Here is a 276,135-nt window from a genome sequence, read left to right as displayed (position 1 = left end):
CCCAGATGATGGATGACAATGAAGAGGAATGGGTGGGTTCCTGGGTCATTTCACTAAGTACACTGTCCCAACACTATTATACGGCCATTAACTAGCCCTTGAAGTGTACAGGATGGCAGGATTACATCAGTGTTGTAATCTGCCTCCGATATCCCCTGCGTCCTGACGAACAGTCACCTTTCCTCCCTGCAGCAACCTCTCACTCCAGCTCCCAGATGAGGGTAAGGGACATGTGGCATCGACCAGTCCCTTATTGATTGATCAATCAATCAATCAATGGTATTTATTGACCATTTACTGTATGCCAAGCACTGTACTAAGTGCTTGGGAGAGTACAATATGATAGAGTTAGTAGACGTGATCCCTGCCCACAAGGAGCTTACGGTCCAGAGTGGGAGACAGACGTGAAAATAAATTACAGATAGGGGAAGCAGCAGAGTACAGGGCACTGTGGGCTAGTCGAAAGAGCCTGGGCCTGAGAGTCAATTATAATAATAATAATGATGGTATTTGTTAAGCACTCACTATGTGCCAAGCACTGTTCTAAGTGCTGGGGTAGATACAAGGTAATCACGTTGTCCCAAGTGGGGCTCACGGTCTTAATCCCCGTTCTACAGATGAGGTAATTGAGGCACAGAGAAGTTAAGTGGCTTGCCCAAGGTCACACAGCAGACAAGTGGCGGAGCCGGAATTAGAACCCACTTCTTCTGACTCCCAAGCCCGTTCTCTTCTCACTGAGCCATGCTAATGACATTTGTTAAGCATTTATTTTGTGCCAGGCACTGTACTAAGGCTTGGGGCGGAAACAAGCAAATCGGGTTAAACACAGTCCCCGTTCCACACGGGACTCACAGGCCTAATCCCCATTTTACAGTAGGGGTAGCTGAGGCAAAGAGATGTTAAGTGACTTGCCCAAGGTCACAAAGCAGTCAAGTGGCGGAGCTGGACTTAGAACCCAGGTCATTCTGACTCCCAGGCCCATGGTCTATCCACTAGGCCATGACCTGGGTTCTAATCCCGGCTCCACCACGTGCCTGCTCTGTGACCTTGGGCAAATCACTCCACTTCTCTGGGCCTCAGATTCATCATCTGTAAAAATGAGGTGTCAATACCTGTTCTCCCTCCTACTTAGCTTGTGAACCCCGTGTGGAACAGGGACTCCGTCCAACCCGATTATCTTGTATCTATCCCTACACAGTGCTTGGCGCATAGTGAGCCCTTAACAGTACCACAGTTAGTAGTATTAAGGGTATGGACATAAAGTGCCATGTGCAAGTGCCCCGTGCCCTGCCTTTGTGACTCCCGACCTGTGGTGTTGGGGGCGCCTGTAATGTGACCCTTCAGAAATAAGGTCTGTCCACCCAGTGCTGCACTAGCGGTTCTCAGTCCCTCCCATTTTACTGGCACCCACAATGTTCTGGAAATCACATGATTTGGGGAGTCAGCATATTGTCGTGGAAGAGCACCCGTCTGGAAGCCGGAGGACCCATGTTCGAGTCTGACCTCTCCCACCAGCCTGCCGTGTGACAGTGGGCAAGTCACCTAACCTCTCTATGCCTCAACTTCTTCATCTGCAAAATGGAGATAATAATGCCTGCCTTTCTACCAACACCCAGGGTGGTACCAAGAGCAAAAATGAGGTCATTAATGTGAAAATGGGTAGGCTTTAAAAGCACTAGACAAAACGAAGGTATTGGGTGTTATTGTTAATCGCCTGGCAAGGTAGAGCAAATGGGATGCCATCTCCTAGAGCCGATCCTCCGACACCTGTCTCTGTGGCCGTTTCAGTGCTGGTTAGCACCACCCGTCCGGTGGGCAAGAGGAGAAACTTCAACCTGTTCATTTGGTGATATGACATAGCTCCTCTAAAAGGACAGGAGAGGGAAGAAGATTACTCAAGAGTTACAATTATCCAGCCAGAGTTCCCATGCCATGGCTAATGGAGAGTTGGCGATGTATACTGTTCATTACGTGATGTAGCCTTCTTAGTTTGAGGAGGTATTCCCTGATAGAACATGGAGTGTATTCCTCATTATGCCTCATATTGTCTATCATCTGACTCTGTTTGCTGACACCTGCTGGCTTCCCCTCCTCTGCGGTGGTTAGAGAAGCAGCGTGGCTCAGTGGAAAGAGCACAGGCTTGGGAGTCAGAGGTCATGAGTTCGAATGCCGGCTCTGCCACTAGTCAGCTGTGTGACTGTGGGCAAGTCACTTAACTTCTCTGTGCCTCAGTTACCTCATCTGTAAAATGGGGATTAACTGTGAGCCTCACGTGGGACAACCTGATTACTCTGTATCTACCCCAGCGCTTAGAACAGTGCTTGGCACATAGTAAGCGCTTAACAAATACCAACATTATTATCTGTGCTGCTTGCCTACCCATGCTCAGATTACCCCTCTCCCCCTCTTTCTAACCACCCTTTCTCTGGCCAGCTGGATCCAGAAGACACATTTATGGGCCATTTTATCCTCCAAGCCCTGGAACCCGCCAGAAGATATGAGGTGGCCATCCGCTGCCGACTCCAGGATGAGAAAGGCTTCTGGAGTGACTGGAGCCCAAGTATCAGCTTCTGGAGCGTGCCGGCCGGTGAGCACGAGGCGGAAGGGGAGGTGGGGGTTGCCTCCTTTTGCAGGTCTCTCCCGGCCCCCAGCCAGTGCCGAGAAACCGGTCTCTTGAGTTTTAGTCCCTGCTGGCCCAGACTCTTGTGAATCCACTTGGCAAGCTTCTCTCAGGGACTCTGTCCCCTCGTTCATTCCCCTGTCTTCCTCTTCCCCACCTCTCTTCTCCAGCCCCAAGCAGCCTGGTGAATCTTTGGGTGTCGGCATCTCTCTGCAGTCCGAAGCCTGGGGGTAACAGCCCCCTGCTGCTCTGGAAGGTGAGTGGTCTCCGTCCCCCACCCCCCCCGGCAGCTAAAGGAGACCTTTTCTCGGATTCTCCTTGGCCCATTGGCAGTCTCGTAGGCTGTCATGTTGCCGTCACTCCACTGGCAGATCAAGCTGCATGCAGGAGGCAGCGTGGGACAAACAAGAGGGATTGGGCTGGGATTCTCCTTCCAGCACTGGAAGGAAATTTTGTTCCCCAGAGATTGAGGGGGATGGGGTGGCGGGGGTGGGGGGGAAACGGGGACATTAACCCTTTCTTCCCCACCCCATTCAGCCGCTCCCAAATGAGGCCAATCTAAGCTATGAAGTGGTGTTCCGGGTCAGGGGTTGTGACCTGCCCCCTGTTGTGCTCCCCTGCTGCCAAGCCTCACTTCCCAGAGATGCAGAGTGGGCAGGGGTGCTGGCCTTCAACCCTACCGGCCGCACACCTTTTGCCAACCTCACCCTGAAGTGTGCGGGTAAGGGCTGCAACCTTTCTTTGCACAGTGTGGGCCCTGGAAGGTGCCGGGGTCACCAGGTCCAGGTGAGACCATCGATTGGTCTGTGCAGAGACTTGGCTTCCTTCGGACTGATTCGCTCCTTCTCCCTGTCCAGGTTCTGCCCCGGAGGGAGTCAGGGTCAAGAGCACAGGGAACCAGGGGCTGCTAGTAACCTGGGAGCCTGGGCGAGGAGGGGAGCCCCAGGAGTATGTGGTGGAGTGGACCAGTGATGTGCAAACTCCCCAGGAACTTCACTGGATCCGACTCCAAGCCGGGGAACACAGAGCCCTGCTGAATGGTGAGGGCTGAAGCCTAGAACTGGGAGCTGAAGAGGGAGAAGGGGAAATAGCTGGAATGTGAGGGGGACAGGGGGAGGCAGAGGAAACAGGGGAAGGAAGCACTGACTTTGCCTCTTTCCCCCTCTCTCCTGCCCCATAGGGAGCTTCCCACCGGCAGTCCCCTTCCAGGTGGTTGTGAGTGGCATTTTCCCCCAAGGGTTGGGCCGCTCCTTGCCAGCCCAGGGCTATGGGCAGGAGACAGGTAAGTGGAGGGAGGGGAGCGGGAAGAGGCATGCAGCCTGGAGGAAGGGCAAGGCCTGGGCAGGGGATGACCCCAACTCACCCCCATTCTCTCCCCAGTGCCCTCGGCAGGCCCAGCCCTTCAGCGGTTACAGGATGACCCCGGGGGAGCACCGGTTGTAGCATGGGAGCAGTTGCCTTTCAGGCAGCGTGGTGGCCACCTCATTAGTTATAACCTGTATGTGCAGGCGGGCACCAGCCCTCCTACCCTCTGCATTGGTAAGAGCACCATCTCCTTTTCCACCCTCCCCTTTGTGCCTCCCTGCCACTCTCAGACCATCTGCCAGAAGCCCACCCAGTCCCTGACCCAGGCCCACCCATCCGGGGGCCCTGACCCAGGCCCACTCATTTTGGGGGCCTTGACCAGCTTGGTGCCATCCCTCTCCTCTGCCCAGTTGCTATACCAGATCCCTCTCCCTTACCCCACCCCAGTCTTCCTCGGCTCTGCACACATAGCTTCTCTATTGTCCTGGGCTCAGTGAGTGCAGACACCCAAAATCTAACCTTGCGGAACCTGGTGTCCAGTGGGCGCTACAAGCTGTGGATGACGGCTACCACCTCTGCCGGGGAAGGATTCCCTGGACCGAGCCTTCTATTGCAACTCCCAGGTGCTTAGACTGTGTGGTGGAGGGCAGCAGGGGATTGACGCGGGAGGGGGGCAGAGGACCAAAGCTGTAGGAGGAGGAGCAAGGTGCCTGGGTCTTAAAGGGGGCTCACCGGGCAGCAGCTGGCCGCCCCTTGACGTTCCTGTCCTTCTGCAGAGAACACAGTCAGGTGGAAGGTGTTACTGGGCTGCCTGCTGCTCCCTGGGCTGCTGCTGTTAGGCTGCGGACTGGGCCTGGCCTTCTCCAAACGGTGAGGAAAGGATCACTGGACACCGGGCTTCTGGCTCCAGTCCCAAGAGGGCTGTGGGAGGCAGAAACTCTGCAAATCACCTTTCTGCGGCTGACATAGGCCTCCTCCAAGAGGCCTTCCCTGACTAAACCCTCTTTTCCTTTTCTTCAACTCCCTTATGCCTCGCCCTGACTCGCTCCCTTTATTCATCTTCCTGCCCAGCCCCACAGCACTTATGTACATATCCATCATTTATTTGTTCATATTAATGCCTGTCTCCCCCTCTAGAGTGTAAGCTCTTTGGGGGCAGGGAGTGTATCTATTATATTGTTAGACTGTACTCTCCCAAGCACTTAGTACAGTGCTCTGCACACAGTAAGCACTCAATAATTACAATCAACTGACTGACAGTGCTGGAGGGAGGATACCTGGTTCTCCACCCTAAACCCCTTTCTCTCTCTCTCTCTCTCTCACCTCTCCTCCACCCCTATCCTCTCCCATACCCCACCAGCTGCCTCCATATCTGCCACAAGCTTCCACCCCGCTGGCTCTGGGAGGACACCCCAGATCCTTTCAACAGCAGAGCCGCCTGGACGGAGGAAGAGGTGAGAGCTAGGAGAAAGGGATCTGGTGGGGAAGCCAGGAGTCCTGTGTCTCCCAACAGAAGGGTGGGATTGGGGGAGGAGGCCCCGTGGTTCAGGGGGCTTCAGCCCCACCCCTGTACCCACCTCGCCAGTTCCCCAGTCCAGCCTGCTCAGAATATAGAACCCCAGCCCTGGAGGCGAGAGGATTCCTGGGCAGGACAGGAACTCATCAGCCCCAAATCTGTTGCCTCCCAGGATGTCCCCAGGGCCCTGCCCCCCCAGGAACCTCCTCTTCTAGAAGTGGAGGAGATGGAGCCCCTGACTGCACCACAGCCTGGAGTGGCCGGCCAACAGCCATTGCACACCTTTGGCTACGAGAGGCACTTCCTGCCCACCCCAGAAGAACTGGGCCTCTACTCGGCAGGACAAGTTGACTGCACTCAAGTCACCATGCAGCCCGGAGAAGAGGAGGTGCAGGATGATGGGGAGAGGGGGCCAGAGGAAACTGCGGGAACCGAAAAATGCGAGAACCTACTAGCCTTGGGAGAGAAAGGGGAGATTAACACCGGGCCAGAAATGACTGGCGTGTCCCAAAGCCTGGAGGGCTCCCCGCCCCGACTCCTTTCCTCCCCACTCTAGGGGCAACGACGATGTTCCCCAGGCCTAGACAGAAGAATAAACCCATCGGAACCACCACTGTTTCTGCCATCCTTCTGTCTTTGGGAGTTGGGGGACAGGACTCCCGACTTCCTCTCCAAACTGTAGCGGGAGGTGGGGTGGCAGAATTGGGTGGCAGGTAAGATGCCTAGGTTCTCTGCCAGATTCAGCCTCCCTACTCTTCTGTCCTAAGGTCCCGCATCTCAGTTTGCCCTCCAGACAACGGGGAAGGTCAGGGGTGGAGGAGACCACCGTGTTTGTGGGCAGGAGTGGACCGTAAGAACCTATGCTTCACCGGCTTCTCCCACATCCACTTCACACACATGGCGGGTCAATAATGAGTTGATTTTATTTTCAAGTATTAAGGCAGCCGAGGCATAGAGACAGGAGTTGTGAGGGAAGGATGCTGCTTGGGTCAGGCAGTGTGGTTCAGTGCCCAACCCTGGGGGCTCTCTCCAGGGCACTGGGCACAACTGGCTCTGCAGAATTCCTCCTTCTTCCTGGACAATCCTGCAGCCATCCTGACTTCTCTGGTGCCATTAGGAGAGGTTCAGAGGGTTCTATCTTGGCAGGACCTTCCCAGTGCCCAAGAGATGCCTGTCCCAGCTACTGACTGCCTCTCTGGCAGCTCCCACCCCTTCGGGGGTCAATCTGAAAGTTGATGCCAAGTTGCCGAGGTAGCTGTGAGATCCAGGCAGGGGTAGGAGCCTCAAACTCCAATAAGGGGCCTGGTCCTCACTTCCTGTCTCCCCACTCCACCCCCTTCCCAATAAAGGTGCACTGTGCTGGCTGATGATACCTGCTTTGAGGTCCTTTTGCCAGCCAAAGGGGGGCATGGGATACCTGGCCCAGGGCTCACATGACAGAGCAGCACTGGCACGACTTCTGCTTGGGCCCATTCGACTCTTCACCCTCTTGCTGTGGCTCGGGCCGCCTGGCAGGGGCTGGTGCAGCGGCATAGGTGGGTACCAAGTGGGTACTGGGGTTAGGATAGGGGGCCCCAGTGTGGATTCTGGGCAGCAGTGGCTGGTGCTCCAGAGGCTCAGCTGAGAGGCCAGGGAGCTGCTCCAGGGAGGGGGCTGGGTCCCGCCTTTGAAGTTGAGGGGGGTCGGAATCCTGGGGCGGCACTTCATCACCTGGGAGAGCTTCCGAGTCTCCAGGGAACACAACGTCCTGCAGTCCCTGTTCTCTGCCTCCTTCTTCTTCTTCCTCCTCTTCCTCTTCTCCTTCTTCTTCCTCTTCTTCTTCCTCTTCTTCCTGTCCTTTCTGCTCTGACTCCAGGCCCTGGGCTTCCCCTGGCTCCCTGCTTCCCAGCTCAGCCTCTGGCTCCTCAGGCTTGCGTCCCCCGCTCCCCTCAGCTGGCCCCTCCTTCTCCTCATCTGGTCCCTCATTCTTCTCAACTGCCATCTTGCTGTCCTCTGCTGCCAACTCATTGCACTCTGTCATCTCGGCACCTGCTGCCGCCACCTCGTCCTCCTCATCTGTAATTACCACCCGCTCCACCCAGATGATGGTACCCTCCTCTCCAGTGCCCACCCTTCCTTCCCTGTCCCCGGCTCCCTCTTCCGCGCTGTCTTCCCTGGTAATTTCCTGCTTGTTCTCTAGCCCCTCCCTGGCAAGGTCTTTGATGCCCACATCCTCTAAGCCTTCCTTCTCTTCTCTAATCGCTCTCCCTGTGGCCCCCATTTCCTCACTGAGATCCCCCTCTAGACCACCTAGCTCTTCCCTGGCACTGCCCACCATGGCCTCCAGTCTCTCTCTGGCCCTCCCCTGTGTGCTCTTAAGCTCCTCCCTGAGAATTTCCTCTCGGCCCTCTTCCTCTGCCTCTTTCTCCATGGCTGCTATCCCTTCCCTGCTATTCCCCTCTATGTTTCCCATTTCCTCCCTGGCACTCTCCTCTGGACTCCCTGGCCCTTCTTTAATGTCAATCTCCCTGCCCCCTGGGGCCTCCTTCTGGTCCGGCTCTGTTTTAGTGGGGCTGGGCATTGGGCAGGGACCATTGGGCTCTGAGGAACTACCGTCAGCAGCTCCCCACTCCTTCAGGGGTGAGGTGCCTCCACCCACCTCTCCCCCGAGATCCCCGGGATGCTGAGCTGTCTGCGGCACAGAAGGCTCTGGAGCCTTGCCTACGGGTGTGGCGGGCAGAGATGCCCTTTTCTCAACTTCTTCCTTATCTGAGGAAAGAGGAGGACCAAATGGGTAACAGGGGGCTACTTCTCCCCATGGGCACTGAGAATTGCTCCCCCTTCCCTTCTCCTCACCCTGAGCTGAGTTTGGCTCCCAGGCAGAGGTGCCAACTTTCATTTTGAACCCTAAGGCCAAGTGGGGGGAGGATATTGATGGGGTGGGGCTGTGAGGAAGTGTGGTAGCCCCAGGATGTGGCTTCCGGGGGCGTGGCTCTCACAGCCCCATTGAGAGAGAGTGGCCCCTGAATAACCTCTGGAGCTTGGCAGTGGGGAGCAGGCTGGCCCTGGGGCCTAGCAGGGTGACAAAAAGCCACAGTCTCAGCCAAGAGTACAGCGGGGGGAAGAGGAGTCTCCGGCTTACCCTTAGAGCTCCCACCAGACTTCCTGACTAGAAGGAGGATGAGAGGAGCCTCTTGCCCTGCCCCTAAGCCTGGAAGAGGTGAGATGAGCTCCTGTCTCAATCCCAGAACTCCCACCGGGCTCCAGGGCCAAGATGGGGAAGCTGCAAAGGTCAGGTAGTAAAGTGGAGCCACCATCAGAGCACCTTTGCCTTCTGCAGGCCTCCAACTCCAAGGAGCAGGGTGGGTGAGCTGCAGCTGCCCAGGCTGCCCAAAAATCTATGGAGGTAGCTTTGCTCAACAGGCCAGATTCTGGCGGGAAGAGAGGAAGAGGGGAATGATGTCCCCGATTGCTTCCCCAGCCAAAGAACCTAAGGGGTCTAGCTCTCTTTCTAAACTTCCTCCCTGAAAAGAAGTGGGCACCGAGGCACTCACCTGCAGGGGTGGCTTCCATGGCAGCTTGGGAAAGAGAGCGGGGTACCTGCCAGAGGGACAGGAAAGAAAAAACAGGCATCGAGATTAGCCCCTCATCCTGGGTCCCTGCCACGTAGCAGGCCTGGCGTCCTGGCCTGGCTTTGGAAGGCCTAAGACATTGAGAGTGTCCACTTCCTCCTTGCCCTGAGTCCCTTCAGGGTCTCATCCTCAAACACTGACTCTGGAGCTCAGCTTCATGATGATGATGATGATAATAATAATTAATAATTCATAATAACAACAACAATAATATTTGTTACGTGTTGCCAAAGCACTGTACTAAGCACTGGGGTAAATACAAGTTAATCAGGTCCCTCATGGGGCTCCCAGCTTAAGTGGGCAGAAGAACAGGCATTGAACCCCCATTTTGCTGATGAGGGAACTGAAGTCCAGCAAAGTTAAATAACTTGTCCGAGGTCACACAGCGGACAAGTGGCAGAACCGGAATTAGAACTCAGGAGCTCTGACTCCCGGGCCCATCGTCTTTCCACTAGGCCATGCTGCTTCACATGTTCTCTATTGCCAGAGCTCGTTTGGAAAGAACCTTTCCCTGATTCTCCTTCTGCTCCCACTTCAACTTCTCTGCCCCCCTCCTTCCCTATACCTCCCCCGCAACCGATTTCTTCTTCCCCTGGGGGTGTCGCTCCTTCCCCATCAGTGACTTTGCTTCTTCATGCTTAACCTTGTATTAGACCATGAATTTCTCAGGGGCAGGACCTGAACTTTCACTTTGGATTCCCCAGTGCCACAAGATGGATCCCAGAATAAAGATGATTTTGATGAGGATGAGCTGTCCTGCTGAGTAGCCACATGAGTGTGTCCTTCACTTTGGGCCTGTCTGTCTGTCTGTCTCTCTCCCTCCCTCCGTGTCACTCCACCCAGTTCTTTCCCCTGCCTCGCTCCCAGGTCCCCGGCCCCTCTTACTGTCAGCTTGCGCCATGTGGGCCGGCCCGAGGCTTTGGGTTGGGCACCGGTGGATGCGCTCTGGAGTAACTGCAGCTCGGCCTGAAGGCTGTGGAGTTGAGGGGAGGGGGAGACAGGGCAACTGGAACCCAGGCATCCTGCCTCCCAGCCTCCCGCTCCAGGTAGTTATGCCAGAAGAAGGGCAAACTTTAGAGCCTGGAGAGGATCTCAATTGCCTGGGGCTGAGTCCCAGCACCTATGCTTGTTCTTTCCCTGTAGCCTCCCCTCCCACTGCTGCATGCCACCTCTCCCCCTTACGTGAACAAGTTCTCTTCCAGTTGCTCGATCCGGGCCTCCGACTGGTCCACAGGGGAGATGGCTTCCTGCTCAGGCCCCTCTGGAGGGTGGGGAGTCCCAGCCATCAGCCACCGCTCCCGCAGGAACTTCCTCTGGGGAGCCAGGAATAGTGAGAGTCCCCCCCATTCTAGGAAATCACCTACCCCCAATCACCTCCCAGTTTGGGATCAATTCCACCCAGGCTCCCCTACTCTGAGACAGCCTTCCAGAACCCTCTCGGTACCCACCTTGTGCCCCCACAATCTAGGACAGCCATCACCACCCTTCACTCCGGTGCCTCAGGTGGAGACAGTCCCCACCTTGTACCCCCAATCCAGGGACAGCCTCAGCACCGCCCCCCACCCATCCCCTCAGCCTCAGACTAGGGCAATGACCCCCTCAGTCTTGGGGCAGGTCCCCTGTCCCCACCTTGAGCCGCAGCACCCTTAGCTTCTCTTCCTCCAGTTCTCTCCGCGTGGTGCGGATCTCCTCCTGCAGCCGCCGTTTCTCCTGCGCACACAGCGGAGAGTGGGAGCTGCAGCTGGGACCGGGGCCGGGCTGGCTGGGAGAGCTAGGCGAGCAGAGCCTGGCCGGATGGGCAGGGCAGGGACGGGGCTTGCTGCCTCCTTCCCCTCTCCTCCTTTTTGCCTCCTCCCCTCTCCGTCTTTCTTCTCTCTCTCTTTCTCTCCCGCTCTCTCTCTCCCTCCCCACTCCTTCCCTTCTCTTCCACCTCCAGGTCCAGGAGGAGAAAGGAGGCTTGGGAGAATGGGGGTGGGGCGAGGGTGTAGGGAAGGGGGCAAGGGCAGGATGCCTCGATTCTGGCAGGGGATGAGCAGCTGGAGAGGGGGAGGAAGGAGACAAGGGCTGAAGGGCAGGACACCTGAGCTCAGAAAAGAGGCTGAGGGGCAGGCTGGTCTCCCCCTCCCCCACTGTTCCTGGGCCAAGCCTGAAGGGGCGGGAGGGGGAGCTGAGGGAGGGGTGTGGTGGTCAGGAAGGCGCTGACACAGCGCATCTCCGGCCACTCCGCTGAGGGGGATGGATTGGCAGAGCCCTGGAGCCTGGTCCTGCAGCTGTCTGTGGGGACAAGGGGCAGGGGAAAGGTTCACTCGCTTACTACTGATTTCCCTTATTCTCCGCTCTCCTGGGCCCGGTGGGGCATCAGGGTATGAGGCCAGGCCCTGGGAGAAACTAGTTGGTTGGGCCCGGGTGGCCCCAGGGGGGCAGGAGAGGCAGTGGACGTAGGCAATAGGTCTCCCCTGGTCAGACTGGAAGGGGGGAAAGAGGAGCGGCACCCGCATTGGGGGAGCCTGACTCTGAACCTGACCCTGATCCCCTTCCTGGGCCCGCAGAGTGGGGCTGGGTTGAGGTGGGGATGTAAGGGGGTCAGGTGAGAGTCCTATGGGAGGGGTGGGAGGCGGTACTCACTCCAATGACCTCCAGTCGCTCCCGGTAAAGAGAGCTCTCCGCCATTGCCCTGTAAAGAGAGAAGACTAGGGCAGGGGCAGGGGTGGGGTCCAGGGTGGCGAGAGAGGGCAGGAAGAGATGAGGAGGCAGGGAAGAAGGAAAGGCAGGATAGAGAGGGGCGAGGCAGGGGCAGGGAGCCTTCAGAAAGACCCCCACCCACACCCACACACACACATTTCTCCTTGGGTCACGAGGCAAGACTCCTGGGTTTGTGTCCCTGGCTGGGCAACTATCTCGGTCCTGCCTTGCTCTCTGCTGCAGTTTACCTCTGGGGTGCACTCCCCATTGGCTAGGTTGGGGTTATGCTGGCTAGGTGGGCTGGAAGAAGCCAGGACCACAGAAGCAGTGGAGGGCTGTGGAAGCTGTGCCTCCTGTTTCTCCCCACTCCGGTCCATACTTCACTCTGCTGTCTGCATTGTTTTTCTACAAAAACATTCAGACCATGTTTCCCAACTCCTCAAGAACCTCCAGTGGTTGCTCATCCACCTCTGCATCGAACAGAAACTCCTTTCCAATGTCTTTAAAGCACTCAATCACCTTGTCCCCTCCTACCCCATCCCGCTACTCTTCTACTACAACCCAGGCCCCACATGCTCCTCTTATGCTAACCTTCTCACAGTACCTCGATCTCGTCTATCTTGCTGCCGACCTCTCGCCCTCATCCTGATTCTGGCCTGGAGTGCCTTCCCTCCTCATATCCAACAGACCATTACTCTCCCTCCCTTTCAAAGCCTTACTGAAGGCACATCTCCTCCAATGGGCCTTCCCTGACTAAGCTCTCCTTTCCTCTTCTCCCACTCCCTTCTGCTTCTCCCTGACTTGCTCCCTTTATTCACCCCCCTCCCAGTCTCACAACACTTACATTCATATCTGTAATTTATTTATTTATATTAATGTCTGTCTCACCCTCTAGGCTGTAAACTCGTTGTGGGCAGGGAATGTGTCTGTTTATTGTTACGTTGTACTCTCCCAAGCACTTAGTACAGTGCTCTGTACACAGTAAATGCTCAATAAATACGATTGACTGATTGACTGATGTCATGGATTAGGATGCTGATACGGTGTGCATTCGAACTATGAAGGTATCTGGGGACAGGGGGCCGCTCCAGGCTCTGTTTTCTTCTCTTTTTTTCCCCATCTCAGGGCCGGGAAAGGGGGTGGTCAGGGCGGTGGACTTAGGCAGTCTATCAAGGTAATTAAAGATTGACCTCACTAGCCTTGTCAAAGGCACCATAGTGCGGTTTTGCGGTCAGACCCCTGGGCAGGGAAGCAGGAATACTAGGCCCAGCCTAGCCTCTGACATGCTGGGGAACCCAGGACAAGTTCCCTTCCTTCTCGGGGCTTCAGTTTCCCCTCTGGGATGCCTGGAGTTCGGACTACAAGGAAGGCTTGAGGAGAGGACTGGGTCATATCAGTGTGGGATCCCCAAGCTACTAGTATTGCCTTGACCAATGCTACTTTTTTTGGCAGCCACTGTTACATGGAAATGAGGTTTCATGAGTGCAGGTGCTGGCCTCACAGAAGGACAGATAGAGCTTTCTTTTCAAAAAAACTTTGCTGCTTTGGACATTCCATACCCATTCTCAGAAGCCTCCCTCCGGCAGGGAAGTTATGGTTCACGGATCAGAGGCAAAGCTGAGTCGGGGCCTGAACTCTGCCCCATAGGCAGAGAAGCCCAAGTTGTTCCACTCTCTTCTTGCAGGTCAGTCCTGGCCTAAAGCCCTTGGGAAGGGATTGGCCTGTCTAGGGTTTAACATTTAACCAGAGCCACCCTTTTCCCTAAGAGGAGGCCTCCTGCCCTCCTTGAGCTGGATTAGGTCTACATCATGAGGAATCGCATAGGATTCTGTCACATGAGTTCTGTTCTTCGCCTTGGGGTTACCCTGCCGGGAGTCCCATTCCTGGTCTTGCCCCACGCCACCTCCCCTAATTCCCTTCCAGAGCCAGGACCCAGGAACTCTCTACTCTCTACTGTCTCTCAGCCCATCTTGTCTCCCAAACCCAACCTAAGACCTCCATTTCCTTTCCTCCACGGGAACGGAGTCCGCCCCAGATGACGGGGATGTTGGCCCACCCCCTCACCAACTCGATCCCCACAAATTCAATGTAGCTCAGTTTCCTATCTTATTTGAATGTTGGCTGTTTTCAGGTTCTCAGCCTGGTCATTTAAGAGGGTTGGGGCCTGGTGGAGAGGACAGCGGGCTAGGAGTTGATGGGAACTCCTGGGGTCTCTGCCCAGCTGTGATTCTCAGGGCAACCTCAGGGAAGGCCACTGCCCATCCTTTTACTTGGAGTGTCCCTGATGGAGGCGAGAGGGGGAAATCTTCCTCTCTCCCACCCCACCGACTCCCCGCTGCCTCCCCCGCACCTCCGAGATGTGATCTGTCTGCCAGTTTCCTGCCCAGGATCGGGTTCCCAGGTTGCTGAGCAACTGGATTTCCAGTTGTTAAATAATGCAGAATTCTGCACCAGGAGTGAGGGGACAGGGGCTCTAGGGACCTGGGTAGGAGCCCCTCCAAATTCTCACACCCCAGGGCCATGGCAGAGGCAGCGTCCGAGGGTACACTACATACAAGAGGCACTGAGTTGATAACCCCAGAGGCTGGGATCTTTGCTGATCAGGGTCCTGGAAGGGGAGAAGAGTTTCCCAGTGGCTGGGGACAAAGAGAGATAACCCAGAGATCTTGCCTCCCAGCCTTGGGCTCATCCTCTGTCTTCCATCCCCTGATCAGTCAATGGTATTTACTGAGCGCTTACTCTGTGCAAGCACTGTACTAGGTGCCTGGAAGAGGACAGTGCAACAGAGTTGGTAGACACATTCCCTGCCCACAGTGATCTTACAGTCTAGAGGCGAAGATAGACATGACTATAAATAAATAAATTACGGATATGCGCGCAAGTGCCGTGGGGCTGAGAGTAGGGTGACTACCAAATGCCCAAAGGGTACAGATTCAAGTGCATAGAGGACACAAATAATAGTCTCAAAAACAACCCCAACCAAAAGGAAGGTTTCACTGAAGAACTCCAGGGGTGTTTTTGGCATCCTGGCTCTCCACTGGGGACGACTCAGTTGAAGTCCGACAGCTTAGGTCTAGCCTTGGGGTCTCCTTGGCCGTTTCTGGAGACTGGGAGTCTGGACTTTGGCTCTAGATCACTGCCATGCCAGGGCTCCAAGAAATGTTTCCTCCCCAGACACCATGCTAGGTTGGGAATAGAAGCGGTTTCTGCACCCTCCAGTTTCCTCCAGATCTTTGTCCTGATCTCCCCGTTTTGGTTTGGGGTTATCTCAAGGATCCTTGGGTGAGGCATAAGCAAGGCTAAGATTGTATCCCCTTCCCCCATCTACAGAGCCTCACTCAGTTAGTTACAATCAGAGATTGCTGGACAAGGGCAAGATAGTTCAAGGTTGACCTTCAGGAGGCAGAGCTATGCCCAAGAACCGCCACCCTGTCTGTGGGAAAGTCAATTTGGAACAGGCATAGTTTGTGAGAACGGTCTGTCCCCATCTTCTTTCCTTGGCGCCCTCCTGTTCCCAGCCAGGGGAACAGCAAGTTTCTTCATCCCACCACCCCTTCACCGCCCCTCTCTCCCCACCACCACTCCCCTCACCCTCAGCATACCCAATCCTTGCCCCTGCCCCCTCCTGGCACTTACTGCATATGGGCTCCTGGGCTCCAGCTCTCCCCTCCAGGGGTGCAGCCCCCCCCAGGGCCCAGGGCCCCGGGTCCCAGGCTCCGCAGGGTCATCTCCCCACCAGCGTGAGCTCCTCTGGACTCCCCAGGCTGTCCCGTTGCTCCCCGCCGGTGCCCCGCTCCTGAGAGACTGGGGCCAGCAGGGCAGAGGGGTTGGGGGGGGGGGGGCACTGTGGGTACTGGGAGAGCTGGTTGGGCTGGTTTGGGCAGAGGAAAGAAAGGAGGGAGGGAGGAAGCAGACAGCCCTGCCGGGAGTGGGGGCCAGGGGCTGGATCTGGCTGGGTGAGGGACAATGCTATCAGCTGTCTTGATGAATTATTTACCAGTCATCTACAAGGCCTTCTCGGCCCTGCTGCTAACCTCTCCACACACATGCATTATCGCACACATAGAAGCGTATGTGTACTGGCAAGGTATGCACCCTCATACAATTTATTCACTCATGTCAATGAGCCCCAGGCCCCCACCCATCTCGATTCATAGGCACCCAATGTTTCGCCAACACATGGTACGGACAATTTCACGAACCCACATGCAACGCAGCTCTCTAACGTGCACTGACAGCTGAGCTTGGCTATCCCCCGCCATACAGTTCCACCTTTTCAACTCCGGTTCTTGTGGAGGGATGGGGTGGATCTGGGAGCAGGTGGCAAAACTAGGCCAAAATGGGAGATTCGGTCAAGAAGATCGAAGGGAATGTGTCTGTTCATTGTTATGTTGTACTCTCTCAAGTGCTCGGTACAGTGCTCTGCACAAAGTAAGCGCTCAATAAATAGGATCGAATAAATGAATGAAGCAACAACCCCATTCTCTCTAGGCTATGAGCTTGTGGGCAGGGAGTGTATCCGTTATATTGTTATACTGTACTGTCCCAAGTGCTTAGTACAGTCAGTCATATTAATTGAGCACTTAGTATGTGCAGAACACCGTACTAAATGCTCGTACAATATAAACAACATAACAGACATAACACCTGGACACAAGAAGTTTACAGTCTCGAGGTGAAGACAAATATTTATAGAAATCAATAAATTACAGATATGTCCATATGGACGATGCTCTGCACACGGTAAACGCTCAATAAATACGATTGGTTGATTGATCCTCTCAGGGACCCAGTATTGGGATTTGTGTTAGAGACACTGGGAGTGAGGTGGGGTGCTGAGATGGGATGAGGGAGGAAAATCAGGATAGGAATACAAGCTCCGGAAAGAGATCTATTCCCTTTTTTCATTCATCCTTCCCTTCCCAAGCCTTTAAGGGGCGGGTCTCTCCCTTCCTAGTAAACTCCAGCTCGTCCGGGCCGGGCCGGGTGCGAGGTCTAACGTTGCCCAGGGCTGAATCCGCAAGGGACGGGATAGGGGGGAGCTGGGTGAGTTTATCCCTTTAAGGAGAGAAACAAGCGACCCCCAGCGGTAAGAAAGGGTCATGACGCCATTCAGAGGAGGAGAAGTTGCCGGGGGTGGAGGAAGAGCTGTCAAAAATGTCTTTCCACTCAATAATAATGTTGGTATTTGTAATAAAGCACTTACTATATGCAGAGCACTGTTCTAAGCGCTGGGGGAGATATAGGGTAATCAGGTTGTCCCACGTGGGGCTCACGGTCTTAACCCCCATTTTACAGATGAGGTAACTGAGGCACAGAGAAGTTAAGTGACTTACCCACACTCACACAGCTGACAAGTGGCGGGATTCGAACCCATGACCTCTGACTCCCAAGCCCGGGCTCTTTCCACTGAGCCACGCTGCTTCTCAATCCTCCTACCTCTCAACTCCCTACCTCTTCCTCCCCCAAACTGGAGTCCTGCCCCGACAGTCTTCTGATCTCACCTCCCTCGTCACCACCCCTGACTTAATAATAATAATAATGTTGGTATTTGTTAAGCGCTTACTATGTGCAGAACACTGTTCTAAGCGCTGGGGGAGATAGAGGGTAATCAGGTTGTCCCACGTGAAGCTCACAGTCTTAATCCCCATTTTACAGATGAGGGAACTGAGGCCCAGAGAAGTTAAGTGACTTGCCCACACTCACACAGCTGAAAAGTGGCAGAGCTGGGATTGGAAACCATGACCTCTGACTCCCAAGCCCGGGCTCTTTCCACTGAGCCACGCTGCTTCTCTTACTTACTCCTCTTACTCCTTACTGACTTACTCCTCTTTCAAACCCAGGAGTCTTGCTTCCAGCCCTAAATTTCAGGATCCGGACGGATCCCGAAGCAGTGTGGCTTAGTGGAAAGAGCCCGGGTTTGGGAGTCAGAGAGCGTGGGTTCTAATCCCGACTCCGCCACTTGTCTGCCGGCTGACCTTGGGCAAGTCACTTCACTGTGCCTCAGTGACCTCATCTGTAAAAATGGGGATCAAAAAATGTGAGCTCTACGTGGGACAATCTGATTACCCTGTATCTACCCCAGCGCTCTGCTGTAGTGTAGAACAGTGCTTTGCACATCGTAAACGCTTAATTCTTCTTATTATTACTGTCAAACAGCAGGGCCCGCTAGAAATGTGCCCAAAGCCAGAAAGAGAGCCGTGAGTTGAGATAGGACCCTTGGGTCCCGCCTTCACCGGAAATCAATCAGCTAATCAATCAGCTGTATTTACTGAGCACTCGTTCTCTGCCGAACACTATACTAAGTCCTTGGGAGAGCACAACAGAGCCAGTAGACACGATCCCTCCCCTCCAGAAGTTTACAAGTAATCTAGCACGGGGGAGGCGGAGAACAGATTCTAAAATAATAATGGTGGTATTTGTTAAGCGCTTACTATGTGCAAAGCACTGTTCTAAGCGCTGGGGGGAATACAAACTGATCAGGGTGTCCCGCGTGGGGCTCACAGTTTTAATCCCCATTTTACAGATGAGGTAATCGAGGCGCAGAGAAGTGAAGTGACTTGCCTAAAGTCACACAACTGGCAAGCGGCGGAGTCGGGATTAGAACCCATGACCTCTGCCTCCCAAGCCCGGCCTCTTTCCACTGCGCCACGCTCTAAAATGAATTACGGTTAAGGAGGGAGTACTAAAGATACGTGCAGTAGTACTACGGCGGGGCTGGGAATGGAGATGAGCACCCCAGGGTTTAGTTGATGCCCAGATGGCAGTTGCGGGGGAAATGGGGAAGGATGAGGGGAGATTAATCAGAGAAGGCCTTCTGGAGGAGGTGTGATTTCGGAAGGAAGGGTCGGGAAAGAGAGTGAGGATGCAACAGGTGCTGTGGCGGGAATCGGGAAGTGAAACGTCGATGAAAGGAAAAGGGAGAGAGCTGATGCGGGAAAAAAGGAGGAGGAAGAGGAGGAGGAGCCGGGAAGAGGATCGGGGGAGGCGGAAGTGTTCAGCGAGCCGAAATTGGAGAGCTGCAGTTCCCCGGTGTGACCGCCAGGCGGTACTGCAGGCTATGTTTTGCTGGCGGAGCCCAGCGGGGAGTTGAGGGGGGACTGTGGGGGTTGGAGATTCGTTTATGGTACTTGTTAGACGCTTACTATGTGCCGAGCACTGTGCCAAGCGCTGGGGTAGATGCAGTCAATCAATCAATGGCATTTACTGAACGCTTCCCAAAGAGAAGCAGCGTGGCTCAGTGGAAAGAGCCCGGGCTTGGGAGTCAGAGGTCATGGGTTCCAATCCCACTCCGCCACTTGTCAGCTGTGTGACTGTGGGCAAGTCACTTCACTTCTCTGGGCCTCAGTTACCTCATCTGTAAAATGGGGATGATGACTGTGAGCCTCACGTGGGACAACCTGATTAGCCCGTATCTCCCCCAGTGCTTAGAACAGTGATCTGCACATAGTAAGCGCTTAACAAATATTAATATTATTATTATTATGTGCGGAGCACTACTGTAAGCGCTTGAAGGTTTGGAGACTGAGGTCATTCTATGTATATTCATTCGTTCAATTGTTTATTGAGTGCTTTCTAATAACGTTGGTATTTGTTAAGCACTTACTATGTGCAGAACACTGTTCTAAGCACTGGGGTAGATACAGGGTAATCAGGTTGCCCCACGTGAGGCTCACAGTTTTCATCCCCATTTTAAAGATGAGGTAACTGAGGCACAGAGAAGTTAAGTGACTTGCCCACAGTCACAAAGCTAAGTGGCAGAGCCGGGATCCGAACCCATGACCTCTGACTCCCAAGCCCGTGCTCTTTCCACTGAGCCACACTGCTTGCAGAGCACTGTATATGTACTATGGAGTTGGAGATGTGGGATTCATTATGCATTAGGATCAAGCAAATCAGGTTGGACACAGTCCCTGTCCTACATGGGGCTCACGTTCTTATCCCTATTTTATAGATGACGTAACTGAGGCACAGAGAAGTAAAGTGACTTGCCCAAGCTCACGCAGCAGACATGTGGCAGAGCTAGGATTAGAACCCAGGTCCTTCTGACTCCTAGGCCTGTGGTCTACCCATTAAGCCACACCGCTTCTCTAGAGATAATAATAATTGTGGTATTTGTTAAATGCTTACTATGCTGCAACTGCTTGGGTAGATATGATACAATCAGCTCTGCCACTTGTCTGCTGGGTGACTTTGGGCAAGTCACTTCACTTTTCTGGGCCTCAGTTACCTCATCTGTCCAATGGAGATTAAGACTGTAAACCCTATTTGAGACAGGGACTGTATCCAACTTGATTATGTGCCTGGCACCCAAGTGCTTAACAAATTAATAAAAAAGGCACAGTCCCTGGGCTACATTAAGCTCACAGTCCAAGGGGCAGGGAATAAGTAATGATAATAATATTTAAGCCCCTACTATGAGCCAAACACTGTACTAAATGCCAGAGTAGATTCAAGATAATCAAATCAGACAGTCTCTGTTCCACAAGGGACTCACAATCTAAGGGGTAGGGAGAACAGGTATGTAATCCTCATTCTACAGATGGAGAAACTGAGGCACCCAATAGTTAAGTAGCAGCGTGGCTCAGTGGAAAGAGCACGGGCTTTGGAGTCAGAGGTCATGAGTTCGAATCCCGGCTCTGCCACTTGTCAGCTGTGTGACTGTGGGCAAGTCACTTAACTTCTCTGTGCCTCAGTTACCTCATCTGTAAAATGAGGATGAAGACTGTGAGCCCCACGTGGGACATCCTGATTCCCCTGTGTCTACCCCAGCGCTTAGAACAGTGCTCGGCACCTAGTAAGCGCTTAACAAATACCAACATTATTATTAAGTGACTTGCCTAAGCTCACACAGCAGGCAGTTGGCAGAACAGGGATGAGAACCCAGGTCCTCTGGTGCCCAAGCACTTTCCAATAGGTTGTGTTGTTTTAGCGTGATAATGGCTTTATCTCCAGGTTGTGTAGATATGGGGTGACTGTAACTCGGAGTATGCCTCTAAATTGTCAATCCATGGCACTTTGCTGAACCTGAGCAGTTCATAATCATCTGCACGTCTTCCTGTGTGTCTTCATCAGCAGAGAAGAGCATCTGCTTCAGTGATTTAGGAAGGCCTAATGATGGTGCTCTCAGCGTGCTGATTTAAAACATTTTCCCGGAGGATTGGAATCAAAGTCAAACACCAACCTCTATATTCCCTGTTACATACACAAGCATGGTGGCTTAGAGTAGGTTGAACATGACTATAGATAGGCAGCCAAACTGTTTCAGTAGTTGCCAGAGCTCTGATCTATGGATGATGTACAGGTATTAAAACCCTATTTTTACAGATGAGGAAACTGAGGCACAGAGAAGTTAAGCGACTCCAAGGTCACACAGCAGGCAGGTGGCAGAGTCGGGATTAGAACCCAGGTCTCCTGACTACCGGTTTTGGGCACTTTCCTAGAGTTCTTCCTTTAGTGCCTAGACAAGATTGAATATATGGTTTGAAAGAGAAAAAAAGTTTAAGTTAATACCAAGGTTGAAGGATAACGAGACAGGGAGGAAATAAATTTAAAGGCAGGGATCTTGCCTACCAACTTTATTGTACTCTCCCTAGTGCTTAGTACAGTGAACTGCACAAAGTAAATAATAAATACCATGTATTTATTGATTGGTGTTAATCTTTAATACCATCTTCATCATTGTGGTATTTGGTAAGTATTTACTATGTGCCAAGCACCGCATTAAGCACTGGGCTAAATAAAGTATTTGCGGATGGGTGTTGTTAACATTGATGGGAAAGTCTGGAGGGGGAGTGGATGACGAGTCCAGTTTTATATACTTTAAGTTTGAGGTGTCAGCGGGACATCGGAATAAGATGTCCTGAAGGCAGGAGGAAATGTAAGACTGTAGAAAAGGAGAGAGATCTGGGCGAGAGATGTTGATTTGGGTATCATTTGCGTAGGGATGCTAGTTGAAACAGTGGGAACAAATGGAGTGGGCGTAGGTGACGAATAGAAGGGGACCCAGAACTGAGCCTTGAGGGACTCCCTCAGTTAGGGGGTGGGAGGCAGAAGGGGAGCCAGGGAAAGAGACGGAGAATGAGTGGTCAGAGAGATAAGAGGAGAACCAAGAGAGGACAGCGTCAGTGAAGCCAAGGTTAGATAATGTTTCCACAAGAAGGGAAACAGTGTATACAGTGTACGCAATGTCCAAGGCTGCTGAGAGGTTGAGGAAGATTAAGATTAGGACGGAGTAGAGGCCTTGGGATTTGGCGAGGAGGACGACCTTGGTGACTATGGAGAGGGCCGTTTCCGCAGGGTGAGGGGGGCAGAGGCCAGATTGTGGGGGGTTGAGGTGGAAATCGGAGGAGAGGAAATGGAGGCAGAAGTGTAGGTAGCTGGCTCAAGGAGTTTGGAGAGGAATAGCAGGAGGGAAATTGGGTGATAACTGGAGAAATCAATGGGTAAAGGGAAATTGGGTTTTTGTTTTTGTTTTAGGGTAGGAGTTAATCCAGACTGGATTAACTAAGGTTCTCTATCCCAACTCTCTCCAGCCCCAAAGGACTCTCTGACTGAAAACACTCTTTGGGGTTCACACTCTTCCCCACTAAGAAGTTCGCAAGGGATTAGAGAAAGAGACATCTGGGTTGGGCCAGGGGAAGGGACAGAACCCCTGAATTCTGGGAGCGAAGTGGGATTTGGGCAAATCACTCAACTTCTGTGTGCCTCAGTTACCTCATCTGTAAAATGGGGATTAACTGTAAGCCTCATGTGGGACAACCTGATTACCCTGTATCTACCCTAGCACTTAGAACAGTGCTCTGCACATAGTAAATGCTTAACAAATACCAACATTATTATTATTATTATCTGAGGGGCAAAGACACCTGTCTTCTGGGAAAGTAGCTGGGTTCGTGAGGGTGGGGGGAATTCCAGTGGTGGGGGATTATGGGGTAGGTACAAGGTAATCGGGTCAGACCCAGTCCCTGTCCCACCTAGGGCTCACAGCCTTAATCCCCATTTTACAGATGAGGTAACAGAGGCACAAAGAAATTGAGTGATTTGCCCAAAGTCACCCAACAGACAGATTAGAACCCAGGTCCTTCTGACTCCAAGCCGAGGCTCTGTCCATTAGGCCACTCTGCTTCTCCTCCCTCTACACTCCATCCGTGAGTGTCCGCCGATCCTTTGCTAGCCCCATCGCCGCCCCACTTTGCCCAGCCCACACCACCTCTCCTTGCTGCTGCACCTGGTATGCCCCTGCCCCAAAGTCACGGCCGCCGACCAAGGTGATCCAGCTCCCCTGACGGGCTCCTCGGAAGGACAGAGGCTGAGCCTTCCCACCCACTAGCCACCTAAAGTGGGATAACTCGTGCCTCCAGTGGCTGGCCCGAGGCCTGCTCCTAATAATATTGATGGTATTTGTTAAGCGCTTACTATGTGCCAAGCACTGTTCTAAGCACTGGGGGGAATACAAAGTCATCAGGTTGTCCCACGTGGGGCTCACAGTCTTAATCCCCATTTTCCAGATGAGGTAACTGAGGCCCAGAGAAGTTGTGACTTGCCCAAGGTCACACAGCAGACAAGTGACAGAGTTGGGATTAGAACCCTTGTCCTCTGACTCCCAAGCCCGGGCTCTTTCCACTGAGCCTTGTGTTGCAGCCCCAAGATACAAGGTATTGAGGTTGTCCCACGTGGGGCTCACGGTCTTAACCCCTATTTTCCAGATGAGGGAACTGAAGCCCAGAGAAGTGACTTGCCCAAAGTCCCACAGATGAGTGGCTGATCCGTGATTAGAACCCGTGACCTCTGACTCCTGAACCACGCTGGCTCGCTTTCCCAACCCTGAGGCCCAGACTGTCTTCACTATGGCAGGATCCCTTGCCCTGACCCCGCCCGGCCCTGTTCTGTTTCCCCCCTTCTCCCCCGGTCCTAGGAAGGGGTTAATAAAGCCGCACCTGGTCGGGCGGCTGCAGAAGGTGCGTGCCAGGGGCGGGCACGCCGCTCCTCCCAATAAGGCCGTCTTTGGCCGGGGTTCCATTTGCAGCAGGATTAGCCGCTAAGAGGATCTGCCGTGAGGCCGGTCCCGTCTGGCTGCGGGAGCAGGTGAGGAGATCCAAGGGGGAAGGGTCAAGAGGCCAGGAACACGAGGGGCACCGGGCCCGGGAAGGGGCACAACTCCAATCGGGGCTCGGATGGATCCCGCCCCGGGCTGTGGATACTCACGGGCTTCCCAGGCTGGCCGAAGACACTTCCGTGTCACCCGCCCGCCTCTGCCCCCCAGCTCTCACTCCCCAACGTCCCTCTTCCTCAGCAGGTGGGGTGATGGAGACTCCTGGTCACCCAGCTAATGCCAAAGGGGCTGGCGGTGAACTGGATCTCAGGGACGTTTGCCCAGTGAAGGGCAGTACCAGCCTGAACACACCAGCAGAGCACCACCCCCTATTGGAGTGCCCCGGGAAACCCCCGGAACCTGGCACTGCTCAGAGCCCCCCCAGAGAGGAGAGGTATCTGGGCAATCCCAGTCAGGTGGGTACCGAACTGGGTGGGACCTCAGGGGAGCAGTTCCCAGAAAGAAACTCAAGGGAAAGCAGAAGAGATGTCAAGAAAGGAAGCGGAGGACTGAGTCCTCAGAGCAATGTCAAGCAGACGAGCAGTGATCAGAATGGCTCCACTGGGTGGGAGTTAGGACTGGGGGCTGGTCTCCTGGGAGAGCATCTTACTACCCCTTCGGGAAAGAGTAACCTGGTCTGTGCCAAGGAGGGTGGTAGCTCCGGGGAGGGCCAACCCCACAGTACCCATGTGATAGACGCTGAGTTCGGGTGCAGCAACCTAGGGCCAGAGGAGCAGCGGCTGATCCCCGGGAAGCAGAGTCCAGGTAGTTTCAGAGCGGTGCGCTCTGAGCCACCTTTACCTGTAGAAGGATGCCCCCTAGGTAGTACCAGTGTCAAAGGGACAGAGCCAAGAGCCCCGCCGGGGGACTACAGCCAGGGAAGTAGTGGGGATGTGGGTACAGAGCCAAGGAACAAGACAGAGGAGAGTAGCCAGGGCAGTGCTAGCGAAATGGGCACCCTGTTGGTGGATGCCTCTTTGACCGCGAGTCGTCTGGGCGGTGTCAATAACCTGGCTCCAGAGCCAGATACCCTCTTAGGAGAGAGCAGTGATGCCAACCAGATGGATCCAGAGTGGAGCTCCGCTCCCAGGGAAGGCAGCTGGGGCACGGGCAAGTTTGAGAGTGAGCCAAGTGTCAAGGTTGAAGAGAGCACCGAGGTCACAGCCCACAAGGTCAGCATGGTGCCAGGGGACCCAACTCTAGAGGGTCCGGGGGGCGGTGCCAGCAAAACGGCCCCTATGGAAGAGGCACCCGCTGGGTAAGGAGAGGGGAGCCTTCTGGAGGCCCTAGAGCCTGAGGCCGGGGCGGGGCTGGAGCGGAGGCAGGTGCTGGGGGCGGCACCCCAGTCGTCCAGGGCAACCCTGGGTCCTGCCCCTGGAGGGCTGTCCCCAGAAGCTGGAGGCGGTCTGGAGCACCAGGCGGTGCCAGCACAGGAGCCGTCTGTGTCACTCAGTTCTAAGCGCCCCTACTTGGCTGCTGCTGCTACCAGTTTCCCCCGGGCATGGAGCACCCCAGGGAGGGAGGCCTAATGGAGACCCCAGTAGAGCGAGAGATCCGAATCGGTAAGGAGCGGGAGGACAACCTTCGCCGTAGCCGTGGGATGCTCCCGACCCGGGGCTCTGGGGAGCTGGTGAAGGTGCAGGTCCGGTCGATCCTGAGCACCACTGCGCCGGAACCTGGCCTCCCCCGGGACCTGAAGCGCATCTGGGCCGGCATCCAGATGCAGAGAGATATTCAGAGGGAGACCCAGCGGGAAGATGCCCTGGTGGAGCAGGGCACCGTGCTGGGCACTTACGACCGTGGGCAGAGCCAGCAACATCTGCAGGCGAGGAAGTTCCGCTTCGAACAGGCGGGCTCCGTTCCTTCCGTGGGAAAGCCTGTTCCCTCGACCCCCGCAGGCTCCAAGGCTGCTGTTGGCCCTCGGGGCCCCTCGTTTGCTGAGGCCTATGGCACCTCCCCCATAGTGATCTTGGAACATCAGAGCCTGCTCCCCAGGGAGGTAGGGAGCCAAAGCCCTGAGCTCCAGGCCCCACCAGAGTGCCTTCTGCTCCTGGAGCACGAATTCCAGGAGATGGCGGAGCGTGAGTTGGAGTCGCAGATTCAGAGGCAACCACCGTATGGAATCCCGGAATCCGAGGAGTCCCACAAGGACAACAAGAGTAAGGAGGCACCTGGCATTCTGTCTCATATCCTCCAGCTCTGTTTGCCTAGCTTTCCCCGAGAAGAACTTGACCCCTGGGCAGTTTTCCTGGGTTGGGGACTGGGGAGAGGGGAAGGGGAAAGGTAGCAGGTAGTGCCAGACCCTCGGGGTTGTGAGGGGTGTTGGGCCCTCCCCCTCATGGAGCTGGAAGGGAAGGTTATGTGGGGAGAAGGTGGGGTTGGCCACAGGGCCCTAGGGCTGTGGGGAGAAGGGTTGCCTCTGACCTCTCTGAGCCATTCCTCCCTGGCAGAGAGATTGCCCGTCAAGAAGCTGGCTGTGATCTGGCCGCCCCCTCAGGACACCAGGACCACTCAGGAGAAGAGCCCAGATCAGGTACGATCCCCTGTTCCTCCCTTATCTCCCCTCACTGGCCCTGGGCGTCTTCCCTGTGTTCTCAATCTGATCTCCTGCCCGTGGACCCCCACCCCCCACGTTCCTGGAGGTGGGGTCCACATACGTGCACTTGCAAATCTTCCCCTCATCTCTGACCCACTTCTTCCCAAAGGTTCCCTCTCAGCTGGGGACTGAGTCCCCAAATTCCCCATGGAAACATTTACTAAAACAGTTGGTTGAATCTGGGCAGGGGAAAGTGGGGTGACTTGATTTCACTTTCCAAGTTCTCCTCCTTCTCTGCTCCTGCCTTCTCCCCTTCATTCCTCCTGGGTCCACTTAGGACTCTGTCTCTCTCCACTTTCACCCCAACCAGCCCAACCCTATTACTTTCTCTCTCTCTCTCTATCTCATCCTTTTTATGTTTCCCCATTCTGCAGTCTATCCCTCAGTGTCACTTCTTTCTTATTTCTTCCTGCAGGACTCCACCTCCCAGGTGCAGAGCCAGAAAAGTGCCTTGTACCAGCGCTGGGAGCCAAGCCATCAGCAGCAGAGTAAGGAGGAATAGTGGCCCCCATGCCAATCTTCTCTTTGGCCTACGCTGCCCCCTACTCCCTTCCGAACCCTGGACCTTAGGGTTCTGTAGCTGGGCCCCAGCCTTGTCCCTTGATCCCCCCCTAACACTACCTTTTGGGAGGACTCTGGGGGTAGTGGGAAGGTGAGGACAGGTCTCCTTTTTATTCCTCCAACTCTGGGTTGTCTTGAAATTTCAACTAATTACTCCCCCACCGCCACCCCATCGATTGTTACAGTGCTGTTTTTCCTCTCTGTGCCATCAATAAAGGCCTTCCCTGGCCCCAGTTGGGGACAGGGGCCATTTTGAATTCCGTCTTTGCTTCTCTCACTCTCCCAACGTGTCTGGGTCCCCTGCAACAGAGGGGAGGAATCCACTCCAGCACTTAGTACAGTGCCTGACATAGAGGAAGCGCTTAACAAATACCACTAGAGGAGAAGCCACATGGCTTAGTGGAAAGAGCATGGGCTTGGGAGTCAGGGCTCATGGGTTCTAATGCTGGCTCTGCCACTTCTCAGCTGTGTGACTTTGGGCAAGTCACTTAAGTTCTCTGTGCCTCCATTATCTCAACTGGAAAATGGGGATTAAGACAGGGAGCCCCACATGGGACAACCTGATTACCTTGTATCTACCCCAGTGCTTGGCACATAGATAGCGCTTACAGGGCTCAGTGGAAAGAGCTTGGGCTTGGGAGTCAGAGGTCATGGGTTCTAATCCCGGCTCTGCCGCTTGCCAGTTGTGTGACTTTGGGCAAGTCACTTCACTTCTCTGCGCCTCAGCTTCCTCATCTGTAAAATGGGGATTAAAACGTGAGCCCCGTGTGGGACAACCTGATCACCTCGTATACCCCAGTGCTTAGAACAGTGCTTCGCACATAGTAAGCGCCTAACAAATACCACCATTTTTATTAACAAATGCCATCATCATTATTATCTTTCTCCCGAGCCCACTGCTGCTTCGGAATGTGAGCGTTGGAAGTATGGCATCCTTAATTCCTGGGAAAGGGTCAGGCTGTTCTCCACAGCAGTGGGCCATGGGAATCCAGCTCTCACTACCCAAGCGGTTGGCAACTTTTTATCTGTTGCCGCGGCCCTGAGTCGCCAGGCTCTTGAACCTCCTCCAAGCAGAACTTGTTCCCTGCGACAAGAACTCAGGGAAAGAAGAAAGTGCCTCCCTCACTCCCCAACCCCTCCGTGCTCCTCAAAGAAGATGGATGTGGGAGCCAGGGATTTGACCCTGGGGAAGTTTACCCCCCAACGCCTTTTTTCAATAGAGAAGCAGCGTGGCTCAGTGGAAAGAGCACGGGCTTGGGAGTCAGAGATCAAGGGTTCGAATCCCAGCTCTGCCACTTAGCTGTGTGACTGTGGGCAAGTCACTTAACTTCTCTGTGCCTCAGTTCCCTCATCTGTAGAATGGGGATTAAGACTGTGAGCCTCACATGGGACAACCTGATTACCCTGTATCTACCTCAGCGCTTAGAACAGTGCTCTGCACATAGTAAGCGCTTAACAAATACCAAGGTTTTGTCGGCTGGAGCTGCTGCTCGTGGGCCGTGGTTAAATGCTGTCCTCTAGTGGACTTATCGGGAACCACACCTTGGACTCCATTCTACAGGCGCACAAGCCTCAGGCTTAGTTCCTTCATTCAGTGGTATTTTTTGAACGCTTACGGCGTGCAGAGCACTGTATTAAGCGCTTGGGAAGCTATTACGGTGGGCAGAGCACTGTATTAAGCGCTTGGGAGAGTACATTACAACAATCAACAGACTCATGCCCTACCCCCAACGATCTTACAGTCTGAGGGGGCGTGGGAGACAACACACATTAATATAAATAAATTACAGATGTGTCCCTAAGTACTGTGGGGCTGGAAGGGGGGTTGAAAAAAGGGAGGAAGTCAGGGTGATGCAGAAGAGAGGGAGAAGAGGAAAGGGGGGCTTAATCAGGGAAGGCTTCTTGGAGGAGATGTGCCCTCAATAAGGCTTTGAGGTAGGGGAGGGTGATTGTTGGATTTGAGGAGGGAAGTCGTTCCAGGCCAGAGGCAGGATGAGGGCAAGGGGACAGCGATGAGGTAGGATCAAGGCGTAGTGAGAAGGGGAAAACCATTCATTCATTCGTTCATTCATTCGTATTTATTGAGTGCTACCTGTGTGCAGAGCACTGTACTAAGCGCTTGGAAAGTACAATACAGCAGTAAAGAGAGACAGTCCCTGCCCACAACAGGCTCACAGTCTTGGGGGGCAGGGAGACATCAATACAAGTGAACAGGCATCAATATAAATAAATAGAATTATACATTTATACATAAGTGCTGTAGGGTGGAGAGAGGGGGGAAGAGCAAAAGGAGTGAGTCATGATGAAGTGGAAGGGAAGGGGAACTGAGGAAAAGCTGGGCTTAGTCTGGGACGGCCTCTCGGAGGAGGGGCACCTTCAGTAGGGCTTCTAGGGGGGGAAGAGTGATTGGCAGATTTGAGGAGGGAGGGCGTTCCAGGCTAGAGGTAGGACGTGGGCCAGGGTCGGCGGCGAGACAGTCGAGATCGCGGCACAGTGAGAAGGTTAGCACCAGAGGAGCCGAGTGTGCGGGCTGGGATGTAGGAGAGAATGGAGGTGAGGTAAGGGGTCAAGGTGATGGAGAGCTCTAAAGGAGTTTTTGTTTGATACGGAGGTGGATAGGCAACCACTGGAGATTTCTGAGGAGGGGAGTGACATGCCCTGACCATTTCTGTAGAAAGATAATCCGGGCAGCAGAGTGAAGTATGGACTGGAGTGGGGAGAGGTTGGGAGGTCAGAAAGGAGGTCAGAAACTAGGGACCAGAGAACTGGTTGGAGGCAAAGGTAATGTGGGGGTGAGAGCACACAATAAAAGATAACACCCCTCCGCCATACACACACACCAAAACAGCATCATTTGAGTACCTACTGTGTGAAAAATCCTAGACTCTATCAGGGCAGAGGGAAAAGATCTGGCTCTTCCCATTAAGAGGCTCACAAGGTAAGGAGGGAGATCTGTTCAGATATAGAGAAGCAGCGTGGCTCAGTGGAAAGAGCCCGGGCTTTGGAGTCAGAGGTCATGAGTTCGAATCCCAGCTCTGCCACTTGTCAGCTGTGTGACTGTGGGCAAGTCACTTCACTTCTCTGTGCCTCAGTTCCCTCATCTGTAAAATGGGGATGAAGACTGTGAGCCCCACGTGGGACAACCTGATTCCCCTGTGTCTACCCCAGCGCTTAGAACAGCGCTCTGCACAGAGTAAGCGCTTAACAAATACCAACATTATTAACATTATTATAAGTAATAGACATAGAAATGAATGTGCCAGTCATGAGTGTTGCTGAATACACATTACCTGCTAAATGATAAGGGATGGAGGACTAAGGGTTTACAGCGTGCTGGGGAGGGGAGAGGGCGAGGTGGGGGGAAGAGGGTGAGGGGAAGGGTGAGGTGGGGGAGAGCCTAGTCAGTCAACAAGGAGTTGACAAATTATCTGAAGGAAGTAAGTCCTGAGAAGAATTTTGAAGGAAGGAAAGTGTTTAATATGGAAGGAGTTTGGGATGGAATCACATTTTCAGAATCATGTATAGGAAACAGCTCGTGCCTGTTAGTCTCCTCCATTTGATTATAAGTTCCTTGTCTTGTCTTATGCCGTCGAATCGTTTCCCACCCATAGCGACACCACAGATACATCTCTTCCAGAACGCCCCGCTCTCCATCTGCAATCGTTCTGGTAGTGGATACAGAGAGTTTTTTTGGGAAAAATACGAAAGCGGTTTACCATCGCCGCCTTCCACGCAGTAAACCCGAGTCTCCGCCCTCGACTCTCCCCCATGCCGCTGCTGCCCAGGATGAGTGAGTTTTGACTTGTAGGAGATTGCCTGCCACTTGCTAGCCACTGCCCAAGCTAGGAATAGAATGGGTAGGCCTCTGCTTGACTCTCCCTCCTGTAGCCCAGACTGGTAGAGTACTAGCAACTCGCCAGGTGACTGGGGGGGCAGATTCATGGTATAGTGGATAGAGCACAGGCCTTGGAGTCAGAAGGTCACGGTTCTAATCCCGGCTCTGCCACTTGTCTCCTGTTTGACTTTGGACAAGTCACTTAACTTCTCTGTACCTCAGTTCTCTCATCTGTAAAATGGGGATTAAGACAGTGAGCCCCATGTGGGACAGGGACTCTGTCTGACCCGATTATCTTGTATCCACCCCAGCGCTTAAAATAATGCCTGGCACATAGTAAGCACTTAAACAAATACAATTATTATTATTAGTAGTAATAATAATAATAATTCTTAATCTATCCTAATCAATTATGCTCTCTCAAACACTTAGAACAGTGCCCTGCACATATAGTAAGTAAGGGGTGGGGGAGTGGATAAAGACAATCCTTGAAGGCCGTCTTTGCTGATAGAATTATAGGATTGAAAGGCTGGAAAGAAGGTTGAGCTAGCACAGCAGTTAGCATGAAGAGGAGAATGAGGGAAATATGGAGGGAAAGTTGTCAGGACTCAGAGACAAACTGTTCATCAATCAATCAAATGGTATTTATTGAGCACTTACTCTATGCAGTGAGCACTGTACTTGGACAGGCAGCCATGGTCGGGCCTGGGAGTCAGAAGGACCTGGGTTCTAATCCCTGTTCTGCCACTTGTCTGCTGTGTGACCTTGAGCAAGTCATTTAACTTCTCTGGGCCTCAGTTACCTCATCTGTAAAATGTTGATTAAGACTGTGGGGTCAGGACTGTGTCCAATCTGATTAACTTGTATCTTCCCTAGTGCTCAGTACAGTGTCTGACACATAGTAAGCGCTTAACAAATACCATAAAAAAATACTAAGTGCTTGGAAAAGTACAATACAATAGAGTTGATAGGCACGTTTCCTGCCCATAAGGAGCTCACAGGCTAGAAGGGGAGACAGATATTAAAATAAAGTACAGACCGATGACCTCCTTCTTGCCAAATCCAACAGCCTCGACTCCACCCTAATCCTCCTCAACCTCTCAGCTGCCTTCGACGCTGTGGACCATCCCTTCTGGTGGAAACATTATCTAACCTTAGCTTCACTGACATCATCCTCTCCTGGTTCTCCTCTTATCTCTCTGGCCGCTCCTTCTCAGTCTCTTTTGCGGGTTCCTCCTCTGCTTCCCAACCCCTGACTGTGGGAGTCCCTCAAGGTTCAGTTCTAGATCCCCTTCTATTCTCCATCTACACCCACTCTCTCGGAGAACTCATCTGCTCCTATTGCTTCAATTACCATCTCTACAGGAATGACTCCCTAGTCTACCTTTCCAGCCCTGATATTTCTCCTTCCCTGCATTCTCACATTTCCTCCTACTTGGATGTCTTGCCGACACCTTGAACTTAATATGTCCAAAACGGAACTCCTCGTCTTCCCACCCGAATCCTGTCCTCTCCATATCTTTCCCATCGATGTAGACAACACTACTACCCTCTCTGAGTCATTGACACCCATGCCCGTCACCCCCGCCAATTGTTCCGGACCTTTAATTCTCTCCTCAGGCCCCCTGTTCCTCCCCCTCCCCCATCCCTCAACCCCAACGATCTGGCCACCTACTTCATCACGAAAATGAACACCATCAGGTCTGAGCTCCCCAAAGTCACCCCTCCCCCTTCTGTCTCCCCTGCCCCGCCTCCCCCCCCCGCAACCCTCTCCCCTACTTTCCCATCTTTCCCTGCAGTTTCCTCAGAGGAGATCTCCTCCCTCCTCGCAAGTGCCACCCCCTCCACCTGTGCTTCGGACCCCATTCCCGCTTACCTTATAAAAACCATCGCCCCTTCCCTCCTCCCCTCCTTAACTTCTATCTTTAACCGCTCACTCTCCAAAAGCTTCTTCCCCTCTGCCTTCAAACATGTCCATGTCTCGCCCATCCTTAAAAAACCCTCTCTCGACCCCACTTCCCCTTCCAGTTGTCACCCTATCTCCCTACTACTCTTCCTTTCCAAGCTCCTAGAACGAGTCGTCTACACTCGCTGCCTAGAATTCCTTAACTCCAATTCTCTCCTGGACCCCCTCTGATCTGGCTTCCGTCCCTTCCACTCTACCGAGACTGCTCTCTCAAAGGTCACCCGTGACCTCCTTCTTGCCAAATCCAATGGCTCCTACTCTATCCTAATCCTCCTCGACCTCTCAGCTGCCTTTGACACTGTAGACCATCCCCTTCTTCTCCACACCTTATCTCACCTTGGCTTCACGGACTCCGTCCTCTTCTGGTTCTCCTCTTATCTTTCTGGCCCTTCATTCTTGGTCTCCTTCACGGGCTCCTCCTCTCCCTCCCATCCTCTAACTGTAGGAGTTCCTCAAGGGTCAGTTCTTGGCCCTCTTCTGTTCTCCATCTGCACTCACTCCCTCAGTGAACTCATCCACTCTCACGGCTTCAACTATCATCTCTATGCGGATGACACTCAAATCTACATCTCTGCCCCGTCCTCTCCCCCTCCCTACAGGCTCGTATCTCCTCCTGCCTCCGGGACGTCTCTACCTGGATGTCTGCCCACCACCTAAAACTCAACATGTCCAAAACTGAGCTCCTCATCTTCCCTCCCAAGCCCTGTCCTCTCCCTGACTTCCCTATCACCGTGGATGGTATGACCATCCTTCCCATCTCTCAGGCCCGCAACCTCGGTGTCATCTTTGACTCGGCTCTCTCATTCACCCCACACATCTGATCCGTCACCAAGACCTGCCAGTCTCACCTTTATAATATCACCAAGATCTGCCCTTTCCTCTCCACCCAAACGGCTATCTTACTGTTACGGGCTCTCGTAATATCCCGGATGGATTATTGTGTCAGCCTTCTCTCTGATCTCCCTTCCTCCTCTCCCCGCTCCAGTCTATTCTTCACTCTGCCGCCCGGCTCATCTTCCTGCAGAAACGCTCTGGGCATGTCACTTCCCTTCTTAAAAACCTCCAGTGGTTGCCCATCGACCTCCGCACGAAACAAAAACTTCTCACTCTAGGCTTCGAGGCTCTCCATCACCTTGCCCCTTCCTACCTCTCCTCCCTTCTCTCTTTCCACTGCCCACCCCGCACGCTCCGCTCCTCTGCCGCCCACCTCCTCACCGTCCCCCATTCTCACCTACCCTGCCGTCGACCCCTGGGCCACGTCCTCCCGTGGTCCTGGATTGCCCTCCCTCCTCACCTCTGCCAAACTAATTCTCTTCCCCTCTTCAAAACCCTACTTAGAGCTCACCTCCTCCAAGAGGCCTTCCCAGACTGAGCTTCCCCTTTTCCCTCTGCTCCCTCTGCTGCCTCTCTGCCCCCCCTTCACCTCCCCTCAGCTAAGCCCCCTTTTCCCCCCCTTTCCCCCTGCTCCTCCCCCCTCCCTTCCCCTCTCCTCAGCACTGTGCTCATCCGCTCATTTGTATATATTTTTATTACCCTATTTATTTTGTTAATGAGACGTACATCCCCTTGATTCTATTTATTGCTATTGTTTTTGTCTGTCTGTCTCCCCCGATTAGACTGTAAGCCCATCAAAGGGCAGGGATGGTCTCTATCTGTCGCCAAATTGTACATTCCAAGCGCTTAGTACATTGCTCTGCACATAGTAAGTGCTCAATAAATACTATTGAATGAATGAATGATTGAAAAGCCCATAACCTTGGCAATATCCGTAACTCATCTCTCTCATTTAACCTTAATATTCAATCCGCCACCAAATCATGTAGGTTCTACCTTTACAACACTGGTCAAATCCCTTTTCTCTCCATCTAAACTGCTATTATGCTGTTCCAAGCACTTATCATATGCCATCTTAACTACTGTGACTGCCTCGCTGACCTCTCTGCCTCTGTCTCTCCCCACTCCAATCCTTACGTCGCTCTGCTGCCCTGATCATTTCTCCAAAAGAGTTCAGTCCACATCTCCCCACTCTTCAAGTACCTCCAGTGGTTGCCCATCCACCTCTGCATCAAACAGAAACTCCTCATCATTGGCTTTAAAGCATTCAGTCAGCTTACCTCCCTCACCTTTCCTCACTGGTTTCCTACTACAACACAGCCTGCATGCTTCGCTCCTCCAAGTTCAACCTACTCAGTGTACCTCAATCTTGTCTATCTCACTGCCGACCCCTTACCCGCATCCACCCTCTGGCCTGTAACTCTTTTCCCCTTCATATCTGACAGACCAACACTCTTTCCACCTTCCAAACCTTATTAGAATGACATCTCCTCCCAGGAGGTCTTTCCTGACTAAGCCCTCATTTCCCCTACTCTTTCTTCCTTCCGCATCACCTATGCACTTGGATCTCTACCTTTTAAGCACTTGATATTCACCCCACCCTCAGCCCCACAGCACTTATGTCTTAATCCATAAATTATTTTAACATCTGTCTCCCCCTCTAGATTGTAAGTTCCTAGTGGGCAGGGAACATGTCTACTGACTCTGTTGGGTTTTCCCAAGTGCTCTGCACACAGTAAGCACTCAGTAAATATTACTGATTGATTCACTGATATGTACATAAATGTTGTGGGGCTGATAGTGGGGTGAATATCAAGTGTTCAGGGGTACAGAGCCCAGTGCCTAGGCAACCCAGAGGGGAGGGCAAGTAGGGAGAATAGTGATTTTAGGAGGACTTTGAAGGTGGGGAAAGTGGTAGTTCATCAGATAGAAAAGGGGAGTTCATTCCTTCAATCGAATTTATTGAGTGCTTACTGTGTGCAGAACACAATACTAAGCACTTGGAAAGTACAATACAGCAGTAAAGAGAGACAATCCCTGCCCACAACGGGCTCACAGTCTATTGGGGGGTGTGTGTGTGTATGTGTGAGAGAGACAGACATCAATACAAGTAAACAGGTATCAATAAAAATAAATAAAATTATAGACATATACATTTGTACATATGTTCTGTGGGGTGCGGAGGGGGGAGAGAGCAAAGGGAGTGAGTCAGGGTGGCACAGAAGGGAGTGGGAGCTGAGGAAAGGTGGGGGTTAATCTGGGAAGGCCTCTTGGAGGAGGTGCGCCTTCAGTAGGGCTTTGAAGGTGGGGAGAGTGATTGTCTGGCAGATTTGAGGAGGGAGGGAGTTCCAGGCCAGAGGTAGGATGTGGGCAAGGGGTCAGTAATGGGGTAGACAAAACTGAGGTACAAAGAATACATTGGCTTTAGAGGAGTGAAGTGTGTTGGGTTTTTTAAAAAATCATATTTGTTAAATGCTTTCTATGTGCCAGGCACTGTACTAAGTTCCAGGGTAGAAACAAGATAATCAGGTTGGACGCAGTCCATGTCCCACATGGGGCTCACGGTCTGAATCTCCACTCTGCAGATGAGGTAACTGAGGCACAGAAAAGTCACGTGACTTTGCCAAGGTCACACAGCAGGCAAGTGGTGAAGCCGGCATTAGAACCCAGGTCCTTCTGACTCCCAGGCCCGGGTTCTATCCACTAGGCCATGGTGTGTAGTAATAATAATTATTGTGGTATTTGTTAAGCACTTACTCTGTGCCAAGCACTAGAGTAGATACAAAATAATCACATCAGATGAAGTCCCTGTCCGGGGGGGCTTACAGTCTAGGAGGGAGGAAGAACATGTACTGAATCCCCATTTTATAGCTGAGGAAACTGAGGCACAGAGAAGTTAATTAACTTGCCCAAGGTTACACAGCAGGCAGATGGTGGAGCGGGGATTAGAACCCAGATCTTCTGACTCCCAGGCCTGTGCTCTTTCCACTAGGACACGCTGCTTCTCAGCAAACTAAGGTAGGAGGAAGAGAGCTGACTGAGTGCTTTAAAACTGGTGGTAAGGCATTTCTGATGCAGAGGTGGATGGGCCACCACTGGAGACCTTTGAAGAGAAAAATGATCTGGGCGGTAGAGTGAAATATGTGCTGTAGTGAGGAAAGACAGGAGGCAGGAGGCAGGGAAGTCAGCGAGGAGGCTGCTGCAATAATCAAGGCAGAATATGGTGGCTACTTGGATTAACCTGGTGGCGGTTTGGATGAAAAGGAAAGGGCAGATTCTAGAGCTGTTGTGAAGGCAAAGGAGAGTTGACAGTGACCAGAAGAGAGTTGAAAAAACAACATGGCCTTATGAGAAAATACCCAGGTCTGGGAATCAGAGGGCAAAGTCATTTCACTTCTCTGGGCTTCAGTTCCCTCAACTGGAAAGTAGGGATTAAGACTGTGAACCCCAGATGGGACAGGAACTGTGTCCAACCTGATTCCCTTGTATTTACCCCAGCACTTAATACAGTGTCTGGAACACAGTAAGTGCTTAACAAACACCATCTCTATTATAATTGTTGTTATTATTATTAACAATAAGAAGAAACTAGCAGGAGACCCAATCCTGCAATCCTGCCCTTGGTCTGGCACCCCCTGCCCCTGACTTCTTTCTTCAGGGTGTCCCTCAAGATTCAGTTCTGGGTTCCCCTCTATTCTCCATCTCCACCCACTCCTTTGGAGAACTCATTTGCTCACATGGCTTCAACTGCCGATTCTATGCAGATGATACTCAAATCTAAATCTCCAGCCCTGATTTCTCCTCCTCTCTGCAGTCTCACATTTCCTCCTGCCTTCAAGATATTTCTGCTTAGATGCTCTCCTGTCACCTCAAGCTTAACACATCCAAAACAGAACTTAACTTTCCACCCAAACCCTGTCCATCCCCTGACTTTCCCATCACTTGTAGACGGCACCACCATCCTTCCTTGTCTCACAAGTCCGTAACCTTGGCGTTAGCCTCGATTCCTCTTTCTCATTCAACCCACATATTCAACCTATCACTAAATCCTGTCGGTTAAACCTTCACAACATTGTTAAAATCCAACCTTTCCTCTCCATTCAAACTGCTAAGACATTAATCCGAGCATTTATCTTAGCCTGCCTTGATTACTCTATCAGCCTCCTTGTTGACCTCCCTGCCTCCTGTCTCTCCCTACTCCGGTCCATACTTCACTCTGCCTCCCAGATCATTTTTCTACAAGAAGTTCAGGCCATATTCCCCCCATCCTTAAGAACCTCCAGTGGTTGCTCATCCACCTCCACATCAACAGAAACTCCTCACCCTTGGCTTTAAAGCACTCACTCACTTTGCCCGCTCCTACCTCACCTCGCTACTCTCCTACTACATCCCAGCCCACACACTTCATTCCTCTAATGCTAACCTTCTCACTGTACCTCGATCTCGTCTATCTCCCCGCCAACCTCTCGCCAACATCCTACCTCTGTCCTGGAACGCCCTCCCTCCTCATATCAGTCAGATAATTGCTCTCCCCCACTTCAAAACCGTATTGAAGGCATATCTCCTCCAAGAAGCCTTCCTTGACTAAGCCCTCCTCTCATCTTTTCCCACTCCCTTCTGTGTCACCCTGACTTGTTCCCTTCATTCATCCTCCCTCCCATCCCCACAGCACATATGTATATATCTGTGTATATCCATAATTTATTTATCTATTTATTAATTTATATTAATGTCTGTCTCCTCCTCTAGACTGGGAGCTCGTTGTGGGCAGAAATGTGTCTATTAGTTGTTACGTTGTACTCTCCCCAAGCACTTAGTGCAATGTTTTGCACACAATAAATGTTCAATAAATACGATTGAATGATTGCATGAATGTACCTCGATCTCTTCCGTCTCGCCGCCGACCTCTAGCCCACATCCTGCCTCTGGCCTGGAATGCCCTCCATCTTCATATCTGACAATTAGTCTCCCCACTTTCAAAGCCTTCCCTGACTAAGCTCTTCTTTCCTCTTCCCCCCACCCCCGCATCACCCTGACTTGCTCCCTTTATTCATCTCCCCTCCCAGTTCCACAGCACTTACCTACATATCTCTAACAGATTTATTTCTCTTAATGCCTGTCCCCTCCTCTAGACTGTAAGCTCCTTGTGGGCGGGAAGCATATCTGTTATATTTTTGTGTTGTCCTCTCCCAAGTACTTAGTACATACAGTGAGCACTCATTAAATACAATTGACTGACTGATTTTTTGATAGAAGCTCAGGTTCCCAGCGGCGAATTACAGTTCAAGGGAGAAATCTTGAGGACATCAATTCCAGACTTGGCCACCAAACGGCAGTGATACCAAACAGAAATGAAGACGATGGCTGTTTCTCCCTGAGCTCATTCTCTGGTCCCCACACCGAGGGGTTTGGGGGAGGCCTAAGCCTCCCATAGCAGGGCTTAATCGGAGAATGCTCCCTAGAACTGTGCCACTCCCCGCTAGACTGCAAACTCCCCCTCTAGACTGTAAGATCATTTTATTTTGTTTTGCTTTTAATGATACTTGTTAAGCCTTTACTATGTGCCAGGCACTGTACTAAGCTCTGGTGTAATAATAATAATAATGGCACTTGTTAAGCCTTTACTATGTGCCAGGTTTTGTGCTAAGCACTGGGGTAGATACAAGCTAATCACGTTGGATACGGTCTCTGTCCCACATGGAACTCACAGTCTTTACCCCCGTTTTACAGATGAGGCCACTGAGGGACAGAGCAGTGAAGTGACTTGACCAAGGTCACACAGCAGATAAGTGGTGGAGCCGGAATTAGAACCCAGGTCCTTCTGACTCCGAGGCCTGTGCTCTATCCACTAGGCTATACTGCTTTTCGCTGTGGGTAGAGAACGTTTATACCAACTCTGTTGTATTGTATTCCCTTAAGTTTTTAGCACCGTGCTCTGCACACAGTAAGCACTTTCATAATTACCTTTTTTTAATGGTATTTAAGCACTTACTGTGTGCCAGGCACTGGACTAAACACTGGGGTACATACAGATGAATCAGGTCCATGTCCCACATAGGGCTCATTGTCTTAATCCCCATTTTACAGTCGAGGGAACCGAGGCACAGAGAAGTTAAATGACTTGCTCAAGGCCACACAGCTAGTAAGCAGTGGAACCAGGATTAGAACACTGGTCCCCTGATTCCCAGGCCTGTGCTCTTTCCACTAGGTCACACTGCTTTACATTTATCATAATAATGAAAATAATAATGGGAATTTATAATAAAAATAATTCATTTATTCATTCATTCAATTGTATTTATTTATTCATTCATTCATTCATTCCATCGTATTTACTGAGTGCTTACTGTGTGCAGAGCACTGTACCGAGTGCTTGGGAGAGTACCATATGACAATAAACAGACACATTCCCTGCCCAAAATGAGTTTACCCCCACTATTATTATAATTAGGAAGATAAACTTGGGGCACTAGAAACATAGTGGTATCACAGATATATACAGATGCCTAATGTCGGACAGCCACGAGACTCATACTCATTCACATTTTTATGCCTCCCCAAGGCCACAGCAGGAAAATAAAAATAACTTTGTGTCTGTTTCTCTCTCCAGCCCTATAATTTCTGCCTGACTACTAGGGAAGCAGCGTGGCCTAGTGGAAAGAGCATGAGCCTGGGAGTCAGAGGACCTTATCCAAGCCCTTATCCTCTAATAATAATAATAATAATTTTGGTATTTGTTAAGTGCTTACTATGTGCCAAGCACTGTTCTAATTGCTAGGGTAGATACAAGGTAGTCAGGTTATCCCACGTGGGGCTCCCAGTCTTAATCCCCATTTTACAGATGAGGTAATCGAGGCACAGAGGAGTTAAGTGACTGGCCCAAAGTCACAGAGCTGATAAGTGGCAGAGCTGGGATTTGAACCCATGACCTCTGACTCCCAAGCCTGTGCTCTTTCTACTAAGCCACGCTGCTTCAGTCTCCTTGCTCACCTCCCAGCTTGCTGTCTCTTCCCTACTCCAGTCCACACTTCACTCTGCTGCCTGGGTCATTTTTCTACACAAGCATTCAGGCCATGTTTCCCACTCAAGAACCTCCATTTGGTTGCCCGTCCACCTCCGCATCAAACGGAAACTCCTTTCCAACGGGTTTAAAGCACTCAATCACCTTGCCCCCCTCCCACCTCATCTCACTACTCTCCTACTATTACCCAGCCCGCACGCTTCATTCCTCTAATGCCAACCTTCTTGCTATACCTTGATCTCATCTGTCTCGGCACCGACCTCTAACCCCTATCCCGCCTCTGGCCTGGAACAGCCTCCCTCCTCATATCTGACAGATAATTACTCTCCCTGCCTTCAAAGCCTTACTGAAGAAGACACATCTCCTCCAAGAGGTCTTCCCTGATTAAGCCCTCTTTGCCTTTCCTTCAACATATTCAAGCCATCACTAAATCCTGACAGTTCTACTTTCACAATATCACGAAAATCCTCCCCTTCCTTTCCATCCAAACAGCTACCAACATTATTGCAAGCACTTATCCTATCCTGCCTTGATTATTGTATCATTGCTGACCTCCCTGCCTCCTGCTTCTCCCCAATCCAGTCCATACTCCATTCTGCTGCCCAGATCATTTTCCTTCAGAAACGTTCGGACCATGTTTCCCCACTGTTCAAGAAACTCCAGTGGTTGCCCATCCACCTCTGCATCAACTAAAAACTCCTCGCTGCTGTCTTTAAAGCAGTCAATCACCTTGCTCACTCCTACCTCGCCTCGCTAATCTCCTCCTAGAACCCAGGCCGCACACTTCGTTCCTCTAATACTAACCATCTCACTGTACCTCGATCTCTTCTATCTCGCTGCCAACCTCTGGCCCACATCCTACTTCTGGTCTGAATGCCCTCCCTCCTCATATCGGCCAGATAATCGCTCTCCCCCACTTCAAAGCCTTATTGGAGGCACAGCTCCTCCTCTCCTCTTCTCTCACTCCCTTCTTTGTCACCCTGACTTGCTCCCTTCATTCATTCTCCCTCCCATCCCCACAGTACATGTCTACATCTTTGCATATATTTGTAATTTTATTTATTCACTAACTTCTGTATATTAATATCTGTCTCCCCCTCTAGTCTGTGAGCTCGCTGTGGGCAGGGAATGTGTCGGTTTGTTGTTTGTATTGTACTCTCCCAAGCGCTTAGTAGAGTGCTTTGCACACCGTAACAATAATAACGGCATTTGCTAAGCGCTTACTATGTGCCAAGCACTGTTCTAAGCACTGGGGTAGATACAAAGTAATCAGGTGGTCCCACATGGGGCTCACAATGAGGTAACTGAGGCACAGAGAAGTTAAGTGACTTGCCCAAGGTCACACAGCAGACAAGTGGTGGAGCCAGGATTAGAACCCAGGTCCTTCCGACTCCCAGGCCCGTGATCTCTGGACTCTGCTGAACAACATTATCCTCCCTCAGGCTTAGTGGAAAGAGTACGGGCCTGGGAGCCAGAAGATCTAGGTTCTAATCCCTGCTCTGCCATGTACCTGCTGTGTGACCTTGGGCAAGTCACTTAACTCCTCCTTGCCTCAGTTCCCTCATCTGCAAAATGGGGATTTACTCCCTCCTCCTGTTCTCCCTCCTACTTTAACTTTGAACCCTATGTGGGACCTGATTATCTTGTATCTACCCCAGCACCTAGTACAATGCTTGGCACAGAGTAAGTGCTTCACAAATGCGATGATGATGATGTACATATCTGTAGTTTATATTAAAGGCTATCTCCCCCACCCCAACACTGTAAGCTCGTTGTGGGTAGGGAATGTGTCTCTTTATTGTTACGTCGTACTCTTCCAAGTGCTTAGTACAATGCTCTGCACAACAGAGTAAGCGCTCACTAAATACGATTGAACGAATGAATGAATGAACGAATGACTGTGTGGTTTCATTCTGGTCTCAGGAGCCTCCAACTCCTAGCCTAACCTGACCCGGAAGACCACGGAGGGAGGGACGGAGATTAAGCCAGCCGGACCTGAGTTGAGAAAATGAACACAGAACACTTCTGGCTTTATTGTATCCAGGAAAAATTAAGACAAAAGGGGGAGCAGTTGCCGCAGGGGACGCTTTCTGCCTAAGGTGACGGGAGCCCAGTTTGCTGCCATATACTGGCCAGTTAGGACTTGCACCAGGAGATTAGTGGCCATCGTATGAGATGGCTCCTCAAAACCAATGGTCAACAGCTGCTGGTAGTCACCAGAAGGCTGAATGCACAGGACCCTGTGGAGGCAAGAAAGACCTGGTCAATGGGGTCTCCGCAAACGGGAGAGGGCAGACCACCTCACAGTTCACCATCAAGTGGCGCTGCCCCATCCAGCCCACCCCTCAGGTGTAGCATTTCAAATTCATTCAACAGTATTTATTGAGCGCTTACTGTGTGCAAAGCGCTGTACTAAGCACTTGGAATGTACAAATCGGTAACAGATAGAGACAGTCCCTGCCCTTTGACGGGCTTCAAATGCCATGGCCAGGACATATCTCTGACCTTACTCCCATTTTACCCCAACCCCGAAACTGCCCTCCCTGCCACTGCCTGGCTCTCGACAATGTTCTAGTTCCGAGACCACCCCGACCCGTACCCTGCCCTTCTGGGCTTACCAGGTGGAAATGTCTGAAATTTCATTCTTGTCAGGCACTAGAGGCACCCATCGCCCCAAGGACCAGATCTTTTGGGTTCTTGGGTACGTGTTGTTAGTCTTCTTGCCTTTTCTGGAGCTCGTATCGCGGTAGCAGAGGAAGTAACTGGGGAGGGGGCAAAGAGTTAACACTGATGTCTACCTGCCAGGCGGGGGGGGGGGGTGGCGGAGGGGGTGGGGAGGGGAGGGGAAGCGGGACGATTAGAACACAGCTTTGCCATTTTCTTTGTTCCAAGGAGGAGGCAGAGGAGTGGCCACGACCACTCTTGCTTGGACTCTCCCCAGTCCCGGGCCTGTAGGGGGGGTGTGGATGGAGAAGCAGGGAGAGTTTGCTCCCGGAATGTTCTTTATATCTGTCTGCAGGATGCTTTAGGATGAAAAAGGCTCCGCGCTCGCACTGTTCATGTGCAACCACATGATGGCAAGAAAGGCCAACTGCCAGGATTGCTCAAACCTGCATGGGCAACTGCCAAATCACCTCGGTGTGTGGTGGCCCACCAGTTTGGAACCAAGGTTGCGCCTCTGTGCGAAGGGATGGTAACTTGAACATCTCTCTTGATTTGCGGGTGGAGGATCTCTGCCCAGTAAATTTACTTTGCTGGTGGGGGGTGGGGGGCGGGGGGGAAGTCCTCGAGTGAGTGATTCACTTACTTTGGTTTGGTTGGGTGGGCCCTTGGATTTTTGGTAGAGAAGAGACTGTTTAGTGGTTATTTCATTGGGGTAGGTCACGGCTTAAAAGGCATGCTTTCATTTGGAAGGGTGGGAGCGGGGGAGACTCACTATTCCTCCTGGGCTACAAGATTCTTGCTCCCAGGTTGTGGGATGATCTCTAAGTTCCAGCGCATCTTCTTGTAGAGGAGGCGGGGGAGGCGACGGGATGTGTAAGGGTTCGGGGTGCAGTAGCGGAAGATGGAGATGTGATGAAAGGCACTGAGTGAGAACCTCCCACAGAAGAAACAGGAGATACTGAGGCAGACAGAGAGAGGAGGATAAGAGTAGAAGGGAATGGTGACAAGTCTGACCGAAGGAGAAATCCACTCTCCATCCTTGCTCCTCATCCAAGCCTAAACTTTCTTCCAGTGCCCCCTACCCTTATACCTAAGTGGATTGGTATCCTCCAAGGTGAGCAAGTTATTAGTGGCATACAGGATGATCAGCTGCTCCAGCCGCAGTGCCAGCTGTTGGGAGACATCCAGCAGCTGTGGGAGGGAATGTAGGGTGAGAGAAATCTGTTAGTTCAGATGCCCCCTGGGGGGAGGGAGGGAGGGAGGGACCTTTCTCTCATGGAAGTTGAGAGAGAGAGAGGAGTCCGGGAAGGGGAGAGGGGAGAGAGAGGAGTGAGGAGGAGGTAGGAGGGAAGGGGGAGAGAGGAGAGAAAGGACAAGAGAGGGCGAGGGAGACGGGGCAGGGGAGAGGAGGGGGAGGAGGGGGAAGGAAAGGGAGGGAGGAGGGAGGGGAGCAATAAGTGAGGAGGGAGGATGGACAGAGGACGGTAGAGGGGGGAGAAGAGAGGGGAGCAAGAAGGGAGGGGGAGGGGGAGGGGGCGGGAGGAGAAGGGGGGAGGGAGAAGGGAGGGTGTGAGGAGGGGGAAAGGTGTGAAAGAACGACGGGGGAGGGGGGAGGCTGGAAGGAGGGGAGGTCGATGGGTCTGAGCAATCTTCCTTCCTCATCTTACCTGATTGCGAACGGCGGCGGGCAGATTTTTGGGCAGATTTGCGAGATTTCCCGCCAAATTTCCTAGCAGATTTTCATTGGCCTGGCTTGACCCTCGGGCAGATGACTCCAGGTACTGAAAGAAGGGCTGACACATCTGCAGGAGCGTGGGCATAGCCGTGGCCACCTGCTTCTTCTGCATCTTGTCCCTAGGACCGTGTCCCGCCTTGTCACAACGAGTCGCTCTCCCAGGATCACCCCTCCCCCCACCCCGGCCCCACCTCGGCGGGTCGCGCCCCCCCCGACCCCCCCGCCCCCAAACACCCCGCCCCTCCGGGCACCTCAAAAGCAAGTAGCCCTGGAATTCATCGGCCTTCTTGAGCAAGTAGTGGAGCTGGTCGGTAATTGGTTTGAACAGGTTATCCTTGGGCGGGCGGGGCAGAAGGGTGACATGCCTCCTGAGGGCTCTAACGGTCTTTGGCGGGCATTTCCGGTTAGATTGGGAACGGCCATGACCCCCCCCGCCATTCTTCTGGGGGCTCTGGGCGGGGATGACTTTGACAGCGGGGGCGATGGCCAGGGTCCCCAGGATCTGGAGCTCCTTGTTACCCGACTGATTCACGATGGAGATAGGGATGGCGCTCCAGCAGCCCTGGAGGCCGGGCGGCGGGTGGCTGCCCCCCTCCACTTTGCGCCGAACGATCGGGGGCCTCGAAGGCCCTCAAGCCGTCCGGAAGAACGAGGTGGGCGCGTCGCCTCAGGGCCTCATTTGAATAGAAACCTGTGGAACGGCGGGGCGGGGCGGGCGTTACCCTCCCGCCACCGCCGCCAGAGACTTCCGTTGCCCTCCCCTCAACAAGCCGAAATCGACCCGAGAGGCGGCCGGCCGGCAGGGCCGCCCACGCCGAACGCCCGAACTCACACACGGGGGCCCGACGGCGTTTTTTTTTTTCTTTAAACTTTATTTAAAAAAAAAACAACAAACCTTCGGTGCAATATTAAAAAGCGACGCGGACGGCCGGGGCAACGACCGAGGCGGGGGCGGGGGCGGGAAGGAAAGAAAAAAGGGGAGGCGGGGGGGGGGGGCCCGGCTACCCCCCAGCGGCGACTCCAAGCGGGGGGTGTTTTCGGGGAAGGAGGGGAGACCCGGCGGAGGTGGGAGGGGGCGGGGGGGGTGGGTCCCTGCCTCCCACCGAAATCACTCAGGAGCTACATTTACAAGGTAGATTCCCGGCCGAGGTGGGGGGCGGAGGGGGGGGTGACCCCTTTCTCTGTCTCTCCGTGAAGTAGCCGGGGAGAAGGGCGGTGGTGGGTAGACGGGGTGAGGGAGGGGAGAGTTCCTCCCGACGTGAAATTAGTGGTCCGTTGCCCGCCCCCCCACCCGCTTGGAAAGCAAGGACGTGCGGGATGGAGATCCACAAGACAGACAAGGGGTGGGGTGGGGGAAATCAAGAGGGAGATCGGGAAGGGGGTGCAGGACGGGGGGCGCGCCCCCTCGTTGGGATATTCTCGTTGCAGGGAGGGCCCTTCCTCCTCGGAGAGCTTCCCCGACGAAGGGGGTTCTCAAGGGAGTTTCCGGTCACCTCCCTCGGGGATGGAGCGAGGTTGGAGGCTCAACCCAGGAAGCCATCGGGGTCGTCATCCTCAAAGTGGCCCTGCTGCAGCACCTTGATGTGGTGCTCGTAGATCTTGAGGGCGGGGCCGAGGCGGATGGACAGACCGGTCAGCACGTCTGTGCGCTGCATCAGGAGCAGGGACTTCCCGTCGATCTCCTGTGGGGGAGGGGAGGAGGTGAAGTGCATTTTTCCTCCCCGCCCCCTTAATGGTATTTGGGACAAGAGATCCCTGTCCCACACGGGACTCACAGTCTGAGGAGGAGGGAGTAGGATTTAATCCCCCTTTTTTCAGATGAGGTGTCTGAGGCCCAGAAGGGAAGCGACTTGCCCAGGGTCACGCGGCGGACGGGTGGCGGAACCGGGATCGGGTCCTTCGGCTCTCAGGCCCGGGCTCTTTCCACTAGGCCTCGCTGCTTCCCTGACAGCTTGGACCCCAACGGGGCCCGGAGGAAGAACTCCAGCTTTGAGGGAGCCCAAGGGCCACCGTTCAGGACTAGAAACAAACGGGATGCGTCGGCTCCGAGGGCGCGGGAATTCTCACCTGCTCCTGGAAAGCGGAGGCTTGCTCGGGGAAGCCGGCCTCAGTGAAGTACTCCACCACATCCATCACCGTCCACTCCACAGGGTCTGAAGGCTTCTCCTTCCGCCCGGAGCTGTGGACACTGATTTAGGTCAAATTTGGGAGCAGCTGCTCTCTCTCTCGCTGGCTCTCTCTCTCTCTCTCTCTCCCTCCCCACATCCCTGGACCCCAGCCATCCCCAACCACCATTCAAAGACCAGTCCTTCACTTCAGGTCCCCAACCCTCCCACCTCACACTCACGCGCAGCCAAAGGGTGTTCCATCTGCACCAGGCAGGGCTGGCTTCCCAGGAGGCAAAGGCACAGGCGAGGGGGGGTCGGGCCCTGCAGCAGCTGAAGCTGGAAACAAAGAAGGGGGGGGGGGGGAGGCGGTGAAGGAGTGTCACGCGGAATTCCCAGGTGTCCCTCCCTAACCCACGTCCTCCTCCCCTGCGACCAAGTCTTTAGGTTCGGTCACATCGGGGGTACCTAGGACAGCACCTACCTCCGGCAGCGGGGCGCCCCTAAACCCCGCTTAGGCCGTACAGTACCCCTCACTTTGGGGGGGGGGGGCCCTTCCTCCCTAATTTCCACTCCTCTTCATTCCTGTGCACATCAGGGTCTTTCCCCAGAGGCACTTTTCAACAGCCGATGGGAGAGTGACCCGATGGGGTCTCTCTGCTACAGGTCCCCCAAAGCCCATACCTGATCCCCCTTCTTTCTTCACCACGCCCACTGGGAAGGCCTCCCGAGTGCCATCTCCAGGGGCTAGCCGCTGACCCTCGTCCTGGCCCCTAGGCAGGGTTGGGGGGCTCCAGTCCCTTGGCCGCTCTTTCCTGCTATCCTTGGCCCGCTGTTCAGTCTCCCCATTTAGCTGGCACTGCCTGCTGGAAACCCCATCTCCCTCGGGCACTTCAGAACCCTCAGAGAGGGCGGACACTTCATCCTCATCCTCACTTTCCTCTTTCTCAGGCACTGGCTCTTCCCCAGCTTTCTGTAAGAGGAAGAGAAGGAAAGAGTGTGAGTGGGCCTGGCCCTGACTGACCATGCCTCGGAAGGCGGAACCCAAGGGAAGAGAAGGAAAGAGTGGGAGTGGGCCTAAGCTCCGAGTGACCGCACATCCGATTCTCTGCCACAACTCTCCTTTAGGCTGGCCGGGTCCTACGGTCGGGGGACGGGGAGGCTACAAGCTCCATTATGCTCTCTTCACCGATCGTCTAGAGTGGATGGGGGCAGGCCGCCCGGGGCCCTCGTTGGATCCTCTGCCCTCGGCCGGCCACCCGGCCCTCGGTGGGCACTGCCCTCCCTTCGGTCGGGGCCGATCCCAAGGGTGCCCCCGGCCCTGAACCCTGCCCCTCGACTCCTGGCTTCCTGTCCCGCCCCCCCCCCCCGGGCCACCGAAGGGTGGATGATCGCTTTCCTCCCCCCGCCCCCGGCACGCGGCCGTTTCCGCCCCCCCCCCCCGCTCTCTGTGCCCCCGTCGGTCTCTGTCGCTTCCCCCTCCCCGCCCCCGCCGCCCCGCGTACGGATCGCAGCCCCCGTGCCTCTTGCACTCACCTTACTTCGAGCCGCTCGGGGATTGGCGGCGGGAGCCCGTCCCGGGCGCTCCCCGCGGGACAGGGCTTGGCCTCCGAGGCGGGTCCGCTCCGGGCGGCCCCGAGCCACCGCCTCCTCCTCCAGCAGCCCCTGCACACGCCCGCGCGTTACCCGACCCCCGCCGCCGCTCCCGGCCCCGCCGCCGCCGCTCCCCCCGAGGTAGCGCACCACCTCCCTCAGGCTCACCGGCCGGACGGCCCCGCCCCGCTGCGCGCCGCCCTCCGGCAGGGGCGCCGGCAGGGTCTCTCGGGCAGCGGCCGGGGCCGGCCGGCGCGGGGCCGGCGGCGGAGCCCCCGCGGGGGGGGCGGCGGGGGAGAGGGGGCGCGGCCCGTTGGGCACGGACTGGTGCCCCGCCGAGCGGCGGTGCGGCCGGGACGCCGGGGGCCGGGGCGCTGTGGCAGCCGCAGCCGCCCGGGGAGCCCGGGGCGGGGATGCAACCGGTGCAAGCGGCGGCGCGGCGGCTGCGGCGCCCCGGGGGGCGCGCGGCGGGGCGGGCGGGGTGGCGCCCCGGCGCGGGGGCTGTACGCGCGCCGCGTTGCGGTAGGAAATGCTCCCCTTGTAGCTAACCCGGAGCACCGCGCGCTGCTGGATCAGCTTCTCCAGCTCGGCGCGCGTGCGCTCCGGCTCCGGCCCGTGTCGTCGCCGCACCATCCGGCAGATGCGCTCCAGGTCCGGCCGCGCCTTGCGCGAGCGCAGCGAGTCGATGGTGTCCAGGATCCACTCCTGGTAGCGGGGGGACGAGGCCGACGAGGCGGCGGTCGCCGCCGTCTCCGGCGGGGGCAGGGCCGGGGGCCCCGCCATGCCTCCCGCCCGGCCCGGCTGCACCGTGCGCGCCGCCTCCCTCCCAGCGCGACGCCCCCCCCTCCCCAACCCAACAGTCCGCTTTCCTCCCCTCCCTTCGCCGCTGCCCGCCTCCTCCTCCTGTTCGCCCTCCTCCCCCCCCGCCCCCCGGGGGGCGCAGCGCCTCGGTGGAGCAGCGGCGGCGCTGCTGCCTCTTTGAAAAAGAAAAAAAAAAGAAAAGAGGAAAAAAACGCGCACACATACACACTCACCCGGGCACGCACGCACACACACACACACACACACACACAAAAAGCTCCTCCGGAGCGCGCTCGAGTCCCGGAGCTGGGAGGTGGGGGGAGCGCGAGCTCCTCCCCGCCGCCGCCGCCGCACGCGCCGCCCGCCCCGCGGCCGGGACACTCCGGCCCCCCTTCCCTCTCACCCCCACGCGCCCGCTTTTAAGGTGGAGCCCGGGCCCCGCGCAGCGCGCGACTACCTCCCGCCGCCCTCCATTCCTTCCCTTTGCCTGCTCTCTCTCCCCCAGTCCCGCGCGCTTTTTAAGGAGGCGCCGCGGAGTTGGCGCCGAGGCGGGGGCGGGAATGGGGAGGGGGGAAGCGAGGGGGGGGGGCGGGGCGGCGGCGCCCTCCTCCTTCCACTATTGGGTATGGAACCCAGACGTCCCGCCGCCCAGGCCTCCACCTCTCCGGGCACGGAACTGCGCTCGGCACTAACGCCGGCGATAGGCGAGTGAAGCGTCCTGTTTCCTGGCCTCACTTTTTGGCCGCCCACGCCCACGGCCGCCGCCGGAGCCGGGAGGAGGATCCGGGAACCCCGGCCTCCCGTGTCTTCCCTCCACCCCACCTTCGCTCGAAAACCCCGACGCCCGACACCTAACTTTCTCCATTCCCTCGGATTAAGGGACGTGACCCCCATCGACGAGCCCGGGTTTTAAGCTCTCCCTTTACCAAAAAAAACATTCTTAGTATTAGCACATACGACACCCCACCCCCTTCCTATCTGACAGCCCGCCACTCTCCCCCCGCCCCTTCAGAGCCCTCCTAAAATCACACCTCCGTCAAGAGGCCTTCCCTAGATCCTTTCTTCTCCCCATCCGCCCTCCTCTCTGTGTCACCCGGGCCGTTGGATGGGTAGCCCTTTAGGCACTCTAGTCCACATCCTCAGACTCCATCATCTCCCCTACCTGAAGACGTTTTAATGTCTCCCCCGGTGGGCTGTAAGCGCCTCGTGGGCAGGGATCACGTCTACCACCTGTACCGCACTGCGCTTTCCCCAAGGGCCCGAGACGGCGCCCTGCACCCAATAAATGTTCCGTGAACACCATCGGTCGACTCATCGATAATGGTACTTGCGTCCTTTGTCGTGTCGGTGGAGAGCACTGCACTAAGCGCTTGGAAGAGGGCGGAGGCCCCGTGGACACGAGCCCTGCCCTAAACCTCCAACCTGAGGAGGAGGCGGTAGGAAGCCATCTTTCCAAACCTCCGTATATCTCAAGATACCCACCTTTCGGATTCGTCGCCCCGTACACGTTCCCCTGCAAGTTGGCCACGTCCTCAACCTTACTCCCCAAACCCTGTCGCCAGTCAATGGTGTTTACCGAATGTCTCTCGCCCAACTCTAAGGAGTTCTGGGGGTTAAGATGAAACAGCCCCTCTCTCTCTTCGGTTGCCTCTCCCGCTCCAGGGCGGAGGAGTTTGGGGCAGTGGTTGGGGTGGGAGAGTCGGGAAAGTCGGTTGGGAGGCCAGGCGGGTCCTATTTGGCTATCTGGGAAGGAGGAAACTCACCAATTTTTTTTCCTCCATCAGGTGATACATTTCAAACGCTCGTCGGCCTCGCCCCTCACTACTTCAGGGGTATATGGCGTGGTGGGGGAAGCCAGACTTTTTTTTTTAAACAAAACTTTATTGGTAATTGTTTTCAAATATGTTTACAACAAAGCACACCATTAAAGAGAAAGTCGTTTCCGTGAAACAAATTTCTACGCATCACACAGGTTTAAACTCCCGGGAATGCCCCCCTTCCACAGGCCTGAGAGATCCTTCTAGGCTCAAGCTGTTAGGTGTGAGGGCGGGGGCGCCCCAAAAAGGAAGGAGGTGGGGGGGGGGGAAGAGGTGGTTTGCTCCCCTGTTTTTTTAGTTACTTGCTAGTAAGAGGAAAAACATTCTTATTCCTAAATCAGACATCTAAACAGGTCTATGAGGAAGGTGATTGACAACTGTCAAACTGGGAAAAGCCAATGGCAGAATAAAACTGGTGCTCCCAGGGCAAAAGGAAGCAGTCGGATTTAGAGCTCCCCCAATTCTCCTGAAAGCAGATTCCAGGGTTAACTGGACCTCCTTTGATCTTTCTCCTTTTTTTTTTTTTGCAGGGGGGGCACACTCCCCAGGACACAAACCCCACCAGGTGATGGGAGATATGACACTGGGATTTAAAACTTTACAGATAAGAATAACAAGATAAAATTAAGGGGGCAGGGCTGAGAGGGAGGGAAGGCGGAAGGCCGAGGAGTTCTAAAGTTGAGGGCTGAACTGTCCCCAGGAATCAAGAATTCCCACAGAGAGGAAGGTCTCCCCGCCCCGGGGGAGGAAAGGGACTCCTCAGTTTGTGGGGATCCTAACTCAAATACCCCAAGAGGCGGTACTGTCTATACAGACTAAGCCCCGGGGGGGGCTGCTGTTCACAAGGGAGGGAGGTTTAAGATGATGGGATTGGGAATCCTGGAAGAGATCAAGGATCTTCAAAACATGGCAGGGAATCCCTACTCAGGGTATCCAGTTGTTTCAACAGCCTCTTGGATCAACAACGGCTGATGCTTCCCTACTCCTAGGCTTTAGGGGAGACCCTGGGGCTCAGGGTTCACAAGTTAAAATCCTCCCAGGATTCCTTCCCCTAACCTCTTCCTCCACCTCAGGCTGATCCGGCCACGTTTTTTAAAACTTTTTTTTTTGTTTTTTTTGGGGGGGGGATGGGAGAACAGGTCACATGAAGGGAAGGTGTAACTTAAATAATACTTTAAATTGTTTAAAAAAATATAAAGGCGCCACCAAAGACCTATCTAAAATTTTTTCTTTCCCCAGGAAGATCCCCACTCCTAGGGAAGATGGGTTTTGTTTTTTTGCCCTTGTCCCCAAAGGATGGGGGGCGGGGGAGGGAAGACTGCGTAAAATATGAGAAGCTGTTGAGTTCCCAGAGAAGAGTTGCCTCTGTCATCTGCTTTCCAGTGCTGGTGGGACCATTGGGAAGAAGGAGAAGATGGGCTAGGTAAAGACAATTCTGGTCCCTTATAGAAGGAAAAGAAGAAAAAAAAAAAGAACTCACACAGAAAGCTAGATTTGTTGAGACAGGGTCTAATTCGGGGCTTAGAAGTTGGGAAACTGATTTAAAACTGGCACGTGGCTGGATGAAGGAGAGGAGCAGGAAGGCTGCTCTCCAGCAAAGATAGGGGGAAAGAAAGCCACTGCAAAGAGAAAACAGTAGGGTACTGGGAATGGGGCCAGAGGTGGAGGAGGGATCTTTCTTGGTGCATAAATTCCCCCTCCTTTCCCCATTCCAGGTCTTAGTCTCCCACTACTACCTGAGGGAAAAAAAAACAAAAAAAACAAGGAAGTCTCTGGAGCTTTCCCAATCTAGTCCCCCTCCCCACAAAACAAAACCTCCCCTGGGGCACCCCTAGAAGTCGGCAAACTCCTTGGCGCATTTCTCAGAAATGGAGACCCGGATCTCCTCCTCCTCGTAGTCATCGAAGTTGCTTGTATCGCCTGGTCCTTTGCACTTTGGTATAAATGGAGCTTCCACCTGGAGAATGGCCGGAAGAAAAGAAATTCAGCCGCAAAGATAGAGAGGGGCCCTCTTCTCACTTCCCAATTTACCCTTACTGAGCAGCCCTAAAACTCCTTCCCCCATCTCTGATACCTGGCCAGCTTCCTGGCTTGCCCCCTGCCTCCACCCCTCCTGTTTTTCCTTTCCCCTCACAGTACTTCCCCCTATCATCCCAGGTCATTTGCTCTTCTCCCTCTAGCTCCCAAATTCAGCCTCTTTACTCTTCCCATCTCAGTCCTAGCCCAGGCAGCCCACCTTCCTCTGGTAAATGGCAATCCAATCAGTGGTGACGAACCACTTGTGGTTTTTGATGTCGCTGACACCGTTCTTGAGGTTCCCATAGCGCTTGGTGAGATCCACCTGGAGCAGGTTCCGGAGGAGGTCCTTCAAGTCCGAGCTGAAGTGGGAGGGGAACCGCACCTGCAGAGTCGGGGAGACGGGGTGGTCCAGGACTGTCAGGGTGCCTGAGCACCCTGAGCATTTTGAACGTTTGCCTCCCCCATTACAGCGTGAGCTCCTTGGAAGCAGGGAACCTGTCGCTTCTTTCTGCTATATGCTGCAATGGCATTTACTGAGTGCTTACTGGGCGCACGGCTCCGTACCGAGCGCTTGGGAGAGACCAATACAACTGAATTGGTAGGCACATCCCCTGCCCGCAATGAGGGGGAAACAACTATTAATATAAATTGATAATATATAAAGAGCTGTACACAACTGCTGCAGGGCTGAGGGTGGGTTGACGATCAAACGCCCAAAGCTCACAGATCCCAAGGCACTATATGTACTTTCTGGATTTCCCAAACACCTTGCACAGGGCCCCATACCGTGAGGGCACTCAAACGCTACCGCTATTACTGAAATCCCACCTCCTCCTCCTCCTCCCTCCTGACCAAGGAACATGCTCCATTACCCTGTACACAGGGGCTGGATCCAGGCCTCCTGGGTTCCCCGAAGCCAGGGATCAAAACCAAGGAGCCCACCACGGGGAGGCTGAAAGCCCACTCTCCTCACCTTCCCGGAGACAATCTTCTCATAGATCTGGATAGGCTGGTCGGCAAAGAAGGGGGGATAGCCAGCGACCATCTCATAGATCAGGACCCCCAGGGCCCACCAGTCCACAGCTTTATTGTAACCCTGGAATAATGGAGTTAGGGGGTAGAGAGCGTCAAAGCGGAAGGCTGGCTGAAGGTAATAATACTAATAAATAATAGTGATAACGGTCTTGGTTAAGCACTTTCTATGTGCCAAGCACTGTACTAAACGCTGGGGTAGCTACGAGATAATCAGGTCCCACAAGGGGCTCACAGTGTAAGAGGGTGAAGAGGTTTTGAATCCCCGTTCTGCAGATGAGGGAACTGAGGCACAGAGAAATGAAGTGACTTGTCCAAAGTCACACAGCAGACAAGCGGCGGATCTGGGAGTAGAACCCAGGTCCTCTGACTCCCAGGCCTGGGCTCTTTCAACTAGGCCATGCTGCTTCGAGGTGCAGGCAGAGGGCAAAGGAAATGCCAGGGAAGCTGGTCTTTAGAAAGGGGGCAAGAAACAGGGCAGCCGGGGAGAGAACTCGAGAAGGGGGATGGGGGTTTCCCAGTACTCGCCTTGCTCAGGATGATCTCAGGGGCCAGGTACTCTGGGGTACCACAGAGGGTCCAGGTTCGGCCTTTCACACGTTTGGCAAAACCAAAGTCCGTCACCTGTAGCCACGAGTAATAGATGCAGTCAAGGGTCGGCTGGGAGGGCCCAAGGAGGTACGGAAAGATTCAAAGTGCTTCCAACCCTATGGATGCCACAGAGGGATGACAAGAGCCCAGGGGGTACCTCGATATAGCCCTGCTGGTCAATGAGGAGATTCTCAGGCTTCAGGTCCCGGTAGATGAGGTCCAGCGAGTGCAGGTACTCAAAAGTCAGGACGATCTGGGCCGCGTAGAAGCGGGCGTGTGGCTCACTGTTGGGGAAGACAATAACAACAACATCACCTTGGGCCAGAAGGATTTGAATGCAAGGGATCTGATAAAACAGAGAAACACATTAGATTGACATTCTTATTTAACGTGATTTAGCGGGATAGAAGAAAAATGGAACATGCAGAACACCATATTCCTGGTGTGCTGTACGCTACGGTTCAAGGATCATTGTAGGTATCTTCTGTTTCCATATGAACTATTCTACGTGGAGCTGAGCAGTTGAAGTTAGAAGCGGGCATGTGGCTCACTGTTGGGGAAGAGGAGCGTGGGGTGATCTCACCTACCTTCTACACAACCAAAAACCAGATGGGCCGGTCCTTACAAACACTGCCTCTCTCTCTCTCTTTTAAATGATATTTATCAAGCACTTACTGTGCCAAGTACTGTACTAAGCACTGGGGTAGTAGGTACAAGATCATCAGGCTGGACACAGTCCATGTTCCACCTGGGGCTCAAGGCCTTAATCCCCATTTTACAGACGAGGTAACCGAGGCACAGAGAAGTTAAGTGACTTGCCCAAGGTCACACAGCAGACAAACCCAGGTCCTCTGACTCCCAGGTCTGTGCTTTTTCACCAAGGCCATGCTGCCTTTTTTTTTTTTAAATGGTATTTGTTAAGCACTATGTGCCAGGCACTGTAATAATAATTATAATAATTGTGGTATTTGTTAAGCACTTCCTCTGTGCAAAGCACTGTTCGTATCAAGCGCTGCGGTACAGACAAGCTAATCAAGTTGGACACAGTCCATGTCCCACAATGGGCTCCGCAATCTTAATCCTGATTTTACAGATGAGGTAACTGAGGCCCAGATATGTGAAGTGACTTGTCCAAGGTCACATAGCGGACAAGTGGCGGAGCTGGCATTAGAACCCAGGTCCTTCTGCCTCCCAGGCCCGTGCTCTATCCACCAGGCCACGCTGCTTCTACCCAATCTCCAGGTCAAGCTGGTCATTCTTACTGCACAATGTGCCCTCACCGTCCCTTTGAAAGAGACTCCCAAGCTCTCAAAATTCCGACCCCTGCTACCAGAGTACTCCAAATGCCCGGCCCTACTTAGAGATAGACTGCCCGATGGGGAGTTAGGCATTTTTCAGGGAAAAAAAAATATCCAGAAACTCATATTCATAGCAGAGAAGCACCATGCCTAGTGGATAGAGCATGGGCCTGGGAGTCAGAAGGACCTGGATTCTAATCCTGGCTCTGCTACTTGTCTGCTGTGTGACCTTGGGCAAGTCACTTCACTGTGCCTCAGTAACCTCGACTGTAAAATGGGGATTAACACGGTGAGGCCCAGGTGGGACAGGGACTGTGTCCTACCTAATTACCCCGTATCTACCCCAGCACTTAGAACGGTGCCTGGCACATAGTAAGTGCCTAAGGAATACCATAAAAAAATCCATCCAATATTCTATCCATAATTTTTTCCATTGCCCTACAGAAATACACATGCTCACTGTAAAAGATAAACTCCGCATCAGGAGTCCTTGTCTGACCACAGCAGCCTGGAAGTATACTGGTCCCAGACAACATGAGACAGAATCCCCACCCTCCCCTCCAAATCCCCTCTTAAACAAACAAACAAAAAAAGAGCAGGGAAAGAAAAGGTTGAGTGAAGCTCAATATACAAATCTAGCTGAAAATGCGATAGAGAATGATGCCTTGTGATGGAATTGTCATCATCGATCTCCTACGGCATAATCAATTCCCTTGCTGAAAGGAAGGCAAGGCATTGGGTTGTGGAAATAAGACCATGATATTCTGAAATGTTCATTATAACAAGTTTATCCTTATTCGAAATGTTATGTTAGTTCGGGGGCGGCAAGACTAGTGCCACGGGCAGGAAGATGATAAATCCACCTCTGACCCGGGTAGACATTCACACTCTGGGAGTAGAGGGTGGGTAGGGAAGGGAAATTCTTACCTGAACCGTCCAATCCGGCGAAGGTGGGAGAACATCTCTCCACCCGGGACGTACTCCATCACCATGTACAGGTTTGAGTTGTCCTATAAGGGTCACAGAGCAGATCAGAACCTTGCCCCCTCACGCAACTACCCAAAAAGGCACCTTTGATCCTCTCTCCTCCCTGGAAACTGGTGGGCCAGAACCTCCGAATTCCTGCCTCTCCTGTCTCCATATGCCCCTGGCCCTAATGTGGCTCAGTCCTCCCCCCCACACCCAGTCTTCTGCTTGAAGTGACACCCGCACCCAATCCCCACAGGCAAGATCTCCCCTGATGAAAGGGATCTGCCAACAATCGACCTAATGACTACTAATGTAAATTGCTAGTAACTGACTGATCTTCCCAGGCAGGAGGGAACAAGTCTAAGAGTGGCTGGGTGAGGAACCCATCCGATCCAGCCCGATTCCTTGGCTCTGGTCTCCTTGTCTCTGGTCTCTGAGGAGGGAGGAACAGGCAACTGGTGCCCTCGCCGACCTCCTCCCTGGGATCTCTTCTGGATTTCTAGCGGCTGGAGAGTCTACCTCTCGGCTCCCATCCCTGCCGAGGGCCCCAGTACCTTGAAGGAATACTCTAGACAGACAAGGAATGGAAAGTGAACAGCCTGTAGGATGCGCTTCTCATTCAGGGTGTGTTCAATCTGTTTGAGCTTCACCACCTGTGCATGGAGGGGGGGCAGAAGGAAGTGAAAAAGCAAAGGGATATGTAGCCACTCGGTGGGGGTGGGGTGGGGATGCCCACCCCACCTTGCAATCAGGGAGAGATGGGCAGAATCTGGTTGCTCTCAGCTCAGTGGAGCAAGAGACAGATCCCAGATCTCATCTTCCTCCTCGGCCCGCCCAGTCAGAAATCTGAGTTCTGTTCTGGGGGAGATGCCAGGACAAACTTGGGTCTTATCTCCTCCCCGGTATTAGCCGGGGAGCCTTCGCTCCATCTCAGGGTCTAACCCGTTTGGGATGCGGGGACCCTGGGGATGGACGTTGAGGGTGGGGGCGGGGGCGGGGAGGGCGGGGGGGGAGTCCAGCATCACCGCTCACCTTCTGTTTATCGAGGATTTTCATGGCAAAGTGGTTCCCCGTCTCCTTGTGCTTCACTAACATCACCCGCCCAAACGAGCCTGTCCCCAGGGTCTTGATACGTTCAAACTGATCCAAATGGGCCGTGTTCTGCAGGGGGAGGGCAGAGAGATCCCAACTACTCCTACCTCATTCTCCCCATCCCCACCGCCCACCCCCTGCACCCCAAAGGGGGACATCCTCGCCTCTTTTCCCCCCGTCTACGGACCCTCGACTCGAAGTGGCTTTCCTTTTCTTACCACCAGAGGGGGGTCCGCTCCAGCCTTTGTCGGCGAGTGGGTGGAAATGTGTGTGAGGTGGGGGGAGAGAAGATGGCAGAAGGCGCCGCGTTCCACAGGAGAATATGGAAGGGAAGGCATCTGGCCCCAGCACTGGGTCCAGGAGCTCCTGGAAGCAGCCGAGGGGGCGCACCCGGCAAAGGGGAAGCCGCGTGGCCTCGTGGGAAGGGCCCAGGCCTGGGAGTCTGAGGCCCTGGGTTCTAATCCCCGCTCTGCCAAACGGTTGCTGGGTGACCTTGGGCGGGTCCCTTCGCTTCTCCGGGCCTCTCGGTTCTCCGGGCCTCTTGGTTCTCCCGTTCTCCATCCTACTTAGACTGTGAGCCCCATGAGGTGCAGGGGCCGTGTCCAACCTACTTCACCGGAATCTACCCCGGTGCTCGGAACAGTGCCGACTCACAGGAAGCACCTAAGTACCATTAAAAAAAAAAAGTCTAGGCTCCCTGCCAGGGTTGGCAGTAAAGATAATAATAATAATGTTGGTATTTGTTAAGCGCTATGTGCAGAGCACTGTTCTAAGCACTGGGGTAGATACAGTGTCATCAGGTTGTCCCACGTGGGGCTCACAGCCTTCATCCCCATTTTACAGATGAGGTCACTGAGGCACCGAGAAGTGAAGTGACTTGCCCACAGTCACACAGCTGACAAGTGGCAGAGCTGGGATTCAAACCCATGACTTTGGACTCCCAAGCCCGGGCTCTTTCCACTGCGCCACGCTGCTTGGGGGAGTCGGGGGCGGGGGGGAGATTTAAACTTTTCCTTCTGGATCAGGGAACACAGAGGATGTGGAAGTGAAACTGACCCAAAATAAAGTGAACTGATTAGGCTGTTGCCTCCACTGATGCTATCACCTCTCTTCCGCCCCCCTCCTCCGCTCCCCCCAATTCCAGTGACAGTGGAGAGAGTTTAGACTTCCTCTGTGGACAGCTGATGATTTCCAGCCCCCTTCAGACACTCAGCCTTGCACCTGAGGTCCCAGAGATGGGGGTGTGGTGGGGGGGGGGGGGAGAGTACCTGAGATGGATTTTCCCATTTCCGAAGGAAGTCTTCTTTGGCTTTGGCTAGAAACTCTTTCACTGGAATGAGAAGAAAACATAGTTAGGAAACCACGGGATTCATACGGGGCAAAATGAAGGAGGGTGAAAGAGAACAGAGCCGAGGGAGTCCACATTCCCAGTCAGAGATGGAAGGGCATGGCATGGAGGAGGGTGAAAGAGAACAGAACAGAGCCGAGGGAGTCCACATTCCCAGTCAGAGATGGAAGGGCATGGCGTGGGGAGGCTGCGGTTCTACGGAGAAGACAGATGCAGACTAGATCATAAGGGAGAATGGGGAAGCATTCAGGAGAGGGTGCCGGACACCTGGGAGAACTGCATCCCTCCCGCGGGGGCTGGATAACCGTTTGGTCAGAGCCAAAGGTCATAGCTGCCATTCCAGCAGGGATGCAGAGTCTCTGGAGGGAACCCAGCCTGGACACATCCCCTGCCACACAGGCAGAGCTAGAGGTTGGGAAGGAGACTCGGGGTGGGGGGAGGGAATTGGAGCCACTGGACTGCTCTCCCCTACCTCGGGGCTCTGGCTTACATTCTGTGGGTGCTGAAACAGGCCATGGTATTTATAGCCTCAGGCTGTGGCTGTTTGATTGGGCCTCCTCTCTTTAAAGGATCCTGGCCCTTGGATGGTTCCAGTGTTCCAGTAGCCCCTTCCACCCACCACTGTTCTATTCTGTTCTGTTCCAATGACTTTAGGCCCTGCCCTTGGGGGGTGGATTATTTCACCCTACAGGTTTTGTCATTTCTGACCCAAAGGCTCCTTCCACCTCTCCCTCCACCCCCAACTCCTAGCTCTCTTGTTCACTGTCGTCCACCCCCACCTCCCACCCTCCACATGCCACTCCACTATTCTTCAGTCAGGGTGAGGAGAGCACATGGCAGGGGCAGTGACGGAGCAAGAGGGCAAAGCGGCTGTGAGGGAGGGATACCTGCAAAATCACAAGGGGAAATGAAGGAGAGGGTTGGCGTTTCAGAAAAATGGCTCCTTCCAACAGAGGTGGAATGAGGAACCTACTCCGTGAGGGAATTGAGGGCTGAATCGGAGTGAGAGAGAAGGTCAGGCCCTGGGAAGCTCAACTGACCCTTGGAATGAAACCTAAGAGTCCCCCCTCTTCCACTGGACTGTCCAGAGGGCAAGAAAGGGGACTCTACCCCCCCCCTCAATTCCCAGCAAAGTCGGGGAGGTGGGGTGTTTCAGGCTTCAGGAATGGGGTAAACTCGGGAGGTCAAGGAACTCTCTTCTCAGACTCGACCCACTGTGCGAGGTCCAGGAGACTGGACTCCCTGGATCAACCCGGGTCCACTCTCCAGCCTCAGGGACCGGGGAAACAGTCCACCCACCACAGCCGCGCCATCCCCCGCCCCCAACCAAGGAGAAGAACCGGACTTAGCTTTGTTCCTGTGGTTCAGCTGGGTTCAGGTATCCGCCTGCACACCCTGCCAGGACTGCCGGCTCTCCGGACCCACCCCCCTCCCCCCCGCCTCAAAAGTGGGGGGATCCAAAGGTTCCGAGATCACACGCGCTGCCTGGGAGAAAACTTTCCTTCCTACCCCAGCACTTAGCATGAGCTAAGCCCTCAACAAGCCTGCGTTTCGTCCCACCCCACCTCCTGAAAGAATCCTGATCCCCAAGAGCTTGAGAAAGGCTCAGAGGCCAAGGGGGACTGGGGGAAGGGGTTGGAGGGGAGGGCAGGGGGGAGAAATGGTGGCAGTGGAGCCGTCTGAACAATAGACAGGAGGGAAAGAAGAGCGAGAGATGCAAACAGGCAGGAGCTTTAAATAGATTCAGGCAGCAGCCGTGGATTTCTCCTTATCCAACCCTGGGACCGGCAGTATGCCCGGGTCAGAGATGGAATCTGGAAGCTGGGGCATAGGACGGTGGCAGAGCAAGCTGGAGCGGCGCACTGAAACAACCTGTCATATCAAAAAGCATCCACCCCCACACAGGTAGGAGGTGGGAGAGGCGTTATCAGAAACACCCAGAGGGCCCCAAACCCACCTCTGCTTTCTGCTTCCTGGGGGGCGTGCGCCCCCACGGTGGAGGGATCCAGGGCCTCCTCCCTCTAAAAGGAACGATCCCAGAGGGAAAGGAGAAGGCTCCGGGGTTGGCCGTGGATCCTTCCACCGGAGGATCAGGGGTGATCCGGGAAGGAAAGCCTGGAGCTAGAGGTGCTGGCTTATGGCTTGGGACCCCAGAGGGTGCGGCGCAGGTAACCGATGAAGCGGAGAGTCAGGTGGGTCCAGAGGAGGAGATGCAGCCACAGCTGGAAGGTCGTCTCTGAAGCCCCCACTTGGTCCCTCGACTCCATGCCCCGCTGGATCTCTCTGGGATCCTTCTGGTGGGGGAGGACCCAAGAATTGGGAAGGAGATGAGATAGGCAGAGAGATGGGAGCAGCGGTGTCAGTGGGGAGAGACCGGGGGAGGGAAAGGAGGAGCTGGTTGCCACGGCAGCACTTAAAGGTACCTGTTCCCTGCCTGGCAACTGTTCTAAGAGTAACAGCTCAACTCCCAGGGGAGCCCCCACTCGGTGTTTCGTAGGGGCAAATGAGGAACCAGGGGAGGAAATCTCCAACTGCTTTTTCTTCTTTTTTTATGCTACGCGTGAAGCGCTATATGGCAGGTACTGTACTAAGCACTGGGGTAGACACAAACTCATCAGGTTGGACAGAGTCACTGTCCCACACTGGGCTCACGGTCTTAATCCCCGTTTTATAGATGAGGTAAACTGAGGCCCAGAGAAGTTAATCGACTTGCCCAAGGTTGCACAGCAGGCACGTGGTGGAGCCGAGAGTAGAACCCAGGTCCCTATGACTCCCAGAGCCGTGCTCTATCCACGGGGCTAAGGTGCTTTGCTGCTTTCTTCTTCCCCTGATTCCAAGACACTCCAGAGCTGAGCGCCAGCTTCCGGGTCCAGGGGAATCCCGGTTCCACAGCTCCCAGGGCTTCCCCGTCTCTGGTTGGGGCGGGGGTAAAGGAGGAAGGTGTTCGACTGCCCTGAAGGATGGTGAAGGAAGCTGGATATGCTTCCCTGGGGTATGCCCTAAGGGGAGTCCTTACCTGTAGAAGGAGCAGCAGGGATGGGGTTAACGTGCAGGAGCAGGGAAAGCAACTACAGAGGATCCCTCAGGGATCAATGCCCCAAGAGAGTCATTAAAAGGCTGGAAGGGGAGATGGAACTGCTTGATAGAGAGGCAGTAAAGATGGTGCAGGGAAAGCCATTAAGAATTTCCCTTCCCTCATTTCCTTACAGACCCAAGCCAGGGGTAGAGCTACTCATCCATTGAATTTACTGAGTGCTTACTGGGTGCAGAGGACTATGCTAAGCATCTGGGAGAGTACCCTATAACAGAGTTGATAGACACATTCCCTACCCACAAGGGGCTTCAGGTCTAGAGGGGAAGACAGAGATGAAAATAAATTGTGGATATGTACATAAGTGCTCTGTGGCTCAAGGTGAGGTGAATAAAGGGTACAGATCGAAGTGCAAGGGGGAACAGCGCAGAAGGGATGGGGAGCAGAGGAAATGAGGGTTTAGTCGGGGAAGGCCTCTTGGAGGAGATGTCGTTCTGATAAGGTTTTGAAGGTGGGGAGAGTGATCCTCTGTGGGACATGAAGGGAGAGGGAGTTCCAGGCCAGAAGCAGGACGTGGGTGAAGGGCTGGAAACGAGTCGGAAGAGATCGAAGTACAGCGAGTAGGTTGGTGTTAGAGGAGCGAAGTGAACGTGTTGGGTTGTAGTAGGAAAGCAGTGAGGTTAAGGTAGGAGGAGGCAAGGTGACTGAGTAATTTAAAGCTGATGGTAAGGCATTTCCGTTTGATGCGGAGGTAGAGGGGTTCTTGAGGAGTGAAGAAACATGAACCTAGAAAAATGATCCGGGCAGCAAAGTGAAGTATGGACTGGAGTTGGGGGAGAGACAGGAGGCAGGGAGGGCAGCGAGGAGGCTCATGCCACAGTCAAGACGGGGCATGATAAGCGCTTGGATCAACACAGTGGCAGTCTGGATGAAGAGGAAAGGATGGATTTTAGCGATGTTGTGAAGTTTGAACTGACAGGATCTGGTGAACATGGGGGTTGCATGAGAGAGATGAGTCAAGTATCACACCGAGGTTACGGGCTCGAGAGGGAGGGAGGATGGTGGTGCTGTCTACAGTGATGGATAAATCAAGGGGCAGGTAGGGTTTGGGTGGGAAGATGAGTTTTAAATTCTTACCACCTCTTTCCTTCACACTAAGCCCTCAGGTACCACAGATTGCAATTGGATGCTCAAGCAAAATGGAGGCACTGGGGTTGGGAAAACACCCTAAATGAAAATGCCTCTCAGGAGGGCAAAAAAAAGAAAAGAAAAAACAGTGAGAGAGAGACCAGAGCTTCCAAAGAATAAAAGAAAGTGAAACCAACCATCTCTGCCAGTTCCCCTCCTTTACAGGATTATCACCCTCAACAAATCAATCAATGAGTGATATTTCTTGAGCGCTTATTGTGGGGACAGCACTGTACTAAGCACTGGGGAAAGTACAAGTCAACAGAGTCGGTAGATGTGGGGTTTACAGTCTCTGGTGTTTACAGTCTACAGTACAAACCAACCCCAGTCCATTCGAATTGTTAGAGGGTTTCACTCTCTCAAAGCATCTCAAACTACTCTGCAAGCGACTCTGCATTCCCTGTAGAAAAGGAAAGGGGAAGGATCCCACCAGGGAAGGTGAGAGGTCATGATGGTGGAGGGGAAACCTCATAAATAAAAGTCTTAATTCTCGTATTTTGAAAATTTGAAGGGAAGCGGATTTAGGTTGGAAAGTACAAAAACAAAGAAGAAATGCCAGTAACTGTTCCCTGAATCCCAGCCACCAAATCTGAAGAGAGGGCAGGGAGAGGGGTCACAATCTGCTCACTTTTTAATTGGTCTTACAATGTGAAGTTTCAATTTCCAATGATCTCTTTAATCCAAGAAAAAATACTCACAAAAATTTTAATCTTCACCACAAATCACCTAAATCAACAAACTCTGAAGTGTCACGATTACAGGAAAACAAAAACAGAAAGAAAAACATTCAAATCTAAAGGCGTTTGCAAAAAACCAGGAAACACGACGGACAAAAACCCTCACACAGAAAAACAAACATTTTAAACAAACATTTAAAAGACCTATCATCAGTCACCAAAATGTGGGGGGAAAAACTCACAAACCAGAAAAACATCAACTATACAACCCCAAAATCAGGAGAACAAAAGCCCACCCCCAAAATAACCCCTCCCTTCCACATTTATTAGTATTTATTAAACACTTACTGGGTACAGAACACTGTACTAAGCACTAGGGAGAGTCGGTAAGAGAGTTGGTGACACATTCCCCGCCCACAAGGAGCTTATAGACTAGAGGGGGAGAGAGATATTGAAATAAATAACGGATATGTACATAAGTGCTGTGGCGCTGAGGGTTGGGTGAATAAAAGGTTTAGATTCAAGTGCAAGGGTGATGAAGAAGGGAGAGGGAGTAGGGAAAATGAAATCTTAGTGGGGGAAGGCTTCTTGGAGGAGGTGTGCTTTTAATATGGCTGTGAAGGAAGTGAGAGAGGTGGCCCGTTAGATATGAAGCGGGAGGGAGTTCCAGGCCGGAGGTAGGATGTGGGCGAGGGGTCGAGCGGCATGAGAGGTGAGATCAAGGGACAGTAAGTATTTTGGCCTTAGAAGAGTGAAGTGAGCATCCTGGGCTGTAGCAGGAAATCAGCGTCATGGGAAATAAGTGAGGTAAAATAGGAGGGGGCAAGGTGATTGAGCGCTTTAAAGCTGGTGGTAAGGAGTTTCTGTTTGATGCTGAGGTGGAGGGGCAACTGGAGGTTCTTGAGGAGGGGGAAAACGTGAACTGAACATTTTCTTAGAAAAATCAATCGTTCAGCAGAGCGAAGTGTGGACTGGAATGGGGACAGACAGGAGGCAGGGAGATCAGCAAGGAGGCTGATGGAGTAGTCAAGGCAAAAAAGGAGGTGCTTTGATCAGCTTAGTAGCAGTTTGGATGGAGGGGAAATGGCGGATTTTAATGATGTTTTGAAGGTAGAACTGGGTGACAGATTGAATACGTGGGTTGAATGAGAGAGATGAGTCGAGGATAATGCCAAGGTTACAGGCTTCTGAGACAGGGAGGATGATGGGGCCCGTCTACAGTGATGGGAAAGTCAGAGGGAGGGCAGGAAGATGAGGAATTCTGTTTTGAACGTGTTAGGTTTGAAGTGTCGACGGGACATCCGAGTAGAGACGTCCTGAAGGCAGGAGGAAATACGAAACTGCAGACAAAGAGAAAGATCAGGGCTGGAGATGTAGATTTGGGAATTATCCTCACAGAGATGGTAGTTGAAGCCATGGGAGTGAAGGAGTTCTACAACAGAGTGGTTGAGGATTGGCCAAAAGAAGGGGACCCAGAACTGAGCCTGAGGGACTTCCACATTTAGGAGATGGGAAGCAGAAGAGGAGCCCGTGAAGAGACTGCAAATGAGTGGCTGGAGAGCTAAGAGGAGAACCAGGGGAGAAGCGGCGTGGCCTAGTGGATAGAGCCCGGGCCTGGGAGTCAGAAGGACCTGGACTCTCATCCCGTTTCCATCACTTATCTGCTATGTGACCTTGGACAAGTCACTTAACTTCTCTATGCCTCAGTTACCTCACCTGTTAAATGGGGATTAAGACTGTGAGCCTCATGTGGGAAAGGAACTGGGTCCAACCTGATGACCTTGTTTCTACCCTAGCGCATAGAAGAGTGCCTGGCACACAGTAAGCGCTTAATCTCATAAAATATAAATAAAAAGACAGTGTCAGTGAAGCCAAGGTTGGATGTTTCCAGGAGAAGGGGGTGGTTCACAGTGGCGAAAGCAGCTGAGAGGTCGAGGAGGATTTGGATGGAGTAGAGGCAACTGAATTTGGCAAGCAGATCATGGGTGACCTTTGAGAGGGCAGTGAACATGGAGTGATAGGGGTGGAAGCCAGATTGGAGACTGGAAAGAGAGAATTGGAGGAGAGGAAATGAAGGCAGTGGGTGTAGACAACTTGCTCAAGGAGACTGTAGTTTGAAATGGTAGGAGGGAGATAACGGGGAGCTGTGCGGTCAAGGGAGGATTTGTTTTTTTGTTTTTTTTTAGGATGGGGAGACATGAGCATGTTTGAAAGCAGAGGGGAAGAAGCCACTGGAGAGTGAACAGTTGAAGATGGCAGTCAGGGAGGGAGCAAGGGAGGGGGCAAGTGTTTTGATAAGGAGGAATGGGATGGGGTTGAAAGTACAGGTGGAGAGCATAGATTTTGAGAAGTGGTGGGAGATTTCTTCTTGAGATTCTGCTGGGAAAGATGGGAGAGTCAGAGGAGACAGGAGGAGGGTGGCACTGGAGAGGAGCAGGGAGGAATTTAAAGAGATCATACCTGATGGCTTCAATTTTCTCAATAAAGTATGTGTCCAGGTCATTAGGGGCAAAAGATAGGAGGGGTGGGAATATGGGGACAAGGGGATTGAGGAGTGAGTTAAAAGGGGAAAGGGAAGCAGTATGGCCTAGTGGATAAAGCACAAACCTGGGAGCCAGAGAATCTGGGTCCTGATCATGGCTTCACCACTTTGCTGTGCGACTCTGGGCAAGTCACAACTTCTCTGTGCCACCATGTCCTCAACTGCAAAATGGGGATTCAATGCCTGTTCTTCCTACTCAGACTGTGAGCCGGATGTGGGACAGGGTCTGTGTCAGATCCGATTAATTTTTACTTACTCCGGCGCTTAGAACAGTGTTTGACATATATATAGTAAGTGTTTAACAAGTAATAAAAATAATAATTGTGGCATTTGTTAAGCACTATGAGCCAGGTACGGTACTAAGTGCTGGATACAAGCAAATCAGGTTGGACAGAGTCCCTGTCCCACATGGGGCTCACAGTCTTCATCCCCATTTTACAGATGAAGTAACTGAAGCACAGAGAAGTTAACTGACTTGCTCAGGGTCACACAAGAGACAAGTGATGGAGCCGGGATTAGAACTCAGGTCCTTCTGACTCCCAGGTCCGTGTTCTAAGCCACTAAGCCACACTGCTTATCTAAGTGCCATATTAAAAAAAAATCTGAAACAACTGGTGAGGGAAATAGGCACAGGAGTCAATAAGGATGGAGAAACAACAACATAATAATATTAAGCCCCCCCTCCTCAACTCCCCATCCCTTCCGCGTCACCTCGACTCGCTCCCTTTGCTCTTCCCCACCTCTGCCTGCCTCACAGCACTTAAGTATATATGTACATAGTATATATGTACATATCTATAATTCTATTTATTTATATGGATGCCTGTTTACTCATTTTGATGTCCCTCTCCCTTCCTCTAGACTGTAAGCCCATTGTGGGCAAGGATCGTCTCTATTGCTGTATTATACTTTCCAAATGCTTAGTACAGTGCTCTGCACACAGTAAGCGCTCAATAAATACGAATGAATGAATTGTTGGGCAGAGGAGAGGGCAGAGCTACAGTAGGTTAGGGTGAATTTAAGATGGAAGAGGCCAACCTGATATTAAAAATAATAATAATAATAAAAATAACATATACTTATGGTATTTGTTAAGCACTTACTATGTGCCAGGCACTGTAGTAAGCCCTGGCGTAGATACAATATAATCAGGATGGACAAAGTCCACATCTCACATGGGGCTCACAGTCTTCATCCCCATTTTACAGATGAGGTAACTGAGGCACAGAGTGACTTGCCCAGGGTCACATAGCAGACAAGTGGCAGAGCCGGGATTAGAACCCAGGTCCTTCTGGCGCCCAGACCCGTATTCTCTCCACTAGACCACGCTGCTTTTCTAAATACCATATTAAAAAAAAAAAGTCTAAAACAACTGGCAAGGGAAATGGGCATGGAAGTCAATAAGGATGGAAAAAAAAATATTGACGGGCAGAGGAGAGGGCAGAGCTACAGTAGGTGAGGGTGAATTTCAGATGGAAGAAGTCAGCCTATTAAAAAAAAAATATGGTATTTGTTAAGTACTTACTATGTGCCAGGCACCACACTAAGCACTGGCTTAGGTACAATATAATCAGGTTGGACACAGTCCCTATCCTACATGGGGCTCATTGTCTTCACTCCCATTTTACACGTGAGGTAACTGAGGCATAGAGAAGTTAACTGACTTGCCCAGGGTCACAAAACAGACAAGTGGCAGATCTGGAATTAGATTCCATGTCCTTCTGACTCCAAGGCCTGTGTCTGCCCCTAAGCCACACTGTTTCCCCAAGTACCATTTTTAATTTTTTTTTTAAAAAGTCTGAAACAACTGGTGAAGGAAATAGGCATGGGAGACAATAAGAGTGGAGAAATAATATCGCTGGGCAGAGGAGAGGGCAGACTACAGTAGGTGAGGGTGAATTTGAGATAGAAGAGGTTGGCCTGATATTAAAAAAAAATAAAAATTATGGTATTTGTTAAGCAGTTACTATGTGCCAGGCACTGTACTAAGTGCTGGGGTAGATCGAATATGGAGGCTAAAAGGGATTATGACTTTAGAAAATCAGGGCAGGTCAAAAAAAAATTGGAGGTGTCTCTGGGAGATCAGGACAGATGTGCAGGGAGCGGGTGAGGGAAATCAAAGTCGCAAACCTCCAAATCTAACTTTAAACTAGAAAATCCGTTTCCCCCCACCTTTTAATAGCCACCCTCTACCCCATTTCTCTGGTTCTTCCCCTCCCCAGTGGGCCCTCTCCACTCTATGTTACGGAGATCGCCTTTCCACGGCGCCTCAGGGTGTGGTGATGAAAGCCCTAACTGAAGTTCTGAGGTCCCCGCCCTAAAACCCGAAGGTCTCCTCAAAACGCCTCAGTCAGGAAACCATTATTTTCCTTCAAACTTTTCCCTCAGAACGACTCCCCAGAGGCTCATGTTCTCCGACTTTCTTTCCTCACGGAACCAGGCTTCGAGAGATCCTTACAGGCCAGGGGACACACCCTAACGGAAAAGAAGCAACGGGCCTAGTCTTCAGTTGGGTCAACTCCTCAGGTTTTCTTGAGGAACCGTTGAAAGGAAAAACCCCAACCAAGAGCTTCTCCCACTTCTCCACTCCACCCCAGGCTCTGTGCAGAACCTAATATCCTCCAAATTTTCTACAATAGGCGAGGAAGAACTACCACTGATCGAAGAGCTCACCCTCAGCGGCCATCATTGTCTCCCGGAGAATGCTGGATTATGGTGTCTGAGGAGAGTCAAAACCCGTCAGTGGCAGTTATTTCACGAGGGTAGGGGGCGGGGGAGAGCACCAGGGAATTCTGGGGGATGAAGAGAACCAAACGAACTCATAGAATTGTGCCTTCTGGGGTTCTGTAGGCCTACTGGAGGCCCCGAGAATGGCAGAAACGGCCATTTGAGATGCTTGGAAAGGCGCAAGAGCACTTTCCGGCAGCAGCCTGCTGCTCTTCGGATCCTAGAAATCCTACCGCGGTGTTTCCTGAGCCATGAGTTCCCCCTAAATCTCTAAGCAGTGTGGCCCGGTGGAAAGAGCCCGGGTGCGGGAGTCAGAGGTCACGGGTTCGAATCCCGCCTCTGCCACTTGTCAGCTGGGTGACTGTGGGCAAGTCACAGTGGAAAGAGCAAGGGCTTGGGAGTCAGAAGTCATGGGTTCGAATCCCCGCTCTGCCACTTCTCAGCTGTGTGACTGTGGGCAAGTCACTTCACTTCTCGGTGCCTCAGTTCCCTCATCTGTAAAATGGGGATTGAGCGTGAGCCTCACGTGGGACAACCTGATGACCCTGTATCTCCCGCAGCACTTAGAACAGTGCTCTGCACATAGTAAGGGCTTAACAAATACCAACATTATTATTATTAACTCCAGCTCCACCACTTGCCTACTGTGGGACCTTGGGCAAGTCACTTAACTTCTCTGTGCCTCACTTTCCTCATCTGTAAAAGGAGGATTAAGGGAACTAAATACCATTAATAGACCATTAAACAGGTCTTTGGTAAGCACCTACTATGTGCCAGGCACTGTACTAAGCACTGGGGTAGTTACAAGATAATTGGGTTGCCGATTTGTCCATTCCAAGCGCTTAGTACAGTGCTCTGCACATAGCAAGGGCTCAATAAATACTATTGAATGAATGAATGAAACAGTCCCTTTCTCACATAGGGCTCACAGTCTTAATCCCCATTCTACAGATAAGGGAAGCAGCACGGCCTACAGGGTAGACAACCGGTCTGGGCGTCCAAAGGAACTGGGTTCTAATCCCGGTTCTGCCATTTGTCTGCCGTGTGACCTTGGGCAAGTCAGTGCTCTGCAGACAGTAAGCTCTTAATAAATATGACTGAATTGAATTAAAATGGGGATCAAGACTGTGAGCCCCATGTGGGACAGGGGCTGTGTTCAACTTGATTACCTTGTATCTACCCCAACACTTAAGAACATTACTTGGCACATAGTAAATGCTTAATTGACAATTATTATTATTATTCACTTCTCGGTGTCTCAGTTACCTCATCTGTGAAGTGGGGATTAAGACTGGGAGCCCCACATGGGACCTGCACTGTGTCCCACCTGGTTACCTTGGTTACCTCAGCGTTTAGAACAGTGCCTGGCACATAGTAAGCGCTTAACAAATACCAAAAAATTGGCTCTCTTCAACAGCTCCTCCCCAGCTTCCATTCTTCACTCCTCCCAAACTCACCTCCTAACTGTACCCCACTGGCTTCTGACCCTTTTCTCACATTCTTCCTCTCCCAAAACCTCCACCAAGCCCACCTTCCAAGTCCTCTTAAAGCCCTCTTCCTCCAGTATGCCTTCCCTGAATAATTCCCAATATTGTGAATCATATTAACCTAACAGGAACCTCTAGAATTTATTCATTTATACCCATCTTCACCACTTTACATATATATTCATTTGTACATTGAGATATTTATTTTGATTCTGCTGTCTGTAAATATTTAGTCAGAGTTTAGTTTAGTCAGGGAAAGGCTTTCTGGAGGAAATTTGATTTTAGTAGGGTTTTGAAGACAGGGAGAGTGGTAGTCTGTCAGATGTGAAGAGGGAGGGACTTCCAAGCAGGAGGGAGGATATGATCAAGGGGTTGATGGCCAGAGAGATAATAATAATGGCATTTGTTAAGCGCCAGACACTGTACAAAGCACTGGGGTGGATACAAGCAAATCAGGTAGAACACAGTCCATGTCCCATATGGGGCTCAGTGTCTTAATCCTCATTTTACAGGTGAGGTACCTGAGGCACAGGGATGTTAAGTGACTCGCCCAAGGCCACACAGCAAACAAGTGACGGAGCCAGGATTAGAACCCATGACCATCTGACTCCCAGGCTCGTGCTCTATTCACTACACCACGCTGCTTCCCGTGAGATGACAGAAAGGCACAGTGAGCAGGTTGGCATTAGAGGAGCAAAGTGTGCAGGCTGGGTTCTGGTGGGAAAGGAGTGTGAACCATGGACTTAGAGAGGCTGGAGGCAGGGAGCTCAGCAAGGAGGCTGATGCGGTAGTTGAGATAGGATATGACAAGTGGGGTGGCCATTTGGATGGAGAGGAACAGGTAGCTAATAATTATTATTGGAGGAGCTTGCAGTCTGGTGGGGGAGAAAGAAATCAATCGATCGTATTTATTTAGGGCTTACTCTGTGCACAGCACTCTGCTAAGCGTGAGGGAGAATAGAGTACAGGAAAATAATTGATCAAAAGGAGAAAGTGCTCAAATGTAGATGGTGTAAAATGATATGCACAAAAGTGCAATGAGGAGCGGTGAGTGCAAAAGTGCTAAGATGATCTCCTGCTAGAATGTACGCTCGTTGTGGGCAGGGAATGTGTCTGTTATAGTGTACTCTCCCAAGCGCTTAGCACAGTGCTCTGCACACAGTAAGTGCCCTAAAAATGATTGACTGATTGAATGACTGAAGGGAGGATAATAATAATTATGGCAGCTGTTAAGCGCCTACTACATGCCAGGCACTTTTCTAAGCGCTGGGGTAGACACAAGATAATTGGGTTGGACACAGTCCCTGTCGCACCCGGGGCTCAGTCTTAATCCCCATTTTACCGATGAGGGGACTGAGGCCCAGAGAAGTTAAGTGACTTGCCCAAGGCCACCCAGCAGACAAGTGGCAGAGTCAGGATTAGAACCCAGGACCTGGGGAGAAGAAAAATTAATTGGGAAATTAGGAGAAGGTGGGATTTTGAAGGTAGGGTTTTGAAGATGGGGAAGAGGTCAGAAGTCTCTACTTTATTTGGAAAAGAATGGGTAACCACTGAGCTGTTTTCTTTCCTCCTCTTCTAGACTATTAGCTCTTTGTGGGCAGGGAATGTTTCTACAACTTCTGTTATATTGTACTGTCCCAAGGGCTCAGTGCCCTGCTCTGCACACAGTAAGCACGATGGATTGATTTTGAGGAGTGGGAAAGACGCGTGCAGAACAAATGGCTTCTTGGTAAAATGATCCGGGTTATAGAGTAACTAGGAGTAGTGACTACGGACTAGGGGCGGGGGGAGACTGGAGGCAGGGAGGCCTGTAAGGAGGCTAATGCAGGAATCTATGACATGACAGGTATCTGGATCTGGATTTCGTGGCCACCAGAATGGAGAGGAAGGGCCGGAACCAGGAAATGTTGTGGAAGAAAAACAAGACAGAATACAAGAGCTGAAAGAGTTGAAGACTGACAGACGATACTGAGGTTGTGGGTTTCGGAGACGGAGAGGATGGTGGTATTGTCAACTGTAATGGGAAAGCTGGAAGAGTTAGGTTTGGGAGGGAAGACGAGGAGTTAGTTCAGTTTTAAAATTGTTGAGCCTAATGTGCCAGGGGGACGTCCGTGAGGAAAGGTCATGGAGGCAAGAGGAAATGTGAGATTGCAAAGGACGTGAGAGATTTGGGCTAGCAACATAATTTTGGGAGTCATCTGAATAAAAATGGTGGCGGAAGCCATGGGAGAGGATGAGCTACCCAGGGAATGAAGTTAAAGTGAGAAGCAGCATGGCCTGGTGGAGAGAGCACGGGTCTGGGAGTCAGAAGGACCTGGGTTCAAATCCCAGCTCTGCCGATTGCTGGCTGTGCCATCTTGGGCAAGTCGCCTAACTTCTTTGTGCCTCAGTTCCTTCAACTGTAAAATGGAGATACCTGTTCTCCCTCCTACTTACACCGTGGGCCCCATCTGGAACAGGGACTCTGACAATGACTCTCCCCACTTTCCAAGCCTTACTGAAGGCACATCTCCTCCAAGAGGCCCGCCCAGACTAAGCCCCACTTTTCCTCATCTCCCACTCCCTTTTGCATCGCCCTGACTTGCTCCCTTTGCTCTTCTCCCTTCCCAGCCCCATGGCACTTATGTACATATCCACGGCCTAGTGGCAAGAGCCCGGGCTTGGGAGTCAGAGCACCTGGGTTCTAATCCCGGCTCTGCCACTTGTCTGCCGTGTGACCTTGGACAAGTCACTTCACTTCCTCTGTGCCTCAGTTACCTCATCTGTAAAATGAGGATTAAGCCTGTGAGTCCCATGTGGAACAACCTGATTAGCTTGTATCTACCCCAGCCCTAAGAACAGTGCTTGGCACATAGTAAGTGCTTAACAAATACCATAATTCTTTTATAGAGAAGCAGCATGGCTCAGTGGAAAGAGCATGAGCTTGGGAGTCCAAGGTCATGGGTTCGAATCCCAGTTCTGCCGCTTGTCAGCTGTGTGACTGTGGCAAGTCACTTCACTTCTCTGTGCCTCAGTTACCTCATCTGTAAAATGGGGATTAAAACTGTTAGCCCCACGTGGGACAACCTGATTACCCTGTATCTACCCCAACGCCTAGAACAGTGCTCTGCACACAGTAAGCACTTAAATACCAACATTATTATTACTATTACTTTTATTTATTTGTATTGATGTCTGCCTACCCCCCTCTAGATTATAAAATCACTGTGGTCAGGGAGTGTCACTGTTTATTGTTGTGTTGAATTTTTGCAAGCGCTTAGGACAGTACTCTGCACACAGAAAGTGCTCAGTAAATACGACTGAATGAATGACATAATTAGTTTGCACGTACCCCAGTGCTTAGAACAGTGCTTGACACATAGTAAGCGCTTAACAAATAGCATAAAAAAAAGAGAAGAGGACCCAAAACTGAGGCCCGAGGGACTCCCACAGTTAGGGGGTGAGAGGCAGAGGAGGAGCCCGCAACAGAGAGAAAGAGCAGCCAGAGAGATAGAAGGAGAACCAGGAGAAGACAGCAGTCAGCGAAAACAAGGTTAGATAGTGTTTCCAAGGAGAAGGGAGTTGCTCACAACAGCCAGAGGCAGCTGACAGGTCAATGGGGATTAAGATAGAGCCTGTTAGATTTGGTGAAAAGGAAGACATGGGTGACACTGCATCCTCAGTGGAGCAAACGGGGCAGAAACCAGGTTGCAGTGGGTCAAGGGGAGAGGTGGAGGAGAGGAAGTGGAGGCAGCAGGTGAACACAATCTGAAAGTTTGGACAGGAATAGGAACAGGGAGATGGGGCCATAGCTGGACGGTGCAGTGGGATCCAGACCAAGGTTTCTTCAGTCCAGGGGAGACGTGAGCATGTCGGAAGGCCTGGGGGAAGGAGCCATTTGAGAGTGAGAGGTTGAAAAGAGCGGGATGTGAGGAAGGGAGGGGAGGGACAAGTGCGTTTGGGATAAGGAGACAGGATGGAATCAGAGGCAAAATAGAGGGCTTAGATTTAGAGAGCAGAGGGGATAACTCCCCATGAGGACAAAGAGTTGAGGGCACTAAAGTAGCACTTATCTTATCCTGCCTTGATTACCGCTTCAGCCTCCTCGTTGACCTCCCTGCCTGCTGTCGCTCCCTACTCCAGTCCATACTTGGCTCTGCTGCCCGGATCATTTCCTACAAAACAGTTCAGTCCACATTTCCCCACTCCCCAGGAACCTCCAGTGCCCGTCCATCCACCACCGCATCAAACTTCTCACCATCAGCTTTAAAGCACTCAATCACCTTGCCCCCTCCTACCTTACCTCCCTGCTTTCTTACTAGAACCCAGCCTGCACACTTCACTCCTCTAAGGCCAAACTACTCACTGTACCTCAATCTCGATTCTCTCTCCACCGGCCCCTCGCCCATGTCCTGCCTCTGGCCTGGAACGCCCTGCCTCTTCATATCCGCCAGACGATCACTCTCCCCACCTTCAAAACCTTACTAAAAACACTCCCCGACTACGCCCTCATTTCCTCTTCTCCCACTCCCTTCTGCATCGCCCTGGTAATTGGATTTGCGCCCTTTATTCACCTCTCCCTCAGCCCTACAGCACTTATGTACCTATGCATAATTTATTTATTTATATTAATGCCTGTCTCCCCCATCTACTCTGTAAGCGAGTTGCAGGCAGGAAATGTGTCTACCATTTTATAGATGAGGTAACTGAGGCCCAGAGTTGTGAAGTGACTTGCCCATGGTCACACAGCAGACAAGTGGCAGAGTCGGGATTAGAACCCAGGACCTTCTGACTCCCAGGCCTGGGCACTATCCACCAGGCCACACTGTTTCTTCTCCCCAGGCCCTAGCCTCCCAATTACCACCTTGGCACTCTGGCACTCACGACTCCCAAAGCCATTTTCAGGCAATCAGTAGTAATAATAATGATAACAATGATTGTGTAATTTGCTAAGCACTATGTGCTAGGCACTGTACAAAGCACTGCGGGTGGACACAGAGTGATTGGGTTGGACACAGTCCATGTCCCACATGGGGCTCACAGTCTTAATCCCCATTTTACAGATGAGGTAACTGGGGCACAGAGAAGTTAAGTGACTTGTCCAAGGTCACCCAGCAGAGAAGTGGTGAAGCCAGGATCAGAACCCAGGTTCTTCGGAGTCCCAGGCCCGTGCTTGGTCCACTAGACCATGCTGCTTCTTATTGAGGGCCTGCCACAGCACCTTTCTAAGCACTTGGGAGCATACAATAGAGAGATCCCTGCCCTCAAGGAGTTTAGAGTTTAGGGGGGGAGACAGACATGGAAATAAATTACAAATAGGAGGAGGTACAGCAGGTGTATACAACCTGTTGAGGAGTTTGGGTGCAATTGGGAAGAGGAAGATGGTCAGTGGAGTGTAGAATACGATCTTTACTGAAAACATGAGAGAGGTGAGCATGTTTGAAGGCAGAGGGGGAGGAGCCAGCAGAGAGTGAAGAGTTAAAGATGGCAGTCACGGAGGGAAGAAGATTGGACCCAAGTGTTGTTAGAAGGTGAGAAGGGATGAGGTTAGCAGAGCAGGTGGAGAGAGATCTCCTCTCGAGAGATGGCAGAGGAAGGCATAGGAGGGAGCTGGGAGGGCGAGGGTGAGATTTTTGAGAAGCAGCGTGGCTCAGTGGAAAGAGCATGGGCTTTGGAGTCAGGGCTCATGAGTTCGAATCCCAGCTCTGCCACTTGTCGGCTGTGTGACTGTGGGCAAGTCACTTAACTTCTCTGTGCCTCAGTTCCCTCATCCGTAAAATGGGGATTAAGACTGTGAGCCCCACGTGGGACAACCTGATTCCCCTATGTCTACCCCAGCGCTTAGAACAGTGCTCGGCACATAGTAAGCGCTTAACAAATACCAACATTATTATTATTATTATTATTATATTTTAGGAAGCTGACGCCTGATGTCTTCAATTTTAGCAACAAACCAGTTGGTGAGGTCATCGGGGGTGACGGGGGAGGTGGGAGCACGCGGGGCTTCAGAAGGGAGATAAAGGCCTGAAAGCATCGGTTGGGGCATTAAGGGAGAAGTAGTGTTGCCGAGCAGAAGAGCAGAATTATAGTAGGTGAGGATGAAACTGAAATGGCCAAATTCCACCTGGTGCCAGGATTTCCACCGGCAGCCCTCTGTGGCATGAGCACAGGAGAGGAGAAAGTGTTTAAGGGTGGGGGTTGGTGGTGTGAGGGGCAGGGTGCGAGGGAGTTGAGTTTGGCACTTAGGTTCATATCTCTAGTTTATTTATTTATATTAATGTCTGTCTCCCCCTCTAGACTGTAAGCCTGTGGGCAGGGAATGTCTACCAACTCTGTTGCTACTGCACTCTCCCAAGCGCTTTGTACAGTGCTCTGCACACAGTAAATGCTCCAACACCAACTGAATGATTCGGCAGGGAGGGTGGGGTTGAGTGATGAGATGATGGAGCGGTGTACTTTGGTACATATCGACTTACCTACTACTTGAGCACTTCCATCAGCTCTAGTCTCTTTCTCCTCATTTCCAGAAATTGCTTTGTGTCTGACCGCCCTGTTGGCCTGAGGGCAGGAATCGTGTTTCTTCTACTTCTACTGTACGATTCTAAGCGCTTAGTAGAGTGCTCTGGTCCACAGTAGGCATTCAGTAAACCACGTCACGCTGGTGAAACAGTGTGGTTTAGTGGATAGATCGGGGGCCTGGGAGTCAGAAGGTCCACCACATGTCTGCTGTGTGACCTTGGGCAACTCACTTTATTTCTCTGGGCCTCAGTTCCCTCATCTGTAAAATGGGGATTAAGAGTGTGAGTCCCAGGTGGGATAGGGACTGTGTCCAAATTGATTAACTTGGATCTACCCCAGTGCTTAGAACAGTGCTCGGCACAGAGTAAGCGCTTAACAAGTACCATAATTATTATTATTCGCAATAATAATTAGTAAGGATCGACTGAGGCCTTTGGAGAGAATTTTATTGACGAAAACACTCAAGAGTCCTGGCTTTCCTGCATGTCGCAGATCACTTCCAGGCCTTCCTTGCAACTGTATGTTCTCATTGAGAGTCGAACCCTGAAATCAGCTGGGTCCTGAGTTGCTCTGCATCCTCACCCAGAACTCCTCCCCATTCTTCTTGCCGGTCTGCTTTTCTCACTCACTCACTTGTCCACTGGCCAAAGCCAAGTGGTTCTGGGCTCACGGTACACGTGGCCCAATCTCATTTGAGAAGCTCTGTATTTATTGAACGCCTATAATGCATAAGACACTGTACTAACCACCTGGAAGAGTAGAACAGAATTAGTACAGCCAAAGCCCTCATTTCCTCTTCTTCTTCTCCCTTCTGTGTCACCCGGGGAACTTGGATTTGTACCCCTTATTCACCTCTCCCTCAGCCCCACAACACTTACATTCAGTGCTTAGAACGGTGCTCAGCACATCGTAAGCGCTTAATACCATAATTATTATGACCTATCCCAATTTTTAAGTTTACATTAATGTCTGCCTTCCCCCGCTGGACTGTAAGCTAACTGTGGGCAGGGAGAGTGTCTACCAGCTCTGTTACTGTGCTCTCCCAAGTGCTTAGTACAGTGCTCTGCACACAATAAGCACTCAAAAAGTACGACTGATCAATTGAGACCTGACCCCTGTCCTCAAGGAGCTGACCTACTAGTGAGAGAGACAGACACAAATACATTACAGATAGAAGGAAGAAATAGAGGTGTAAAGATGTGTACGTAAGTGCTATGGGGGGGTGTCAGCACTCAACTGCTTGGGCGATGCTCAAGTGGCAGTTGGGCGGGGGGTGGGGTAGAGGGTTAGGGAATGAGAGGTTAACCAGGGAAGGCCTCTTGGAGGAGATGTCACTGCAGAAGGGCGAGGAGGAGGATGAAGAGGGTGGTGGTCTGTGGATGTGAAGGGGGAGGGAGTTCTAGGTAAGGAGGAGGTGTGAGCAAGAGGTGGGCGACGAGAGGGATGAAAATGAGGCAGGGTGAGTAGGTTGGCTTGAAAGGAACAAAGAATGCGAGCCAGGGTGCAATAGGAGAGAGAGGATAAGTAGCAGCGAGAGAGCCGACTGAGTGCCTTAAAGCCGACGGTCAGGAACTTTTGCTTGACTATCGCAGAGAGGAATGGGTAACCACTGGAGCTATTTGAGGAGTGGGGAGATGTGCACAGAATTAATGATTAGAAAGATGATCCAGGCAGCAGAGGAAAGTCTGGATTGGAGAGGGGCGAGATCGGCGGCATGGAGGTCATCAGGGAGGCCGATGCAGTCATCAGGTCGGGAGACGACCCAAGTGCTTGGACCAGCATGAAGGCCATTGGATAGATAGAAAGGGGGGGGGAATTCTGGAGATGGTGTGGAGTTAGAATCAACAGAATTTAGCAACAGGCTGAATATGGGGGGCTGAAAGAGAAGGAGTCAAGCAGGAAGAGGGATTTAACTTTCATTTCTTTGGGGATCATAAACTTGTATCTCTGTTCTCTTCTCCAGTGTCATGGTTTACCAAGAGGAATTATGTTAGACTACGGTATTTCTGAGCAGCTTGGTCTGAGACCAAGGATTTTTCTGATTCCCACTCAACTGGAAGTGCCGCAAGGGCAAGGTTGGTTCTAATCCCGGCTCCGTCACCTGTCTGCTGTGTGACCTCGGGCAAGTCGCTTAACTTCTCTGTGCTTCAGTTAGCTCATCTGGAAAATGGAGATTGAGACTGTGAGCTCCACGTGGGGACCTTGTATCCCAGTGCTCGGCATCTAGCAAGCGCCTAGCAAATAATTATTATTTTACTTCTGTGGTACATCTTCGAGCATCCGACGATAAGGACGTTTCCAACCTCCTCTAGCCTCGGCCCACTTTAACCGAGCTTTCAAGAAATCTCAGCCCCATTCCTTTCTTCTCCCCATGATCTTGGTGTTTGGCACAGAGTACACACTTACCCAATACCACGACTATTATTATTATTATTATTATTATAGTAAAAACAGCTTCCATTTTTATTTCCCAGTCACTGTTCACCTACCTGCCCTTCAGAGAGGGGAGACTGGATCCAGGGACCCTTCTTTGACCCTGCCCCCGTGTAGCCTCTTGCAAAGTCTCCTCAGTTTTCTGCCTCTACCGGCTGGACAAGAACGATCGCCACTTCTGAACCAGGGGTAGGACTAAATAAGTTAGTGAGATCAGGAAGTACTTGGGAGATCCTCTGGTGACGGCTGCATAATCAGACAGCATTGCAGTGTCGGGAAAAAAAAAAATAAAGATCATTAGGCTGTACTTTCTCCCCGGGGCCTCCATTTTCACTGGGCCCTTTGGGTGGCTCCGTTGCCCGGCGCTTCACTTAGATTACGGTGTTCAAATCTGGTTTGGTGCTTTGAAATCCTCCAGGGACGACTCCTTGCTCCACTGCCGGACGGTGAAGCTGGTGCAGCCCAAGCGCCCCCTGCAGACCAGCCCCTGTTATCGCCCCCCACCCCACACCCCAGGAAAGAGGACTCCCCCTAGAAGCTCTGGATCGATCAAACGATAATATTGATCGAGTACCTCCTCAATATTTCCTGAGCACAGCACTCCCGGGCAAGTCCAAGAAAGGAAAAAGGCATAATCGAGAAGCAGCGTGGGCCCAGTGGACAGGCCCGGGAGTCGGAAGGCCCTGGGTTCTAATCCCGGCTCCGCCACTGGTCTGCTGGGGGACCTTGGGGAAGTCACTTCTCTGGGCCTCGGGTACCCCATCTGTAAAATGGGCATTAAGACCGTGAGCCCCATGCGGGACAGGGTCTAGGTCCAACCCGATTAGCTTGTATCTACCCTGGCGCTTAGATCAGTGCTTGACACAAAGTAAGTACTTAAATACCACTATTATAATCTATAGGGTGTGTGTGCGCGCTTGTTGGGGGGAATCCTTCCCTTCTGTTCCCCAGCCCTCTTCCCCTTCTCAGGAACGTCTCTCCCTGTTTGCCAATACTTGATCCGTTCAGCTCACTTTAACCGATCCCAGGTCCGGGCTCCCACTGCTTTCTCTGGAAAAAAGCAAGAGTCGCCACACCGTCCTCACTTTGTACGTCAGGCTGTGCCTCGGATCTTTCGTTTTTCCGATCACTCTCTGCTCTCCGTGGTCCGCCAAACTGCTCTTCTCCCCCGGTCTCTCTGACCTCCCCAAACTTCCCTCAGTTTCGGCCTAGTGACTCCGAATCGAAGTACGCTACGGCGGCCTCTCGCTGCTCTCCATTTGATAGGCAAGTTCGGGGGAAACAGAAAGTGTGGCCGAGGAGCAGGATACCTGGATTCGATATAAAGGTCGGGCAAAGGGTAGAGTCCAAACTTTTGGGTTCTCTCTGCCACTCAGACTGTCCCATGACCAACGGGGGACGTCAAATTCCAGAGTAACCCACTGGGTAGATAAGAAACAGAGGTAACCTTAATTTTGATCTCAGAGTAACTTGGACTTCAGATAAATTTCCGTGCCCGGCCAAGAATAAAGACAACACTCTGGAAATCCAGATTTTGGGGACTGACACGGATGGGCTAGACTCGCGTGGTATTTGTTAAGCACTTACTGTGTACCAGGTGCTGTACTAGGTGCAAGGTGTACTGGTTCCCCTGCAAACTCACATGCACAAAAATAAATAAAATAATTATGGCCATGAACCCCGCCTTGTCCCTGCACCCCGAAGCCAGATCCCCCAAACACTTACTGGGCAGGACTGCCCTGGAGCCTTATTTATTTATTTATTTATTTGTTCATTCATTCATTCATTTATAAAAAAAGCAAACAAAACAGTATTTGCTACATGCTTACTGCACGCCGGCACTGTACTAAGCGCTGGGGTAGATTCAAGCTAATCGGGTTGGACAAAGTCCACGTCCCACGTGGGGCTCACAGTCTTAATCCCCATCCTCGCCATTGGCTTCCAAGCACTCAATCACCTGGGCCCCTCCTACCTCACTTTGTTACTCTTCTACTCCAACCCAGCCCGCACACTTCGCTCCTCTAATGCCAGCCTGCTCCCTGTGCTTCCATCTCGTCTATCTCGCCATCGACCTCTTGCCAATGTCCTGCCTCTGGCCTGGAACGCCCTCCCTCCTCGAATCTGACGACTCTCCCCCGCTTCAAAGTCTTACTGAAGGCACATCTCCTCCAAGATGCTTTCCCTTACCCAGCTCTCCTTTCCCTTCTCCCTCTCCCTTCTGCGTCGCCCTGACTTGCTCCTTTTATTCACCCCCCCCCCCGCCCCGGCGACCCCGCCGCCATCCCAGCCCCACAGCACTTATGTACGAATCTGCAATTTATTTATTTACATTTATGTCTGTCTGCCCCTCTAGACTGTAAGCTCGTGTGGACAGGGAATAATAGTAATAATAATAATAGAGATGGTGTTTGTTAAGCGCTTACTGTGCGCCAAGCACTCTTCTAAGCGCTGGCATAGATACAAGGTAATCAGGTTGTCCCACGTGGGGCTCACAGTCTTAATCCCCATTTTCCAGATGAGGGAACTGAGGCCCAGAGAAGTGAGGTGACTTGCCCGAGGTCACACAGCAGACAAGTGGCGGAGAGTCGGAATTAGAACCCATGACCTCTGACCAGGGACCTGTGTCTGCTTTATTATTACCATACGGTGCTCTCCCAAGCGCTTAGTAGAGTACTCTGCACACGGTAAATGTTCAACAGATACGAACGAATGAATTTTCCAGATGAGGGAACTGAGGCCCAGAGAAGTGAAGTGCCTTGCCCGAGATCACACAGCAGACAGGTGGGGGAGCCGGTATTAGAACCCAGGTCCTTCTGACTCCCGTGCCTGTGCTCTACCCACCGGGCCACGCTGCTTCAAATCCTCCCCTTCCCCCCATCCTCTCCCGCCCCCCCCCAACCCTAACGCAATCTAGACCTTCCCTCTTCAAGTGCTGTGGTTAGAGCCCAATGGATGGAGATTCGTGGGTAAAACTGACAGCCCAAGGATTGGGTGGATCTGGGATCCAGGAAAATGAGGGAACCAATCACTCTCCACTAAAATAGTTGTGAAACATCAGTTTATTGATGAATCCTGAAGGCTTAGAGGTCCCAGGAGGCAGGAAACTAGGGAGGCATCCAGGAGAAGGGAACTTGGCTGGTGGGGGAAAGGCCTCGGCCTCTCCCAGGCTGATCTTCTGCCACCTCCCTTACCAACAGGGTCATAGTCCCTCCCCGAAAAAGATAGAGAAACCGAGACAGATGCAACGGAATTAACCCCCTCAACGACAAGACTGGCTCGGGGAGGGACTGGGGCCAGTTTGAGACCCGGGAACTGCAGTTCACTCATTCGTTCAGTCGTATTTATTCAGCGCCTACTGGGCGCAGAGCACTGTACTAAGTGCTTGGAAAGTACAATTTGGCAACAGATGGAGACCATCCCTACCCAACGACGGGCTCACAGTCTAGAAGGGGGAGACAGACAACAAAACAAGTAGGCAGGCATCAATACCATCAAAATAAATGGAATTATAGAGATATACATTGTTCGTGAATGGGAGAGACCACAAGGAGGAGACTGGTGATAAAGCAGCACGGCCTAGCGGATAGAGCATGGACCCGAGAGTTAGAAGGTCGTGGGTTCTAATCCCGGCTCCGCCGCTTGTCCGCTGCGGGACCTCGGGCAAGGCACTTGGCTTCTCTGTGCCTCGGTTCCCTCATCAGTAAAATGCGCTCGTTTGTATCTGTTGAGCACTTACCGTGTGAGAGTACTGTACTAAGCGCTTGGGAGAGTACCACACAATAATAAGCAGACCCAGGGCTGGTCAGAGGTCACGGGTTCTAATCCCCACTCTCCACCACTTGTCTGCTGTGTGACTGTGGGCAAGTCACGTCACCTCTCTGGGCCTCGGTGACCTCATCTGTCAAATGGGGGTGAAGACTGTGAGCCTCACGTGGGACAGCCTGATGATCCTGTATCTACCCCAGCGCTTAGAACAGTGCTCTGCACATAGTAAGCGCTTAACAGATACCAACATTATCAGAAAAATGGGGATGGAGACGGGGAGCCCCATGGGGTACAGGGACTGTGAACGACCCGACGGTTTTCCATCTACCCCAGCGCTTAGAACGGTGCCTGGCACCTAGTAAGCGCTGAACAGATTCCATAATCATTCTTAATTATTGTCATTATGGAAGATGAAAGTGGAGACAGACCAAGGGGGAACGCTCGGAGATACGGGGGGAGGAGAGGCGTAAGGAGGTTGGCAAGCAGCATGGAGGGGCAGGGGTGACACGGAGAGAGGCCGAAATAACGGACGACATCCCAGCCGTGGACGATAATGCGTCCCGGACCAGTCCGGAGAGGGCGGGTACAGTGTCTGGAGCATCGTAAGGGCTTGATAAATACCACGATCGTTAGTATTATTAGCGTGGTGACGGGAGGGAGGGGACGTGGGGCCACTCTGAAGCTCACCGTGGGTCGGGAACGTGTCTACCAACCCTCCACGGTTAGCGACGCGCTCTGCCCACAGTGGGCAAAACACCACCGACGGACTGGAAATCGGGTCGGGAAAAGGAGGACGGTCCTCCTCGGGAAGTGGAAGGGGGAAAAAGAAAAGCCGTGGTGGCCACAGGGGGCCACGACCGCCAACTCCCAGGCGCGACATCGGGTCCAGGGGCGAGAACCGAACGGGCATCGTCTAAGCGACGGCACGGGAATGGGGACGCGTGCCGGAGGAGGCGAGAAGGGCGGTAAGGAGAGGGGGTCGGGGGGGTGCTTCCCGAGAGCTGAGGGAAGTGGCCTGAGGAGAAAAGGAAAAAAGGAAAGGGAAGGAGGAGGCGCGGGGGGCAAAGGAGCAGCAACCAAGGGGAGGAAGGTGAAGAGAGAGCGAGGCAGAGCGGGGCGGTAGCGGGAAGAGAAGTAGAGACGTTGGGCTGAGAACTCCCGGACTGAGGTGGGGGAGAAAGGGGGGGACGCGCGCTCAGCGCGCCGACTCACCGCTCTCAATCTCGCTGCCCTTCTTGGTGGTGGCCGCGTTGCCCATGTCCGCGGCGTTGGCCGGGTCCCCGAACCGCCCCCCGCCCCGGCCCCTAGCCCGGAACGGCGAGTGGCAACGGCCGGAGAAGGAGAAAGAGGAGGAGGGGACGGCAGGCCGGCGGCGGCCGACGAGTCCTCAAGCCCAGCCGCCCGCTCGCCCGCCCTCCCGCCCGCTCGCACGGCTTCCCTCAGCCTCCGCGGCCCAACCGCAACCCGCGTCGGCGGCGGCCCCCGCACGCCGTCGCCCATTGGGCGCCGCGCTCCGGCCGGGCCGCCCCCGGAGCGCCGCTCATTGGGCGCCACGGCGCCCCCGACCCCGCCGACGCGGCCACGGGGGCCAATCGGCCGCGGGCGAGCGGGCGAGCGGGCGGGCGAGCGGGCCCCAAACGGCCAGCGGGCTCCGCCCGGAACGTCACACGGCCCGCCCCTCCCTCCCTCCTTTCCGTCGGCCTGCTGCTTGGAGACGTTTAGACCAGACGTTTGGGGTGGAGCCAGCGAGGAGGGGCAGGGCGGGACCGGACCGGACCACGCTAACCCTTGTCCGAGCCCCCGGGCTCGGCGGCGGGGGGGACGCGAGGCTGCGCAGCGTGGTAATAATAATAATAACAATGATGATGATGATGGCATTTGTTAAGCGCTTACTATGTGCAGAGCACTGTTCTAAGCGCTGGGGGAGATACAAGATCAGGTTGCCCCACGTGGGGCCCACAGCCTTAACCCCCTTTTGACAGATTAGGTCACTGAGGCCCAGTGAAGTGACTGGCCCCAGGTCCCACAGCGGACGGGTGGTGGAGCCGGGATTAATAATAATAATGTTGGTATCTGTTAAACACTTACTATGTGCAGAGCACTGTTCTAAGCGCTGGCGGGGATACAAGGTCATCAGGTTGGCCCACGTGGGGCTCACAGTCTTCACCCCCATTTGACAGATGAGGTCACTGAGGCCCAGAGAAGTGAAGTGACTGGCCCAAAGTCACACAACTGACAAGCGGCGGAGCCGGGGTTAGAACCCATACCCACTTGCGCCAGCCTTTTTCCTCACGCCCTTTGGCACGGCCGCAGGAGTTTTGAAAACCCGATTCATTCAGTGGTATCTATCGAGCGCTGACTCTGTGCACGGCACTGGACTCAGCGCTTGGAATGTGCAATTCAGCCGCAGATAGAGACCATCCCTGCCCGACGACCGGCTCCCAGTCTAACCGATGGTGTTATCCGTTAACGTGCCGAGCACTGTTCTAAGCGCCGGGGGAGATAGTAATAACGTTGGTATCTGTTAAGCGCTTACTATGTGCAGAGCGCTGTTCTAAGCGCTGAGGGAGATACAGGATCATCAGGTTGTCCCACGTGAGGCTCACCGTCTTCATCCCCATTTGACAGATGAGGTCACTGAGGCCCAGAGAAGTGACTTGCCCACAGTCACACAGCTGACAAGTGGCAGAGCTGGGATTCGAACCCATGACCCCTGCCTCCCAAGCCTGGGCTCTTTCCACTGAGCCACGCTGCTTCTCTATCATCAGGTTGTCCCACGTGAGGCTCACCGTCTTCATCCCCATTTTTCCAGATGAGGTCACTGAGGCACCAAGAAGTGACTTGCCCAAAGGCAACCAGCTGACAGGTGGCGGAGCTGGGATTAGAACCCGTGACCTCGGACTCCTGAGCCCGGGTTTGTACCACTGAGCCACGCTTTTAAAACCTGATCCGTGCGTTTCAAGCAATCTCGATTTTGCTGAGCTGGTGGGGGAAGGGGAAGGCTTCAGAACTGGGCTTTTCTTTTTCTTAATAATAACTGTAAAGAATGGTATCTGTTAAGCACTTAATAAATAATAATAATGATGGCATTGGTTAAGCGCTTACTATGTGCCGAGCACTGTTCTAAGCACTGGGGGAGATACGGGGTAATCAGGTTGTCCCACGTGGGGCACACGTTTTTAACCCCCATTTTCCAGATGAGGTAACCGAGGCACGGAGAAGTGAAGTGACTTGCCCAAAGGCACACAGCTGACAAAGTGCCGGAGTCGGGATTAGAACCCACGACCTCTGACTCCCAAGCCCGTGCTCTTTCCACTAAGCCACGCCGCTTACTATGTGCCGGGCACTGTTCTAAGCACCGGGATAGGTCCAAGATAATCAGGTTGGACAAAGTCCCCGTGCCACACAGGACTCACATTCTTAATCAGCGATGGATTTAAATTGTCCTTTCCAAGCGCTTAGTACAGTGCTCTGCACACAGTAAGCGCTCAATAAATACGACTGAATGAATTTAAAGTTAGAAGGGATTTGAAGCTCTTTTTTTATGGTATCTGTTAAGCACTTACTACGCGTCAGACACTGTTCCAAGCACTTGGGAGAGTACAATACAACAGACAGACAGACACGCTCCCTGCCCACAATGAGTTTACAGTCTAGAGGGGGAGACAGACATTAATATGAGCAAATTATGCCCAGAATCTTAATCCCCATTTTACAGATGAGGTAACGGAGGCGCAGAGAAGTAAAGTGACTTGCCCAAAGGTCACGCAGCAGACAGTGGCGGAGCAGGATTAGAACCCAGGACCTTCTGACTCCCAAGCCCGTGCTCTATCCACTAGGCCAGGCTGCTTCTCCGTGGGCAGGGAATGTGTCTACCAACTCTGTGATAGTATATTCTCCCAAATGCTTAATAGGATGTTTTGCACAAAGTAAGCATTCAATAAATACCACTGACTGATCGATCGATCGATCAACTGACCATCTGTTGTCCTGCAGGGAGTTCTGGGTAGAGGAGGACAGAGTTGCAAGTTAGTAATAAGTTGCTGTTCTCTTCCAGGCGGGTTGTTGTCATCCAAAAGTCTAACACTGGTCTCAAGTGATCCTGGGCTTTTAACAGTTTTAAACCTAAGGACTATTTCTCAGATACCGGGAGAAGTGACTTCTCCTCCTGGACTTGTTTTACCCACTTAAATTTCTGGTTAGGGCTCTGTTACACATATATCAAGACTTGATCTGCTGCTTTCCCCCCAAATACCCCAATCACTTCATAAAATGAGGGGAAATTTGAGGTAAAAGGGTGAAAAAACCCAAAAAGTAATGTTCTTGGACAGAAGTATAGCAAGTAAAGAGGAATTCAAAGTGGCTCAAGTTGGCCTGGTGCTGACATTTCCACCACAATCCAGTAGCAGGAAGAATTCATTTATCCTGCTTCTCCCTTCATTTTCCTAGGGCAGGAACCTGGTGCCAGTTTATTTTTGTAACCTGTGAACCAAATTCACTGCAAGCCAGTGGATTTTTAGAAGATGATTTATTGTGACCACATCTTATATGAAGGCTAAGAATGAGAAAGGCTAACCTGAAGGTATCTAGGAGAATAAAATCTTAAAACATGAATTTTTTTTCTCAATGAGAATATTAATTTTGCTTTGAAGAGGCTGCATCAAACCTGAGCGAATTCACTGGAGCCTTATTGGACTAAACCAGTCTGAGAAGCAAGATGAAGAAGTTGCTTCCACGATTCACCAACTCCAGTCAGCCTCACTTATCAGTGTTTCCTCCACTCCCTCACAGCACCCTTTTCCCCTTTACTGCTTGTTCTCCCATTTGACCAGACTGAAATTACAAACACACACCCACAGTCAAAAATACTTAGGCCTCAACCAATGTAAATTCCCATGCAAGGGCACAGAGAAGCAGAGATTAATTGTTCAAATTCACCTCCTAGTTTTTAAGGCCCTAAACCTCATTTGTTTAGTTGACTAGAGATGTGACAAAATTTACTGAAAAGGTTAAAGAGGCTACACCCCATCGTGCAAAATGAGAGGACTTGGATTTTGATGTCTTTCTTAAAGCTGTTTTGCTCAGGACTGCAGAGAATACTTGCTAGTTCCAGGTTCCTGATTTCCCACCCCTTAAAAAAAAAAACAAAACAGAGAAAAATCCACTCGAGAGCTAGAAGTGATTAGCAGTATAAACTTACCCCTCTAAATTCCTGGGAGGTGAGGGATTGGGAAAGAAGTGGGAATGATGGTTGGGAAAGTTCAGGTTTGGGAAGACCTCTTAACCGCAATAGACTTAGGTCCTAATAATCCAGGCAGGTAAACACCAGGAGAGTGTCAACCAGGTATATATCCAAGTAGGTTTGATCGAGTACTTAACTGTGTGCCGAGCACCACACCAAATATTTGAGAAAGACCAATAGAATTGGCAGGCATGAGCTCTGCCTTCAAGAACCTTGCAATCTAGTAGGGGAGATAGACACAGGTAAAGAACAGGGAGGCAGAAGTAAAGAATAGATAGATAAATAAATAAAAATATGGTATTAAGTGCTTACTACTTGCCAAGCACCTGTTCTAAGTAAGAGAATGTATATGTGTATTAGTACAGTGCTCTTCACACAGTAAGCACTCAATAAATACGATTGAATGAATATACATACATGTGTACTACTGGGGGATTATAAAAATCTTACTGCTTAAGTGGCAGTAAGAAAGGGCTGACCTGGAAGTTGCGGTGTATAAAGTGGGGAGAGAAGAATTTGAAGAGGAAAAGCTCCTGGAGGAGATGTGATTTCAAAAGGGGAAAGCTGCGGTCCTTTGGATATGAAGGGGGGAAAAGTAAGCGAGAGGTTGGTAGAGGGAGGGGTCAGAATGATCCACAGTGAATAGGTTAACTTGAGAGGAATGAAGGGTGTGAGGGAAAAGAGCTGATCGAATGCCTTAAATCCTACAGTCAGAAGTTGCTCCTTGAGACTGAGAGGAATGGGTAGCCATTGGGGAGTTACTGAAGAGCGGGGAGACCTGTGCAGGACGGCATTTTTAGAAAAATGATCCGGGCAGCAGAGTGAAGTAGGGACTGGAGAGGGAAGAGACTGGAGGCAGGAAGGTCAGTGAGGAGGCTGATGAAGTAGTTAAGCCCAGATAAGAAGCCATCAGAGAGTGAATGGTTGAAGATGGCATCCAGGGAAGGAAGAAGAGCAGGCGTGTTTTTAGAAGGTGAGAAAGGATGGGGTGGGAAGTGAAGGTGGAGGGGCTAGATTTTGAAAGGAGGTGGGCAATCTCTTGACAAGAGTAAGCCCCGTGGGGGACAGGGACTGTTTTCATTCATTCAATAGTATTTATTGAGCACTTACTATGTGCAGAGCACTGTACTAAGCACTTGGAATGTACGATTTGTTAAGGGCTTACTATGTACCAAGCACTGTTCTAAGCGCTGGGGTAGATACAAAGTAATCAGGATGTCCCACGTGGGGCTCAGTCTTCATCCCCCATTTTGCAGATGAGGGAACTGAGACCCAGAGAAGTGAAGTGACTTACCCAAAGTCACACAACTGACAAGTGGCAGAGCCGGGATTAGAACCCACACCCTCTGACTCCCAAACCCGGGCTCTGTCCACTGAGCCACGCTGCTCCTCTGTGTCTGACCTGATTATCATATATCTGTCCCTGGGTTTAGTCTAGTGCATTGCAAATGTTTAATGAATACCACAGTTATAAGTGGGAGTGAATGGATGTGGAGGTGGGAGGGAGCTGGGGTGGTGAAGGGAGTTTTTGTCAAAGTAGTTGACAGGGTCCTTGGGGGTAAGAGAGTGAAAAGGTGGGCTATTAGGGGTTTCAGGAGTGAATCAATGAGGGAGAAGCAGTGTGGTCTAGTGGAGAGAGCACAGGCCTGGGAGTCAGAAGGACCTGGGTTCTAATCCTGACTCTGCCACTTGTCTGCTGTGTGACCTTGGGCAAGTCACAACGTCTTTGTGCTTCAGTTCCCCTCATCTGTAAAATGGGGATTAAGACTGAGCCCTATATGGGACAGTGACTGTGTCCAATCTGATTAACTTGTAAAAATACTAATAATTCTGGTATTTGTTAAGGGCTTACCATGTGCCAGGCACTGTACTAAGCGCCAGGGTGGATGCAAGCTAATTGGGTTGGACATAGTCCCTGTCCCATGTGAGGCTCACAGCCTCAATCCCCATTTTACAGATGAGGGAACTGAGGCACAGAGAAGTGAAGTGACTTGCCCAAGGTCACACAGCAGACAAATGGCAGAGCCGGGATTGGAACCCATGACCTTCTGGCTCCCAGGCCCTTGCTCGATCCACTACGCCATGCTGCTTCCCATCTACCCATCTTGTACCTACCCCAGCGCTTAGTACAGTGCCTGGCACATAGTAAGTCCTTAGCATGCCATTATTATTAACAACAACAATGAATACCATGATTATTGTTATTGAAAGAGAGGGCAGAAGTACAGCAAGTAAAGAGGAATTCGAAGTGGCTGAAGTTGGCCTGGTGCTGACAGGAGTGGGAGTGTGCCAAGGTGACCCAGGACCGAGGGTTGGGGAGGTGAAATTGACCGAAGGACACTGAGGCAAGGAAATGGCGTTCAGCAGGGAGGATACAGTTGGGAGCATGGACCTGTAGGCACCGAGAGGGGAGGTTGGGTAGGGAGTCCAAATGGGGTATGAAGGCTAGGAGAAGTGGTGTTCTAGGGATCAGCCGACGCCTGGTCCACGTCCTACCTCTGGCCTGGATGCCCTCCCTCCTCACATCCGCCAAACTAGCTCTCTTCCCCCCTTCAAAGCCCTACTGAGAGCTCACCTCCTCCAGGAGGCCTTCCTAGACTGAGCCCCCCTTTCCCTCTGCCCCTACTCCCTCCCTCGGCTCTACCCCCTCCCCGCCCCACAGCACTTGTGTATATTTATGCATATTTATAATTCTATTTATTTTATTAATGATGTGTATATATCTATAATTCTGTTTACTTTGATGCTATTGATGCCTGTTTACTTGTTTTATCTGCCTCCCCGCCTTCTAGACTGCGAGCCCATTGTTGAGTAGGGATCGTCTCTATCTGTTGCCGAGTTGTAGTTTCTGAGCGCTAGGTGTTCTGCACGCAGTAAGCGCTCAGTAAATACGATTGAATGAATGAATGAGAGGTGGTCTCTGCAGAGGGAACAAGGATGGTCTTGCGGGGTGGGGGTCGGGGGGAGAGGTGGTAGTTTAGGAGGTTGTGTCAGAGTGGTGATTCTGCATTACTTCTCCTTTCTGTGTCATCTACGCACTTGGATCTGTGACCTTTGGACATTTGATATTCGCCCCACCCCAACCCTGCAGCACTTATGTACATATCTTTCAATATGTAATTATAAACTACATATTTATTCATATTGTCTGCCTCCCCCTCTAGTCTAAGTTCATTATGGGCATTCATTCATCCAGTCGTATTTATTGAGTGCTTACTCTGTGCAGAGCACTGTCCTAAGCGCTTGGAAAGTACAATTCAGCAGTAGAGACAGTCCCTGCCCACGACGGGCTCACACTCTAGAAGAGGGAATGTGTTTGCTAATTCTGTTGTACTCCCCCAAGTGCTTAGTAAAGTGCCCTGCACATAGTAAGCACTCAATAAATACCCTTGATTGATTGATCGATTGATATGTGGGGAGGTTAGAAACGATAGAATGACTTAGTGGACAGGCGACCCAGTGGGGGTTCGAGTTGGTAAATGGGGGGGTGGAGCCAGGGGGCGGTCAGTGGAGGTGGAGAGGAAGCAAGTGGCTGGGGGTGGTCATCAGGAACATCCACATAGCCATTGAAGGGCCCAAGGAGGACAAAAGTTGAAGGTGTCAAAAATCCAAATTGGAGGTGGAACCAGGGCTGTAGAGAACTGCAACTAGTAATTGAAGTGGGTGGTAAAGGCGGATGACTGGACTTCAAAGGAGAGGAGGTGTGGGATGGTGTAAAAGCAGCATGGAGCCAGCCAACACTTCCCCTTTTCCCCTGGAGTGGGAGAAATCGAAGGCCCCGCCAGCCTCAGGAAAGAGCAGCAGGGGAAGATGAGCATGTCGTCGAGTGAGCCTGGTTGTCAGGATGGCAAGGATGAAGGGGAGTTTGCCCACACTGGAGGAGGGGTTCCGCAGGCTCTTTCTAGAGGGAGTGGGTAGAGTAGGGGGTGAGAGGGGAAGTCAGGGATGCCCGCCACAGATTTCCCTTAGGAAAAGGGGAGGGGGGCAGGCAAAAGTAGGGCAAGGCATTTCTTTGTATCCTTCCACTAGCCCCACCTAGAAAAGGCAATCATGAGTCCCCTGCTGATGTGGGACTGAGGGTAGGCTTGTAAGCACTCTACTTCTTCACTATCTCCAACTGTCACTTCTGTATTGTAACCTCTGTGATTGGGGCACAGTGTGAAGATGAGAATTCATCACCGAAAGTAAAACGCCACTTGTAACACACGGCCCGGCCGGGTGTGGAGTTGAGACTGGACAGCTTGATGAAGGATGGCTCGCCGAGACGAGATTTAAATGCTCATTTTGGAAGGTTTTTTCTTGTCGGAGCGGCAGCAAACCCAGGGTCATACAATTCCTGGGAAACAGGCCTCCCAAGTTTGCCCAAGGTTAGAAGCCTGGTGTCGCTGCATCGTTCACCCGTAGCAACCGCCCTGGCCCAGCAGATGCCCCAAACTGATGGGTTTTGGGTTTTTTTTTGGTTAGGCATCCACTATGTGCCAGGCACTGTTCTAAGCGCTGGGGTAGATACAAGGTAATCAGGTGGACACAGTCCAGATCCCACATGGGATTCACCGTCTTAATCCCCATTTTATAGATGAGGTAACTGAGGCCCAGAGAAGTGAAGTGACTTGCTCGAGGTCACTCAGACAAGTGGCAGAGCCAGGATTAGAACCCAGGTCCTTCTGCTTCCTAGGGCCGTGTCCTTCCCCAGGCCATGCTGCTTTGTTTTCTGGCTCCAGTCTAAGTGCCCAGGACAGTTCTATCTCTCGGTGGTTTTGTCTGGTTTTCATTTTGCCCCTAGCCTTCACAAGAACGGGGGGCAAAAAAGACCCTCCCCAAACCTTACTAAGCCACGGAGTGTCAAACTCAATGATGGCTTACCACATTGGAGGGGGACACAACGGTCTCTATGACTTGAGGTCTCAGCTATTCCGTTCCGTGTCCACTGGCCGCACCTGTCTCCCCAACTGGCCACCTGCCACTGCATGCTGGCGGGCCCAGGGGGCCCAGGCGGGCTGTGTCTGTGCTTCACACACAGTAAGTGCTCAATAAATACGATTGAATGACTGAAACGGCATGAGAGCGTAGGCGGTTCAGCACCACACCCCACCGCTACCGCAGAAACTCAAGTGTGTGTCCTGCTGGCAGTAAGACATACCTTTCCCCTTGGCCACCGATGCCCGACCCAAGCTTGGTTAAATGGCGAGGGGCCAGAAAAAGGGGGTTTCCGTGGTACGAGTGATCCCCTCTTCTCGCCACACATGGATGCAGTTTCCCTGGCGGCAGCAGTGTCTTTGAACCACAGGTGGACTCTCCTAAAGCAGATACTCAACTCGGCCTTTCTCTAGAAGAGGCCAGCTTTGGTAAAGTCTTCTTCAACCTCTGGTGTGAGGAGAACTGCTCTTCGTTTCCTGGGCTGGTCCCTGAGCGGAAAAGGAAGGGGAACGTAGGCTGGCTCCGTTTTCCCATTCGGGCCTGAGGCAGACACCCGGGAGAAAGAAGCGACAACCCTTGAGCTAGACCAAGCCCAGGGAAGAAGCCACTACAGTCTGGCCTAAGTGCTTTTATTTCTCCATTAACCACAGCATCTTTAATATACATGTTTAATACAAAAGAGGTGGGGGGGAGGGGGGGGCTCCAAAGAGTGTTGCAGAGGAAGGGAAGAGACTGGCTTAGGAGGTGTGCTTAGGCCAACAACCTCCACCACCATTCTTAAAAATTCACTCCTGAGTTGATAGCTTCGGCAGAAGTGGAGCCTAAAGGGATGCGTTAAAATTGGCACGGATGAGATTTTCGGCAAGGGGCTTCACCCTCCAACTCTTGCCACCCAAGAGCGACCGACTGGGTCGGCAGGAGCCGAAAGACTGAACAGAATAGGGTTGGCGCCAGGAGGAAGATTTCCACCTGGCCTGTCTTCACTTAGCTCTTCGATGAGCCTAACCTGAAAGCTTTAGGCTGCTGATCTTGCGCTCCAAGAAGGGATGGGGCTTTGCCAGTTGCTGGTGGATCGAGGCCGGTGCGTCGGGAGACGTTCGTCTCTTCACCCACCCACACAGACGAGTCAGGCCCGTTGTCTTCTCACCAGGGCTTCCGTACCTAACCTGGTTGGTCACTGCTAGAGAATGGTTGGGAAAAGAAAGGAATGTGAGGAGAATGTGGCAGAAGCCAGGGGGGGGAGAATGTTCCGGCTAGTCAAGGAAGCCTCCAACCAGTCTTGGTGGGGTGGGGCAGGAGGGAGAGGGTAAAAGAAAAAAAAAAAGAGAAGGGGAGGGAGGGGGAGAGAGAGAGAGAGAGAGAGAGAGAGAGAGAGAGAGAGAGAGAGAGAGAGAGAGAGAGAGAGAAAGGGGGAAAAAAGCCTAGCATGTAAGAGCTTAGCAGATCAATGGTGCTAGTCTTCTCTCAAACAGCACCTCACCCCTAGGGTATCTGCAGGACTGGGGGCAGGGAAGGGGTGGAAGCGGTGAGGAATGAAGAGATAAGAATTGGAACATTTTCGAGAACCTGCCTGAATAGAAGCTAGACCCTGGCCCCCCTCCCTCAGCCTCCTGATGGACATGAGGCCTTGCCATCCCTTAAGGACCAGTTGAACTGGCCCAAGAATAGCCTGGAGCCACAGAGCAAGCTCTCTAGTCTGCATAACAACTGTGCATACCCAGAAGCTTAAGCCTGCCCCCTCTGTCCTCGTTCCATTCCTCTTGTTAGATACAGTCCATGGAGTTCTCAGGAAGCAGGCTGAGGGCAGAGCCAGCAAGGCCCAGCCCCTTGGTCTGTGTGCTGCTCAGGGAAAGCCCACTGCTTAAGGCAGGGTCCTGATTCTCAATGTTCTCCACTTTGTCGGTGCTGTCCCAGTTGATGTGGAAGCGGGTCACCCGGGGATTGGAGGCCAAGATGTTGCGCTGGAGCTGGGATAAGAAAGAGTCGAGTTGTCAAAAGATATCAGCATAGAGGAGTTCCAGTAGGGCAGTCACGCGCCTTACTCAAGAAGATGCTGCGGCTGGATTAGGGGCTATAGGCCCTGCCACGGTGGGTGGTGGCGGGTGGGGAGAATCCAGTACAGAGCTGTTGATATTCACAAGATCAACAAGCTCATCCTGGAAGTTGGAGGGCTGTTAAATGCGTTTTTCTTCCAGCACAGGGATTAGGTGGGAAAGTGGCAGGAGTCATTTAGCCCTTCACTTCCAACTGAACTCCCAAAACATCACCCGATCCGTGCTGGGTCAAGCCAAGAACCCAACAGGCTCCCCCTCACTTCCTAATCAACAGAATGCGACACCTGCTCCAGTAATAACAACAGTGGCATGTGTTAAGCGCTTACTATGTGCCAAGCACTGTTCTAAGTGCTGGGGTAGATACAAGGCAATCAAGTTGTCCCACACGGGTCTCGCAGGCTTAATCCCCATTTTCCAGATGAGGTCACCGAGGCACCGAGAAGTTAAGTGACTTGCCTGAGATCACGCAGCAGGCAAGTGGCAGAGATGGGATTAGAACCCAGGCCCTCTGACTCTCGGGCCCGTGCTCTTTCCACTAGGCCATGCTGCTTCCACACAATCTCCCATCTCAGTCTCCTGGATAGCTTTTTCTAGGAGTAGGCCAAGAAGAGAGGCGGAGAGTGGGCCGGAGGTAGGCATACCTGGGAGAAGTCAGGTTTCAGGGGTGGGTTCTCCCGAAGCTCAGGATCGGTGTACTCGTTGTTGACATAGTAGCCGACGCGGATGAACTCCTGGCCGTGGTAGGTGCAGGTGATGAGGACCACAGTCACACCCACCGCATCCGTCTCAGGGATAAGGAGGGAATTTGGGGCATCCGCCTGGTAAGGAGAGCAAACCCTGGGTGAGGCACGCTTGGGGTCGGGGGGAGGGGTAATAGTGCAGATGGCTGCAGCGAGGAAAGGCACTCAGGAAAGGGTTGGGAACGATCAGGTTTCTTACCTGAAAGACAAACATGTGCCTTCCTGCTGGGACCGGCCCCACCAGCACCGAGTCCAAGACCTGGTCAAACTCCTCACTCTCGGCGGAGCCAACATAAATGATCTTCCATTCCAGGTCTGAAAAGGAAGGGTGGATGGGAAGGAGTCAGTGGCCATAGCTCAGAACCTAGGAAGAGGCTAATTTTTTTTTTTTTAAATGGCATTTGTTGCCCGTCAATGGGCGGGGATTGTCTCTATCTGTTGCCGAATTGTACATTCCAAGCACTTAGTACAGTGCTCTGCACACAGTAAGCACTCAATAAATACTATTGAATGAATTTGTTAAGCGCTACTATGTGCCGGGCACTGTACTAAGCGCTGGGGTAGATACAAGTCAATCGGATTGAACACAGACCCTGTCCCACTTGGGGTTCACAGTTTTAATCCCCATTTTACAGATGAGCGAATCGAGGCCCAGAGCAGTGAAGTGACAGACAAGTGGAGGCGGCATTAGAACCCAGGTCATTCTGACTCCCAGGCCCGTGCTCTACCCGCTAGGCCACGCTGCTCCTCTACCTAGATTTGTAAACCCCTTGAGGGGGCCAGGGTTTGGTTCAAGCAACTATTGTACGATCCTCTCCTAAGCGCTTAGTACAGTGCTCTGCACAGTAACAGTAATAATAATTATGGTACTTGTTTAGCACTTACTCTGTGCCCAGCACTGTTCAGGTAATCACTCAATAATCAGATAAACTCTCCATAAATGCCACTGACCAATTGATTGGCTCTGACTTTTGGAAGGGCTGAACTCTTTCTTTACACAAAGAATCAGCACATCTTTGAAGTCCGCCTTCCACCCCAAGAGCTCACGTTCCTCCTAGCCTGTGGTCTGAAACAGCATGGTGTGGCCGATCGGTAAGAGCAGCTGCACCTCTGCAGTAGGTTCGATTTTGGTGTTCAGAGTAATCTTGCGAGTCACTGCCTCAGGTTCTCTCTCATCCAGAAAGCATCTATCTTCCAGGGAAATGGAGGGGAGTGGTGAGAATGAATTCTCAAGGCAGAAGTTTAAGCTCTATGAGGGTGCAGGGCAGTGAGGAACTGGGGCAGGGGAGAGGAAAGGCCCCCCTCCCCTTCCCCGCCCCCAATTTAGGGCTCTGATAGGTCCTGGGCCAGGCGGCAGCATCCTCTCACACACAAGGAGCTGTGCCACCAAAATGAGTAAATCCCTTGACAACTGAGGCAGGGCATCTGGCCCAAATCCAGGAGAGCCAGCCAACAAGGGAAGGAAGGAAGAGAGAAATCAGCCCTGAGACTGCCTACTCCCTTCAGAAATCAGAACCAGCCCCTGTGGATAATTATGCCTACTTACTGAAATGCAGGAGAGGGCCAAGTGGTAGACAGTCAACAAGCAGGTCTTCTATACAACCTCTGAACCCCAGCTCTCAAAGTGAGAGCAACGCCTTCCTACCCATCTAAAAGAAGTAAATTCACTGAGGAGAATTGAGGTGAAGAAAGTGAAGTCGGGAGACTCTGCCCATTCTGGGGCATGACTGACAGTCTAACCCTCTTCCTAGAGATTCAGATGCATCAAAGAGTGTTATATTGGATGGAGGGGGGCTTGGCAGCCCAACTTGCAAAGTTATTTTAGGTTCCTTGAAGTTACACAATTTACAGCTCTAACTGCTGAGGGAGATTTCACAAGCTGTGATTTAACAGGAAGTGAGAACTCCTGGAAGTTAGCCTACTCCTTGGTAGGGCTTTTTTTTCCAAGAATAAAAAGTTTCCAGACGGGGGAAAATGCAGTCTGTGGAATTTCTGCAAACATGAGGCACATTTCTTCCAAAGCAGTTTCTTTCCTATAGCAGGCCTTTATTCCCACTGCCATTTGCCACAGTTTAGATGGAGCATTCCCATTTAGGTACAGTACATGTACTGTAGGGCAGGAGTCCTGGGTCTCCATGGAAGAGATCAACACCTTTTGGCTTTTTTCCTAGCAGGGGAAAATGTTACATGTGCACTCTGAGGGAAGTAAAATAAATAAATAAATAATAGAGGACTTTCTTTTCATATCATCTTCACCAAGGAAGGAGCCCAATTACTGGAAGGATAGCAAACCCAAATCGTTCAACTCCATTCTCATCCTTCTATATCTTCTCTTTTTTTAAAAAAATTATTTTAATGGTATTTGTTAAGTGCTTACTACGTGTCAAACTCTCTAAACACTGGGGTAGATACCAGTTGATCAGGTTGGACATAGTCTCTATCCTGCATGGGGCTCACAGTTTAAGTAGGAGGAAGAACAGAAAAACCAAGGCATGGAGGAATTAAGTGACTCACCCAAGGTCACACAGCAGTTAAGTAGTGGGGATTAGAACCCAGGTCCTCTGACTCCCGGGCCTGTGCTCTTTCCACTAGGCTACATTGCTTCTCCTGTTGACCGGAAACCCGGTGTGGGAAGAGATCGCATCTCTTATTGCTGAATTGTACTTTCCAAGCGCTTTGGACAGTGCTCTGCACACAGTAAGTGCTCAATAAATAAGACTGAATGAAAGAAAAGATGGAGTGGTTTCCCCAGAAAGTGAGCCTTAAATTACTGGATTTTTGACCCCCCTCCTTCTTAGCTCTGGGGACCCAGGTAATCATAGCCAGCTGATGAATTGAGAAGCAGATCAATGACTGCCTGTTAAAAAGCACTGGCAGAAAAGTAGAGAGCCACTAAGGTGCCTGACTTCCTGGAATCTTCTACTGACCCACCTCCCAATTTGCTCTAAGTCAATTGCTTTACTACTTTAGGCTTCAATTTCTTCAGTCTATGGAGTGAAAGTTGGGCCCGGACCAGGCCCAAGTCCTGAATTTTGGGAGGGTGGTCGGGAGATTGTTTTGCCACTCCCCGAAAGGTGCCAGGATAGTATATCAACAGTTTCAGGTGATCATCAATTGCTAAAAGGAACTTCACCCACTAGATTACTAGAATTTACCAAATGGCAGAATGAATGATACCCAACATTTGTCACTTCTCTAACACCTTTCTCTAAAGCTTGTTTACCACCTCTCCCACGGATTCTCATTCATCCTTACAACGTCTTTTTGAAGTGGGCAGGGGTTTCCGGGGTAGCAGAAGCAGCGTGCCTTAGCGGATAGAGCTCGGGCCTGGGAGTCGGAAGGACCTGGGTTCTAATCCTGCCTCGCCACATGTCTGCCGTGTCATCTTGGGCAGGCCACTTCACTCTCTGGGCTTAGTTCCCTCATCTGTAAAATGGGGATTAAGAGTCAGCGCCCCATGTGGGACAGGGACCGTGGCCAACCTGATTAAGTTGTATCCACCCCAGCACTTAGAACAGTGCTTGGCAGATAGTAAGCGCTTAACGAGTCCCATAAGAATAATAATAATAATAGTTTCCTAGTGTTGCATAGGGGAAACCGAGTACAGGGACACAACAAACTAGCCTAGGACCTGAGACATATAAGGCCCAGTCCCCAAATCCGGAATCAGTTCGGGGGCCAGACTCAAACACCACCCGGTCATACACTGGGTAGCTCTAGAGGCCCAAGTTCTATTTCCGACTTAGCTAATTTGCCAGGTGGTTTTATGTAGCACTTTATGCCGTATTTGCAAATCAGCAAAGGGGCTACCAAACGCTTTCCTTTCAAGAGTGCAGTTAGAGAATAAAGAAGGGTTGGGCTGGCCAACGCTTAAAAGAGCCAGGTAAAACTTGCAGGAACATGATGGGGGGAAAAGGAGGAAGGAAGAAGAGTTGGAGGCTACTCCCGATGTCTTGACATCTGAGAATTTAGACTTCCCTCAAACCAACAAGTTCCTTACAACCTCTTCCAAACCTGGAAATTTTTCTTACTGCTGAATGTCATTCAGCAATTAGTTAACCACCGATTAAATTAGCCCACTCAAATTAAGCTGCAGGGAAAAGAAGCCTAGGGGACTGAACTGTCAGTCCTCCTCAGAAAGCTGCTTTTTCCCAAAAGGTGGCACAGGGGAAATGTAGTACTGCCATCAATGCACATTACGTTTAAGTGGTGATGCTCCACTCTAACCACATGTTTGCTACTTCTTGTGGCTAGAAAGCTCTCCTGTATTCTGGCCTACCTTACTTTACCACCTTTTCCTCAGTTAGGCAGGTGGGCAGAGTACTGCCCAGATGACAAGATTCCTGAGTTTCATGCCCAGCTCTGACATGAATTTACTATGGTTCCCAACCAAGTTATTCGTGGGAAAGAGCACGGGCTTGGGAGTCAGAGGATGTGTGTTCTAATCCCGGCTCTGCCACTTGTCTGCTGTGCGACCTTGGGCAATCCACTTCACTTCTCTGGGCCTCAGTTGCCTCATCTGTAAAATGGGGCTGAAGACTGTGAGCCCCACGTGGGACAATCTGATGACCTTATATCTACCGGTGCTTAGAACAGTGCTTGGCACCTAGTGAGCGCTGAACAAACACCATCATTATTGTTATTATTAATAATGATGGTATTTGTTCCATGCTTACTATTATTAGATTGACAGAGCCTGCTCTAAACTGGTTTTTCTTTGCAACTAAGTAAATTCACCTCATTCAACAAAAACTCCTCTCTCGGGTAACTGTCCCCTAATAATAACAATCACGATAATAATAATATTTATGATCATTAGGGTACTTGTTAAGCGCTTCCTATGTGCCAGGCACTGTTCTAAGCGCTCGATGAACGAGAGAGTCGGGTTGCTGGAAAGGGGTGGCATTACGATACGGGAGGAGTGACTGGAAACTCAGAGGATCTGGCGGGGCAAGGTTTTAGTTCATAAGAAAACGAAGCCAGAATTTGAGGGAGCAACCTGGGGAGGGGGCAGCCGAGCAACGAAGAGACGAGCTGCACGTTGGCGGGTAAAGGGACAACGCTGCGAAGCATTGTAATCTCTGCACAAAGGGGGGAAAAAAAACAACTGACCCGCGGGAAGGCACAAAACAGGGGAGCCAAGCATCCCGGCCTCCCGCCGGCGTCCTTCGAGTCGAGAAAAATAATAATGCTGGGATTTGTTAGGCGTTTACTATGTGCAGAGCACTGTTCTAAGCGCTGGGGGGGTACAAGGTAATCAGGAGGTCCCCCTTGAGGCTCCCAGTCTTCATCCCCGTTTTCCAGATGAGGTCACTGAGGCCCAGAGAAGGGAAGTGACTTGCCCCCAGTCATCCAGCTGCCAAGTGGCAGAGGTGGAATTCGAACCCACGACCTCGGACTCCCCAGCCCGGACTCTTTCCACTGAGCCGCGCCGCTTCTCGAGAGAACCGATGCTTGGGCACAGAAGAGGAGGAAGGCAGCATTGAGGGGGCTCCCCCCGAGGGGGTCACGGCGGGGGTGGGGCGAGGAAAAGCTGGTGGCGGAAAGCGGGCAAGGCCGAGGAGAAGGGGAGGAGGTCGGATCTCACCGTCGGTCAAGGCCTCGCAGCACTCGAAGCTGATCTCGAACTGGAAGGGGCTGTGGAAGGAACACGGATTCTGCAACACCGACACGTTCAGCACCGACACCTTGGCCATTGTCGCTCCGGAAGGGGAGGGGGTGAACGAGCAAGCCGGGAGACGCTGGCTCTTTCTTCGGTTAGCCCGGCGACCCCTCCCCGCGGCCCCTTCAAACGGCAGGTTCCGCCCCCCGCCCCCCCGCGGCTAATCGTCGCCCGCCTTCCGCCGGGCGCGAGCTCCTTCTCACCAATCACCAGAAGGCTGCCAGCGCGCCTTAGAGCCTCCCCACCAATCCGCGGGCCTCTCTCGCCGGCGCGCGCGCCGCCCTGGCGCCAATCCTTCCTCTTCTGGGGGGGGGGGCCCGCGCGCCCGTGCGCGCGCCTCCCTTTTCACCTCGACCAATCACCGGCCTCTCCGTCCCGGATGTTAGCGAACGGGCGCGCCGCCCCGCCAGACCCGATCTAATCTTCGGCGCCCCACCCGAGCCATCCCGCTACGCACTGCAGGCGGCCGCCGGACGGGGGCGTCGTCCCGGGCCGCGGCGTTGAGTGGCGGGGAAGGTGGTGAGGTGGCTGCTGAGGCGAGGAAGGAGAGAATTAGAATTATCTGATAATATCAGCTGATCAGACCGGGTTCTTTAAAATAGCACTCCTTGGCCGCGAAGCGTCGTTGGTTTTAGTGAAGCAGCGTGGTTCGGTGGGAAGAGCCCGGGCTTTGGAGTCATGGGTTCTAATCCGGCCTCTGCCACGTGTCAGCTGGGTGACCTCGGGCAAGTCACTTCACTTCTCTGGGCCTCAGTGATCTCCTCTGGAAAATGGGGATGAAGACTGGGAGCCCCAAGGAGGACGACCTGATCACCTTGTACCCCCCCCCAGCGCTTAGAACAGTGCTTTGCACATAGTAAGCGCTTAATAAATACCAACATTATTATTATTAGTGAGCGCCTTTGATTGGACCGGGACCGGTGGGGGGCGAGACGCTTAGTACATTGCTTTGCACACAGTAAGCGCTCAATTTACTGCTATTGTTTTAATAAGATGTACACCCCCTTGATTCTATTTATTGCTATTGTTTTTGTCCGTCTGTCTCCCCTGATTAGACTGTAAACCCGTCAATGGGCAGGGATTGTCTCTATCTGTTGCCGAATTGTCCATTCCAAGCGCTTAGTACAGTGCTCTACACATAGTAAGCGCTCAATAAATACTATTGAATGAACAAATACAATTAGATGAATCTTCGTTGCCCCAGAGCAAAAGGAGAGGACGATCCCTTCCCCTGTCAATTATCTGTGACTCTCTGCCTCGTGTTTTAACGTGAAGAGAAGTAAGTATCCGTCGAGGAGTCCAGCCATTTAATCGCCCTTTTTTATGGTATTTCTTAAGCACTTCGAGAAGCAGCGAGGCATAGGGAGTAGAGCATGGGCTTGGGAGTCAGAGGGACCTGGGTTCTAATCCCGCCTCCGCCACTTGTCCGCCGTGGGATTTTGGGCAAGTCACTTAACTTCTCTGTGCCTCAGTTTCCTCATCTGTAAGATGTAAAATGGGGATTAAGACTGAGCCCCATGGGGACGGAGACCATACCCAACCGGATAAGTTTTTATCTACCCTAGCTCTTGGTACAGTGCCTGGCACATAGTAAGTGCTTATCAAATACCATAAATAAATAAAATAATAATAAATATACTAAGCGCTCACTCTATGCCAGACACTGTTCTAAGCACTGGGGTAGATACAAGTTAATCAGGTTGCACACAGCCCACGGTCTTAAACCCCATTTTATGGATGAAGTAACTGAGGCACAGAGAAGTTGAGCAACTTGCCCAAGGTCACACAGCAGGCAAGTGGTGGAGCTGGGATTAGAGCCCAGGTCGTTCTGACTCCCTGACCCCTGCTCTTCCCACTAGGTCATGCTGCTTCACCCTGCCCCCAGAAGACACGTGAGATGGGGTTCACGAAGGTGGGACTATTTATGCCCCAACCTGGAGAGAGCTCATGATACCATTGGTCAGTCATTCCTTCTTGCTGGCTTTTCCTGGTGGTGTGTTTGTGTGGAAGGGTCCCTTTGGGTCCATATTACTTCCCTCTCCATCCTTTTTGGGGGAACTTGGGTTATGGGCATGTGGGCCTGGACAAAGGAGGTCTCGAGGGACCTTACTGTCGCTCCTCTCCCAACCAGGAGCCACAGGATGAGGAAGATTGTTAGTCTTTGTCTTCACATCCTTTCTACCTCCCTATCCCATCACCATCCTGCTTTCCATGACGATTAAGGTATCACCAGTTGCCACTAACCTGGTGAAGCAGGGAGCAGAAGGAGTTCCTGTTGTGTTTGTGTATGTGTGTGAGAGGTAAGCAGACTGCGTACCTCCACCCTGGGACCCTTCGGTTGGGATCACCCCCTTCCAATGGATAGATGCCGATGGGAGCCTCACCACCATAGTCGTCATGAAAATACTGCTCTTAGGCGTGGACACGGTCAGTCAGTCAATTGTATTTATTGCAATATCGTGTGCAGAGCACTGTACTAAGCGCTTGGGAGAGTACAATATAATATACCAGACACAGCCCCTGCCCACAACGAGCTTACAGTCTAGAGGGCCGGGGGGCACTCAGTGCCAAAAGCCGTAGGAATTAGGAAGAGAAGCCAGCCGGCCTAGGGCATTGTCTCATGGTTTTTCGCGGCAGACTGGCAGGGTTGACAGACACGAGAGTCTGTGGGGAAGGTGAATTCTCGTTCAACATAGCCGAAGGCGTCTCGGGAGAGGTTTTCCCAACAATGCGGACGTAGCAAAGATCCTTGCCAACGAATGGAAGGTGGTCTGACCCATAGCCACTCTAGCACTTATCGGTTTATTTGTTTATACAGATCTTCTGCACTGATGTAAACAGTATATATATATGACAATTTGTTCTGATTCTGCTATTTGAAGATATTTTTATGCCTGCCTCCTCCCATTAGAGCGTAAGCTCCTTATGGGCAGAGAATGCATATAATAAGAATGATGATGGTATTTGTTAAGCGCTTACTGTGTGCCAAGCACTGTTCTAAGCGCTGGGATAGATACAAGATAATCAGGTTGTCCCCCATGGGGCTCACAGTCTTAATCCCCATTTTTTTTACAGGTGAGGTAACTGAGGCACAGAGAAGTTAAGTGGCTTGCCCAAGGTCACACAGCAGACACGTGGCGGAGTTGGGATTAGAACCCACGTCCTCTGACTCCCAAACCCCGGGCTCTTTCCACTAAGCCACGCTGCTTCTCTATCATATGCCATACTCCGGGTGTACTTTCCAGTGTTCAGTACAATGCAGTGCTCTCAGTAGATGTTAGATCGATCAGTCATATTGAGCACTTTCTGTGTGCAGAGCACTGTACTGAGTACTTGGGAGGGTACAGTATAACAGATTCAGTAGACACGTTCCCTGCCCACAAGGAGCTGTTCGTATTTAGGGCAGAGGAGACCAACAAGAGGAACACCACCTTGGGGAGGAAGCCCGATAAGTAGAAAGTTGTAAGGAGGCCTCAGAATTTTAAATGCGCTTGACGTCATTCTTCACAAGGTAAATTGAGAGCTGAGAACATATGCTTGCGCTAGGTAAAATCATTTGGTAGAAGGCCTTCCCCAAAAATAACTGGAGAAGGGGCAGCGACTGGGAGCTCTAATCTGGATTTGGCAGAGAGCACTCTCAAAAGTTAGCATCATTGGAATGTTTCTAGCAGAAAAGGACCCAGGGAAAAGGAAAAGAGGCTATAGTATGAAAGAAAGGCATTTACTCAATCTGGAGATACTCACTATTAAATATTAGGGTTGAGATAAAATACCATTATTACTGCCACTTTAAGATGCCACCCTAAGATCGAATCCTGAGGTTTAGATGAGTTGGGCTTTTAAGACACCTTTAGTGTCTGGGTGGCAGAGAGCTGGCCCCCAGAAGGAGAAAGCTTTTGGATCTCTCAACTCTTTGGAGCAACAGAGGGATTCTCTGAGTTCTGTTTCTTCAGAGTCCCACCATCCCTTCAAGGGTCAGAGTCCCGCTCATTGAGAAAAGCTCAGGTCCCTGGGCACCTCTTCCCTTGAAGGGGAGGTGGAACATGGGACTTTACCCATGGATTAGAGAGGGGGCAAAGGAAAGGGTCAGCAGGTGTGGAGGGATAAATGACATGGGAGCCAGAATGCCGGACCTGACTTCCAAGAAGGGTTAGTAGAGTGCAGTCCTCATCCGTGCCATGTTCAAGCATTTGGAGGCCCTGGGACAGAGAGGATCATCTTTAGTGCAGCAACCTCACCACCTTCTTTCCCCTTCCAGAGCCCAGACCTTGCAGAATCCCCCAACCCTCAGAATCTGAGCCTCTGCTGACCTTTAATTACCAAGCAGGAACCAATCTCACTCCCTGGCCTGCCCCGTCCCCCATTTCCATCTAAAATGAGTCTCCCACTCACAAATAAGGCACACCCTTCCAGTTGTTCCAAGAAATCTTATTTCGTTTATTGTTTGTTTTTGACTCAACAATAGTTCCTTTTTTTTGAATTTTTTTTTTTCAAAACGTTCTTGTCGTGTTATGAGCCTTTTGTTTTGTTCTCGTTAAATGCACTCGACCCAAAATTGGTTTGGCATATCGAAAAGGAGGAGACTGAGAGGGAAAGGGGGAGAAGAGGAAGAGGGAGGCCTGGAACGGACATAGAGAAACTGAGGGCAGGAGGAGGGGGGGGGAGAAAGAGACAGAGACATAGAGAAAGAGGGACAGACACAGATGTAGGAAGACGAGAGAAAAAGAGGAAGGCAAGGAACGAGGAATAATAGAAATCAAAATCCAGAAAAAAAGACCCACCAAACTCTAAGAGCGGAGGGAAATCACGAGCCCAGGGAGAGAGGGAGGAAACCAAGAACCTTCTCTATTCAGCGGGTCCCATCCCAGCCGAGGATGGGGGTGTCAAGGCACCAGGACTGATGGTTTCGGGGCAACGGCTAGGTTCTCCCGGGTGGCTTGGAACCGAGATGCCTCGGCAATTCAGTTTTCCTACCAGGGGCCCAGCCAAACAGCAGTGAGGCTTCCCACCGGATGGGAACAGAGGGATTGCTGTTCATTGTCAGGAGAGGTTTGGGGGACTCCTTCCACTCCTTCAGGCCTTGAAGAAATGTAGGAGCTTCCATCCCTCAGCTGGTGTCATATCTCATCCACTGGCTGTCCCTGGAGTGAAGTGGATGGCAGTAGCCCCCTCAGAGATATTTTTTGTTTGTTTTGTTTTCTTAAGGGGGGGCGGTGGCAGGGGGAGCTTGGACCAATTATGTCCCAGTGAGCTTGCTTATTGGGCTCTAAACAACTCCAGGCCCCCCGCAATGTCCAAGAACCCGTTCCAGGGAATATGACGGTGGGACCCTAGAAAAAGCCCTCCTAGATTTCTTCCAGCTTCCGAAAGAAAATAAAACTGGAGGGGGAGGAGGGGAGGGGCAAAGGGGAGAACTTGGTCATCCCCTGCTGAGAAACTTCTTTATCTTCCCCCTTCCATGGCCACCCAGCCCTCAGGGGTCTCCCTGCCCCGACTTCACTTGGGAGATCAAGTGATTGGAGTCCACTCACTGTGCCTGCGTCCTTTTAGCTGCCCTCCCCACCCTAAACCCCAAGTGGGACAAAACCTTCATCTTTGGTTTGACCCCTTCACCCCCTAATTGGTGGGGACGAGCCAGCCCAGTTCCCCTGGTGGAGGGGAGGGGGTTTCTAGCAGCAAAAAGGATCTCCCCAGCCCCCTCGATCTCTCCCCCACTTCCCCCTCCCATAATTCCTCCCTAGAAACCCTCCCCACAAAACAAAGAAATGCACGGCAGCAGCCGGCCGAGACCCGGAGATGTTAGAAAACTCATGGCACTTGTGAGAAGAGTGGGAAAGGTCGGGGCAGGGGCAGCCGCAGACTGACCCCTTGGGGAAATGGCAATGAGGGATGCAGTGGGTGGGGCGCTGTGGCACAACTGCCCCAGAACAGCACATCTGGGCTGCCTCACCCCAAAGCAAAGGCTGGAGGGGAGTAGATGGGGTTTGGGGGGGACGGGGAGGGGCGCAAGATCAGACAGCTTGTAGACCAGGAGGGTGAAATAGGGTGAGATGAAGAGAGGAACACGGTAGCGTGGTCCCCGTAAGCAGAGTTCCAAGATCTTAAGCCTCAAAGGAGGATAGGAGGTCTGGGGATGTCCCCGCTGAAGAGTTTTGCACCCCATATGAGGCTGAAGAGGTAAAACGAAGGGAGGGGAACAGCTCATTTTGCCTCCACCTCTTCCCCTTAGAAATCTTCCAAGCAAATGGTCCCTGGCTCCAGTGCCTCTCCAAACCACCGTCCCTCCCCACCATCAGTTCTGACTCTCTGCTCCCCAAAAAAGGAAACCAGCCTCAATTCCCCCTCTCCCAGCCCAGAACCCCAGAAGCAATTTACAAGAAGCAGAACTTAAAGGGGCAGCACAGCCATCTTGGCAAAAGCATCTTTGGGTCTGAGGACGTCTCCCCCAGGCCGGTGGGGGGGGGAGGGGGAGGGAGGGGGAGGAGACAGGCCCCCGAGTCCTGGGGCACAAAAGAGGGCACAGGCCCCAGGTTGAGACGACGCCAGGGGCCGGCTGAGAAGAGAGGGGATGAATGGTACACTGCAGGGTAGGAAACAGGTTCTTTGTGTTTCTCTTTTGCTTCTTGATTTTTGTTTTTTTCCGTCTCTTGATTGTTAAAAGCCGTCCAAGGGACCCCCTTCTACCCTGGCCTGGGGCGGGGGATGCACACACATGGAGAGAAGTCCTGGCTGCCAGGCTGGCGGGCGGGTGGTCCGGTTGGGGGAGATCCAGAGCCGACTCAAGCCGTGGGCTCCTGGTGACTTCAAGTGATATTTTTTTTTTGTCATTTTTTTCTTTTCCATTTTGTTGAAATATTTACAGCAATGAGGGGTGAGGGGCGGTCAGGAGAGGTGGGGGTGGATGGTGGGCCCCCACGGAGAGAGAATCAGCCCGGAACACACTCTCCAGGGAGATCCGAACTAAGGATCCCCACTCCCTAGAGATCTGAGCCCGGGATCCACTCCCCGGGAAGATCTGAGCCCACGGGGCTGGGGAACTGCCCCTGGGTGGCTGCCCCCGAAGGCTGGGGGTCCCATGGGGTGGGGGGTGGGGGTTGTGCTTCATCAGGAATAGCCCCAGGGGAATAGCGGGTGCAGTCTGGGGAGTCCAGGAGGTGGGCTTGCTGGGTAGGAGAGGGGAAGCCAGCCAGTTAAGGAGAAAGTTCAGCGTTTAACCCTTCCATTCCCCCACCTTGGAATGGAACCCCCAGCCTGGGGGGAGTGGAATAGGGAGATACAAAGGTCGGGGCGGGGTTGGGGGGGGAGCCATTGGTCTGTTCATCTGCCCCCAACCTCTTCCTTGGGGCGGGGGGGTGGGGAAGGGGGCTGTAGAGAATCTGGCTGCAGAGGGGAGATGCTGATGGGGGGAGGAAAGAAGGGAGGGAGGATGGGAGGGCGAGAGGGCGGGAGGGAGCAACCTGGTTTGGAGCAGTAGGGGCTTTGGCAATTGTGGGATCTCGGCTGCCCCTCCCCATCCAAGGGGAATGATGCAATAGCTTCACCCCTGGGTGGAGAGCTGTGCTCCTCTGACTTCTTCCCCCCACCTCGCCCCCCTCCCCCACCCCCGGCCCTGGGGCCTTCAGCTCCACCTCACCATACTCCCCTCCCCCACCCCCCACCCCACAACAGAGCTGGTGTGTATGGCCAATGGGAACCCCTTGTCCCCTGCCGCCCAGCCCCCCTCTCGGGTTCCCCTGAAAGGGGAACATCAGGGCTTGTGGGCAAGGGGTGCATCTGGAGAGGGCGGCCAGCCTCCCACTCTCCCCTTTAGTCTGCCCTCTGTCCCTCAAAGTCCTTCCCTGCCTGGGTGCCCCCTCCCCTGGGGCTGGGCTGCCCAGCCCCCCTGGGTCCGTGGGGCCCTTCAGAGGCTGGTGACCAGCTGCATCTGCCCATCCCCATCAGGCCCCGGCCCCTCCAGCCCAGGGGTGGCCAGATAGCCCTCATGGCTAGGCCGCCGCACCTGGTAATAGCCCTGCAAGGGGTTCCGGGCCACCAGGGCCGGGCGAGAGGTGTAGTAGATTTCAGGAGGGCCCGGCGGGGCAGGGGGAGGAGGGGGCAGGGCCTCACTGGGCCCCTCGGGGCTGCTGTCCGGATAGGAGGGCGAGTCCCGCAGGTTGCCCCCGCTGGCATAGAGTGAGTCCCGGCCGGGGGGTGAGGAGAGGGGCCGGCTGGCCACCCCGTCCTCAGCAGCACAGCTCTCCGACTCGTCCAGGTCGCTCTGGTACAACACCGACTGGGCCCGGGGCAGCAGCAGGGGCTCCTCCAGGGCTTTGTAGAGCAGTTCGATCTCGGCCCGGTCGGCCCCACCGGGGCCCCCGGCTTCCTCCTCTCCGCTGCCACTTCCTGCGACCGGAGGCGCGGGGGGCTCAGGCTGGGAGGGACCCTTGGCGGCCCCACCACTCCCTCGCAGGTTGTTGTGCACCAACTCCGAGATGATCATCTTCTCAAAGGCCGCCGCATCGGCCAGATTCCGGCCCCGGGGCGGCTCGGGGCCTCCATCCCCCGGGGGGAAGTCACCGCTGCGAAGCGAGTAGCTGTTGTTGAAGTTGCCATTGAGTGGGAGGGTATCCATGCCACAGGCGTCTCGGCCGCCAAGTGGGTGCTCTGCGGGAGGAAGGTGGGGGGCCGGTCAGGTGGAGGAGACTTGGGAGAAGGGACAGGCGAAGAGGGTGTCGGGAAGGACGTGATGGGCAGGGAGAGGGAGAGGACTGTGCAAGTACGAGAATGCGTGAGCCTGAGAGTGCGTCATCGGGGTGAATTTGGGGGGCGAGGGCGGGAGGGAGAGGGGGCGTATGGGCCCTAGGCAGGGCCACGATCTGTACGGAGCTCCTCCCCTCTCTCCCCGGGGCTCAGGACACCCCCTTCACTGGGGATGTTAACTCCTGCTCTGAGCAGGTACTCTCCTCCAGGTTTCTGTGCCAGGCCTGGGGCAAGAGTGACGGAGTTCCCCCCGCTTCCTCCCCCCAGCCCCCCGACGCCCCCCCCGCCCCCAGAGCCATCCTTTCACTTCCTGTACAACTGTCCCCCTAGGTGACCCTCTTATTTCAAACTTACTTGGGCTTTTCGCCCGGCAAACACAGAGAGACATCCTGCTGCCAGCGGTGGTAGAGGGGCCATCGTGGGTGGCTCTGGGAGCCGGCAGGGAGGAGTGGAAGGAAATGCACTTTCCTCCCTGCTTGGCATGTGGGTGCTGCTCACCACAGTAGGGTCAGGCAGTCCCAGTCCCAGGCAGTCCCAGGCTGGGGGCCTGGGGACGGGGTGGGAGTAAGGGAGTAAAGTTGAGCTTGGCAAAAACAAAAAAAAAAAAAAAAAAAAAAATCAGGGATCAGGTCAGACACAGACAACTTATTAGAAGTGTGGGCCCCAGCTGGGACAGGGACTGTGTCTGATCTGATTAATCTGTACTTACCCAGCACTTGTCAGAGTGCTTGGTACATAGTAAGTGCTTAACAAATACCATCACTAGCTACCCAGTGGGCTTGAGCCAGGCCCCGGGCTGGATAACTGTCTACTGCCAGGCCTTGTCAGGCTCTTAAAATTTCAGCCTGTGCAGACTGCTAACATATGGCTGCTTGGAGACAGCAGAGAGAGAGAGAAAGAGAATGGACCCAGCCTTAGTCTGGGATCCCCCAGTTCCATGGAGCTGAGATCATTCAACTCACATTCACTGAGGCTTCGGTACACCCCTCTGGCAACAGCAGCTCCCCCTCCGCCCTGCGCGCCCCCTTTCCCCCCACCCCAACTTCCTTCCCCACCCAAACCCTGTCAACCGGGATAAGAACAGACATACTGGGCTCACGGTAGCTCCCTGCAGGTGCCGCAGTGGGAAAGAAAAGAGAGGGTTACAGTGAGAGAAGAGAGACATGACCAACTCTTAACCCTAGATCAACCTCCTCTACCCAACCAACTTTGAAAATAGGGGCCTAACCTCCCAACTCAGGCCCGCCTAGGTGCCTGCTCCCTGCCCCCTAGGACACAGTCCCCCCCTGCACTTCTTAAAGACCCACCACCAGAACACAGGCTCCACTGCCCGGACATGGGCCCTTCCCTTCTTCCTCCCATCCGATCTCAGAGGGTAGAGGCCCTGCCCCCTCGGTGATACACGTTACCTGGAGAGTTGAAGACAGGGGGTGAAGAGGGGTTGAAACCCACGGACTCGGCAATAAGGGTGTTGTAAGGACTGGTACCCCCACGGGGTTGTAGTACGGGGTTGGTCAGCAGGTGGTTCCCCATGGTGCCTATCGGAGAGGATGAGGTCAGAGGTCAGAGAGCACCCAGGAGGCAGGGATTGGCTAGGAGTCGGAACGGAATCAGAAGAACTCTTGGGAAGCAGTGTGGCCTATCAATCGATCGTATTTATTAGTGGATAGAACGGGGGGTCTGGGAGTCAGGGGGGACTTGGGTTCTAATGCCGGCTCTCCACCTGTCTGCTGCGTGACCCTGGGCAAGTCACTTCACCTCTCTGTGCCTCTGTTACCCCATCTGGAAAATGGGGATTAAGACTGTGAGCCCCTTATGGGACACCGACTGTATCCAAACTGATTAGCTTATATCTACCCCATTGCTTAGCACAGTGCCTGGCACATAGTAAGTGCTTAATGAGTACCATTAAAAAAAAAAAAAGAATTAGTGTTCTCCCTTCAGGTCCAGGGTCTGAGCGGGGGAGGGTCTCACCTCGGTTCAGGGTGGGGGTACTGTTGATATCCCCAGCCATGAAGGATGACTCAGTTTGCTTCCTCACTGTATCATTCCACATCCTCCGGATCCGACTCTGAGAACAAAAACCCAGGCATGAAGGAAGGGGGCGGAGGGGCCTAGCACGAAGTCCTGACACGAAGTCCTTCACCCCTTCCTCCTGTGTCCTCAGCGTCATTTGTTTGGAGCAGGTTAAACAGACCTAGTCTTTGCCCCCGAGGCGTTTACCCTCTACTGTCATCTCCCACACCTCCCCCTGGCTTTCCCGGAGCCCTGTGACCAACCCCAGTCCCACCCCCAGATACCTGGGTGCCCGTATAGTAGCGGTTGTTGCTGCGCATGGCTGAGGTCTTGAGGGAGCCATGAGTTCCCCCGGGTGGGGAGCGGATGCAGCAGTAGGAATGGCGCAGGCACTTGCTATACTCCTTGTGCACCTGAGGTTGGCGGCGGGGAGAGGGGAGACGGAAACCGTCAGCCACAGCTGGATGGTCTTGGGGATGGAGGCCCTTTCCCTCGCCCACCTCACGCTCCAAGCCCACATCACCCTTCCCCACCCGAGACTCTGAAGCTGGAGGGAGAAGAGAGAAGCCGCTTGAGGGCGGGACCCTGGGCTGGGAGATGTCAGGGGCAGCCCGAGAGGGACGGAGCTCAGTATCGGGGCTGGGCGGAGCTGGGATTGAAGGAACCGGCTTCAGACCTCACCTTCTTTTGCAGGGCACAGTGAAAGACAAAGATGAAGACCCCCTGGAAAGCATTAAAGGTGGTGAAGAGATAGGCCATGACCACTGATTCCTTGTTGATGAAGAGGAGGCCAAAGGCCCAAGTGAGCCCCAGCAAGAACAGCAGTGCGATGGCACCCAGGGCCCAGGACCTGCGAGAGAGAGAGAGAGAGAGATGGGTCGGCTGCAGTGGGCCCCGCGCGACTGCCTCTGGGGAGGGCCGAGGCAAGGCGGGGATTCCTGAGGACACGGGCTCCGACGCTATCGATCGATCAATCGTATTTAGTGAGTGCTTGTGCCGAGCACTGTACTGAGCGCTTGGGAGAGTGTAACAGAGTCAGTCGGCACGTTTCTTGTCCACGGTGAGCTAGCGGGATAATAACGATTAGGAGGTGTGTTAAGCGCTTACTACATGCCAGGCAGTGAACCACGCACTGGGGTGGAAACAAGCCAACAGGGTTGGCCCCGGTCCCTTGTCCCACGTGGGGCTCGCGGTCTCAATCCCCATTTTCCAGACGAGGTAACGGAGGCGCAGAGAGGGTGAAGTGGCTTGCCCGAGGTCACCCAGCAGACGAGCGGCAGAGCCGGGATTAGAACCCATGACCTTCGGACTGCCAGACCCGTACTCTATGCACTCCGCCAGGAGGAGGGAGCCCTCCACCATTCGTTACCCTCGGCTCAGTCCCAAGCCTTCCCTGATCCGCACCCCAACGCCCCCCCCGATCCGCACCCCAACCCCCCAATTCCCCTCCCCGCTCCCGTCTTTGCCTGGGTCACGGCCACAGTGCCACTTGCCACCAGCAGAGGGCAGCAGCTCCCCCAGTGAGGTCAGACCCTGCGGAAGGGGTGATAATAATAATAATGATAATAATAATGATAATAATGTTGGTATTTGTTAAGCGCTTACTATGTGCAGAGCACTGTTCTAAGCGCTTTTGGGGTAGATACAGGGTAATCAGGTTGTCCCACGTGAGGCTCACAGTCTTCATCCCCATTTTATAGATGAGGGAACTGAGGCACAGAGAAGTGAAGTGACTTGCCCACAGTCACACAACTGACAAGTGGCAGACCCGGGATTCGAACCTATGACCTCTGACTCCCAAGCCCGGGCTCTTTCCACTGAGCCATGCTGCTTCTCCATAATGATGATTATGGTACTTGTTAATAATATTAATATTAAATATTAAATATTAAACATAATAATGCTGGTATTTGTTAAGGGCTTACTATGTGCCAAGCGCTGTTCTAAGCGCTGGGGTAGATACAAGGTCATCGGGTTGTCCCACGTAGGGCTCACAACCTTCATGCCCATTTTCCAGATGAGGTCACTGAGGCCCAGAGAAGTCAAGTGCCCAAGGTCACCCAGCTGACAAGCGCCCGAGCCGGGATTAGAACCCATGACCTCTGACTCCCAAGCCCCGACTCTTTCCACCGAGCCACGCTGCTAATGTTGGTATTTGTTAAGCGCTTACTATGGGCCAAGCACTGTTCTAAGTGCTGGGGTGGATATAGGGTAATCAGGTTGTCCCACGAGGGGTTCACAGTCTTCATCCCCATTTTACAGATGAAGTTACTGAGGCACTGAGAAGTGAAGTGACTTGCCCAAAGTCACACAGTTGACAGGTGGCGGAGCCGGCATTAGAACCCTTGACCTCAGACTCCTAAGCTCGTGCCCTTCCCATTGAGCCACGCTGTTAAGCGCTTACTATGTGCCAAGAACTGTTCTAAGCACTCACTATGGGCCAAGCACTGTTCCAAGTGCTGGGGCAGATCAAAGTTAATCAGGTCAGACACGACCTCTGTCCCGCACGGAGCCCTGCCCAGCTGTCAAGTCAGGGCCCATCCAGACTCGGTTCCCCAGCCCAGACACCCACTGAACTGTTAGTGGACATGCACGAGGCCGGAAGTGGTTCTAGGCCTTATTTCGGAGCGGGACCACCATGAGCGCAGTGTATTGCAGGAGCAAAAAGTCACTCAGAGAGAGCGGCACTTCTACACCCGGGGCGCCCTCCCGATCCTCTCAACACCCTCCTCCGACCTGGTGCCGAACGACACAGACAGACGGGACTGCGGGGAACCCGCAGAAGAGGGGAGTCGGGGAGGATCCCTGAACTCGGCCCCGCCCGGCCGGGTTTGGCTCTGCGCCGGCCCGACACGGCCCCACGGCCGCAGCTCCTTCGGGCGCCGTAGGCGGCGGGTCAGGCTGGGCCTCGGGGAGTAGTGCGGGAGGAGGGGGCGGAGGCCGCGGGGCCACTCACTTGATGTTGTCCAGGCGGCTGGAGTCGGGCTTGAGCACGGACGAGCTGCGGATCATCTTGTGCAGCGTCACCATAAGGAACACCAGATTTACCTGTGGGGTCACGGTGGGAGAGAGGAGGGAGGTGCAGGGGTGAGCCGAGGGCTCTCCAACCCCAGGGCCTTGGCAGGGGCCGGCCTAAGGATTTCTGGAGCGTCTACTGCGTGCAGAGCACTGTGCTAGGCGCTCAGGGAAAACGCCAAGCAAGTATGAGAGGTGAACCCTGCCCTCTAGGAGCTTACACTCTAAGAGGGGAGGACAGTAGACAGAGTGGCGGTTCTTCGACAGGAGTGAGAAGAGAGATAGAAAGAATCGACACAGGTGAAAAATGGAAGTCATAAGGAATAAACAAACAGAGATAAACAGATGCATGAGTGCTGAGGAGGCTGATGGGATAGCATGACCAGGAAGGTGAGGGAAGAGCCCTCACGAAGTACCCTGTCTCCAAAACTTGGATGTGACCGGTAGGAAGGTTCTCTGCCTTGATTTTCCCAGGTGGGGAAGGAAGCCAGAACGTGGGGTTCTGCCCCCCGACTTGGATGTGGCTTTGGAGCAAGCTCCTCTCTGGCCTCGATTTCCCCTTCCAGGGGTGGCTGAGGCTGTTTGGCGGCCATCCTGGGTCGGGGTGCCTGATGGGTTTGGGGGACTCTTTGGCCCCCCCCACTCACCACAATGACAAAGGAGACGGGCCCGATGAAGCTCCAAATGAAGTAGTTATCCACGCGGAGCCAGCAGCTGCCGGAGAGAGGGGGGAGGGGAGGAGCTTCCATCGGCCCCCTAGGGACCCCTAGAGCTCCCGCCCAGCCCCCAGAGATCTCCATTCCTGCCCGCTCAAGATCGGGGGGCTGAAAACCCTCGTTTTATTCCCAGGGATGGAAGGGCCAACCCGCCCAGGCACCTGGATCCTACCTCCAGGAGGGAGGTTATGGCCTCAGGGTGGAGGGGCCTGGGGGTGGTCCCCAAGTTCCAGGTAGGAGGAGCTCGGGCTCCTGGATCCTTCTGGTTGCCCCTGCCCAAAGTGGGGTGTTGCCTGGGGCACGGGGGGGGCCTGGAAGGGTGATGCTGGGGAGCTGGAGAAGGGGATGCTCCTCTGGATGTGACGGGGGGAGGGACTCACGCCTTTTCGGTGCCGTAGCTGCGGTAGTCGATGGCGGCGGCGATGCCCACGACCAGGGCGGGGAAGCAGTAACCACCCAAGTAGTAGTACTTGGTGCGGGAGTATTCGCTCTCAAACACCTCCACCAGCAGCAAGTAGAGGTGCACGCCCTCCAGACAGAGCCACGAGAAGGCCGCCAGGAAGAAATAGTGCAGCAAGCCGGCAAAGATGGGGCAGGCGATCTGAGGGCGTGGGGGCAAAGGTGTGAAGAGGAGGGTGACCTTCCCGGGCCGACTCGTGGGCCTCTCCCCCCAGTTTCCTTTCCCCCGGCTTCCTCGGGCAAACCCTCCGCGCCAACGCCCCTCACCTCCTCCACTCTTTGCCCCGGCCAGGTCCGGCCGACTGGGTAGGGGCCCCGTGCCTTTTCCTCCGACTCCCCTCCCCAGCCCTGCATCTGGGTACCACGGGCAGCCAGCTCATGCCCTCCCCCTCCTCCCCCCGGGCTTCCCCTAGGCCCCTCGGGTCCGGCTCACCTCATACTGGGTCTTGTCAATGCCAACGAGGAAGAGCAGCTCAGCTAGGAAGAGGTTGATGCACAGGTTCTTGTGGATGGTGTTACGGTCAGTTTGCAGCCCCCGCAGGAAGCAGAAGGTGGAAATGCAGATGGCCAAGCAGACCAGCGAGATCACGATGCCGACCCAGGTGATGACCGACAGCAGCAGCTCATTGATACGGCCCTGGTACTGGAGGCGGCATGGGAAAAACCCGGCTCAGTCCCTCCTGGGCTCATCTTTGGGGCCCGTCCCTCAGGCGAGCTCCCTCTGGGCGCTACCATGGCGCCAGCGTAGTGGATGTTTCATGGGGTGGGGGCTAGATGGCCTGCACTGTCTTCCCCCACCTCGCCTGACCCAGGATTCACTTCCCCACCCCATCTTCCTGTGCTCTGGTGGGTGACCAGTTCCTTCCGTGGGGTCGATGACGGGAGGGCGCCAGAGAGAGAGGGTGACCATCATGCCGGTGCCCTGACTGTCCTTGGACTCCTTCCGATGCTCACAGTTTTGGTCAGTTGGATTTATTACGCTCCCATGGGGGGCGCGACCCAGGTGAAGTCACCAAAAGACTGGCGGAGTCCAACCCATGCTCCTCTGGGATGGGCCTAGGCATTTCTGGGCTGGCAGCACCTTCTCTAGAGTAGCAGGACAGGAGGGCCCTTTTGTGCTCCTGAGCATGCCATTCTGGTTGCAAACGCAGTGGGTGCCGCTCCTCAAGGTAGTTCTGTGGCCCCCAATTTCCCTGTTGGGCACCGTGACTATTTTCACCTTGGCCTGGCTATACGCTGTGGGGCCGTGACTCCTCCCGGAGCGTCAGACTATGATTAGCAAATGATGTCATCTCCTCCAAGAGGCCTTCCCAGACAGCCCCTCCTTTCCTCTTCTCCCACTCCTTTCTGTATCGCCCTGACTTGTTTCATTGGTTCTTCCTCCCTCCCACCCCCCCAGCACTTACGTACATATCTGTCATTTATTTATTTATATTGCTGTCTGTCTTCCCCACTCTGAACTGTAAGCTCGTTGTGGGCTGAGAATGTGTTTGATTATTGTTGTGTCGTACTCTTCCGAGCACTTAGTAAAGTGCTCTGCACACAGTAAGTGCTCAGTAAATACGACTGAATGAATGAAAGAATGAATGAATCTCAGGGACTTCTTACTTATGGTATTTGTTAAGCGCTTACTATGTGGCAGGCACTGTACTAAGCACTGGGACTGTTGGTTCATGTATCCCTTTTTTTCTGGGGGCGGGACTCTGCTGCTCTCATCTCTCTAGGGGACTGCTCTACTCCCCCCATCTGCTTTCTCTCTTGCCTTTTTGGGAGCTCTCTCTCCGCTCTTTTGTCTAAAGTGACCATATTTAAAAGAGTTCAAAGGGGGCCTCGAGGGGACAGGGGTATGAGAAAAAGGCAGGAAAGGGAAACAGAGGCAGAGGAAATCCAAGAGAATAAGAGAGAGAGAAACCCAGACAGACCCACTCGGATAACCACCGAAAAAGCCAGCCAGACACCCAAATGGATATCCAGAAGGCGGTGACTCCCTGTTCCCACCAACACGAGGAGGTGAAAGATTGCCGAGTCTCCACTGTAACCATCCCTCCCACCTTAGGCAAGAAAGTCTCAAACTGAGCCCCTTCATCCTGCAGCTTGGCAGAAGGCCACAGAACTGGGGTGGGAGGGAATACCACTTTCAGCCGGGATAGCTGAATTTATTTATTTATATTAATGTCTGTCTCCCCCTCTAGACCGTGAGCTCACAGTGGGCAGGGAATGTGTCTACTGTTGTACTGTACTCTCCCAAGCACTTAGTACAGTGCTTTGCACACAGTAAGCGCTCAATAAGATTGAACGAATGCATGAATGAATGAAAAGGTGGTGGGGTGTCTGGGGATGTAGATAATAATTACAGATATTATGTCCACATCTATAATTGATTTATTTAGATTAATGTCTGTCTCCCCGCTCTAGACTGTAAGCTCGTTGTGGGCAGGGAATGTGTCTGCTATGTCATACTCTCTCAAGCGCTTAGTACAATGCTCTGCACTCAGTAAGTGCTCAATAAATAGGGTTGACTGACTGGGGAGCCAGAGGCACCAGCACGGAGTGGAGCAGAGGCAGGAGGAGGTAAATTAACCTCACCAGCCGAGCACAGCTGCTTCCAGGCTCCACCCCGGGGGCTAGTTTCTGCTGCTGCTGCCAGCAAGTGTCTGGATGGCTCACTTGAGTGTTGTTTCCTTTTGACCCTCTCTCTTCAGCGGCTGACAGGCTCTTTTCCTGGGCTGGAGCCTCTTGAGGTGGAAGGAGAGCTGGGGCCAACGTGCAGGTTCGCTTCCCTCCCTCTTGAAGGGTGGGGATGGAGAGGGGAGATCCCCTTTTCCCCTGGCCCTATTCCCTAAGCAGGTTCCTAGCTTCAGGCTGCAGAGAAGGGAGCTGTACTTGAGAGGACTCTGGGTGTGTACTGGGGGATGTCCTGAGGGGTTGATGCTGAGGGGTCTAGATTCTAAGCTGGGCAGGGAACTTGGCTACCAACTCTGTTGTATTCTACTCTCTTAAGTGCTCAGTACACAGCTCTGCACACTATAAGTGCTCAGAGCTTAAGTGCACTATAAGTAAATACTATTGACAATGATGATGATGATGAAGGGGGATGGGGTAAAGGGAGAATAAGGCCAAATGGTGGGAGGAAAGTGGATGTGAAGGGGGATGGGAACAAAGACCCTAGAGCTCAGTCTCCCCAGGTTTTATCCAAGTGCTTACTTAGTATAGTGTTATGCACACAGTAAGTGCTCAGTAAATACCACTGATTGATTATCTGTCTCTCTGTCTCTTTGTTTTCCCCTCCATCTCTTTCCCTCTCCCTCCCTCCTGTCCCTGCTTTTTCCCTCCCTGCCTGCTGGAATCTGTTTTGCTGTGTCTAATGAGGCATATAGCCTCCTTAAGAACAAATACTTAACTCCCTTTTTACCACATCATTCATGTTTCTTAATTTTCCAGTTACTATTTAATCTTTAAAGTGTGCTAATCTATATTTGGCCATTATCACTACCTGAAATCTTCATACCCTAAAACCCACCCTCGTTCATATTTTTAAATTTTCCAGTTACTAGTTAATCTTTAAAGTGTACTACCCTCTATTTGACCATTATCACTACCAGAAATCCTCATACCCTAAAGCCCACCCTCCTCTGTCCTCACCACTGCGAGCCTGCTACTCGTCCTTGGGCTCAAAAGGACAACAGTTGACCCTTAGAGGCACACAGAGTCCCCACCCCCAAGGAGCTTAAGCTCTAAAAGGAACTTACAATCTCTCGGTGTGCCATGAGCACAGCGAAATTGGTGAGGTGGCTGCAGGCGCAAGTCGTGTGGGTCTTGTTGGAGTCAACCAGCCGGCAGCCCTGGGTCGACCAGTAGCCGAGCATGGAGCGCTCTGAGTAGTTCCAGAAGGAGCAGTTGGCATTGAAGTGGTTCTTGGCCTGCAGAAGTGGGGTTGGGAGGGGCATCAGAGGTTGGGGTCTCCAACCCACCACCTCTCTTGCCTCTGGCTTTGGAGAGGGGGGCGGGCAGAGGCAGGAGAGAGGGCCCTCGGGTGCGGGAGGGGGACTCTGAGGGGCCCCCTGGGAAGATGGGGAGGGGGCCTCACCTCGAGATGGGCGACGGTGAAGATGACTGGGTCCATGAGGAAGACGCGGCTGGACTCCTTGTTGATTGACGCTGCAATGACTTGCGAGTTTACCACCAGGGAGGTGCCGCTTGTCCCTGCTCCTGACTCACCCCCCAGTTTCACAGTGGCATTCTCCGTGGATAGGAAAAGGCCCAGATTGTTGTAGAGAACGAAGACAACCTTCACCACTCCTGGAGGAGAGGAGGGAAGCGAGGGCATCAGGAAAGTGGGAGCAACCCCCAGGGGAGCCCTTAGATGATAATAACGATGGTATTTGTTAAGCTCTTACTTTATGCCAAGCACTGTTCTAAGCACCGGGGGAGATACAAGGTAAGCGGGTTGTCCCACGTGGGGCTCACAGTCTTAATCCCCATTTTATAGATGAGGTCACTGAGGCACAGAGAAGTTAATTGCCTTGCCCCAAGTCACACAGCTGACAAGTGACGGGAACCGGGGCTAGAACCCATAACCTCTGACTCCCAAGCCTGGGCTCTTTCCATTTGGATTCCTCCCCCCACCCCAGCCATCTCACCCCTCTGACACCCATCTGACCAGGGATAAAACCCCGGCATCCTGATCCCCCAGCTCTTCTCTGCAGAGGAAGACCGCTGCCTCTCCCGCCAGTCTATACTCTTCCCCCCGGGACCCGGCCACCCCAGCTACCAGCGACAGTGCCACTTCTCCTCCCGCCATCCCCAGTTCCAGCGCCTGACCGTTGCGGCTGTTTTGCTTGATGGTGTTGGCAGAGAGCTGGATGGAGTTCTCGCTGGGGTACTCCTGGGGGAACACCAGCTCTTGCACCTGGCCCTCTGTGTTCAGCACCGTCACCTCCAGCACTGCAGAGCAGGAAACACATAACGCCATCTGAGCACAGGTCGCTCCCACCTCCCCTCCACCTGGCCCATGCCCTTGTGTGTCCTTAGTCCCCCAGATATGCCCCGGACCCCAGAATGTTTTCCCGAAAGCCTGGAAATGTTCGGGAGCAGATGGGAGGGGTGCCTCATCTCCCAATGTGTCCCTATATACCTGGGCTTGTCCCCAAGTCCCCGTGGCCTGGGCATGACATCAGGGCACTCACCCACGTTCTGCTTGGCGGCCAAGAAGCGGGCTGGCTCCTTGACGTTGTCTGCCAGCAGGAAGGCCCCTTCCTCGAGAATGTCCAGCAGCATGGTGGCCGTGTGCACCTGCTCTGTGGTGTTCATATCTTTCCAGGACTCCAACGCCTCGGGCCGCAGCAGGTTGTCCACCGTCTCCACCACCGCCTGGGGTGGGAGGCAAGGATATCTATCAGGTCCCCTTTGCTCATCTCTTTCCCAGGTCCCCCAGCGGCCCATCTGCCCTCTGAGACTTCCCGGAGCTCCCTGGGCCCAGTCCATTTTCTCCCCGCCCACAGGGAATGAGGATTGGGAAGGCCTCTTTATGCTCCTTGTCCCTATTTTAGGGATCTTTAGATCCCCAGCCTGTGAGTGCCGCCTCACCTTGATGTAGTCTTTGCAGGTCTTCTCCCGCTTGTGCATCTGAGGGGGCAAAAGCAAGGAGAGGGGTAGGAGAAGAAGGGGTCAGGTCCAGCCCGCGGGATAGGCTGTCCAAGCCCCCTGCCCAGACTCCCCCCAAAGCTCAGTCCCTCTCCCAAGGGAGCTTGGGAGAGTTGCAGGCACCCTGCCTTCCAGAATTCTCCAACACACCCAGGATGCTCTCAAGACCTCAGGGGGGCCCTTCTCTCAGGCCCTGACTCTGTGCCCGCCATCTTCCCCCATTCCGGGCCTCACCTTGTTGTAATTCTTGCCGGCTGACTCGCGTTCGATGGGCCGCAGAGCCTGGAGCTGGGCATCCAGGATGTCCAGCAGCTGTTCCATCAGTTTCACGGAGGAAGAAACATCGCCTGCATAGATTGGGCCTCGCGTGTGGCGGGCCAGCTCGCTGGCTATGTTGGCTGCATTCTCCCCACTCTTGATCTGCCAAAGACAGAGACCCCACCCGGCTCTGTTGGGGCTGTTCCACCTCCCACCCTCCTCCCGTCCCATCTGGGATCCGCCTCCGGCTCCTACCAGGCAGAGCAGGGTGGCCTAAGAGTCTTTCTTCCCCTCCCCCCTCACCGGTTTGGTTTCCCTCCCAAGTCCCTTCTCTCTCCCAAGCTCCCGGAGCCCCTACTACTCCTGCTGGTCCCTGATAGGCCTCGTCCCTGCACCCCAGCTCTTGTCAAAGGAAATCAGGGACTCCTGGAGTTGAGTAAGAGGGAACGCAGCCAGTACCTTTTGGGCCACCTGATTGACCCAGGGGGAGGTGCAGTTGCTGAGATCGGGGCCCCGAGGGTTCCAGAGGCCCAGAGCCGGCAGACATTGGAAGGAGGCGATTCCTGCAGGGTCAGATGGACAGCGATAGGATGATAGGAGAGAAGGACAGAGGGCCAGAGGAGGAGACGGATGGCCCGATGGAAAAGAGGAGGGGGGAGACAGGAGGAGTTGGGACAGGTGGGTTGGAATATTGAGAGAGGGCCAAGTAAGTAGTGATGTGAGGGGGGACAGGTGGACAGAGAAGGGAGAGTGGGATAAACAGATACAGAGACCGAGTCAAAAAGGAGGCAATTAAATGAGCGTTATGCCCCCTGCCTCCCATTAAGCCCCAATCTCCACCGACCCTCTATTCTCCCCCACCCCCACACTGGGGAGCTCCCTGCCTGGATCTAAGGACAGCAAAGTATTTGCCTTTTCCCCTGTTGTCCCGAAGAGTGGGAGTGAGGTTAGAGTGAGCCAAGAGTCACCTGGGGAAGTGGGACCAAGTTGAGAATGGAACCCAGATGCCCAGACTCCCGCTCCCCTCCTGTGAGGACCCCACCGCAAACAAGCTCCTCACCTCTTGTCCCCTTGGGACAGGGCCTCTCCACCAGGATGCCCTGCTGCGTGGCTGGCCACAGCACGCGCCGGACCTCTTTGGGCTCACAGAAAAGCTCCGGGGAGACGTGGAGGTTGGGAGCTGGGGGCCGGCGGGTACTGGGGGCTGGAGCTGTGGCAGGCGGCAGGTCGGGCCCCAGCTGGTTGATGGCGCCCACAGGGTGGGTGGTGAGGGGCGCCCGGCGCAGTGGGGTGGTTGCAGCGGGAGAGGCTGTGCTGGTAAGCGGGGTCGGGCGAGCTGTGGTGGTGGTGCTGAGCGGGGGTGAAGTTGCTGGGCCTAGACCGGAACAGGAGGAGAGATTATAAGCCCCGCCCTTCCTTTATCTCCAGGGGTTCCCTCAACCACCTTCTCAGAATTCCCCCTCATTTCACAAAGAGAGGGAGGGACCGATAGCAACTGACCCCCCCCGCCCCGCCTCCCAACTCCTAAAGCCCAGCCTGACCCACTGGAGGACACCTCTTCCTCATAGCTTCTGGCTTTTCCCTATGCTACATGGGTGTCCCAGTCCCCCCAGCGCCCCCCACCCCGGCACCCTATTGGTACCGAGTTTTCCCGACTGGATCCCAGCACCCAGCGGGACCTCTGGCTGGGGTCACAAAGAAGGGTTAAGATCACTGTTTTCCATTCTGAGGACAGGGAAGGAGTTACAATGGAAAAGATGCCTTTAACCTGAGGTCACAGGTGACCCTTACCCTCCCTGAGGTTGGGGGATTGCGGGGGGGCTGGGGGAATCAGAATGGGAGTCTAGAGAGGAGTCAGCTCTCTTGAACCACGCTGTGGTTGGGAAGGAAAAGCCAAGGCAGGGTTAGAAACAAAACAACGCTTAGCCTCCCTGAGGTCCAGAGAGAGGTCGACAGTCACCCTCACCTACCCAGTGGACGAGGGGGGAGTTGGTCACTTTCACCCAGCCCGTGTAGAGGTGGTTAGGGAAGGGAGGGTCAAAGGTCACCCTCACCTGCACTAGGGTCAGGTGGCCCAAACTCCAGCCCGTAGCGCACCACGAAGTAGTTGTTCCAGACGTACAATTGGTTGTCACGGGGGTTGTAGTCAACGGAAGACACGAACTGGTAAGGGTTGGGGAAGGCCAGGCCCACGGGCTCCTCCCTGTTAGCGTTGGTGTTGAAGGCGTAGTCCACCCTGTTGCCGGCCGCCTCACTGTCATCGTCCACGTAGACAGAGCGTAGAACATAGAGCACGCCGCACACCATGAAGGCGTTGGAGGCCGAACGCTTGTCATAGCCCGTCTCCCAGGTGCCCTCAAAGCGCAGAGTGTAGGGGTTAAGCTGGCTCACCACCAGTCGCCCATTGTTGCCCTCTGTGGCATAGATCACCCACAGCCCATTCTCGTCCACTGCCAGGTCGATGTCCGTCTTGCCCCCCCAGCGGTAGGGTGAGGTGTCGTGGTAATTGGCGGTATTGATGACCGTCTCCCCACTCTTGATGCGGGTCCGCAGGTCGTATTTGACAATGTTGCGCGTCCTCTCCTTGTTGTAGAAGACGGCGCCGTCGTACACCACGAAACCTGTTCCGTCCACCCGGTTGGGCAGCCGATAGGTGGTGGTGTGGCGGGCGGCTACGTAGTCCTCCCAGGAGGCGTACTCGGTCAGTGTGTCCGTGCGGTACGGGATCCAGGGCATGACGTAGATGCGGTCACCAGCCTGCAGAGGGTCCTTGCACCAGGCCCCAGACTGGTGTTCTGACTCATGGGTGGACGTGGCCTCCAGCACCTTCTGCAGGGTCCCAGGGCACACAAAGACTGGGCCAGGGGCAGGCGGGGAGGGCAGCAGAGGGGAGGAGAGAGAGAGAGAGAGAGAGAGAGAGAGAGAGAAAGGGAGACAGACAGAGAGAGAGAGAGAGGGATTGGTCACAGGAGGCCGGGAATGGGAGCGAGAATCTCCCCTCCTGTGGCTGCAGTCACGGTTGCTTGACGGGGCTGGTTATGAGGGAAGGTTTTTGGGCCTCCCCCTCCTCCCTTACTGTCTGCTTTACTTTTAAGGTCACCCCTGGAGACTGTGAGCCACAAAAATCAAGACAGGGTTAGAATTTTTTTGGCAGGGTGTTAAGGGAGGGACGGAAGAATGGAAGTGGAAGAGTATGAGGCCCACAGAAGCCTGCCCCCAATTTCCCAAGGGAGCTGCAGGCCTCACTGACTAGCAGAGGAGGGAAAACAGGAAAGGCGGCAGTAAGTCTGAGCCTCTTCCCTTCCTCGTGATTAGAGAAGCAGCGTGGCGTAGTGGAAAGAGCACAGGCCTGGGAGTCAGAGGACCTGGGTTCTAATTCCCACTCTGCTACATGTCCGCTCTATGACCTTGGGCAAGTCACTGAACTCCTCTGGGGCTCCGTTACCCCAACTGGAAAATGGAGATTAAATCTTACTCCCTTCTACTTAGACTGTGAGCCCCATGTGGTACAGGGACTGTCCAACCTGATTAACTTGCATCTACCTCCAGTGCTTGGCACACAGTGAGCGCTTAAGCACCATAGTCACTTATTATTATTTATGAAAATTCTCCAAGGGTTGCCTTGGGTTGACACCAGAAAGCAATGAGAAAATCCTCTTTTCTGGCTCACCCCAGGGTATTTTGCTGCTTTCTGGAATTCCTGCCTCCCTGCTCCCCATGGGGAAGACACAGTGAGAGGCCTAGGACTTAACAAAGAAGCCACTGGTGGGGGTGCTCTGAGGAAGGCGTGTCAAGTTTCTGTTTCACCTGGGATGGCGCCTAGACTCCCAGCACATCTCCAAAAATGAGGGGAAAGAGAGGGGCGGCTTCCTCCACACCTGGGGCAGTTAGCCTTTTCCTTCATCAGTGATGGTGTCTGGATTTCTCCCATACTAAGAGTGAAGACAAGACTTTCTCCACAATCCTGGCAGTGCCTAAGCTCCCATCCTGTTTAGTGATCATTTCTAGGGAGGCAAAGTGGGAGGCAGAGGACATGGGTTCTAATCCCAGCTCCACCACTTGGCTGCTGGGTAACCTGGGGCAGGTCACTTAACTCCTTTGGGCCTCAGTTACCTCATCTGTAAAATGGGGATAAAATACCCGTTCTCCCTCCCACCTGGACTGTGGGCCCTGTGCGGGATAGGACTGTGTCCGATCCAATTATCGGCCCCGGTGCTTAGTACGGTGCTCGGCATACAGTAAGCACTGGACAAATTCCACAGCTATTATCAGTATCGTACTTCCACACCCAATGTCTCGCAGGGGGCGGGTGTGGGAAGGTGGCCAAAGCGGGGGTGGGTGTGCGGGTGTGTCTGTGTGGTGGAGGTTGTCAGATCACAGCCTGGAAAGCCAGGACAAGCTGCCTCTGCACTGAATCCCCTTCTATTCTTCTCCCCTCCTATTCTTCTCCCCTCACTCCAATACCCCACAAAATCTGGGAGGTGAAAAGGCTTCACCCTGCCCTTACCCTGGGACCTTTCTGGTGGGATCATTACAGCCAGGATTGATTCAGCAACAAACACTGACAGTTGTGCACACGGTGGGAAGAGGGGGTGAGGGACATCGAAGGGGAGGGGGGAGCCCCGGGGACTTGGGGAGAGCAGAGTTGCACGGCGGCGAAGAGAGACAAGGAAGGGGAGGGGAAGGCGCCAATCCAGGGTCCGAGGTGCGCTGGAGAAAGCCTGGGAAGAAAGAGTTAATGCTGGCAGAGAGAAAGAGAGAGGCCGGCGCCCAGACACAGGATGAGCAGAGAATTCACTCCAGGGCCCGGGGTTCACTGGGTGTAGTAACAGGTCCAGCCAAAGGTGGGAGGTGGGGAGGGGGTGGGGAACCAGAATCTACAGTTAAGGCATAACCCACCCAAACCGCCTCCCCCACCCCCACCCGCTTCCGGATTTACCTGCGACCATCCCCGGCGGGAAGAGGAATCAAGGCAGCGCTGGTGTCAGGAAGGTGGGGGGCCCCGTCCCCACCCCCCCCATTCCCTGAAAAGAGGAAAACCTCAACTGCATCTCTGTGCCTGGCTGGAACAAGTTCTGCCCTGTCCTCCCCGTTTCCCTCTCCCCCAGAAAAATGCCATCATCTAGTCTCCTTTCCCCCAAGGGAAGTGTCTGATTTCCTGAAAGGCTCTTCTAGCTTCCCCCTTAGACGATGACAGGGGTCTAGTCTTCCCCCACCCCGACCATTCAATGGAGGTGTCTAAATCCCCCTCAAACGGTAGCGATGTCTAATCCCACATCTCCCCAAACGAATGGCAGTACTAGCTTCTCCAGCTACAGTGGCAGAATCTACTGTCCCCTTGTGCAGCGGTAGGGTCGAGACTCCTCCCAGGGGAAAGGTGGCATCTTAGACGCTCTGCCCCCAACCTACTGGTGGGATCTAGTCTTCCCACCCCGCTTACAGCGTTGGTGGCTGCTTTAGTCTTGACCTTTGGGAGTGGGGAGTCTAGCCACCAGCCACCAGCCACTAGGGAACTGAGTGGCTTTGAGTGGCCTCCACCCTCCCCAGATTCTTGCCCCGCCTGACACCAGGGAGAGGAGAGAGGAGGTGGGAGGGGCCCTGGGGAGTCTGCAATGAATTCTCTGCTCTCGCTCAGTCTGTTACAGAAGCAGCAGCTGCCCCAGAGGGAGAGCCCCCAGTCTCAGCCTAGCCTCAGATCAGAGGAGGCAGCCTGGATGAGGGCCCGGCCACTTCCCTCAAGCAGCTTGAGCCCTGGCCCCACTCCCAAGCTGGAGGCTTCCAGGCTCCTCGGACTATTGAGTTCTTGGGTCAGACACACACACACGCACTTGGAGCACCGGGGGGGGGGGGCCCTGAGGGGAAGGAAGGGGGGAAACCCTGCCCCCTGGATCCCCTTGAAGGTTTCTGGAAAACTGTTGGCCGGGGAGTGGGGCGGGGAGCCAGAGAGGTCTCAAAGAACTTGCGGCCAGAAGATCCCTCATTGCAGTGAGACAGGGAGACGGAGACATAGACATAGAGCTGGGGAGGTTACCCAGGATGTCAACTCCCTGTTTCCTGAGCCCCACCTACAGGCCCCAATCCCCTCCCTGAGCTGGAGATCCCTCTGAGGACACCGGGCCCCTTCCCCAGCATCCAGCCTGGCCTGGGAGAGCAGAGGGGTGTCTACTGTGGCTCCAGGGTCAGACTCTTCCAACGCTCTTTTTTGCCGACGGTGCCCAATTCAGCCGTTCACCCATCCTCTGCTTTCTTCCCTCTATCCAGGTTCAGTTCCTGGGCGGCCCCCTGCTCCACCCACTTTGCCACTGCCCCGGGCAGTTCCTGAGTCCCAAGGCGCCCTTCCCCTCTCTCCCCCACCCCCACTCCCACCCCTCCCCTGTGGCCCGGCACCTGCACCCTGGTGGCCTCCTTCTCCCCCCGGCCCCGCGCCCATTTCCCCCTTCCCAAGCCGGGCTGCCCAGAGGTGTATGTGTGTCTGAGCCGTTGGCGTCGCAAGGGGGTAGGACGGCTGGGGTCCGGGGGGTGGCCGGGAGCCTGACCTGGCAACCTGGCAGAGGGGAAGAAGACATAGTTAGAAGCAACACTGCAGTGGTGTGGGGTGGGGAGAGGCGAAAAGGGGAGGGACAAGGGAGGGGAGCGGGGTCCGCCTACGACCTCTAACAAGGAAACAGAGTGGGGTGAGCAACCCCACACACAGATGCAGGCAGCATCTCTCATCCGCATCCCCCCCACTCCCATTGTGCCCCCTCCCCCTGCCAGCCCTCTCCCCAAGGAGAGAAAACATCAGGTCCAGGGCCTCTGAGGAGCCGGTGCAGCCATGCCGGGCCTGCAAGGAGAGCATCCGGGTGTCGGAGGAAGAAGCCGAGTGACTCCAAGGAAAGAGAAACAGAAGAGAGCAGCTGACGACATGGAATCAACCCTGGCTTAACCTAGTGGGGATTTTGGGAGGCCTGGCTGCCCAAGCCTCACCCTTACAGGGAAAAGGAAAGCAGTGCTGAGAGGCCCCGCCCCGGCCCACCGCCACCCCCACCCCAGAGCCAAGAAGCCCCAGTGTACCGCAATTTCAGCGATTTCCAGATTCCCCAGGGACCTGAAAAAAGTCATTCCTTCCAGTCCCTGCCTCTGGACACGACTTCACCTAAATCATCAATCGATGAATTAATTAATTGATTTCCCCCATCATCTCAAACAGATGAGGGTTCATCCAATTTTCACAGATCTCCCAAAGAGGAGATCCTGCCTTTCGGGGGCTCCCCCTCCCTCTTTTCCTCTCTCCCCTGCAGATCTCTTTCTGCTTCCTTAATTCCTTTGGTCCCTCCCCATAGGGGGGTGGATACACCTTTAACGGAGGGAGATGGTGGAGATTCTCCAATTCAACTTCTTTCCCTCTTTAAGCACGCACCCCCTCCCCCTGCCCCCAAGGGGCTAGACATGAAATTACGGTACTTGAGGAAGTCCCCAGACTCTGCCCAGTACTCTCTCCCTCCCTCCTTACCTCCCAGCCCAAGAAGGAACCTTGACTGCAGCTTTGAAAGGGTGGAACAGGAAAAGTCTCCGACAGACCAGGAGGCCTCCGCCGCCCCTCCCACCCCTCTCTCCCTCTTCCTCACCCCCCACCAAATTCCCTCCCAGCACGGGCAGGAGGCCAACCAACCCAGAGCTGAGAGCTAGAGCTCCAACCACCGCCCCCCACCTCCCCTTCCCCTCCTAGTACAATTCCCTTCAAGTCCCAGCATCTAGGCTGCTAGGGGCCAGGCTTGGCTCGGCTGGGTGCTGGGGCTGGGCCAGTTCTTTGGGGTAGGAGACAAGGGAGCTGATGGCATAGAGCAGGGTGGGGTCAGCAGCTGCAGGGTGGGTGGGTGGGGGGGTGTGCTGGACCTCTGGCCTGCCTCAGGGCCTGCTTCAGGGCCCGCCCCAGGCCCCGGGCACTTAGTCCTCCAAAGCATCTTTGTATCTGGGAAACTCCAAACCGAAAGAAACTCAGAGAGCCGTCAGAAGCCAAATTGAATCCAAACCCAAAATGGAAAGGAAGAAAACCCCCCCAGAAATGCCTTCTCCACCCTCTTCCCCCACCAAACCAGAACCAAATCCAAACCAAGGAGAGGAGGCAGAGAAAGGAGAGAAGGAGACAGCCCTCAAAGGAAGAGTGGGAGGAAAGGGAGGAGGCAAGGAGCAAGGCCTTGGGTATTTGGGGTGGGGGCGAGGAGGTGGAGAGAAGTGAGGGTCTGGTCAGGTGGGAGGGAGGAGCAAACGACCCTGACCAGCCCCAGGCACACAGAAACTTCTTCTGAAGGAGGCAAAAACAAGTATGAGTCAACCAGGCCCTAATAGGAAATTAAGGAACAAGAGAGAGAAAAAGTGTGTGTGAGGGAGAAAATGTGTGTGCGAGTGAAAGAGAGGGTGAAAGACAGAGAGAGAGAGAGAGTGCGAGAACATTTTCAAGAGCATACGAGCATGAGAGACCCACGTAGGTGGATAGCGGAATCCGGCGCCTGGAGAGAGGACACTGCTCTGGCGAGGGGCTCAAAAACCCTTTGCTGGCCTGGGGTGGGGTAGGGGGCTGCCCCTGACCTGGTGGCAGGGAACCTGGGTCAGGGAATATCAACTGATTGAGCAGAGTGGAGAAATGGGGGGGAGGGGGCGGGGATGAGGAGTGAGGGAGAGGACGGGGAGAAGGGATGGGGAAAGGAGCAGAGGAAAGGGAGAGGATTTCACATTAAGTATGGGTACAGATAAAACAAAGTGTGGGTTAGGGGTTAGCATTGGTAACAGTGCTTTTACCTTTCTGCTCCACTTCTACTTTAAGCATCGGAAGAGAGAGAGAAAAAAAATTGAAAAAAATGTGCAAGAAAAAAAGAGAAAAAAAGAGATTAAATTGCTTTTGTTTCTTTTCGGTCAACGCAACCCTTTTCCTTTCCTTCCTCGCTCCTGCTTCCCCGACCCCTCAGCACCGCTTGGGCGCCCCCGCAATCCCTTTCACTGAGGGGGTTGTTGAGAGAGACAGTGACGGGAAGACCCAGAGGGAGACAGAGAGTTAGAGATAGACAGAGACAGAACGAAAAAGGAGGAAGAGGAGAAAGAAAAGGAGAGACAGAGGGAAACTCTCTCTCTCTCTCTCTAACACACACACACACACACACAGACCCAGGGAAACACTCTTTCTCTCTCTCGCTCTCTCTCTCACACACACACACACACACACACACACAGACACACTGGCTAGAAGGCTGGTTTGTAGTCACTGTTTTATCTTTTCAGTTTAAATACCGAGCCATCTCCCTAGAAGAAAAGAGACACTGAACTCTACATAGGCAGGTGAGTGGAGCAGAGGGACTGCAGAGAAAGTAGGCACAGAGGGGAGAGAGTGGACAGTGGAGATGGTGGTGGGATCTACTTAGGGCAAGGAGCACCCCCAAGCCTGGCCCTGCCCCTCTTCATTACTCTACTCCCATCATACCCTTGAGCTCTGGTCTGAGGTTGGGACCTGGGATAGGAAGTCCCTCCCTCAGGGGTAGGGTGGTTAGTTGTCTGGCTCTCGTTATATCCCGGCTAGACTACTGTGTCAGCCTTCTCTCTGACCTCCCTTCCTCCTCTCTCGCCCCGCTCCAGTCTATTCTTCACTCCACTGCCCGGCTCATCTTCCTGCAGAAACGATCTGGGCATGTCACTCCCCTTCTTAAACAACTCCAGTGGTTGCCTATCAACCTCCGCTCCAAACAAAAACTCCTCACTCTAGGCTTCGAGTCTCTCCGTCACCTTGCCCCTTCCTACCTCTCCTCCCTTCTCTCTTTCTACCACCCACCCCGCACGCTCTGCTCCTCTGCCGCCCACCTCCTCACTGTCCCTCGGTCTCGCCTATCCCGCCGTCGACCCCTGGGCCATGTCCTCCCGCGGTCCCGGAACGCCCTCCCTCCTCACCTCCGCCAAACTGATTCTCTTTCCCTCTTCAAAACCCTATTTAAAACTCACCTCCTCCAAGAGGCGTTCCCAGACTGAGCTCCTCTTCTCCCTCTACTCCCTCTGCCATCCCCCCTTTACCTCTCCGCAGCTTAACCCTCTTTTTCCCCTTTTCCCTCTGCTCCTCCACCTCTCCCTTCCCATCCCCACAGCACTGTACTCGTCCGCTCAACTGTATATATTTTCGTTACCCTATTTATTTTGTTAATGAATTGTACATCGCCTCGATTCTATTTAGTTGTCATTGTTTTTACGAGATGTTCTTCCCCTTGACTCTATTTATTGCCATTGTTCTTGTCTGTCCGTCTCCCCCGATTAGACCGTAAGCCCGTCAAACGGCAGGGACTGTCTCTATCTGTTGCCGACTTGTTCATCCCAAGCGCTTAGTACAGTGCTCTGCACATAGTAAGTGCTCAATAAATACTATTGAATGAATGAATGAATGGTTTTCCCCCTGGACAGCCTGCTTTTCAGCTGGCCCATTCCCTGTGCACTTTTATCTACTTTAAAAACGTTTTTTTCAGTGCCAAGCCTCTCTCTACCATGGCTTCTGCCACTGAGTTCTGTGGCTCAGACCTGGGAGGGGAATGAAAAGACCCTGGAGCAAGTTGGGGGCTCTGGGGTTCTCCCCAGAGAAATGCTTCTAGGCGCGTACCACGAGGGCATTCTCCAAAATGATGCCTAGAATGGAATCATGTTAAGCTGTGGGCCTGGTGTCAGGCATGGCACATTACAGGTATCTCCCTGTCTTATATTTAAGGGGGAGTCAAGTGGCTATACTGCTTAGAGGTCAAGTCTGAGCCCAAGGAGGCTGGGCAGAACAGCAAAATAAAGGCTCGATCCTTCAATCCCCTGCCCGGTTTTTCTGCCTGGTAAACCATAGACCCTCCCAGATCGAGGCCTAGAGCAAAGGAGGGTCCTGTGAAGATGGAAAGGGAGCCTAAGGGTCCAGATCTCATTTTCCTTCTAGAGGCAGGAAGAGAACTCAGGTGTCTGGCCCTCAGTCTTTCCTCTGCCCTGGAGATTCCACCAAACAGAACACTGAAAAACCCAAACAAAAGTAAAAAAAGAAGGAAGAAAAACAGAGGAAGATACAGCACATACACACACACACATGCGCACGCACACGCACGCACACGCAGAGAGTGTAAAGAGACAGACAAGAGACACAGAGAGAGAAGGAGACTGGGGGTGGGTGGGGGTCAACAGACATTTCTCCCCACTGGAGTCAGTCCGACTCATATTTTTCTCTAAAACGTGATTCTACAGAGGAACCGGCCTTTCCACGTAGACCAACGGATGGGCACCTGAGGAGGAAAGGGGTACCGGGTTAGACTGCACTCAGCTGCAAAGCAAACAGGCTGTTAGTTGGGTTCGCCTCACAAGGCCCCCGCCTCTCCCAACCAATCCCCTGCCCTCCCCTCATGGCCTCTCCCCCTCAACAGCACTGGAGTCTCACTCGGGGTGGGGAAGGGGCGGAAATAGATGGGGTCCAAGAAGTTTTCTACCCAAATGCAAAAGGAGCAGATCCTCGGATGTTAGGTTCAAAGGCTCCCCAAATCCTTTGTTTCCTGGACCGTCCCCTTCTAGGGACTCCAGCCCAGTCTAAGTGCCTCTCACTTGGACTCCCTGGGTGTTCCCTGAGGGGGTTGTTCCCCCCCTTTTTTTCCTTTTGCCCCTATCTCTTTTTTGGAATGCCTGTCTGACAGAATCGAGATCATCCTGTCCATCCTCATGTCTCTAGGCCTAACTCATTGCTCATCCCTATCCTGTTCTTAAACCTCTCCAGGAAGGGAGATTAACCAGCCCTCTCTGGGCACCCGATCTTCCCATCTAAGAATTAATTCTGGATGTCTAACTTCAATCCCTTCTGCTGTAATGCTAGCCTGTTTAAAAGCACAGGATTGGGTGTCAGGAGATCTGGGTTCTGCCACTTGCCCCTGTGTGAGCTTGAGCAAGTCATTTATAACTTCTCTGTGCTTTAGTTTTCTCATCTGTAAAATGGGGATTCAATACCTGTTCTCCTCTCCCCTTAGACTGAGAAACCCATTTGGGGACTGGGATGGTTTTTGATCTGATTGTACTGTATCTACCTGGTGCTCAGCACAGTGCTTGACACATAGTAAGTGTGGCACAAATACCACTATTATTATTATCGTTATTGTTCTCTTCTCAGAGAAGATGAAGGACAACTTGTCACCGGGTGGGGGTGGGGAGGTGGGGGGGTGCGTGCGGGTGTGTGTGCGTGCACATACACATGTGGGATTTTAGATGTCTGCTCCTTCTCTGGGTAACAATGCTGGGGCTGGGGTTTTTGTGATTTTTGTGGGGGTTCCCTTCCAGGGGCCCCGGTATGTGGTCAACGGAGGGCGGTTGTGGGTCAGAGTTCAGAATCATTGACATGTAAGTGCTTGATAAATAATAAAATTCAAAGGCAGGCACTGAATCCACTGGCCTTCTTTTCTGCTTGCTAATGAACTCCAACTCCATGGGACTTATTGGGGCAATTTTATTTTAGCCCTTGAGGCTTTCCACTCCTCTCGGCTTGACCGTCTCTGAGCTTTCCATTTCCTTTTCAAGATGTGGCATCTCAAACTGGACCTGAGACGCCAATAAGGATGTGATAACAGTGAGTAACAATAATAATAATAATAATGACGATGATGGTATTTAAGTGTTTACTACATGTCAAATATTGTTCTAAGTGCTAGGGTAGATACAAGATAATTGAGTTGGACACAGTACTTGTCCTACTTGGGGCTCTCAGTCTTCATCCCCATTTTTCAGATGAGGTTACTAAGGCACAGAGAAGTTAAGCGACTTGCCCAAGGTCACACAGCAGACAAGTGGTGGAGTTGGGATTAGAACCCAGGTCCTTCTGACTCCCAGGTCCATGCTTTATCCACTAGGCCATGCTGCCTAGAGTAGAGAGGGAAGATTACTTCCAGGGTACAACATCTTGTAAAGCTCTTCTAGTATCATGTCATTTTTTAAACACCCCTCAAACTAGCTGAATTTGCACAGCTTGTGGTCTGCTAGAATCCCTAGCTCAATTTCTGCCCCTTCTGGGCATGGCCTGGACTTCTCCAGCTTGCATATGTGTTGTGTGTCTCTGTCCCATCCTTGTCCTTTCCCTCCATCCCCGGGCATGGCTGACTCTCCCTCCCTGTCTCCTTTTCTTCTGTGGATCTCTGGCTTCAATCCTCAGGGAAGCCTCAGGTGGTTTAGGGGGTTCTCAGTGCTGTGAAGGGGGGCGGGCAGCAGGGAGGGGAGGGCTCTCCCCTCAGGTGGTGCTTGGATGGCCTGGGAGCTGAAAGGAAAGGATGAGGAGTCAAAGGAAAAAGTTAAGGAAGCACATTAGCAGCGGCTGCCTCACCTCTCCTGCAACAATGGCCTCTTCCTGTGAGGAGAAATCAAAGGGGGGAGCAACCAGGACCCCTTGGACCCCCCCCCCCACTCCCTGGGCTCCCCAAAACACATATGCAAAAGAAGCTGGGGATCCTGATTTCCCACCCCCGACAGCCCTGCCTCTGGATGTGCTACATAAAGCTGGGGGGACTGGGAGGGGAAGGGAAGAGGGGGAGCAGGAGAGAAGAGATGTCGAGTGTGGAGCCAAGGAGGAGAGATCCCCACCTCCTGCTGCCTCCTGGCTGCCCCCTTTGACAGAGTGCTGGATGGCTAGCCTCCTGGTTCCTCAGAGTCCACTCACCCTAACCCCGATCAAAGCTGGGAGACCACCAGCTACTGGAGTCTTCAGGGGCACCCAACGGTCATCCCTAACCTATCCCCATCCAGCATGGTGCTACTTCCTGTGGAGACAGGAAGTGGTCTTGCGGAGTCAGGAAAATGGCCTAAGAGGGAAAGGGGAGTCCCTTGTAGACATTTTCCCGACTTCTTGAAATTTGGAATAAGCCATCTCCTTCCTTCTGGGAGTTCAAGGACAGGTGATAATATATCCCATATCCTGAGTGGACAGCCCAGCCTGATGGGGCAGCCAAGGGAATTCTGGTGCCCTCACAGAATTGAGTCCCCAGGTATGGGCGAGGAAGAGAGAGTGGACCACGGCATATGGGAGAGAGTGCTATGGCGAGTATGAGTGAGTGAGTGAGTGAGTGAGTGAGTGAGTGAGAAAGAAAGGAGTCATTGTGTACGGGAAGGGTTATGAGGGGAAGGGAAGCAAAGAGTGACTGAAAAGGAAAGACTATAAGGGCAAGAGGGTGTGAGGGGTTAAGTATGCAATCAATCAGTGGTATTTATTGGGTGCTTACTGCATGCACAGCATTGTGCTAAACACTTATATAAGAGGCGACTGGCTAAAGGACGAAGCAAAGAGAATGAGTATAGAAGGAAGAAGAGTGAGTGGGTAAGGAGGAAGATATTGAGCATTTCAGATAGGGTGGACCCTGAACTTGGCCATATTCATCCCTGAGTAGCCAAAAGCCCCCTCCCCTGCCTTGGGGAAAACTGATGTCCCAGTCTCCCAGCTGGTTCTGGCCCCAGGGTCTCTCCTCCTGGCTTGGGGCTCTCGGCAGAGGGCGGGGCGGGGGGTAGGGGTGGGGGCAGGGGGTCCGCAGTCCGTGCGAGGAACAAAGCGACTCACTGTAGGGAACACAGTCGTACTGCACCTCCAGGTACTTGTAGGTTCCAGGACAGGGGTCAGGAAAAGCATCAGAGCCAGCCACCACCACACACTGTGTGCGGTTGTTACACCTGTGGAGGGAGACAAGTAGAAAGAGATCACCGGGGGCACAACTAGGAGTGGCTGTTGGTAGGGAAGGGGCACAGGGAAGTTCAGAGTCTCCCTGGGGCCTAGCTCTTCTTCCATGAAGATTCCCCTGGCTAAGGTGGAGGAGGGAGAGAGGGAATGGAGGCAAAAGCTCAGGCAAGGACAGAGACACACACACATACACACACACACGCACACCAGGAAGGACTGAGCAGAGATGGGGAGGGGCAGAAACGCAAGATGGGAAAGAAAAAAAAGGAAAAAAGCAAAGTAGAAGAGCAAAGGAAAGAAGAAAATAGAGCCAAAGGGAAAGAAAGGAAGGAAGGACAATGGCAGAGACACCTCCTCCCCAAGAAGGTGGGTGGAGACAGAGGAAGGAGGCAGGGAAACAAGAGAAGACACAGAAACTAACAGAAACAAGAGGGAGCTTGGGGGGATGGGGGAGGGCAGGGGGAGAGACAAGTTATACAAAAAGAGGCTTTGGTGGGAAAGAACCACAGTGCCTGGGTCCCAGATGACATATGGTCACTTTCAACCCTGGCCCTTTCTGAAGGAGCTCAGGATTGGGACCCAGGAGTCTAGATCCAGTTCACCTTACACCGCTGCTGCACCCCGGGACCCCACTGAAGTCGGAGGCCTGGGAGCCACGGAGCCCCGTGGGGTCAGGCGACAGTCGGAGGAGAAGAAGGGGCCAGAGGGGTGGACAGACAGCTGGAGCTCTGCGGACCAGCAGGTTTGGCGGGAGGGATGTGGTTCAGGGGAAGGTAAGAGACTGGGGGAGAAGGAGGAATCCGTACGCACTTCAGAGGCTTCGAAGCCCAGGTGCCACCCTGCCTTTGATGTGGGGCACTCCTTGGGGGTGGGGAGGTGAGGGTCGGTAGGCCAGAGAGCCAGACAGACCATGGTACCTCTTCCCTCGCCCACTGGGTGGGAGAAGAGAAGAGGGGAAAGGGACTGAGGGAAGAGGCCAGAGGCCTGGCACAGCGAGCAACACTCACTCATTCATTGACTCATTGACTCACTCACTCACCTTTGGGACATGATCTTGAAGGCGTCAGGGAGGTAGCACTGCACGTTCTCCATCTGGAAGGGATCGGCATCACAGATCTTGTCGTCTGTGCGCCCATAGTTGGCGTTCTCCACCATGATGACATCACTGCCCGGGCAGCGCAGCTCGATGGGGTACCCCTCGCAGGCTAGCTCCCTCCGCATCAAGCCAAAGGGCAACCCGGCCCGGCTCAGACCTGCCAATGGAGCAGGGAGAGGCGCTCAGCCCTTCCCACCATCCTCCCCATCTTTGGACGCCCTCTCTCACGGTGGGCAGCTTCCCCTGTTTCGTGCCAGCTGCTCCCACCCTCATCTCAACCCAGCTGTTTTGTGGGTAGGGAACGGGGGCAGAGAGGAGTCACTGGGTTCCGCGACCTCCTCAGCCACCTGTGCAGGGATTTTTGGGTGCAGGGATTGGAGGTTGAAGCCTCGGGACCTCAGGACGCCCATGGAGTCCGGAACCCAAGATTCCCCATGACTCGGCTCCCTCTCCAGTGGGGAGGCGACACAAGACCCACAGAGAATCCCCAGCTCCACTCACTTTAAGGGGTCTGAATTCTGACTCCTTCAACTAGAGGGTCCCAGTTGTCCCACACAACTCATCCTTAAGGGTGTCCTCCACCTAGGCCAGGACCCCTCCTCCTACCCTTCCGTGGATACAGAACCCCCCACGCTCCCCCGCTAATGTGGCCAGAGCCAGGTAGAGCAGGAACAAGAAGGGCTGGAAAGGAAGGAAAGATCAGGACAGACAGAGAAGGGGCTAAAGGCAGGGTGCGGGGGGGTGGGGCCTTCAAGTCAAAGAGTGATGGGGAAGAGAGCTGCCCTCTTTCTCGGCTAAGGTCAGAACAAGAAGGACAAGGCTTAAACTGTAGCAAAAGGGATTTAGGTTAGACATGTGGAAGGGCTTCCTGATGAGGAGCAATGCTACACACTAGGCCAAGAGATTGAGGAAAACAGAGCTGGAGGGCCGAGGCCAGGGAAGACAGCCCGATAGAGCTGGCAGTGGCATGGAGGGCAGGTTGCTCCCCGGCCCCCCAAGAAGACCCAGACAGCAGATCACTGCTGCCCGGCTCTGCGGCCGTGCTTCAGGGAGGGCAGCAGAGGGCACCAGGTGCATCTTTGGAGAGAGTCACACCAACGCCCACCTGCCCACCCGCCCTCCAATTTCCCCTTTCCCTAGGCCCTGCAAAGAAGAGGTCCCAACCCAAGCCCAGTCCCACTATCACTCGATTGGGATCCTGGGGCTCTGGTCCTAAAGCGAGGAAGGGAAGGGGAAGGCTCTGGGAGTTAAAGGGGTCCGGTGAGGTCCAGGGTCCCTAGATGCTGTGCCCAACTCCAAGTGGAGGATGGGGAGAGGAAAGAGGGCTTTGGGGAGGTGTGGTGGGCGGGTGGGGGGTCTGTGCCCAACTCTGAGCGTACATCGGGAGAGGGTGCAGGAGGATGTACCGGGGCTGGGCTGGGGGAGGATTTCTCATCTGCTCCATTCAGCACCATCTGCTTCCCCGTCTAATTTTAGCACCAAGTCGGCTGAGGGCGGGAGAGGTGGAGGGGAGTGATGGCTCAGCTGGGCCGGGAGAGGGTGCTCCTCCCACCCCCAAGGCCAGCCGGGGGTTCGGACCGGAGGAGGAAGATGCAGCGGGGGAGCCCAAATGCGGGCATTCGGCTAATAGGGAGTCGGGGGGTGGAAGGGCCTAAACACAAAGGGTGCTCAGATGGGGTCTGTGGGCACTCTCCCAAACCGAGGGGAAAGCCCCCGCCCAGCTTGGCTGTTCTTGTGTGTGTGTATGTGTGTGTGCACATGCACACGCAGGCACAAATGCACTTAGGAAGTTGCAGGGGGGTATTTCCTCACTGGAATCACTGGACAGTGCGGGGCGTGGCTGGGGTCAGGAAATTATCTGAGGGTAAAGCAAGAGCTGGAGAGCCATGTAGGGGATGGGGCCAGAAACAGGGGTGGGGTGGGGTTGGGGAGCTGGGCTAGGGGCCAAAGACAATGTCGGGGCAAGGGCTTAAGAGGGCATGAGGGTTGGGGGTCAGGATGGACCCAGGGTACACCCAAGGGGATGCCCATTGCCCAGCTTCCCTCTACTCAGCTCTTGCCTCCTTCCCCAACTCAGCCTGGGCCTGCCCCCTGCCGGGCACCACTGCCAGGAGTGTAATTGAATAATTGGGCCGGGCAGGCACAAGGGGCCAGGCGGGCACGGGTGCGGGGCACTAATTGCTGTGTACGTGGGATCCCGGGGATGGCGGCAGGGAGCTGTGCTGGGCAGAGCTGGGTAATTAGTTGTTTTTAAATAAACGGCAGCAGGCACGCTTTAATTAAGCTTTCCCAGCGAGAGCAGCAGAGATGTAATCACAGAGAGAGGGAGAGCGGGAGACAGAGAGAGGGAGACAGGAGAGAGAGAAAGAGAGACAGAGAAGCTGGAAAAGGGCTGCCCTGCCAACTCCCTCCTCCCCCAACACCTTATCCTGCTCCTCTGGGACCTCCCAGTTCTGCTCTTGGCCCAGGTGAATGCTTTCTCACAGAGAGAAAGGGGATTCCTTCACCCTAAACTCAGATGCCCCAGCAGGAGGAAATAGGGGCTTCCACTAGGCCTCTTTCCTTGAGCCAGACCTCACTCTCACATCACACCCTCCCCTGCTGCCCCCCAACCCCTCCCCCACACACACTTACCCTCTCACCCTGGCTCATCCCCTCCCCGAGCCAGGCCCACCCGCCTCCACCGGGCCCGACCTTACCTTGTGTGGCAGAGGTGACAAGGATGGCGGTGACACAGAGGCTCCAGAGGGCAGGGGCAAGACGGGCCATACTGGCTGGCCAGCGGACAGGTGGGCCTTGTGCTGAGGGCCACGGGATATGCTCAGCAGCGGGCACAGGGGACCTCCCTGTGCATTATACGGCAGGCACAGGAGCAGTCTGGCAGCCAGTCAGCCTGGAGAGTGAAGGTCCAGGATGAAAAAGTAGCTCTCCCTGGCCTCCACTCTGGGTCCAAGCCAAGGAACCGGCTTCCCCTTCTCCGCTGCCCCTTGGGAGTCCCCGTTCCGGGTCCCACAGTATCCCCCCCCGCGTCCCCCACTCCACGTTCCTTCCCCAGTCTTGGTCTTCTTCTTCCAGCGGAGGTGTCCGGTCCCCAGTAGGAGGATAGCCAGAGTCTGGGGGACCAGTTCGGTCACCCGACTCCAGCTCCAACTCCCTCAAACCCCAGGGTCTTCCTTCCTCACCCTCATCCTCTCGCCTGCCTGCCTTATCCCACCTCCCGCCCCTCCTCCCTGGGTTTGCTCTTTCTCCTCAGTCCTTTGTCTGCCTCAAATCTCATGTTGTTATTTCTGGCCCCACAGCCTCACCCTCTTGAGAGCTCTTTGTCTGTTCCTGTTGCTTCCCGACTGCCTCTGGTTCATGGAAATGCTTCCGTCTTGCCCTTTGTGGCCCCTGTCCCCCCGCCCCCGCCCGGCCCCATTCTCCTCGGACGCCCAGCCCAGGCCCTCAACCACCCAGTGATCGCAAAGCAGGGCCCCCACCAAAGACATGTTCTACATAGCTGGTCATCAGCAGTCCTGCTCCTCCCCAGAGCTGGCTGATAGGACAGGCACAGGCACATTCTGGTAGCCAGTGCGCCTAGGGAGTTAAGGGACAGGGAAATAAGAGTGGGAGAATACCGGGGGATGGTCCCCCACTGGCAGCTCCTTGGGAGGTTTACATTACCCACACCTGCATGTAAACATCTTCCCCCTCTCTCTGGGATGCCTCCAAAGAAGTGGAACCCAGGGGTCCTGCCTCCCTTCCCCAGCCACCCGCAGCTTCCTCCCAGACAGCTGGTAGGCTACTCCTCCACAAGCTGTCCTTTTCAGCCTGCCTCCCTAGTGGAAAGAGCCTGGGCCTGGGACTCAGAGGATCTGGGTTCTAATCTCGGCTATGCCACTTGTCTGCTGTGTGACCTTGGGCGAATCACTTCACTTCTCTGGGCCTCGGTTTTCTCCTCTGTAAAATGGGGATGAAATACTAGTTCTCCCTCCCCCTTATTAATCAGTCGTATTTATTGAGTGCTTACTGCAGAGCAATGTACTAAGCGGTTGGGAGAGTACAATATAACACAGTTGGTAGACAGTGTTCCCTGCTCACAACAAACTTACTGTTAGACTGTGTGCCTCGTGTGGGGCAGGGACTGTGCCTGACCTGATTATTCTGTATCTACCCCAGTAGGGAAGCAGCGTGGCTCAGTGGAAAGAGCCCGGGCTCGGGAGTCAGAGGTCATGGGTTCGACTCCCGGCTCTGCCGCTTGGCAGCTGTGTGACTGTGGGCAAGTCACTTCACTTCTCTGGGCCTCAGTTCCCTCATCTGTAAAATGGGGATTAACTGTGAGCCTCAGGTGGGACAACCTGATTCCCCTGTATCTCCCCCAGCGCTTAGAACAGTGCTCTGCACGTAGTAAGCGCTTAACAAATACCAACATTATTATTATTATTACTTAATACAGTGCAGGGCACATAGTAAGCATTTAGCAAATACTATTATTATTATTATCTGCTGCACGCATGGGGTCCATGAGCTCTGATGACCCACTGACCCCTCATTTGCTCTTTCCCCTCTCCCCCAACCCAGATCTGACAGTCCAGGTGGGTGACATCAGAGCCCAGCAGTGACCTCACCAGGTCCCGGCTGCAACATCACCACTCTGGGGGTGGCCCATCTCCCAAACAGAACCCAAATATTCGGCTATCCGGTTCCCCTGGCTTGCTCACGACCAACAGCATGATCAGAGAAGCAGCATGGCTTAGTGGATAGTGCACTGGCCTGGGCATCAGAAAGACCTGGATTCTAATCCCGGCTCTGCCACATGCTTTATGACCTTAGGCAAGTCTCTTAACTTCTCTGGGCCTCAGTTACCTCAACTGTTAAACAGGGATGACGAGTGTGAGCCCCATGTGGGACAGGGCCTGTGTTCAACCTGATTGACTTGTATCTACCCCAGTGCTTAGAACAGTGCCAGGCACATAGTAAGTGCTTAACAAGTACCATAATTATTAATATTATCATCTCCTTTAAGATTCCACACTTGTCTCTATTCGATCTGTCCCCAAGTCATCTATTCTCCCCACTCGTCCCTGTGAGAACTGACAGAGGACCCAGCCCTCAGCTGAGACAGCAACGCCACCCTTCATCTCTCAGCATCTCCGCTCCCTCTCCCTTTGAAACTCTCTCAACGTCCTTTCTAGTCACTCCCTTTCTCCCCCAGCTGCTGCCTGAGCTTTGGCTCTTCAATCAATCAATGAATCAATCAATGGTATTTACTGCACACTGACTGTGGGCAGAACACTGGACTAAGTGGACTAAGAGTTGGTAGACAAAAGCCCTGTCCTCAAGGAGTTTTTACAGTCTAGTGGGGTTCCAGTTACCTTGGACCTCTCTCCCCAATTCTTGATTGCCTCCCCTAGTGAGGAGGGTCTGGGGAAGAGAAGGGGAGAGTGTGAAGGAGAGGGTGGGGGTTCACTGAGAGGACTCCCCTAGGGACCTCCTGGGGCTGAAGCCCTGAGACCCTCCCCCACTGCTGGCTCCATTCCCTAGGCCCAGAAGGGACTCCACCCTTGTGTCCCCCAGCATGGGAGGAAAGGGTTAATGGAGCCATCAGGGTCATGAGAGGGGCTTCTGGCTCACACCAGTTCTCCTTTTTAACCTCTCCAGGCTGGGGTGGGGGGACGGGGGTCCGGATGCCTACCTCCCTAGCCCCTCACCCTAATCGCCAACCTCCACGCTCTCCCTCCCAGAGCCAAGGCAGAACCCAGGCTTCCTGTCTGCCAGGCCTCTAGTTTCCTGTCCCCCTGCTTCCCGCTTCCCATGACTAATTAGCTCCTCTGCTTGCTGACGGGAGGGAGTCGTGGCGCCTCAGGGCTGGAACCAGTGACGACAGAGTCCCTACTTTCCCTCACTGGGGAAGCCTCCAGGGCCAGCCATATGCAGACAGGCTGGCGGGACAACAGGATTGCTTTAACCTCGGGGGCAAAGCAGGCATTTGCCCACGACCCACCGGCACCTTTAGCCCCTCCCCCAACCCCTCGCTAGTTCTATATCCTCCTCTTCTACCGGCTCAGCTCAGTCTTCACTCCGCCATGCCACTACTCATCTAAAAATAGCTCTGGGAGTGCAGAGGAGGGACCGGCTTGCAAAACTGGGAATGCGGGAACGCTGGGAAGGGACTGCATTTTTTGGTTTTTGTTTGGTTTTTTTGGACTTTTCATTACCCCCGGGCCCCACAGGAGCCTGAAACTAGCCCAGGACCAAAGCTCCCGGCGGGGTTGGGGGCTGGGGATGCTGAGTCCTCTCTGGCCCTCGTTTCCTGCTCTTTTCCCCTCCTAATTCTCTCAGATTCGCAATCCCATCTGGTTGAGCCTCAATAAATGCTGTTGATGACGATGATGAGCTTTGTGGAGAAGGTCGCAGAGTGAGAACCAAGACATCTGGGTTTGTTTCCCCACTTGGCTTGGTTCCCTTTCTTCCTCTTCAGTTCAGGAGCTGCGGGGGGGGGGGGGGGAGGGGGGGGGGAGAAGAAGCATGAGCATATGTGTGTAAGCATGCACGTTGTCGGGGGGAGGGGGGCAGGAGGGTCACGGACCGTCCTGGAGGGTCCCTCCAAAGTCTTTGGGTGAAAGCTGAGGTTAGGGTGGTTGCTTCGAGGGAGTGTGGGAGAATAAATCAATGGAATTTATTGAATGCTTACTATGTGTAGAGTACTGTACTAAGTGCTTGGGAGAATACAGTACAGAGTCAGCAGACCCCTACTCTCCCAAGCGCTCAGTACAGTGCTCTGCACACGGTAAGTGCTCAATAAATACAACTGAATGAAGTTCCCTGCCCACAATAATCTTACAGCCCAAAGAGGAGAGAACAGTTTGCAGCCCCCACTGGGAAGCCAGATACCCCGTTCCCTCTCCTGTATCTAGAAGGAATGAGGTGTGATGAGGGGAGCAGGAAGGATATACAGGTGGTTCTGGGAGAGCCTGCCTCCCGGGCTCTGGGTAGGGGGAGAGACGGCTCTGGGGGGGATGGGCAGACCAATCACAGGTCGCTGGATGGCAGGACTCCTGGCTTCCAATCCCAGCTTTGCCCTTAACCTGTGTGTCACGCCTGCCTCGGTTTCAGACCTCAGAGAGCTAAACTTCCCTTTCTCACTGGCTGCCACCTCTGGCAGTTGTGAGGGCAGAAACCAGGCATCCTGGTTCCTCGGCCAGCACTCAGTCCATCCTACCGTTTCACGGTTTATCGCGTGTGGGTCTGGGCAGCAGAGTTTTCTCAGCCCTCTATATGGCTGGGGTCACCGATGCCAGCTGGTATGGTGGTACCCACCAGGGAAGGAGAAGATGTTTTTCGCTCTTCCTGGCGCTGACTCCCCTTAGGGAGCCTTGCTCGTGCACCTGATGCCTGGGGCGCCAGCTGGGACTGGGGGCACCAGGAGGGATAGAGGGAGGTAGAATCTTAGAGCTTAGGCTTCACTCTGGGCATGAAGGCATTAACTTCAGCTGGCATAGAATAAAGGCTCAACCTGCCCCAAGAGACAGGGAGGAGCTGGTGTGGTCCTGGGCTTTGGGGAAGAGACACTGAGTGGGTGTTGGAACTGGGAGCTGGGAGGTAGGGCTGCGTGGGTTCTCACTGTAATCTCTGGGTAGGTATCTGGGGAAATCGGGAAGCAGTGCGGCCTAGGGGAAAGAGCACAGGTCCGGGAGTCAGAGGACCTGGGTTCTAATCCGGCTCTGCCATTTGCCTGCTTATGTCTGCTTGCTATGTGACCTCGTCTGCTGTGTGACTTTGGGCGAGTCACTTGAATTCTTTAGCCTCAGTTACCACATTTGCAAAATGGGGATTCAATACCTGTTCTCCCTCCTACTTGTGAGCCTCATGTGGAACTGATTATCTTGCGTCTAGCCCAGCGCTTAGTACAGTGCTTGGGATATAGCAACACTGAACAAATACCGCTATTATTACTGTTATCAAATCGAGGGGGGCGGGGGAGGCGATCAGAGGCAGAAAGGCTTTAGACAGGAAGTAGAGTTGGGTGACTAGAAAGAAGGAGGTGGAGACAACAGCAGGTACAAGTTACTCTCTCCATATTCTGCATCCCCTGCTGGCTGGATCAGAGGGTCCCACTGAGAAGCAGCAGCTCCTTCCCTTCAGCAATTAATTCCCCTCACCCAACCAGCCCTTCTGACATCAATTGTTGGAGGGGGCAAGGAGATTGAGTCCCATTCGCAGTAGGTCCAGGAGAGAAGATGGCAGGGAAATGCCATGTAGACTCGGAAGGGAAGGGCAAGCCTGGAGACCAACCCTGGGTTACACCTCCCGCCCCCGCCCGCCAAACACCTCTCCAGCTCAGGCCTCTTTTCACTAGACCGTATGTTCTGAGGGTTTCCAGCAAAATGAATCCCCCATGGTTCCAATAATCCTGAACATGGTAATCCACTCTAATTCCTTTGGAAAACCTGCTACCCAAGGATTATGCTGGGAAGGGATTAGAGCCGGAAGTGCCCCCTTCCCAACAGCTTTGAGGACCTAGGGTTGCTCCCTGCCCTCCCCCTCCTCCCCAACCGCCCACCGTCCCCCAAGGCCCAGGCTCCATCAGCAACATCAAGTCACTCCAGGGAACTGACCACAGGGCTTGGAGAAAAGGCTTCATGGAGTTGGCAGGGGAAGCTTTCAACTGCACACAGGAATGGACTGAGGTGAGACAGCAGCTGCACATGCATGCTGAAGTATGTGGACGCATGTGTGTGTATGAATGAGGTTTTGGCCCTGCGCGTTTCAGTGGGTGTGCATTTGCGCTCCTGTATGTGGATGCATGGTGGCTGTGTATGTCATTCTATGCAGCTGCCTATGCTCTAGTCCAACAGTCATGAGACATCAGCTGAGAAACCGCAACTGAGGGGAGGGGAAACAAAAAGAGAAGGATGCGGGTAGGTGGAGGACAGGGGAGCTTAGGCAGCAATCGAAAACTCAGGGGAATGAGGCCTAGTAAGCAGATCCAGAGTCAGAAGATCCAGGAACCGGGATCCTATACTTTGCTGGGCCTTCCTGGGGGTGGACGCCCCAGCTAGGAGGTGTATGGTGTAGGGGGTTACAAAATGAGAACAAGCTGCCTCGGGTATCTCCCTCCTCCCCACCACCCTGCACAAACCTTCCCTCCCGATCACAACCATCACCGGAGCTGCTGTTGCCATAGCAACACTACAGGTTTCTGGGGACTTGGAACCCTGCCTGGGAGGCGGGGTGGGGGTGGGGGGGTGGAGAGAGAATGGGATGGGGGGAACGGGGATGCAAGCATATAACGGGGATGGGGAGGCAAGGTGCCTGGGTCCCTTTCCTGATCCTGGGAAGGAGTCAGGGGGCAGAGAGCTGAGATCATAAAGGAGAGAGTTGGGACTCTTGACTTGGGTGGGGGATTTTGAGGGGTGTTCAAGCCAGGATATTGGATCTGGAGAATGGACCCTGAGTCTAAGAGGTTTGGGCATCTGGATCCATTTTTTGGCTTCACCCTCATCACCCAGTCTCCCAGACTTAGGCCTTTCCCGCCACTCTGCCCTTCCCCCAGCCTCACATGTCCCGAGCCCTTGAAAACCATTCCCATCATTGGGCTGCAGAAGTGCCCAATACCTCCCCCGCTTCTCCCATTTCTGCACCCCAGCAACCTCTAAAGAATTACCTTCTGCCTCTCTGCTCCCACTCCTCATCCGGTCTCCTTTTCACATATTAACTCCTTTCTGGCTCCTCGAGTGTCTCCCCTTCCTTCTCCCTTGGGACACCCTTGCCTACCCTTTCCCTGCCAATCTTTCTCAGTCTTCAGCTGTTTCCCTGCCTCATCATCCCAGCTCCCCGTCTCCAGTCCAGTCATGATGCAGAGGCATCCCTATGGATTCTCGTGCTGCCTCTTGTCCTCTGAAAGCCTCTTCTCATCCCAACCTCCCCTTCCCCGCCTCAAAATTCTCCTGGCGCTTGCTCCCCATCAAGAATGGCCACCCCCAGAATCATCTCCCATTTGCCCTCTCCCCCTGATTTCCCCCAAGCCTCCCCAGGGCTCAGATTCCCAAAGCCCCAGGACTCCCACCCCTCCAGGTCCTCCATCCTGATGCGGGAATCGTCTCACACCCAGTTCTGGCATGGCCAGTGGACCTCGCCTTTGCCCGAGGGTCCGTTTGCTTCACCTCACCACAGAATAATAATGTTGGTATTTGTTAAGCGCTTACTATGTGCCGAGCACTGTTCTAAGCGCTGGGGTAGACATAGGGGAATCAGGTTGTCCCACGTGGGGCTCACAGTCTTAATCCCCATTTTACAGATGAGGGAACTGAGGCACAGAGAAGTTAAGTGACTTGCCCACAGTCACACAGCCGACAAGTGGCAGAGCTGGGATTCGAACTCATGAGCCCTGACTCCAAAGCCCATGCTCTTTCCACTGAGCCACGCTGCTTCTCCTTCACAGAAGGACCATAGGCTCTGGGAGCCTTCACAGTCAGATGAGTCAAGCCCAGTAGGTGGTGCCACTTGAGAGGGGCTACCACTACAGCCCAATTCCCCACATACCTCAGGGAGAGTTCCAGTATCCCTGATAGCTCCCACACTTGCTTTCCTTTTCCCCGAGTCTCCACAGTCCCTCCCACTTACATTTCTGCATCTCCCCTATAGGACTCCCCCTTGCCATTTAATTGGGAGTATCTGGGTTTTGCTCCCAGCCCCAGGAGGGAGGGAGGTTGCCCAAAGAGCCTGGGCTTCGGAGTCAGAGGTCATGAGTTCGACTCCCAGCTCTGCCACTTGTCAGCTGTGTGACTGTGGGCAAGTCACTTAACTTCTCTGTGCCTCAGTTACCTCATCTGTAAAATGGGGATTAACTGTGAGCCTCACGTGGGACAACCTGATTACCCTGTATCTACCCCAGCGCTTAGAACAGTGCTCTGCACATAGTAAGCGCTTAACAAATACCAACATTATTACATTATTACACTGGCCAGCACAGGGGCTGGGAGGCTGGACATTTGGGTCATAGCTCTGGTCCTGGATAATCTGGATATGACATAGGGGGCATGCATGCAGGGGAAGGAAATGGGGTGTGGGGGGAAGCCAGGGGGATGGTGAGCCTGGCCAGGAGCAGTTGCAGCCTCTCTGCTGCTTCTGACTCCAAGAGTCTGTGATTTGCTCTTCCTGCTGGCTCTGTGCCAGGGGAGAGGAGAGGAAAGAGGAAAAGAAACCAGGCCTAGGGGAATGGGAATACTTGGGCATGGGGGAGGCTGGGTGGAAAATGAGACATATGAGGGGAAAGGGCTGGGCATCTTGGGTGGGAGGGGAGCTGGAATAACAGGACTGGTGGAGGGACAAGGGGGGAACTCCCTTCCTTACCCCTGAGAGTCTCATAGCTAAAATGAGAGCAGAGGGGAGACCCGGGCAGAGCAGACTGCATTAGCGGCAGGGAGGAGAGGAGAGGGAGAGCAAGCTATGGAATAAATAATGCAGGAGGTACCTCTAGGGAGAAGGGGGTGGGGAGAGTGGGAGCCTGCTTGAAGCAAGGACTAGTGGGGAACCAGGGCACTGGGGTGATGAGTCCAGTTCTCACCTAGAACCTGGATTCTGCCGTGAGATCCACTCAGAGGAGCCTGGAGAGTGTAGGCACGTCGGGGTGCAGAATCAGATTAGCACTCACCCTTGAAGCTGCTTTCCTCTACCCAACCCTTGGCCCCACTTCCCCTGCCCTTCTAGGTTAAATGTCCAAATCAGGTAATGGTTGTCAGAAGGCTATCTGTCAGGCAGTCTGTCCATCTGCTCCAACCCTGGGCTTAGCTGCTCTGGGGCCAGGGAGGGAGATGGCACATGCCACCAGCCCAGTCCCAGGACCAGAAAGGTGGAGCTTAGAACAGTGCTCAGCGCTTAACAAATACCATCATCATTATTATTATTATTAGAGGCGGTGGCTGCTAGTGAGTGTGATGTCTGGGTGCAGTCCCCCATACCTACCCTGGGAGGGGTTGGCTTTTTTCGGGGGGGGGGGGTGAGAGAGAGAGAGAGAATGTGTGTGCGTGAGGCTATTTCTCCGCTGAAGAGAGCAGGATCAGAGAGGTTGGTGGCAGGGCAGAGGGTGAAGAAAAAAAGGTGCTATTCCTCCCTGTCCAATTCTGGGGCTGCAAAGGGGGAGAGCATAATCTGGGCGCAAGGACCCAGCCAGGATGGCTGAACTCAGATCCTTGCATCCCCAGGGAGCAGCAGGTCAGAAATGGCTGAAGGCTGGGGTTCCTAGATTTCCAAATTCAGGAGAGATGGCTTTCTGGACAGTTTTTCCCCCTTCCCTCTGTCTGATCCACCTTCATTCACCCTAATTCTCTTTGGAGGGGAAGAAATAGGGGGTGGATATTGTCTTGAGTTTTGAGCCCAGGGCACCCCCTTTGTACGGGGGCCTCAAGAAGAAGTTCCAGGCCCAAGGTGACTGTTCCATCCCATTCAGGGCAACTAATCTGATGACTTTGGGGGAGATAAAGAGGATATGAGGGTGGCTAGGAGAAGTCAATCCCGGCTATTGCAGATTGGTAGAACATCTAGATGGATTTCCAGATTTTGTGTTTCCCTGGGCAGTCTCAATCGATCAATCAGTGGTATTTATTGAGTGCTTACTGTACGCAGAGCACTGAACTAAGCATTTGGGAATGTACACTACAAGAATTGGTGGATGGGATAATAATAATAATGATATTTGTTTAGCACTTACTATGTGCAAAGCACCGTTCTAAGTGCTGGGGAGGATACAAGGTGATGAGGTTGTCCCATGTGGGGCTCACAGACTTAGTCCCCATTTTACATATGGGGTAACTGAGGCCCAGAGAAGTTAAGTGATTTGCCCAAAGTCACACAGCTGACAAGCGGCAGAGCCGGGATTTGAACCCATGACCTGTGACTCCCATCCCTGCCCACAAGTCTAGAGGGGATGACAGACATTACAACAGATTAGGGCTAGGGGAAATAGAGTATAAGAATATTGATATAAGTGCTGTGGGGCTGGGGTGAATATCAAAGTGTTTAAGGGGTACACAGCCAAAGGAGGGAAGGGGAAGAGGCAGAGGGGAAGGCAGATAGGGGAAATGACTCTCTCCTTGGAGAAGTGATTTTAGGAGGGTTTTGAGGGTGGGGAGAGTTCTGGACTGTCGGATATGAAGGGGGAGGGAGTTCCAGGCAAGGAAGGGCATGGGAGAGGGGTGGGTGGCGAGATGGATGAGCTCAAGGTACGGCGACTAGGCTGGTGTTAGAGGAGCAAGGTGTGCGGGCTGGGCTGTAGTAGGAGTTCGGCAAGGTCAGGTCGGAGGAAGTGAACTGACTGCGTGCCTTAAAGCCGATGGTAAGGAGTTTCTGTCTGATGCGGAGGTGCTTGGGCAATCACTGGAGGTTCTTCAGGAGCGGGGAGACATGGATGGAACGGTTTGGAATCCAGTTCTTCCATTTGCTTCCACCCCGGCTGGCCTTCACTTCATCCTTACTGGGTCGGGGGCTGTTGCTGCCTAGACCCCAGCTCCCCACAGCTAGCCTGTTCTCCCTCCCTGCCCCAAACCCACCCCTCCCACGGAGCAGGCAACCTCTTTTGCGGGGGGGAGAACCCAAGGGCAAGGGAGGAGGGAATGAAGGTAATTCATTAAATCATATTTAGTGAGCGCTTACTGTGTGTAGAGCTCTGTACTAAGCACTTGGAATCCCATAATCATACCTTGAATTTGTACAGTGCTTTTAGATTTCTCCAAAGCACTTTTACATTATTTCTCTCACTGGGTCCTCATAACCCTGTGAGGTAGGGAGAGGCAGATATTATCCCTTTTTTATGGTATTTGTTAAGCACTTACTATGTGTCACACACTGTCCTAAGTGCTGGGGTAAATACAAGTTAATTAGGTTGGACACGGTCCCTGTCCCGCATGGGGCTCCCAGTCTAGATAGGAGGGAAAAAAGGAGAACTGAGGCCCAGAGAAGTAACTGAGGCCCAGATAAATTAAGTGACTCGCCCAAGGTCACGCAGCAAGCACTTGGCAGATTCGGCATTAGAATCCAGGTCCTCTGGCTCCCAGGCCTGTGCTCCTTCCACTAGGCCATGCTGCTTCCAGGTGAGGAAGCTGAGGTCCAGAGAAGTTAAGTGACTTCCTCAAGGATACACAGAAGGCCAACGGGACAAAACCCATATCTCCTGACTGCCAGATTCATGCTCTTTCCCCTAGGCCACCTTAAGAGTCCTAGGCTTCCACTCCTCCCCTCTAGTGACGACCCATCATCTCCTCTCCCTCCTCTTCTTCAGGTTTCCCCCAGTGCTCAGCATGGGCAGCAGTTCTTGCTGTTCTTTTCAGGTGAGGGGGGAGTTGGTGCAGGGAGAAGAGAGGGGTGAATGTCCTTTGTGACGATTGTTTACCCAATGTGGTACTGTGCAGTTTGCCAAGTCTGACCTTCAACCTTGTGCTCGACGGGGCACGATTGATTGATGGATGACGTGGGTGCCAGTCCCGGGGCAAGGGGCCTGGACCCTGGGAGGCGACAGGAGAAAATTGGAGGGGAGGTAAAACATCAGTTGCAATTTGGTTCGGGCCCCAGCTCGGGTAAGTCTTAAGAGTCCCTGAGCTCAGGCTCAGTTCACCAGGACTCAATCGATCAATCACTCACTTCATTCACTCATTCAGTCGTATTTATTGAGCACTTACTGTGCGTGGAGCACTGAACTAAGCGCTTGGGAGAGTACAATATACCAATAAACAGACATATTCCCTGCCCACAACCAGCTTACAGTCTAGAGGGGAGTCCGACTCAGTCAATCAGTCCATCGAGCACTGACTGTGTGCCGAGCCCTGTACTAAGCACTAGGGAGAATGCAGGAGAACAGAGTTGGTAGACTCTTTCCCTGCCCACAAGGAGCTGACAGTCTAGAGGGGGAGGACTCTAGCAAACTGCCCTAGGATGGTGTCTTTGCATTCAAGGCTTTGTCACTGGCCTTCTGCCTAGCTTCAGCCTCACCTCCACAAGCAGGCCCTGACCTCCGGACCTCTTCCAATCTAGCCCGCTCCCTACCACAGACAAATGCCCACACGGAGACAGGCACGCAGAGACCAAAAGAAGCTCCGATGGACCTGGGGGTTCACCCAAAGATGCACCCCGATCTCCAGACTCACCTACATGCAGAGGCAGTGTGCCCAGGATCCTGGGGGGGACTGTGACCGGTGGGTCACAATCATGCCGGGATGGGGATGAGGTAGACCTCAGCCCTAGGCCTCCAGCTCCCCAGCCCCAGCAGTCTCTAAAACTGGATGTTTTTAGCACTGCTCCCTGGGCCAGAAGTGGGGTGATATGGGCAACTTGGCGGTGTCGACTTCCTCTGGGCCCTCCCAAGTGATCTGACGCTACGATTGGGGACCACACAATAGGTGGCTCAGTCCTCCCCTGCTTCCCTAGCCCAGCCCTTCATCAGCTTTGCTCTTCACCATCCCCACTTCTCCCCGGTTCCTTGCTCCATCTTCCTTTTTCTCCATTTTCCTCGTCTTCCTCTAAATCTGGCCCAACTCAAGGGGGCAGATCCAGGAACGGCTCTCTCCCACAAATCCCCTGAGGTCCATCTCTTCTGCCTAACCCATGCTATTCCACTTTGTTCCAAGATCTCTCTCCTTAACCGAGGCCCATGCTGTCAGTCACTGCTCCCTTCAGCCATGTAAGGGAGGGGCCCGGCCTTTGAGCCCCGCCCCTGAGCCCAGAGAATATAGCGTGGCCTAATGGATAGAGCACGGCCCTGGGAGTCAGAAGGACCCGAGTATAATCCCGGATCCACCACTTGTCTATGTGACCTTGGGCAAGTCACTTCACTTCTCTGTGCCTCAGCTCCCTCATATGTAAGATGGGGATTAAGACTGTGAGCCCTACATGGGCCAGTGACTGTGTCCAACCCAATTATCTTGTATCTGCCCCAGCGCTTAGAACAGTACCTGGCATATAGTAAGTGCTTAACAAATACCATTTTTAAAAAAAAGGTGGGGAGGGTGCTGGGAGGAGACTGTTGTGTGATGGCAGACTCTGACCCAGCCTCTCATGGGGACTCCTAATCAATCAATCAATCAATGGTATTTATTGAGCACTTGTGTGCAGAGCCCTGGGTTGAGCGCTTGGGAGAGGACTAAGTAGACACAGTCCCTGCCCTCGGGGAATTTACCATCTAGCAGGGGAGTAGGATGCTAAAAATTACAGTTAGGGGAAGCAACTGAGAAGGATATGTGCCTAAGAGGCTGGGGATGGGGTGAGTATCCAAATGCTTGGGGGGCACAGACGCGGGAGGGGACCAAGGTGGCTCCAAGTGGCCCCTCCACTCTCAGTTCCCACACGTTCCTTTCCTCCTGTACGGCCCAACTAAGCCTCCAGGATACTGGGGAAAATCCCAGAGGGCTGGTGCCCAGCCTGGCCAGTCTGTGCCAATCTGGGTCGCATCTGCCTCCGAGCAGCCCCTTATTTGCTCGGAGCAAGCAAGGAGCCGCTGGGAGCCGGGTTCGGAGAGCGGCTGGAAGTAGAGGAGCTTCCGCTCGCAAAGCCCCCATCCCCCGCTCTTAAGCATTCAGGGCGGGATTTCCCGGTAATGATTTTGGAGCCAGTCTGGCCCTGTCCTCCTGTGCAGCCAAGAGGGAAATGGAGATATCGGGAGGGAGGAACATGGTCTCAAATCCGCCAGGTCTCCTGGGGCCGATGCCAGCTCTATCTGCTCTCTGCAGAGAGTCAGAAGGCAGGAGTCTGCTCTTCCTGCCTCTCACTGCCCAACACCCTGCTCCCCAGAGGGGAGAAGCAGCGCAAGGGCCGCAGTCAGAACGTCGGAGCCATACAAGTGGCACGCAGGGACACGCACGGGGGAGGAGGGAAGGGTGAGAGACCTAGACACACACGTGGCACCCAAAGGCCTAGACCAGAGGGTCAAAGGCTTCAGTCGCGTCGCAGCAGCTCTCGGTCTCCTGTCGCTTCCTGCTTCATACGGGGGTGGGGGGAAGGAGGGGGCTGGGGTCAGTTCCTGCTCTTACCAGAGTGGGCTGGAGTCAGACCAGCCATAGGCCCAGGGCCTTCTGAAGGCAGGAATGAACCCCACAGCACTTACGTATTACATAGCCGTAATCTATTTATATCAAGGTCTGTCTCCCCCGCTAGACTGTACACGTTCCTTGTGTGTCTACCACCTCGGTTGTATTGTCTTCTCCCAAGCGCTTAGTACAGTGCTCTGCACGTAGTAAGCGCTCAATAAATACCATTGGTTGATTGATTGATTTCCCGGTGGGAGCACCAAATCCAGGCGACTCAGTCCCCAGGGCTCTCGGACAACTCTCCCCACAGCAGGAAAGCCATCCAGACACCCAGATTCTGCCCGTCAGAGTCTCCTTCATCCCTACCAGGCCTCTGCCTGGGAGCTGGGGTCCCCTTCCCCCCACCCCCACCCCCACTGAGCTGGGCAAGGCTGGGTATTGGGGTGTCGACAAGGGCAGGGAGCTCAGGGCCCACATGTCCAGCCAATGCTTTGCCACCCAGGGACAACTGCTTGTTGGCCTTTTGGTAGAGGCTCTCCCTCTTTCAACCGGGGAAACTGAGAGCTGGACGTGGGGGAAGCAGGAGAAGAGAGGTCTACTAGAGTTCCCCAGCATGGTGGAACCACCAACTGAAGCCTCCGCAATGCTCATCCCTTCCCAGAGATGCCACCAGAACCTGGGCCTAGCTCCTCGACCCTCACCCACAGGCCCCTCTCTCAGGCAAATCCTGAATCCAAGAATGTCATCTCCCCCGGCAAGGTGGAACGGAACCAGGAGTCCAGGTTCCCAGCCCCCTGGGCCACGAGGGTTGAAAGACAGGTAGTTTGGAGAGGAGAGGGTTCCTCGGTCTGAAAACGGGATGCCCAGCCTTGACCATGCATCCCTTCTGGGGGAAGGGCAGGGGTCAGGAGGGAGTTGGATCTGGCATACACACCTGTGCAGGCGCAAACCTATTTAACGTACTTCCATGCACATACATACACTAACAAATCTGAACTCATACCCTCCCCCGCCCCCCCCCCCGAACCCCAACACACATACGCAGGTAGGAGACTTAAGTGTACATAGGTTCGCATATACCTAGTTACACTGAGGCACTCAAGAACACATACAGACCTTGTCTGTAACCACAGCCCCTTTGATTCCTCCACCTCCCCTCCTCCCAGCTTCCCCAAGGTTCAGCAGAGCCAGAGTAGGGGCTCCCAGGACAGGCTGAGAATAGAAGCCAGGTGTCCTACCTCCAAGCCTCTGTTCTTCTCCCTCGGGTCCTGTTTCCTTCCAGCTCTACCTCCTAGCTCCCCAGGTCCTGTTCTCCTCCCAAACCTGGGCATCACCCTTCCCAACTCTGCCTCTCTCTCATTTCCCCTACCACCACTCAAGGGCCAAGATTTAAGGGTGTAATAAGATTTGAGTGATGATGCTTAGTACTGTCAATCCAGGATCAGAGAGTGGCGTGTGTATGGGGGGGTGTGTGCATATGCACATATGTGGATGCGTGTCGTTCCATGTGCACACATATGCCTACCCACCCTTCAGCAGGCCCAAGGAGTGGGCGGGCCCATCACGGTGCCTGAGGGCAGCGTGCACAGAGCCTGTGAGCCAACCCACAGGGGTGGGAGGAGGCATGTGAGGAGCACACGCCAGGCCCCGCTGCAGTCACAAGAGACACGTGTGGGGAGCTCAACTGCCTCAGGGAGCAAGCGTGCGCAGGCAAGGGATGAAGAGGAGGGGAGGGGCCCTGACTACGTGGGAACAAGAATAAGAGGGGGAGGATGGGGAAAGGACATGTGTGTGCCTGGTCACATATGTGATGGCACGTGTGTGCATGGGCACGGATCTTCATCGGCAAGAGACCGAATTAGTTCCTTTTTCCTCTTTCCAGATGATTTTTCATCTCTGTAATTAATGGGCAAGTCAGAACTGAACGGCGTGGCAGGAAAATTACTAGTTAGGGAAATCACAGATAATTTTCTCGATATGATAATGAAGGTTGTATTCCTTCTTTTTATTCTTCCTGTTTTCATCCTGCTTTTAAGTAATAAATTTGGCATTAGAGGGAAGGGAGAAGAAGGTGGGAGGGATAAGAAAGCCAGTTACCCTCCAAGGCCCAAGTTGGACCTGACTCTGGTCCAACCCTCACTCCCCTACCGGGGTCTCCAAACTGGGCCCCAGACTGTAAAGTGGTGGGGCCTGGACCCTGGGGGGAAAATACAGACTCTGCCAAACCCCTACCTTCTCCTGAGAGCTCTTTAAGCAGGGTGCCTTTGCCCGCTCTTTGGCAGACAAATTGAACGGCGTGGGAGAAGGTTCTTGTGGCTGCGGGGCAGATATGAAGCCAAAGGCGAGCAAAGGAACTGGGGGAATAGTGCGGCAGAGGGTGGAAGCTGTGTGGGAGAAGGCTCTCACGCCTGGGGCTGCGAAAGAGAGGAAGCAGAGGAGAGGCAGGAACAAGCAGCAGCAGAGGGTGGTGCTGCGTGGGAGAAGGCTCTTGCACTGATGGAGGCCAGCCAAGGGGCTGGGGGGGAGGACTCGAGTGAAACAGGGAAGAGGTCAGAGCCATTCCGCTGACAGGAAGGGTGTTAAGGAGACCAGGCCACGACCAAAGCCACATCAGAGGCAGGGGAGAGTGTGAACGAGAAGCCGGGTCCTCGGACCGTGGGGAACGGGCCCAACGAGGGGAGGGGGGCATTCCTGCCTACCACTGCTTCTCCCCGGCCCCCTGCCTCCACTCCCGAAGCTAGCTTTCCCCATCCTACACAGGGGAAGCCAGAGCCCCCAAAAGGTAGCACACTTGAAGTCACCGGTGGAGGCCGAGCCAGGCCCCAATCCCGGCATCCTGTCCCCCGATCCTGTTGCAGGAGGAGGGTGAGGCTAAAATGAAAAGTCCCCGCCTCTCGGGGAACACGCTCCCCCCGACATATGCTCTTCATCCCCATTCCCAGGACCCTCATCCTTCACATAGGGCACTTTCCTAGCGATGCCAATATCGGGTGTGGGTGTGTGGAGGGAAGAGAAGAGAGGCGGCAGCCATTTTGGTGGCCATCTTAATTTCCACCCCCAAGTTCTGCCATGCTGGGTAGAGACTGGGAGAGAAGTGGGAGAGGGCAGGGAGAGGGGGGATGAGGTGGTGACCATTTTGGTGACCATCCCAGTCCCCCCTCCCCCAACTTCATACCTGGTACTTGGAGACCAATCAATCAAGGGCTTCTGGAATCCCTCCTACTCTCTCCTCTCAACTTGGAGCTTGAGAGGAAGGAAATGTCTTTCCCCAAGATTCAGTAGTCTCTTCCCTGCCTGGTTTGGGGCTAATGGTGGATTCTTGAGGTGGCCTGGGGAAGAGAAGAGCACCCCTACCCCTCTTAAAGGGCTGGGTATGCACTAGGACAATCAATCAGCCCCTTTGCCACATTAACCTGGATTCAAGAGGATGACAGGAATGAAGAGGGGGAAGGGACATGGAAATCTGTTCCAGGCTGTAGTCAGTCTCTTTGGGATAGGGGTCTGTAGAATGCTACCGGGCCTGCCGTGATCCCGAGATGGCAGAAGTCTTGGTGGGGGAAAGGCTAAATCCTCGCTATCTCTGTTCACTCCCTCTACCCTACTGCCCCCCCTAGAACCCGAGACCGGGCGCCGGAGCCAAATGAGTCAGATCGTGGAAGATGGGGTGGCCTAGGAGGAGTGCTCTAGGCCAGGTCCCCAGGACCTTGGGGTTTCCCAGCACTGTTGGGAAGGGCACCAAAAAAAGGGGATGAAGTGATCACTCTCTCCCTGAGTTGCCCACCACAGACCACCCCTAACTCTTAACAGAAATGATCCTTCCCCCTCCTCCTTCTTTCCACCTTGTAGTCATTCCTCTCACCAGCCAGAGGGGACTGCAGCTCTCCTCTCCCTCTTCTCACCCCACAGTCCAGGGTATGGGATTTTTGCCTTGTGCCCATCCTTTGCCCACCTCGGGTGGGGATGGATTTGGGATGGGGATAGAGGGTAAATTACAAATGGCTCTCCTCTGCTCCTCCCCCCGACCCTTCCCAGCTGGGGCAACATCTCTTTACCCGCCTAGCTAAATCTAGGCTCCATTGGTGGGGGGGATGTGGGGGGAAAGGGAGGGTTCATTCTTCACTCGGCAGGATCCTCTGGGGACAAAACCAGAGGGTAGAGGTTAGATTCTACGGGGGGGGGGGGGGGGGCGGCGGCCGGAGGTGAAGTTGCCTCTGGCTCAGGAAGGGAAAGAGTGAACAAAATGGCCCTTCCTGGGTTGTTGATCTTTCCCTTATTACCACCTCCCCCCATCAGGACAGTGCACTGCCAACAGTGGGCACTGGCATGGGCTCCATACCCTTAAGTGTGTCTGATGGCATATAGGTAACCCCCCCTCCCCAAGAATGCAACCCCAGGGTGCTCTTGCCCCTCATCAGCCCCGCAGCAATGTATTCCCTTTTCCTCCACCACCCCCCCCCGCCACCAACTCAGGCGGTGCCCGGGGTTTGTACCCAGTGGCCCCCTCTCTGGCACGTCCTGGCAGGGACTGCAGCAGGGAAAGTGGGCAGCAGCCACCGCGACACCCAGACTCTCCCGCACCCTCCTCGCCAACCCTCCCCAACTCCCCCCTCCTCCCCCCCCCCCAGCCACCTCCCAGAGAAAAACAAAAACTACAGCATCCTGCAGTACCAGCCCCAGACACGGCAGCACTGGGGATTGAGGGGGGGAGGGTTGATAGTGGTGGGGCCGGAGGAGGAGGGGAGAGAGGGACGCACACGATCCAAGAAACAGACACACAATTACACACACACACACACGCACCTAGAAACACCCACCGAATTACAGCCGCCCCCAGACACACAAAGACACACAACCAGCTAGGCAGAGACAAAATCCGAGATACATGTCCAGGTACACAAAGACACACACCTAGGTGTACACACACACACACACACTCCCCCTTTGCCAGTCTGCCTGTCACATACACGCGCGCGCGCACACACACACACACACTCTCCCTTGGCCAGTCTGCCTGTCATACACACGCGCATACACACACACACACCACACGGCAGATCCGCGATTTCTCGCTATTCCGCGGCTCCCAGTTCCGCACTCTTTCCCCCCCCCCCCCCCCTCCGCCCGCCCCCATCCCGCCCTCAGCCAGCACCTCGGCCAGCTCACAGCTGGTGCCCAGCTCCGCGACGGTGCCAGCCTTTGTACATCACCCATAACCTCTCTGCGGGTACCGCTGCGGGCACAACGCCCCAGGCCCCCTTCCTCCCCCCCTCCCCGCCCCCGGACAGGTGCAGTACCCCGCATCCAATCCCCTCACCCTCCCTCCCCATCAATCCCTCATCTCCCTCCTCACCCCCCGCAACGGGCACGATGGAGACAGGGGAGGGGGAGGGGGGAAGCGGCCTCCGGTTCCGTGTCGTCCTCATCTCTCCCTCTCTCTCTTCCCCCCCCACCGCAGACACCTGGCCCAGGTATGGCGCTCTCTGCTCCCCCTCCCCAGCTCCGCACTCTCCCCCCCCCGCAACCCCACCAGGGTAGGCACTCACCTGTCCAGTTGGGCTATCGGCCCGTTCTCCTCGCCTTCCCTCTCTCCTGCGGCTCTTCCTCCCGGGGCCCCCCGCCTGGCACATCTCCCGGGGCCAGGGCGGGGGGGGGGAGGGGTGGGGCGTGGGAGGGGACCGGGATGCGAGGGCGGCAAGGAGAGGGAGGGGGGTTGCGCGGGAGGGATGGCTGCGGGTCCTCCCCCACCCTCACCAGCAGAAGAGGGGGAAAAAAGACCCCCAGAATCCTCGCCCCGTTCTTCGGGCTCGACGGCTCCGGGGCTGAAGGCGCAGAGGGGAGCCGGGTCTGGGGGAAGGGTGAACGGGAAAACGGATCTCGCCGCCCCCCACCCCCGCCCCCGGAATGGGGAGACGAGGCAGCCGGGGCGGGGGCGTCAGAGCTCCGGGCCCCGAGGTCGGGGCGAGGCGGAGCCGCCGAGGGCAGCCGTGGCAGCGACACAACGGGGCATCCTCCCCCTTCCGATCGGGCTCCCCCGACGGCGGTGGCACGTGTGCGTACAGCCGACTCCCCCTCCGACGGTGGCGGAGCCCGCGGTGACGAAGGAGTTAACGGGGCTGCTCCTGACCCCCGCCCGCCGCCCCCCGCCCGGCGGGGCCTCTCCGGGGGCCCTTCTCCCCCATTCGCAGGAGCCGCCCCCTCTCCTCTGCAGACACGAGCCGGGGAGGGGGAGGAGGGTGGTGGCGAGATGCCCCCGCCCCGACGGCTCCGGCTCCGGCTCCCTGCAGGGCCGGCGGGTTCAGCGAGCGGCAGGAGGCATCCTAGGCGGCGGGGACTCGGGGAGGGAACCGGGGGGCGAGCGGGAGGGAAGGCGCGGAGTCGAGGGGGGGGGCGGCTAAAAGAGGCGGCGGGCGGCGCGTTGCATAGTTCTCCCGCCCCCCGGGGCAGCGACTAGGAGGGGCTCCGGGGGCTCGGCGGGTGGCGGGGAGGGCCGGGGCCCCGCTCGCACCGCAGGATGCACGAACGGAGCCGCCGCCGGGCTGAGCAATGACAAGCCGCCTGCTCCCTCCGCTCCCCAGCGCACCCACTCCGGGGAGGGGCCGCCGGCAAAGCCTGGCCCGGAGCCGCAACCGCTGCCAGGAGCGGGACCGCTGCAACCTGCCCCAATGCACCGTGCGAAAAACCGAAAACCCGGACTGGATCGCTCGCTCTTGCCCACCTTACTCCCCTCCCCCTTCTCCTCCTTCCCTCCCCACCGCTTCCCCTGGAGAGGTGAGGAGATGGAATGCGACGTGCCCGATGGAGCGGGAGGTGGGGGGGGGGGGGGAGCACTGAAAACCCGGGCTGGATCGTAGTGGGAACGAAGAGGAATTCGACGACTCGGTTGCAGTGTGGGGACATGCAAACCCCGGGTTGGATTGGGCCAGGAAGAAGGCGGAAGGGGAATACATCGTGCCCAATGCACCGGGGGCACACAATTCGCGGAGCGGATTCTTCCCCGAGAGAGAGGGTTGAATGCGTCATGCCCAATGCAGCTAAGGCAAACAAAGCCTGAACTGGATTTACCCTGGAGAGGGTGGGGGGTGGGAAAAAAAGAAAGTTGTTGATGGGGGGGGGGCTGGCCGGTTCCCATTGCCCAGGATGAAACGTGCAAGGGGGAGAAGCGGGGGAAGAGAATCAAAGTCCGGCCTTTATGCACGCATAAACCGATCGGGACATGCTTGATACACAAGGAATTGGCAGGTAAAATCGGGTCTGGATTTCCAGGGAGGATGTGAAAGGAATGCAATAGAAAGGCAACTTCCCGGGGAGGCAGGACCCACACACACACACACACACACAGCATGAGAAGGAAACAAATCCTGGACTGCCTATCCCCCCTGGAATGGGAAGGCCATGTGCAGAAGACTTAGGGGGGCCTAGACAGGGAGTCTTAGCCAACCTGGGTAGGAGATGATGGAGCTAATGACTTGGAGGCGGGGTGTATTTATAATATACTCTCCTCTTTGAAAGAACAAATGCATTTTAGGTGCATGAAGGAGGCAAAACCCGAGCTGGATTCACAGTTGGAATAGTGCAAGACCAAATGCATTGCAACAGGGAAGAAGCAAAGTCCGGTCCGGCTACACGGGCATCCTCCAGCGCGTTCCACTGAGTAGCGGGGAAGAGGTGAACCCTGGCTCTGAGGTCCAAAGGCTGTCGACCCGACCCCAGCGCAGCCCCCCATCTGCCTGGAAGACGTGACCTGGCCTGGATTTCAAGAACAAAAACTCCACCTGCAAACAGGAGGGGAGCTGTAAAACCCGACACGGATTTCCTAAATTGGACACGGCGCAGCAGCTGACTAGGCACCCTACTGAGGGATGGGGAATGGGGGGTTGGTCAGGAGGGAGGTCTAAGCACCAGGTTGGCTCCAGAGAAGACCTGGCCCAGATACTAGGAAGCATGAACACCCAGGTCGGGTTTTTCGGATGAAGCGAAGGAAAAGTAGGAGCCCAGCGGTGGGATGGAATAAAATCTGTCCTGGACCCCCAGGGGAAGGGAATACCGATTGTTCGAAGGTGTCAGGCAGGCAAAACCCGAGCTGGATTCCAGCTGCCCCGGCACACGTGGAACCGAACGGGAGGGCAGAACGAACAATTCTGGACCCCAGGAGAAAAAAAACAACATAGACCACAGTGGGACCAGGGCAGGAGAAAAGCGGGGTCTGGATAACAGGGAAAGGGAGAAGGCTGGAGAATGGATGGTGCAAAACGAGATCTGGATCCCATGGGAAGGAACTGAACTCTCACACAGGTTTGCCACTGAAAAGGGTCAAAGATGGACACGTTTTCCAAATGGGGTTAAAAAAAAAAATCGGTGCAGCTGGCTTTGGGTGTGAGTGGCCGACATTACTCATAACCTGAACTTGAGTTTTGGAGGACCTCTCCTTTTAGAAGGGTCAAACCTGGACCTGGAGCACAGTTGCTCAGACTGGCAAGGCATCATGTGGGTCAATCAATGATACTTACTGAGGTCGAGGGGGTCAATGAGGGATCCTGTAACCTATTTTAGACTCTGCCTGCATATGGTCTGGCTACTGTCCTGCACTTCTCTGGACTCGGTTTTCCCCCTTTGAACACTGGAGGGTAAAATGCCTATCTTCTCCCTGCCTGGAGGGGAGGAAAGAGACAATGTGTGACCAGACTTCTGAATGTTTGTTTCCCTGGTGGCTGAATCTGGGAAGTGGCATTACCCTAGAGACTCCTCGACACTTGCCCCAGCCCCAGCGGGGAAGCAAAGGTGTTAAAAAGCAAAGCATAAACCCAAGATCCCCTCTCTTCACTACCATGGGTTTGGGCCTGCCTTCGGTTAGCCACCTCGTGTGCCCGAAGCCGCCCTGTGACCGGGCCCAATTCCAAGAAGCTTTCTGAGCCCAGCAATCAAGACTGTTCTTATGCGTGGGGCAAGGGGGGGGGGGGAACTGGGGTGGACAGTTGGCAGAGGATGACTAGAAGGTTCACTCTTGGATTTTGTTTCCTTTATTGGAGGGAGGGGAAGGGAAGCAGAATCCTTCAGTGTGCTGGAGGAAGAGGACTCCTGGGTTCCTGCCTCTGACCCCGCTCCTGGTTCACTATGCAACTTTAGGGTCCCTTTTCCCTTTCCCTAATTCATTTTCTACTCAAATGAAAAGAGTGTGGCTTAGGCTGGATCTTACGGTGCTTAGAGATCCCCGGAAAGTTACTGTCCAGGACCATTCAGCACCCCTGAAAGGCAAGGACTTTTAAAGCCTCAGAGGATGCTGGGAGTCGTAGTTTCTCTGAAGCATCCGGCCTAGTCTCTTGGTCAAAAGAGCCATTCACTTAAGGTCTTCTTGTCTCTGACACACAGGCGTGTCGGATAGCAGGTTTCCACCTCCCATCCTCCCAGCTAGCACCTGAAAGGGTAGGAGAAAAGACAGGAAGAGAAGGCCAAGCAAGACGTTGCAAAGGAGTGAGGAGCTTTGGTTGGAACGTCTGGAGAGTGGATGGTTTCAGGATATGGCTTGACCACCTTCACCGGAGCAACCATTTCCACTCAGTTCCATCTGACTTCTCTCCAACTGCAGGCTCCCTCTCGGCTCCCAGCTTTCCAAATCCACCTTAATCTTGTCTTTCCAGCCGGTGAATCTCAGGACCCTCCTTCCCTTCCAGTTTTACTGCTGGAAGCCTGAGAAACCAGCAAGGTGGGCTGGGGTGCGGTTTGTTTGGAAAGAGATGACTGAGAGAGGATCCCAAGGCCTCTATCACTCACCTCCTCCCCGAAATAGGCACCCCTTCCCCCTCCTCCCTCTCTTTTTCCTCTTTCTCCTCCGCCCCCACTTTGCTCTACTCCCTCTCAAACACTTTACCCCCTCCCCCAACTCTCCTACTAATGGCACAGGGACCCGCAGTCGCCACGATGGGGAGGGGCCCGAGCCGCAATACCTTCCCTGTGGGGTCTACCCCGTCCCCCCCTTCTCTTCCCCCAACCCCCAACTCACCCACGGTTTACGGGAAATGAGAAGGGGGCGGGGGAGCTAGAAGCTGGCGGGAGCTAATGGCATTAGCGGGGCGCCTCCGGCCGTTGGGAAGGGAGGGGGGCCCAGCTGGAGGCGGGGAAGGCAAACGAGGCTGGCGGCAAAGGGGCGCTGCCTCATGTTGGGGGCGGCGGCCAAAGGCCAGGTGAGCCAGGAGGGTGCCCTGAGAACTGAGGTGCAGATCTCGGTGTGCCCCTCCACCTAACAGTAAAGACAAGGCCACGCAGGCGGGCGGCACCCAGGTATACACTTCACCGGGTCGGCTGATCTTCCCTCTCTTCTCCCCCTCTTCATTCCCTCCCCCGCCATGCAAGCATGAAGGCACGGATGCAGCGGTAGAGCTATGCACATCCGCAGACCCGCGGATAAGCATACGTGCATTCGGATGCCGCCGAATGCCAAGATATGAGACAGGCAGAAATTGCAAGGAGCATGCACTGCTTGGACTTGCATATACATCACGCAAGCAGAAGACTGCATATACGGTACATCAAGCGTCCATGCAGTCGCTGGCACCGCATGCACGCAAACGCACAGAAAATGGCCACGTGTGCAGCTTGCACACGCTAAGGCACGTGGTCGATCCGCAGACGTACATATATACATCCATATACATATATATGACTAGATGGGCTGGGGAGGGGGGTTGACAACGATGCCTTCCCCTTCCTCCCCTTCCCCCCTCCTCATCCTCTTTCCTCCGGCGACCGGGAGAAAAAGCACCTCCAGACGCCTTCACTCGGGTGCCCCCTCCTGGAGAATTAGGGGAACACGCTGCTCCCGGGCCAAGAAACAGCAGAAAGCAGTTCGGGATGGCTGGGGGTGGGGATGAGGGGGGACAATGAGAGACAGACAGATAGAGAGATTGGGGTCCCTCATATTGAAGGGGAGAAAGGAAGACCTACTGAGAAAGCAGGGCTGAAGGGAAGAGGGGCCCGAGATCCAGAGCCACAGAGCCTTTGGGACAGAGGGTATACGATCCAGTTGCAGTCCCCCCCGGCCCGGTGGCAAACAGCCTTGCCCGAGCAGGAGGGCCGAGACCCGGGTGGAGGCGATGACGATGGCATTTGTTAACCGCTTACCATGTGGCCAGCACTGTACCAAGTGCCGGGGTAGACATAAGATAATCAGGTAGGGCTCATTCCCTGTCCCACACGGGGCCTGCCGTCTAAGGGAGGTGGCGAGGGAAAGTCCAGGGATCCTGGTGGGAAATGACTTGGGCCCTGGGGAGGTGGGGGTCAAGAAGGGTAGGGGGGAGAGAAAGAGAACCTTCAAAGAGCTGTCCTTGACTCATTTTAAGACTGTAAGCTCCTCCTCTAGGCTCCTTGTGGGCGGGGAACATGTCTACTAAATCTGGTATATTGCACTCTCCCGACGCTTACTTGATACAGTGCTCTGCACACAGTAAGCACTCAATAAATACGATCGATTTCAGTATGAAGACTGTTCAGTTAAATGGAAGAAACTGAGGCACAAGAAGGGAATCGGTGGGAAGGATACCTGCCCGGTTCAAGAACACCCAGCCTAACACTAAAGGAGAATTAGACCCAGATGATTGCCCTCCGGGAGTTTTTCACAGCCCTCTCGGATTGCCTTAAGCACTTTGATACTCCATCCCAGCCCCATAGCACTTATGTTCATGTCCTTATACTCTGCCGCTTCTCTTATCTGTAATTTATTTTCATGTCTATCTCCCCATTTAGACTGCAAGCTTGTTGTGGGAAGGGAACGTGTCTACCAACTCTGTTTTATTGTACTCTTCCAAGAGCTTAGTACAGTGCTCTGCACAAGGTAAGTGCTCAGTAAATGCCACTGATCAATAGACTGTAAACTCCTCGAGAGCGGGGATCAATTCTATTGTATCATACTCTTCCAAAAAGAAACTCCTTACCATCGGCTTTAAAGCACTCCATCCGCTCACCCCCTCCTACCTTACCTCACTGATCTCCTATTACAGCCCAGCCTTCACACTTCGCTACCCTAGCACCATCTTATTCACTGTGCCCTGGTCTTGTCTATCTCATCACTGACCCCTTTCCCACTTCCTCCCTCTAGCCTGGAACTCTCTCCCCCTCCATATATACCAGGACACCACTCTCCCCACCTTCAAAACAATATTAAGGTCACATCTCCGCCAAGGGGCCTTCCCCCATTAAGCCTTCTTTTCCCAGGCTCCCTTTCCCTTCTGCATCGCCTGTGCCCTTGGATCTGTGATCCAGGGAGTCAGAGGTCATGGGTTTGAATCCCAGCTCTGCCACTTGTCAGCTATGTGACTGTGGGCAAGTCACTTCACTTCTCTGTGCCTCAGTTACCTCATCTGTAAAATGGGGATTAAGACTGTGAGCCTCATGTGGGACAACCTGATGACCCTGTATCTACTCCAACGCTTAGAACAGTGCTCTGCACATAGTAAGCGCTTAACAAATACCAACATTATTATTATTATTATCTTTGGGCATTTGGTATTCATCCAGCCTTCGATCACACAGCAGTAATGTCCAGATATTTAAATTATATTTTACATTTATTTAATATTGGTCTCCCCCTCTAGACTGTAAGTTCCTTGTGGGCAGGAATCGCTTATATATCTAGAATGTGAGCCCCTTAAGGGACAGGGTCCATGTTTAATTCCCACTTGTATACTCTTTCCCAGGGCTTAGCACAGTGCTCTGCACACAGTATGAGCTTAATAAATACTGTCACTATAACTATTACTGCTATCTCACTTGATCTGCCCCACTTAGGCCTCCAAACTCTTTTCCCTCACTCCTAATGCTTTTCTCCTCTCTGCTTCCCCATCTCGCTCCTCCCTTATTTTCCTCAGCTCTGCCTCGCAACCTCCTCTACCCAGTCACAGCCACCCCCTGCCCTTCTTCAGTATTCAAAACTTTCTCCTCATCCTCTCCAACCTTGCCTGCCTCTCTCCTTTTCTGACCGAGAGCTCACCTGCAAGTCGGGGAGAGGGGTGGGGCCTTCACTTGGTGGGGTGAATGTCAAAGTGCTTAAGGATCATCTTATTGAGGAATCTGAGGGGAAGAGAAGGTGTACCTAAGGAAGATTTTGGGGGGGGGGGGGAATCCTGTAATGGTGAAGGAAGGACCTGACAAAGAGAAGGACTTTTGGGTATGAGGCAGAATGTGTGGGCTTTACCTTGGGGGACTCTCATGAGAGACCATTATCTCCTTGCCACGCAGGGGACTAGCGTGAGCTTCTTGGAATGGAGGTCCAGTAGGGCTGACCCCATCCAGAGAACCACCCTTCCATGATTTTGGATGGATTCTCTCCTATCGAGGACAACAGATGAGTTAAAGCCGAGAACCTGCATGAAGGAATCGATCATAGTGCTAAGGGGCCATGCAGCCCCACCAGCACTCTCCCGTCTGCTATGAGTGTTCCTATGGAAGCAGCATGGCCTAATAAGTAGGACCTGGATTCTAATGCCGACTCCACCGCTTGTCTGCTATGTGATCTTGGGCAAGTCACTTCACTTCTCTGTGCCTCAGTTACCTCATCTGTAAAATGGAGATTAAGATTGTGAGCCCCATGTGAGATAGGGACTCTGTTCAACCTGATTAGTTTGTATCTATCCCAGCGTTTAGTACACTGTCATGCACATGGTACTCTACCAAGTGCTTAGGACAGTGCTCTGCACATAGTAAGCGCTCAATAAATACCATTGATTGATTTGGGAGACATGGAGTGCAGTGAGTGACTTTGGAAGAGGTGTCTGATTGCCTAGGGGCTCCCAACCAAACCCTGTCCTGCCCCTGTCTTTCCCATCAGTAGAAAACACCACTATCCTCCTCGTCTCAGAAGCCTGTAACCTGGGCCTGATCCTCAACTCATCTCTCTCATTCAATCACATATTCGATCTGTCACCAAATCCTATCAGCTCTACCTTCACAACAGCACTAAAATCCACCCTTTCCTCTCCATCCAAACTGCTACTATGCTGATCAAAGTATCTTATCCCACCTTGACTCCTGCATCAGCCTCCTTGCTGACCTCCCTGTCTCCTGGCTCTCCCCACTCCAGTCCTCACTTCACTCTGCTACTCTGATCATTTTTTGAAGAAAACATTCAGTTTAAGTCTCCCCACTCCTTAAGAACCTCCAGTGGTTGCCCATACACGTCTGCATCAAGCAGAGACTCCTCATCATCGGCTTTAAAGAACTCAATCAGCTCTCCCCTTCCTATCTTACCTCCCTGATTTCCTTCTACAACACAGCCCGCACACTTCGCTCCAACGCCAACCTACTCTATGTACCCCAATCTTGTCTATCTTACTGCCGACCCCTTGCCCACATCCTCCCTCTGGCCTGGAACTCCTTCCCCTTTCATATATGACAGACCACCGCTCTCCCCACCTTCAAAGCCTTATTAAAATCACATCTCCTCCAAGAGGCCTTCCCTGACTAAGTCTTCATTTCTCCTACTCCCTTTCCCTTCTGTGTCATCTATGCGCTTGGATCTGTACCCTTTAAACACTTGATATTCAACCCACCCTCAACCTCACAGCACTTACGTACAGATCTATAATTTATTTTATTATAATTTATTTTAATGTTTGTCTCCCCCTCTAGACTATAAGCTCCTGGTGGGCAGGGTGGGCCTGTTGAATTATACTGTCCCGAGCATTTAGTCCAGTGCTCTGCACACAGTACGTACTCAATAAATAGCACTGATGGATTGATTGCTCCACAGTAGTTTTGAAGGAGAGCAGGATATCTGACCTCCCTAAGAAGACAGATAGGGGAAGAACTGGGCAGGGAGAGGGATAAAGGAGAAGCAGTATGGCGTAGTGGATATAGTTCGGGCCTGGGAGTCAGAAGGTTATGGGTTCTAATCCAGACTCTACCACTTCTCTGCTGTGTGACCTTGGACCAGTCACTTCACTTCTCTGGGCTTCAGTTACCTCATATGGATTGAGACTGTGAGCCCCACGTGGGACAGGGACTGGGTCCAACCCGATTTGATTGTATACACCCCAGTGCTTAGTACAGTGCTTGGCACATAGTAAGCGCTTAACAAATACCATCATCATCATCATAAAGGGAGATTCCAATGGTTGCCATTGTTGAATTGGGAAGAGTGGGGACAGTGGACAGGTCCTCCAAAGGGCTAGAAACTGAGAAGTTGATATAGACTGAAAGCTCCTTGTGGGCAGGGATCATATCTATCAACTTTATTGTATTGCATTCGGCTCAGTACAGTGCTCTGCATACAATAAATGTTCAGTAAGTACGATTGATTGATTAATTGAACTGAGAAATATGGGGGAAGGGAACCGATTTGCCATCTGAACCTGTAGGAGAGAAGTCACAGAGTTATGGGACATGTCAGTGCCCCTAGGAGAGTCCCAAAATAACTGGGAATAACAACTAGGTCTCGGATGTTCTGGGAAGAGCCCCTTTTTTCTGCCATCCCTACAGCACCTACTATCACCAGTCAGCAAAATTACTAAGGGAATGTAAGGCACTGACGTATGGGAGAGAGATTATAGTAAATAAATTGGCCCATTGGTACTAAGCAGTGATTAAAGGGGATTTTGGGGTGCTCTCTGTTTCATGGAGGGAAATCCTAAGGAACATCAGTCCCAGTGGTCTGCACAAAGTAGTGCTCAATAAATACCATTGATTGATTGACTGAAATATGACACTGGGGCAATCATATGGGATGCTCCCTGCATTGAGGACATGTGTAAGAGGCAGAGGAGAAGACCCTGGGACAAGAGAACATTTCCTCAGTGGAGGGATTATATAAAATTCCTTGTCCTGGAAAAAGGAGACAATCCCATGTAAATTGTATGAAGCTCACTGTCGTTGGAAAATGGGATCAAAGTGCAAGTTTTTACCCTTGTTCTTCTCTGAACATCTCCTTTCTTCCCTCTCTTCTCCCTCTCCCCATCCTCCAGCCAATTTTCTCAGAGACCTCCAATATTTGCAGGCCGAACATTGGACTTTCCCATGAACAAAGCATTTTGTGCTGAATCAGAAACCATATTTAAGCAAACTTCAGGCCCAGAATGGCAGGGAAGGACTTCAGGGGACAGTTGCCTGGGTGGCAAAATGGTCTGATATCAATCTCTTTCAGCCACCAAAGTAGGAAGGGTGTAAGGCTTAAGCTCTGGGGGCCCAGCCCTGTGATATGTGACCTGAGGGGCGAAGCAACCAGGAAAGCTGTGCAGCATGGACGAGAGACACAGCAAAATGAAAAGGAATACAAGGGTAAGAGATACAGACAGAGGGTCAGGATGAGATTGATGTTTCTGGGGCTGACAGGACGGTGGTACAGGAGAGACAGGACATCAGCAGAGCTATGATGCTCAAGACCTCACGGGGCCTGCTTCCAACCTACCTGATTGCCGGGCCTTGTCCCTAAACTGCTGCTCCACCCAACGCGAAATGAAACAAAGAACGCGTCTGCGACTTGCTTTTAAGATTTCCGAGTTTGAGTCTGTGCTGGGGAAAGAGGAGAAAAAAAAAATACCCATCTGTTCTCTCTCTGATGGAATGTGATTTTTCACCAAGTGCTTAAATCCCTCTCTTCTCCTCCCGTTTCCTCTCGGCAGCCTCAGTGACACAATATAAATCGCTGCAAATGGTTTTTCCCGACTGGTTGTGGTGATGTTTTAATAATGGTTCATTTTGTGCCCTGAAAAATATTTTACCAAGAAACTGTGAGAGGAGCCATGTTCTTATAGGGTGTGTGCCTGCGTGTGTTTGTGTGTATATGTGTTTGTAACAGTGTAGGGCAGTCTTGTATTTTCCAGGGTATGATCATATGCCTGTACATAATGTGTGTTCAGTGCCTATGCAGCCTATGTGCCCAAGTAGGCTCTGTGTTTGTCCTTGACTAAGGCCTATATGTGAGCCTAAGCAGTGACTTTGACTGTCTACTTGCTCACTCATGTGAGATCATTTGCTTGAAATGAACAAACAGGCTACTCTTGTGCAGGCTTGAAATCAACATTTTCATGTTTGAGGCTCAAAATGAGCAGGCATAAAGAGGGTCCTGGGTTTACTGAATCTTGCACCTCACAAACCCCTAATAGAAGGAGGAGGAGGGTAAGGAGGGAGAGGAGGAGTTGTAGTAATAATGGCATTTATAAAATGCTTATTATATGCTGAGCATTGTGCTGAGCACTGGGATAAATGCAAGATGATGAGATCATCAGACACAACCCCTGTCCTACTATGGAGTCACAATCTAATTGAGGGGAGACGGGGACTCTGTCTAATTCTCACCTAAATATTCTTTCCCGGTTTTTTAGTACAGTGCTCTGCACATAGTAAGCGCTCAATAAATACGATTGAATGAAATACTACTACTATTATCATTCATTCATTCAATCGTATTTATTGAGCGCTTACTATGTGCAGAACACTATTCTAAGCGCTTGGAATGTACAGTTCGGCAACAGGTAGAGACAATCCCTGCCCAATGACGGGCTCACAGTCTAAACGGGCGAGACAGACAGCAAAGCAAAACAGAACAAAACAAAACAAGACAACATCATCACGATAAATATTATCACTAGATAGGTACATAGAAAAATAAGAGTGAAGTTAAGAACAACAGTTATAATACCTCAGACAGAAGCAGTGTGGCCTAGTGGATAGAGCACAGGCCTGGGATTCAGAAGGACTTGGGTTCTAAATGTGGCTGTAAATGTCTGCTGTGTGACCTTCGGCAAGTCACTTTTTTAAAAAAATGGTATTTGTTGAGCACTTACCATGTGCCAGACACTGTTCTAAGCATTGGGATAGATACAAAGTAATCAGGATGGACACAGTCCATGTCCCACATGGGGCCCGCAGCCTTAATCCCCATTTTACAGATGAGATAACTGAGGTACAGAGAAGTTAAGAGACTTGCCCAAGGTCACACAGCAGACAAGGGCAGAGCGGGGATTAGAACCCAGGTTCTTCTGATGCTCAGGCCCGTGCTGTATCTACAAAGCCTCGCTGTTTCTGTTCGAGGTACTATAATCGTTGTTATTAACTTTGCTCTTATTTCTCTATGTACCTGTCTAGTGATAGTAGTAGTAGTCTGCCTCAGTTATGTCATCTGTAAAATGGGAATAAAGACTCTGAGCCCCTTTTGGAACATCGACTGTATCCAACCTGATTCCTTTCTACCTACCCCAGAAGGGTGCCCAGAACAAAGTAAGTACTTAACAAATACCATAAAAGAATGAAAACATGACAAAACCCCAGTTATCCCCACATTCAAAGCCCTTCTAAAATCCTACCCTTTCCCACCAGCCTAACCCAGTTAATTTCCCAGCGCCCTGGGCCATATGATCCCTTACATCAACTGCAGTACTTACAAAGTTATTTGTACCCTCCTTGGTGTAAATGTCTACCCACTCTAGTCATGGCCTGAAGGGAAGGGTCCAGCCTGGGAGTCAGAGGACCCTGTTTCAAATCCCAGTTCTGCCAGTTGCCTGCTGCGTGACTTTGGGCCGGTCACTTCACTTCTCTGTGCCTCAATTTCCTCATCCAGGAAATAGGGAGTCAATACCCATTCTCTCTCCTACTTAGACTGTGAACCCATGTGGGACAGGGACTGCGTATAACCTGATCATCTTATATTTACCCCAATGCTTAGTACACTGCTCCCCCACCTCTGCTCTTCCCCCTTCGCCTCCCCTCTGCACTATGCTCATTTGTATATATTATTTATTACCCTATTTATTTTGTTAATGAGGTGTATATCTCCTTGATTCCATTTAGCTTGATGATGTTGTCTTGTTTTGGTTTGTTCTGTTTTGCTCCCCCGTTTAGACTGTGAGCCCGTCGTTGGGCGGGGATTGTCTCTATCTGTTGCCGAGCTCTTAGTACAGTGCTCTGCACATAGTAAGCGCTCAATAAATACTATCGAATGAATGAATGGAATACAGTGCTTGGCACAGAGTAAGCATTTAACAAATTACCACAATTATTATTATTAATATTTTGTTTGTCTCCACTGTTTAGAGTTTAAGTTCGCTGTGGGCAAGGAAGTTTCATTTTGTTATTCTGTTCTTCCCCAAAGCCCAGTACAATGCACTGTACCAAATGGGTGCTCAATAAATGCTACTAGTACTCTTCCTGGCTTGTTAATTCTGTGACTTGCTTATCGTGGGCAGGGAATGTTTCTGTTATATTGTTATATTGCGCTCATTGTTATATTGCGCTCTCCCAAGCGCTTAATACAGTGCTCTGCACACAGTAAGAGCTCAACAAATAGGGTCGACTGACCTGTTATCCTTTGTTACTGCTATCTTTATCTTTCTACCTCATACCCTTTAAGCACTTGATATTCATCCCACCCTCAGCCCCGCAGCACTTATGTATATATCTGTAATTTATTTTTATGTTTATCTCCCCCTCTAAACTGTAAGTTCCTTCTGGGCAGGGAACATGTCTACCATCTCTGTTGTATTGTACTCTTCCAAGTGCTTTAGTCCAGTGCTCTGTATATGGTAAGTGCTCAATAAATATGATTGCTTGATTGATTAATTTATGTTTGTATCGGTTAATTCATTATATCTATTCAACTGATATGTTTGTTATGTTTGCTGATTTCCTTCTACAACCCAGCATGCTCACTTATCTCCTCTAATGCCAACCTACTCACTGTACCTCGATCTCGTCTATCTCGCCGCCTACCCCCCACCCACATTCTGCCTCTGGCCTGGAACTCCCTCCCCGTTCATAGCCGACAGACGATCGCTCATCATTCATTCATTCAATCGTATTTATCGAGCGCTTACCGTGTGCACAGCACTGTACTAAGCGCTTGGAAAGTACAATTCAGCAGTAGAGACAGTCTCTGCCCACACGGGGCTTACAGTCTAGAAGTCTTCCCACCTTCAAAGCCTTATTAAAATCACATCTTCTCCAGAGGCCTTCCCCAACTAAGCCCTCATTTCTCCCTCATTCATTCATTCATTCAATAGTATTTATTGAGCACTTACTATGTGCAGAGCACTGTACGAAGCTCTTGGAATGTACAATTCAGCGACAAATAGAGACAATCCCTGCCCATTGACGGGCTTACAGTCTAATTGGGGGAGACAGACAAAAACAATAGCAATAAATAGAATCAAGGGGATGTACATCTCATTAACAAAATAAATAGGGTAATAAAAATATATACAAATGAGCAGATGAGCACAGTGCTGAGGGGAGGGGAAGGGAGAGGGGGAGGAGCAGAGGGAAAGGGGGGGAAAAGGGGGCTTAGCTGAGGGGAGGTGAAGGGGGGGCAGAGAGGGAGCAGAGGGAAAAGGGGAAGCTCAGTCTGGGAAGGCCTTTTGGAGGAGATGAGCTCTCAGTAGGGCTTTGAAGAGGGGAAGAGAGTTTGGCGAAGGTGAGGAGGGAGGGCATTCCAGGACAGCAGGAGGACGTGGGCCAGGGGTCGACAGCGGGAGAGGTGAGAACGGGGGATGGTGAGGAGGTGGGCGGCAGAGGAGTGGAGCCTACGGGGTGGGCAGTAGAAAGAGAGAAGGCAGGAGAGGTAGGAGGGGGAAAGGTGATGGAGAGCCTTGAAGCCTAGAGTGAGAAGTTTTTGTTTCATGCGGAGGTTGATAGGCAACCACTTTTTAAGAAGGGGAGTGACATGCCCAGAGCGTTTCTGCGGGAAGATGAGCCGGGCAGCAGAATGAAGAATAGACTGGAGCAGGGAGAAATGGGAGGAAGGGAGATCAGAGAGAAGGCTGACACAATAATCCAGCCAGGATATTATGAGAGCCTGTACCAGTAAGATAGCCGTTTGGGTGGAGAGGAAAGGGCGGATCTTGGCAATATTATAAAGGTGAGATCGGCAGGTCTCGGTGACGGATTGGATGTGTGGGGTGAATGAGAGAGCCGAGTCAAGGATGACATCGAAACTGTGGACCTGAGAGACGGGAAGGATGGTCGTACTGACGGGAAGTCAGGAAGAGGGCAGGGCTTGGGAGGGAAGATAAGGAGCTCAGTTTCGGACATGTTGAGTTTTAGGTGGCGGGCAGACATCCAGGTAGAGATGTCCTGGAGGCAGGAGGAGATGCGAGCCTGCAGGGAAGGGGAGAGGATGGGCAGAGATGTAGATTTGAGTGGCATCTGCATAGCGATGATAGTTGAAGCTGTGAGAGTGAATGAGTTCACCAAGGGAGTGAGTGTAGATGGAGAACAGAAGAGGGCCGAGAACTGACCCTTGAGGAACTCCTACAGTTAAAGGATGGGAGGGGGAGGAGGAGCCCGCGAAGGAGACTGAGAATGAACGGCCAGAGAGATAAGAGGAGAACCAGGAGAGGACGGAGTCCGTGTAGCCAAGGTGAGATAAGGTGTGGAGGAGAAGGGGATGGTCTACAGTGTCAGAGGCAGCTGAGAGGTCAAGGAGGATTAGGATAGAGTAGGAGCCATTGGATTTGGCAAGAAGGAGGTCATGGGTGACCTTTGAGAGAGCAGTCTCGGTAGAGTGGAGGGGACGGCCTTCTGCGTCACCCTTGTACTTGGATTTGTACTCTTTATTTACCCCACTCTCAGCCCACAGAATGTATGTACATATCTGTTATTTATTTTAATGTCTGTCTCCCCTTCTAGACTGTTAGCTCCTTGTGGGTGGTGAACGTGCCTACCAACTCCATTGTATTGTACTCTTCCAAGTTAATACCATTGATTGACTGACTGATCTACCCCAGTGCTTAGCAATGTGCTTGGGCCATAGTAAGTGTCCAGTAGGGGAAGCAGCATGGTGGAGTGGATAGAGCATGGGCCTGGGAGTCAGAAGGTCACGGTTTCTAATCCTGGATCTGCCACTTGTCTGCTCTGTGTCCTCGGGCAAGTCATTTCACTTCTCTGTGCCTCAGTTACCTCATCTGTAAAATGAGGATCAAGACTGGAAGCCCTAACCGGGACAGGGACTGTGTCCAACCTGATTTGCTTGTTTCCCCCTCCCCCCAGCGCTTAGAACAGTGCCTGGCACATAGCAAGTGCTTAACAAATACCACAGTTATTATTATTATTATTGTTAGTAAATACAAAGAGACAACAGTGTTACAATAATCAGTCAATTGTATTTATTGCATGCTTACTATATGCAGAGCACTGTACTAAGCACTCGGGAGAGTACAACAGAATTAGCAGATACGTTCCCTGCCCATAACAAGCTAATAAATAAATAACCAGAACAGGAAGTCCTCAACTTAAGACATTTTGAGTTCAAAAAAACCCAGCCCCGACAAGAAGCAGTGAGGACTAATGGAAAGAGCACAGAACAAGGAGCCAGAAGACCTGGGTTCTAATCCTGACTCCACCACTTGCCTGTTGGTGACCTTGGCCAAGTCACTTAACTTCTCTGTGTCTCGGTTTCTACATCTGTTCTCCTTCCCACTTAGATTATGAGCCTTGTTTGGGACAGGGACATGTGTTACCTAATTATCTCTTATCTACCGGTGCTTGGCACTTAGTAAGTGCCTAACAAGTACCACAATTATTATTATAAACATTCCAGATTTACAACTCTTAGCCTCCTCTATAGCATTAGCTCTGGGGGCCCAGGGGCTCACAGGAGTTGCAGGGAAATGGGCAAACAATGTAAAAGTCACGATGGAGGGTGAGGGGAATAGAGAAAGCTTAAAAAGGAGAGGCCATGGGATATGGAGTTGGGGGTCACCTACCAGCCAGGCAGAGTCACCAGGGAGGATTAAGACATCCATTTTACTTCTCATGAAGTAAAAGCCAGCTACCCTATGGTGAAACGTCTCGGATGAGATATAAATATATTAATGTGCTATTCTACTCATCTATAATTGAATACCCAATTCTGGGTAATTTTTAGTTAACAGGGTATCTAGCTTTAGATTAGGAACCAATTCCCCACTTAAAACACCATTCCTATGAGAAAACTGCTTCCTCCTTTCAACATTTAGACTTAGGATGCAGTTTTTAGGAAGCAGCTGGATGGTAAATCCAGTAGTTGGAGGATCCTCTGACTCCCAGTAATAATAATAACAATCATAAGAAGAAAAAGAAGAAGAATTGTGTTATTTGTTAAGCAGTTACTATGTGTCAGGCACTGTTCAAAGCACTGGGGTTGATACCAGCTAATCAGGTTGGACACAGTCCCTGTCTCACAGAGGGCTCACAGTCTTAACCCTATTTACAGATGAGGGAACTGAGGCCCAGAGAAGTGAAGTGATTTGCCCAAGGTTACACAGCAGACAAGTGGTGGATCCGGGATTAGAACCCAGGTCCTTCTGACTCTCAAGCCTGCGCTCTATCCACTAGCTGTGCTGCTTCTCTATGCCCCCAGGCAAGGCCTCTTTGGTTACAGCTTTGATCAGCCCCGGTAGCCCATCCAGGTGTTCTAAATATTCTGAAGGGGGTGTGAGGCTTCCAACACAGTAGTGACAGCAGTGGGGTGGCTGGTCCAGGCATGAAATGGCCCCCACTGGCCCCGGAGCTCTCTAGGAGCCTCCCGAAGGGCAGGTAAAGGCTCCTGGACCTTTACCCTAATTCTGGGAGGAAGTTCTCTGAGCTGTGGGCAGGGAATTTGTCTGTTTCATTGTTATATAGTGGGAGAGTTCATTGTACTCTCCCAAGTGCTTAGTACAATGCTCTGCACACTGTAAGCAAGCGCTCAATAAATGCGATGGAATAAATGAGTACTGCAAGGGAAAATGAGGCACAAAAAGGGGAAGTGGCTCACTGATTTAGGGGCAGAGGTTTGGGACTTCAGGTCTGACCACTAGCCTCCTAGAGCTGATTGAAATTCCCAATATGCCTTTGCTCAAAACATCATATGGTATTACCTCTTTGCCTTATATTTTTGCAAAAAACCCCTCCTCATCCAAGCTTTACCCCTGATAGTCCTGCTCTCTGTTTTGGGGAGAGAGGATATAGCCTTGGGGAATCCAAGGGATGCCTGTCTGGTGGGGAAAAAAGACAGTGGGGCCGAAAAGAAGCATTGAGGCCTTGTGGATAGTTTACAGGGCTGGGAGTCAGAAGGACGTGTGTTCTAATTCCAGCTCTGCCACTTGCCTGCTGTGTGATCTTGGGTGAGTCACTTAACTTGTCCATGCCTCAGTTACTTCATCTGTAAAATGGGGATTAATAATAATGGTATTTGCTAAATGTTTACTATGTACTAAGTGCTGGGGTAGATACAAGATAATCAGGTCTGACAATGGGGCTCACAGTCTAAGCAGGAGGGAGAACAGGGATCGAATCCACTTTGCAGATGAGGGAACTGAGGCGCAGAGAAGTTAATTGACTTGCCCAAGGTCACACAGCAGACCAGTGATGGAGCTGGGTTTAGAACTCAGGTCCCCCACTCCCAGGCTGTGCTTTTTAGAGAAGCAGCTTGGCTTAGTGGAAAGAGCACAGGCTTGGGAGTCAGAGGCCATGGATTCTAGTCCCGGCTCCGCCACTTGTCTGCTGTGTGACCTAGGGCAAGCCACTTAATTTCTCTGTGGCTCAGTTACTTCATCTATACAATGGAGATTAATACTGTGAGTCCTATCTGGGACAACCTGATTACCTTCTTTCTACCCCAGTGCTTAGAACAGTTCTTGGCACACAGTAAGCACTTAAAAAAAACATAATTTTTAAAATTATTATTATTTCCATTAGGCCACACTGCTTCTCTAAAGCATACTGTGATTAAGCAGATTAAGACAATAATAATAATAATGTTGGTATTTGTTAAGCGCTTACTATGTGCAGAGCACTGTTCTAAGCGCTGGGGTAGACATAGGGGAATCAGGTTGTCCCACATGGGGCTCACAGTCTTAATCCCCATTTTACAGATGAGGTAACTGAGGCCCAGAGAAGTTAAGTGACTTGCCCACAGTCACGCAGCCGACAAGTGGCAGAGCTGGGATTCGAACTCATGACCTCTGACTCCAAAGCCCGTGCTCTTTCCACTGAGCCTTTGTTCAACCCAATTAACTTGTACCTTCCTCAGTGCTCAGTGAAGTGCCTGGCACAAAGTAATAACTTAACAGATACCTAAAAAAACAAAAAAAAACCCCAACCCCCCCACCCTAAAAAAAAAACAGACAAAATTCATTCATTCATTCCTTTAATCGTATTCATTGAGTGCTTATTGTGTGCAGAGCACTGTACTAAGCACTTGGGAGGTGCAAAATGATTTTCATCTGATGGACTAATGCACCTTGTTTGTGCCTTTGGCTCTGCTTGGTGTCTCTCAGCCTCTTTAGTTCAATTGTATTTACTGAACACTTACTATGTGCAGAGCACTGTACCCAGTGCTTGGAATGCACAATTCGGCAACAGATAGAGACAATCCCTGCCCAACAACAATTTATATTAATGCCTGTCTCCCTTTTTAGACTGTAAGCTCCTTGTGGGCAGGGAACCTGTCTACCAACTCTGTTACATGTTTTTATGGTATTTGTTAAGCACTTACTATGTGCCAGGCACTGTACTGAGTGCTGGAGTGCAGGTTAATCAGGTTGGGACAGTCCATGTCCCACATGGGACTCACAGTCTTAACCCCCATTTTACAGATGAGAGAACTGATGCACAGAGAAGTTAAGTGACTTACCCAAGGTCATCCAGAAGACAAATGGTGGAACTGGGATTAGAACCCAGGTCCTTCTGATTTCCAGGCCCGTGTTCTATCCACTTGACCACAGTGCTTCCCTAGCACTTAGTAATAATAATAATAATAATCATGTTGGTATTTAAGTGCTTACTATGTGCAGAGCACTGTTCTAAGCGCTGGGGTAGATACAGAGTAATCAGGTTGTCCCACATGAGGCTCACAGTCTTAATCCCCATTTTACAGATGAGGTAACTGAGGCACAGAGAAGTTAAGTGACTTGCCCACAGTCACACAGCTGACAAGTGGCAGAACGGGGATTCGAACCCATGACTTCTGACTCCCAAACCTGTGCTCCTTCCACTGAGCCACGCTGCTTCTCTAACAGTGCTCTGCACACAGTAAATGTTAAATAAGCAGTGTGGCCTAGTGACTCTGCCACTTGTCTGCTGTGTGACCTTGAGCAAGTCACTTAACCTCTCTGTGCCATCTGTAAAATGGGGATTGAGACTCTGAGCCCCATGTGGGACAGGGATTGTTTCCAGCTTGATTTGCTTGTATCTATCGCAGCACTTAGTACGGTGCCTGGCACATAGTAAATGCTTAACAAATATTATTATTATTATTGTTATTATTATTACCATTGGATGATCGATTGCTCTGCATTCAGTAAATGCTTAATAAATGGCCACTGATCGATTGATTGATTTGGCTCCACCTGGTCCTAATGTGACCAACAGCACCCATTTCTTTCTTTTGCTGTTGTCCTGCCTTCTTTTCTCCCATGCAAGGCCATTGGTTGGTGGTCTCTCATATAAGCTGAAAGGAGCAAAATCATCCTGTCTTTTGGGATGTCTGGACCCTTGGGCTGCTTGTGGCCCAAGTCAATCGAGGTCCCTTCATGCCTTACTTGCACATCTGCTTGGGTCCTCATCCTCCCCCGACTTATAATTCTTTCTGGCTACCTCTGTGCCCATGTTCATGCTACACCCCAAGCCTCCTCATCTTTGTTATGGAAACCCAATTTAGAGATTTGAGTAGTCGTCTGGGACAGTTGGGTCCTATTCCCAATTCTTCCACTACCTCACTCCAGGACTCCCCTTCCCCCCTCAGTTTCCTCAACCCAGAAAAGTGAGGGGTGGAAGGAGAGAGGGAGGGAGGGAGCACTGTGTGGTAAAGGCAGCTAAGAGGGAATGGGCCTGACACAAAAAGTTTGACCTGAAGTCCGGTCTTATTTCTTCCTTTGGAGGGAGTTGGTGGCCAGTTAGAGCTGCTGCCTAGAGCAGGGGAAATTCAATGTCACTACTTCTCCGCCTTCTCAAACAGAGTGTATCCTCCCTGGCTTCTCCCCTCTTACCCCCAACCTCCTCACTTTCCCTGGAGTACCCGCATCCCTCCTGTGACACTGCCAGGGTTACTTTTCATGGTATGAGCAGCAGTGAGAAGCTGCATGATCTGGGGGAAAGAGCACAGGCCTGGGAGTCAAGAAACCTGAAGTCTAATCCCAGCTCTGCCCCTTGTCTGCTGTGCGACCTGGAACAAGTCCTTTAACTTCTCTGTGCCTCAGTTACCTCATTTGCAAAATGGGGATGGAGATAAAATACCATCCCTCCTGTTCTCCCTCCCTCTTAGGCTGTGGGACCACGACGGTGGACAATCGGCTTATATCGTATCAGCTCCAGCCTTTAGTAGAGTGCTTGTCACAGAGTGCGTGCTTAAAAATTACTATCGCTATCATTAATATTAACAATTATAAAATAATAATAATAAAGTGAATGTGGAGGGATGCTGTCAGGATAATTGTGGGGGATGTTTCTGCTCAATAGTTAAAGCTTCTCTACTCCTTCCTTCATTCTTCCTCTTTGGGGCAAGGGCAGGGAACTGGGAACCGGGAAATCAAGGTTCAGTTCCTCCTTTAGAAATGAAGGGCTTTTTATGGTCAATACCACAGTGGGGTCCTTGAGAGAGGGCTACTGATCCTGGGGAGTGAGACGAGGAGTGGGTTGTTCCATTTCTGAGGTGGGGAGGACATTTTACTGCGCCATCAGAGCAGCTGATGTTAAGCTTGAGGACACCTAAACGCTCCCTGCCTCAGTTTCTCCCCCGACTTGATTTCAGCCAGTGCCTCGGTTTCCCCGGCCTGGGAAGAACAATCCCTGGCTAACGGAAGGGGAGGGCGATGGAGATTCATTAATGTTCTCTCAAGTCTCACAGCCTGAAGGGATGAAAGAGGCTGGGCGAGTGGGTTCTTCCTAATTTTGGCAAGCCCAGCGGGGCTCAGGGGGTTGTGCCTCCCCTCGCCGACCACTGCTGAAAGGAAAAACAGCTGGTGCCGACTGGCCAGCCCCTGTTCCCGCGGCACACGGCCCAGCCCCAGATCACCGTGGCCGGGCCTTTTATCTGAGTGGCATTGTTCGGCACGAGCACAGCCGCCATTCACAGCTTCAAATGCAAAACCGCTCCCTGCCGGCCCTGAGCCAGGGGGAGCCAGGGGAGCGGAGTGGCCTTTGCTCTGCTTTTAATAGACCAAAGGACTCTGGCGGCTCAGCTCTTTTTCCTAATTTAAAGCTATTTTTGGTCGTTTGGAAACTCCCCTGCAGTGGAGCAAGAAGGCTGGAGAGGGGGAGTTGGGGTGGGGGAATGAGGGAACTTGAAACTCTCTTTTTGGACGCTCCCCTTCCCACCAGCGCTCAGCACACAGGAGGCACTCGTCGGTACCTTCGGACGATGAATTGTCCGTGGTTTCTTGAAGGGCTGCCTACGCTTGGGCTGAGAAGAGGTGGAGGGGAGAGGGGGAAGGGAAAGTCAAACCAGGCCACAGGAGAAGCGGGGTCATCTGGGTTCAGTCTCTGCTGTGGGGAGCATAACGAGGATGGGGGTTTTAATCTTAAATCTTCCCAAAGACTTGCTGCACCGTCTTTGCGCCGGTCTCAAGCCTTCTTCTCAGCCTAAAACCAAGAGTGGGTTGGAGGCCAGATGTATGGGACTAAATTCTTCTTCCCCTCCCTGAGGGACTGGAAGCCTTCAAGACCAGCCATCTTACTTCTTACATAAGTCCTTAGGATCTAACAGTCTCTCCATGGCTGTTGGAGACCCAGGCCATGCCCCAGACACTAGGAAAACTACACTCCATAAAAATGACCTGTAGACATCTAGCGGTCCAGAGCTGGGAAGGGAAACGAGACACACTACCTCTGGACCAGTCCAGAGTAGAGCTGGAGGGTAGAATCGGGAGCAGGTGAAGAGATGGTCTCTTGCGTATCTTGGGCCACGGAGGAGAGGACTTGTGGAAAAGCCATTTGCAGCCAAGGCTGGCGACTTCAACCCCCGGGGGCCACCCATCAGGCCGAGGGGAACCGGGTGATAATTACAGCATGTGCCTGCCCCTGCCACCGGGGAGCAGGGGGAGGTGCAGCTTGGAGGAAGATGGATGGCATGGAGCGTAAGGCACAGCCCGGGGTGAGCTATGTTCCCTCCCAGCCTGGCACCTCTCATGCGTGGGAGGGAGAGTAATGGGGTGAAGCCGGGCTCCATCCCCAGGCAGGCAGAAGGGGGCCTTCCCGGCTCATTTCTGTAGGGAAGAGGAAGGGAGAGAAGGGGAGGGAGCAAGACTCGGGGGCGGGGAGAGGAGAGAGAAGGGGTGGGGAACCAAGGAAAAGGGGAGGAGAGAGCAAGAGGAGCGGGGAGATGCAGCAGCAAAGAAGGCCAGAGAAACTGGGGGAATGGGTAGTGGGGCTTTCCCAGGTCTCTTTCTCTTCCCCCACCCCTCTCTTGTCCCTGTCTTCCCACCTTTCCCTTTAGCCCATTAGTCTGCTTTTCCTCCTCTGTTCCCTTTCTTTCTTCTCCCTCTTCATCCCCATTTCCCAGATTCCCTTTTCCTATTCCCTGATTCCCACAACCCTTCCTCTCACTCCTCTTCCTCTCCCCCATCCCATAACCACTCCTCTTTTCCACTCCCCTCCTTTCCTCTCTCTTCCTTTTCCTGTTTCCCTACCTCTTTCCCCATATCTTCAAACTCCTGGCCTCTTTCTCCCCATCTCCATTTCACCACGGTTTTCCCCCTCTTGACTCTCTGTGCCTCCCTCCCCCTCTAGTCTCTCACACACACCCCTTTCTTTCTCACTCCTCTCTTCCTCTCTCTCTTCTGCTCTCTCTTCTGCTCTCCTCTCTCTTTCCCTCTCTTTCCCTCTCTCTTCTGCTCCCTTTCCCTCTCTCCTCTGCTCTCTCTCTCTCTCTTCCCTTCCCTCCTTCTCCTCCTCATATTCTCCCTCCTTCATTCCTGCCTTTCTTCCCACCTTCGCCAGAAGGAGGGAGGGGGGCTGCTTTACTTCAGGTCTGGGGCTCCATATCCTTTCTCTCCTCTGGGGCTGTCGCCATTTTGCCTAATGATGGGAAGCTGCGTGAATGCCAATGGAAACAATACATCTTTTATGAAGCACTCCCCCCGGAGATCCTGGAAATCTTACATTAACATGGCATTGATTTCCCTCGGAATATATTAAAGGTGCCTCTCCTGCTCCCGTAGAAGGGAGAGGAATGCGAAGAAACCTCCATGGCTTCTGGCATTGGATTTAATTTAAAAAAAAAATTAAATCCGGGATCTGGGGTGGCTACCCTCTTGAGTTTGGGTGATGACACTTTGCGTTGAAGGCGAACCCCCGAACCCTCAAAGCGGAGCAAGTGCCAATGATGGTTCCTTCCCAAAGCGCCTGTTCCTGCTGCCGTGACTCAGCCAGCACCATCTCCGCACTGAATATTTATTCATTTAGTCGGTGCATGTGCGCGTGTGCATGCGTGTGTGGGGAGTGATTCTAGTGCTGGCAAAAGGAGCTGAAGTGCCCACCCATACTCTGACTACACCCCTCTCCCTCTCCTGCAGGGTTTGGAGGTGCCTGTTCTGTTTATTCTTCAAGCTGGCCCAGCCCGGGCAATGCCAGCTTTCCCCACCCACCCTGCCAGCACTTAGCCCTGGTGCCGCTATATGTCTCCAAGCCAGGATCATTCTCCCTGGTTGGGGGAAAACTAGACTTGGAGAAAGGGATGCGCCCAAATGCTCCAAGTGATGCTGAGGAGAGGGCCCAGGCGCCCTGACTCCCAACTGTTAGAGGAGGCATCCGGAAGGGGGTGCTGAGCCCCAGTGCCCTCCCACCACCTTACACAAACTACTTCCCCCCCCCCCCGCCCCGAGCTGAGGAAGTCACCCCGGAGACCTGCTGCCCTCCAGCCTGCCAGCCCCCAGTCGGGAGATTGGAATGCTGCTGTGGGGCTGAAGGGGTTAATGTCTGCAGTGTGCTTTGAGCTCCTCGGGCAGGCAGAGGGAGGGCAGAGTTGCCTGGGAGGAAAACATCTTTGTGGTTGTTATTAATAAAATAATTGGGCTCCCTCTCGCTTAGTGCGGTGCTGCCAACCTCAGGGAGTGCCATCAGGGGGGCTGGGGCTGCTGCTGTCTAGAAACTGCTGGCCTGAGACCAGACAAACTCATCTCGCCTGAGACCTAATCCAAGCCCAATCCATGTGTTTTGAACCTAGCCTGGTGGGCCGGGATAGTTAACCACTTACTGGGAGAGCCGAGCACGCGGGACATCTCTACAGCTTCCCTTTCATCCTTTCCTCAGTCATCGGTCCCACGTCTGAGCTGAGAATACCTCAGGATGCCCAGAAATTCTTCTGCCTCTGGGGTGGCTCATATAAGCTAAGAGGAAGTCCCTGCCTTCCCTGTGGAACATTTGGAGTTAAATTCAGGGCTTCTCAGTCTTTTTAGGGACTCTTCCTCTCCCCTTTTCCCCAGCTCCCAAATAACAGTTCTCTATTAGGTTCTACTCTTCTTCCTCCTCCCCTCCTTGGATCCTACTTCCTTCTCTCTCTCTCCCCCTCTTTCTTTCTCTCTCATTCTCTCTCTCATTTTCTCTCTCACTATCTCTCTCTCTCTCAATCACTCTTTCCAGCCCACTCCTTCCCTCCTCGCTTCTCTCTCTCTCCTACCCAGCCCCATCGCCCCCGCTGCTACCGCCTTGTCTCCCCGCTGCTACAGCCTTGTCTCCCTCCCCCATTTGCTAATGGCTCAGTAGCATCAGCAGCCGGCGTTGCCGCTGTATTCCGGGGGCAGGCAGGTTTGCAGCAAGTAAAAATGCAGCAGCGATTTCTAAAAAAATTGAGAGGGAAAGAAAAAAATAATGTGTGTATCTATACACATATATGTATACATATGTACACATATATATGCATTTATATACATATATATGTACCCAAATTTGGGATAACTGCGACAATGAGGGTGATGATACTACTGACTGTAGCAATAAAACATTCAGTAAAAGACCCAGGAGTCTGAGCCCCCAGGCCCTGAGTCTCACCACTCTATCGCCTTCCTAGATCTGCTAACAGAACCTAAGATTTTGACAGGTCTCCACTCTCACCCTTCCCCATCTCTCACCTTTCCCGGGGATCAGGAGTGCTCTGCTCTGTGGGAGACATTGAGCTTCGATCCTGGTTTCGTCTTTGCTGGGATATAGGTGTGACCAGACAGACCGAATTTTCCTAAAGGGTATCTTTGACCATTTGCTACCCATCTTGAGAATTATGGGGTTCCTGGAGGTGCCAGCTTGCTGCTTCCGGATGGGTGTAATGAGTAATGAGTGTGCCTGCTGTGTGTACATGGGCCAGGCTGTTATTTTCATGTCTGTCTCCCCCTCTAGACTGAGAGCTCCTTGTGGGGAGGGATTGTATCTACCAACCCTGTTGGACTGTACTTTCCCAAATTCTTAGTCCAGGGCTCTGCACATGGTAAGCGCTCAATAAATACAATTGATTGACTGATTCTTTACAGTGACTCTCTTCTCGGGATCCATCGGTCTGCCCACCCCAGTGGGTAGCCCTCCTTGAACCTCCAGCCCAAGAAGGCTTTTGGTAGTTTCCTAAGTCTTTTGTACCAGGAATTTTCCTGGATGGATGTCCCTCTTTCGTGTTCCCCCTCACCCGTCCACCCAACCAGCATCAGGGGGGTCATAGTTCAGAGGGCAAGACTCCTTGCTCTGAACTCCAAATGGGGTGGAAGGTGTATTTCCTCTCTCTGAACTGGGAGTCCGAACCTCATCTTCCCACTGGGGGGAGAGGCAGTTCTCCATAACTCTGTTTCTCAAAAGGCCATCTGTGTCTCCTTTGTCCCTTGGTCGTCCTCACCTGACCTTTTGGAGCAGAACATTTTTGAGCTCTGAACTGCAGTATATGTATGGGATGTAGCCCTGATTTCCTGGCATAAAAGGAAGGGAAACCCCTCTGGGTTTCTGCCTTCAAAATGATGTCCTGGCCCAGAAAAGCCAATTTCTAAATCTTCCTTACTCAGCCAGGGGGTGAGTCCTCAATGGGAGTGAGCAACTCTGGACTTTCTCAGCCTGTTCACAGATCTCCAAGATGTATTGGAACAGTCTGGGTGAGGGATGGAATTTAAGAGGTTAAAATAAAAAAAAACCAGTGGCTGTTTTTATTCCTTCCACTCCTCTGTGGCCATTTCCCATTTGGTCCTGCTGGCAGGTGGCTTGGAACGGAATTTCACTAAAATGGGAAAGGGTTTCCTTCAATCAAACAATCTCCAAAAGATGGGAAGCAGGAATCTGACGTGAGGTTCAGAGGGCGGTGCAGCGGGAGGCTGGGAGGCCAGGACTCCTGGGTGCCCTATCTCTTCCAGGCTGGCAGCGACCTCTGATCATGATGGAGGCAGAAGGATGCGGGAGAAGTCAAGGGGCCTCGGCTCCTCGGGAATAGGAGCAAGGCAAGGGAAAGGGGGAGTGCTTCTGATGCTCTCCTTTACGCCACCTCCCCCTCCCTGCTTTCCCAAGCAGTAGGCTTGGGTTGGCTTCCTACGCCAATTACAGGTTAGCAAGTCTGGTTGTCTTGGCAACAGGACTGCCAAGGCCCCCAGGAACCTGGCTGCTCTACCTAGTTTTTGGGTTTTTTTTTTCCTTTAGAAGAGGGGTGGGGTGGAAGTGAGGGAGAAAATAGTACCACCCCCTTTTGTTGTAATAAGAGACTTAGTCCTGCAGATAGGTTGGTATGTGGGGGGGGGCAAGAGGGGGGACAGAGGGGAGTATCCTAGGGTGCAGCTTAAGCAGGGATGAGCCTGTTTGGGGATCAGATGGGGAGTGGTGTGGGAAGCAGTTGGGGAGAAGTTTAGGATGGGTGGAGGGAGGAAGAGCAGAATTTTCTGTTCCCTATTTTTCCCTGGCTTCATCCCCAGTTCCAGGGAAGCCCTCTCTTCTCTCCTACCCACCCCTTTTGTACCTCCTTTTGATTTACAGTAAATCGCTCAGGCCAGAACCGCCTTTCCTTTCTGCAGGTGGGACACCCTGGCCCTGCTTATAGCTCTGGAAGGGAGCATTTTTCCAGGGGTAGGGGACTAGGCTGGGAGTCAGGACACCTAGGTCCTATTCGTGGGTTCTAATCCAGGCTCTGCTACTTATCTGCTGGGTGACCTTAGACAAGTCACTTAACTTCTCTGCACCTCCGTTCAGTTCCCTCATTGGCAAAATGGGGATTCAAACCTAGTCTCCCACCTACTTAGGCTGTGAGCTCCATGTGGGTGGAAACTGATTATCTTGTATCTACCACAGTGCTTAGTACAGTGCTTAACAAATGCCGCTATTATTGTTCAGAGCTCTTGTAGGGGACGGGCACAGGTGGTTGAAGCCTTGGATTGGGAGTCCAATCCAAGAGAAGTCCAAGAGAAGCAGCATGGCCTAGTGGATAAACAACGGGCCTAGGAGCCAAAAGGACCTGGGTTCTAACTCCTGCTCTGCCACTTGCCTGCTGTGTGACCTTGGGCAAGTCACTTCATTTCTCTGTGCCTCAGTTCCCTCATCTGTACAATGAGGATTAAGACTGTGAGCCCCACTTAGGACATAGACTGTGTCCAACCTGATTACCCCAGTGCTTAGAAAGGTAGCTGGCTCATAGTAAGTGCTTAACAAACACCATTAAAAAAAAAAAAGTCAGGTGGCCTGGATCTGGATCTTGTGTCTAGCTCTGAGGCTGACTTGTATGGCCTCTCCCTGTTCTGGTGACCAACCTCTCACAGTGCGCTCCATTACTGAAATGGAAAAGGGGAGTGTGGAACTACTTCATCTGAATTGAGCCTTCATTTGCTGTCCCAGAGAGAGGCCAGAGGGTGGGCAGAGCAACAGACTGAAGCCTGAATGGCTCTAAAATCCAATCCCACCTCTACCCCCCACTTGCTTTTAGGTGAGTCACTGTACTTCCCTGCACCTCCGTTTCCCCTTGTTTATTATAGGTTTTGCAGTGCTAACCACCTCACAGCAGTAGCTTTGCTTTTCTTTCCTTCCCCCACTTTCCTCCCCCTTAATGATCCATCTGGTCAGGCTTGCCCCTGTTTAGCCTGGGACTCTTCAACTTTATTTAACTGCAAAGTCTTAATAACTTTCTTATTGGAGCTTTCTCTCATAAGCTGTTTTTTTTTAAAGTCTTGGAAAAATCCTATGTAAACATCATTATCCCATAATAACCTGTGCCTCCCTAGTATGGGCTAAAACTCCTGTTCCACCCCAGAAATAGCCACCCTTAGAGGTAAGTGGTAGGTGTGCTACAGGCTTTGCTTGAGCAAGTTTCCCACTGGGAAAAGAGAAATCAAGTAGGTGGAGGGAAAGAGAAGGGAGGAAGTAGGAGGAGAAATAGGGAGAGCTGCAGCCGGTTGGAGGGAGTGCACTCTGAGCAATCATGAGGAAGCAGAGAAGCAGTACGGTCCAGTGGATAGAGCCCGCCGCCTGGGAGACAGACAACCTTGGCTCTAATCCTGGCTCTGTCACTTACCTGCTGTGTGACCTTGGGGGAGTTAGTTCAGTACTCTGTGCCTCAGTTCCCTCATCTGCAAAATGGGGATTCAATATCTGTCCTCCCTCCTACTTAGACGGTGAGGCCCATGTAGGACAGGGACTGTGTCCGAACTGATGATCTTGTATCTGCCCCAGCACTTAATGCAGTGCTTGGCACATAGTAGGTGCTTAACAAATGTTATTATAATAATAATTATTATTATTAGCAGAGACAAAGTGTTCATAGTGAAAGAGGGACATCCCCATGCCCTCTTCCTGAAACTGAAAGCCAAAGTCTGAATCTCTGGGTCAGGTCAAAAGCTCACCTGGGTCAGAGGGTCTGAAGCACAGAGAGGATTTGAAATGGAGACTTTGGAACCTTTAGTCCCCAACTGCAGAGTTCGGGGTGGTTTGAAGGGAGGGCAGTATCCTTGTTCCTAGGGCTCTAGCAAGCCCTTAATTAGGGTGAGGCCGGGGGATATTAATGAGGCCCCTGGGGGGAGATCTTTACTAAAGCCTCTGTACATTGATCTCTCTCTAATCTCTCTGCGAGCTGGAGGGGCTCTAAATCCTACTTAGCTCTAATTTCCTTCCAGTCCCGGCAGGGAGGCCCTGAGGGTAGGGTTTAAATCGGGCAGGATCTCAGAGTGAGGACCTTTTTGTTGGGGGTAGTTGAAGGATCTGGGAAAGGCACCCTCACCTGGGGAGGGTAGAACATGATACATTTCATTTTTTTTTGCTCCTTTGGAACAGTTACAACCCTGCTTAGGGTAGAGAGGAAGGTGCAGGGATGCAAGTGTTTACACAGAATCAATCAATGGTATTTATTGAGTGCTTACTGTGTGCAGAGCACTGTAATAATAATAATAATTGTGGTATTCATTAAGCTCTTACTATGGATCAAGCACTGTACTAAGTAAGCGCTGGAGTAAATGCAAATCATCAGGTCTCATCTGGGGCTCCCAGTCTAAGTAGGAGGGAGGAGAGGTATTGAATCCCCATTTTGCAGATGAGGAGACTGAGGAGCAGCATGGTGTAATGGATAGAGCCCGGACCTGGGGGTGAGAAGGTCATGGGTTCTAATCCCAAATCTACCATTTATCTACTGTGTGAACTTGAGCAAGTCACTTCACTTCTCTGAGCCTTAGTTACCTCATCTTTAAAATGGAGATTGAGACTGTGAGCCCCAGGGACAGGGACTGGGTCTAAGCCCAATTTGCTTGTATTCACCCCAGCACTTAGTACAGTGCCCGGCCCATAATAAGCACTTTAACAAATACCATCATTATTATTATTAAGCACAGAGAAGTAAAGTGACTTGTCCAAAGTCATATAACAGGAAAGTGGCAGAGCCGGAATTAGAGCCCATGTCCTCTGACTAACAGGCCCATACTGTGTCCATTAGGCCATGCTGCTACTCACTAGGCCATGCACTTAATAGTCCCCACTCCTCAAGAACCTCCAGTGGTTCGACTTTAGGGCACTTAAGCAGCTCTCTCCCGCCTGCCGCTCCATCCTCCTCTCCCACTCCAACCTAATCTGCACTCTGCACTCCTCCAATACAACCTACTCACTGTACCTCAATCTCGCCTCTCTTGCCATCAACCTTTTGCTCACATCCTCCCTCTGGCCTGCAACTCCCTCCCTTTTCACATCCAACAGACCACCTCTCTCCTCACTTTCACAACCCTAGTAAAATCACATCTCCTCTGAGAGGCCTTCCCTGACTACCCCTCAATTTCCTCACCCTATTTGCCCTCCCTTCTGTGTCACCAGTGTATTTTAGTCCGAACCCATTAAGCACTTTGTTACCCCACCACCACAGCGCTTATGTCCATACACTTATACCCTGTCATTTCCCCTATCAGTAATTTATTTTCATGTCCATAGTCTGTGAGCTTTTTGTGAGCAGGGAGCATGTCAACCAACTCTACTGTAGTGTACTCCCCTAAGCACTTAGCACAGTGTTCAGCACATCATTAGCACTCAATATATTCCATTGATTGACTGAATAGTCTTGGGGGGTAAATTCAGGCATCCTGGAGTGTCAAGAGACAGGAATCACTGAGCGGAAAAGATTCTCCTCTGTACTCTGCCTGACACCCAGAGGAAGCGAAAGCTGTTGGAAAGGGATTGGACTGGAGATACTCCCACCTTCTCTTTTCCCGGCTCTGAAATATCCATGAAGGAAGACAAGAGAACTCCTTTTCCATACATCTGGGAAATTCTCATCTTTTAAAATCTTTTTTTTAAATGGTATTTATTAAGCGCTTACTTTGTGCCAGGCTCTGTACTAAGTGTTGGGATAGACACAAGCTAATCAGGTTGGACATAGTCCATGTTCTGCATGGGGCTCACAGTCAGCCCATTGTGGGCTGGGAACGTGTTTACTAACTCTGTTGTACTCACCAAAGTGCTTAGTACAGTGCTGTGCACATGGTAAGCGGTCAATAAATACCAGTGATTGTTCGACTGATTGATCTTAATCCCCATTTTACAGATAAGGTAACAGAGGCCCAGAGAAGTGCAGTGACTTGCCCAAGGTCACACAGCAGGCAAGTGGCAGAGCCAGGATTAGAACCCAGGTCCTTCTGCGTCCCAGGCCTGTGCTCTGTCCAGTAGGCTGTGCTGCTGTTCCTTCTTCCCCATCTCTACCCTCCCCTGGCATATGCTGATTCTCAATGGGTCCTGAAGCAGGTGAGAAGGAGTGGAAATGCATGTGTGCATTTGGGGCTTCCTTTTCTTCTTTCCTTCCAAAAGCAAAAAAAGAATACATTTCGTTACCCAAGATCAAGGTGAATGCCCTGCAAAGGGAATCTCCCTGGCATCTCAGGTCCCTGCATCGCACTCATTATGAGGCAATTAAGCTGGTTCCAGTGAAGCTGGGAGTGGCTTTTGGGCCCTTGGGCAAAATGGAGGGCTGAAGGCTGCGGGCTACCCAGGTAGGCCCCGGGGCTCCCCGGGAGGCCAGAGCCCAGGTTTCCTTTCCACCTTTGAAGTTGGCACCGGATTGAGACGGGAGGGAAAGGAAGGCCCTTCAGGATTCAGAGGTGGGAGTCAGGAAACCCTAGTTCCCTATGGGGTTCTGGGAGGAGCTCAGGCGAAGGGCTAAGGAAGGTGCGATGGACTCCCACTCTGCCTCTGAACTTCATTTTGACCCATCCTGCAAACCGGGGAAGGGACCCTCTGCGCCCTGACAGGAAAGCAAGGGTGCACACGAGAGAGACGGGAGGGAAAAGAGCAAAAAGGTGAGATGGAAAGTGGCCGGAAAGAGGGTGGGCGAAGAGAGTAATGAGTGTGAGAGACAGAGGTAAAATGGAGATGCTCTGGACTGTCAGTCGGTCAGTCAATCGTATTTATTGAGCACTTATTGTGTGCAGAGCACTGTACTAAGTGCTTGGGAGAATCCAATGGCTCCTACTCTATCCTAATCCTCCTCGACCTTTCAGCTGGCTTTGACACTCTCGGCCATACCCTCCTCCTCAACACGTTATCCAACCTTGGCTTCAAGGACTCTGTCCTCTCCTGGTTCTCCTCTTATCTCTCTGGCCGTTCATTCTCAGTCTCCTTCGTGGGCTCCTCCTCCCCCTCCCATCCCCTAACTGTAGGGGTTCCTCAAGGGTCAGTTCTTGGTCCCCTTCTGTTCTCCATCTATACTCATTCCTTTGGTGAACTCATTAGCTCCCACAGTGTCAACTATCATCTCTATGCAGATGACACCCAAATCTACATCTCCTCCCCTGTTCTCTCTCCCTCCCTCCAGGCTCTTATCTTCTCCTGCCTTCAGGACATCTCCACCTGGATGTCCACCCACCACCTAAAACTCAACATTTCCAAGACTGAGCTCCTTATCTTCCTTCCCAAACCCTGTCCTCTCCCTGACTTTCCTGTCACTGTGGACGGCACTACCATCCTTCCCATCTCCCAAGCCCGCAACCTTGGTGTCATCCTTCACTCTGCTCTCTCATTCACCCCACACATCCAATCCGTCACCAAAACCTGCCAGTCTCACCTTCACAACATCGCCAAGATCTGCCCTTTCCTCTCCACCCAAACTGCTACCTTGCTGGTACAATCTCTCATAATATCCCGATTGGACTACTGCATCAACCACCTTTCTAATCTCCCATCCTCCTGTCTCTTCCCTGCTTCAGTCTATACTTCACTCCGCTGCCCGGATTATCTTTCTGCAGAAACGCTCTGGGCATGTCACTCCCCTCCTCAAAAACCTCCAGGGGTTGCCTGTCAACCTTTGCATGAAGCATAAACTCCTCACTATTGGCTTCAAAGCTCTCCATCACCTTGCCCACTCCTACCTCACCTCCCTCCTCTCCTACAGACCAGCCTGCACACTCCACTCCTCTGCCGCTAACCTCTTTGCTGTGCTTCGTTCCCCCTGTCCCGCCGTCGACCCCTGGCCCATCTCCTACCTCTGGCCTGGAATGCCCTCCCTCCTCACATCTGCCAAACTAACTCTCTTCCCCTCTTCAAAGCCCTACTGAGAGCTCACCTCCTTCAGGAGGCCTTCCCAGCCTGATCTCTCCTTTTCCCTCTGCTCCTCCTCCCCTCCTCATTGCCCTTCCTCCCTCCCTCTGCTCTACCCCCTTCCCCTCCCTGCAGCACTTATATATATTTGTACATATTTATTGCTCTATTTATTTTATTAATGATGTGCATTTATTCATCTATTTTGATGGTAGTGATGCCTGTCTACTTGTTTTGTTTTATTGCCTGTCTCCTCCTTCTAGACTGTGAGCCCATTGTTGGATAGGGATTGTCTCTATTTGTTGCCGAATTATACTTCCCAAGTGCTTAGTACAGTGCTGTGCACACAGTAAGCGCTCAATAAATATGATTGAATGAATGAATGAGAGTACAATATAATAATATAACAGACACCTTCCCTGCCCACAATGAGTGTACAGTTTAGAGGGTTGGGGGCAAGTAAGATCTATCTGTATCTTCAAAGTGACAAGGGAGATAGGCTTATGGTTTTCAGAGCACCAGGGTCAGGATCCAGATCTCCCTTAGGGCCCTGTTGTCCCCACTTTCTTTCTATGGTACAGTATAGAAGCAGTGTGGCCTAATAGATAGATCATGAACCTGGGAGTCAGAAGGATCTGGGTTATAATCCCAGCTTCATCACTTGTCTGCTGTGTGACCTTGGACAAGACATTAAACTTCTCTGTGACTCAGTTGCCTCATCTATAAAATGGGGATTAAGACTATGAGCCTCAAGTGGGATAGGGACTGTGGCCAACCTGATGGTCTTGTATCTACTGCAGCGCTTGGTACAGTGCCTGGCACATAGTAAGCGCTTAACAAATATCATTTTTAAAAAGTGTGCATGTCTTTAGTAGTAGTAGTACTAAAAAGATTTGAGCACCCTCTTGGTGCAGTGCACTGTATTCAGCACATGGGAAAGTACAGCAGAATCCAAGATTCATTCCCTAACCTCGAGGGATTTACATTCAAATGGGGATGTGAAAATATTGACCCAAAGAGTTGTCCAAGAAAGTTACGCCCATATATGTTTCCACATGTGCAGTTGGATGCAAGGATATGCAAGGGAGTCTACAGTTGTGGGTTTGTGAACAACCAGGAGCAGGTGTGCAAATGTGCCTGGTAAATAGTCGGTCACACAGGTGCCTTAGACTAGGCCGTGGCCCGAAGCCATTTGCCCAGCGGGGGTCTCCTATTAAAGAGAGTAGAAGGCACCTTCCCAGAGCCCCCCAACCACTCTGTCTGACCCTTCTTTAAAACCCCTCTTCCCTTGTAGCTGGGGTCACTGCCAGGTTAGTGGGACTCTGGTCCTTCCAGCCACTCCTTGGCAGCCAGGAGAGATGCCTAGCTTTCCCCTGGCACCCAAATTAGGTCACTTCTCCTCTCGATTAAGGACACAGCTGCCTGGGGGAACATGGGGGTCCATGAATATGTATGAGCCATGGGGGGCTGGGCTGAGCTGGAGCAGCTCCGGAACTAAGCTGCTGCCTTGAGCTGTATTTTTGCTTTTAAGCCACAGCTTCAGTTTAAGGTTCCTCCCCCTGCCCCCACCCCATCCACCCCTCCTCCCCCTCTCCACCACCCCCTCTTCACCATTCCTCCTATTCTCCCTCCTTCTTAAGAGAGCCACCACCTCCCTAATGACTCAAGCACTCTTCACCACTGGTGTCACCAAAAATACCAAGGGGACAGAAAAGATGCATGACTGTTGTTTTCCTGGACAAAATATGCAAGAGATTCTCCATCAGAGACACTCAGAGTCATGAATGCCGCCTCGTCACCGACAGTGTCGTCTGAATTTCCGGACTGATTCTGTGGGTTGAGTGTGGGGGGGTCCTGGGAAAAAAAAGCAGAGAGCAGCTAGATTGAAGCTACTCTTTGTTGGAGAGTAGAGCAGTAAGAGGATGATATGTGAAGAGCACTACCTCCCCGCTGGATTGTAAACCCCCTGAGGGCAGGCAGGGATCGTGCCAACTAACTCTACTGTATTGGATTCTCCCAAGCATCTAGTACAGTGTCTGCACACAGAAAGCAGCATGGTCTACTGGAAAGGGCAGAGGCCTGGAAGTCAGAGGACCCGGGTTCTAATAATGACTCGGCCACTTATGTGATCTTGTGCGAATCATATAACTTTTCTGTGCCTCAGTTCCCTCACCTGCAAAATGGGGATTCAACAACTGCTCTCCCTCCTACTTAGAATGTGAGCCCCACACACTTAGTACAGTGCTTGGCACATGGCAAGCAATGAATCGATTAATCAATCAGTGGTATTTATTGAGTGCTTGCTATGTGCAGAGCACTGTACTAAGTACTTGGGAGAGTACAGTGCAACAGAATTGACGGACACACTCCCTGCCCATAGTGAGCTTACAGTCTAGAGGGGGAGACAGATGTTAATATGAATGAATAATTTATAATGTCTAATTTAAAGATTTGTACATAAGTGCTGTGGGGTTGGGGATGGGGGAAAATCAAATGTCCTAAGGTCATAGATGATGCAGAAGGGAGAGTGAGCTGGGGGAAAAGAGACCTTAATTGGGGAAGGGCTCTTGGAGAAGATGCGACCTTAACAATGCTCTGAAGGTGGAGAGAGCTTAACAAATACAATTTTTATTATTAGAAAGCATTCAATAAATGCCATTAATTTATTTTGCTAGTCCCTAGAGGGAGTGAGAGAAAATGGCATGTGTATTTCTAAAGCTTTGGGAAGAATTAAGAGTTAGGGAAAGGAATGAAAAAACAGGAACCTTCACCACTTGCCCTCTCTCTTACCCTCAGCCCCAGGAGTCAGGACAATGGAAACATCTCATCCCCTTGCACTTGGATCTGTGACCTTTGGACATTTGATATTCTCCCACCCACCAACCCCTCAACACTTATGTACATATCTTTAAATGATAGATTATAAGTTATTCATTCATATCAATGTCTGACTCCCCCTCTTAACTACAAGTTCGTTACGGGCAGGGAACGCGTCTGCTAATTCCATTGTATTGTACTCTCCCAAGGGCTCAGTACAGTACTGTGCACATAGTAAGCACTCAACAAAGACCATTGATTGATTGATTAAGTGATCTCCTTCCCTAGACTTAAGTGAGCCCTGACACCCCTCTGCGCCTCCCTTTCCTCCATGTAATATGAGGGGATGCATGAGTGTGTAAAATCCTAGATACCGGTACCCGAGATAGAGGAATGAATTCCCTTGGCTTAAAGCTCCTTAGAGGGATAGAGCCAGCAGAGATGAACCTATATGAACCTCTCTGCATCCCTTGCCCTGTCCGGTTAATAAGACACTTACTCTGCATTAAATACCAATTGGGCCAATTTTCTGCTGTAATTAAAACCTCTGCATTCATGTTTCCTGCTCATCGGTGATGAGTTTATTAACCTCCAGCCCCAATGGGATGGAGATGAGGGATGAATTGGGGAAAGAGATTTTTCCTGGGTTTTCCAAGTGAGCCTTTCACCTCTGGTTTTGGCCTGTTCTGGAATGAAAGGCCAGGAAGAGAAAACATCAGAAACACCGTGAGTCAGAATGCCTGGGCTCTAATTCTGGCTCTACGGGCGGCCTTCAGACGTAAATTGGAACCAATTTTTCATAGGAACAATGTTGCAAATGGATGATTGGGTTGGATACCAAGGTTGGATACCTTATTCTTATCAAAATTACCCAGAAGTGTGTTCTCAATCCGCTACAGATGAGTAATGCAGCAACATTATAGCATTTATACTGAGTCAGAGGGTCCACAACAGGGAGCCGACTTTTACTTCATCTGTAGTTTCTGGCAACCCCTCTCTGCTCCCTGGCCTCTCTTGCTCAGCTCCCTCCACCCCCTCTAAACTTTCCTCCCTTCTCCCTCACACTAAGGCTTTTAAAAAAATTGTTTCCCCGTTTCCCAACTGTTCCAGAGTGCATCCCTCACTCCCACTGCCTGAGCCTCCCGGAGCTAGTGTAAAAAGAAGCCGATGTTGTAAAGTTGAAACCGACTGTTGTAAAATGGAAACAGCGCAAATTTAGAAACACTGGATGTGCCATTCGTCATAATTAAAACTCTCTCAGGTCGAGACCTGCTTGTAACTCGCTTTGGGAAATTGAGTGGGTCCCTTTCCCTGTTTTCCTTTTATGTAAAATGGGAAACATCCCTTTCCTACTTCTTACCGCCCCCGAGGTGATAATCAGGGTAGGTGGCCTGGCCTAAAGATCACTTTAAGATGCTCGAAGTGCAGGGGGTGTGATTCACTGCCATGACAGCGTGGGTCTTTAATGAGGAAGATGGAGGGAACAGAAAGGAAAGGCTGGAAAGCCATGGCTGTTAAGCATGTGTCACCAAAGTTTTGTTGGTTTTTTTAATGATATTTGTTAAGAGCTTACTTTGTGCCTGGCACTGTACTAAGCACTGGGGTAGATACAAGCTAATTAGGTTGGACACCGTCCACGTCCCGCAGGAGTCTCACAATCTTAATCCCCATTTTACGGATGGGGAACACACTTCTGATGAGGTAACTGAGGCACAGAGAAGTGAAGTCCGAGGTCACACAGCAGACACGTGACAAGAAGCAGCAAGGCCTAGTGAAAAGAGCACGGACCTGGGAGTCAGAGGAGAGAACCTGGGTTCTAATTCTGGCTTTGCCACTTGTCTGCTGTGTGACCTCTTCACATCTCTGTGCCTCAGTTCACTCACCTGTAAAATGGGGATGAAGACTGTGAATCCCATGTGGGACAGGAACTGTGTCCAACCTGATTATCTTGTATCTACCCCAGTGCTTAGAACAGTGCCTAGATTAACAAATACCACAAGTATTATTATGTGGCAGACCTGGGATTGGAACCCAGGTCCTCTTGACTCCCAGGCCCACGCTCTATCCACTAGACCATGCTCCTTCTCTAAATTCAAGGGGCAACCTGAGGAAATGCTCTCATCAGTGTTTTATCAAATTGCTTTGCCACTACAGGTTCCAGGTAGGCCGAGACTCAGTCAGCTCCTGGGCTACTCTACCAACTCTCCCAAACCCTGGGACAACTTGCAGTTACCCTAGGACTGCTAAGAGGATTCAAGGGTGACTTGGAGTGATCTTCAAGGGACTGGTCCAGGCAGCAGAGGGCCCAGTGGATCCAGACTGAGGACAGCTCCCAGTTGAGAGACCCCCTTGGGGGCCTGGGACAGTTCCGGGTTCTCCCTTGCCTCAGTCTCAGGGCAGTCTCAGGGCTTCCCAAAATTCCCCTCAAGGTACTATGGGAATCGGCACCTCCTGATGCCGTGGGTTTGTGCCTGCGTGCCACATTTGCCAGCATTGGGCTGCTCCAACTCAGCTGTGTTTCCGTTTAGAGCAGAGAAGGGAAAAGGGCTGGTGACTGTTTCCTTCTCAGTTCACTCTTCAGCAGCCCCGTTGCTTTTAGAGGAGAGAGGGTAGCAGGACATGTGTGGGAGTGCATTTACGATGGTCAGCCTTTCGATGCGAAAGGAGCAGTGTGCTGGGGAGGGTTATGTAGTTGAAATTGCCTGTGTGCGTGTGGTGTATGAAGGTGTGTATCCCTGAAGGTGTGTGTGGCGGCTTCTGTGCATGTGTACGCCAAAGTGTTTATGTACGTGTGCACAAAAGTGACTGGATATGTATGTGTGAAGGTGTCTTATGTATTTGCTACTTTCATGTTAAAATCTCCACCCCACAGAAATAACTTAAATTATAGGTCTGGCCTATTGCATTAGAGTGCATTTTGACGGCAGTGCCATTTCCAAGATTGCTGGCAGGTCTGCTCCTCTGAAATCCGGGAACACAGTCTCATCTTGTCTGGCAAGTGACTTGCTTACTAATCTAGGTGAGATGAAGTTATTTACTGGGAAAGGAACCTGGCTCTAGGCCTGAGGCAGGGGAATGAGAGGAGAGACCCTGGAGGCTGCCCTAGGGCCTGGCTGGAGAGGCAGAGGAACCTTTCAGGAGGGGATTTCTCCTGCTGGCTTTGGGTTCCAATGTTTGGCTGCAACAGTGGTGAGGGGTGTAGGGAGAAAGATCCATTATCCCTGGGTGTGGTGGGAGTCCCTTAGCCTGGTGGCGCTCTAGGCATCTTCAAGGATACAATCCCTCTCTAGACAGCAGTATGGTTCAGAGGGGCAGTGACCCCCTCATTTGCTCTGTCCAGCTGGCATGCGGTGCCATGAAACTCAAGGTCTAACATTCCCTCCCAAACAAGCCAGGAGGGGCTGCTAGGTCCCTTTCCACCCCTCCGATTCCCCTCCGTTTCTGGGGATTGCCTTGGTGGGATTGTTCTTGTAATTATTATTATTATATTATGATTATAGTATAATTATAATATTATTTGTTAAGCATTTACTCTGTGCAAAGCACTGTACTAAGCTCTGGGGTAGAAACAATATACGCAGATAATAATAACTGTGATATTTGTCAAGCGCTTACTATGTGTCACTTACTGTGCTACACATTGGGAAGATACAAGATAATCAGCTCCCCCATGGGGCTCTAAGTAGGAGGAAGAACAGGTATTGAATCTCCATTTGCAGTTGAGGGAACTGAGGCACAGAGAAGTAAAGTGACTTGCCCAAGTTCACCCAGCAGACAAGTGGCAGAGTCAGGATTAGAACCCAGGTCCTCTGACTCCCAGGCCTGGGCTCTCTCCACTAGGCCCGCTGGTTCAGTCCCTGTCCCACAGTCTAAGAGGGATGTATTTTAATCCCCATTTTACAGATGACGTACCTGGGGCCGAGAGAAGTTAATTGATTTGCCCAAGATCACCCAGTAGGCAAGTTGCAGAGCTAGGATTAGAACCCAGGTCCTCTAACTCCCAGGCCTGGGCTCTATCTGCTGGAACATGATCCCAGATATAATCTGCAGATTATCTGGGTCCGAAATCAGTTGTGACCAATGCGCGAGTACCTCCACCACGGACTAGGGCCCTGGGACCATCACTGCCAACTCTGCTGCCAGGGCTGTGAAAGACCTGGGAGTCCCCTGGGAACCTCTGAACTGGGCAATGTCATCGGAGCCCCCTATCCATTCATACACCAACAGAATTAGAACTTCCGCATTTAAGCAGTCAGGAGACACGGATGCACATGCCCACCCAATCTGTCCGTCGCCATTCCGAGCATGCTCAGGTGGCAACCGCTAGCACCGGGTTGGATGGCGGGGGCGGATGGTGGCTCAGCGCCCCACCAGGATGGTAGATTTGAATACCTGGCAGGGATGGTAAGCAAGTTGGAATGCCAAGCAGAGGATGAGGTTGGGCAAGGCTGGCGGCATAGAGCGTGTGGGAAACGGCTGACTTGGATTGTGGCCCAGCTTGAGACCCTCTGGCCCGCTTCCCACCAGTGTTAGGCTTTGTGGATTCCACGCGCACCACAAAATCCCTTTTTCAGAGGGCGAATATTTTGCAGGTATCCCTCATTTAGTTTTGACTTCCCTTTTGTCGTGGGGAGGGACAAAACCGGGGGGGAGAGCCCCAAAGAGGAGAGAGAGCTGTCTACAAATTGCAAACTTCAGCTCAACACCCAGAGCTCAGACTCCTCACCAAGGGTTTGTAACGGCCTACATTTCTCCGGCCTTTTTTTTCGGTCCTCCGTTCCCACTTCAGCCTGGGCTCAAGGCAAGAGAAATTTGAATCTGTCAGGTGGACAAACTGTCTGTGACAGATCGTCCCCTTGCTAGCTGGTCTGGGTTCTAGGGAACCAACGTGACTGGATTATTCCAAGCCACTGCCCCTTGCAGACTGGCCTCCGCCTTTGCTGGCTGGAAGGGACCGGGCAAGATTGCCCCTGCCAAGAGTCTCGCTGAAACCTAGCCTCTGTCGCTGTACCTGTCTAGGGGTGCTGCTGCTGACAGACATCAGGGAAAGGCACAGAAAAAGACAAGACTTTTTTGCTTCCTTGGTATGAATTTCCCCATTTTCCTTTTACTCTTCTTCCATTCCCTGCAAGCACTGATGTCCCTCTGCCCCTGAAAATGGAATACCTTCTCTTGGACCTTTCTTTTCTCTGGACTGTCTCCAAGCCCACTCCGTTTCTTCCTCTTGATTTTTTTCCCTCATAGTCTCCGTCTCTTTCTCTTTCCCTACATTCCCCCCACCCCCTTTTCCCCTTCATCTCATTCCTCTCTCTTACTTTCATTTCTCCACCTTGCTTATGCCCTCTTCCCCTTCTTCCTGTCCATCTCTGCCCTAAACATGGAAATGGGCAGAAACTACAGGCAGAAATTACAATCTCTTCTCATGTGGCTCCAAGATAAGACAGTAAAAATTCGATTTTCAGCAATTTGCTTCATTTGTGAGCTCTTCAGCATCTCCGCTTCTCCCCCTGACACAAGCCTTGCAAAATTGCACAGCCGCAGTGTGTATTTTTAACCACTTAACTGTTGAAATTGAGTTTTTAAAAAATTCTCACCAAGAAAATGTCACTCACTCTCCTCTCACATGGGTCCTCATGCTCTCCCCGACTCACGCGCACTCTCTCTCCCCTTAATACACACAATCTCCCTCATCGTACCTCCTCATGCCCCTCCCACCTCAAGCAGGCTGAGTTTCTCGCCCACCTGTACCCCCAAACCCTGTTTCTAGTCCTCTTTTTCCTACTCGCTCTCCATCTCACGATCCTAGTTGCCCCATTGTTTGCTCTCTTCCCATCTGGAGTCCATCCTCCACCTCCTTCCTTCCCCAAGGTCTCCTTTCAGATCGCAGGGCTGGCTGCAAGCGTGACCCACCGCTTGGAGTCTAGGGGCCATGAAGCGCTCCCAACCCTGTGGCAGCAACACACTGGGATTTGGGTTTTGTGGGTTTTTTTGAAGCTTCTTGTTTCCTATCAGGTCTGGGGAAAAGGTCATGTTGCTCTTTGTTGCTTAGTTGCTCTTTTAAAATAATGCTCCTTCTTGAGCACCCAAGCCAAAGGCTTCTCAAGAGCTTTCAAGGAGCTCGTGACCTACAGCCAGAGACATGATTCCTCCCGACCCTAGTAACGCGTGGCTGCTTTCAAGCCCGGAGACCTGCTAGCATCCTCTGGTTCTAACTCGGGGCACCCCCTTTCGCCCCTCCTCTAGCCTTCGTGCTATTTCCCTCCCATTTTCTCTTTCCTTTGTTTTGCGTTATTTTTCCTTCTCTCTTCCTAGCCCGGCTAAACTGAAACAAGAGTGCGAGCCTCATCTGTTAGCTTTTTTTTTTTGAACCTCCCCCTTCTGTTCTCTCTTTGCCTCGACTCAATCTTTCACCTCCACTTTCTCCTTCCCTCTTCTCCCTCTCTCCCTCCCCTGCCCTCTTCTGCACCTCGCACGGGAACCGTCCACCTCGCGGTCTCCTTCTCCCGACTCCTGCTACCCCCCACCCCCCACCCCCCTTTTTTTTCAATGCCAGAAACGCTCCGTCCCCTCCCCAGGCCCCAGGCCGTCCTGTCAGATCCCATCTCTCCCAGCTGCCCTACAGATTACGAGTCCCCTTGGCCACTTGGTACAATGGCTAACAGCTCCATCTTTTATCTTTTTATCCTTCCATCTACCCTTTTATCCATTCAGGGCTGGAATGAAACTCGGGCCCCCGAAGTCTCGGTATCTTCTCCTCTTTTCAATTACGATCCCTGCCAGAGCCGGCCCCGAACCTCGGGTACTTGGTCTTCCCTCCTCTGCCTATTGGCAAGCTGAATGATGATGCGCTCTTCCCAGATTCAAGAGGGGCTCCATGCCAGCGAAGAGACTAGGTGAGGAGAGCCCTAGAGGACCAGACTTCTGGGTTTTGACTCGGGCCATCTCGTCGGCCCACGGGCCGCTCTCCTCTCTGACCCGCCCCCTCCCCGCTCCCGGGGGATCGTGTCTCCCAACTCCGGTGGCTCGTCCTCTCCCCAGCGCTCAGACCAGTGCTCCGCACCCAGGGAGCGCTCAATAATAGATCGACCCCGGGGAGGGGGGGGGGGCGGGGGGCAGAGTCCCGGAGAGGACCCAGGCGTCCGGCCTTGGTGCTCCACTCCCCGCCCCGCAGGCAAGGCTCTCTCTCTCGGTAGTGTGCGCATCTCTCGCGTCCCGCCCCCCCGCCCCTTTCCCTTTTCGGTAAGGGAATTATTCCATCACGGCGGCTCTCGCCCGCGCGCCGGGGGCCGCCTGCCGCGGCGTGGGCGGGGGAAGGGGGGCGCCGGGTCACAGCTCACGATATTAAACCATCAATCACGCCGCCGGCTCCCACTTCCCTGCGTCGGGGGACCCGCCGCCGCGGCTCCGCCTCGTTCTAAACCAAACGGGGCGGGGAGAGCGCGGGCCCGGGAGCGGGACGGGGCGCGCCCTCTCCGCGTCCTCCGGAGGGCCGTTGGCTCAGCCCGCCTCCGGACCGTGCGGGGCAGTGGTCGGGGAAGGGACGGGGAAAGCCTGGATTTCCTCCATAGGCGTGACGAGGGGCCCCCCGGGGAGGCAGAGCAGTTGACTGGCTCTGGGCCTGCAGCCGGCGTCCCCGGGCCATTAGCCACCACCTCCTAAGCCTGGTCGTTGGGGACCCCCCGGCGGGTCTAGACTGACAGAGAGAGAGAGAATGTCTGGGGGACTCTCTGTGGCCGAACTGTACGTTCCAAGCGCTTAGTACAGTGCCCTGCACATAGTAAGCGCTCAATAAATACGATTGAATGAACGAATGGGAATTTCTGGGTTCTCTTCCTACCTCTCTCCTGTTCCGAGTTTGGGCCGCGGCTTCGCCTCTGCTCTAACGTCTCACTTCTTCCGTCCTAACGTCTCAGTTCCCCTGCTGTCGCATCCTCAGATTCCTCTATTTCTGGTGCCGGTAAGACCTCTGTCCTCTACCTGCCCGATCGAAGCCGCTAGTGAACTGGAGCCCAAAGAGGTGAAGCCGAACGGCAGGGCATCCTTAGGAAGGCCGATGCCCCACACAGCGGGGATCGGTTCCTCGCTTTGCCATCGCCTGCCTAACCGGCTCAGCCTCCCCGGCCGCCTCTCCCTCCTGTTTCTTCTCCTCCAATTCCAGCTGACTCCCCCCAAGTGCCCTCCAATCTCCCTCCCAGCTCAGTTTGCCACTTCCCCACTCGAATCTCAGTTCTGCCCTCAGACGGTTTTTCTCCCCCTCCCTTTATGTCTCTCATCACCCAGAACATCGTCTCTGACTCTTTGCTCGGTGGCTATTTTTATTTTTCTTCTTATTAAATTTCCAACTTCAGCAAACATCACGGCTCCTACCTCTCCCCTCCTCCTTCCTCCGAGCGGATTTGATTCACTTGCGTTTTATTAACGGATTTGAAAAAGAGAAAAAAAACCAACCCCCCACAAAAAAAACCCGTCAGTGCCAGGCTGATGGCTCTCAAGCCTCTTGGCAGCACTGGGAGAGTAAGTCTGTGGGCCAGGTGGATTGTATCACTTCTTTGGGTTTTGTGTATCTCCCCTTCTCCCCATGAGGATGCTGTCTTGTCCATCTCATCGATCATCTCCAGAGTTTGACATTATGGGGGCAGGCTTAGCCTGTGGTGGGGGCGAGAAATACCTGGCAGGGAAGTGAAGTGGGTTGGGTTTAGATTTGGGCGTTGGCGGGGGCAACCCTTACCATTTAGGGATTTCAAGAGGGGAAAGTAATTTCTATGAATCTAACTACTCTCCCCCCTGCTCCAAATATAGGGTGGCTGAGTGAAAAGAGCACAGGACTGGCAGTCTAGAGACCTGGTTTCTAACCCTGGTTCTGCCCACCCTGCTCAGTGAACTTGGCCAAGTCACTTAACTTCCCTGGGACTCTGGGGATTCGATACCTCTTCTCCCTCCCTCTTATACTATGTGCCCTTTGTTGGACAGGGACTGGCTCTGATCTGATTTTCTGTGATCTCCCCCTTCTAGACTGTGAACCCATTGTTGGGTAGGGATTGTCTCTGTTGCCGAATTGTACTTCCCAAGTGCTTAGTACAGTGCTCTGTACACAGTAAGCGCTCAATAAATACAATTGAATGAATGAATGTGATCTACCACAGTCCTTGGCGCATAGTAAATGCTCAATACATACCCTAATTATTCTTGGAGGAACTCCCCAAGGGGAGAGGGGAGAGGTAATTTGGCCTTGAGGACCCAGTGAATCGGCGCTGGAGTAGATACAAGATAATCAGGTTGGATATAGTCCACGTCCCACATGAGGATCAGTCTTAATCCCCCCTTTACAGATGAGGTAATTGAGGCACCGAGAAATTAAGTGACTTGGCCAAGATCACACAGCAGACTAGTGGGGGAACCGGGATTAGAACCCAGGTCCTCTGACTCCCAGGCCGATGATCTCTCCACTAGGCCACACTGCTTCTAGAGAGTCCTAGGGAGAGTACCCTAGAATTAGTAGATCTCATCCCTGCTCACAAGGAGTTTACATTCTAATGGGGGAAGACAGACACTAAAATAAATTACAGACAGGAGGATAAAGGGAGAGGGGACATGTATAGGAGCTAGTGCTTAAGTGGTAGGGTTCATAAGATGTGTGCCTATGTACCATGGGAGATTGAGAGCACTTAAATTCTTAGGTGGGATTTAAACTGAGGAGATGAGAAATTAATCACAGAAGGCCTCCTGGAGGAGATGTGATTTCAGAAGGGTTTTGAAGATGGGGAGAGGCGTGGCCTGTCAGTTGTAGACCAGGTGGATTGTATCACTTGCATCCCCTAGGTCATGAAGTTCCATGGTCTAGTGGAAAGAAAAGGGGCCTGGGAGTCAGAGGATCTGAGTTCTAATCCTGGCTCCCCCACTTACCTATTGTGTGACCTTGGGCGAGTCACTTAGTTTCTCTGTGCCTCAGTTCCCTCATGGGCAAAAGAGGATTCAATACCTGTGGTAATTCTTACTTAGCATGTGAGCCCCATTTGGGACCTGATTATCTTGTATCTTTCCCAGCACAGAGCTTGGCACATAGTAAGGGCTTAACAAACATCACAATTATTATTATTATCATTGTAATTATTATTATCATTATCATCATCATCATTATCATTATTATGAAGGGGAAGGGAGTTCCAGGCAGGTGGGAGGGAATAAGCAAGAAGTCCACACTGGGAGAGATGAGAAGGAAGCACAGTGAGTAGCTTTGCCCTAGAAGAACGAAGAGTGTGAGCAGGAGTGTAGTAAGAGAAGAGAGTGGATAAATAGGAGGGGGAGAACTGAGGGAGCCCAGAATAGGGACCTTTTGCAGCATAGAAGCTGTAAAGAAGCTGGCTCTGGATGCAGCAGGGCTACGTAGAGGCTGGAGTTTCTGAGGCAGTGGAGGGCAGAGTTGACTTTACCTGGGCTTGGCACATATGGTTGGTTGGGAAGGAAGGAAGGAAAGTGGCGCTGTCTAAGCTTTCCCATCTATTTCTGAAGGGGATGAGATTATGGAACTTTCTTGAGCAATCCCACGTGACCTGAATCCAAGGCCCGGAGCCCATTTCTTCCTCTTTTGGCACCTAAGAGATCCTCCTCCCCGCTCCCCACTCCCCACCCCACAACCAAAAAAAAGTAATCATTGTGGCAACTTGAAGAAACACCGCACTTCTGTTTCCCCGGAAAACATGGAGAACGAAGGACATAAAAGAGACCTGGGGTGCATGTGCGGTCCTCTTTTCAGTCTCAGGGATCCCATCTGGTTGTTTCCCTGTTTCACATTCCTCCCATTCCCTCCAGAGGGTAAGTAGCCTCTGGCCCAGCCTGCTGTCCACACTTTATGGCATGGGAAATCAGAATCCTGGAAGTCAGGATTCCAGCAGTGACTAGATGATAGTGGGGAACTGGGAGGGAACATGCCCAGGTTTAGGTTGCTAGGTAGGGGTCTAGATGTGAGAACTGCGTGGGATCCGGAGAGGTGAAAGGAAGATCAGCTCATCCCTCTAGACTGAAAACTCGTTGTGGGCAGGGAATGTGTCCGTTTATTGTTATGTTGTACTCTCCCAAGTTCTCAGTACAGTGCTCTGCACACAGTAAGCACTCAGTAAATACGACTGAATACAAATGAATAAATGAATGAAAGACAGAACCCTTGGATCCCACCTGAGCTCCAAGAGAACTGCACCAACTCCTTTGTTCTAGCAGCCTGAGAGTTGCCTTTGTCTTGAAGGGATGGTGCCTTCTCTCTGCTCTCCATCCACCAAGCAGCAACGGGGCTGAAGGCTCTGGGATTGATTGCCCCGCAGGTCCCAGACTCCCCATCCTCAATCATGGGAACTAATTGATTGCCCCAGGGCAGGGGGACTTAATTGCCGCTGTGTTCAATGCTTCTCTCCCGGTCCTAACCCAGGAACCGTTAATAACCAGGAAACCAGTTGGAAGGAGGAGGAAGGGGAGAGTCGTTAGGAATTAATAGATTTGTGGAGCAACTTAAAGCGGCTCCCACCAGGAGCTTTTATAAATCAGGGATGGGGGCTGGGAGCCTAGGGAGGGGTGGAGAATGGGGACCAAGAGAAGACTGTGACAGTTTAACAACCGAGCTAAGTTGTTGAGTAGCCGCTGAGAAACTATGGAGTAACTAATGGAGGAAGGATGGCGGGGTAGTCAAGGAGTAGTTCATGAGGGGTTGCGTGGTGATAATAGTAAAAGTAGTAACTGATAATCCAGAAGTGACTGCAGTATCTAAATTATTGCTCAGAAGAGGAAACAGCATTTTGCGCTTCTGCCTCTCCAGTCACAGAGATCACAGGAATAAAAAGTTCAAAATAATTGGCCAAAATAGCCATGCCCTTGGTGCTGGGGGGTGGGGGTGGGGGCGGGGGGAAGAGGGAGGGGCTTTTGGCAGCCGTCAGAGAGTCCTACCACAGTAGTGGTAATAGCGACAGTAGTAGTAGTCATTCAATGCTTACTGTGGGCAGATCACTATACTAAGCGCTGGGAAAGAACACGTTGGTGAAAATTAGACATGGTCCTGAGTCCCCAAGGGGCTCGCAATCTAGTTATTAAAGTGTGGAGAGATGACGGGGGACAGGCACATAAGGAGAAATGAAGCAATAAAACCCCCAAACCAACATAAAAGACAAGGACAAATACAGGAAATAAAAACAAGCAGGAGGGTAGCGTAGCTAGAGAAGCAGAGGTTCAGGCTCCTCGCGGCTCTGAGTCCAACGGTCCCAGCCGCAGTAACTTGCCCTGGCTACAGAAGATGCCAAAGCCTTCCCAAAGTTCCATATTTTGCAGCTGTTTGTATTCTTCCCCTCACGGTGGAACAAAGCAGCATGGGAATGAGACCCTGGTGTGACGCCAGGGGACCCGGGGCAGGCTACCGGAGAAGTAGCATAGCTGCCCATTGCTGTTCCAGCAGTACACCCCTCTTCCCCTCATCTCACCTCCAACCTAGTTGCAGTATCGGGGGAGTGGAAATAAAGAAGTAGGAGTTTGGGGGTTTGCTCAGCAGAGGATGGGAGGAAGGCTTTGGCTTGGGGGCTTAAACCTCCAGGTTTCCACTGTCCTGAGCCCATCAGAGTCTCAGTCTAGTTTGGGGAGGAAGCAGCCTGTTTTTATTGCAGAGAAATGTCCATTCTGTTTCACTTAGGAAAAAGCCTGAGGAAGCATTTAAGCTTGGGTTCTATCGCCTTCCTCTGTTCTTTTCAACGTTTCTCAACTTCCGCTCTTTCACTCCCTCCCTCTCTCCATTTGTCCTCCTTCTCTGTCCCACCCAAAAAACTGTGGGTTTTTTTTCCCTAACCATCTGCTATCTTTCCCACCTAAAGTCTCTCAAGTTAAGTCTATCTCCCTTTCCCCCCTCTTCTTCCCTCTCATTTTATCCTCTCTTTGCCCTTTCTCTCTATCCTCTTGTCCTTCTCCAGCTTCCCCCTCCACCCCCTCCACTGTATTTCTTAAGTAGAAAACAGCCTTGGAGGGCTCAATCTCTTGAAAACTAAAAGAAAGCTGAAATATGATAGGGAGGCAGCCATCGGGTTTGGGGAGCTAAAGGAGGGAGGAATTGATGGTAACCAGATGTGGTTTTTTTTCCTCTGTGGATAAAGGCAAGCCTCCCCTCGTTTCCATTTAATTCACACTGGAACGGCTCTCTTGTATCTGGCCAAAAAAATTAAACCACATCCCTGTCACTGTAGGTCTGTTTAACCTTCCTTTTCCTCCTCTCCACTTAAGACTCCGACCAAGGTGGGGTTCCAGCTTTGTCAATTTTCAGGGGAAAAATCCCATGTGGGATTCCTGGATGTTAGAGGAAGCAGCTAGATGTGAAAAACAACTTAGTGGAAAGAGCCCAGGCCTGGGAGCCAGAGGACCTGAGTGCTAATCCCAGCTCTACCACGTATCCATGTGGCCTTGGGCAAGTCACTTAACTTCTCTGCGCCTCAGTTCCCTCATCTGTAAAATGGGGATTTAGACTGTGAGCCCCACATGGGATATGGACGGTGTCCAACGTAATTAGCTTGTCTCTATCCCAGCACTACGTAATAATAATAATAATGTTGGCATTTGTTAAGCGCTTACTCTGTGCAAAGCACTGTTCTAAGCGCTGGGGGGATACAAGGTGATCAGGTTGTCCCACGTGGGGCTCACAGTTTTAATCCCCATTTTACAGATGAGGTAACTGAGGCACAGAGAAGTTAAGTGACTTGCCCAAAGTCGCACAGCTGGCAAGCGGCGGAGCCGGGATTAGAACCCATGACCTCTGACTCCCAAGCCCAGTTCCAACAAGGACTATTACTCCTTCATTCCCCCCTGCCATTTTCCCCTACCCTGGAAAAAGTAGGGTCCTGAAAAGTAGGCACACAACCCCCGTATACCCAACACTGGCACAGCTACCTCCATCTCCCTGGTCCTTGGAGCTGAGGCCCAGAGTAGAGACCTGGCTCCCCATTCCTCTCCAAGAAGCTGTTTGGGTTCTGGCCCTCCCTTCTTAGAAGGGTGCTAACATTCTTAAACCCCAAAGAGTCTGGACCCCAAGACTATATTACAGAGAAGCCCTCCCCACCACCACCAATAAAAGGACTCAGAATTAAATGGTTTAAGGTGATGGGCTTTGCTTTCCTACCAGCCCCAATTGGCTCAGAAGGTAGCACATCAATCAGTCAATCAATCAATAGTAATTTATTGAGTGCTTATTCTGTGCAGAACACTTGCAGGATTATAATAGAGTTAGTAGACATGATCCCTGCCCTCAAGGGCCTTAAAATCTATCAGGGAAGACAGACACTAAAATGAATTCGCCAAGATCAGTCCTTCCCTCTCCGTCCAAACTGCTACCGTGCTGGTACAAGCTCTCATAATATCCCGACTGGATTATTGTGTTAGCCTCCTCTCTGATCTCCCTTCCTCCTGTCTCTCCCCACTCCAGTCTATTTTTCATTCCGCTGCCCGGATCATCTTCCTTCAGAAACGCTCTGGGCATGTCACTCCCCTCCTCAAAAAGCTCCAGTGGTTGCCTGTCAACCTTCGCACAAAACAAAAACTCCTCACTCTTGGCTTCAAAGCTCTCCATCACCTTGCCCCCTCCTATCTCTCCTCCCTTCTCTCTCTCTCTACTGCCCACCCCATGCACTCCGCTCCTCTGCCGCTCACCTCCTCATGGTCCCCCTTTCGCGCCTGTCCCGCCGTCGACCCCTGGCCCACGTCCTACCACTGTCCTGGAATGCCCTCCCTCCTCACAACCGCCAAACTCTCTTCCCCTCTTCAAAGCCCCACTGAGAACTCACCTCCTCCAGGAGGCCTTCCCAGACTGAGCCCCCCCTTTCCCTCTGCTCTTTCTCCCCTCCTCTTCCCCCCCACCCTTTGCTCTTCCCTCTTCCCCTCCCCTCAGCACTGTGCTTATTTGTATATATTATTTATTACCCTATTTATTTTGTTAATGAGTGTATATCTCCATGATTCTATTTATCTTGATGATATGGTCTTGTTTTGTTTTGTTCTGTTTTGCTTTGCTGTCTGTCTCCCCCGTTTAGACTGTGAGCCCGTTATTGGACAGGGATTGCTTTGCTGTCTCCCCCATTTAGACTGTGAGCCCGTTATTGGGCAGGGATTGTTACTATGTGTTGCCAAATTGTACATTCCAAGCTCTTAATACAGTGCTCTGCACATAGTAAGCGCTCAATAAATATTATTGAATGAATTAATGAAGTTAGGGGGAAACACAAGATAAGTACAGTGTGCAACAGTGGAGTGTAACGGAGTGCTTAGGTGACACAGAAGTGCTAAAGTGGCAGTTGGGGATGGGAAATAAGATGGGGAGATGAGGGGTTCATTAGGGAAGGTCTCCTGGGAGAAATATGATTTCAGAAGGACCTTGAAGACGGGGAGAACAGTGGTTTCCTGGATGTGAAGGGGGAAGGAGTACCAGGTAGAGGGCGTGAGCAAGAGGTAGGCAGTGAGAGGGATGAGAACGAGACACATTGGTTGGCTTAGAGGAGTGAAGAGTGCGAGTTGGGGTATATTGGTAGAGGAGCAAGGATAAATAGGAAGGAGAGAACTAACTGAATGCCTTAAAGACAATGGTTAGGAGTTTTGCTTGATGTAGAAAGGGCAGGGAATGTGACTGTTCATTGCTGTATTGTACTCTCTCAAGCACTTAGTACAGTGCTCTGCACACAGTAAGCACTCAATAAATACAATTGAATGAACGAATGAATGAAAGGGCAACCATTAGAATTGTCTGAGTAGGGAGACACGTACCAAATTATGCTTGAGGAAGATTATTTGGGCAGCAGAGTGACATATAGACTGGAGAGGGGAGTGCCTTTTCAAGAAGGCTGATGCAGTAGTCGAGTTGGGATATGAGAAGTGCTTAGTCCAGTATGGGAGCAGTTTGGATGGAGAAGAGGAGACAAATTCTGGAGATGTTTTGGAGGAAGAACCAGCAAGAATTGATGATAGACTGAATACGGAGGTTGAAATATCATTGATTACGCTAAGGTTCTGGGTTTGAGGGAGAGGGAGGATGATGGTTTTGTCAACTATGGTAGGAAAATTAGGAGGAGAGGATTTGGGAAGAAAGATGGAGAGTTCAGTTTTGGACAAGTTGAGCAGTGAAATGTCGGTAGGACATAGTACAGTGCTCTGCACATGATAAGTACTCAATTAATACAATTGATTGATTGATTGACATTGATGCTGAAATGTCCTGGAGGCAGAGATGAGGTCAGGGTTAAGTGAGGTAGATTTGGGACTCATCATCATAATAGCATAGAGGTGGTAGTTAAAGTCATGGGAATGTCTGAGCTCCCCAAGGGACTGAGTGTAGATGGAGAATAGAAGGGAAGCCAGAACTACCCTTGAGGGACATGTACAGTTAGGGATTGAGAGGCAGAGGAAGTGCCAGCGAAAAAGATTGAGAAAGAGTGGCCAGAGAGGTAAGAGGAGAGCCAAGAGAGGACTGTGTCTGAAAATCAAGGTTAGATAGTGTTTCCGGGTGAAGGGAGGAGTTTGTAGGGTTGAAGACAGTCAACAGGTTGAAGAAGATAAAGAGGGAGTATAGTCCCACTAGAACTGATTTAATGAAAGAGAGGTTTTTGGTAATCTTGAAGAGAGTGGTCTCAGTGAAGGGGACGAAAGCCAGAATGTAGAGAGTCAAGGAGAAAGCTGGAGGAGAGGAAGTGGAGGTAGCAGGTGTACACAACCAGTTCAAGGAATTCGGACCGGAATTGTAAGAGGGAGATGGGGCAAAAGTTGGATAGTGCAGTGGAATCCAGAGAAGGGTTTTTTAGGATAGGGGAGTTGTGGACAGGTTTAAAAGCAGAGGCGTGAGCTTAACAAATAACACAATACCAAAGTTATTATTGTTATTATTATTTGAAGATGGTGGCCAGGGAAGGAAGAAAAGTGGACACAGGTGTTTTTATAAGGGGTAAAGGGATGGGATCAGAGACTCAGGGGGAGAAGGTAGATTGTAAGCTCCTGTGGGCAGGGAATGTGCCTACCTGTTGGTACTTGTACTCTCCAACTGCTTAGCACAGTGCACTGCACACAGTAAGCGCTCAATGAATATGATTGCTATGCATACAGTAAGCATTCAATAAATACCACTGATTATTATTATTAGTATGATGGTATTTGTTAAGCACTTACTATGTGTCAAGCTCTGTTTCAAGGGCTGAGGTAGATACAAGTTAATCAAGTCAGATAAAGTCCCTGCCCCATATGGGGCTCACAGTCTAAGTAGGAGGAAGAACAGGTATTGACTCCTTATTTTACAGATCAGGAAACTGAGGCCAATAGAAGTTAAGTGACTTGCCCAAGGTCACACAGCAAGCAAGTGGAGGACCTGGGATTAGAACGTAGCTCCTCCGACTCCCAGGCCTGTGTTTTTTCCACTAGGCCAAGCTACTTCCCAGCTTTGTTGATTTTGTCTACAAAGTATTTGACAAGGTCATCCGGGGTGAGAGAGGGGGGGAGATGGCTGCCTGGGGAGTTTAAGGAGGGAGTTAGAGATCTGGATTAATTGGTGAAGGCAATGGGCATGGGAGCCAATAAAGGAAAAATAGTGTTGCTGAGCTGAGGAGAGGGAGGAGTTATGGCAGGTGAGGATGAAATTGAGCTGGCTGAATTTGCCCGAAGGCCTGGATTTCTGCCAAGAGCGCTCTGTGGCATGAACACAGGAGTGAAGGAATGGAGTAGATGACCCAGGACTGAGATCTAAGGAGTCTAGATTCGCATCCCATATTGGGCTCTGATTCTGTTTTCAGTTTCTCTGTGGTACTTACTGAAGATATAGGGATGTTCAACAGGAGTTTGGATAGATTCATGGGGAAGAGGGCAGTTGTTAGCTGGGAAGTCAAAGTTGCAGCAGGGAAGCATTAGGGATAGACAGGCTATCTCTATCCATGTCCAGGAAGAATATGGTTTTCATCATAATTTATTTATCTATATTAATGTCTGTCTCTCCTTCTAGACTGTAAGCTCACTGTGGCTAGGGGCCGTGTCCACCTACTCTGTTGTATTATACTCTCCTAAACTCTTAGTACAGTGCTCTGCACACAGCAAGCGCTCAAATAATACTATTGATTGATGGATTGACTGAAGTCTCCTAACACAGACCTCTTGTTCATGCCCTCCCTCAAATTTAGAACTCCCTCCCTTTCATATCTGACAGATTACTTCTCCCTCCATCTTCAAATCCTTCTGAAATCATATCTCCTCCAAGATACCTTCCTCGATTTGATTTCTAATCTCCCAGCCTTTTATTACCAACTGCCATTTCAGCACTTCCATGTCACCTGAACAGTTAAGTATTCACAACCACCCAAGGCACTTCTGTACAATTCTTAATACTCTATTATTTCTTCCTATGTAGAATTTAATTTTAGTGGCTGTCTCCCCTGTAAATCGTAAGCTGTTTGGAAGCAGGGATCGTGTCTACTAATTCGTCTGTCCTTTCCCAAGCATTTAGTAAAGTGTTAGTACCGTACTGTTGGTTGGCTGATTAAGGGCCACAATCACACAATGCCTCCGATTGTCCTGGTGCTGCTGCCCAAGACAGAATACAGAACTGGAGTGACTCCCATTACAGTGACCCAGTAATGGTATTCCTTATGATCGTCGTATGTGACCAGGATTCTTTGCCCAGCTTTTTTTTAATGGTATTTTATTAAGTGCTTATTGTGTGTCAAACACTGTTCTAAGCACTGGGGTAGATAAAAGGTCATTAGGTTGGACACACTCCCTGTCCCACACAGGGTTCACAATCTAAGTAGGAGGGAGAGCAGTTATCTCCATTTTACAGTTGAGAAGCAGCGCGGCCTAGTGGATAGAGCACAGGCTTCAGAGTCAGAAGGTCCTGTGTTTTAGTCCTGACTCCGGCACTTGTCTGCTCTGTGACCTTGGGCAAGTCACTTAACTTCTCTGGGCCTCGGTTACCTCATCTGGAAAATGGAGATTAAGACTATGAGCCCCACGTGGGATAGGGACAGTGTCCAACTTGATTACCTGATCTACCTCAGTGCTTAGTACAATGGCTGCCACATAATAAGCGCTTAACAAATACCACACATTATTATTATTATAGTTGAGGAAACTGAGGCACACAGAGAAGTGAAGCAGCTTGTCCAAGTTCCCACAGCAAGCAATTGGCAGAGCTGGGATTAGAACCCAGGTCCTTCTAACTCCCAGGCCCGGGCTCTCTCCACTAGGCCACGCTGTTTCTCTGAGAAAGTCTGGGAAGAACCTGGCAGGGCTACAGGACTGAATTCCTGGATTCTCTCCCAGACGCTACCTTAGCACTTATGCTACTGATTTATCAATCAGTGGTATTTACTGGGTGTTTACTGTGTGCAGAGCACTAGACCAGATGCTTGGGGAAGTACAATACAACAGAGTTGGTAGACATGTTCCCTGCCCACAAAGTCCTTACAGGTAGGTACGTAAGTGCTGAGGGTGAGGTGAGTATCAAGTGCTTAAAGTTATTTAACTTATTCTCCTCAATTGATTGAATTGCTTTGGTATTAAATCCTTTGCCTCTCCTGTCTTACTCTTTTTGGCTGAAAGCTTCTCGAGGGCAGGATCTGTGTCTCTTACAAGTATCTAATACACTGATGCTCAGTGACTGCTGTTGATGATGGTGATTAAGGCTGACTCCATTTCATTCCCTGGAAAACAAAAGGCATGCCATTAGGAAAATATTTAGAGCTGAGGAGATAAATGTGATAATGCCAAGGCTCTTTTCCATCCAGAGAGCCCACCTATATTGTTATTATTCTCGATATTCACCCTACCCTCAACCCCACAGCACTTATGTACATCTTTAAATTATGTATTATAAGTTATAAGGTCACACAGCAAGCAATTGGCAGAGCGGGCTTAGAACCCAGGTCCTCTGACTCCCAAACCCATGCTCTTTCCATTAGACCACACTGCTTCTCACTAGGCCATGCTGCTTCTCCTGCACCATGACCTCGAACAGTGCCCCAGGGCAAACAGAATTGGTGTCACTTCAGCTGCCTACTTCTAAACACCAACAAGTCAGGGAGGAGAAAATGGATCTCCCATAGTTCTATTTCAATCTCAGCACCTCTCTTGGTTCAGAGGTGGAGCGTGGGAAGTCAAAACCTGCTAAAAATGGGCAGTAATGGGATCAGGAGCAGCTGGGTTTCAGGTGGGGGACTTCTAACAGTTCAAAAATGTTGAATGTGGAAATTAAAACAAATTAAACACTAAACAATTGTAAGAACAAAAAAATTCTGAGGGCGTGAATACTCCCGAGGGCTGAGAAGCCTGCTGTGCTGGGCATGGTAGATGAGCCGCCAAGTCTGGGATTGCAACCAAAGGCCCTGTTCGGGCCGGGAGCTAGCCCACAGGACGTCCCCCAGTGCCCTTTTCTGGCCAGTATGGGGTCTTTGGGAATGCCGGTGTGGTTCCAGTGACTGGACGTTAGAAGAGAAAATAGAAAAGAGGCGTTTTAGGGTACTCCTGGTTGGCGACATGGCAACAGCAAGCCCAGAACATTGTTCCCAGTTATGAAGTCCCAGTGTTCCCACCCAGTTTTGCTCTTCCTACCAGTCAAATGGTGCTAGTAGTAGGGTCCTTTTTTCAATCTAAATTCACTGCTTTGGGGAGATCATCCACTCCCACAATTTCAACTACCACTTCAGTCTCAAATCCTCTCTGTTCTTTCTCTACAGTATTTCCAGAATCCATTCTTTTTAATGGTTTTGTTAAGCAGTTACTCTGTGCCAGGCACTGTTCTAAGTGCTGGAGTAAATCCAAGCTAATCAGGTTGGACACAGTCCAGGTCCCACGTGGAGCTCACAGTCTTAATCCCCCTTTACAGATGAGGCAACTGAGGCACAGAGAACTCAAATTCATTCATTCATTCAATCGTATTTATTGAGCACTTACTGTGTGCAGAGCACTATACTAAGCGCTTGGAATGTACAATTCGGCAACAGATAGAGACAATCCCTACCCAACAAGATCACACAGCAGATATGAGGTAGAGCTGGGATAAGAACCCGAGTCCATTGATTCCCAGGACCGTGCTCTTTCTACTAGGCTACTCTGCTTCTCGATGCATTGCTTCCTCTTCATCCAAGTGGCCACCACAGTGGTTCAAACACTTGCCATGTCCCAGTTTGACTCCTGCATCAAGCTTCTCGCTTATCTCCCTGCCTCCAGTCTTACTCCCTCTGCCATCCATACTTCATTCTTCTGCTTGGATGATTTTTCTAAAACATCTCCCCACTCCTCAAAACCCTCCAATGGTTGCCCATTCCTCTCCGCATAACCACAATAATAATAATGGTATTTATTAAGCGCTGACCATGTTCCAGGCACTGTATTAAGTGCTGGAGTGGACACAAACAAATCGGGTTGGATCTGGTCCCTGTCTCACGTGGGCTCACAGTCTCAATCTCCATTTTGCAGATGAGGTAACTAAAGCAGAGAGAAATGAAGTGACTTTCCCAAGGCCACACAGCAGACAAGTGGCGGAGCCGAAATTAGAACCCATGATCCCCAAGCCTGTGCTCTATCCACTACACCATGCTGTGTCTCACATCAAGAGCAGAAACTCTTGGCCATCAGCCCCCTCCCTCCTACTTATCTCCTCTCTCCTCCCACAACACCCCAGCTCTCACTCTTCATTCCTCTGAAGCCAAGCTACTCACTGTGCCTTGTCCTCATCTCTCCTGCCCCCAACCCCTTGCTTACATCTTCCCTTAGACTTGGAAGTACCTCCCCCTTAATGTCCATCAGACCACTAATCTCCTCATTTTCAAAGCTCTTCTAAAATAAGCCATATAAACCCATCTGCCAATCCTAACACTGATGAATGCATTATTCCCTTCTTCACCTCTCTCGTGTGTGTAAATATATATATATATATATATATATATATATAATAATGTTGGTATTTGTTAAGTGCTTACTATGTGCCGAGTACAGTTCTAAGCGCTGGGGTAGATACAGGGTAATCAGGTTGTCCCACGTGAGGCTCACAGTCTTAATCCCCATTTTACAGATGAGGTAACTGAGGCACCGAGAAGTTAAGTGACTTGCCCAAAGTTACACAGCTGACAAGTGGCAGAGCCAGGATTAGAACCCATGACCTTTGACTCCTAAGCCCATGCTCTTTCCACTGAGCCACGCTGCTTCTCTATATACAGATGTATAAATACATATACACATACATATATACATACATATATATTGTGCCTGCAATCATTTAATTTGAATACTCCAGTAAATGTTTTTATGTCTGGCTCCCTCACTGGATCGCACCTGGGGAGTTTCCAGTACTCTACCAGTCTTGGCTATGGGAGGGAGAGTCAAGCGGAGGAATACCCATTCCATTCCTATTTTGGGCGTGGCTAGCCAGTGGAAGGCAATCTGCTACAAGTCAAAACTCACCGGTGTTGGGCAGCAGCATCATGGCAAAGAATTGAGGGCGGAGACTCAAGTTTACTGCGTGGAAGAAGGCGATGGTAAACCACTTCCATATTTTTACCAGGGAAACTACTCTATGGATACACTACCAGAATGATTGCAGATGGAAAGTGGGGCATTCTGGGAGAGCCTCTCTGTGTCAGAAATGACTTGACAGCATAAGCCAAGCTAAGTTCTCAGAGTGCAAAACTCCTTGTGGACAGGGAATATGTCATTTCTTCATTCTGTACTTTCCAAGTGTCTAGTACAGCACACCACAGCAAGTGGGTGCTCAGTACTTCATTGATTCATTCAATAGTATTTATTGAGCGCTTACTATGTGCACAGCACTGTACTAAGCGCTTGGAATATACAATTCGGCAACAGATATAGACAATTCCTGCCCAATGACGGGCTTACAGTCTAATCGGAGGAGACAGACAGACAAAAACAAGACAACATCATCACTATAAATAGAATCAAGGGGATGTACACCTCATACTTGCTGCTACTTCTGAAATCACTACTCCAGGAGGCCTTTGCCTGATTCATTTTTCATCCCCTCACCCTATATTCCCCACCAATTGCCCCTTCAGTACTTTGATGTCACCTAAGTGTGGTGAACCCCCAACAAGTTGCCTTATTAGTGACTATTTGTGATCCCACAAACAACACCAAGGAAGAGACTGGCGAAGGCACTGATGGGCTCTACTTGAGGACAGGTATTTGCTAGCCTGTGGAGGCAGAGCATGGGTACTGCTCTACCCAGTAAGGGTCCTGGGCCAATCAATGACTGCTACCTAGAGCCACAGCTGTGATGCCTAAGGCAATTAAATAGCGGTCGCTTTGAATCGTGAGGAGGAGAGGTACTTGTAGCAGAGCATGTAGAGAGCAGCAGAATGTAGTAGCAGTTGGAAGCAGCGAGAAGAAACATTGGCAGAATGGGCTCCTTTGACCAGCAGATTGGTACGGAACCCTTGGTGGAGTGAGTGAGTGTGTGTATGTGTCACTCCCTTACACGTTGGTAAAATTAAGTAAAATCCTTTCCACAGTTAACCTTGGTGGTTAGTGGTGTGGTTTGACTCTACGTGGCTTAGTGGAAGGAGCACAGACTTGGGAGTCAGAGGTTTTGGGCTTTAATCCCACCTCCTCCCCTTGTCTGTTGTGTGCCCTTGGGCAAGCCACTTAACTTCTCTGGGCCTCAGCTCCCTTATCTGTAAAATAGAGATTAAGACTGTGAGCCCCACGTGAGGCAACCTGATGACCTTGTATCTACCCCAATGCTTAGAACAGTGCTTAGCACAAAGTAAGCACTTAACAAATATCATTATTATAGAGAAGCAGTGTGGCTTAGTGGCAAGAACACGGGCTTGGGAGTCAGAGGATGTGGGTTCTAATCCCGGCTCCACCACTTGTCTGCTGTGACTTTGGGCAAGTCACTTTGCTTCTCTGTGCCTCAGTTCCCTCATACGCAAAATAGGGATTAAGAACGTGAGCCCCACGTGGGATAACCTAATTACCTTGTATCTACCCCAGTGCTTAGAACAGTGTTTGGCACATAGTAAGTGCTAAACAAATAGTATCATTATTACTATTATTATTATTATTATTACTACATATCACTTAGGCTCCTGTGCTCTGGGAAGGTCCTGGTTGGTATGAGCCGGGGGCTCGCAACACTAAGCACTTGGGTACTCACACCACCCCCTCTCCCTCACCCCTACACATATAGAATTTATGTACATATCTTTATGCTTTCTTGCCTTCTCCTGACTGTAATTTATTTTAGTGTCTGTCTTAATGAATTGATCAAGTGTACACCTGCTAGCTTGTAAGCTCCTTGAGAGTAGGAATCCTGTTTACCAAGCTTTTAGTGTAGTACTCTGAGCCCCAGTAGGTGCTCAATAAAATTTAGTGATTGATTGATTAGTAACATATTTATTGAGAGCTTATTAAATTCAGTGCACTGTTCTACATGTTTAGGAGAATACAAAAGAGACCCAAGATATGTTTCTTGCCCACGAGGCCTTTAAATTCTAATAGGAGAGGCAGACATAACATTATTTACAAATGGTGGAATCAGAATGAATAATTGAATGTAAAGCTGAATATAAGAGAAGCAGCATGGCCTAATGGAAAAAGTCTGGGCCTGGGAGTCAGAAGGACCTGAGTTCTAATTCTGACTCTGCTACTTGTCTGCTGTGTGACCTTGGGTAAGTCACTTCACTTCTGTGTCTCAGTTACCTCAACTGTAAAATGGAAATTAACACTGTGAGCTACATGTGGGTCATGGACTGTGTCCAATCTAATTAGCTTGCATCTACCCTAGCACTTGGTACAACATCTGACACAATGTCTGGTTTAACCAATACCATAATATTAACACATTAGATACACAAATGCTGAGGATGGATACCCAAAGTATTGGGAATTAATTGATCAGTTAATTGTTGGAGGAGGTGGGATTTTAGGAGGGCTTCATTCATTCATTCAATAGTATTTATTGAGCGCTTACTATGTGCAGAGCACTGTACTAAGCGCTTAGAATGAACAAGTCGGCAACAGATAGAGACAGTCCCTGCCGTTTGACGGGCTTACAGTCTAATCGGGGGAGACGGACAGACGAGAACAATGGCAATAAATAGAGTCGAGGGGAAGAACATCTCATAAAAACAATGGCACTAAATAGAATCAAGGCAATGTACAATTCATTAACAAAATAAATAGGGTGATGGAAATATATACAGTCGAGCAGATGAGTACAGTGCTGAGGGGAGGGGAAGGGAGAGGGGGAGGAGCAGAGGGAAAGGGGGAAAAGAGGGTTTAGCTGCGGAGAGGTGAAGGGGGGGTGGTAGAGGGAGTAGAGGGAGAAGAGGAGCTCAGTCTGGGAAGGCCTCTTGGAGGAGGTGAGTTTTAAGTAGGGTTTTGAAGAGGGGAAGAGAATCAGTTTGGCGGAGGTGAGGAGGGAGGGCGTTCCGGGACCGCGGGAGGACGTGGCCCAGGGGTCGACGGCGGGATAGGCGAGACCGAGGGACGGTGAGGAGGTGGGCGGCGGAGGAGCGGAGCGTGCGGGGTGAGTGGTAGAAAGAGAGAAGGGAGGAGAGGTAGGAAGGGGCAAGGTGATGTAGAGCCTTGAAGCCTAGAGTGAGGAGTTCTTGTTTGGAGCGGAGGTTGATAGGCAACCACCGGAGTTGTTTAAGAAGGGGAGTGACATGCCCAGATCGTTTCTGCAGGAAGATGAGCCGGGCAGCGGAGTGAAGAATAGATTGGAGCGGGGCGAGAGAGGAGGAAGGGAGGTCAGAGAGAAGGCTGACACAGTAGTCTAGCCGGGATATAACGAGAGCCCATAGCAGTAAGGTAGCCGTTTGGGTGGAGAGGAAAGGGCGGATCAAAGGTGGGGAGGTCTGAGGTCTTAATTACTAGAAGCAAAATTGAAGGAAACCTTTACATGTATGAGGAAAGCAGTACAGTGTTGATTTCTCTCTTACTCCTGTTATCTCTTTGCCACAACCTTGGGAAGGAGGGAAAAGGTCTAGGGTTATTATTCCAAATTGGGAGACTTAGGTGGAGTTAAGGAAAGCTCTCTGTGGTTAGGGAATATGTCTGTTTATTCTTGTATTGTACTCTCCCAAGTGCTTAGTACAGTGCTTAGTACAGCACTCAATAAATATGATCGAAAGAATGAATGAAAGAAGGAACTTGTCCCATACAACAAGGCAAAATTAGGAATGCATCCTAGGAGTCCTGATTCCTATCCTCACACCAAAGCCTTCCAATTGATCGATCAATCAATTGATGGCATTTATTGAGTGCTTACTATGTGGAGAGCACTGTACTAAGCGCTTGGGAGAGTACAAGTCAACAATAAACAGACACATTCCCTGCCCACAATAAGCTTACAGTCTAGAGGGGGCAGACAGACGTTAATATAAATAAATAAATGACAGGTATGTACATAAGTGCTGGGAGGGAGGAAGAACAAAGGCAACAAGTTACGGCAATGCAGAAGGGAGTGGGAAAAGAGGAAAGGGGGGCTTAGTCCAGGAAGACCTCTTCGAGGAGATGTGCCTTCAATAAGGCTTTGAAGGTGGGGAGATTAATTGTCCGCTGGATTTGAGGAGGGAGGGTGTTCCAGGCCAGAGGCAGGACATGGGCAAGAGGTCGGCAGCGAGATAGACAAGATTGAGGCTCTGCTCCTCCCCTTCTCCCTTCCCCTCCCCTCAGCACTGTGCTCGTTCACTCATTTATATATATTTTTACTGCCCTATTCATTTTGTTAATGAGATGTACATCCCCTTGATTCTATTTATTGCTATTGTTTTAATGAGATGTACATCCCTTGATTCTATTTTCTGCTATTGTTTTTGTCTGTCTCCCCCGATTATACTGTAAGCCCGTCAATGGGCAGGGACTATCTCTATCTGTTGCCGATTTGTACATCCCAAGCGCTTCGTACAGTGCTCTGCACATAGTAAGCGCTCAATAAATACCATTGAATGAATGCAGATCACTGTGCTAAGTGCTTGGGAGAGTACAATGTAACAGAGATGGAAGACATGTTCCCTGCCCACAGTGAACTTGCAGTCTAAAGGACTTTAAGGACTTTCTTGAGAGCAACATGTACATGAATAGAAGTAGGATGGGTTGGGGCATCCTTTTTTATGGTATTTGTTCAGCACTTAATATGTGTCAAACCCTCTTCTAAGTGCTGGAGTAAATACAAGTTAATCGGGTCAGACACAGTCCCTGTCTCACATGGGGCTCACAGTCTAAGTAGGAGGGAGAACAGGCACTGAATCCCCATTTTACAGTTGAAGAAACTGAGTCACAAAGAAGTGAAGTAACTTGTCCAAGATCACCCAGCAGGCAAGTATTGGAGCCAAGATTACAACCCCGACCTTCTGACTCCCTGTCCTGTGGTCTTTCCACTAGGCTATGCTATATTGGATTGGGGCGGTAAATCCTCTTGTTTAATTTTCATAATAATTATAGCATTTATTAAGTACTTATTATGTGCTAATTGCTGGCATAGATATGAAATCATGAGCTCAGTCCCAGTCCCTCACAGGGTTCACAATCTACAGATCAGGGAACTGAGGCCCAGAGAGTGAAAGAGACTTGCCTCAAGGTCACACAGTAGGCCAGTGGCCGAGTTGGGATTCAAACCCGGGTCTCCTGACTCCAAGACCTGTGCTCTTTATACTAGGCCATGCTCATTGGTTCTTGGGGCATGATAACTAACTGAATTTTGTTTATCTTATATGTTGATAGATGCGTGTGTGCAACATTGCACATACCCACCTCCGTATACAGAAGCAATGTGGCCTAGTGGAAAGAGCACAGGCCTGAGAGTCAGAGGACCTAGGTTCTAATCCCAGTTCTGCCACATACCTGCTGTGAGATTTGGACAAGTCACTTAACTTCTCTGTGCCTCAGTTCCTTCATCTGCAAAATAGGAATTCAATACCTGTTCTCCCTCCTACTTAAGCTGTGAGCCCCATGTGTGGGACCTGATTATCTTGTATTTACCCCAGCGCTTAGTACAGTGCTTGGCACTTAACAAATACCACAATTATCATTATTATTATTACATCCTCTGGTCTCCCCCATTCTGTTGCCCTCCTGCCCCTCTGAATTAACTATCTTCTTGGCTCATTCTGTGGCCCAATCTCCCCTCTCTAGCTCACCTCTCAGACCTAGGATGACCAGAACCCCTTTCTCCTGGGATGGTTTCCTAGCATTTTCCCTTTTTTAAGAGACTGACTGCAATTTCTATAATAACATCACATTAGCTGGAAATTAATGTCCTCATTAAGACAGCAATTAGGCACATTAGAGCAGCAATAAAAGAGGAGCTTATGAAATAATTGCTGGTTCCAAAATGCCTTTAATTTAGTATTTTATATTGTGCCGTGTTATTAATTTTTTCCCTCAGCCAAAGATAAGAGAAACATTCAAATTATGGTATTTTTTTTTAAAGAAACTTTGATACCTATAGACATACTTCTTACCTCTCAAAGCTTCCGCTTAGCCGCCCCCCTCCCCATGGATTTGAGTTTCAAAGGATGATCAAAGCAGGTGGACGAAGGGCTACATTAATCACAGGGCAAATGGCCATTCGTCCAGGGCCCAGTGCCCGAGGGTTCACCCCACAGTCAACAGGCTGGGTGACCGTGGCTAGGCAGACAGCACCCACTGTGTCGCTTGCCCCATCCACCATCAGTGTCAGAGCTTTGAACCAACCCCGTTTCAGGGGAGAATTTGGGGGACTAGAGGCGTGGATCAGGGGACACTGAAAGATGCCCAGCAAAAAGAACTACATTTAGCGTTTTCATTAGCCATATCTAGTGGGGCCCAAAGATTTCTCAAGTGGAAAATATCTTTTTTTGAACCTGCATCTACCAGGGCAAACCTAATTTATGTGCTAATCTGTTAGCAAGGATTATCCCACGCAGACAAAATTGATATTCTTGAAGCAACCCTAACCCTGGAACCTTGACATCAGCATACCTGTCTGATTGGCAGATAGCAATCTGTCTAGACTGTAAGCTCACTGAGGGCAGGGAACGTATCTACCAACTGTTATATTGTAATCCCTCGAGTGCTTAGAACAGTGGTCTGCACACAGTAAATATTCAATAAATAGCATTGATCAATTGATAGCATTTTGGGATTTTCTGTCCCCCAGCTTTGCTATTCTCTTGCCATCCTGGGTGCCCACAAGGCAGCCTCTAGGGCCTAGGCAGGTGGTACGAGATGAAGATAGTAATGCAGGGCCGCCAGCACGTACAGACATCAGTTATCAATCAACTAGGCTACTGGGCCATCAGGTGGCCTGTGCAAGAATGTAGTGTTTTAGGAAACACAGCCATAATCTCAGCCTTTTCTTTCGGTCTTGAAATGCCACCAAAAAAAAAAAAAGAAACAGCACCTTTCCCCCCACCCCCTGTTTATTATTAGCTAACTAATGAGACAGATTCTGTCCAAGACTGTTAAGAAACATGTAGATTCTCTAAACCTTTTCAACCTGACATTTGTTTTGCCCTGTGTAGACTTGGGTATTACATTCTACATCCTGTAGACTGTCAGCTCCTTATGGGCAGGATCCTGTCTACCAACTCTATTATATTGGACTTTCCCAAGAGCTTGGTACAGTGTTCTGTACACAGTAAGCACTCAATAAATGCCTTCGATTGACTGATATCGGTGAAACAAATTGAATTGCCTTAGTGTGAAAAACACCAGAGACCTAAGATGGGGTGAAAACCGTTGGATAATGAAAAAGCCGCTGGATCTAAAGAGTTATTGCCTTACCCGCTGTGGGGTAGCTATCAAGGTAAATATAATTGAGGTGGGATTTTGTTGCTGGTTTTGTTATGGTATTAAGTGCTTACTATGTGCCAGGCACTCTACTAAGCACTGGGGTAGATACAAGCTAATCAGGTTGGACGCAGGCCCTGTCCCACATGGGGCTCACAGCCCTGGTAAGCAGGATTTGGGAGAGTTGTTGCAGCTTCGGGGAAGAGCGGAGGGATGGCAGGAGTGGCTTGGTGCCTGAGTCACCACTGCCCCAGCCAATTCCCCCTTCCCGTGGCAGCAGCTCTCCAAACTCCTGCTCCGTGGGAGGGCTGGGGCTCTCCAAAGCAGGGGGACTGTCCCATCTGGCACCATATTCCAACTTTCCCACTTTCTCCACAGTAATAATAATAATGGTATTTGTTAAGCATTTACTATGTGCCAAGCACTGTTCTATGCACTGGGGTAGATACAAGGTAATCAGGTTGTCCCATGTGGGGCTCACAGTCTTAATCTCCATTTTACAGATGAGGTAACTGAAGCACAGAGAAATTAAGTGACTTGTCCAAGGTTATACAGTAGACAAGTGTTGGACCCTGGATTAGAACCCATTAATTGCCCCATCCAGGCTCTGCTCAGTTAATGGGCCTGGGAGTCAAAAGGTTATGGGTTCTAATCCCAGCTCTGCCACTTATCTGTTGTGTAGCCTTGGGTAAGTCACTTCACTTTGCCATGCCTCTATTACCTCATCTGTAAAATGGGGATTAAGACTGTGAGCCATATTTAGAACAGTCTGTGTCCAACCCGATTTGCTTGTATCCACCCCAGCACTCAGTACAGTGTCTGGCACATAGTAAGCACTTAACAAATACCGTCATTATTATTACTATTATTCCAGTACATCAGATGCTGTTCACTTGCATTCATCTCAGTTCAAACCTGGAATCCCTTTAGCACCCTCCCTCTCAGTGGTATCCCAATGTGGTACTGGAGTGTCTTATTTTCTTCCTAGGTCTGCAGCTCTGGTCTCTTCCTCTTTCAGGGTGACTACATAAAGCCCCTTCCTCTCTTTGTGGTCTAACCAATCCCTGATTTTAGCAAGTAACAGAGCCCTGCAGGGGCCGGGTTTTCTCAACTTGACCCAAGTGGTTCTGAGCCCAACTTGAGCTGGACCTTGACATTCTTCAAATCCCTACTTAAAACTCCTTAAAACTCACCTCCTCCAAGAGGCCTTCCCAGACTGAGCTCCCCCCTTTTTCCCTCTGCCCCCTCTACCCCCCCCTTCGCCTCTCTGCAGCTAAACCTTCTTCTCCCCCCTTTCCTCTACTCCCCCTCTCCCATCCCACCCCCTCAGCACTGTACTCATCCGCTTGACTGTATATATCTTTACCACCCTATTTATTTTGTTTATTTTGTTTAATGAGATGTACATCACCCTGATTCTATCTAGTTGCCATTGTTTTTATGAGATGTTCTTCCCCTTGACTCTATTTATTGCCATTGTTCTTGTCTGCCTGTCTCCCCCAATTAGACTGTAAGCCGGTCAAACGGCAGGGACTGTCTCTATCTGTTGCCGACTTGTTCATTCCAAGCGCTTAGTACAGTGCTCTGCACATAGTAAGCACTCAATAAATACTATTGAATGAATGAATGAATGAATTCCAATATCTGAATCTAGCTCAGGCAGACCAGAAGCAGAGTGGCCTTGTAGATCGAGCACAGGCCTGGGAGTCAGAAGGACCTGGATTCTAATCCCAGCTCTTCCACTCATCTGCCGTGTGACCTCGGGCAAATCACTTCACTTCTCTGAGTCTCAGTTACCTCATCTGTAAGACTGTGAGCCCCATGTGGGATGTGGACCGTGTCCAACCCTATTAATTTGTATCTATCCCAGCGCTTAGAACAGTGCACGACACATAGTGAGCGCTTCACAGTATCATAAAGAAAAGGCACTTGTGGAGGGAACACTGGTCCACAGGCACAGCATGTTTGCACATGTCTCGTGGTGTCCCACAGGGACCGCTGCCCATGCGAAAAACATACCTCAGTTCTGAAAAGGGGAAATGCAAGGGGGTGTGTGGATGCATCAGAGCCCAGTCTAAGCACAGCTGAGTTACTGAGGGTCCAGGCCAACTTGACCTGTAGGCTGACCTGAATACAGTGCTCTGCACACAGTAAGCACTCAATAAATACCATCAGTGGATTGACCAGAGCCCACGCAGGCTCAAACTGATGAGTTCCAATTGGTGACCTACTGTTCTGTTAACGCAAACCCTGACTGGGAAGCTGCCAGGGAGAGTGAGATCCTAGCTATAGGACAAGCCACATTAGAAACTTTTCTGGGTAAATTCCCTCATTCCCCCACCCCCAAATCCCAGCCTCCCATCCTGCACTGCAAGGACTTTCTTTTACCCCTTTGTAAAGACACCTCATAAAGAAGCAGCATGATATGGTGGAAGGAGCATGGGCCTGGGAGTTAGGGCACCTGGATTCTAAACCCAGCTCCACCTCTTGTCTGCTGTGTGACCTTGGGCAAGTCACTTAACATCTCCAGGCCTCAGTTACCTCATCTGTAAAATGGGGATTAAATCCTCCTCCCTTTGATTTAGATTGTGAGCCCCATGTGGGATAGGGACTGTTTCCAACCTAATTATCTTGAATTTACCCTAGTGCTTAATACAGTGCCTGGCACACAGTAAATGTTTAACAAGTACCATCAACATGAAAAATAAAAAATCCAGAGACTGGGGGAGTTGGATGAGCAGGGCGGGGATGGCAATTACTCCGATTAAAACTACTCTAGGCTTGGCTCTGGATGCAATGACAGCGATGCTCTCTGAGGTTTTGTTGGATTGGTGTGTGCCCTTGTCAATTCTGACCAGACCCCTGCACCACCCCAGAAGCAGCTGTGTTCTGGCTCGGTGTCATTAGCAGAAAGCCTCTTTCTGCCTCTTCCCCTCTCCTCATCGTGCAAAGGGCAAAGGAAACAGAAAACTCCAAAAGCTCGAAATAAACATGTGGGAGGGGGAGAAAGGTAGTCACTGAAAACTCATGTGGCTGCCACTGCCAAAAGGTGGGGAAGGAAGGAACAGTGCCCTTCTGAAACCACTTAGCCAAAGCGCCCAAATCCTTCGGAGCAAGCAAGGGGACAAATCCCAGAACAATTAAGTGGGCCCATTTGCGTGGCGGTGCATGAGCGCAGCAGGGCGGGTGAGATAAGGGGCTGAGGACAGCGGCTGACAACTGTTCTTCAAATTCCTTTCTCTGCTTAAAAGCCTTTTCTCATCTTCCCTGGAGTGCTGATGTATCAGTCCAGAAAGCTCTTCCTTCCTTCTCCTTTCTTTACTTTCTGGTCCCTGTCTATTTTTCTCTTTAACCTCCCACCTCTCTCTCCTCTTCATCCCCCTCTCATCCCCCCCTACCCTCTGCCCTCCCTCCCAATGTCTGGAGGAATAATTTCCTTGTCTTAGTCTTCTTTTTTTTGCTCCCCTCCCTCTCTTTCCCCAGCTTTTCTGACTCTTTTCTCCTTCCTTAACCGAACATTGTTTTCCACATTTCCCCAGCTGGCCTTTCTTCCTTTTGTAACTACTGAAGCTATCATCTTTCCAGCAGCAACTTCTTGCTCAACTCTTTTCCCCAAGATTTCTCAGACACAAGGGAAGCTCCCTCCTATCTAACCCCTTCCTCAGAGACAAAGACGAAGCCCCTTCCTCTTGACGTCCCCCTTGAGCCTGGCCTAGAGGTTATGGTTCTAGAACATGAACAATGAGATCCCTCTGAGATTGCTCAGATTCTCCACTCCCTGACCTTTCCCCCCCCCACCTCCAATAAAGGGTGACATGATGAAAGGAAAGTGAAAGCATTTGCTCCTGGCTCTTTGGGCACATTTAAAGGGGGGAAAAAATCTATACCTGGGAGAGCGTGAGAAGTTGAGGAAAAAGTCCTTGATGCCTGAGTTAATGTGCTTGTCCCATCCAGTCAGGTTTGCACTGAAAATTAGATTCTAATTACTATCCTTCCCCCTTCAATCCCAACCACACATACCTCTTCCACATTTTCTCTTAGAGATGAACTTCTTTTAAGTGCAATCCAGGCTTTTGGCAGAGGGGTTGGAGTTATATTTGTTTGTGTTTGGGTACATGCATACTTACAGAATATGAGAGGGAAGTGGCAGTTCTTTTTTTAAGGTATTTAAGTGCTTACTATGTGCCAGGCACTGAACTAAGCGCTGGGGTAGATACAAGGTAAGCAGGTTGGACACAGTCTATATCCCACGTGGAGCTCAAGGTCTTAATCCCCATTTTACAGGTGAAGGAACTGAGGCATAGAGAAGGGAAGTGACTTGCCTAAGGTCGCAAGGCAGACAAGTGGCAGAGCCGGGATTAGAACCCAGTTCCTTCTGACTCCCAGGCCCGTGCTCTATCCATTAGGCCACATTGAAGTTCAAATATTCCCCTCCCATCTCATTCCTCAATTAAAAAATAATCAATGGACCACCACCAAAACTGAACCCAAGGCACAGGGAGGCAGGATTCCTGGCTGCCTAACCTTAATTTGGTCTCTTCCTTGCTCTTCATCTAATTTTTCTCTGCTTGCAAATGGGGAGAATAATCCTGACCTGCCCCCTGTGCCTTCCAAGGAGTGGGAAGTTGAGTGAAGTTCTGGTTCCCCTCATACCCCAACCCAACCAAAATTGGGTTTGTTGACTTTTATCTCCCAAACATCACCCAAAAGTTACCAGATCCAATATCCAGTGAGAGTAAGTGTTGAGAGTAAGTCCTGTACATGTTGAGAACAGGAAGACATGATAAACATTTGCACTTTCTGGTTAGGCCTTCCTGCTCTCGCAGACTTCTTGATCTCTGCCTTCTTTCCCTCATCCCCTTCAACCATTCACTCTTCCAATTCACCAAGGCAGACCCTGCGGCTGAAGATCTCCAGGAAAAAAGAAAATGGTGGAGGGAGTTTGTGATCATGAAAGGGGTTAAAGAGAGGAAGCTCAGCTTCTTTCCGATCCACTCTATCAGGAAAGAGAGAGGAGAAAGGAAGCAGGCTGCTAACAAACGAGGAGGGACAGGGAATTAATGAGGGCTCCACCACGTTGGAGAGACCAACCTCATTTTTTAAAGCTGTCGCTAACTGGAGAAATGAAGACTAGAAATTTGGGCAATTAAGAGGTAATGAAGTCTCTGGAAAAAATAGCTATTGACAAAAAGCAGGAAAGGGAATGACTAGGAGAGCTGAAAGGGCAGCAGCCTGCCAGCTAGCAGAAGGGGAATCCAATCGTCTCCTCCCAGGATTTTCTGTTTAATTTGGAGATGGGAGAAGAGAATGGGAAATCAGAGGGAGGCCCAGGGGTCCTGGCAATTGCTCCCAGTTAGTCAGGCACCTGTGCCTTGCCACGTGATGGGATCAGTCTCTGACTATTTAACATTGATTTAACAGCTGCCACGCATTTTCGGGTTGCAGGTTTTGAAGAGGAAGCAGTCGCTGGCTGGGTGGTGGGTTTATAAAGAGCAAATCAAAGTCAGAACATTCAACTGTATCTCTGGGTCTCACTACAAAGTTGGAGTTGGTGGCCCAAAGGAATGCCGCAAGCAGGCTGAATTTGTATTACATTGTTATATCATTGATTGTTCAATGTGTATTAAAGCTGTTCCCTGCCACAAAGAGTGGGAAACTGAGGCCCAAAGATGTTACCTAGCAAGGCAGCCGCAGCTTCCGGTTTGGGACGACTCACAGATCTAACATCTTTGAGTGAGTTCAAGTGCCTGCTCGGGGGCACCGACAGATGAGTCTGAAGGATCAAGGGGCAATGAAGACCAGGGACAGAGTTGCACGAGTGGACTTTTGGATGGAATGAGGCCCAAGTGTCCCTCCAGTTTTATCCCTGACTTAAAAGGGAAGACAGCCTTGCTGCAGAGTCTGTGGGAAAAGGAAAAAGAGAATGGTACTTACTGAGCACTTACCCTTGGGAGAGTACCACAGAGTTGGTAGACATGTTCCCTGCCCGTGAAGAGCTTACAGTCTAGAGGGGAAAGATTAAGCTGGAGGTGAGGTGCCAGTGAGAAGGGGATAACCCTGCTACCTAAGAAAACTCAAAGCTCCTTATCCCCATCCTAACACATCTCTTTAGTGGGGCAGGGGGAGGTGACCTCCAAGAAATTCAGTGAGACAATCCACTGGCCAAATAGCAAGGCCTGAGAAATGGCTGAAAGCTAATTCATAAGTGAAACAGTTCTTCTTCCCCTTTTCAAGCTGAAGGTTGCCAACTTAGGCCTCCTTTGGGAGGAGAAAAAAGAAGGAAAAGCAGAGCCTACGGTGCTCTGAGGCTGGAAGGAGTAGCAGGGTTACAAATGTTGTAAGGTTCATTCTTAAGGGAGGGAATGGGGAGTCAAAGGGAACATGCTAATGGCAAAGGGGGCTCCAAACTGCGGGGGGGAGGAGGGGAAGCCTAGGAACCTCTGCTTCCTCCTAGCAGCAGCACTGTCACAACTGCTGTGGAAAAGGAGGGGCCAGGAGGCAGGTACTTGAGGAAGACTGAATCAAAGCGGGTTGGAGGGTGGCTTAGCGGGAGCCACTAATGATCAGAGACACTGATTAGGAAATGAGACCGGTGTTTCCTGCTGGGGCCATGCCTGCTGCTGGGTCTGAGCACACTAACTTGAAGGGGAGGGGTCTCCTGCCTCAATCAGAGGAACCTTGGCCCAGAGCCTAAGACCTAGGGCATGAGGCAATGGAAGCCAAGTGGTAGAGACTAAGAGGATTTCTAACCTTTTTGTTCCTAGCCCTAGCCGGGATGGCAGAGTAGCAGGGTAAGTAGGCTAAGGGATGAATTTTTCTGGATTCTGGCCCTGGGAAGGGAGTTAAGGTGGGTATGGGCTCCCCCTCTAGACTGTAAGCTCCCTGTGGACAGGGATCATGGCTACCAACTCTACTGTAGTGAACTCTTTCAAGTGCTTAGTACAGTGCTCTGCAACCGGTAAGCGCTCAATGAATATCATTGATTGAGGTGCTTTGAGTTAAGGGGAGGGAGGGAAGAAGTGGGGAATTAAAGTGGGCCATTCAGAAGGAAGTAGGAAACAAGGCTCACAGCTTTGTTACTTGAGACTGGGGCTCCTCCTCTCCCTCCCCTCCTCCCTCTAAAGTTTATCTTTCTTGAACTGGGGCCATAGTGAGAACCATTAGTGTCTACTCATAGTGGGTGGGCAATTATTTGAGCTGGAAAAGGCCACACAGTTTCAATAAGCTGTTGAGAGCTACACATACAAAATAATTGGCGCTCACAATACCTACCAATAAAATTGTTAAGGCATTTAATGTTTAAAGGACTCTTCAAGTCATTTCCACAGAAATTTACCACATTTATAAACATGCTAATAAACTTGCTACAGGTTAAATCAGAAGTTAGTGAGGTTAAAATTATGTACATACTGTTAATGAGAGAAACAAAAAAAATTCTTATGTGCAAATGATATATATATATCATTTATATACATATATGGTTTCATTTGCAGGACATAGGAGTGATCTGATAGAATCAACCAGAGTGCTGGCTGTGGCTTCTGGGCTGTATTAGAGAGAGCCTGGGTCTGGGAGTCAGAAGGACCTGCATTCTAATCTCGGCTCTGCCAATTGTCAGATGTGTGACCTTGGGCAAGTTACTTCACTTCTCTGTGCCTCAGTTACCTCATCTCTAAAATGGGGATTAAGACTATGAGCCCAATGTGGGACGGGGACTGTGTCCAACCCATTTACATTGGATCTACCCCAGAGTTTAAGTACAGTGTCTGACACATAGTAAGCACTTAAAAACTACCATTATTATTATACTTATATTATCTTGCCCCTTCCTATTTTATAGGAAACTCTGTTTCCTTCATTGATTAGTACTTACTGAGTGCCTACCACGTGCAGAGCACTATATTATCAGTCAATTATTAAGCACTTATGTGCACAGCACTGTACTAAGCACTTGGGAGAGTACAATATAACAATATAACAGAGTTGGTAGACATGTTCCCTGTCCACAACAAGCTTACAGTCTAGAGGGAACATAGGAAGTATAGTGCCTAAATTAGATACTCAGGAATTTAATATAAAAGACATGGTGCCTTTCCTGGAGAAGCTTACAGCTTAATACATTCCATAACCACTCCCTCCTATTATTAAAATGATAATTGTGGTACTTGTTAAGGGTATGCCCCAACATACAAACAAATCAGGTTGGACACAGTCCCTGTCCCATGTGGGGCTCACAGTCTCAATTTCCACTTTACAGATGAGGTAACTGAGACCCAGAGAGGTGAAGTGATTTGCCCAAGGTCACACGGCAGACAAGTGGCAGGGCCAGGATTAAAACCCATTACCTTCTGGCTCCCAGGTCCAAGCTCTATCCACAGTGCCATGTCACTTCTCATGCTGCTTCTCTTTACAGAGGCTGTAGTAGGAGAGGAAATTTGCCAAAAACAAATGGGCAACATTGGAGGGGGCAGATATACTCCTATACTCCCCTCAGATAGCATCGGGAATGAATGGGCCTAGACACTAAGGTTGGGTCATCATCCGCCCCTCACTGCCCTCTGGAATAAAAGGTATCCTCCGATGTAAGCAGATTGGAGGTACTCAAACTGGGATGGGGCTGGACCCTCCAGGGGGCAACATGAAGGCATGCAATTTTCACCGAGCCTCCGCGGTCATCAGCGCTGCTGCAGCAGAGTCACTGCTCACCCCACAGCAGCAGGCTCGACTTCTTGCATTGTGGCAGGGTGAAATGAATCCTAGTGGGTTTGTGCCAGGGACAGAAACACATCAGTCTCCAGGCCAGAAACCTTCCAGGTTCTGGTTGGAAAGTGGTTATTTTAACCTTGATGATGGTGGTGACTCCTCCTCTACACTGTAAGCTCCTTGTGGGCAGGGAACGCAGGGTGTAGCGGATAGAGCACGGGTCTGGGAGTCAGAAGGTTGCGGGTTCTAATCCCTGCTCTGCCACTTGTCTGCTGTGTGACCTTGGGTAAGGCACTTCACTTCTCTGGGCTTCTCTGTAAAATGGGGATTAAAACTGTGAGCCCCATGTGGGACGGGGACTATGTCCAACCCGATTTGCCTGTATCCACCCCAGTCCTTAGTACAGTGCCTGGCACACAGTAAGTGCTTAACAAATACAAGAATCATTATTATTGCCAACCCTGTTGTATCGTACTCTCCCAACCGGTTACTACAGTGCTCTGTACACAGTAAGTGATCAATAAATATAATTGATTGATTTTTTTAGTGGTATTTGTTAAGCATTTACTATGCTCCAGGCACTGTACTAAGTGCTGAGAGTAGATACAAGATAATCTAGTTGGACACAGTCCCTCTCCCATATGGGGCTCACAGCCTTAATGCCCATTTTACCGATGAAGTAACTGAGGCACAGAGAAATTAAGTGATTTGCCCAAGGTCACACAGCAGCAACAGCAACTGCAGAAGAGGAGGAGATTGGGGCTCCTCCAGTCTTCCACCTCCTTGCTCAAATAATACAAGTGATGGATTGCTACTGTAGCTTTTGGATACACTCCTGCCACCTGGAAAGCAGGATCTTTAATGAGTTCCGCTGGAGGCCTTTTGGGTAGCGGAATGGAACCCCACAAATTGTCTGTCCTGCCTAAAATGGGACTTCTGAACATCAATCAATCATATTTATTGAGTGCTTACTGGGGGCAGAGCACTGTACTAAGCACTTGGGAGAGTGCAACAGAGGGTTTTTTTGTTGTTTGTCCTTTTTATGGCATTTGTTAAGTACCTACTGTGCACCAGGCAGATATAAGCTAATCAGGTTGGACACAGCCCCTACCCCACATGAGGTTCACAGTTTTAATTCCCATTTTACAGAGGAGGCCCAGAGAAGTAAAGTGCCTTGCCCAAGGTCACACAGCAGACAAGTGGCAGAGCTGGAATTAGAACCCAGGTCCTCTGACTCCCAGACCTGTGCTCTTTCCATTAGACCATGCTGCTTCTCAAACAACAGAGATGGTAGACATGTTTCCTGCCCCCGACGAGCTTACAGTCTAGAGATGACCTTAAAGTCTAGATAATATTAATATGATCCCCAGATAGGAAAACTGAGGCCATATGCAGAGCAGGAAAGAACCCAGTACAAACATCACCCACTCTATTAGCAGGGGAGTTCCACCAGGGAGCCAAACTAATCAGTCTATCCATCGATGCTCTTTATTGACAAAGACCCCAGGACAACCTTCTCGTTCACTAGCTGAGACCAGAGCATTGGATTCAAATCTCTGACTAACTTCTAGCCCACATTTTCCTCTCAGAATGGGGGAGGAGAACCCAGAACTGGCTTCCTCTCTTTCATGGTGCCACAGTTTGGGGATTAAGGGAACCAGCACCATAGAGAAGCAGCATGGTGTACTGCACAGAACATGGGCCTGGAGATCAGAAGGTCATGGGTTCTAACACTTGTCTGCTGTGTGACATTGGGCAAGTTACTTCACTTCTCTGTGAGAAGCAGCGTGGGTTAGTGGAAAGAGCATGGGCTTGGGAGTCAGAGGTCATGGGTTCTAATCCCTGCTCTGCCACTTATCAACTGTGTGACTTTGGGCAAATCATGTCACTGTGCTTCAGTTATCTCATCTGTAAAATGGGGATTAAGACTGTGAGCCCCACGTGGGACAACCTGATAACCTTGTATCTATCCCAGCACTTAGAACAGTGCTTGGTACATAGAGAAGCAGCGTGGCTTAGTGGAAAGAGCACGGGCTTGGGAGTCAAAAGGTCGTGGGTTCTAATCCCATCTCTGCTACTTGTCAGCTGTGTGACTTTGGGCAAGTCACTTAACTTCTCTGTGCCTCAGTTACCACATCTATAAAATGGGGATCAAGACTGTGAGCCCCAAGTGGGACAACCTGATAACCTTTTCCTGCAGAAACACTCTGGACATGTCACTCCCCTCCTTAAAATCCTCCAGTGGTTGCCTATCAACCGCTGCACTGAAACAAAAACTTCTCACTCTGGGCTTCAAGGATCTCCATCACCTTGCCCCCTCCTTCCTCTCCTCCCTTCTCTCTTTCTACTGCCCACCCTGCACACTCCACTCCTCTGCCACTCACCTCCTCACTGTCCCCCATTCACACCTATCCCGCCTTTGACCCCTGGCCCACATCCTCCCGCTGTGCTGGAATGCCCTCCCTCCTCACCTCTGCCAAACTAACTCTCTTCCCCTCTTCAAAGCCCTACTAAGAGCTCACCTCCTCCAAGAGGCCTTCCCAGATTGAGCTTCCCCTTTTCCCTCTGCTCCCTCTCTGCCCCCCTTCACCTCCCCTCAGCTAAGCTCCCTTTCCCCCCTTTTCCTCTGCTCCTCCCCCTCTCCCTTCCCCTCCCCTCAGCACTGTGCTCATTTGCATATATTTTAATTACCCTATTTATTTTGTTAATGAGGTGTACATCACCTTGATTCTATTTATTGCAATTAAGTTGTCTTGTTTTTGTCCATCTGTCTCCCCCAACTAGACTGTAAACCCGTCAATGGGCAGGGATTGTCTCTATCTGTTACCTAATTGTACATTCCAAGCACTTAGTACAGTGCTCTGCACAGAGGAAGTGCTCAATAAATACTATTGAATGAATGAATGAATGAAAGTGCTTAACAAATACCATTATTATTATTATTATTATTGTTATTATTCTCTGTGCCTCAGTTACCTCATCTGGAAAATGGGGATTGCGACTGTGAGCCCCACATGGGACAGGGTCTGTGTTCAACCCGATTTGCTTGTATCCACCCCAGCACTTAGTACAGTGCCTGGCATATTGTAAGCACTTAACAAACCCCACAGTTATTATTATTATTAGGGGATGATTCAGCGGCCTTTTCCAAAGGGTTTGCTGTAAGGACAAGGTTAGCCAGAGTCTCAACTGTGGCACGTTGCCCTGAAGGAGATGGAGCTAGAAATCTCAATTTTCCACCCTGACGGCTCAGTCTGCTCTAGCATAGGAGGGACTTTGACGAGCCATGAACGTCAGTCCACCCGCCCCCACAAGTTTTAGGATGGGGATTATGACCATGATTCCCCCCAGTCCTCCCCACTCTCCCCAAGCAAGTTCTATTCCCTTAACACTCTCACCTCAGTGTTTTTTTTTTTTTCTGTAGAGGGAGGCAGGACACCTGGATTTGCCAAAGATTTGGCAAAAGATGAGAGAAGCAGCTTCGCCTAATGGAAAGAGTACAGTCCTGAGAGGTAGGACCTAGGTTCTAATCCCAGCTCCACCATTTATCTGCTCTGTGACCTTGGGCAAATCACTTCACTTCTCTGTGCTCCAATTTCCTCTCTGTAAATCGGGGGTTAAATCTTCCTATCTAAACTGCGAGCCCCACATGGGACAGGGACTTTGTCGGACCTGCTTATCTTGTATCCACCACAGTGCTTAACACATAGTAGGTGCTTAACAAGAACCATAATTATTTAGTTATTATTATGTTTCTGTAGGGGTCGGCTACGTGTATGTGTCTGGAAACACAGTGAAGAAGCCCATTAGCCACTGTCAGCCACGGGCTTGGCCCCCAATCCCACTCCGGGCATCCTAGGAAGGCTGTGGCTTGCCCAGCCTGGACCCCTGAATTCCGTTCTCGGACCTCGGTAAAAATGGCCCCCCACACCTCTAAACTGTGTCTTTGCTGCTGCAGCACAACCCCCTCGAAGGCCTGAGTTTCTGCCTAGTTAATCCTTACCTCCGTGCCCGCTCCCCTCCCCCATAGCAGTCACTGGCCTCGCCTACTGCTAAGCAGCTCAGCGCCAGCCACCCCCGCCTGGCAAATCCGCTTTCCCGCTCTTAATTGATTCTTAATCTGCAGCCTTAGGGCAGCGCTGCTGAGGATGCAGGTGGAGCTCATTTGCACAAATGCAAAGGGGGAAGGTGGGATTTGGGGTGAAGGACTAACCTCCTTGCTCCCCCATTTGTCTTCACTCCTCCAAAAGCATCCAGATTCTTCCACTCCCTCTTGTTCTGCCCCTCCGCACCGCCAGCCCACAAATGGCTCTATCACTTCACTCTCCCACCTCCCACTAGGGTTCAACTCTCGCCATTCTTCAGTGGGCCCTGCACCCAGTGGCAGGGGGAGGGGGAGAGTAGATGTCCTTGGATGCTAGGAATGTTAGTGGATAGAGCACAGGTCTGAGAGTCAGAAGGACCTGGGTTCTAATCCCGGCTCCACCACGTGTCTGCTGTGTGACCTTGGGCTAGTTATTTAACTTCTCTGTGCCTCGTGACCTCATCTGTAAAATGGGGACTGAAACTGTGAGCCCCACGTGGGCCAGGGACTGTGTCCAACTGATTAACTCGTATCTACCTCAGCACTTAGAACAGTGTTTGGCACATAGTAAGCACTTAACAAGTACCATTATTATTATTATTATTATCATTATTATTACCTTTTCTAATAACCAAGAGAAACGTCTTCCCTAGGTCACTCTACCTGTCCCCTGTGTGGGAAAATCTCTCACTAAAAATCTCTCACTAAAAAAAATATACTAAAAAATGGTATTTGTTAAGTGCCTACTATTTGCGAGGCACTTTACTAAACACTGGGGTAGATACAAGATAATCAGGTTGGACACAGTCCCTGTCCGACATAGGGCTCACAGTCTTAATCCCCATTTTAGGGATGAGGTGACTGAGGCCCATAGATCTTGTGACTTGCCCAAGGTCCCAGAGCAGACAAGTGGTGGAGCCAGGATTAGCACCCAGGTCCTTCTGACTCCCAAGCCTGTACTCTATCCACTAAGCCATGCTGCTGAGGGCCAGGGACAGTGTTCAGTGTGTAAGCTCTTGTCAGCTGGGATGCCATTCAGCAAAGTTAGACCTTTCCAGACCCTTCCTTGACAGCTGCTGCTTGACCTCTCCTTCCCATACCATTATACTCCCCCTCACCACTTTTTAAAAAATTGTATTTATTGAGTGCTTACTGTGTGCAAGCCCTAGGTCCAAGCCCTGTACTAAATGCTTGTTGAGAGCCACTTGCCCAGAAGATTCTGGTAGGTAAAAGGCTAGTCTGAGAGTCAGGATGTCTGAAATCAAGCCCCAGCTCCACCTCCAGGTTAAGAGGGTGCTCTCCAAACAAGATTGTCCCCCTCTTTAGGCCTCAGTGTCCTCATGTGTTCTCTGGGAGAAAGCCTCTTGTATTTTTTGCCTACCTCCAAAGGCTCTTTTGAAGGCTGAGGTGCTTGGCGCTCAGCAGGGCAGATAGGAGAGTGCGAGCATGATCTCTAAGGCTCTGTTCCACTGGAACCTCACACTCCTATGCTGTGAGCACAGGGACTGGAGCATAAGGGAAATGGAAAAAAAAAGCAGCCTGCGAATCAGGAAGGGAATGGGGCACTGGCTCTTCCTGACACTTCTTTTGGATAAGGGAGAGTTGGGGGGGAGGAGGCGGGTCTCTGTTACAAATGGGATTCCATAGTATTGACCTCTGGGTCTTTGGGAAGCAGAGTGGCCCAGTGGAAAGAGCCCAGGCCTGGGAATCAGAGGATCTGGGTTTTAATCCCAGCTCCCCAGCTTGTCTGTTGTGTGATATAGGTGCAGGCGCTTGACTTCTCTTTGTCTCAGTTACCTTATTTGTAAAATTGGGCTTAATTCCTCCTCCTTCCAATTTAGACTCACAGGTGGGACAGGGACCATGTCCAACCTGATTATCTTCTTTCTACCTCAGTAGTCAATACAGTGCCTGGCACATAGTAAAGTACCATAAAAAACAAACAACAACAACAAAAACTCCCGAAACAAACCATACAGTAAAGGGGGATCCTGAGAAAATGCCTCCTTGCCTTTTGGGTCAATTTTACTCTACTTGAGTCACCATCCTTCCTAATTTGGGTCCATCTGGCCTACCTGAACTTGCTGAGGGATGTGGAGAGAGGAGAGGACATGAGGCAATCAATCAATCAGTAAATATATTTAGTGCTGACTGCACAGCTCTGTGCCAAGTGCTTGGGAAAGTACAATACAATAGAGTGGGTAGACACAATTTCTGCCCTCCAGGAGCTTATGGTCTCGTTGGGGAGGCCCATTAAAATAAATTTGAGATAGGGGAAATGGCAGAGTGTAAGGATTATGGACATAAATTCTGTTGTGGTGGGGGGAGGTGAGAAGCAGTATGGGCCAGTGGGTAGAGCATGGACCTGAGAGGACCTGGGTTCTAATCTCAGCTCCACCACTTGTCTGTTGTGTGATCTTGAGCAAGTCACTTCACTTCTCTGGGCCTCAGTTACCTCATCTGTAAAATGGGGATTGAGAGCCCTATGTGGGACAGGGACTGTGAACGATCTGATTAACTTGTATCTACCCCAGTGCTTAATACAGTGCCTTCCACATAGAAAACACTTAACAAATATCGTAAAAAAGTACTTAAGGGGTACTTAAAAAAGTACTTTAGATAACATGGAAGGGAGGGCAAATAGGGTGGGGAAATGAGAGGTTAGTCAAGGAAGGCTTCTCGGAAGAAATATACTCTTAGTAGGGGTTTGAGGAGAGGGAGAGTGATGGTCTGTCAGATATGAAGGGTGAGGGAGTTCCAGGAAGGAGGGACTATGTGAGCAAGGGGTTGATGGGGAGAGAGACAAATTCGAGGTAGAGTAAGTAGGTTGGCATTAGAGGAGTGGAGTGTGTGGGTTGGATCGTAGTGTGAGATGAGAGGTTAAGCAGGAGAGGGAGAGCTGGTTGGCTGCCTTAAAGCCAATGGTAAGGGGTTTCTGTCTGATGCAGAGATGGAGATTTTTGAGAAGTGGAGAGACATGAACTGAACCGATTTGTAGAAAAATGATCCGAGCAGAAGAGTGAAGTATGGACTGGAGAAGGGAGAGAAGGGAGGCAGGGAGATCAGCAAGAAGGCTGATGCAGTAGCTGAGAAGGGATACGAAAGATGCTTTGAACACCGTGGTAGCAGTTTGGTTAGTGAGGAAGGAGCGGATTCTAGAGATGATGTGAAGGTAGAAGCGACGGGATTTGGTGATAGGCTGAATGTGCAGGTTGAATGAATAAGATGAGTTGAGGATAACGTCAAGGTCACGGGCTTGTGAGACAGGGAGATTGGTGGTGTTGTCTAAAGTGACGGGAACACTGTGAGTTGGAGAGGGTTTGAGTGGGAAGATGAGTTCTATTTTGGATATGTTAAGTTTGAGGTATCAGTGGGACATTCAAGTAGAGATGTCCCGAATCCAGGAGGAAATGCGAGACTGCAGAGGAGAGAGATGTAGATTTGGGATTCCGCCTAAAGATAGTAGTTGAAGCCGTGGGAGTGAATGAGTTCTTCAAAGGAGTGGGTGTAGATGGAGAATAAGAAGAGACCTAGAACTGAGGCTTGAGGGAATCCTATAGTTAGGAGGTAGGAGACAAAGGAGGAGAAGGCGAAGAACCTGAGAAAGAGTGGCCAGGGAAATAGAAGAACCAGGAGAGGACAGTGTCAGTGGAGCCAAGGTTAGATAATGTTTCCAGGAGAAGGGGGTGGTTAAAGGCAGCTGAGAGGTCGAGGAGGATTAGGATGGAGTAGAGGCCACTGGATTTAGCAAAAAGGAGGTCACTGGTGACTTTGGAGAGGGCCATTTCCATGAAATGTAGAGCGCGACAGCCAGATTAAAAGGAGTCAAGGAGAGAATTGGAGGAGGGCATGTGAAGGCAGTGGGTGTTAAGTCATGGCAGCGCCCTTGCAGTTGGATTAGCACCCTTTATTCACCCCTCCCTCAGCCCCATACCACTTCTGTACATATCTGTTATTTGTATTAATGGCTGTCTCCCCCTCTAGACTTTTAGCTCATTATGGGCAGGGAACATCTCTTCCAACTCTGTGATACTGTACTCTCCCGAGCACTTAGTGTAGAGCTCTGCACACAGAAAGCTTTCAATTAATATGATTGATTGATAACAACTCAGTTGAGGAGTTTGGAGAAGAATGGTAAGAGGGAGACGGGGCAAAAACTGGAGGGAGCCGTGGGAGGGGGAAAGGGATATTTTTATTACCCTATTTATTTTGTTAATAAGGTGTACATCCCCTTGATTCTATTCATTGTGATTATGTTGTCTTGTTTTTGTCCGTCTGTCTCCCCCAATTAGGCTGTAAGCCCATCATTGGGCAGGGATTGTCTCTATCTGTTGCCGAATTGTACATTCCAAGCACTTAGTACAGTGCTCTGCACATAGTAAATGCTCAATAAATACTACTGAATGAATGAAAAGGAGAGGGAGGTTTCCAGATAGGGGATATTTGAAAGCAGCGGGGAAAGAGCCATTGGAGAGTGAGTGTTTGAAGCTTGCAGTTAGGAAGGGAAGAAGGGAAGGGGCAAGTGTTGTATTAAGGTGCAAAAGGATGGGGTGGGAGGCCCGGGTGGAGGGGGTGGATTTTGAGAGGAGGTGGGCAATCTCTTGAGACACTGCTGGGAAAGATGGGAGAGTCGAAGAGGGGGCTGGAGACTGGAGAGATGCAGGGAAGATTCTAGGGAGATTGCACCTGGTGATTTCAATTTTATCGATGAAATAGATGCCAAGTGTGGAAAAGTCAGGACAGTTGCAGAGAAAAATGAGAGAAATGAGGAGATGAAAAGGAAGAAGAGAGAACTGGAGAGAAAGAAAGGACAATAGAGGCTGAGTGAAACCCAAGAAAGAGAAATAAGAGGGGGAGAGATGAAAAAAGAATAGGAGAAGGGTCACTGAGGAACAATAATAGCTGTGGTATCTGTTAAGCACTTACTATGTGCCAAGCACTCTACTAAGCAAAGGGGTGGACACAAGTTAATCAGATCAGACCAGTCCCTGTCCTTCACTAGGGTCAAAGTCTAAAGAGGAGGGAGAACGGGTATTTAAGGCCCCATTTTACAGATGAGGAAACTGAGGCACAAAACTGGGGTCTGGGAGGTGAGGTGACTTCTTTTTTTAATGATATTTGTTAAAAGCTTACTATGTCCCAGGCACTGTACTAAGTGTGTAGATACAAGCTAATCAGGTTGGACACAGTACATGTTCCATGTAATCCCCATTTTACAGATGAGTTAACTGAGGCCCAGAGAAGTGAAGTGATTTGCCCAAGGTCACACAGCAGGCAAGTGGCAGAGCCAGAATTAGAACCCAGGTCCTCTACCTCCCCAGCTCGGGCTCTTTCCATTAGCTCAGTAGTGACCCCCACCTTCCACTGGGGAAGGGGAACAGGCTGAAGAAACCTGGAGAATGAGGGGAGGGGGGATGAATGAATTGCATATATCGGAGTGGGGGTTGCTGTAGACCAAGGTAGTATAGAATTTGTTTGGAACATTCAATAGTGTCCAGTGGGCAGGGCCACTGGCTGCTCCCAGACCCCAACAGTAAACACCTACGGCTTCCCCTGATTCCAGCCCTCAATCCCTCTCCCGCTGCCACCAAATCTTTGTTTAAGGCTTAGTAAACATCACCTATTCAGGGGAGCTCTAGCTGTAGGTAGGAGAGGGGAGCTGAGAGGTGGGAGGGGTGAGGACTACTGAGCACAACCTCCCAGATTCGCTCCCCCCACCGTGACTCTACCCTTTGCTCTCTTCCCACTACCGCTCTCCTGCCTACCTTCGGGTAGTAAGCAACTCTCATCCAAGTGGGGAGAGAAGGATGCAGAGGGCCAGATTTCAATTTTGATGTTAGGGAGATCTTTGGGCTTCCTCACAGCTTCTGGAGACTATCACCAGTGGCTCTGTGGCAACCAGAAGCAGCATGGCCTAGTGAAAAGAGCACAGGCCTGGGAATCAGAAGGACCTGGGTTCTAATCCTGGCTCCGTCACTGTCTGCTGTGTGACCTTGGGCAAGTCACTTCACTTCTCTGTGCCTCAGTTCCCTAATCTATAAAATGGGGGTGAAGACTGTGAGCTCCACGTGGGAAATGGACTGTGTTCAACCTGATTAGCTTGAATCTACCCCAGCATTTAGTACAGTGCCTGCCACACAGTGCTTAACAAATAGCATAAAAAACCACAAAAAATGAAAAAAGGAAGTCTCCAATGGCACCGAGCATGGCCTTAGGGAAAAGAGCCCAGGCCTGGGAGGCAGGGGACTTTGGGTACTTTCCTGCTGGGTAACCTTGGGCAAGTCACTTAACTTCTTTAGGAGGGCTTCCATTTCTTCATCTAGAAAATGGGGATGAAATATCTCCCTCCGCCTTAGACGGGGAGCCCCATTTGGGACAGGGACTGTGTCCAGTCTGATTGCCTCAAATCTATCCCAGTGCATAGTACAGCACTTGGAACCTAGTAGGCACTTAACACAAATACCACAGTTATCATTATGAAACTGTCGGCCGTGCCCCCTCTCTCCTCACCTCTGGCTGGCTCCCAGAGGAAGGGAGCACTTGCCCAGTTGTGTCCACCCTGCTCATCCTAACCACAAGTCAGAGAAACAGAGAACAGAGAACAACCCCAGAAATGCCAGCCCCCTGCAGTGGGGGCGATCACAAGATCACTCAATCCCATTTTCCACCCCCGGAAACTTTTATGAAAAACAGCCTAATTATATCCCTGCTGCACAAGCCGGGCCGATGGCTTTTTTATTCGGAGTTTTTTTGGGTAACGTTTAGTGAGTGCTATATACGTCTGTGGCTGGCTGGCTAGTTAGCTAAATGCACACACACACGCGCGCACACACACACGTGCATGCACACGCACACACACTCACGCGTGCACACGTGCGCGCGCACACACACACACACACCTCTCTATATTTTTAATTCCACAGCAATAGTTTGATTAGAGCACAGTTCTGTTGTTTCCGACCTCAGGGACCTCATTATTTTCCAAACTCAAATAAATATGGTGTTGGGAAAAGGGGGAGGGGCCGAGGGAAGGTGGAGAAAATAAAGAAGCAGGAAACCTAATCTATAAAAATAACTCAGGTCTTAATGAGCTTTTTAAACTTGCCAACACCCCAAAACAGATCTATAAACAGAAGAGCCACGAACAGCTTTCCCGAAGAGTTCTAACGGGTAGGGATTTGTTTTCGGGGGCAATCCTTGAGGAGTGGGCCAGAAATGGGAAGCCTGGGGGCAGCTTTGCTGAGCTTCTCGACAGGGCCTGCTCAGTAGGGGCAGTAGATGACCTAAAGGTGGATCTGCCTGCACTGGGCATTGTAGTGGGAGACGGCTGGGTGCTTTAATAGGATCTTGTATCAGGGTTCTTTGGCCCGAGGAAAGGGAAAACTTATCAGTGGAAGCAATGTGGAGTTACTGGCCAGATTGGGAAGGGGAAGGCAGTCTCTCAGTAATGATACCTAGGCTGCAATTTGGTGAAGGGCCAGAAACGTCCTCTTCTTCCTTCCCTCCCTCCCTTCCTTTTCTTCCTTCCTTTCCTCCCTTCCCTGTCTTTCCTCCCTGCCCTCCCGCCCTCTCTCTCTTCCTTCCCTCCCTCTCCCCTTCCTCCCTTCCTTCCTTCCTTTCTTCCTTCCTTCCCCACCCCTTCCCTCCTCCTCTTTTCCTGGCAACTGGCTGCCAACTCTCTGGGGTGAGAAAAACAAAAGAATTCGTTTCCAGCCCTTAGCAAGCTAGGGGCCGAGGTGGGGAGAGAAGAATAGGGCAGAATTGGCTCTGAGAAAAAGATGAACATTTCCGGTCCCAATCTTGTTCTTCCGGGGCCCTCTCAAGCCGTTTTTGGGAAACCTGCCCTCCCGAAGCTGGCTGAAAGGGAGGCAAAGGTGAGGAGGGCTTCTTCCCACTTTTCAGAGGGGGAGACTAAGGCATCGGGAGGAAAGGGAACTCACCAAAGGCTGCAACAGCCCTTCGGGGCCAGGGAGGGAGCCCCCATGGCCTGGCTCCTTGCCTCTCCGGCCCATTCGAAACATCTTCCCATTCTTAGGCTGAACAGGGAGCCCGGCCTCTCCACTCCTTGTGGTGAAAACATAGTGGAAATCAGGGCTTTGTTTTTAAAAGCATTATGGGAAGGGAAGGGGGTGAGGCCATCCCCCCCAAAGCCCCCTTCCCAGTGGGAGGGGAGAGAGGGCTGTCGCAGCAGCAGCGGAAATGGAGTGTGAGTAGTGGCGGTGGTGTGCTCTCCCGAAAGGGCAGGGTGACCTTTGTGTGCCGCCTGCATCCGTCTGAATGAAAGCAATGAGGCTTCGCAAACCAGGAGGCAAATCCAATTTAGGGCGAAAGATTAGCTAAACGGGCAGAAATGATCTCGGAGTTGGAGTGAGCTGTGCTCCCTGGCGTGACTGGAATCCCTGCTCTCCAGAGCCTGCCCCTGCTTAAGCGAGGGGACCAGGGAATGTCCTGGCTCTGCCCTGGTTTCCCACAGCCAGGAAGGGATAGTTTTCCCTGGGGTGTGGGGACCCCCACCACGTTGCTCACCTTGATGGTGAATCCTGGGCAGCGTCAGAAAGATGAGGGAGAGAAAGATGGGAGGAAATGGGGATGATTTGGTAAGAGACGGAAGTGGGAATAAATTGGGGGGCCACAGAGGGGAGAGGTTAAGGGATGTTTAGAGATAATCTGATTGGGGGTCGGTGGGAGGGTTAGAAGATGTTGGGGAGAGGAAGAGTTGGGAATTAAAGGGTGTTGTGGGAAGTTGGTGTTGAATGAGTCGGCCATGTTGATTTTTTTTCCCCTTGGCAACAAATTAATAAATAGGTGGGAAAACCAAGTAGCAGCACCCTCTTCTCTTGATACCGAAAACAACCTCCTCGGAAATTAGAATTAAACATTGGCTTCTGGGGTTCCTCACTTTGTCAAAAGTAGCTGTTCTCTTACTCCAGCAAATGAGGTTGGAGAGGGGAGATTCAGGGCACTTCCTACTCTTCTTCACAGTGGGAAAGAGATCTGAGTATAAGGGGAGACAATGATTGCATCCCCAGGAGAGGCGGGGAGTGCGGGGGGGGGGGGGGCGGGGAGGGAAGCGACGCACAGCTAACCTGCTGCTCTTCTCTAGCTGAGTTCTTTCTTTCCTTTCTTCTTCTGTCCCATTCCTTGCTTCTCCTCATTTACTTAGAAACCCCCAATTTTCCTCTTTCTTTGATCCATCACTTCCCCATTTCTTTTCCTCCTTTCCATTCCTCCTTTCAGGCTCCGGAACAGTCAGGTAAGGCAGAGTGTGAGAGTCACAGTGAATGCTGCCTGCTCCATCCTCGGGGGCAGGTTTCACTTCTTCCCTGCTCTCAAGGATCTCCCCCTACTGAAGGGAAGGGAGACAATGTCCCCCCTTTCTCCCTGAGGCCCAGAATTGGGTGTTGCACCTGTGTGTGAAGGGGACATGTGGAGTAGGGGTGATGAGATTTCGCTTTAGTTGAAACTTAGGGTGTTACTGTGAAAAATTCAGAAAAAAACCCACCCCAAACAGTTCATGCAAAGGGAGCCATTTTTTAAATGGAAGAAATGGCCAATGCCTCTCCTCCCAGACTAGGTTCTCATATCCAAGTCCAACTCACCTTGATCTCCAGATTTAGGAAAGGGCCACTCTAAAGATAAAAGTGTGTGAGTGTAGATGTGTGTAGAAGATACATACTTAATAAGAGTGCTCATAAGAATAGTAGAAATAATAATGTTGGTATTTGTTAAGCGCTTACTATGTGCAGAGCACTGTTCTAAGCACTGGGGTAGACACAGGGAAATCAGGTTGTCCCACGTGGGGCTCCCAGTCTTAATCCCCATTTTACAGATGAGGTAACTGAGGCGCAGAGAAGTTAAGTGACTTGCCCACATAGTGGTATTTATTATGAGGTATGTGCCAAGCACTGTGCTATGTGAGGTAAGTACAATTAGCTCAGTGGAAAGAGCATGGGCTTGGGAGTCAGCGGTCATGGGTGCGAATCCTGCTCTGCCACTTGTCAGCTGTGTGACTGTGGCCAAGTCACTTAACTTCTCTGGGCCTCAGTTCCCTCATCTGTAAAATGGGGATTAAGACTGGGAGCCTCATGTGGGTCAACCTGATTACCCTGTATCTACCCCAGCACTTAGAACAGTGATCTGCACATAGTAAGCACTTAACAAATACCAACATTATTATTATTATTATTATTATTATTGTTATTACAAGATAATCAGATCAGATACAGCCCTTGACCCATATAGTATGCAAGGGAAGGAGAACAGGTATTCTTAATCCCCGTTTTATGGCTGAGGAAACTGAGGCCCAAGGTCATCAAACAGGTCAGTGGCGGAGCCAGGATGAGGTCCCAGGTCTCCTGACTCCCAGGCCCGGGTTCCTTTCACTGGGCCACGCTGCTCTGTTTATGAAAGTGGATTCTCTCTCCCACCCCTGGATGTCCCCCATTTTTCTCCAGAGGACTGTGATCCTGTCAATCCAAAGGGACTTGAGGTATCGGAAAAGACTTGGCTGAAATCCAGATCTGCCATAGCTCTGACCCTAACCCTAATCCTCTACCATTATTTATTCTTCCTCTTATCTTCCTTCTCCCAGAGGACCTTGTCCCTATTCTTCCTTCTTATACCAGCCTTTGATCCTTCCCTCCCTCTTTCTTTTCTCTGAATGGAAAGGTAGCGTGGCCTAGTGGAAGGAACCCGGGCCTGGGAGTCAGAGGATTTGGGTTTTAATCCCGGCTCTGCCAATTGCTTGCTGTGTGACCCTGGGCAAATCATTTAACTTCTCTATGCCTCAGTTCTCCTGTTCTCCCTCCTGCTTAGACTGTGAGCCCCGTACAGGACAGGGACGGTATCCAACCTAATTAATTTGTATCTACCCTAGCTCTTAGAACCATGTTTGACACATAGTAAGTGCTTAACACTCCTCTCAGGGTCGCACCTGGAGAGTTTCCAGTATTCTACCGGTCTCAGCTACAGGAGGGAGAGTCAAGCAGAGGCCTACCCTTTCCATTCCTAGCTTGGGTAGTGGCTGGGGAGTGGAAGGCAATCTGCCACAAATCAAAACTCACCCGAGCTGGGCAGCAGCAGTATGGGAGAGAGTCGAGGGAGGAGACTCGAGTTTACTGCGCAGAAGGTGGCAGTGGTAAACCACTTCTGTAGTTTTACCAAGAAAACTCTATGGATACACTACCAGAACAATTGCAAATGGAGAGCAGGGCGTTCTGGGAGAGATGTGTCCATGGTGTCGCTATGGGTCGAAAATGACTCCATGGCACAAGACAAGCGCTTAATAAAAACCATAAAAAAAAGTAAAGGAGCAGAAAGAAGCCAGAGAGGAAAATTGGATCGACCAACTATACTAGCTGGTGCTCCTGTCCCCCAATTCCATCCTTGCCTTCCTAGCCCAGCTACAACTCTTGTTGAGGTAACTGAGGGATAGAGAAGTGAAGTGACTTGCCCATGGTCACACAGCAGACAAGGGACAGAGCCGGGATTAGAACCTAGGTCCTCTGACTCCCAGGCCTGGGCACTTTCCACTAGCCCTCCCTGCTTTCACAGCTTGTCAAATAGTCAGCGCTCTCTGGAGCTGCTCAGCTCTAGGAAGGACCCTCACCACTGCCTTTGTCTCTTACTGCTCTTCCCCACTTGACTGGGGTTCTGCAGTGCTCTCCCTTCTGGGAAGCTGTCTCATCCTGAGGGAGCTCCCTTCCCCTGCTCTCATGACTTCACCCTCCTCTCATCTTCCCATTCAGATTTCTTGAATTATGAGGTGGGGGGAAGCTCCAACATCTCCTACCCTTCCCACCAGTCTGTGAGGGAATTGAAGAAGGGGGGAGATGGGGCAAACTGAGCCTTAGAACCCAAGCATCCAGGTTTCCTAATATACTCTAATTCTGGGCCCCTCCTTCCTCCCAGCCCTGAGCTGCCCTGGCTTTTCCCCTCTTCCCTCCTTCCTCTTGTTCCTTTCTTTCTCCCCTTGCCCCCCAAACTCCCCCCCCCCGACTTTTCCATCTTCTCCTCCTTCCTCATCAACTGGGCGGGAGACGGGGAAACCCCTCATCTCTTGCCTTCGGCAGCGGTTTGGGGGCCGGGGAGCTCTCCCTAGCGCCGAGGGAAACGCCAGTGGATTTAAAAGCCTCACCATGCGGCGGAAAGCCGGTCGATAGCAGACACCCCGGCTCCTTCCCCTGCCTGCCGGGCAGCCCAGCCCCTTCCCGCTCGCCCTGTCAGGGGGATGGCCCCTCAGAGGGGGGAAGGGCGGGGGGACCCCAGGAGGGGAGGGCAGCCATTACAGGCATCACTGATGGATGATTCTCCTCTTTCCTCTCCAAGTTCCCAGTCGGCCCCCACATCTCTCTCAGAACTCAAACAGGGAGGAGAAGCCCTGAAAATTATCCTCTTCCTCCCCACCCCCTACCTCTAGAGTTTTTAACTCGCCCTAGGGGTGCAGAATTAGGCCAGCCTCAGAGGCAGTCTGGACTGAAACTCTTGCCATGCCAGAAGAGTGCCAATTTTGGATGTACTCTAGGGTCCAGACAGGATTCCCAGGATTCCCAGACACATAGAGGGCCAGGAGACAGAAGGGGGATGTGGGGGTTGGTGGGGTTGCCTGGGACATCTTTTCCCTCCCCGGCCCTTCCTCTCTGGGCCCCTCCCCTCCCCTCTCTCCAGCTCACACAAGGCCACGAGGGTCTTGTGAAGCAGGGTGGCCTAGCAGATAGAACCCTGGCCTGAGAGTCAGAAGGAACCAGAGTCTAATCCCGGCTCTGCCATTTGACTGCTGGGTGACCTTGGGCAAGTCACTTCACTTCTCTGGGCCTCAGTTACCTCATCTGCAAAATGGGGATTAAGACTGTGAGCTCCATGTGGGACAGAGACTGTGTCCAACCTGATTTGCTTATATCTACCCCAGCGTTTAGAACAGTGCTTGACACATAGTAAACACTTAACAAATGCCATTATTATTGTTATCAGTATTAATCTCCACCAGCCCTGAGTGGACCAGAATGGGACCAGCCTCTGGGGTTGGAGCGTTCACCCCTTTCTTCGATGCTGGTTTCTTCCTTCTGTGGAGGCCCAGGTCTGCTTCCACCCCGCCAAGGGAACCTAGAAAGAAGCAGTGCCCGGGGAACCTCAAGGAGCAGTGAGTGCCATCATCTCAGACTGCCAGTCCCAGTTTGGAGGCCAAAGAAAGAGAGAAGCCCACATGTGAGCATGTGACCTGACCTCCCCGCCCCCAACCATCACCCTACATACACTACCCCAACAGTTGATAGCATTTCACCTTCCCGTGGGGAAACTGAGGCACAACACAGGGAAAGGAGACCAAATCAAGCAGCAGCAATAAAACCCAAGAGTCCTCCCCCTCTCGCTCAAAGAGATTCCCTAACCCTCCATTTCTGAAAAAGCCTCGGAGGGAGACAGAGCCCCAAGGGGAGGGGGAGAGAGTGGCTCTCAATGCGGCCCCACACAATTACAATTTTCATCTTCATTAGCCACATTTTCATTCTAATTAGAGTTTAGCTGCCTCCCAGAGAGAGGGGCCGATTACTGTTCAGGATCATTACCAGCTTTTCACCCCCCTTTTTACTCTCCTTCCCTTGCTTACTCTTATTCTCTCATTCCCCTTCTCACGCTCCCCTGCTCCACTTCTCTTTCCTCGCTGTCTTTTATCCTGGGTCTCTCTTGTAAATTGTTCCTCCTCCCCGCCCCACCCCTCCACCCATTACCCTCTCCCTCAACCCAGGGCTACCCTCTTACTCCTAAATCGGTCAGACCAGTTTGCTCCTCTTCCCTTTCTCTCCATCCTGCTGATCCGGCCTAGTGGGGAGTCTTGGAGAGAAGGATTGTAGATGTCGCCGGAGGGGCCATGCTAATGAATAGCATTCACTCATTCAATAGTATTTATTGAGTGCTTACTATGTGCAGAGCACTGTACTAAGCGCTTGGAATGTACAAATCGGTAACAGAGACAGTCCCTGCCCTTTGACGGGCTTAGCACCTGGCCTCCAGTCTAAATAGGCACCCTCCTTCCTTTCATAGGAGAGGGACCGCCACCCAACTAGCAGCCCTGTCTTCCTCTGATGGGCTTTTGGCTCCCAGCTTCCGAAACCAAAGGAACTGCTCTGGGTGGAGCCCTGCCTGGAGCCGGGAGTCTGACAAAGCTAACCTTGGGGCTCTCTGTGGGTTTGACCTCTGGGGGGATTCTTTCCCTCTCGAGGGACCCACTTCTGGGAGAAAACAGGGTCTCCCGGGGCCCACGACAAGGGAGTCCGAACGCTTCCTGAGGGAAGACAGGAAATCTGAGTCCCGCCTCCACTTGCTACTGCTTCTTGGCATGGGTCTCTTCCCTTCCTTTCCCCGCTTCCCTTCCCTCCCCGTGCCAGGGTTATAGCCCACAGGTGGGGAAAGACACAGGCAGGTAAATGTCCCCGAGTGAGGTGAACGCATTTGGGGATGCAGCCTCCTCCCAGTGAGGGGAGGTCACTGAGGAGAATGCTAGGTGGAGTCAGGCCACTGTGGTTCCATGTCTCTTCTGAGTGACTGATGCTTGGGAAGCAGCATGGCATAGTGGACAGAGCACGGGTGTGGGAGTCAGAGGGTCCTGTGTTCTAATCCTCGCTCTGTGACTTGTCTGTTGTGTGACCTTGGGCAAGTCACTTCACTTCTCTGTGCCTGAGTTACCTCGTCTGTAAAATGGAGATCGAGCTTGTGAGCCGTAAGTGGGAGAAGGAGTGTGTCCAACCTGATTTGCTTGTGTTCATCCCAGCACTTAGTGCAGTGCCTGTCACATAGTAAGTGCTTAACAAATACCATCATTATTATTATTATTTTCTGATGGCATCTTTCAGGGGAATTAGCTCAAATAGTAGAGCGCTCGCTTAACATGTGAGAGGTAGCGGGATCGATGCCCGCGTTCTCCAACTTTAGAGAAGCAGCATGGCTGGAAAGAGCACGGGCTTTGGAGTCAGAGGTCATGAGTTCGAATGCCGGCTCTGCCACTTGTCAGCTGTGTGACTGTGGGCAAGTCACTTCACTTCTCTGGGCCTCAGTTACCTCATCTGTAAAATGGGGATTAAGACTGTGAGCCCCACGTGGGACAACCTGATTCCCCCGTGTCTACCCCAGCGCTTAGAACAGTGCTCTGCACATAGTAAGCGCTTAACAAATACCAACATTATTATTCCCCAGTGTTGCTAGAAGCATTGGTGGGGATCCAGTTGGAGCACTGGCCTACTAGAAAGAACAGGGTCCTGGGAATCAGTAGACGTGTGTTTTAATCCTGGCTCCGCCACTTGTCTGCTGTGTCACCTTGGGTGAGTCACTTAACTTCTCGATCCCTTAGTTCCCTCAACTGCAAAATGAGGATTCAATACCTGTTTTCCATTTAGAATGTGGGCCCTGATAATTTTTATCTACCCCAGTGCCTAGTTCAGTGCTAGGCACATAGTAAACACTTAACAAATCAGTCAGTCAATTGTATTTATTGAGTGCTTACTGTGTGCCGAATACTGTACTAAGTGCTTGGGAGAATACAGATATAACAGAGTTGGTAGGCATGTTTCTTTACCACAACTAGAGATCATTATTATTATTATTATTCAGGGGTGATTCCTGCCCCCTACCGCACTGAAATGCCTTAAAAAGCACCGCTTAGGACTGACCAGGCTTGGCCCCTGCACCTCAGATGAATTTGAGGGAATCACCCCTAAATGCGTGCAGCCCCCAAATGGGAAGCCTCAGGGTCCATTGAGGAAAACACAGAGTGATGTGAGACTGTCCCAGTGGGAATTTGAGCTGGGAATTTGAAGGCCCCATAGTGTCAAGAGATACCTGTGTTGGGTCTTCAGCGAGTGCCCTAAATGCTCTGACTCCCCTCCTTGGGTAGGGCCCAGGAGGCTGGGGAGAGAAGGAAAAGGAAGAAGTGAGCAGGAACCTGACTGAGCCTCTGTGTCTTTAGCTGCTTGGGGATCGTTTGGCGGGTGGACACCACAACAACTCCCCAGGTGATAATTAGTGCTAATTAATAAGTTATTCATAAAGTTAGCAGAGGTCCTAGGGGATAAAGCACCAACAAGTGAGGAATCCCATCTCCTTTCCAGAAGATCCACACTGTCCCCAGGTGCCCCAACCCTAACACATGTAACCGGCTAGGCAGGGTAGAGAATAGCCCCATTGGGAAGATGGGAAACTGAGGCACTGATGAGCAAAAGATGAGCTGGTTAGGAGCTCAATCACCAAGAGACAACGGGGGTCAGTATGCCTAGGTTCTAGTTCCCTCTAATAATACTGTGTGGTATCTGTTAAGCACTATTTCTTTGCCAAGTACTGTACTAAGCAGTGGGGCAGATACAAGATAACCGGATAGGATGCAGTCCCTGGCCTGTGAGGGGCTCACAGTCTAAGAGGGGAGGGAGAACAAGAATTGAATGCCCATGTTACAGATGAGGAAACTGAGGCCCAGAGAAGTAAAGTGACTTGCCCAAGGTCACACACAGGCAAGTGGCAGAGCCAGGATTAGAACCCAAGTCCCCTGACTCTCAGGCCTGGGCGCTTTACACTAGGCCATACTGCTTCTCACTTGGCCATGCAGCTTCCCTCTAGGAGGTGGAAGTGCTGGAGATGATAGAACCCTTAGAGGCAATATTCTGGGTTCTATCATCCCCAAATCTAGGATGCATCCTTCCTTAGCTCTGTGTCTCAATTTCCCTACATTGCACAAGGATGTTTCCCCACACATGGAGAGGGGCAGAGCTGCCCATGGATTTATTGCTCCTTCTTTACACCCTCTGTCCTCCAAGAGCTGTTGCAGGACAAGGCCTCCTTCGGAGAAAGACAAGCTAGGAGGGGTGAAGGGAGCTATCTTAATCAATCTATCAGTGGTATTTATTGAATGCTGACTGTGTGCAGAGCACTGTACTAAGTGCTTGGGACTCTCCCAAGTGCTTAGTACAGTGCTCTGCACATAGTAGCGCTCAATACAAACCATTGATAGATTGATTGATTGATTGGGAGAGTACAGTTCAACAGAGCTGGTAGATACATTCCCTGCCCCCAAGGAGCTTACAGTCTACTGCCTTGGAAAGCGAAGCTGTAGCTGTAGTCAAGTTTCATAGACAGGGCAATGGGATCCCTCCCCTTCCAAAAGACTGTCCTTCATACATCGCCTTGATTCTATTTAGTTGCCATTGTATTTATTTTGTTAATGAATTGTACATCGCCTTGATTCTATTTAGTTGCCATTGTTTTTACGAGATGTTCTTCCCCTTGACTCTATTTATTGTCATTGTTCTCGTCTCTGTCTCGTCTCGAGTCTGTCCATCTCCTCCGATTAGACTGTAAGCCCGTCAAATGGCAGGGACCGTCTCTATCCGTTGCCGACTTGTTCCTCCCAAGCGCTTAGTACAGTGCTCTGCACATAGTAAGCGCTTAATAAATACTATTGAATGAATGAATGAATGAATACTAGGCATTTAAAAATCCTTTACAATTATGCATTTGTCATCATTAACAATTTATAAAACAATTTTTCCAAGTTCCTAGGCCCCTAATTAAAAGCAGAAGTGCCACCATAGTGGGGACCGAGAGAAGCAGCATGGCCTAGTGGATAAAGCACAGGCCTGGGAGCCAGAAGACCTGGGTGTTAATCCTGCCTCCGCTACTTGCCTGCTTTCATTCATTCAATAGTATTTATTGAGCACTTACTATGTGCAGAGCACTGTACTAAGCGCTTGGGATGAACAAGTCGGCAACAGATAGAGACAGTCCCTGCCGTTTGACGGGCTTACAGTCTAATCGGGGGAGACGGACAGACAAGAACAATGGCACTAAACAGCGTCAAGGGGAAGAACATCTCGTAAAAACAATGGCAACTAAATAGAATCAAGGCGATGTACAATTCATTAACAAAATAAATAGGGTAACGAAAATATATACAGTTGAGCGGACGAGTACAGTGCTGTGGGGATGGGAAGGGAGAGGTGGAGGAGCAGAGAAAAGGGGAAAATGAGGCTTTAGCTGCGGAGAGGTAAAGGGGGGATGGCAGAGGGAGTAGAGGGGGAAGAGGAGCTCAGTCTGGGAAGGCCTCTTGGAGGAGGTGATTTTTAAGTAAGGTTTTGAAGAGGGAAAGAGAATCAGTTTGGCGGAGGTGAGGAGGGAACCTTGGGTAAATCACTTCACTTCTCTGTGTCTCAGTTTCCTCCATTGTAAATGGGGATTCAATGTCTCCCTCCTACTTAGACTGGGAGCACCATGTGGGACAAAGTCTGTTTCTGATCTTGCATCTACCTCAGTGCATAGAACAGTGCTTGACCCATAGTAAGTCCTTAACAAATACCATTAAAAAAAAAAGGCAAAAGCCCTCCCACAGTGGGACTCCCACATTTGATAAACAACTCAGAATTGCTACAAATACAAATACGTAAACCACCAGGGAGGATGGGCCAAATTCAGAGTTATTACAGAAAACACACACAAAATCACACACACACAAGTGACACTCTCATGTAGACTGAAGTCCCAGCCCCCGGTAGCACTTTCTATCCTGCCTACCCCCTCGGACTCTTCCCATCCTCATGAGACCAAGAAGGAACAGCTTCTCAGACCACACTGAGAAGTAGTGTGGCCTCTAGTGGAAAGAGCCCAGACTTGGGAATCAAAGGACCTGGGTTCTAATCCCACTCAGCCACTTGCCTGCTGTGTGACCTTGGGCAAGTCATTTAATTTCTCTATGCCTTAATTCCCTCATCTGTAAAATGGGGAATAACGGTGAGCCCCATGAGTCCAACCTGATTAGCTTGTATCTACCCCAACACTTAGTACAATGCCTGGCACATAGTAAGTGTTTAACAAATACCATTAAAAAACCCCCCAGCAACTGCAATCTCCAGCCCTCCCTCTTGAGGGGCAGCCAAGAAGAGGATTCACCCCAGGTATAGGGCCTTGGATCCCTTGGATAAGGAAATTTGGTTTCATTACTCTGTCCCACCACATGTCCCTTTACAGGTGACCATGCCCCTTCAGTGCAGCGATCCTCAATTTTTTAGGTCCAAGTATCCCTTCGGCAGGGCAGGAGTCACAGAAGGAATCCCCACCTCTGCTTTCTGGGCAGGCCATTTTTAGAAGGAGAGTGCCACAAACCCCCAGCAGAGCACAGATGCTGAGGGAAGGGGCCAAGAGCAAAGCGTTTACCTTCGTATAGAGAAAAGGCTTGGGGACTGTCAGCAGTGATGTGACTGTGGATCAATAAGACGGGCAACAGGTTAACCAGTGGTCGACAGACTGGACACGGCAAGCCTCTGCAATGGAAGCTTTACCAGGAGGCCTCTGATGCCCCCTTCGGAGGTATTTCCCTGGGCATGTAGTGAAAAGTAGGTATCATCCCCCATAAAATTTCTCTTTGTTGTCCCTGATTAGGCTGAAGCAGTGGGTCTTTTGCAAAGCAACTCATTCCCTATTCTTTTTTTTAACGGTGTTTGTTAAGCACTTACTATGTGTCAAGTACTGCCCTAAGCACTGGGGTAGATATAAGTTAATTAGGCCGGATACATTCTCTGTCCCCACATGGGCCCCACAGAGAACAGGTAGTGAATCCCCATTTTGCAGTTGAGAATACTGAGGCCAAGTGAAGCGACTTGCCCTAGGTCACACAACAGTCAAGTGGTGGAGCTGGGATTAGAACCCAGCTCCTCTGGCTCCCAGGCCCATATTTTATCCACTAGGCCATGCTGCTTCCCAATTTCCCATTCTTTCTGTTCATTCCCCTAAAGATAGGGGAGATTTCCCACTTTTCTTATTCCCTCTCTCCCCACCATCACGGTTCCCAGGGGGACCTGCATATGTGGCACCCACTCTTTACATGGCTCTGTGGGTGTGGCCATGTGTGGTTGCCTGTCAGCAAAGCTCCCGCTCACACGCTCTATCCATCTTTAGATGGGGCATCTCTCTGTCTGCGTGCCTATGTGAATACATGTCTCCGCCTGTGGGTGCAGGTCACTCTCTGAAGGTCTCTGGTCATCTGTGTTTATCCGTGTGGCTGCGTGATGATGTTTTTCGCTGGGAAATGGATCGCTTTTCCTCCCTCCCTCCCTCTTTCTTCTTGCCTGTGTTTAGGACCATTTCTCTCTTTGCAGCTCTCTCTCCTTCCGTGGGTGTCTCTCGCTCTGTTCACCTCTCCGAATGTCCCATCTCAATACGAGGGGGCAGCCGTGCCTCTTCCCCAATGCCCAGCCCCACACCGATCCTCCGAGATGGCCAAGATGGCCCATCCCGGGGGATTCCAGCTCTTTCCCAAAGAGCCCAAAGAGCCAGAGCTTGACAGGCCCTGAAACCTGATTGGGGAATCCCTCCCAGCTAGTTTCTCTCCATCTTGATAAAACGAAAGGGTGCCATAGCCCAGGGTCTCTCCCAAGAGCTGTACAGCGAGGGACCCGATCATCCCCTCTTCCCCAAGAGACTGCAAAGAGGCGGCTGTGGCAGAATCGTAGGTGGCTCTCTGGGTGTAAGAGAGGGGGCTAGAGGAGAAGCTGTGGGGCGACCAGCAAAGCAAGGGAAAGCTGGGTGGGTTGTAGGTGGGCTGGGGCTGGGCGGGGACCCGGCAGCTGCCCCTTCTCAAGCGGATCATCCCCCTGCAGCCTCATGCTGGCCCCCAAAAGCGATTTGCCGTACTGTATGGGGTGAGGACGCCACCTGTGGGCTGCTGAGTGGTAGTGCTTCTGAGCCAAGAAGCCCTTGATAGAAAGTTGGGATGGAGAGACAGGTGCCTCTTCCCCGACGCCCTCCCCCACCCCACACCGCTCCTCCAAGATGGCCAAGAAGCCCTTGATAGAAACGTTGGGATGGAGAGACAGGTGCCTCTTCCCACCCCGCTCCTCCAAGATGGGCATCGGGACCCTTAGGGCAATAAGTAGAACACCATCCCAGGAGCCAGGACTTCTGGGTCCGTTCTAAGCTCTGTATTTCTATCAAACAACCACAACAACAAAACGAAAACCCCAGAACAGTCCCCTTCTTTGGGGGAAGCAGCGTGACTCAGTGGAAAGAGCCCGGCCGTGGGAGTCAGAGGTCATGGGTTCTAACCCCGGCTCCGCCGCTTGTCACCTGTGTGACTTTGGCCAAGTCACTTCACTTCTCTGGGCCTCAGTTACCTCATCTGGAAAATGGGGGTTAAAACTGTGAGCCCCACGTGGGACAACCTGATGACCTTGTATCCCCCCCAGCGCTTAGAACAGTGCTTTGTACATAGTAAGCGCTTAACAAATGCCATTATTATGACAAGCAGCGTGGCTCAGTGGAAAGAGCACGAGCTTGGGAGTCAGAGGTCATGGGTTCGAATCCCGACTCTGCCACTTTTCAGCTGTGTGACTGTGGGCAAGTCACTTAACTTCTCTTTGCCTCAGTTCCCTCGTCTGGAAAATGGGGATTAAGACTGTGAGCCTCACGTGGGACAACCTGATTACCCTGTATCTATCCCAGCGCTTAGAACAGTGCTCTGCACGTAGTAAGCGCTTAACAAATACCAACATTTATTTATTTTAGGCTTTAGCTTCTCCTCCTTCCCAAGGAAGAATATTTGGGGTCTTCTCCTTCTGAGGAGGACTATGGGGAAGAGTAGGTCAAATACTTCAAGGCCTTTGGGCCAGAGGGGCAGGAGAAACAGTAGTAGAGAGACGAGCAGGAGGCGACTCTAGAGACGTCTTCGTTACATTTCCAGTGCTAAGCGCTTAGTACAGTCCTCTGCACATAGTAAGCACTCAATAAATATGGTTGAATGAATGAATTTCCCAGGGACTAAAGTGGCAAAGGTAGAAACACTTCGGTGGACACACACTTAGTGTCAGCTCTGCTCACACCTAGGGTCAACCTAAGCTGCACCCCCAAACATACCCAATCAAACACATTTATACACCAGTCCACTACATTCAGATCTCTATGTGCATGTGCAGATTCACACGCACATTAATATGCATGCATTCACACACACGTACCCATACACATACCCACATGCTTTTGCCTCCTAGGGGAGCCTGCGATATTGACTCTAATTACAAAGCAAAGTGGCATGTGCAATGAAGAGGAACTGGAAGAGTAGTGACAGGCAGGAACACAGCAGCAAGACTGAGGGACTGGGGAGGCCGGCTAACCAGGGGGCTGTAACATTAAGGGATTTGCCCAACCCTATAACAGGCCCCGGAGTCCAAGTTTCCTGGTTCCAGCTCTTGCCGTTCTGTTGCTCCAGGGTAGGGGGCAGCAACCGTCCAGGAAGGGGCAAAAAAAGCCCTAGGAAACTGTCCCGGTCTATCAAAGCATTCAGGTGGGGGTTTGGTCCCCTAACAGCTGTTCTCCCTCAGTCCCTGTGACACCAGGGTCGCACACCGACCACCCCACCCCCGAGAATTGACTGGGGTCACCAGCACAATCTCGAGCCACTCCAGGCCTTGGACTGGAAACCCAGGCGTCCTGTCTTCCACTCCAGAAATTTAACCCGGAGATCTTATTCCCTTGCAGCACCAAGAACAGAACCTAAAAGTCCTTCTCTCCCAGGATCTTCACCTCACCTGCCACTAACTGCCCTGTCCCTTCATCCAACTCTCCAGGGTCCCCTTCCAGGTTAGGCTGGCCCTGAGTACGAGCCTCCTGGCCCTGTGACTAGGACTTGGATCTTCCACCTGCCTTTCTAAGTGCCTCCCCTTGTCATGATAAAAGCCCCCACAAACCCTTCAGGCAGCTGTCATATAGTGTTGGTTGCTACAGCAACTGACAAACCTTTCCCTCTGCTTCTCACCCGCCTGGCTTCTGCCACTCCACCCTGGCCCTGAGAGAGCCAAGAACTCTTCCAAGCATGAGGCAGCCACTGAGCCCCCAAGCCATGGATTTTGGCAGCCACATGGACCCCTCTGTTCCCCTTTGGGAACCCTCGAGACCAAGTGGCATGGCTGGCAGACAGGGAGACCACGGGAAGATTCAGGGATGCGGGATGTAGCTTCCAGGCTTCTTTATTCTCCAGGAGGAGAGTGCAGAATCGGGGGGGCCTGGGGCACCCTGTTCTGTCCTGGGGCCCTGCAGGCTCGCTGGCTCTAGAGGCTCCAGGTTGCACAACTCCTGGGGGGTGTGGGGGGAGAGAAGAGCACCCAGAGCTTCTAATGATGGCTTCTGAAGAACAGACATAATTACCACCTCGCGTAGGGTTAATTACCACTAATCGTCCTGGGGAATTAGTCAATTCTTGTGCCATCATGGAACCAAAATATTTGCCAGTTTGGCGGGTCTCCAACCCCCTACTCCTCCCCCTCCCTTTTCATGTTCCCCCACCCTGACGCTGGGTTCCTGGCTTGTGGGCTGAGGGGACCGGATTGTGAGCCACAGCATAGAAGCAGCGTGGATGGAGCACAGGCCTGGGAGTCAGAAGGACTTGGGTTCTAATTTGGGTTCTGCCACTTGTCTGCTGTGTGACCTTGGGCAAGTAAGCCCGTTGTTGGGCAGGAATTGTCTCTATTTGTTGCTGAATTGTACTTTCCAAGCACTTAGTACAGTGCTGTGCACACAGTAAGCGCTCAATAAATATGATTGAATGAACTTAACTTCTCTGTGCCTCAGTTACCTCATCTGTAAAATGAGGATTAAGAGGCTGTGGGACAGGAACTGTATCCAACTTGATTATCTTATGTCTATCCCAGCGCTGAGAACAGTGCCTGGCACTTAGTAAGTGCTTAACAAATACCATTATTATTATTAGAAGCAGCATGGCATAGTGGCTAGACCATGGGCGGAGTCAGAAGGTCATGGGTTCTAATCCCAGGTCCCCCACTTATATTCTGGGTGACCTTGGGCAAGTCACTTCACTTCTCTGGGCCTCAGTTACCTCATCTGTAAAATGGGGATAGAGACCTTGAGCCCCCTGTGGGACAGAGACTGTGTCCAACCCCGATTTGCTTGTATTCACCCCAGCGCTTAGAACAGTGCCTGGCACAAAGTAAGCGCTTAACAAATACCATAATTAATTAATATTATTCTTATCATCATTAGCTCTAGAAACTTCTCAGTGCCTCCCATTCGCTGAAGTTGCAAGCAGCCTATTCTCCTGTAGGGGAGGAGGAGCCTCTGAGCTCTGTCTGGCAGTCCATTTCCAGGTAGTCACAGATGGAAAAATTCATGAGCATCACTTTCTCCCCTAGTCACTGCCTCGTTGGGCAACCCCAGGCAAGTGGCTTCCCCTTCTACCAGTGTCGGTTTCCCCGGACTGTGACGTGACGCAGGGTGAATGATTCAGCATGCCCGGGGGCCTATGGAAAGTCACCTGTGTATTGGCTCCTTGTACACCTGTTTGTTGTCCACTCCCACCCCTGCCTGCATCTGAATCGGTAACTTTTCCCTCCATCTCTGGTGCGCTGGAAGGAGCACAGTGATTGGCACATAGGAAGTGCTGAACAAATACCATCATTGCCATCATCCGTGCAGGAAGAGAAATTGAGGCACAGAGATGGGAAGCAATTTATCTAAGATCATATGGCAAGCCAGGGGCTGAAAATAGCTCTGAAGAACATTGACTTCCAGTCTGGTATTCCCTCCACCAGACTCCTGTGCAGGGCTTAGGGGAAGGAATTTGAAGGCCAAACAGACTTATCACTTCCCCCTCCTCTGGACTCCTCCGTGAATAAAGGGGCCAGGACAATCGGGGCTGATTTTTTTAATGGTATTTGTTAAGTGCTTAATATGTGCCAGGCACTGTACTAAGCACTGGGATGGATACAAGCAAATCTGGTTGGACACAGTCTCTGTCCCACATGGGGCTCACGGTCTCAATCTCCATTTTACAGATGAGGTAACTGAGGCACAGACAAGTGAAGGGATTTACCCAAGGTCACCCAGGTGACAAGTGGCAGAGCCGGCATTAGAACCCAGGTCTTTCTGACTCCCAGACCTGTGCTCTATCCACTAGGCCATGCTACGTCTTTACTAGGCCATGCTGTTGATTTACTTGGATACAGGAAAATGTGTTGCCAGGAAGTGTGTGTTTTGTCTCTCTGCAAACCAGCAGGGAGCAGAAATGGGTCACGGGTCTAGAAAGGCAGACATCCCATGCGCGCGCACGTGCCGCTCTCTCTTTCTCTCTCTACCCCTCCTTCTTTCCCCTCACCCCTTCCTCCAGATCTCCAGCCAGCCCAAGAGGAGGAGGAGGGAGGGCTGAGAGAAGTGGCCGAGGAGCCGTCTGGAGCTGTCGGCAGTGAAACAAAGAAGGGGCAGACCCTCAGGCCATAGCGTTGGGGAGGTTGCCTGACCTCCCTATTTGCCATTTGTTGCTGTCTCTCCTACCCTCGGGTACCCCAGCAATTCTGGGAAACCACACCATGGGGTTGTCCAGATTTTGTAGGGCTAGTTGATCTCTGGGTGTAAAGGCCTCTTAAACCATTAAGTGTTTAAATGTGTGTTGGAGGGTGGTTGGGAAAGAACCCAGTCTCTTTCTTTCCCCATTCCCCTTGTGCCTATCCCAACACCCCCTAAAGTAGGTCATACTGAGTTCTGAGCTCAGAGGAAGAGGAGGGTGAGGAATCAATCATTCCAGGCTTCATAGCAACTGCCCCTGAAGTTTTTTTTAAGCCCCTGGACTTTGAACTATGGTTCTTATCAACAGGGTTTGTCTGTGGTCTCCCCTCTCTCCTCTCCTCCTTTGTGGCAAGAATGACTTCCTGGAATCAATGAAAAAGAATTGTCCTTAAAGAGAGAGACATTCAGCTGTAGGGTACAATGGGGCAGCCGTTGAACTCCTCCGGGTCCCCACTGAGAGGACAGGAAGTAGAGGTAAATTGTGTTCGTTTAGGGTTCCCTTAGGGAGGACCCCAGGATTGTTTAGGACCTAGAGTATATCTCTGAATAGACCCCATTCTGAACATGTAACAGGCAGTTGTGTCCCCCTCTAGCAGGTGCCCTGCTATCCACTTCACAATAGGCACCGATAAGCTTTGAAGCAGTGTGGCCTAGTGAAAGAGCACGGGCCTGGGAGTCAGAGGGCCTGGGTTCTAATCCCATCTCTGCCACTTGTCTGTGTGTGACCTTGGGCAAGTCACTTATCTTCTCTGTGCCTCAGTTACCTCATCTGTAAAATGAGGGTTTAATACCTGTCCTCCCTCCTACTTAGCCCCATGTGGGACAGGGACTGTGTTCAACCTGATTATCTTGTTTAGTACAATTCCTGGCACATAATAAGTGCTTAACAAGTAGCATTAAAAAATATACCCTTGCCTTCTCAGAGGAGCTCTGACAGGACTCTGGTTCATGCGAACCTAGGTATGAGAGCAGGAAACTACCTTTTCTGGGCCCCAGTGTTTCCTGCTGTGCCACCGAGCCCACAATTGGAGAATGATCAAAACTTCTTGTTTGGTGTTTCTCCAGTGCTTTCTCAAGGACCTGTCTCATCCTCTCCTTAAAACAGTACCTCTAGTCTCATTCTCTTTCCCCCAACACGAAACATCCCCATCCTGCTATCTCCACCATGGCTGAGCCAAGGCAGTGTCCTCCACCCTCCCAAAACAGCCCAATGTTATGGGTGACATTCAGTGGTATTCTTTCCCAAGAAGCAGCATGGACTAGTGGAAAGAGCTCAGATTTAGGATTCAGTGAACCTGGATTCTAATCCCAGCTCTTCCACTTCGCTGCTGTGTGACCTCGGGCAAATCTCTTAATTTATCTGTGCCTGAGTTACCTCATCTGTAAAATGGGGTTTCAACACCTGCTCTCCTTCCTATTTAGATTGTGAGTCCTGTGTGGGACAGGGACTGTCTGACCCGATTATCTCGTATAGTCCCCAGTGCTTAGAAGAGTGCTTGACACATAGTAAGTGCCTAACAAATACCATTATTATTGTATTTTTATTACTACTACTATAGTGGATAGAGCACTGGCCCGAGAGTCAGAAGGGCAAGGGTTCTAATCCCAGCGCCGCCACATGTCTGCCATGTGACCCTGGGCAAGTCACTTCACTTTTCTGTGCCTCAGTTACTTCCTCTGTAAAATGGGGATTGAGACTGTGAGACCCATGTGGTACAGGGACTGTGTCTAACCCGATTTGCTTGTATCCAACCCCAGCGCTTAGTACAGTGCTTGGCACATAGTAAGTGCTTAACGAATACCATAATTATTATTACTACTACTAATACTAATACCATTTAAAAAAAACAAAACCCAGGGTAATAGAAGACCCAAGAACGTGGAGCTCAAAGTGACCCTTACTGATCGAGAGCAATTCTGGGTCTAATTGGATAGGTTGGGTAGAGCTTCCTGTGTGAATGTTTCATAGGCACATAACACTTTGGACTGCTGGTTTCCTACGCTAGTGTCTGGGTATTGGGTGCTAGGGTCACACGTGGGCTGGAAACTGTGAGCCATGTGTCGGTGCCTCTGTGAGAGGAGGGTTTCTTGTTTTGTCTTACCCCTCTGTCTGTGGAACGGCCCAAAGTGGAGCCTCCATGGGTTCAAGGTCCAGCTCCCAGCACCTTCTGATGCCTCTCTCTAGCCAGGCCCCTGAAGCATAGCAGAAGGGAAGCCAGGCATCTGTTGTCACTCTCAGTCCAGGCTGGGCTCTCTAAGGAGCAAGAAAAACTCGCTGCCTCCTCCCTCAAGAACTGCCTCCCCCGAGCCTATTTTCCTGGAAATTTTCCCCGAGGAAATCCAATCCGTATGTTCCCGATTCTTTTATCTTGAACCCATCTGGTCAGGGCCCTGGGCTAGCCAGAGAGCCTTATGAGAAAAGGGGAGCAGAGGCAAGAGGAAGGGAGGGTTATGAGTAAAAGGAGAGTGCAGACAAAACGCCTGGCTTTGGAGCGCGACTGAGGAGTGGGCTCCTCACTAGACAGAAACTACGTTCCTGGGAGGCAGACCCCTTAAGTGGAATCCTAGACTCAATCCATAAGACCTTAGGGCCCTTCTCCATGCTTCGGTTTTCTCCTCTGCAAAGGTCTGCACTCAATCCCCTTGTCCTTCTCCTACCTTACCTCCCTGATTTCTAACTACAACCCAGCTCACACATTCCGCTCCTCTAATGCCAACCTACTCACTGTAACTCAGTCTTGTCTGCCTCACCCATGGTCTGCCTTTGGCCTAGAACTCCCTCCCCCTTCATGTCTGAAAGACCACCTCTCTCCCCACTTTCAAAGCCTTATTAAAATCACATCTCCTCCAAGAGGCCTTCCCTAAGCCCTCATTTCCCCTAATCTCTCTCCCTTCTGTGTCATTCTTACACCTGCATTTGTACTCTTTATTCACTCCTCCTTCAGCCCCACAGCACTTTAGGTCCATATCCAAAATTTATTTTCATGTCTGCCTCCCCCTCTAGACTGTAAGCTCCTTATGGGCAGGGAACTTGTCTATCAACTCTGCTAGACTGTGTCAATCGATCAATCGATGGTATTTATTGAGTGCTTACTAGGTGCAGAGAACTGAACTAAGCACTTGGGAGAGTACAATTCAACTGAATTAGCAGACATGTTCCCTGCCCATAATGAGCTTACAGTCTAGATGAGGAGAGAGGCATTAATATGAATAAATAATTTATAATATATAATTTAAAGATATGTACATAAGTGCTGTGGGGTTGGGAGGTGGGGTGAATATTGTACTTTCCCAAGTGCTTAGTACAGTGCTCTGCTGACAGTAAGTGCTCAATAAGTAGGATGGATTTATTGATTGTTTGGTCTCCGAATGAGGGGGTGGGGGTTGGGGGAAACCCTATCAAGTTGCTTTCAACTTTGCCCTTGTCCCCAGCCCTCTCCTCTGGTAGCTTCCTGAGTGAAGAGAGAAGGGCTGAGACAGACTGTAGAGGCTCTGCCCTTGCCTGGAGTGCCTGAAAATAAATGACAGCTCCCCTCAGTGAAAATTGGAAACGCCCAGGTTTCCTTAGTAGCCATTGGGGCGTCAGGGAGCAACTCTGAACCAGCTCCTTACTTACTGTCCCCAACTAGTGGAGGGCATGAAGCCACAGGTAAGACTTAGTCAGTCTTACCCCCAAACCATCCTCCCCACACCAAACACCAAACTACCCCTGACAAGATTATCATCATCATCATCATCATCATCATATTTAAGTGCTTACTTTGAGCTAAGAACTGTACTAAGATACAAGATAATCAGGTCAGGCACAGTCCCTGTCCCACATAGGGCTCGTAGTCTAAGGAGGGGGGAGATCAAGCATTTTACAGATGAGAAAACTGAGGCCCAGAGAAGTTAAGTGTCTTGTCCAAGGTCACATAGTGGGGAAGCAACGGAGCTGGAATCAGAACCCAGGTCTTCTGACTCCCAGGTCCTGGCTCTTTACACTGGATCTTGCTACTTCTTCAGCTCCCCAGGTCTCTTCCCAGAACCCAGGTCTTTTGCTCCCTAATTTCTACCCAGCATCTTCCCCAGGATTATTCCTGGAGAGGGTATTGTGGGTAAGTGAAAAAAGCGCAGGTCTGGGATTCAGTGCTTAGTACAGTGCTTGGCACATAGTAAGCACTTCACAGATGCCATAATCAATATTATCATTATTATTATTATTACTCTTGGCTAACTGTGTTCTAGTCCCAGCTCTACCATTCGCCCACTGTGTGACACTGGGCAAGTTGCACTTTTTTTAATGATATTTGTTAAACACTTATTGTGTGCCAAGCACTATTCTAAGCACTGGGGTAGTTACAAGGTTATCAGATCCAACATGGGGCTCACAGTCTTAATCCACATTTTATAGGTGAGGTGACTGAGGCACAGAGAAGTGAATTTATTTGGCCAAGGTCACACAGCAGACAAGTGGTGGAGCCAGGGTTAAACCCCAGGTCCTTCTGACTTCCAGGCCCATACTGTAGGCTCAAGGCCTCAATGGAACCTGTTGAGGCCTCAGTTTCATCTTCTGTAAAATGGGGGTGACATATGGACCCCACGGAGATGTTGTGAAGGTAAAATGAGATAAGTGATGTGAAAGGGCTTAGGAAATATAAAAGCACTATTCAAATTCAAGATATTATTATTATTCCTCTGGCCCAAATTGATTATCTTGTAACTGCCCCAGCACTTAGTACTGTGCTTGGCACATAGGAAGCGTTTAACAAAACCCACCATTATCCTTCTTAATTATTAGCTTGGGGTCCACATCATCTCCTGTGTTATTTGCTTCAGGACCTTGACCCCTGAAGAGGGAGAGTATCTGTCACTCCTCAAACCTGCTCCATCCTCAAAATGGGCTGTGCAGCAAAAAAAGCCCTGGCACTGTTGCTAAAGGCCAGTAGGGGATGCTTGTTTTGATTTCTCTCTGAGCTCGGGGAGCTTTTCCTGAACTGCAGAAAAGAGCATGAAGCTCAAAATAGCTGCGGCAGAGGGAGCGAGCTGCACCGTGCTGCTCTCTCCTTACTGTGGGCCCCCTGTTTTGGAGAATTCTGTGTCCAGAGCCCCTCTCCAGCTTAGCCCCTCTCCAGCTTCCCTCCTTCCCCTCCCCAAAAGGACCTGATGAGGGGAGAATGGTTGGACCTAGGGCCCAGATATTGCCTGAAGCATCAATCCAGGCATCTTGCCTCCAAGCCTGCTGCCTCCCCCCACCCCCACCCCCCTTCCCCTCCTCCTACACTCTGTTTCTCGCCAAGGACCTAGACGTCTCGAGTCTCTCAGCTCTGGTTCTCCTTAAAAACACTCTATTCTCCTCCCAGGACATCAGCACATTTCCTACCAGCCTCCTGACCTAAATCTTCTTGACCAAAGCTCTTGTGCCACTTTCCCATGGGGCCGCCTGTGCTACAGCTGTGCCAGGTTGTGGTTTACGGTTGTGTTCTCCTCTTCCTCCTCCTCCTGTTCCACCAACTCCTTCTTCACCCTCTGGTACTCAATTCCAGAACCCTCTGAAGAGTCAGGAAAGCAGTGAGGTTGAATGGCCAGAGTCCCATATCTCCTGACCTCTTTTCCCAACTCCAAATCAATCAATCAATCAATCGTATTTATCGAGGACTTTGTGCAGAGCACTATACTAAGTCCTTGGGAGAGTACAATATAACAGACACATTCCTTGCCCACGGTGAGCTTACAGTCTAAAGGGGGAGACAGACATTAATATGAATAAATAAATCATGGTCATATACATAAGTGCTGTGGGGCTGGGCCGGGGGGTGGGGGAGATGAATAAAAGGAACAAGTCAGTGCGACAAGGAACGGAGTGGCAGAAATGGAAAAGAGGGCTTAGGCAGGGAAGGTTTCTTGGAGGAGATATGCCTTCAGTAAGGCTTTGAAGCGGGGGAGAGTAATTGTCTATGTCAAGCAGAAAAAAAGAGAAGCAGCATGACCTAGTGGAAAGAGCCCAGGCCTGGGAATCAGAGTATCTGCCACTCGTCTGCTGTGTGACAGTGGGCAAGTCACTTCACTTCTCTGTGCCTCAGTTACCTCATTAAGACCCTGAGCCCTATGTGGGACATGGATTGTGTCCAACCTGATTAACTTGTATCTACCCCAGTTCTTAGTACAGTGACTGACACACTGTAAGCATTTAAATACCATTTTTTAAAAAATGTCCTTACCTGCTTTGGAACTCAGTTTACCTCCACTGACAGGGACGATAGCCCCCGCACCCTTCTTCACCCCTAGGCTCTGGTGGGAGAAATGGCAGCTTGTCTAGAAGGTGCTCTGAGCTGAGAATCCATGATGTTAGTTCTTCTCAGAATCCTTGGCCAGGTCTGACAGGGATAAAGCCCATAGGCGGGGTTTTTTTAAATTGTTTTTGTTGTTGTTGTTGTTTTTAAATCTCAACCCCCAGTGCTTCTTAATGGTGCAAATGTACCCTGCTCCCTTTTCACTCCAAACAGTAAAATTTGTCATAATATTTTGGTATCAGCTTGGAATCGACTCAAAGCTGCTGAGTGAGCCCAGGCACACATGGATTTTTGGCCATGTAATTACACACTCTTATATGCCTCCTGGTTCGCCTGGGAATTGGCTCGATTGGCAGCTGCTACTTGGGAACGCGGGAGCTCTGCGCTTCTCCCCTCATCTTGCTGCCAGCTGCCCGGACTCTGGCTCCCCAGGGTGACAGTGAAGTGTGTGTATGTGCATGCGTGTGTGTGTGTGTGTGTGTGTGTGTGTAGGTTGAGGCGGGGAGACAGGGCTGGAGGTAGAAAAGCCCAGAACTCTGTCTGCTGATCAGGCAGGCATGCTGATGTCAGGATTCAATCAATTTGATCAATCAATCAATAGTGTTTATTAAACACTTACTGTGTGCAGAGCACTGTATTAAGCCCTTGGGAGAGTACAGTGCAACAGAATTAGCAGATATGTTCCCTGCCCATACCGAGTTTATAGTCTACAGCCCGACTCACAGCACTTTGCTCTGGTCTTTCTCACCAACGATCCCTTGCCCATGCCCTCCCTCCTGCCTAGAGCTCCCTCCCCTTTAATAGCTGACAGACTACAGCTCTCCCCATCTTCAAAGCCCTTCTAAAATCACATCTCCTCCACTAAAGGTTCTCTCACTAATCTCTCATCTCCCCACCCTATTATCCCTCCCTGCTGCATCATCTGTCTGCTTTCATCTATACCCACTCAGCCTGTATGTATTCACTCCACCCCCTTACAGCTCTTAGGAACATATCTTTAAACTTTTTTAAAATGGTATTTGTTAAGTGCTTAGTATGTGCCAGGCACTGTACTAAGCACTAGGGTAGTTACAAGCTATCGGGTTAGACACAGTCCATGTCCCACATGGGGCTCCCAATCTTCATCCCCATTTTACAGATGAGGTAAATGAGGCCCAGAGAAGTTAAATGACTTGCCCGAGGGCACGCAACAGTCAAGTGATGGATCCGGTATTAGAACCCAGGTCCTTCTGACTCCCAGACTCATGCTCCATCCACTAGGCCATGGTGCTTCTTGGTTGCCACCTCCTTCCTGTAATTTATTTTTATTTGAATTTTGTACCCCTTATATACATCTAATAATAATGATGATGGTATTTGGTAAGCGCTTACTATGTGCCGAGCACTGTTCTAAACCCTGGGGGGGGATACAAGGTAATCAGGTTGTCCCCTGTGGGGCTCACAGTCTTAATCTTCATTTTGCAGATGAGGAAACTGAGGCCCAGAGAAGTGAAGTGACTTGCCCAAAGTCACACAGCTGACAAGTGGCACAGCCGGGATTAGAACCCATGATCTCTGACTCCCAAGCCTGTGCTCTTTCCACTGAGCCACGTTGCTAGGCTGTAATCTCCTTGTGGGCCGGGAATACTTCTACCAACTCTGTTACACTGTAATCTCCCAAGCACTTAGTACAGTGCTCAGCACAAAGTAAGCCATTTACGAATAGAATTGATTGATTGATTGATTAGTGTGATTGTAAGCTCCTTGAGGGCAGGGTTCCGATCTAACTCTACTGTGTTGTACCCTCCCAAGCGTTGTGTCAAGAAGCACATAGAAAGAGTTCAATAAATAGCGGTAATTGACTGGACTCCTAGGGTAGACTCAGTACCCCAGGGCTCCATAAATATCCCCCCTATCTGCTTGGTGTTCTTCTTGCAAGCATGATTGGGACTGAGGGGCAACTTTTTCTAATGCAGATTTCGGGTCACAAAAGGAATTTTCCACGTGGAAGCTGCTTTCCACAAATTCTGTTTACCCCATGAAATTCCAGTTATAGAATCCCTCAATTGGAGGAGACCAACAGATCCTGTATGATAAATTGTGTCTGTTTTGTTCTGAAACACGAACGGGCAAAGGAGATTCAAGTCTCCCGTGATCAAGTATATCAGCCCTGGACAGGAAGTTCTTGTTTAGATCTAATTCGAATCTCCTCAGCCGCTATTAGCAGCCAATAGCTAGAGGAAAAAAGCCCCTGATGGAAGCACACTGAGACCAGAGTTCTCACCAGCCTAGCTGCCAGTGGTTCAGCGGGAGCCTCTAAGGAGCAGCTAGAGAGTAGAAATGGCAGTGATCACTGGAGTCTGGCTTCAGGCCTGCTGCTGTCAGGGGAATGCCTCGCTCTTTCCCCTCTGCATCGTTTGACACATCGAGCCCTATGCATAACTTGGCTGAGAGCTTCCTCACTGATGCTATCTTGCTTAGATGATGGTGGCGCCAACAGGAAATGCACCCAGAGAAAGTTCCCATGGTGACTTCAGCCCACGCACTCAGTTGGAGGGAAGGTTTCTCTTGTTCTTCTCCTGACCAGAACTTTTGGGTCATTTCCCCAATCCCTAGCTGGCGCTGCAATTATGCTGGAGGGCATTTTTGACGAAGTTAGCATTCATTCATTCAATCGTATTTATTGAGCACTTACTGTGAGCAGAGCACTGTACTGGGAAAGTACAGTACAACAATATAACAGCCCGGCCCGCTCGCCCCCTCCTCCGACTTCTCCTGCTCCCTCTAGAAGCCTAAGTGCTCTTCTGGCTCTCAGCCACCAATCTCCCAGAAGTCCCCATCCCCAGCATTCCCTTCTGGGGGGGAGGGGGAAAGGGTTGATGTGGGAGAGAGGGAATGTGCAGTGCAGAGGGAGGAGGCTGTGTGAGCCTGAGACCCCCCAGCCTCTTGCCCTGTCTATCTGAGGAGCTCAGCTTGACAGTTATCTACCTACTGATGGAAAGTGAGAGGGAGAGGCACTGAGGGGTGCAAGATAGGGGAATCAATG

The 276,135-nt window shown here is 51.7% G+C and overlaps 8 protein-coding genes and 1 non-coding gene across 19 annotated transcripts; 3 read left to right on the top strand and 6 right to left on the bottom strand.

Annotated features, from left to right (window-relative positions):
• Positions 1-2,301: 2,301 nt before the first annotated feature.
• Positions 2,302-6,054, top strand: IL27RA (interleukin 27 receptor subunit alpha). Its single transcript, XM_029069777.1, has 10 exons — positions 2,302-2,587; positions 2,791-2,876; positions 3,158-3,341; positions 3,478-3,660; positions 3,801-3,902; positions 4,001-4,159; positions 4,420-4,548; positions 4,702-4,795; positions 5,286-5,379; positions 5,614-6,054. Exons 1-10 carry the CDS (start codon positions 2,455-2,457, stop codon positions 5,995-5,997), a joined length of 1,548 nt encoding a protein of 515 aa, XP_028925610.1. The 5' UTR covers positions 2,302-2,454; the 3' UTR covers positions 5,998-6,054.
• Positions 6,055-6,341: 287 nt separating this feature from the next.
• Positions 6,342-15,657, bottom strand: PALM3 (paralemmin 3). Of its 2 annotated transcripts, XM_007657650.2 has the most exons (7): positions 15,371-15,657; positions 11,678-11,726; positions 10,682-10,762; positions 10,235-10,365; positions 9,938-10,025; positions 8,975-9,020; positions 6,342-8,189 (listed from the first exon to the last, which is right to left on the bottom strand). In XM_007657650.2, exons 1-7 carry the CDS (start codon positions 15,460-15,462, stop codon positions 6,871-6,873), a joined length of 1,806 nt encoding a protein of 601 aa, XP_007655840.1. In that variant the 5' UTR covers positions 15,463-15,657; the 3' UTR covers positions 6,342-6,870. The 2 variants fall into 2 exon arrangements, with proteins under 2 accessions (XP_007655840.1, XP_028925609.1); XM_029069776.1 differs by lacking the exon at positions 11,678-11,726 and having other exon boundaries at positions 15,371-15,446.
• Positions 15,658-25,214: 9,557 nt separating this feature from the next.
• On the top strand, positions 25,215-27,242 carry MISP3 (MISP family member 3). Its single transcript, XM_007662432.3, has 3 exons — positions 25,215-25,987; positions 26,279-26,361; positions 26,840-27,242. Exons 1-3 carry the CDS (start codon positions 25,330-25,332, stop codon positions 26,924-26,926), a joined length of 828 nt encoding a protein of 275 aa, XP_007660622.1. The 5' UTR covers positions 25,215-25,329; the 3' UTR covers positions 26,927-27,242.
• A 15,395-nt stretch (positions 27,243-42,637) lies between these two features.
• C7H19orf67 (chromosome 7 C19orf67 homolog) lies at positions 42,638-45,719 on the bottom strand. The gene is made up of 7 exons (XM_029069654.1): positions 45,715-45,719; positions 45,292-45,660; positions 44,973-45,159; positions 44,396-44,496; positions 44,078-44,263; positions 43,260-43,403; positions 42,638-42,881 (listed from the first exon to the last, which is right to left on the bottom strand). Exons 1-7 carry the CDS (start codon positions 45,717-45,719, stop codon positions 42,692-42,694), a joined length of 1,182 nt encoding a protein of 393 aa, XP_028925487.1. The 3' UTR covers positions 42,638-42,691.
• Positions 45,720-46,111: 392 nt separating this feature from the next.
• SAMD1 (sterile alpha motif domain containing 1) lies at positions 46,112-49,622 on the bottom strand. The gene is made up of 5 exons (XM_029068274.2): positions 48,682-49,622; positions 47,830-48,118; positions 47,388-47,484; positions 47,108-47,219; positions 46,112-46,722 (listed from the first exon to the last, which is right to left on the bottom strand). The coding sequence occupies exons 1-5, from the start codon at positions 49,519-49,521 to the stop codon at positions 46,564-46,566; spliced, it is 1,497 nt and encodes a 498-aa protein (XP_028924107.1). The 5' UTR covers positions 49,522-49,622; the 3' UTR covers positions 46,112-46,563.
• Positions 49,623-51,399: 1,777 nt separating this feature from the next.
• Positions 51,400-85,469, bottom strand: PRKACA (protein kinase cAMP-activated catalytic subunit alpha). Of its 3 annotated transcripts, XM_029068876.2 has the most exons (11): positions 85,266-85,466; positions 80,345-80,534; positions 59,626-59,687; positions 58,298-58,426; positions 57,820-57,918; positions 57,224-57,306; positions 55,156-55,282; positions 54,936-55,031; positions 54,349-54,471; positions 53,593-53,757; positions 51,400-53,313 (listed from the first exon to the last, which is right to left on the bottom strand). In XM_029068876.2, the coding sequence occupies exons 4-11, from the start codon at positions 58,358-58,360 to the stop codon at positions 53,188-53,190; spliced, it is 882 nt and encodes a 293-aa protein (XP_028924709.1). In that variant the 5' UTR covers positions 58,361-58,426; positions 59,626-59,687; positions 80,345-80,534; positions 85,266-85,466; the 3' UTR covers positions 51,400-53,187. The 3 variants fall into 3 exon arrangements, with proteins under 3 accessions (XP_028924709.1, XP_028924707.1, XP_028924708.1); XM_029068874.2 differs by lacking the exon at positions 80,345-80,534 and having other exon boundaries at positions 85,266-85,469; XM_029068875.2 differs by lacking the exons at positions 80,345-80,534; positions 85,266-85,466 and adding an exon at positions 69,817-69,973.
• Positions 85,470-88,562: 3,093 nt separating this feature from the next.
• ASF1B (anti-silencing function 1B histone chaperone) lies at positions 88,563-102,806 on the bottom strand. Of its 3 annotated transcripts, XM_001511878.4 has the most exons (5): positions 102,594-102,806; positions 97,206-97,321; positions 96,908-97,084; positions 95,930-96,179; positions 94,826-95,392 (listed from the first exon to the last, which is right to left on the bottom strand). In XM_001511878.4, exons 1-4 carry the CDS (start codon positions 102,700-102,702, stop codon positions 95,976-95,978), a joined length of 606 nt encoding a protein of 201 aa, XP_001511928.1. In that variant the 5' UTR covers positions 102,703-102,806; the 3' UTR covers positions 94,826-95,392; positions 95,930-95,975. The 3 variants fall into 3 exon arrangements, with proteins under 3 accessions (XP_028925533.1, XP_001511928.1, XP_028925532.1); XM_029069700.2 differs by lacking the exons at positions 94,826-95,392; positions 95,930-96,179 and adding an exon at positions 88,563-89,184; XM_029069699.2 differs by having other exon boundaries at positions 94,826-96,179.
• A 4,274-nt stretch (positions 102,807-107,080) lies between these two features.
• ADGRL1 (adhesion G protein-coupled receptor L1) lies at positions 107,081-163,011 on the bottom strand. Of its 6 annotated transcripts, none has more exons than XM_029068501.2 (24): positions 161,819-163,011; positions 141,981-142,174; positions 139,225-139,438; positions 138,069-138,178; positions 132,293-132,307; positions 125,569-126,369; positions 124,575-124,889; positions 123,974-124,077; positions 123,491-123,676; positions 123,200-123,238; positions 122,800-122,983; positions 122,435-122,557; positions 121,701-121,912; positions 121,363-121,533; positions 118,047-118,256; positions 117,535-117,755; positions 117,086-117,152; positions 116,380-116,471; positions 114,105-114,273; positions 113,708-113,836; positions 113,382-113,478; positions 112,817-112,945; positions 112,498-112,515; positions 107,081-111,311 (listed from the first exon to the last, which is right to left on the bottom strand). In XM_029068501.2, exons 2-24 carry the CDS (start codon positions 142,048-142,050, stop codon positions 110,569-110,571), a joined length of 4,419 nt encoding a protein of 1,472 aa, XP_028924334.1. In that variant the 5' UTR covers positions 142,051-142,174; positions 161,819-163,011; the 3' UTR covers positions 107,081-110,568. The 6 variants fall into 6 exon arrangements, with proteins under 6 accessions (XP_028924334.1, XP_028924336.1, XP_028924335.1 ...); XM_029068506.2 differs by lacking the exon at positions 107,081-111,311 and adding an exon at positions 111,793-111,990 and having other exon boundaries at positions 161,819-163,010; XM_029068503.2 differs by lacking the exon at positions 112,498-112,515.
• Positions 163,012-252,436: 89,425 nt separating this feature from the next.
• Positions 252,437-252,574, top strand: LOC114813365. Its single transcript, XR_003761087.1, has one exon. It is a non-coding gene; the product is annotated as a small nucleolar RNA SNORA7 (small nucleolar RNA).
• The last annotated feature ends 23,561 nt before the right edge of the window (positions 252,575-276,135 follow it).

This window comes from Ornithorhynchus anatinus, chromosome 7, assembly GCF_004115215.2.
Source record: "Ornithorhynchus anatinus isolate Pmale09 chromosome 7, mOrnAna1.pri.v4, whole genome shotgun sequence".
NCBI lineage: Eukaryota > Metazoa > Chordata > Mammalia > Monotremata > Ornithorhynchidae > Ornithorhynchus > Ornithorhynchus anatinus.
Note: the sequence above shows the minus strand (reverse complement) of the source record. Positions and strands in the feature narration are given on the sequence as shown.

Coding starts and splice junctions, on each gene's coding strand:
- IL27RA (XM_029069777.1), top strand. CDS start 2,455: ATGGGCCATTTTATCCTCCAAGCCCTGGAACCCGCCAGAAGATATGAG. Junction 4,160..4,419: donor CCCTCCTACCCTCTGCATTG/GTAAGAGCACCA, acceptor TCCTGGGCTCAG/TGAGTGCAGACACCCAAAAT. Junction 4,549..4,701: donor CCTTCTATTGCAACTCCCAG/GTGCTTAGACTG, acceptor GTCCTTCTGCAG/AGAACACAGTCAGGTGGAAG.
- PALM3 (XM_007657650.2), bottom strand. CDS start 15,462: ATGACCCTGCGGAGCCTGGGACCCGGGGCCCTGGGCCCTGGGGGGGGC. Junction 10,763..11,677: donor AGCGACTGGAGGTCATTGGA/GTGAGTACCGCC, acceptor CTGTGTGCGCAG/GAGAAACGGCGGCTGCAGGA. Junction 10,366..10,681: donor TAAGGGTGCTGCGGCTCAAG/GTGGGGACAGGG, acceptor CTGGCTCCCCAG/AGGAAGTTCCTGCGGGAGCG.
- MISP3 (XM_007662432.3), top strand. CDS start 25,330: ATGGAGCACCCCAGGGAGGGAGGCCTAATGGAGACCCCAGTAGAGCGA. Junction 25,988..26,278: donor GTCCCACAAGGACAACAAGA/GTAAGGAGGCAC, acceptor CCTCCCTGGCAG/AGAGATTGCCCGTCAAGAAG. Junction 26,362..26,839: donor AGGAGAAGAGCCCAGATCAG/GTACGATCCCCT, acceptor TTCTTCCTGCAG/GACTCCACCTCCCAGGTGCA.
- C7H19orf67 (XM_029069654.1), bottom strand. Junction 44,497..44,972: donor CCGCCGCCGTTCGCAATCAG/GTAAGATGAGGA, acceptor TCCCTCCCACAG/CTGCTGGATGTCTCCCAACA. Junction 43,404..44,077: donor CTTGTAGCCCAGGAGGAATA/GTGAGTCTCCCC, acceptor CCCCCTCCCCAG/TTACTTCCTCTGCTACCGCG.
- SAMD1 (XM_029068274.2), bottom strand. CDS start 49,521: ATGGCGGGGCCCCCGGCCCTGCCCCCGCCGGAGACGGCGGCGACCGCC. Junction 48,119..48,681: donor CCCGAGCGGCTCGAAGTAAG/GTGAGTGCAAGA, acceptor TTCCTCTTACAG/AAAGCTGGGGAAGAGCCAGT. Junction 47,220..47,387: donor GGAACACCCTTTGGCTGCGC/GTGAGTGTGAGG, acceptor CAGTGTCCACAG/CTCCGGGCGGAAGGAGAAGC.
- PRKACA (XM_029068874.2), bottom strand. CDS start 85,311: ATGGGCAACGCGGCCACCACCAAGAAGGGCAGCGAGATTGAGAGCG. Junction 58,427..59,625: donor AATGGGAAAATCCATCTCAG/GTACTCTCCCCC, acceptor CTCCCCCTGCAG/AACACGGCCCATTTGGATCA. Junction 53,314..53,592: donor TTGCCATTTACCAGAGGAAG/GTGGGCTGCCTG, acceptor GCCATTCTCCAG/GTGGAAGCTCCATTTATACC.
- ASF1B (XM_029069699.2), bottom strand. CDS start 102,702: ATGGCCAAGGTGTCGGTGCTGAACGTGTCGGTGTTGCAGAATCCGTGT. Junction 97,085..97,205: donor GGCACATGTTTGTCTTTCAG/GTAAGAAACCTG, acceptor TCTCCTTACCAG/GCGGATGCCCCAAATTCCCT. Junction 96,180..96,907: donor TGAAACCTGACTTCTCCCAG/GTATGCCTACCT, acceptor TTCTTATCCCAG/CTCCAGCGCAACATCTTGGC.
- ADGRL1 (XM_029068501.2), bottom strand. CDS start 142,050: ATGGCCCGTCTTGCCCCTGCCCTCTGGAGCCTCTGTGTCACCGCCATC. Junction 124,078..124,574: donor CTGTCCCAAGGGGACAAGAG/GTGAGGAGCTTG, acceptor CTGACCCTGCAG/GAATCGCCTCCTTCCAATGT. Junction 123,677..123,973: donor TCAATCAGGTGGCCCAAAAG/GTACTGGCTGCG, acceptor TGTCTTTGGCAG/ATCAAGAGTGGGGAGAATGC.